This window comes from Chenopodium quinoa, unplaced genomic scaffold (genome assembly GCF_001683475.1).
Source record: "Chenopodium quinoa cultivar QQ74 unplaced genomic scaffold, ASM168347v1, whole genome shotgun sequence".
NCBI lineage: Eukaryota > Viridiplantae > Streptophyta > Magnoliopsida > Caryophyllales > Amaranthaceae > Chenopodium > Chenopodium quinoa.
In genome coordinates this window covers 2,748,505-2,978,145 of record NW_018745533.1, presented here as the reverse complement: position 1 = coordinate 2,978,145, position 229,641 = coordinate 2,748,505, and the positions used below count along the sequence as shown (strand labels likewise).

The 229,641-nt window shown below is 34.8% G+C and overlaps 16 protein-coding genes and 1 long non-coding RNA gene across 23 annotated transcripts; 8 read left to right on the top strand and 9 right to left on the bottom strand.

Moving 5' to 3' along the window:
- The first annotated feature begins 24,948 nt into the window (after positions 1 to 24,948).
- LOC110715709 (eukaryotic translation initiation factor 3 subunit K-like) lies at positions 24,949 to 30,478 on the top strand. Its single transcript, XM_021894303.1, has 8 exons — positions 24,949 to 25,273; positions 25,881 to 25,937; positions 26,083 to 26,133; positions 26,253 to 26,315; positions 27,332 to 27,382; positions 27,459 to 27,525; positions 29,722 to 29,804; positions 30,023 to 30,478. Exons 1-8 carry the CDS (start codon positions 25,133 to 25,135, stop codon positions 30,224 to 30,226), a joined length of 717 nt encoding a protein of 238 aa, XP_021749995.1. The 5' UTR covers positions 24,949 to 25,132; the 3' UTR covers positions 30,227 to 30,478.
- A 1,364-nt stretch (positions 30,479 to 31,842) lies between these two features.
- LOC110715708 (phosphoinositide phosphatase SAC3-like) lies at positions 31,843 to 54,219 on the bottom strand. The gene is made up of 16 exons (XM_021894302.1): positions 53,523 to 54,219; positions 50,208 to 50,412; positions 49,683 to 49,848; positions 46,439 to 46,661; positions 46,120 to 46,196; positions 45,655 to 45,842; positions 43,861 to 43,958; positions 43,270 to 43,403; positions 43,045 to 43,173; positions 41,841 to 42,198; positions 40,443 to 40,564; positions 40,069 to 40,182; positions 39,517 to 39,708; positions 36,695 to 36,871; positions 33,591 to 33,699; positions 31,843 to 32,566 (listed from the first exon to the last, which is right to left on the bottom strand). The coding sequence occupies exons 1-16, from the start codon at positions 53,616 to 53,618 to the stop codon at positions 32,447 to 32,449; spliced, it is 2,508 nt and encodes an 835-aa protein (XP_021749994.1). The 5' UTR covers positions 53,619 to 54,219; the 3' UTR covers positions 31,843 to 32,446.
- A 10,124-nt stretch (positions 54,220 to 64,343) lies between these two features.
- Positions 64,344 to 69,133, top strand: LOC110715730 (CRS2-associated factor 1, chloroplastic-like). The gene is made up of 5 exons (XM_021894337.1): positions 64,344 to 65,361; positions 66,512 to 66,639; positions 67,228 to 67,453; positions 67,596 to 67,723; positions 67,820 to 69,133. The coding sequence occupies exons 1-5, from the start codon at positions 64,533 to 64,535 to the stop codon at positions 68,849 to 68,851; spliced, it is 2,343 nt and encodes a 780-aa protein (XP_021750029.1). The 5' UTR covers positions 64,344 to 64,532; the 3' UTR covers positions 68,852 to 69,133.
- Positions 69,134 to 69,507: 374 nt separating this feature from the next.
- LOC110715908 lies at positions 69,508 to 70,628 on the bottom strand. The gene is made up of 2 exons (XM_021894528.1): positions 69,966 to 70,628; positions 69,508 to 69,900 (listed from the first exon to the last, which is right to left on the bottom strand). Exons 1-2 carry the CDS (start codon positions 70,626 to 70,628, stop codon positions 69,508 to 69,510), a joined length of 1,056 nt encoding a protein of 351 aa, XP_021750220.1.
- Positions 70,629 to 71,614: 986 nt separating this feature from the next.
- LOC110715853 (coiled-coil domain-containing protein 12-like) lies at positions 71,615 to 75,390 on the bottom strand. Of its 2 annotated transcripts, XM_021894472.1 has the most exons (5): positions 75,246 to 75,390; positions 74,950 to 75,132; positions 73,056 to 73,185; positions 72,833 to 72,947; positions 71,615 to 72,062 (listed from the first exon to the last, which is right to left on the bottom strand). In XM_021894472.1, exons 2-5 carry the CDS (start codon positions 75,108 to 75,110, stop codon positions 72,007 to 72,009), a joined length of 462 nt encoding a protein of 153 aa, XP_021750164.1. In that variant the 5' UTR covers positions 75,111 to 75,132; positions 75,246 to 75,390; the 3' UTR covers positions 71,615 to 72,006. The 2 variants fall into 2 exon arrangements, with proteins under 2 accessions (XP_021750164.1, XP_021750165.1); XM_021894473.1 differs by having other exon boundaries at positions 74,950 to 75,386.
- Positions 75,391 to 81,011: 5,621 nt separating this feature from the next.
- Positions 81,012 to 84,780, top strand: LOC110715938 (probable E3 ubiquitin-protein ligase ARI3). Its single transcript, XM_021894556.1, has 3 exons — positions 81,012 to 82,297; positions 83,317 to 83,428; positions 84,492 to 84,780. The coding sequence occupies exons 1-2, from the start codon at positions 81,063 to 81,065 to the stop codon at positions 83,396 to 83,398; spliced, it is 1,317 nt and encodes a 438-aa protein (XP_021750248.1). The 5' UTR covers positions 81,012 to 81,062; the 3' UTR covers positions 83,399 to 83,428; positions 84,492 to 84,780.
- A 10,806-nt stretch (positions 84,781 to 95,586) lies between these two features.
- LOC110715979 (1-phosphatidylinositol-3-phosphate 5-kinase FAB1B-like) lies at positions 95,587 to 109,563 on the top strand. Of its 2 annotated transcripts, XM_021894600.1 has the most exons (14): positions 95,587 to 95,793; positions 96,155 to 96,191; positions 96,271 to 97,090; positions 99,556 to 100,236; positions 101,672 to 101,825; positions 102,084 to 102,428; positions 102,829 to 103,300; positions 103,373 to 103,692; positions 103,788 to 104,119; positions 104,807 to 104,930; positions 105,007 to 105,177; positions 105,559 to 107,004; positions 107,449 to 107,715; positions 109,075 to 109,563. In XM_021894600.1, the coding sequence occupies exons 3-14, from the start codon at positions 96,474 to 96,476 to the stop codon at positions 109,375 to 109,377; spliced, it is 5,232 nt and encodes a 1,743-aa protein (XP_021750292.1). In that variant the 5' UTR covers positions 95,587 to 95,793; positions 96,155 to 96,191; positions 96,271 to 96,473; the 3' UTR covers positions 109,378 to 109,563. The 2 variants fall into 2 exon arrangements, with proteins under 2 accessions (XP_021750292.1, XP_021750291.1); XM_021894599.1 differs by having other exon boundaries at positions 102,829 to 103,692.
- A 762-nt stretch (positions 109,564 to 110,325) lies between these two features.
- On the top strand, positions 110,326 to 112,232 carry LOC110715811. Its single transcript, XR_002510347.1, has 3 exons — positions 110,326 to 110,412; positions 110,570 to 110,700; positions 111,855 to 112,232. It is a non-coding gene; the product is annotated as an uncharacterized LOC110715811 (long non-coding RNA).
- Positions 112,233 to 113,065: 833 nt separating this feature from the next.
- On the bottom strand, positions 113,066 to 127,746 carry LOC110715723 (conserved oligomeric Golgi complex subunit 3-like). Its single transcript, XM_021894328.1, has 25 exons — positions 127,533 to 127,746; positions 127,227 to 127,310; positions 127,019 to 127,126; positions 126,464 to 126,508; positions 126,307 to 126,381; positions 126,089 to 126,184; positions 125,927 to 126,004; positions 123,959 to 124,044; positions 123,309 to 123,375; positions 123,138 to 123,200; positions 122,951 to 123,052; positions 122,284 to 122,388; positions 122,104 to 122,196; positions 119,421 to 119,509; positions 118,100 to 118,319; positions 117,844 to 117,930; positions 116,965 to 117,081; positions 116,820 to 116,852; positions 116,573 to 116,659; positions 116,423 to 116,485; positions 115,811 to 115,927; positions 114,747 to 114,839; positions 114,460 to 114,585; positions 113,955 to 114,055; positions 113,066 to 113,528 (listed from the first exon to the last, which is right to left on the bottom strand). The coding sequence occupies exons 1-25, from the start codon at positions 127,614 to 127,616 to the stop codon at positions 113,399 to 113,401; spliced, it is 2,349 nt and encodes a 782-aa protein (XP_021750020.1). The 5' UTR covers positions 127,617 to 127,746; the 3' UTR covers positions 113,066 to 113,398.
- Positions 127,747 to 134,191: 6,445 nt separating this feature from the next.
- Positions 134,192 to 138,927, bottom strand: LOC110715930 (DNA repair protein RAD51 homolog). Its single transcript, XM_021894548.1, has 9 exons — positions 138,251 to 138,927; positions 136,803 to 136,947; positions 136,575 to 136,685; positions 136,380 to 136,471; positions 135,816 to 135,910; positions 135,618 to 135,731; positions 134,983 to 135,112; positions 134,702 to 134,823; positions 134,192 to 134,617 (listed from the first exon to the last, which is right to left on the bottom strand). Exons 1-9 carry the CDS (start codon positions 138,344 to 138,346, stop codon positions 134,494 to 134,496), a joined length of 1,029 nt encoding a protein of 342 aa, XP_021750240.1. The 5' UTR covers positions 138,347 to 138,927; the 3' UTR covers positions 134,192 to 134,493.
- Positions 138,928 to 140,929: 2,002 nt separating this feature from the next.
- On the bottom strand, positions 140,930 to 144,898 carry LOC110715795 (pectinesterase-like). Its single transcript, XM_021894408.1, has 4 exons — positions 143,975 to 144,898; positions 142,929 to 143,425; positions 142,539 to 142,699; positions 140,930 to 141,862 (listed from the first exon to the last, which is right to left on the bottom strand). The coding sequence occupies exons 1-4, from the start codon at positions 144,446 to 144,448 to the stop codon at positions 141,165 to 141,167; spliced, it is 1,830 nt and encodes a 609-aa protein (XP_021750100.1). The 5' UTR covers positions 144,449 to 144,898; the 3' UTR covers positions 140,930 to 141,164.
- Positions 144,899 to 145,918: 1,020 nt separating this feature from the next.
- On the bottom strand, positions 145,919 to 149,907 carry LOC110715931 (probable pectinesterase/pectinesterase inhibitor 12). The gene is made up of 2 exons (XM_021894549.1): positions 148,699 to 149,907; positions 145,919 to 146,616 (listed from the first exon to the last, which is right to left on the bottom strand). Exons 1-2 carry the CDS (start codon positions 149,636 to 149,638, stop codon positions 145,919 to 145,921), a joined length of 1,638 nt encoding a protein of 545 aa, XP_021750241.1. The 5' UTR covers positions 149,639 to 149,907.
- Positions 149,908 to 168,245: 18,338 nt separating this feature from the next.
- LOC110715969 (alpha-aminoadipic semialdehyde synthase-like) lies at positions 168,246 to 180,351 on the top strand. 2 transcript variants are annotated; one of them, XM_021894588.1, is made up of 26 exons: positions 168,246 to 168,426; positions 168,519 to 168,571; positions 169,723 to 169,978; positions 170,073 to 170,159; positions 170,250 to 170,379; positions 170,912 to 171,085; positions 171,426 to 171,508; positions 171,875 to 171,979; positions 172,093 to 172,168; positions 172,495 to 172,666; positions 172,980 to 173,076; positions 173,223 to 173,389; positions 173,531 to 173,588; positions 173,786 to 173,926; positions 174,482 to 174,832; positions 175,378 to 175,458; positions 175,873 to 175,938; positions 176,613 to 176,730; positions 177,158 to 177,287; positions 177,920 to 177,999; positions 178,255 to 178,413; positions 178,538 to 178,775; positions 178,916 to 179,024; positions 179,202 to 179,363; positions 179,455 to 179,524; positions 180,010 to 180,351. In XM_021894588.1, the coding sequence occupies exons 3-26, from the start codon at positions 169,730 to 169,732 to the stop codon at positions 180,060 to 180,062; spliced, it is 3,156 nt and encodes a 1,051-aa protein (XP_021750280.1). In that variant the 5' UTR covers positions 168,246 to 168,426; positions 168,519 to 168,571; positions 169,723 to 169,729; the 3' UTR covers positions 180,063 to 180,351. The 2 variants fall into 2 exon arrangements, with proteins under 2 accessions (XP_021750280.1, XP_021750279.1); XM_021894587.1 differs by having other exon boundaries at positions 169,712 to 169,978.
- Positions 180,352 to 182,240: 1,889 nt separating this feature from the next.
- Positions 182,241 to 184,059, top strand: LOC110715848 (60S ribosomal protein L37-3). The gene is made up of 4 exons (XM_021894465.1): positions 182,241 to 182,387; positions 182,472 to 182,607; positions 183,557 to 183,658; positions 183,743 to 184,059. The coding sequence occupies exons 1-4, from the start codon at positions 182,385 to 182,387 to the stop codon at positions 183,787 to 183,789; spliced, it is 288 nt and encodes a 95-aa protein (XP_021750157.1). The 5' UTR covers positions 182,241 to 182,384; the 3' UTR covers positions 183,790 to 184,059.
- A 1,186-nt stretch (positions 184,060 to 185,245) lies between these two features.
- Positions 185,246 to 190,066, bottom strand: LOC110715746. Its single transcript, XM_021894354.1, has 6 exons — positions 189,030 to 190,066; positions 188,330 to 188,427; positions 187,510 to 187,534; positions 186,120 to 186,240; positions 185,900 to 186,034; positions 185,246 to 185,682 (listed from the first exon to the last, which is right to left on the bottom strand). Exons 1-6 carry the CDS (start codon positions 189,433 to 189,435, stop codon positions 185,469 to 185,471), a joined length of 999 nt encoding a protein of 332 aa, XP_021750046.1. The 5' UTR covers positions 189,436 to 190,066; the 3' UTR covers positions 185,246 to 185,468.
- An 8,765-nt stretch (positions 190,067 to 198,831) lies between these two features.
- Positions 198,832 to 203,837, top strand: LOC110715844 (protein FAR1-RELATED SEQUENCE 5-like). Of its 4 annotated transcripts, XR_002510350.1 has the most exons (5): positions 198,832 to 199,003; positions 199,921 to 200,435; positions 200,537 to 200,849; positions 201,446 to 202,008; positions 202,272 to 203,355. XR_002510350.1 is itself a non-coding variant. In XM_021894463.1 (4 exons), exons 1-4 carry the CDS (start codon positions 198,949 to 198,951, stop codon positions 201,454 to 201,456), a joined length of 894 nt encoding a protein of 297 aa, XP_021750155.1. In that variant the 5' UTR covers positions 198,832 to 198,948; the 3' UTR covers positions 201,457 to 202,199. The 4 variants fall into 4 exon arrangements, 3 of the variants coding, with proteins under 3 accessions (XP_021750155.1, XP_021750154.1, XP_021750153.1); XM_021894463.1 differs by lacking the exon at positions 202,272 to 203,355 and having other exon boundaries at positions 201,446 to 202,199; XM_021894462.1 differs by lacking the exons at positions 198,832 to 199,003; positions 199,921 to 200,435; positions 200,537 to 200,849 and adding an exon at positions 203,755 to 203,837 and having other exon boundaries at positions 201,454 to 202,008; positions 202,272 to 203,272.
- A 793-nt stretch (positions 203,838 to 204,630) lies between these two features.
- On the bottom strand, positions 204,631 to 207,000 carry LOC110715846. The gene is made up of 7 exons (XM_021894464.1): positions 206,947 to 207,000; positions 206,602 to 206,766; positions 206,113 to 206,293; positions 205,861 to 205,989; positions 205,448 to 205,591; positions 205,118 to 205,321; positions 204,631 to 204,891 (listed from the first exon to the last, which is right to left on the bottom strand). The coding sequence occupies exons 2-7, from the start codon at positions 206,700 to 206,702 to the stop codon at positions 204,763 to 204,765; spliced, it is 888 nt and encodes a 295-aa protein (XP_021750156.1). The 5' UTR covers positions 206,703 to 206,766; positions 206,947 to 207,000; the 3' UTR covers positions 204,631 to 204,762.
- Between the last annotated feature and the right edge of the window lie 22,641 nt (positions 207,001 to 229,641).

Sequence of the window (229,641 nt, the reverse complement as noted above, 5' to 3'; positions counted from 1 at the left end):
CAGGTTATGTGCAACGATTTGACATAAAGCAGAGAGGGAAAAATGTCTAATCGTTGCACATAACCTGTAACGGAGGTAGTATATACAAAGTAGATCACAAACTCACCAAGAAATTAAAACCAAACCAAGATCCACGAAAGTTGAAACTAAGTTCGTTTAAATTAAATTACACTGATAATATAACAATTCAAAACAAAATGTAGAATAGTACAACAATCCAAAACAAGATGAAGAAGATCATAAATTAGTACGGATATTTTACATCAATTTAAAAATTCTGAGTACTCTTCATACCATGATTGACGTTCACCACCAAGATATAGATCGGCGACGGCGAGAAGACTTCCAGGGACATACCCTAAGATTGTTAACAACGTGCATACTAGAACTGGAAACTGCAATGTTTGAAAAAAATAATTGAAATACACAAATCTAGTAAAATAGAAAGAGATCAATAGAGATACAAATGATCTTACGCTGCAACAACCATAGCGGTAGGAGATGCTGAGAGGAGGAAGTAAGATGGCTAACGCGATATTGTGTCGTGAAACCGTGGACGACATTGTTTCCGTTAGTTGATGATCTAGTTGAAAATGTATTGTTAGATACAAACTAACTAAAGTTACGTGGGTTGCATTACAAACCAGCTTTTTATTTTTTTATTTTTTTTATTTTATTTTAAGGAACGAACCAACTAATTAATAAATTGATAGATGATGCAATTGGTCTTGTATGGACCCGGTCTACAATAAATTATTGTAGACCCAAAATTTGACACTTTCAAATAATATAATCACATTCTGGATGATATAATCACTTTTTTAGATGATATAATTATCTTTTTGTGAGTCATATTTTGAATTATATAATCTCATATTAAACTATTTAATGAGATTATATAATTATCTTTAGGATGATAAAATTTAAAAATCATGTTTTAAAATGATGTAATTTACTATTTGATACTTTTTATAACGATAAATTCACTTTTTGAGTTATACATTTACATAACAGCTTCAAAATGATATAATTACCTTTGTAGTAATATAATCAGATCTTGTATGATATAATCACATTCGTATGGTATACAGGAACCAATATTCTATAATTTTTTTAATATACTCTTACCAATTTTTCATCCTCAATTGAAAAAAAAAAAAAAAAAAAAAAACCTACACTGTATGGCCAGCTGATACACACCAAATACTCACCAAGTAAGTAACCCATGACCAATCGAAAAACCCCTGACCAAGTAACCTCTAATCAATTGAGCAACTCCTAACCGACCGAGTAACCCTTGAATAAGCAGTTCTGGTACACCGTTTAGCAAGCCACATATGAAACTTAGGGCCTGTTCTCTTACATTGAAATTCAGTTCAGCTCAATTCAATTCAGTTTAGTTTAGTTCAGTTCATCTCAGTTCAACTCAGCTCAGTTCAATTCAGTTCAGCTCTTAATTTCCTTCTCTTATAAAATATTCATTTCAGTTCAGTTCAGCTCAGCTCAGCTCAGTTCAGTTCAGTTCAGTTCAGCTCAATTAAGTTCAATTCAGTTCAGCTGAGTTCAGTCAATGAGAATAGGGTAGCCCCTTAATTTTTTTTTTTTTGAACGGAATTTGTGTTATTTTTATATAAAATTAAAAATATAATAATTAGAGGGAAAATTTGCGAGGAAGATCCTTTTAAGTGGTCGACCTTGTGAGAAAGGTCGTTTTATAAAAAAGGTGGCACAAAAGGTCCTTATATCATGTTTGGGTTGTGAGGAGGGTCCTTTGACCATTTTTCGGCATTGACTTTTTTATTTTCGGCCAAAAAAAGTCACATCGGTGTTAGGGCCTTTGAACTGAACTGATCTGATTGGAACTGAACTGAACTGATTGGAGCTGGACTGAACTGAACTAAAATGAGCTGAAATTAATATTTTATGAGAGAGAGAAATTAGGAGCTAAACTGAATTGAATTGATTGGAGCTGAACTGGACTAAACTGAAATTAAGTAAATAATGTGAACAGACCCTTAATGGCTGGCCTAGGCTAATGCAGAGGATTTGGGCTGCGCTTTGCTGCTGGGCCTGCCTGCCTAAGGCAGTAAGGCCTAACTATTTAATGTATGTTTTTATGGAATAGTCCAGGTATATCTTAATACTAAAAAATTATTGTATCATACAAAATTTGTTAACTTTATTAATTAACAATTAAAGATTATAAGTCAATGTATGTTATATATCATTCAACATTATATGTGTAATACATATTTGCATATAAAAATGATCCCAAAAACGGGTCAGAATAATTGCTAGACAAGCAACATTAAGGTGATTAAGCTATCTAATCAACAACATTGTAAATTTTAAGTGTGTATCTATTATGCTCAGCACATCATCAGGCAGTCAGCAGTCTTTTTTTCTCAGTTTAATTTGACACATTTTGTCCATTTCAGGCTGTCATGCTGTAGAGAGTTCGTTGAAGAAGAACGCCTTGATATCCTCTTGAAATCGGAAGACTACCATCGAGTCGAATGATCAATAGATAAACTTCAATCACGGTTTTGATCAAGAAAGGGTTCCTGCAATGACAGAGATGAGAGAAAATCAGAGTATTTTTAGCAAAAAAATAATAATAATTAAATTTAGCAAAAAATAAAAAAATAAGGCGAGGAGAACAGGGTCTTACAAGTATTATAACAAGACTTCTACGAACTCTTCGTACCATGATTTACGGTCTTCTTCTATGTAAAGGTCGATAACAGCAATAAGACTTCCAGGGATGTACCCTAACATTGTCAACACCAGACATAGCCAAAATCCAGGCTGCAGTTTTTTTTTTTTTTTTTTTTTTTTTTTTTTTACAAAAATAAATATGAAATTTGACTAATTATAAATTCTTGATAATGATTACTTAACAAAGAAGAGAGAAGATAATTGAATTGAACTTACAATTAAGAAACCATGACGGTTGAAGACGCTGACAGGAGGAAGTAAGACAGCAATAACGAAATCGGATATCGATGGCATTATTGGTTTGTTTTCAGACAGAGTTGAAGCAACTGTTATGTATGATCAGATTGAAAATTCTGAATTCTTATATATAGCTTGTTAATTTTACAAATAAATTAGTGAGAAGGTATCGTGCTTTGCACGATTTAAGTCAACTAACTAATTAAAGACATATGTTTATAGTTAGGATCATAACATATTATATACAAGGCATGTAAAATGATCACCAAAGAGCATATATATAATGTACTTGTATGTTCAATGATAAACAAAAAATAAAACAGGTCAGAATGATCATTAGACATGAGGCAGGAATTATATAATAAAGATGTCTAACATTGTAAAATAATTGCTCCAACAGTCTTTCTACATCTATTTAATGGACGCGTTTCTGTATTTTCACATTCGATTATAATTTTATTTAAGTCTGTCCGGCCTACTCGGATCAGGGGACTGGCCTCCCTTGAAATGAATGGTGTCTTGATGCTTGAATTTTTGTTCCATTCAACTGGATGTAGTGTTAGTATGAATGTGTGATGCCGCGAAAAGGTTTTAAGTTGGATTTAGTGAGCATGGTGTGTTTGATGTTTTTTTTTTTGCTTGATGTGTTGCCAAAATACATGATTAATTTAGTAATGAAATATATGTAATACATTAAGCAATTGTCTTCAACATACACATGGCCTCCCAATTCAATAGGAGCTCAATAACAATATGATTTGTAAGACGACTACTTATATAATTGATTTTTTGGTCGTTTGAAATAGGAGCTCAATTAAAAATGGACGCTGTTATTTTTATAAAAAAACATAGAATTAGATTAATACTCCAATTATAACTTGGATTTTAATTTGATCACTAGCTAGCTTAATAATAAAAGAGAGAAAGAAGATGAATGATCTTACACTGTTGCAACCGTATCTGTTGTAGATGCTGACAAGAGGAAGTAAGATAGCAATAACAATATCACATATTGACGGCATTTTATCACCAATTTCAGCCCAACACGGAGAGATTGAGCGCGTGCTAAAGATGTTGGGCGATCAATCGTGTTGAAGCTAACTTGCTAGCTTAGATAGAACGTTCGTGCAAAACTGTGGGTGGTAGTATACTTTGAAAATGACGAGTGTCAGAGTAAAATGATGACAGCATTTATTTAATAAAGCTAACTAAAATTGTAAAATGATTGCTTCACAGTCTGTTTAATTATTTAGTAGATGCAGTATCTCCATTTCCACATGTAGTAAGTCCTTCATAGAGGTAGCAAAACAAAGACTCCAACTCGATCGATAGATCACCGGTGACTTAATCCATCATGGATAGTTTTGTTTTGAGGCCAAGCATAGAGATAGAGGGATGAAAATTTGAAGGTACAACGACGTGTACCTTGCTTAATAAGGTAAGAAAAGATAACACTTCAAAATTTTCGGAACAATTGGTGAAAAATTGCAATATTGTGACAGAATAATGCAAGCAAAGTAATCTATAAAGTAGCTTGTATTGTGTTAATTGTGAATCAAATGCGCTCAAGGCGAAAGTTATTTGGGAAAATCTATGAATCAAGTCCAGGCTATACAAGAATCTCACCCTCTCAAAGTGAAAGATAAACTCATAACATTAGGCTCGAGATTGTGAGCTCGAAGCTGTAAGCTCCATCCTTACCACTAGGCCGTCCAAAGGATACAGCAATGAGACAACAATCAACATCCATTGACAAAACCAATCAAAAATCCCAATACAAATAGACAACAAATATTCAAATTCGAAATCCATGAAATTAGACATAGTACTAACATATTAGCTAAACTTTCTGAAGCATAGTACTAATCCGAAGAATACTATGAGACAACAATCACATTGCATTGACAAAACCAATTAAATCCCATTACATATAGACAAAAAATTCAAAGTCCAAAATCCATGAAATTAAATTCAAATTAAAAATACAGTACAATTACATCAAATTCAACCAACCAATTCCAAAAAAATTAGTTCCAAAATATCAGAATATTGTACAGTACATTGATTTACAATCAAAATCAAGCAACTCGAATATAGTAACCGCCTTCGTTATACCATCGATCACGATCAACAACAACGATCGCGTAAATTGCGTAGATCATTCCAGGAATATACCCTAATATCGTCAACAACACACAAATCCAGAATTCACACTGCAAAATTTCCAAATTCACAACAATTAATCTGATGAATTATAAAACCCTTATTCAATTTTGACTTTGATTTTGATTCAATTTACTGATTGAAGAAGTAGAGAGAGAAAAGAGGGAAGAACTTACACTGCAGCAGCCATGGCGGAAGAAGACGCCGAGAGGAGGAAGTAAGATTGCGATCAAGATTTCGCAGAACATCGCGCATCTTCCCATTGTTACAGGTGAAGGAGGAGAGAGAAAGAGATGAGAAATTTGTGGAAGAGAGAGAAAGAGAAGAGTTGAATATATTTGTTCTTAATGAGGAAGATACAGATGAATTAATAACGTGTATACGTTGATTTATTAATGTAATTGTGACAGTTTGATTTGTTTATTGTTTTCATTTCTTGGGAGTCTTTTAAAATTAAGCCAACTAAGTAGATACTCCATAGTTCCCCGTCAAAAAAAAAAAAAAAAAAAAAAAAATAGATACTCCATAGTTAATAAGTCAATCTTTGCATAATTAGCTCAAAATAAGTCAACTTTTCAATTAACTCAAAATAAGTCGACTTTAAGAGATATTTTCTTTTAATAGGTCCAATGACCTAAAACCTACTAAACAAGTCATTCTTTAATTAAAATAACTTATTATTTTATTAAATGTAAATAATTACAATAATTTAAAAAAAAAAAAAATAATCTCAGCAACCCCATCTCCACCAGCTCTCCTCTACCACCGTCAGCGATTCCCCCCCTGCCGGCATGGTGCTTGTATCCCCTCCCTTTCCCCATCCATGTCAACACCCCACCTAAACCCAAACACCTATCCCTCCCAGCTTCCCTTTCCCCTTTCCTCTTTTCCCTTTCTCGCTTCCCCTACCGTGAGTTGACCCCCCTGCCCTTCTCCACCCCAAACCCTTAAACCAACCCCGAAACCAACCGTTGACATTTTGTGCGGCGAATTTCTGGTGAACTACAGAGCGAAAGAAGAGTAGGTGTCGGGGTTTGGGTTTGGGGAAACGGAAAAGGGGTAACCGGGTAAGTAAGGCTGGGAGGGATATGTGTGTTCGTGGGTAGGGGTTGGTCGCGTGGGCCAGGGGAGGGGGTGACCGCCGTTCGGCGGCCGGTGGCAAGGGAGATGGTGGGGAGTGAGGCTGGCAGTGGGTAAGTGGCTGAAATGTTTTTTAGTTTATTTTTTATTTGATATTATTGTTAATTGAACAAAAGGTTTTTTAACATAACTAATCAAAATTGAATGTTAATCAAATTTTTGTATATAAAAGGACCCATTACATAATGACATGTGGCATAATTAACCCAAACAACCGGTAATCTTAAAATTCAACAGGTCATGACTTATTTTGAGAAGATACCCTATAAAGGTCGACTTATTTTTAGTTAATCAAAAAGTTGACTTATTTTGAGTTAACCGGACAAAGGTTGACTTATTCTTGATAAATTTTCCTTTTTTTTTTTTGAGGGAAACTAGTAGTACCATTAATCAATCAAGAGTTGGACAAATTGTCCATAAGAACTTACGGAGCAACATCAGGGGGGACAATGATTTCCCAAATTTGCTCAAAACCGAAAGGTACTAACCTAGCTAGGTGACGGGCTACGGAGTTCCCATCCCTACGGACGTGTGACCAAGAAACATAATCAAAGTCCTTACTAACAAACATTACATCATCAAGCACGGAATCTAGGTCCGAAAAATAAATTACAGATTTTGAAAGATGATTTATGACTACTTAGCTATCCGATTCAACCACCAAATTTTTCACACCATATCTTCGAGTTAGCTTGAGACCAAAAAGGATTGCCTTGCATTCTGCAATTTCAGGAGGCCACCTTCCCCTCGTTCTCCGTGTCCCAGCAAACAGCACCCTGCCAGAAGCGTCACGAGCCACAGATCCAACCCCAACCCAACCTTCGTCCCTCAGACAAGCATCACAATTAATTTTGATGAAGTCTGAAGGAGGTGGGCTCCAAATTCTCGCGCTGCTTCTCTTTCGTACACTCACCCCTCCATAGATCTTAATTAAATACTTATTACAATCATCAATAAATCTTGTTGTTACGCCTGCTCCATATAAACCATAGCAAAGCAGCACCTTTCAAGCATTTTTTGGAATCCAATTTCTGCCAACGCACAAGAGTATCAGCAAAGGAACCAACTCCACACAATCTAGCTCTCTCCAGAGGTCCTTCACTGCATTGCTAAAAAAGAAAGCATGGCTTATGGATTCACAGTCAGTAGGACACCAGGGGCAGGAATTCAAATCAGTCATGTGTCTATAGTGTAACAGCTCACGAGTTGGGAGGGATTTTGTGCAAGCACGCCACAGAAAATTTTTGATCTTTGGGATAGTATCGAGGCTCCAAATAATCACCCAAGCATCATGAAAATTATCAAGATTACAAGACTTACCCAAAAGATAGGCAGTCTTGATAGAGTACACACCATCGTTCGAAAAGGCCCATGTCAGTTGGTCTTTTGGTGCTCTAATGCTGATTGGAATCTGCATTATACATGCCACATCTCGAGCATTAAAATTTGCATCAATCATGTCATAATTCCAGTCTCGGCCCTCCTTATCCATTAAGTCACAAACCTTTGACAGACCCTCAACTCTAGGAGAAGTAATCAAGCTCCCTTGCTCATCAGCCACCCATGGAGAGGTATAGATGTCAATTGATTTCCCATCCCCAACTCTCCAAATTAAACCCTCCTTTACAAGTGCCATAGCACTCCAAATACTCCTCCACGAAAAACTACCATTAAGCCCAAGAGAAGCTTCCAAAAAATCACAGTGAGGGTAATATTTGCCTTTCATGACTTTACTAAGGAGAGAGTTTGGAGCAGAAATGAGCCTCCACGCTTGTTTACCAAGAAGAGCATCGTTGAAGACTGCCATATCACGAAACCCGAGTCCACCAAGACACTTTGGTTGACAAAGACGATCCCAACTGAGCCAATGAACTTTGCGGCGATTATCAGTGTGCCCCCACCAGAATTTTGCCACCATCGATCTAATGTCATCAATCACACTTACGGGGATTTTGTAAACTCCCATAAGGTACCTGGGTATAGCCTGAATTACTGATTTCACAAGCACTTCCTTAGCAGCCCTCAACATAAGCTTCTCCTTCCACCCATTTAGCTTCTTCCAGATTATGTCTTTCAGCGCAGCAAAAACCATTCTTTTCGACTCCCCAAAATAGTCGGAGCACCCAAATACTTGTCATGCTCATTCACTAGTCTCATCCCCAAAATCTGTATCAGTTCATCCTGTTTTGTATCATTCACCCCTTTGCTAAAAGAGACCTCCGACTTATCATAGTTAATTTTATGTTCGGAAGCTGCTTCATATACGTTGAGTATATCAACTATCTGTGAGCATTCCACTCGGTTGGCTCTAGCAAAGAGCAGACTGTCATCTGCAAAGAAAAGGTGAGAAATTTTCGGCCCATTCCTACTAGCACCCGCCCATGGATAAGCCTGTGATCAGAAGCCTTCTTTATCAAGGCAGAAAAAGCATCCGCAATAATAATAAAGAGGTACGGAGAGAGCAAATCTCCTTGACGAAGGCCTCGGGAGAGAGTGTAATACCCCGTATTTTCATACGTATTTTCCTAATTAATTATTATTTTCTAAAAAGGGTATTTTAGTAATTCAACTTACTATTTAAATCTTGAAGCCAAAATGATATTTGAATTTTGGCGCCAAAAGTGTTTTAAAAACAAATTATTATTTTGGATAAGATTTATTATCCACTTATCCTATGTTAAAAACCGGATTATTTAGATATTTCGGATATTTTAATTAAGGCAAAAGCTATATTTTATTATTATTTTAATAAGTCCAAAAATCCCATTTATTTGACTAATAAATTTCGGATTTTCCTATGTGAAAATCTGATTTTATTAGTTAAATTATTTGGTGAATATTTGATAGTTTATCATTTAATTATTTTATACAATAAATATTATTTACACAATTATTTTAATTCCTTAAAACTAGAAAATAATTTTCTAAATACTAAATAGGAGGGCTGAAAATATGAGCTTAGGACAGCTCAAAAATTTCGTCCATCCCATGTAGATTTTGGGAAAAATATTTTGGTAATTTGTATTTTTAATTATATCCTTAAAATCTCCTATTTTCCTTAATTCTAATTCTCCATCTTTTTAATATCCAATTATTATATTTTCTTGTCATTCATTCTTCTTAATTATTCCCCAAGTAATTCCAATTTCCTTAATATTTTTCATGACATATATACCTTCCATATTCAATTATACACAATCTCTTCAATATTAAAACTTGCCTTAAATCTTTACTCACTTCTCCAAGTAATCCCTTAAACCTTATTTACCATAATTCTTCCTACATTTTCCTACTATAATTCTTGCATGAGCTACCCTATAAATACTCCTTTATACCTCTCACATTCTTCACACCAATTCTCTTCTTTTCTTCTCCTCAATTTTACACAAGTTATCTCATTTATCTTTGAAGCCAGTTTTCAAGCACTTCTGGTCAGTTTTGGGGTATTGACGTTTCACAGAAAATTGTTCCTCTCGAAAAATCCTTGATGTTAGGCTCAAAAATCACCCAATTCAAAGTTATAATGAAGGAGCTATAGCCTCTACAAGTTCTGCCTACTTTTTCCAACGAAAATCCAATTCTTCTTTCTCCTTGGTTTCTTATCTTTCTTCTCCTTTTCTCTTATTCAATTATTATTATTATTATGGGAGATTAATATAAAATTATTATGAGAAGTTTTAACTATATAAAATCAGATTTTAATGATGTTATGTACTTATGTGGAATTAATTTAAAAGGTTCATGTACATATAGTTGGGGGTTTTTAATTATTTGTTAACCTTATATTTATTAAGGTTATATTTATTTGTAGGGTGTGTTCGATAAAGGTTCTTGAGGTTCTTTTTGTGTGGTTTTTCTAGCAAGGATCAAGGTACGTTTAGGTGGCTAGATACCTTTGAAAGTGATTAGTTTGAATAACATGTTTTACATGATTTGATTGGTGATTGAATTAAATTGATTTGAATTATGATTTTGAAATAAATTATGTTAGTTTGAAGTTATTTATTTTAATAAAAGCATTTTGAATGAATGATTTTTAAATAATGTTTTGAATGGTTTGGATTACTTATCGTGTTTAAATAAAGGAATTGATTTTAAAAGGTTTGTTGAATTAAATAAAGGTTTTTCAAGGAAGAGTTGTTGATTTTGAAAAGTTATTAATATGAGATTTTATTCTCAAGTATTTATTGACGAGGTTTGATTTTGAAAGCTTGTGGAATTAATTAAAAAGGATTTTGAATTTCATTGGAACTATTGGATATTAAAAGAATTTATTGAACCATTGAATTATTATTATTATTAATGCTTTTAAGCATGTTAGTAATTCCACTATGCGGATTTGGTTTATTGATAAGGCCATGGACTTTGTATGACCGGGTCTTTCCTCAAGAATAGCCTTGTAACATAAGGAGACTAGATTAGGGGTGTGCACACTTGGGTGAGGAATTGGTTTTAAAAAGAGGAATTGGTTTTATTGAATTGATTATTGAAATATTGAATTATTGGAATTGGTTTTATAAATCGTTTCATCGAATTATTGAATTATTGAGAATTGGTTTTGAAACATGAGTTTTCGAATTATTGGATTAATTATTGGAATTGGTTTTAAAAGCATGTTTGCAAATAAATTGAGTTTACATTATCTTGCACTTATCGTACTTAGCATATTTTTCTAATCCGTATTTCTTATTTGTTTTGGTTCGCCCTGTTTACCGTAATGGTAAGCAGTGTTGACCATTTTCAGGTGGAGTCATGAATGAGCATATGGGAGTCCAGGGATTTGCTTCACCTAGTTTAGGAATGTTGGTATTGTCTTTATTTTTGAGTACTCATAACAATGTTACTATTTTTATAAGTATTAAGAAAAGACAGTTGAATTTCCGCTGCAAGTTTTGTTGTTGAGTTAAGTAGTTTGAGTAGCCTTGTGTAATCACGCGGCGGTAATACACCAAAGTCCTATCTCTATGGTATAATTATACGTATTATACTAGTATTTCCGTAGAGGGAGATTTGGGGGTGTTACAGAGAGTCACATTCCCACAAACAGTCTTGTTGATGATAAAAGAGTATGAAACTGTAGATACACAACTCATCACAATTCGTACCCAAGACTCTGCAAAACCCATCTTCAAGAGTAATTTTTCCAGGAAAAACCACTCAACTTTGTCATATGCCTTGCTCATGTCAAGTTTCATTGCTATAGTTCCCTTACGGCTCGTACTTCTCTTCTTTATAGTATGAAAAAGTTCCATAGCGATCAAAGCATTGTCTGTGATTAATCTCCCGGGAACAAAAGCACTTTGATTTTCCGAAATAACATTCGACAAAATTTCTTTCAAACGCATCACAATCACCTTTGAAGCAATTTTATATAAAACATTACATAAAGCAATCGGCCGAAATTCAGACATGGAAGTAGGAGAGTTCATCTTGGGAATAAGGGCAATATTAGTACTGTTCACCGATTTTGGAGATAAATTACCTTCGAGAATTTGGCTCACTCGATCAAAAACGGCGTCTCCAACAACATGCCAAAATTTTTGGTAAAAAATGGCATGTAATCCGTCAGGACCCGGGGCTTTGCAAGGGTGCATTGCACATATAGCCGCAAATACCTCCTCCTTAGTGTATGGTTTAAGAAGTAAATCATTGTCTGCCAAACTAATGGAGGTAGGGATAGCCGCAAGAACTCGCTCACAATCATCAGTAGAAGGACCCGAAGAAGTGAACAAATTGGAGTAGAAATGTTCAACAAGTTTTTCAATTTTTTCTTCATCAGTACACCACTCCCCACTCTCATCATAAAGGCCTTTAATTGCATTCCGTCTTTGCCTTTGAGATGCCTTATGATGAAAGTACTTTGAGTTTCGGTCACCATCTTTTATTTCCGAGGCCCTTGATCTAAGGTACCAATAGGCTTCTTGTTTTTCATGAAGATCATCCAACTTTTTGTCCAAGGTCTTGCAAAGTTTGATGTTAGCAGATGAAACACCCCAACTTTGGACTTCTTGTAATTGTTTCTCAGCAGCCTCAATTTTATTTTCAAGGTCCGAAAACTTCGAATCACTCCACCGTTTAAGAGCTGCTAAGGTTAGCTCCAAACGAGCCTCAATTTGCATCGAAGCACTGCCACCCCAAGCCTCTTTTATGGTCTTCTCACAAGCAGATTTGAGCAGCCATGCTGTCTCAAATCTCAAACATTTAATGATTACCACGATTTAATAATAAAAACTAGTTACTCAATTTTGATGAATGTTGCAAATTGGGTATTCAAATTTGGGTCTTAGCAACTTGGGTACTATGACCCACTTGAGATTGCTTCTTTCGACCAATGACCTAAACTAGAGGTTGTTATATACAAGGAATTAGAAACAGAGGAAAGTTAGGCATTTACAAATGTATAACAAAGGGTATTCATGTAACTATACATATGTACAAACGAATGCATATTCTGGTATCATAGGATGATCAAATGGTACCATTGAATATACAGTGATATTATATCATCATTTTGTGTTTAGTTAGATATATTTGAGGATTGGAATTAGTGGTGTATGCAATGACGAATCTAGCAGTTTTACAAGTGAGTTCAAATAACTTAAACAATTTATATAAAATTATTCATAAATTAATAAATTACGTGAAATTATATAAATTAATGAATTACAACAAAAATTGGAGGTAAAATTATGGCCTGAATTTTGGTTACTTCAAACTCTTGTGTGGGTCTATGTAGACGTATTTTCATGTAATTATACATATGTACAAACAAATGCATATTCTGGTATCATAGGATGATCAAATGGTATCACTGAATATACAGTGATACTATATCATCATTTTGTGTTTAGTTAGATATATTTGAGGATTGGAATTAGTGGTGTGAATGACGAATCTAGCAGTTTTACAAGAGAGTTCAAATAACTTAAACAATTTATATAAAATTATTCGTAAATTAATAAATTACGTGAGATTATATAAATTAATGAATTACAACAAAAATTGGAGGTAAAATTATGGCCTGAATTTTGGTTACTTCAAACTCTTGTGTGGGTCTATGTAGACGTATTTGTAAATGTGATACAAAATCTTGTGAATATAGCTATCTTTAAATTGTTGTAGCACTCTTTTAAGCTTGGGTGTTGCTGACATGGTGTGATGTTGATGAGATAATTACAGTTGAGATATGGCACTGCTGGCTGCATTAATACTAATACTAAATCTCCAAGCTTTTATGAAGATATACTGTGATGGAATTCGAGGTGGGTAAGGTGGATTTTGTTGTGCGTATCTGGTTTTGGGTTGGTCTGTGCGGTGTAGAGCTATTCATGGGCGGAACGGCCCGCTCAACTCGGCCCGCAAAAAGGGTAGGATTGGACAACCTTTTTGAAAAAAATTGGATATTAAATAAGTTTTTTCTTTCATATATCTATAACACATGTCATAATTTCAACCTTTTTTACAACTTTACCAAAATAAATAGATGTAAGCCTTGCGATGCACGGTTTTTTTGTATTTCATTTTGTATAATATTTTTGTAATTTCTTATATCTTTTATATTAGAAGTAGAATATTTTAAAAAATAATTAAAAAAATTAATTTTTTTTAATAGAATTAAAAAAAAATCTTTTGATCGATCTAAATGATTTTATTTAACTACCCGACGAATAAGATAATATTTTCATAGTTTATTTCAATTTAACAAATTCAAGTTTTGCATACTTGACTAATGAATAAGAATAATTAAAAAAAAACAAACTTATGTTGATTTTTTTGTTTCGTATGTTCAACAAAAATATTATTCCAAAGTTTTACATAAACTCGTTTTTCCTAATAAATATTTTAATAAGAACATTAAAAAAATACACATAAGCAAAATGTAAAAAAAAATTATTAGATACACATAAATATATGTAAGAATATTATTAAAACCTAATCAAAAATATCAATATAATTGTTGCGGAATAGATCTAAAAATTGTAAATGTATAAAATCAAATCTATGCATTGGATTTTTTTCATCATTAATTATTGAATCATTATTTTGTTGTCGATATCACAACGCGATATTGCTTATTATTTGGAACGACTGAAAAGTTTCTAATAGAGTAAACATTTCATAGTCTTCAATCAAGTTTGGACGAAAATGTTCAACACAATTGGCTTTAAATTGAGGCATGAACTTGTGTAATCATCCTGAAATTAAAAATAAGAAATTAAATTAATTAAATAAGTTGATTATGCAATCCAAATCACAATATTTGTTTTTAAAAATACCTCTTTGTCCAATATTACCATATCCAGACTTATTAAGCTATTTTGTTTGCGGAAATTTAGTACATCAAACAGGTGAAAAACTCGTACTTTGAATTTTTTAATCATTTTTGCTCAAATTTAAATCTCTGATCTGCATGTAAAACGAAATGCATCAAACAAAACATAAACATATGAAATTAAGCTAAAAAGTACCCTACCATTGATGACCTAAAACTGACACAAAATTACTAATACAAAATTTTCTAGATATGAATTTTGTATAGGAAAAATGGAAAAGAAAAATCCAACCTTTGCACTTTTTTCTCCTAAAAATCCAACCTTCAATTTATTCCTCAAAAATCCAACCTTTATACCCCACCTTCTCCAATAGATCCATTTGACCTTTAACTTGTTAAATAGGTTAAAAAGTTTTTTTCTTTTTTTTTCAATTCACTCAATTTTCTTTCTCACTCCTCCTCTTTCTCTCTCCACCAATTCCTCCACCACAACAACCAGCACGCCACCAATACACTACCAACACCATCAGAACACCAACAACACTAGTCAACCACCACGGCCATCCCCCAACCACTCTCACCACCATAGCCCACCCCCTAACCACTCTTACCAGAACCACTCTCTCACCACCACACCCATCCCCTAACCACTCTCACCACCACCATGACATGAAATCCCACCATAACCACCCCAAACTACTCGCACCACCCCCACAACCCGTAACCCAATCACCACCACCAAAATTCAAAACCCGAACCCAGCGAATTCGCAGCCACAACCAACCTCAACCAACTCGTAGCCACCATAAAACCGCCCCTTACACACCCTCTCACCACCACGCACAAACCCTAATCAGTTTTTAGGGATTTAATTTCGAGGAGGATCGCCGGCTGTAACTAGGGGAACAAGAGTCGGCGGCGACTTTAACAAGGGTTTGAGGTGACTGGTCGGAGGTTTGCTGGTTAGGGTTTGTTGTGGTGAGAGGGTGTGTGAGGGGCGGTTTTGTGGCGGCTGCGAATTGACCGTTCGTGGTGCCTGGTCGGAGGTTTCTGGTTAGACTTCAAGGGAGATGGACATCATCGGCGTTTAGGGAATGACTGGGCGCGAATGGGAAGCTATGTTGTGCGTCGGCAGCGTAGGGGAAGGGGAAAAAGGTGGTGACTGGTGGAGGTGGTGGTGTTTGGCGGGTTTCTGATTTTTTTTTTTATAATTTTTTCTTTTCATTAATTTTGTTTTTAATAATTAAAAAATTAATTGACCTATTAATAGCTAACACGCGGCATTTGACTTAAAAATACCGGTCATCAACAGGTCATGGATTTATCGGAGAAGGTGGGGTATAAAGGTTGGATTTTTGAGGAATAAATTGAAGGTTGGATTTTTAGGAGAAAAAAGTGCAAAGGTTGAATTTTTCTTTTCCATTTTTCGTTTTGTATAAATATGAAATTTTGTTGGTGTCGTATAATGTGTCAATTTATAACAGTAGGTATAACAAAATTTAATTTAATTATGATTAATGAACAATTTTAATTTCTTATCATAAACACTATCAAAATTTATCTTATAATGATACTTTATCATATAAATATAATTTTTTTTTCCAGAGGTATTATTTAGTAGGAAAAATACACTTTAATAATCCCAACTATGGACGATTTACCTACAATAATCCCAACTATCGTTTATTCTACAATAATCCCAACTATTAGGTCAGTTTTCCTCTAGCAGTCCCAAAAACCGGTTACCTGCTGAAAGGGTAAACTTTTTATTTTTTATTTTTTAAATGACACATGTCAGTACATGAGTGGCCTAATATTACAATAAAAATTAAAAAAAAAGAAGGAAAAAAAAACAAAAACCATCCCAGCCACCCCTAGGGCCCTAGCTCACCGGAAACCGCCCAAACCACCCAGCCACCGCGAAACCCTAACCCCACACCACCTAATCTCGACGGATGTTGGCCGCCCACCCCCACTAACCACCAAAACTAGCCAGCCGGCCCTATACAACCCCACTAACCACCGCAGCAACACCCACAAAACTCCTTTATCTCTCTTTCTCGTGCCTCTTTCTCTTTTCTCCTCCGCGTTGACGAACTACCACCAGCGCCACCAACCTGAATCGCCACCGCTGCCTGCTGCTACTGCTCCCCCTCCTTCTGAACTTCTTCCTTCTCCAACTCCAAAAACGGACAGTCACCCCTAAACCACCAATCGACCATTCACCTAACCCCCAGAACAACCAACCACCTACACAACTATTGCTCCATTCGCAAACCCGCAGCGCAGCGACGAGACCCTCCCAAAACCACAAACCACGATAGGCAAGCAATTTGACCTCCAATAATCACCCCTACTTTCCCTCCTTCGTCGGAAAATCGAAAAACTTTATTAGTTTCGCTAGTGGATCTAGGCAAAAAAAAGGATAAGGAGGGAGGTTAGGGTGGTTTCGCGAGCGAGGTGGTTGTTTTCGGTGGAGTGGAAGGGGATAATGGAGGTTCCGGCGAGGTGGGGTGGTGGAATCTGGTTGGGCTAGGGGGATGGTGGTGGCTGGAATGGAGGAGAGGGTTTTTTTTTCCAGTTTTTTTTTTTTAAAAAATTTTAATTTTTTTAACCACTTACGTGATGCCACGTGTCAAAGCAACCTGTTATATCAGGTTGATGACGGGCTGGGTCTGCTCTAGGAAAACTGGGTGCATAGTTGGGATTATTGTAGAATAAACGATAGTTGGGATTATTGTAGGTAAATCGCCCATAGTTGGGATTATTAAAGTGTATTTTTCCTATTTATTATTTGTGATATAGTGTCACAAGCTAGATAATTTTCCCTTAAACTTTTATTTGACCGGAAGTGATAAGTATTAAAGTGGAATTATCATACTTATTATATTTAATGGTAAACAAAAAAAAAATCATTTATAAGATAATTTTGATTCGGTTGCATTATTAAAGTGGAGTTGTCATTCCTATTCTACATTGGTAAAATTTGTGCGCTTTTCTTTTTAAGATAAAAAATTATTATAAGACAAATAAAGATAATGATAGATAAAAATTATTATAAGATAAATAAAGATAATAATAAATAAAATTTGTGGTTTTTAATATACGTGACATTAAGTTTTTCATCCACGTGCCATCAAAATTTTAAATACCATATCTTATTCGCTACTTTTACCTACATGGCGATACAATTTTTTTATTCAAAATTAAAATACAAATCTAATTTATCATGGGATGAAATAATACCTTTTATGCTCCTGAAAAATGTCTAATTTATTTATATATATTAGATTTTAGCACAGGAAAATAATAAAAAGATTAATTAGTGTTATTAAAAAAAATAAAATTTAAGACCCATTAGCTCGTGGGCAAGCCCGACCCGTTTAATAAGCGAGCATGGACAAAGTACCAAGCCCGTATAAAAGGGTCGACGCAAATTTTGAGCCCGCATAAATAGGTGCACCACGCCTATACTTTTAAACATTTAGTAAAAAAATCTAAACAATTGTAAATTTTGAACATGCAGTAAAAACATTTGAACATCGCAAATTTTGAACATTTAGTTACAAGAATCTGAACAATCGCAATGCATCACGCCTATACTTTTGAACATTTAGTAAAAAAAAAAAAAAATCTGAACACTCGCAATGCACCACGCCTATACTTTTGAACATTTAGTAAAAAAAATATGAACAATAACAAATTTTGAACATTTAGTAAAAAAAATCTGAACAGTCATAAATTTTCAAAACTTGTCCGTAATAATTCAATTAATCTAAATTGAACATTTACTGCATACAAAATGAACATTTCTCCATAAAATATGAACATAAAAATTACATGTTTATGTTCAGTTTTTGTAATGTATTCATAATATTATTACTAAATATTTTCATTTTTTGTAAAATGTTCAGTTTTTTTGAATCAATTTTGTAAACACATGTAATATCAGAAGTTAGATATTGAATCAAATACCAATCACCAAACTTAAAATTTAGCCTAATACCTCCAAAAACTATATAACCCCTTTTATTAGCCTAATACCTCAACTTTAAAATTACACAAGTCAACCTTCATATATCGTACCCGGTACCCTTTACCTTTATTGAGAAAACAAAACCAAAACCCTAAACAAAAGAATGATAACGGTAGTTATATTCATTGCTTTATTAGCTCTTTTCTTTTTTTCTTAGGAGGATCCTTTGCCCAAGAGGTTACAACCGGAGGCGTTATGTTCCTACACCTTCTCCATCACCCGCACCCTCATCGTAAGCCGCCTCACCACCGCTGCATGTTCCTCGGACGGAAGAGGTCATTGCCACTATTATTCCTCCATAACTCCATTTGTTTCTGTCTTGGTCCGATAACCCGAAAACCCGAACCTGAGATCCTGATACTCCTATCGGCAAGCTGAGAACCTATACAATGAACAGAAGTCAGCTAACCCCGGGGTGCTCCGGGGATAACCACTCCGATGATAAAGTTAGAAAGTGTTTATGAGATGGTAAGTAAGAGAGAGAAAGTAGAGAGAGAGAGAGAGAGAGAGAGAGAGAGAGAGAGAGAGAGAGAGAGTAATTAATGCTTACCATTTAATGAAGCTTAACCTACTATTTATAATAAATTTCGTGACAGGTGGCTATAAGGCATGCAAGGCTTTTCTCGCCAAGTGTCAATGAAAAGACTGCCACGTGGCAAGTATTGAAGGGCCCACATGGCCGATATGTCTGCTTTTTAGAGCATATCAGCCCTTGTCTGGCCGATATGTTTGCTTTTTAGAGGATATCAGCCCTCGTCATATATCATCCCATACAACTAGCCCCCCCAAGTGAGGACGTTAGTTTATCGATCGACGTTCTCACTTTAGGATAATAAATAAGTTGTATGTCATGCTATGTTTAGGCTTTCTTTTTATATCATAAAATTGTGTTATTAATCTATCTAGTTTAGTACTATGTTTCTTGCACTCTGTTATGTATATATATTATAATATCTGTTGTAATTTTCGTGGGTGTTTTATAAGCGATCGAAAAACTCCGTTTTCCCCCCAAGTGACCTTGTGTACCGATAGGACACAAGGTCTACTTAATAAAAGAACTGGGAGCGAAAAACTCCGTTTTCCCCCCAAGTGACCTCGTGTACCGATAGGACACAAGGTCTACTTAATAAAAGAACTGGGAGCGAAAAACTCCGTTTTCCCCCCAAGTGACCTCGTGTACCGATAGGACACAAGGTCTACTTAATAAAAGAACTGGGAGCGAAAAACCCCGTTTTTCCCCCAAGTGACCTCGTGTACCGATAGGACACAAGGTCTACTTAATAAAAGAACTGGGAGCGAAAAACTCCGTTTTCCCCCCAAGTGACCTCGTGTACCGATAGGACACAAGGTCTACTTAATAAAAGAACTGGGAGCGAAAAACTCCGTTTTCCCCCCAAGTGACCTTGTGTACCGATAGGACACAAGGTCTTCTTAATAGAAGAACCTCTAAAACGCAGTCGTTTAGGAGATGAATCATTTGCTAGGTTTTAAGCGGGAAACATGCTTTGGGGTAGGACACGTGTCGTTAATCTATCGGTTTGCATTTAAATTTTACAAACTGTCCTAGCCATTGGATTTCTGACTCAACCGTCACATCAGTTTCTTCCTTTTTACAAATTTTGTGTTTTACTTTTCATATTCCATTTTTTTTAAAAGCGAAAAGTCGGTTTAAAACTGAGATTTCAAGAAAAGGGTTTCTATCTTCATCTCCGTCGCTGCCATAGCAAGCCACTGCCTATTTGTCTGCTCGTTATTTAGAAGCACAATTGAAGTTCTGCACTCTTGGCGAATAGCTTTAAGATATTTACAGAATTTAATTATACTTTTTTGTTAAAAAAGGATTTGCATGCTTCGTAATTTGATTTTTTTTTTTATACCCCTCTTCTTTTTTAAAAAAATTTCAAGTTTAGGATTTTAGATGTCCAACAGTAGTATTGAGGAAGAACTCCATTCCCTAAGCACTGTTAGACGTCGTCTTATTAGACAATCGTTGGGGAAAGACCTCGGCCGTTCTGGAGGGACTGCTTCTTCCCTATCTGACAATATTGACGATCTGTTTCAGCCGTTATCCCCAGAAGAGCAAAATAAAGCTTTTTATCGTCACAAATTACTGGCCTACTGTGAGAAGGCTACTCGCCCTGTTAATCCCTGTATTTCGGAAGGTACAAAAATTCTTGATATCGAACCAGTTAACGTTCGTTATCATCTGAGGAGCTTTGACAACACACGGTTCGACCAATACGGCTCTAACGTTGGGAACATTGGTGTAAGTACCACATCAATGCCGAGAATGAAGCAAACAATTTATCAACTCGAGGTTGCGGCCAGAGAAGCTGCAGAATCAATTAAAAAACCTGGGCAAGGTCAGGTGGTAAGTCCTAGCTCTTCCGATTCCGACAGTGAAGAACGTCCCCCACCTCGGCCTGAAGACCAATCATCTCCCGTTCATCAATCTGCAATAAATTCGGTTCTTGGGGATGAGGCTGATGACAACTCCGACGATGAGAGTAGGGACAACGTTATTGACTTAACCGCGGAGGTAATTCAAGAGGAGAGGTTGGATGATGAGTACAACTCTGAGACCGATGACAATGATTTTCGGCAACCTCTTGTCTTGTCAAGGAGAAGTAAAGTAGGGAAAGCTATAATAAGTGAGAAATTCCAAAAAACTGCAATAGAGAAAGATTACTGTCGTCGTGCCAAGCAATTTTATAACCTTCCTAATGGTTATGACCTTTATCTTCCGGCCGCGGGATCTTCTGTACTAGACTGCCCTGCTGGTCATGTTGCCGTTTATGCTAAGCATTTTGATTTTGGTTTACGATTTCCCCTTCACCCATTCGTAGCAAAAATTTTAAAAGCTTGGAACGTCTGCTTAGTTCAGATAACCCCTCCTTCTAGCGCCAAATTGTTTCTGTCTTGGTCCGATAACCCGAACACCCGAACCTGAGATCCTGATACTCCTATCGGCAAGCTGAGAACCTACACAATGAACAGAAGTCAGCTAACCCCGGGGTGCTCCGGTGATAACCACTCCGATGATAAAGTTAGAAAGTGTTTATGAGATGGTAAGTAAGAGAGAGAAAGTAGAGAGAGAGAGAGAGAGAGAGAGAGTAATTAATACTTACCATTTAATGAAGCTTAACCTACTATTTATAATAAATTTCGTGACAGGTGGCTATAAGGCATGCAAGGCTTTTCTCGCCAAGTGTCAATGAAAAGACTGCCACGTGCCAAGTATTGAAGGGCCCACATGGCCGATATGTCTGCTTTTTAGAGCATATCAGCCCTTGTCTGGCCGATATGTTTGCTTTTTAGAGGATATCAGCCCTCGTCATATATCATCCCATACACCATTATTGTATGCTGGCATTGATCGCAAGAATGAAGTAGCATTCATTAGCATTCAGTAGTATTCGGTCACTATTATTTTTGTATAGGATTCATTATTTTTGTAATTTTGATATCATTAATTAAGTTTATTTACGGAATTTTTTGTTAAGTAGTCACACTAAATTTCATCAATTAAAGTCATACGACATCTACAATTGACAATTAATGATAATGAAAACAAATATAACAAAAGGAAAATTTGTTGAAAACCATCTTATAAAAACCAAATTTTGTTGAAAACCATCTTATAAAATACTTTTTGTCAAAACACACTTGTTTTAAAAAAAAATTTGTCAAGGCACACCTGTTCAAAAAAATTTTTCCGACTAGTTACTTATATTTCCGGCATTGACTAATATGTACACATCACGTGACCCACTTAAATCCACTTTTCTTTTATTTCCCCCCCTTTCCCTCCACTCATTCCCCTCTTCGTCACTCCTCTGCATCATAATTTGGTTTTCATAGTCTTTTATACAATTGCACGGAAATGTAAGTGACTTAGGGGGAATGAATGGAGGGAAGAGGGGGGGGGGGAATAATAGAAATTGGGATTAAGTGGGTCACATGAGGTGCACATGCTAATTAACGTCAGAAATGTCAATCAATAGTCGAAATTCGAAAAGTGGTGGGATTCAACAAAAAAAAATTTAAACAGTTGTGCTTTAACAAAATAAAATTTATAAGATGGTTTTCAACAAAATTTGGTTTTTATAAAATGGTTTTCAACAAATTTGTCTTAACAAAATCAAACAAAAATTAATCGGCGAAAGAGCTAAGAATCCAAATGTTTAAATATAACAATTCGGCACATTCTCAATTCGTTGTCTCATACAACTTTTGGGTGGATATGACTTCGCTTCGCAATTTTGTGAGAAAGTAAATTCTTGCGCTGATTTCATAACTCGAATCCAAGCCATAATCAATTGTAGTCCCGAACAACCGGAGACTAAATTAAACACAAATAATTAAAACCTTGTCAATCGAAAAAATCCTGTCTTTCAAGAAAATAAACCCTTTTGTTCGAGGAAGATATTTGTAACCTAAGAAACAAAAACATCGGGGCTTTCCACTGGTAAAATTTGAAAGGAGGCTAGGGTTTTTTTTCCCTTTATTTATGGAAATTTTAGTTAGGCTTATTAATTACTACTCGCTAGTATTATTTTTGCATATTTCCTCTGCATTTTTTTTCTTATGCCCTTTTACGCGATTTTTTTTTTGGGGTTATAAATCCTTTGCTTGTGTTGGGTGATACAAAGTTATTATTGATTAAGGCGGACTTTCATTAAGGTAATACAACAATTTGCAAACAATTGTCTATTATTACTAATTCAGAGTTCAAAAATTATTGTAGGGTCTATTTTTCTAAAGCCGCATAAATCATGAAAAAATTTATCATAAATTCTCTAAAAATACCGTGTATGACAATTTATTATAAGATTGGTTAAAGTTATCTTTAATGTATTTAAAGTTACCTTTTATACTACAAATTTAAAGTTATTGTTTTTCTAATAATAAATTTTATATTACAAAAAACTTATAATGTATTAGACTAATCATATTAATTTTCATAATATATAATCATGAATCAACAATTTATTATAAGATTGGTTAAAGTTATTTTAAAAGTATTTAAAGTTACCTTTTATACTACAAAAGTTATTATTTTTCTAATAATAAATTTTATCTTACAAAAAACTTATAATGTATTAGACTAATCATATTAATTTTCATAATATACAATCATGAATCAATAAGAAATTACACATTAAAAATAAAATTTTAAGAAATGACGAAATAAAAGCTATCCGTTAAGAAATTAAAGACTATGAAAATAGTTAGAGTTATCTTTAAACCAAATGTGTTTCAATAAAATCAACGCACATCACCTTACACAGATTTATTGAAAAATTATACGGAGGATAAGTTTAAATAATGTTATATATGACAAAATTAGATAAATGATGTCAAAAAAAAGACAAAATTAGATAAACTAAACATAACATTATTTGGTTTCAAAAAAAAAAAAAAAAGTGGTGGAAAGCTGAACGACGCCCTCGAATATCAAACTAACGCCTGCAAAATAAACTAAAATTACAAATTTACCCTTTTTTAATAAAAAAATTACCCCCTCTTCATACCACCCACCACTACCACCTCTTCACACTAACCACCACTACCACCTCCTCCTCCTCTTTCAACCACCAATTCCTTACCTCCGGTTTCACAATCTACACAGCCGTGGTAATGACGAGTAAGGACAAAGGGAAGTTGGTCGCTGGCGGAGAAAATGTTTTTTTTTTTTTTTTTTTTTTTTTTTTGAATTCGCGGCAAACGCCTAGATTTTTCGCACGTCGTAGGCTCAAACGCCTAGTTCATGTGAACAACCGTGTGGTTGTATGAAAAATCTAGGCGTTTGAGGTGAAACGCGTAGTTTTTTAGAGTACCTTAGGCTGAAACGCCTAGTTTTTTCGAATAGCCTAGGATGTTTCGAAAAAAACTAGGCGTTTCAGCCTAGGGTATTCGAAAATTCTAGGCATTTCTTGGGTTTCGAATTTTTTTTAAAAGAATTATTGCGACGTACCGATTTCGTACGGTTCGACGAGCCTTTGGCGAGCGTCTAAGGTTGTGTTTCTGGTATTTTGTCGTTGTCCATAAGATCTAACGAATTTGATTTTGCAAAATTTTAAAAAATTTATTTGATTTTGAAACTCACGGTGGTTGGGGTCTTTGTTCGATGAGCGTTAGTGGTCGTTGACCACTGGAGAAAACGGTAAAAAGTTTTGTGTACACTAAAATTGTGAAATTTGAGGTAAAATTAATTATTTTTATGATCGCTATTATAAGGATAAATACGTAATTTTATTTTATTTTACGAGTGTTTATTAGATATTTAAGGACAATATTTAACAAACCAAAAAAAAAACATTATTTTACACAAAATCAAAGATCAAATCTTGTTAAAAACAAATTTCTTGGAGGTTAGTTTGGTCATTTGGGAAATTTCTATCATAGAGAAGTATACCCTAAAACAGCATAATCGTCTTCCTCCTTTAGCTCTTCTTCCTCACCTCCCCAGATACCCAAAACCCACAACCGATCTTTCTCCCTCTTTCGCTGCTTATTTTCTTCGAGAAATTAGGGTTAGGGTTTTTCAATTTGAGTGACAGAAAATGGGGAAAGAGATTCAGAAGCAACCTCAACCTCAGCAACAACAACAGCCTGCGACATCGTACACTGTTGAACAGCTTGTTGCTCTCAATCCTTACAATCCTGACATTCTTCCTGATCTTGAAAATTACGTCAATGAGCAGGTTTTTTATTTTTATTGATTTTAATTTGTAATTTTTACAGTTTTAATGTTAATTAGTAGCGAATTTTAATTTATTGATACTGTAGTTTTTTATTTGTTTAAATTTGTTGATTTTGGAAATTTTAGGAGGGTATTGTTTAATTGTGTTTGTTAATCAGAGGGTTAATTATGTGGAGGTAATTTTGTTCAAATTATTTACAATTTAGGTTTCTGTTCTGTAGTAAATAGAATGATTAATGGAAACAAAGACTTAAATTTATGGTTGTTAACTAATTTTTGTGAATTTAGAATTGAAGTATGTATTTTTGTACCTTGGCACAATTTGTCTTATTGGATTGGTTTGAAGATGACTAATTTAGTGAATTTAGGATTGAAGTATGTATATTGTACCTTGGTTCAATTTGTCTTATTGGGATGGTTTGAAGGGTTCTCATCGAATTTGAGTAGATGCTGAAATGTTGCTTGTAATCTGTTTCACAACTCGATACTAAGTGAAAAGGTTACACCTTTAAAGAGAATTCGTCTAAAGATGCTAACTAAGCCATAAAATTACTTAAACATGTACATTGTTTATTGTTTGAATTCTGTTGTTTCCCTGCATATATCAGGTTATGACTGGATCATACAGTCTTGATGCGAATCTTTGTCTTCTTCGGCTCTACCAGGTATAGGTTTTCGAATTCAATTGCATCGTAATTTAGTCAGTGAAAGGAATGATGTCGATTTGATGACTAGATCATTGAGATGGATGCAAAGATTGCAATCATTTGTTTTCTTCTTTTAGTGCCTGATTTAATGTTCTCCATGTAGTTTGAACCAGAGAGGATGAGCATCCAGATTATTGCCCGCATTTTGATCAAGGTCTTACTTGCTACATTGCCTTCTTTCATTTGCAATGCTTTTCAAGATGAGGCTTTCTGTGATATTATATGGCTTGTTTTTTGTTGATGAATCATCCTTTGCTTGTTTGTTCTACACAGGCACTCATGGCAATGCCGGCTTCTGATTTTAGCCTTTGCCTCTTTTTGATTCCTGAACGTGTGGTATGAGTTTCTTATTCCTTCTCTTTCTAATGTGATTATAATGCATATATATTTTGTTACAACTATGCCCTACTAAATGAAAATGCTTTAATTTCGTGATTTAAATCCTTTCTTGTGGCTCTGTTTGTGTTGTTGATTTGTTGATAACAAATACGGAGTATATATTATGGTACACTAGAAATGAAGGATCATGGCCTTCTGAGTTATGAGTTTATGACATATAAATGATGACTGGAAGTGTGTGCTGCTTAGAATAATAGGAACTGAATAAGCAAATTAAAGTCATATCAATACTATTAGTTGCTTGATACATTAGGAATCAAGCAACTTTTAACTTGTTTTAATGTTGATATTGTAAATCAACAAACAACGCAGCTCTTATATGATATAATCTGAGTTATTGAGTAGATCTTTCCATATTGCTAAGTACAAACCTAGAGTGGCATAGAAGATTTTGGCGCTTAAAATGTTTAGGGCTGTTACCATCTTGATATGTTGGAGTCTCAATTGTCAGAATAAGGGGTGGGGTTTGTTTCATTGTGGATCAGAACTTTATTTATTTTGTAAAAATTGTAATACCAACACTAGTAAAGATATTATTTTTATGGGTTCGGATTTACTACACACATATAATAACGAAACCAAATAGCATAATCCAAAATACAAAATACAACTAATAATTTGGGTGTGCACATATTAAAAAAAAAAAATATTGAAGCAACAAAATCAATGCTGGGCACCATCAAACCTGTGACCTTTTAACTAATGTTTATATAACAGAAATCTGATCAAAACTTTCCCGATCCACTATGGGTTCAACTGGATACATACTGGATACATACTACTGTGTCATGCCGAGCTTTTCGGAGGTCCAAGCTATTCTACTGTAACTCCTGTCCAGACTGTAGACTAACATTTATTTTTTGTACCAAACAACTGCTGAAGAGTGATATTTATTCCTTTTGTTTTTTTTCCGTTGACTAAATTTTTTATGTTTCTTGTGGAATATTTATCAGCAAATGGAAGAGCAGTTCAAGACGTTGATTGTTCTCTCTCACTATCTAGAGGTATAGCTGATGCATTTACACTAGGAAACATGGATAGAATGCATGAAATAATATCTGATTGATTCTTTACTTGCAGACTGCTAGGTTTCGTCAATTTTGGGAAGAAGCATCCAAGAATCGCCACATTCTTGAAGCAGTTCCAGGTAAATAGTCTCTGCCTCTAAGTTTGTAGGTCTATATTTTTTGGGGGATGTAGAGGATTTATTGAAGAGATTTGCTTATGAAGTGATTTGTATGGCTTTTGTACATCTAGCTCATGTCTACGAGAAGTGTGTTACTCTGAGGCTCTGAGCTTCGTTGACCTTGGGTAGTAGTGGATTTTCTGGTGGGGGGTTGTTTTTTGACAGTTTCAAACATTTAGCTGATGTACAATTGGGAAGGCATGGATATAATTAGTGATGTGGAAGGTGCATTGTCTTAAATGGGTGATGGATGAGGGTGATTAACAGTTGTGGTGTTGCTGAATATATAATTTTTTTGTGGCTTTATTCATGACGAACTGCCTAGTAAATCAGGTCATTTTTCTTTCAAAGAAGCAAGGCCAAACCCAAACTTGCACAGAAAAGATAGTTGTCATACACTGACAAATAATTTTGGATTATTGAGAAGAAAGGGGTTGTAAGTTCCTCAGACTGCTTGATGTGAAGGGGAACTGACTTATTGGAAGGAAGTGAACAGGCTACACCTTAATTATCTGTATGACTGTATGTACAGATCTTTGGCTCTGGGTTTAGGATGTCATAGAGACTTAGCTTAAGAGTGGATTCCTTGGATTATCTCTTAGGTGCTTTTGAAAATTTTGTGTCACTCAGCCTACCTAGATGTGCCTGGTGTGAATGGTTACCTTTCATCTATATAAGGATGATGAGGAAGGCAGTTATGACATTGCTATTTCTAGCATCTTTTTGTGGATTAGAATTTTGTTTGTATGCCACTGTGATAATGGGTTTGGCCAAAACAGATATTAGATAAAAAAAAAAATCGGATATCTGAAATTTCAGATCAGATAACCAAATATCCGCTTGGAAAAACTCAATGATTTCTTATTATTTGCAAGTTACTTAATTTTCTAATTTTATAGAGTTTGCTTTATCACTTATATTTTTCAACTTCAATGAATATACCAATTAGAAAGAAAAACTTAACATTAATTAAAAAAAAAAAGTTAAAAGATAAGTATAATAATCCATTAATATTTGAAGGTGTACAAAAGGCATTAACATCGTATTTTAATAAACTTCAATGAATCTGGTATGATGTGCGAGGTTGTTAGGGGGGCTTACTACTTCCTATGCTAGGATTTTACTTTTGGTATTTTCTCGGATATTTGAAACTTTTCAAAAGCAATACAAATCTGATCTGAAATATCCGAAACATTTAAAACAGGATCAGATTTCCTAAATTTTGGATCAAATTTGCTGAATCAGGGTTACCTAATACTCCCATCTCGCGTATTCCGTATTAATACTTTCATACCAACACTCAATACTTTTGCATAGTGATATTCCCAAATAAGCATATTTACTGTATTGTGATAGCTCAATGCAGGGAAATAGGATTTAAGAGGGGAAGGGATTCCTTTGGTTTCCTGTTTGTTTCTTTTGCAAGGTTACTCCCTTTCATGAACTCCTGATATAAGTATTTCATACCAGTTTTCCCAATTTTCAAATAAAAACCCTTTAGATTTTTTTAGTGTCTATTATTGATATCATATAATTACTCCATAAAAACGTGGTACAAAAAAATCTCAAATGTATTACAATACTCCCAACTAGCGTATTGCGAATTTGTATTCATTCTGCATATTGGAGCGCACTACGTCTTAGGTTATTAGGTAAACTTGAGCCAAACAAAAGATTGGATTTCTTTGCCCGTTCATATTATCACATATATGTAATACATAGACGAAAAGGAAAGACTAGTAGCTTCATTCAGAAATTATGAGTTAGCATCTTTGTGATTGGGAGAGACTAGCCTCTCTAATACTAGTTGCTTCCATTTGTTGCTTTTCAATTCAAACTACCTTGTTCGGTTGTTCCCAGTTTCCTCATAAATTGCTTATGCACTCTTATTTTCTCCATTTCCAGCCTCCTTTTTAATCTTCTTTGAATATTAATCCATTATCTATCCAATACATTTTTCTTTATAATTATTTTATGCTCATAGAGTCCCAGCACTAAGGGCATCATATCAGTTGGTTGGGATTGAAAAGCAAAAAACTCTAAATTTTCTACCTTAGCCAGTGGGCTATATGAGCTTTTGGGTACTTTTTTGTACGCTACTATTATTTTTGACCTTCCCTTTTCCTGAAAAGGTTGCTGACGATCATGTTATTGCAGGTTTTGAGGAAGCAGTTCAGTCCTATGCAGTTCATATTCTCTCACTAACTTGTCAACGGGTGCCAAGAGCTGTGCTTGCTGAGGTATGCATTCAATTTTCTTGCACCATCAATGTAAAATGAATTACTTATCATTATGTGTTTTGCCCCGGAATTTATATGAATGTAATTGTGCAACCATACATGAATACAGCCATCACATCAAGAGGCTAAGAACTTTAGTTAACGCACTGCTTTCAAGTTTTTGTAGGCGAGTTATAGTTGATGCCATTAATCTTGGTTTTCTACTTGTAATTATACAGGCTATTAACATTGAAGGTCTCGCCCTTGACAAATTCCTGGAGCAACAAGTTACAGAATGTGGGTGGCTTCTTGAAAAGAGTTCCGGAAAGGGTCAAATCATTATCCTCCCCCGCAACGAATTCAACCACCCAGAGTTGAAGAAAAATACAGCAGATAGCATACAGCTGGAGCACATCACTAGGATCTTCCCTATTCTTGGTTGACCTCTAAGCGTTGTACTCCTTTTGGTTAAGAGTGTTTGAGAATGGATGACCATTTTTGTTACCTGAGATGCTCTGAATACAGTTTTCTTTTTACCATCAAAAGTTTTTGAATGCTTAATGTACTGAGAAATGGCCTCAAATTTTGAGTTAATCCCTTCTCCCAAGTTTCACCATATGCTTTCTTTCAGCTTTTTGTGTAATTATGTTTTCTAAGATTAGAAATCTATTTACTAAAACAAAACATTGTTGACATTATCTCTCCTCAAAACTGCATATGTGTTGCTTTTTTATAAAAAAATTTCCCGCCTAAATCCTTTGCTGATGTCATATTTTGTGATAGTTATTTTTTTTTTTTTTTTTTTTTTTTTTGGGGTGGTTGTGTAATACTTTGTAAACAAGCTAAGTAATTTCTTTCAACAAATTTAATCTAGAGAATCAGAGTATAGTATATTGAATAGCAACTCTATTCCTTTGTTTTGATTTAAAGATCTATCATTTTCTCTCCTCAATTCATTAACACTGATATTCAATCATTCAAAAATTTCCTAAAATCTTTAAATTGTATTACCTTCAAGAAACTCCTTCCAGTAAATTTATACCAAAATTAATAAGATTCATTGTATGCACAAGTACTACACTAATTTTTTTGTTAAAGCGGGGATAATCTAGTTGAACCTATTTGAAACCTGAAACCCCGCTTTATAGGCTAGAGTCGAAATTAATGTCAATTGCTTTGTTATTTATATCTATGAATCCATGAAATAATTATGCTCTAATATGTTTAAAATCCAAATTTGTTTTTAAAAATTTGCGACTTTGTCAATCTCATATTCGTGGAGGCCTCAGTCTCAGATTTTGGCTCCATAGTTGTGTGCTTTTATTAGCCAACACAACTTTCTGTATTTTTTTTTTGGAAAATTGTCAGTCAGAACAAGATCTTTAAACTAAAACATCAGATTTATGGTCTTTTTTTTCGCATGGCATTCGATGTACAACAAATTGCAAAAGTGTAAATATTGTGCAAGTGGGTTTATAAGTGTTAAAATGTACTCGACCAACCTAACCTAATCAAAGTGACCTGATGCAAGGATAGAATAATTTAGCATAACTCGAGTTTCAAATAACACAATCCAACTAAACCCCATTGATGGCCTAAATTGGCCTTTTAATAGGTAGGTACGGCAGTGATAGACTAGTAGCAGCCATACAAGCAATACCCGTTACGATGTATACTAGTATCATCACTCCACCAAGGAAAATCCAACACGTGGGTAGGTAATTAAACCACTTGGACAAGTTTTATACTCCATTTTAGAGTAATGGCAAATCTTAACCTTCAAAATTAACAATGGCTGATTATTTAATAACAATACCAACACAAATCATCATTCATGTTAACCAAAGAAAGCAAAAATACAATGTTACCAATGACAATCTTCGATATGTATATCGAAGTATATGCAATGGTAAGTACAAAATACAAAAGAGTACATGGTTACACTTAAACTCTAATGTTAAAAGAAGATGCCTACGAAAGTATCTTTGAAGACAATTCATATTATTACAATAAAATACACATTTCTAAATTTTTACACATCAAGTTCTCATTAAAAAAATTAAGGAAAAGAAGAAAAGTAAAATGAAATTTTAATTAAAGAATAATTGGTGAAATTCAGGAAATAAGGAGTTGAAAATGACATTGAGAAAGCAGTCCAACAATTGTACAAAACCAACTATTCCTTAATGTCCTCTTTCTTCTATCATTTTCAGTATGAAATTCCTTCAATTCGATCTATTGTTAAAACAGATGAAAAGAATCAACTGCCTACATTTGCAAGAGGAGCTCACAAGAGCAAAGGATACATATTTACAAGAAAATAGTTCAAGGAGAAAACAAGAAAAAAAAAAAAAAAAAAAAGCAAAGAAAAGGAAGAAAAAAACTCCTAAAAGAATCTGTAAACTATTGGCTATTTACCATCAGCTTCTGATTTTCAAATGACAGGTGAGGCAATTGCTCAAGCACTCCACTAAGCATTGTCAACTCTCACGGTACCAGCTCACTCTCTAGCCTACAAGCTCTACATTAACTTCGCAACTCTTACGATAAACGAAGGGGCATGGAATTCATTCACAAGGAGAACAAAGGAAGAGCTCCGCACACAATCTCAAAATTTCAGACAGGAGGAAGACAGGAAACCACAGCAAGAAAGTTCAAAATTTTCAAAAGCAAAGCGACTCTCCTGATACAACCCAACGCACAAAGCTTTCGGAGAATTCTTCTAGCACAGAATCATTAACCTGGCCACATGATGATAGTTCTCCTTCTGTCTGTTCCCTTGTCTGTAACAAATTGTCCAGATAGACTAGTATAAGCATACAAGAATGTTGAGCAAAGTGCCTAAATACATAATCAAAACTTTGAATGGGGGAAGAGATTGAGAACTATTTCAGACAAAATTTGTGGTCCTTTTTTCCATGTAAAATATCTCCTCTTACATTGCAGACAAAGTTCACACAGGTATTGAACTATATTTTTTAATAAAACAAAATTCCAAAATCCTAGTTAAAAAAAAAAAAAAAAAAAAAAAAAAAAAAAAAAAAAAAAAGAAAAGAAAGACAGCACCTTGGTGTATCATTAATCTTTACACAAGACAATTTGATCGCAAATATAAGTATTCCATCTACCTTAGTGTACCCCAGAGCAACGCTGGAAATTTTATAGTTTTAACTAACAACCCTTTTCCTAACACCACCTAAAGGTCTTTTACCATGTTGGATTAATGTAAACATACTCCTACAATAACAGCACAGCTATATATAGTTGACTCCTCGTATGAAAATGCAACGATTATTTACTAAAGTGTAGACAATTTCATGAGCCATTTAGACATCCATATTAATCCAAGCCAAATAATACTGCACAATACGACTCAAAATGATGTAAAAATAGCTCACTAAACTATATCCTATATATAAAGACACCCAAACAAATCCCTTCCCTAGACTGTTCTGACTTCTCAAATGTACTGCATCTCAGGAACATCATTAAACATGTTTGTAACTAAAAATCTCATATACGTAGTAGTGTAGTACTTGTGATTAGAGAAATAAAGTCAAAGTCTTAAATATTTAAGGTAGTTAAGTGTTAATCACTCCATAAAGATACTTTAGCTGACAATGAAAGCATCTGACAATATGTTTTATTTTATCAATGCTCAAGTGATCAATCCCTGATTGACAAACCTAACATTATATGGATTGCCAAACATACAAAATAATTAGATTGTGCATAATAGCTAATTTGGAAGGACTTTGAGAAAAAACTATAGATTACTACTGCTAATTCACTGTGTGAGGGACTCACCCTCATGCCTGATCCATACTGACTGCTGGATGGAGTTGTTTCTCCTGTCACTCCATTCATGACATTATCCAATGATACACCAGTAAGTGGAGAATTCATAGACATCGACCTGTAAAAAATAACAATAAAAACATTAGTGGTAACACTTGTAAGAATCCTCTCTCATTTCCAGTCTCCTTGAGCTTATATATATATATATATATAGACCAGCTGAGGGTAGAACCTTAATGTGCTGATATTATAGAATATAAGTGGTTGGCAAATAGATTGACAACTGACAGCTCATCACATACTAACTTCCGAGGGGAACTAATGACCTAAGTCAGACACATTATCACTTTTATATTATTTACAACGATAGGCAAGAAAGGGGAACAATTGAAGGAGAGGGTTATCTTATGCTTCACCAAATGATACACTTCCTCCGTTCCAAATTAATTGAAACATTGTGAATGTTGACAATATTTATAAACTTTACTTTGCCTAACATGTGTGAATTATAGATCTGAAAAATATAGTAGATCCGTTTTTAATGCTTGCTTAATTAAAATAAATTTTTTATTATTTTTCACAATAGTATAATTAAAGTAGTTGATATATATATATATATATGGGAAGGCTCTCGTGAGAACCCCTCCTTTATGTGAGAATTCTTCTTATGCGAGAACACTTTTTATGTTCTAATTTTTTACTCGTATGTTCTAAATTTTAAATCTGTTATTTAAAACTTTTCCCCATGTACTCTGTTTTAAATTAGTACTCACATGTCCTAAACCATAAATTAGTAAAGTTCGATATTATAAATTTTGAATGACTTATTCCAGAATTTTAACTTATATGTTCTAAATTTTAAAACGTGCGTGTATTCTAAGATTTTTAGTTATATGTTCTAAATTTGAAAGCATATGTTCCAATTTTTACTCGCATGTTTTAAATTTTTACTCATATGTTCTACATTTTTACTTCCATTTTCTATATTTTATACCAGGTGTTCTAAATTTTAAATCAGATGTTCAAAATTTTACTCATATGTTCTAGTTTTCTAAAGCAGATTTTTTTTAATTTTTACTCACATATTCTAATTCTTAATCAGATGTTATATGTTCTAAATTTAAATTTGAGTTGCATATTCTAAATTTTACTCCGTGTTCTAAGTTATAGATCAGTTCTCATATAAGTATGAATTCTCACATATGGACCTATTCTCACTGGATCCTATATATACGTGAGTAAAAATTTAGAACATACGAGTAAAATTTAGAACATGCGACTCAAATTTAAATTTAGAACATATGACTAATAATTTTGAACATGTGTGTGAGCAATAATTTAGAACATGTGATTCAATAATTAGAACATGTAAGTAAAAATTTAAAAAATTTGCTTAATGAAATTTAGAACATATGATTAAAATTTAGAATATCTGATTTAAAATTTAGAACATGTGAATAAACAAATTTAGAACACTTGGTATAAAATATAGAAAATGGGAGTAAAAATATTGAATATATAAGTAAAAATATAGAACATGTGAGTAAAAATTGGAACATATGCTTTCGAATTTAGAACATATAACTAAAAATCTTAAAACACACGCACGTTTAAAAATTTAGAACAAGTAAGTTAAAATTTCGAAATAAGTCATTCAAAATTTATAACATCTAACTAAACTAATTTATGGTTTAGAACATGTGAGTACTAATTAGAACATCTAATGGGAAAAAGTGTAGAACATCAGATCTAAAATTTAGAACATACGAGTAAAAATTTAGAACATAAAAAGTGTTCTCCACATAAGAAAAATTCTCACGAGAGTCTGCCCCTACATATATATATATCAACTACTTTGGAACAGAGGAAGTATGTTCCAATGATTCTCAGGCATAAACCTTTTTATTTTCAACAGTAATTATCTAAGAAAATGTTTATCACAAGATAGTTTGTCTAAAAGCAAAGATAACAAAATAACAGTATACAATCCTAAATACTGGCAACCCTAACTGTAGGTACCCAAATACTGGCAGTTACAATTTACCTAAAAGCATACAACAGCTATTACCTCCATATGACCATTGCATGTCAAAAGCATTTAATAAGAGATAACATGACAAATTGTCTCCATTTGCTCAGGAAATATTTTCCTCTGCAGCTCTGCCTCGTTATTTAATTGTATTTTGTATATAATGTGAAGGGATATCCACCATACTCTCAACAACAAAGAACATTACTGCATTCTAGAAGAAGGAAGGTTAATCCTTCCTTCATGAACCTGTATCTATGTCAATGATATGGTTGTTTTACAATAAAAATATAGCCATGGTTAATCGTATTTGATTATATAGTGCAAAAAGGTTTAGAGAAAGTAATCTTTTGTTTCCTTATCAGCACAAGAACAGTAATTCCATATATTGGAAGATGAATTCTAGAATCTCCCCTCACGTGTTACCTCCTCCTAAATCCAACATTAATTTCATGTACCTCCTCCTACCTATATTAAGCTGTAATAATATACATACAACAAATGCACATTCAAATTTTGTCTTTAACCCATTCCAACTCTTTCATGAGTTATGAAGATCAATTATATTCAGTTAATAAAGGAACATATACATTTATAGATTTTATACCAAAAAAAAACAAAAAAACACTACTACTACTCAAACTATTTCTAGTGGAAGTACATATCCCAATTCCCAACTAAAAAAATCAGGCTAAACAACGTTCAAGAATGTGACTGCCAGGTACATAAGGAAATTGAGTGAAATGCAAAGACTGTGAGTTCATGTAAAAGTGCTAGTGAAATGAAATAAGGTTGCCTATTGATTACTATTTTGTTATTAGATTTATAATATTTTCAACTCATCTCTTTGTACTCATTGAGTTATAATTTCTTTAACTACACAGCTAAAACAGAACAAAACTTTTAGGTCATTACTCCTTTTTTCTATGCTCTCTATTTCTACATCTGCAGAATCCAAAGAACCAATAAGATCCATGGAATTTCTTTGCTACCGTAATCTAGTACTGATAAAACCATCAAGCTTCAGATTAACCGCCAATACTGGAATACATGCACTAAACTTATAAGAAACTCAACAATTTACCTCTCACAAGACTCTTCCCCACATGAATATCCAGAAGAAGAAAGCCAATCCAAGTCTACAAAATTTGAGCTATCTACTGTATCTACGCGTTCATGGACGTTGACATTATCATTCTCAGCATAATATTCTCTTTGCACATCTCCAAAAAGCTGCTTGCGAGGCATAGTTTGGGAATATCTGTCACAAAGACAGTTAAGGAAATAAACGCACTATGCATTAGAAATGAACTGACTAAAGAGCTGCAAGACATGAAGCTCTAACATTGAAGCATAAGCCACTGAATTAAAAATACAAACGAACAGAATAAATTAACAGTGTGACCCAACTCTGTAGAGAGATAATATCCACATGCAAGAATGGTAAAAAAGAACTAATTACATTGCTGACTTTAATTCCACTGATACTCCTGATTGGTTAAGTCAGTTTTAAACAATGTTCACCAATGTCTTAGCAGAAGAAGACACTTGTTGATAAGAAAGTACTTCTAGTCAAGACTATACTAGTATTTCTTCAAGAGTTGCATACTTGCATGTTGATGTAGCCGTCCCCACTTATGGGATTAAGATTTTGATTGATTGATTCATTGAGTTGCATGTTGATAAAACATTTTTTTTCACCCCGTAGAATTTTTTTATAAGCATTTTATTAGAGCTCGAAAAGAGGAATACATCAAGAGGACAAAGTGTTCCTCTAGGAGAAAGTGAAAAACACAGCTAAATATTTACAAATTATTCCATTTGTATCTTTTATACAAAACAAGCAAGAGATGAAGTAGCTCCATTTCTGTTCTAGCAATATGGTCCACAAGATGCCATCATGATATTTTGCTTAACTTCTCCTTGCCTCTTCTAAACCTCACAAAACAGTTTTAAAACCAATTCTTTATAGGACAAACCCTAATATCCCTTCGTTTTCAGCCAAAATACTCCACCCAAACAAACTAGGTAATCATTTCAGACCTCTCCTCTGCTTCAAACAATCAAACCATAAACTTATCAGCATCTCATTCTTATGTGCATTAGCCACTGTAACCTTAAACAAAGACAGCTAATACAGGCAAGTTTGATCAGAGTAATTCTGCCACCGAGGAAAAAGTAAATCATCTACCACCCATCTAACCTTATCCAAATCTTCGAAAGAACTGATTTCTTAGAATTACTTAAAGCAAGGGTTGAAGTTATATTGCAAGATCTGTAAGACACCCTAAGATTTCCAACTGATTTTATATTAAGCAGGCTACAACAAAAGAGCACATAAGAATGAATTTTCAGTCTGACAAGCTAACAGTGGAATCTCAAATCTTTTTATGCTCTCAAATAGGAATTAAGGGAATGCATATTCAGTAACAACTACACTAATCCAGAAGAACCATGTACCTATCTTGAGCCCTCCCAAATTTTGATACCACTTCCTAACTTTAGAAATCTAATCATTGGTCTTTCCTATATTACCCTAGCTAGTATAACTTCCACCATTTCTTTACTTGCAACAAAGCCTCACGCCACGCACTTTAAGGAAGATATTTAACAATCTAATCGAACATATTAATCAAAATTATTTATACACATAATACCTAACCCTTCAATACTCCTGGTGTAAAAAATATTTTAATAGTCGTACATTTACCTTCCTCTAACCACTTCCTAAAATTGGGTGCTTTAAACCTGTGTTGCAAGTAAAAGAATATAGAGGAAGTGTTAAACTACTAATTCCAAGTGAAGGTGACTTAGTTTCATGGAAGAGATAAGATACTACCCAATTATGGTACTTTGATTCAATTTCTTAATTAAAATCTCAGATTAAATGTGGATGTAGCACATTATTGATGGAAGAGCAGTATACTATAATGCTAATTTGAAGGGACGCATTAGAACGTAATACCATCAGATAAGTCACATGCTGAGCTGTCCTCAAATCTGCTCTAAGAAGAGATGGCTTCTAGGTAAAATTTAAGCTCCTTTGTAAATTCCTAATTTTCTCGTCTTCCTCCCCTTAAACACTTTTCTTTCATTGGCTGAGGCCCTTATATTTTTTGTTTTAATGATGCCAATGCAACAACATTAAACGCCCTCTCAAAGGGTCTTAATAAAACCTATCATCCTCCTTTACCTGCCCCAAAACAAATTCCTTTCTATCCCATAGTATTCCATTTTGTATAAAAATGTCTCGCAATCTTCTAATCGGAGGAACTGAACCCTAGCACTTGGAGTCTCAAAGTGGAGATATGAAAGGGAAAAAAAAAAATATAGCTCCATTTCTTGATTCATAACCTACTTAGTCATTTAAGAGAGAGATTATAGTCAAATATATATAAAAAAAAAAGTTACTAAGCTGTGGCCAATTTCAGTGAGTCTGAGTCCATTATTTAGCATCTACTAAGTACTAACCCATGCAACAGTTATTACATTAATCATGCATGTGTAAAATAGACAAAAGTAAATGGACAATGGAATAAGGAAAGTATCATAGATACTATAACATGAAAATAAATTTGAACCTTCCTTTATTGTACTCTCATCAACTGGAAGTCTGGAAGGCAAATCTGCTGTCCCAAGCTACCCAACAGGCCAACATTCCCAAAAAATCATGACACGGAATTATCTATGGAAACAATCACACATTTGTATATAAACTTGCAGCAAACATCATCAAATAAATTTCAGGTCTCATTCTTATAAAGTATACTAGTATAGTATAATGACAAGTGCATCAACAAATATCACCCTACACCTATTTCGAAGCAAACAGTAATATGAGATATGAAACATATAATATAGTATATAGAACGTTTAAATACCGCAAAACATCACAGTGAATCAAACCTGTAATATGACGTATCATTTTCCTTATGTGACATATCAGGAGATGATTCAACCATAATCCGGTTAGAACCTTCAGATGTATCAGGGAATACCAAGTTTGTAAAATTCTCCTGTAGTACATGTCTCGATGAAATGGGAGTGTCTCTTCCACGCAGCATGTTTCCATCTGACCAGCATCTTTTGAATAAAGACCTAACACCAGAAGGTTAAGCAATGATCATAATCGTTTATTTCCAGATTTTATTAGCAACATCAAATATTAATATTGCAAAGGAAGAAAACTATGAGGTCGGCAAATAGCATGTGGAATTCCACAAGCCACACCACCCAATTACATGAATAAACCTTGTAGAAAATATACTCTCTGCATCAAGTATGTTCAGCCTCAAAAATATAGTGTTCCAGCAAATCATGCGTAGAAATACTATGGCGTCTTTCCCCGAAATGGAACATATTTAGTTACCTCAAAACTACAAATCATCAAAAATTTAAGCAGGAATTCAAAATTAAACAGTGCCTAATCCAAATGTTCAACTCCCGAACTACAATTACCTTCCATTTTCATCAACATCCATTTGCCCATTTCTCCCCGCAGTGCAGTTGTAATCGGAGCCCAAATCCCACAGAGCTGGCTTCCCCTGCTGCGGTTGGAAATGTCCCAGGAATCTGCACAATATTGATTTAGCGACAATGTCGAAGAGCATAAGCAATATTTCTGTTAATTTGATGGCTGAACCCAACAAGGTAACATATTTATGCAGTACGAAGCTACCATGCTTGTCAAAAAGCCACATTAATAATTTTCTAATGTCCAATGGGAATACAATGATGGAAATAACCTGTTTGTGTAAGAATCTATTAAGACCGCTTTGCAGACAGCATAAGCAACAAAAAAAATTGTTTACAGGAAGTCAAAGTGAACTTACACATTAATAGCATTTTGCTTCTCTGCATCCATATATGCATTGCTATAATATCTTTGCAGAGTTCTGAAGAATTCCTGGGATTGGGTCGCTGCTTTCCACTGACCCCTTCTTTGAGAGAATATCTACAAGTGCAAAAGATTCATATTTCAAGTGGTCTGCTTTTCCCTGTTCTTTCTTATTATTTGTTGGTATGCGTGTGTGCATCGGAAGGGTGAAAATATTATAGTAAAAACATACTCAGGCAACCAAAGATTGAAAATGCCTTTGCATATCAAATGACTGTCCCTGCCTTGGTAGTGAGGAGCAGGGGGGTGTTGACCTGTGGACATATCCTCAGTGACTAAACAAGCATCAGCAACGTTTCTGTTCAGCTTCTTTCCCATGCCCAAGATGGCCTCACCCCCAACACCTCCCACGTAATACAACAGGGAAAGACTAATGGGGTCTTTTACAAATGATGGTTCTCCTGACTAAACACTAGCTAAAGATGATGCCTAATATTTAAGGTTTTCACCCTAGTTTTAGCAGAAATTACAGTCAATTTATCACATTGCTTGTCTTCCTTCTCTAATCCCACTACCTTACCAACTCAAAACCCATAATGATAATAGCCGTTCCTCTTACTTGGCCATTAAAGCAATGATACTTTCCAAAAGAATCTTAGAATTCAAAAGGAAATTCCATCCCCTTAGACAGCAGGTTGGATCATAAGGAAGGAATACTCACTAAAAATATGTAACAATCTACAACCAATAACAACAATATGCTAGAGAAATTAAACAAGAAAATCTGACTGACAAAATAAAAAAGATTTTTTGATTGATGAACTAAGAAGGGTTGCTTACAAAGGTGGTTTGAGGCCACCAACCTCCACTAGGTGACTTTAGGTCACCACTCTCACAATTTAATTCATCATACAAAAGCTGTCCATGTGTTACCCTTCTTCCCCTTTATAAATGTACACATTCTCAAAGCCAAAAGCTGTCAAAAAGATCCCACCTACCCCCTGCAATCATTTGTCTTCTTTTCTCTAATATTGCTGCTCCACTACCACCCCTCCTGATGGTTCCTCTCGCCCCTTCTTTCATATGTGATCAGTCCACGTGGCCATGCACCTTGGTTCATTGCAAAATAATATCTTTTTTATTCGTTTCTAACGAGTTGGTACACCAGCTAGAAATAATCTAAATCTTTTTAAAACTACCCAATCTCTGTGAATGCATGAACATACATAATCCGAATGATGGAACATTATACAGATGCTTCAAGTCATATGATTCAACTTTCTTAATTTCTATCTTTTTAGTAGAGGATTACAAGTCATACTACCAGCCAAAGTACTAAAGAAATTCATATAGAAAGAAACAACTTGTCAAAAATGCTCAGCAGTATACATACCTTGTTGTGAGCAGCAGAGCCTCCATACTGATGTGCAAGAGTGTCCCCCATTTTCTCATAGAACCCCATCAAACTATCAGCTAGCTGTGAGTTAAGGTCTACCTTCGGAACATCTATCATATCTAGAGAGTGAAGCTGGTGTCCAAGGGCAGCTAATCCATAGGCAAACTGTGCAACATTTGTGCGATCTAGGCAATCTATGCAATTGGTCCTTAAAACGCCATTTTGGAACATTGGCTTCCTGTCAGCAAAATCTCCATTGGTTTTATTTTCACCAGCATCTCCTTCAACATTATCCACATCCTCACAGCCAAAAAGAGGATCATTCTGTTCAGAAGAGTCTATTGTCTCGAAGTCCCTGCATTATTTTTTAAAAGTTAACTTTATTCCCAGGAGTCATATCACCACAAACTAGACTAGCCAGATTTTCAGTTGTCAATAACATACAGCTATCACTTAAACTGTTCTGGCAGCCACATTTGTTACAAAAAAACTTAAGATCAACCTGGAATATCAGCATAGATATGACAAAGAAGGAAATATAGACAGACAGATATCACAGTCTAGATTAGAGACCTCATAAGAATAAACCTATCAAAATTATTCCCTGATACCAGAAGGTAGACAGACAAAGTATAAAGTTCGCAGCATAAGAACTTAGACATCTATACTTCCAAAACACAAGCATTACCACATCTTGAGTGGGCACTAAACTCATGAAATATAAAAATGAAAAAGTTAACCCAGTGGGCATGAGAATTACGGAAATTGAAAGACACATTGCCCTCTTAAATCAATGTTGAGTCCTTCAACATAAATTTAACAAACAAACATTTGCCGCAAACGATAATAATATGTTATTGATGTAATTGGCTTTTGAAACTTTTCTGCCTTCCTTATTCATTATTCTCATGCCTGACACCATATACAGACCCGGTAGATAATAAAACGTGCATATCATATAACTTGGAAAGATTATCATGAATTATAAACCATGTGTATAGCAATATAACAGCTTCCCGACGAAAAAAGAGTTCCCATTATGTAAGCTACAAACATGCGTGCTCAATCAAAACATAAATTCCAATAGGATCACAAAAAAATAACTTTCTGACTTGATTCTCTTACTTTTGTAAGGATATAGACAGAACAAGAAATGAATTCCTACATAACACCATCAAGAATTTCTTATGAGATAACTTACCCAGAAGATGGACATTCTAGAGGATCACCAGACCCGGCAGCTGGTAGTAGTTGACAGTAAAAGAATCCTGTTAGTGTCAATGCATATGCAGCAACTTTTCCTAGGAGAAGCAACACATTTGTAGATTTGCTGGAAGAGGAAAACAGAATACTCAGGCCTAATGTTAATTATTGAAAAGCTTAAATTAGAGATTTTGGGAGTATAAGAATGACAGACATAAATTACCTTCGTGAATGTTTATTCAAATCCCAGTGCAGGAACTTCAAGCGTTTTTCTTCAGGCAAATCTTTATTAATAAATTCAATTGCATTTGCAAACTCTTGACGCAGAATAGACTCTCGTGGCCTCTTTTCAGCCGTCTGTTCAAGAAAGATGATAGCATACGCAATCAGAACTTATTCTGCTTCGAACACTAGAGATTCTTAAAATCCTACTCAATTTGTTACTCAAAATATCATTTTGCCTCAAATGCCCATGCTGGATACTAAACTTTTGATATGGATATGGTCAATTTACACTAATGACAAGTCTAAGTAACCAAGGAGAGGACACATCTGTTTACTTGTTGAATTCAGCTACAAAATATGGGATAACTGAATCCTGTTCTGCAGAAGTAATGCATAGGATCTGTAAATGTTGATTTTTTATCACAATAATGACTTCAAAGAGGAAAATGCATCAGATCACCAGAGACATCCCTAAGGTTCAGTTTACGGTCTTTCAGGCTTCTTTTACATGTTTTATGACTGGCTGCCTGACAATCAGATCAATCATAAAAAGAAAATCACTACAGCGTAAAAATTCTGGTAAACATACCTTGATCAGATTTAAAATGATTATTGGATTGCCATATCGCTTGGTAAGATTTTCAAAATGGAGCCTTGTAGCTTCATAATTCTGATCTTTCTTAGATACTGAAAAGAGAAACAGCATCAAAAATAAAAAAATTATCGCTATATCTTGCTTTACTGAAAAGGAAATGATATTAAATCTACTACAGAGAGCAACAAAATAAGGCCAGGTGTTTATTAGAAAATAATCAAGTAATGCTCTAATATTACATAAATTATTTACTTTCTCAATATAAGAAAGGATAAAGCGATGCAGAGATTGCCACCTCATTATAGATATGTCTAGTTCTTGGCTCCGGGTTTTTCACAAAAAAATCTTAATATATTGGTTTATTCACTATGTTTGATTAACAAGATAAATTTTCATCAAAATAACCTTATATCATAGCTGTACCATTCCATCATCTCCCCATGACTCAAATTCAGCTGAATATATTAAGAAATTTCAATCACAAAGAATTATTATTTTGGCAAAGGTAATAGCTTTGTCAATACTAAACTTTATTTGCAAACACTATTCCCAAAACAACAATATCAATTGACTGACTGACTAATCTAGAAAGAGTAACTATAACATTAAGGCAATAAATGCTATTGATGAGGGCTTTTCTTATCAAAACTTAAGTTACTGAACTGCAGATTTTTTATAAAATGAAACACCACCAGGCACCACCGAACTCATTCAAATTATAAAGGGAGACACAACCAGGCTCCCTCCTATATAAACAAGTAGGGACTTTTTTTTTTTTTAATTCATTTTTACGAATTTTGCAAAGCGGAGAGTCGGCTCTTGAGGTTTATTTCAATGTTTCCCAAAATTTAAGGATCAAGGCGGACTTAAAATAAATGAATATGTAATCATCCTTTCATTCAATACACATAAAAAGCACCATTAACGACTATCAATTAGAAGAAATTGAGACATCCAACAAGTTATTGGTGCAATTCTATGAATGGCAATCATGAAATAGGAAGTAGAATTAATACTACCCTGATTTACTCTCATGGATCTTCTCTTTTGACACCTTAAAATGCACTTATTTTAGTAATATTATTAATATGTTGTTAAATCTTATTTGTTATGATATTTTTAAATTATAAACTTATAAAAGGTGAGATCAAGGGTGCAACATTAGCATGTTCAACTTTTCCTTAATTTTAATCTATTATTATCCCAACATATATACATTAATAGTAAGTCTTATGAACCAAGCATGTCAATGAGCCACATGAAGATCTTTAAATAGACAATTGCCTTTAGTTATACAAGTATGCATACTGGTTATGTTCCTAATTATGTTACACCATGCTAAACAAAAGCATAGACTGAAAGAGAATAATTCCATGCATTCTTCACATTTCCTACTCCCAAACAAGTAAAAAGTTACATTAACGATCTCGGGATTGTAGTTGATTAATTAGGATTGCAATTGTGCTTATTTTGGCTAAGCTTGTACTAAGAAGATAACGAACATATTTACTTCTGACGCCAACCACAATCCACCACCACCACCACTAAGAGAAGATGGGCTGGGGGTGTTTGTGTACAGTATACTTCGTATTTATTTATTTATTTTACACCCCAATTTAAAATGTATGTATTCATCCTTATTTGAGAAGAATAGCATGTATGTAGCCTTACCAATCACCATACTAAAATCAAAGAGATTGTTTTTGGTGCCAATATTTAGTAACACTAATAACATTAATGCTAACAACAATAACAAGCTGAGGGCTGCGATAATTAAGAAAAACGTACATATAATATCAGGCTTAATATTTAAGCGAGAAGTTTCCTGTGACCAAAAAAGAGGAATAGAGCCACGATTCTGGACGACAGAACTAATTCGCACAGGTAATCCTTCAGCAACATCCTCGAATACAATCTGTTCCGTTTCAACATCATTTGCCACTCGCCCTTTTTCATTAACTCCTCGTTTAAGATACCTAGTCAAAAGCAATTGGACCATAGACGGGAATTGCCAACTTAGGTCAGAAGAAAAAATTTCAATCTACATGTCAAATAAGTGGTGTAACATAGTATCGACTATTAAGAATTATTTTAACATAATTCACTAACCATATAAATCGAAGTCATTTTTCTAATTTTTAAAATAATATACAGATAACAAGAATTGTTTATATAAACAAAGTTTAGGACAGGAAAAATGACTCAATAAGATTTCATAATTGACAGGAGATGTATTGAGAACTGTGAGCCAACCTTGTACCGGCATAATGACGTGAACGCCTAGCTATAAGGGTTAGCTTAAAGTCGCTCCCAGCTATAGAGAGTGTCCCCTGAAGTATACAAAAATAAGAAGAATATTACAATTATACCATTAAAAAAAAGGATAAGGTCGATAGAACACAGGTGGACAGCAGTAGACAATGTAAATGAAAATTCAGAAATTTTAAAAAAAAATATTAACTAATTAATTAAAAAGCTATTGGTCATCATGTGCATCTCATATTCTGACAATTAACTTTGTGTTCCAGACCACAGCATTAACAACAAACTAGGAGACAAGTTCAACACTCACTTGCTTAAAAAAACCATAAACCAATGCAACAGTCCATAGTGTGTTTTGGAGATGACTTCGAATTCCACGGGTCAAAAATTCATTCCAGACAAACATAGTTTCATAGAGGACATGCCCTGTCTGTCTATCACACAGGTTCCTCTGTAGAGTACGCATGACATGATATGAATAGCTGAAGAAGAAGTCCTTCGTAAGATCAACCATGCACAGAAGCTTCTTATACCTGCACAACCAGCACAATAAAGATTTAACAAAAATGAAAGCAATTCTGCACTAAGAATTATTGGAATTTGGCAACACATGAAATTGAGACAAGGAAAACCACCAATTAACTTTTTAAATCAATTTGTGCAGGTCTTAACTTTCACCAAATGAATTATGTTCCAAAGATAAAGCTATATAAACTCATACGCCACTTAAGAAAATGAATACACAATAGGTGCAATAAAGACAAAAGTACAGCAGCTCAACATAGAAACATCTATTGGGAGTGTGGTTGACCCTTTTCTATTTAAAAAGGAGAAAGAGCCGAAAAGGCATATAAAATGCCAACTAATAACAAGAGAAATCCAGCTATCTTAACTTTCCTAAGTTGAGCATACACCACCATCCAGATTACTAAGATTGCAGCAAGTTCAAGTACCCAGCCAGCTTAGTAAACCCTACTTAGGGGTCATTTGGTTCGTTAAATTGAAATAAATTGATCTCGGATATCATACTAGAGAGGTATGGGCCTCATACTTGTCTAAACTTGTTTGGTTTATTCTTTGCAATGGTTTTTACATGTCATTAAAGGAATGGATTGTGCATCTTAGGGGGAAGGTGGGTATGGGTCTAGGGGGATGTGGTGGAAGTAGAACCCCCTTGGTATGAGATTCCATACCTAAAAGGTTAAGTCCTTACCAAACAATAAAATGATGGAATGGAATTTAACTCCATTCCAAAAGCTCCAACCAAACGACCCTTAGTAAGATAAACTATAGTCCTTTGGTTTGGTTCAGATGGCCAACTCCAAGACATCAGACTCCAACACCCACATCCATCGACCCACCCACACACATAAACTTGTTAATACATCCGATTTCATGGATTGATCCTATTAGACGATATAGTAAGCCAAAAGCAAGATATAAATTGAACCTAAAAGGAAAAAAAAAAAAAAAAAAAAAAAAAAAACAACAACAACAACAACAACAAAAGAAAGAAGGAAACACCTGAAACTGGCTAGATACTACATGATGGTCATTGTTTCCAATCAAAATTCTACAGACAACATCCAATTTCCTGACAAGTAACAATGCATAATTAGGGAATCTATACCCGGGAAACACTACTTTCCAGATTAATAAAAGAACTAATATCTAAATGCAACTCATATATCAATTTTCTAATCGTGATAAACTGATATTATAAGATTTACCAATCTAACAAAAATACCCCTATAAGATATTTTTAAAATATAAGAAAATTGAGTTTACAACAACATATTAATTTTTAAATTTCCTAGAACAAGGATGTGTTCCCTAATCTTGAACTTCAAATTACTGCCTTTCCTTGCATTCCACATCATTCCACACCTCTAAAAAGGGTGAAAAATAAATAAATCTATCACAAGTCACTTAATTTCTATTGTCCCCTCCTTGAAATAATGAGAGGCATCTAACACCCTCACACTCCTTTCCTATCACAATAGTTGTTACAACAGCAGGTACAACAATAGCAACAGTAACGTAAGCTTCTATTGTTGCTTCCTTGCTACAATCAATTGGTCTCTAATGTCAGCAAGCTTAGCTCAGCATTAGCCTTACGTCATAAGCTTTTGACTCCACTGTCTGTTTCTTAGATTATGTTTCCACCCATTGTTCTCCTCTTTAACCATTGAGAATACTGTTAATGCCTAAAGATATGGCCACTACTTGCTCATTGTCTTATACTAACTCAGAGTGGGCAGGTGATATTTTAGAAGGGACTATGATCCATCATGAAGAACAACAGCAGTTTTAGCAGTAACTGAAGGTTAATCAGTTGCTCTCCATCTAGCTCAATATCAACAGTTTTCCAATCAACATTGCAATACAGAAGTATGTTGCCATCAACAAACAAACAAACAAACAGAAGGATGGAACCATATCCTCCCAAGTTCCAGCAAAGTGGGGATCTGTGCTTTTGACAGAGAAAAAAAGATACCACACTTCAATAAAACTACGCATTGGTTTACATAACTGATCACTCTCAATAATGACAGATGCATGCAGATCAGGGAAGGAAGCTGAGAGAAGAAATCTTCCCATTCCCTTGTCTCCAGGGGGCTCTCCTTTAAGTCACCCCTAAAAGTCTAAGGCTCCATTTTGGATAACCATGCAAGTTTATACAGCACACTAAATTTTTTTTTATGTATGTATTTGTTAAATATGCATCTGAATTTCTCCTACTCCTAAGACAGACAGGGGAGAGAAGTAAGCTAAGATTTACAACAAACTATACGCAGAGACAGTAGAAGAGAAAATAGTTAGAGAGAACATCGTGTCCCATCAAAGACAGTAGGTAGAGTAGAAATGAACTCAATCCTATTCACTTCATTCAAGCCACAATCTAACAAAATTTTTTCATAAAAAAATTAAAAAATATACTTCCTCTGTTTTTTTTTACTTGACCTGTTTCTTTTATCACGCTTGCCAATGCAAAATTTTAACAGTCAATAACTTTAATTCTCCATAATTAAAAAATATAAAAGTTATATATTATGATAGTACTTATTGAGATGAATTCAAAATGATCCAACATAAATATGTTTTTCCTTACATATTATTCACAAAACACGGTCAAAGGAGGGGTGGTGAATAGTGTAAAAGTCAAACCGGGTCAAGTAAAAAAGAACGGAGGAAATACATATATAAATAAAGGCAAGAGAGAGAATGACGAAGAAGATGTTTACACAGACCCAACTCAACTTATTCATGTTGGTAACTAGAAAGAGTTCATTTCCATAAAGTCAAGAGATAAAAGTTCCTGAGCGTAGTAGTGTACGCAATGCAAGAAGCTAATTTTTTAGCCATTATATTGATTAATGGAAGAAAACAGCAGTACTTAGAGAAGTCAGTCAAGTCACTGGTTCAAGTTATAATTTATTGTACCAAATTATTTAGGTCTACTGTGGTGCTAGAGAAGATAAGAGAGAACCGCATCAGTATAAATTCATGTATATATTCAAGGAAAAGTATCCAGAAGTCCGTGATTAGTATACCTGTATTCATTCCTTGAGTTCGTCATATGGCTTTGCTCTGCAGAATCTGGAAGAGCAATTATCTCACTCTTTGAGATAGCATATATCATGTGGCCACATATTGAGCCAATTTTCCTCCTTTGAGTGATTAGCAGCATATAATAAGGCCCCAGAAATTTAACAAATCCTAAAAAATGAGAAGAGAAGTTAAGGTCAACTTACTAACCATTTAACAATAGACTAACGCTTTGTTTGGATAGCAAAGAAGGAAGGAAAAGAAGGGGAGGGAAAATGGAGGAAGGGAAGGGAAAAGAAAGGGAGGGGGAGGTGAGCTCCATTTTCCCTCCAAATCTCTCCAATTTTGGAGAGATTATGGTTATTATAGAGAAAGGGAAAATGGATCCCTCCCTCTCCTTCCCCTCCCTTCCCCCAATCTTTTACCCAAACAAGAGATTTTGTCCCCCTCCATTTCTCTTCTCTTCTTTTCCTTCCATTTCTTCCTATCCAAACAAAGTGTAAGTTATAGGATCATATAAAATAACATACCAACAATTCCATAGCAAGTAGTGACAAATTTAAGTCCACCAATGGACTTATTTCCTTCATGTATCCGTTTCAAAATTTCGTTGCATTCACTTTCAGTATATGTAGTAGGATCTTCGTGAATGTTAAGTTCACATGGTTCTGACCTATCTATGGTTAACACACGCCAATATGTTCTACTCTTGTCCCTTCCTATCATATAAAATTTCTGAATGATAAAAAAAAACAGCCAATCAGAATAACAGCATAAACATTTCAGATAGAAGGCATTTATATCAAGCCACAAGCTATTTCTAGCCAACAAGTCAAAAGAAGATACAAAATTTCTCATGTTTGATCAACCCAGAAGATACTTCCAAAGCAATTAGGCAAAATATATACATGCCTTCATATTAAAAACTTAAAACATTTCCATGATGTTAAATGCTTGCTAGACTAGACATGCATGTGAAATAGATTGTTCCAATCAGGACAATATCTTCATGAGATAAATATTTATACAAGGTCCTAACAAACAATTTTAAAATGCCTCCTTAGTGTAAGGACTTTAAGGAGAAACTGTCAAACATCTTAAATTATTTTATGGTTCTTGAATACACAAGGACGACAAACTAATCATTAGTATTCTTACAACTAACATCCTGCGTTAATAAGTAAAAAGCTTTTTAACAAACTGTCCCAAACATCAGCAAATTCATTTTACAAGATAATCACGGAATTTTTAATCAAAAGTCAATTTCTTTGTGCTCTTTTTAACCAGCAATTTCCCTATCTTAAATTCTTGAGCACAGATATATTAAGGAAAATTACACACGCGCATATGCTTGAGCTTAGTTTTAAAAGACGCAAGGCGCACCAAGGCGCAAATGATCCTTGCAGCCTAGGCGCAAGGCTAAGGCGCGCGCCTTTCGTATCCAAGGCGCATGTATTTACATATTTATTTCAAATTATTTTTGTTACTTTAATTGTATTTAATACCAATTAAAAAGATTCGTAATAAATTAAATAATGATATATGTAAAGCTAAGGTAGTCTGAATTTGAAAAAATGTCCATCATTCTTCAATTTATAACTTAAATCTTAGTATTTTCCGTGAGACACAAAGGCGCTTTGAGGCGCGCGCCTTCCGTAGGTGACTGAGCCTCGCCTAGCTAAAGCCCATTTCCCTAAGCATGGGAGCGAGGCGCGCCTAGAGCATGATGGTTTTGCTTCAATCATCCTTTTGCCCACAGATGATATGCACTTGGTATCATATGACTATATGAGTACACGCATCATGCATACCATCTTCATTACTACAAATAGATTTAAAATCCACACATATATACAGTCCATACAGCCTCTACTAACATTAAGCCTCATTTCCACCTTTAAAACTTTAATAAAAGAAAGACCTTTCCAACTAATATAGTTTTGAGAACCCACCCAAAAAGCTGTCAAAAGGGAGGGCGAGCCCCAGTAAACCTCCCTCCTCATATAAACAACCTGGGACTTTCAAGTTCCATACCATGCCATTGGGCTGTATCAACAATAACTAATACAACTCTTTTTATTTTTATTTTTACTTTGGCAATAGAAATCAAAAACAACTAAGGGTGCAGTCTTCTTGGCCAAAATTATCTATATTGCTCATTAGACCTAGTTGGTCCTAATCAGCCCCGGTTATACCTTATGTTTAGATTGTTTACACCTGAATAGACCAGCCGTGAAACTTAATTTTTAAAGGTAAAAAGAATGCCCCAAACACCCCATAATACTTAAACAGCAACGGAGCAACCATTGTAGCATAGTACACCATTGATCTACAAAATTTTCAAAGCCTCAAACCAGTCACAAATAGTCTCCTCAAAATCCAAGAACCTTGAAACTTAGACCAAAGAAATGAAACCCAAAATCCTATACCTATTAGCCACTAATAATCACGACCAAAACTTTACGGCAAAAATTACCAATGATATCTAATTTATTCACTTTAGATACATCCTTGGCATAATTCATCAATACATTTACAAGTAAGAAATAGGTTTTCTCTAGTTCCTCTTCAGTCCAATAATCACAATAAAAATCAGACCTCCAATAAAACTACAGCCATCTTATGGAGCTTATGATAATCAAATTGCTATTTTCTTCTCTAATGCTATTCTCATAAACAATGAATGCAATGTCTAATTCTAATAAATTAACCTACGGATTTTGGATACTCCCTCTTCCCCTTTCTTTCACCAATAATTTTCCCCTCTTTAATCCTCTCTTCAATACAAATTTTTTTCCAATTCAATTCAAGCAACAGCGGTTTTTACCATCTGAAGGTGCTGCTCTCGTAGTTTATTGATTCTATATACCTTAAAAAAATGAATATGTGAATTACTTAAATGCTCTCCACAGTTATATAAACTGATCAGATTGCCATATCCTCAAGCAGAACATACCCAAGGTCATATTTATAATTTTATTTGAAGCATAACAAACTTCTCTACGATGAGCAATGTAATGTGCCATTGAACAGCGATTTGGGAAAAACATAAGTCTGTTATTCAATATGAATAAAGTCAATCATCATGGGAACACATAAGCACTAAGCGGTAACCGTGAAACTATACCTAATCACATTTCTAACATGGTGTACAGACTACAGATTCCATTGTCTAGTTTACACATAATCATATTTGGAACACATCAGCATTAACCGATAACCATTTTAACTATACCATGTCACATTTCCTACAAGGTGTACAGACTACAAATTCTCTAGTCTAGTTAACACATAATCATAATGTGAAGCTGGGAATTCATCAGCACTAAGCGGTAACCATTTAACTATACTTAATTACATTTCCTACAAGGTGCTCTAGTACAGCTTATACACTGAACTACCCTCCACTAAAACCACATTTCGCAGTGTTTTTAATTCTCCTTATTTGTGCTCAAATTTGCTTTAGGAAATCACAAAACCACCCAAATGAAACATAGCAAAATATTGACATAATTAAACTTAAAACTCAACTTGAATAAAAAAATTCACAAGTATCAAGAATCCTAATCAACTTACCACACTTAAATCTACAACTAACATTAAACTATAAAACATTTCATAGAGATCTCAAAACCAAAAAAATGTAAACCAGTCAACCAACATCCACAATTAAAATCCAAAAGTGGATGTCAGCAAGCTTAGTTAGTAAACTCCCGCGGGTAATACCCAAGACCTGAAATCAAATCCCGTCTATTACATACAATAAACATAAACACAAACAAGCAATACAAAATTCAAAACAACAAACAACAATCACAACAAGAACAATCAAAAGGGAACGATACCGATCGAGTCTCATAGAGCCTGAACTTGTGCATACACGTCTCAGGAGGAGAGAGACTAGGGTGAAAAGGTTGAGGTTCCTCTTCTTGAGAACCCATTTTCCTTATTTTTCGCGCTCTCTTGTAGATCCCCGAGCCTCCGGGCTCGGGAATTTCTCAGACTCGCATTCAAATTCCTCACTTCAAATAAACAAATTCACCATCACCCAATTCTTGAACCATTGGCTGCTTCAAATACAGCATTTCCTTCACAAATTTTTCCCAAGTTCGATTTTTTTTTCAATTACCCACATTCATTTACCAATACCCCACAAATTTTTGTCACACCCACAAAAAATTTCACCTTTTTTCACCCAAAATCATACAATTCTCCTCCTAATTCAGCTGAATTATTCGTACCCACCTAAAATTAAACCTCAATTTACAAGAAATTGACGGATCAAATTCAGATATATCCTGGTAATCTTGTTAATCTAATTAACAATAAAACTATGAAATTAAAAAATGAAAATTGGTAATCTAATTTTCGGGAAATTGGTTGAAATTTTTTGAGAGATTATGAGAGAGAAAGAAAGGAGAGGAAGTTGAGATCAAAAGAGGCAAAACCAAGACCACAACTTGGCAAATTAGCATATGCCAAAATCCCCACCGAATTTTCCTTTTTTTTTTTTTTTCTTGGGTTAAAATATTAACTTTGTTCTATTATTGTTATTTTTATATGGCAATATAAGATTCTGCCTCCATTTCATTAAAAACGTTCATATGGATTAATCGTGTTTTTACGGTCTTCGATACACATGTTTAAATCGAATAATCTTATTTGTTATGTGCGCTTAGTACTGTAAAAACGGTTTTACAGTTCGGTTTCGGTTTGGTTTGAAATCGGGTCGGTTTGAAATCGGGTCGGTTTGAAATCGGTTCAAAAGTCTTACGGGTCGGTTTCAGTTCGGTTTAAATAATTATCGGTTCGATTCGGTTTCGGTTTATTCGAACCACGGTTTAAATTCGGTTCGGGTTGTAAACGGTTCAGGTAGTAAACGGTTCAGTGCAGACGGGTTGCGGCTTGTTAACGGTTCGGTGTAAACGGTTTTTATCCCGGTTTAAATTCGGTTCGGGTTGTAAATGGTTCGGGTAGTAAACGGTTCGGTGCAGACGGGTTGCGGTTTGTTAACGATTCGGAGTAAACGGTTTTTATTCCGGTTCAAACAGTTTCAGGTTAGAAATGGTTCGGTTCTTTTTTGTTTCATATAACTGGTTCGGTTCGTTAACGGGTTCGGTTCTTAATTAGTCAACAAGACTGTTAATCAAGACTCGTTTATCATTATATATTTGCATAAAGTTATATATGAAGATATTACAAAGTAGTTTGATTTGTATAATGAAAGAAAACATTAATGAATAAGAAGGTAATATTGATTCTTCTTTCAATCGATTATACATATACATAACATATAACCATCTCATATTCTCATAGTTAAATATTTATTAGTATAAAGGGATGAGAATCATAAGATTATTATATTTTTGTATATCCTTTATTGGTTTACCCCCGAGGCTTAAGTCATTAATTAATAATTACTAATTACTTAATTAGACTAACAAGTTAATAAGAAAGAGTAACTTTTAACTTGAGTCTAATAGATCAAATACTGAAATGCTATTAGTATATTACCGAGTAGGATGGTCTAGTACACTGTTAATTAATCTGTTATGCAATTATGCTACATTGACAATTGCTCATATAGTCATATTAGTCAATCACTCATGTAGTCATATCTAATTAAGTAATTTGTATTTATGTACTAATCTACTAGTCAATTCTATCATTTATAAGTTTACACGATTACAAGTGTATTGCTTACAGACATAGCTAAACTGATATAGATATAATCATATAACAAATCCGTAGTACTTCTAACTCTCTAATATATGACGTCATTATATTATTATACGGTATTCGATTTTTTTATTAATCGCGACGCTAGACATTTACACGCTAACCGATTCACATTTTATAATTTAAATAACTTAATAAGTTAATGTGTGTGTTAAAAAAAATATAAAAGCTGCATTATGAAGGTATATATCGTTTTATCGGGATTCGAGAAATGTAATTAATTTATAAGCGGTTTGTAAACGGTTCGATTTATAAGTGGTTCGGTTCATAAACGGTTCGGTGCAAACGGGTTGCGGTTTGTAAACGGTTCGGTGTAAACGGTTTTTATGTCAGTTCAAACGGTTTCGGGTTAGAAACGGTTCGGTTCATTTTCGGTTCGGTTTCCTTTCAGTTCGGTTTAGATTTGGTTCGGTTCTTAAACGGTTTAACGTTTACTCGAATCGGTTCGGTTTCGGTTTTACTAACATGCGGTTCGGGTCGGTTTTCGGTTTTATAAAATCAGTTTTTAATCGGTTCGGTTCTCATTCGGATCGGTTGAAACAGTTCGGTTTCACCGGTTCGGTTCGGTTTTTGACAGTGCTATGTGCGCTAAATATAAAGACTAAAATATGTATCGAGATGAATTAGACTAAATTACATGAGTGGTAATTTTTAAGAAGTCAAATACCAACATCTCATATTTATGAAATGTGTTAAAATGATAGTCTAAGCCATTTAAATCAATAACATTATTTTATAGCAAGATCGGTTGACATACGATATCTTATTATCTTAATAAATTCGATATCAAAACTACTTGTATAAAATTAAAAGTGCATTTAATAAAGACATTAATATATTTTTTGAAGGGATGATATAAATCATCCGAAGTATAATCATACTAGTATAATTTTTTTTTTCCAAAAATTAAAATAAAAAGGAAAATTCAACATAAGGCAGGTTTCTTGTGAGCTGTGAACTCTTTCTGTTTGGTTGGGTGCAATTATTGGCAAAGCTAGGAGTTGAATTTTATTTTTAAATAATTATTAAAATTGTAAAAAAATCAGGTATGATGACGGTTGATGTATAAAATAAAATTTTTAAAAAAAAAACATATTTTGTTGCATTTATAATACCACGTGTAAATGAAGTTATGGAGTATTTGTGACGACAATGCTTTTTACTTCAAGCCACCATCAAAAGTACATCACATTGCTGCGCGATTAATGTGACACTTTTTTTTTTTTAATTATTTATTTTATACTATTAATGTGATTCTTGGTCAAATTATAACATTTTTGTTCACTTAACTAAACTTCGTGAGGGAATAGTAACAAAATCACTAATTTTTTATTTTAAATTAGATTAGATGTGGATTTCATATATGTTGATAAAATTTATTACAAAATTGTCAATTTGACAAAATAAGTTTTATGAAATTTTGACTTTTACCAATACCAAAAAAAAAAAAAATTAAAAATAAAATAAAATGATTTTTACTACCAAAATTTCTATAAGTTTAGGGTTCGTTTGGCATTGTTGCGGTTTTCAGTTTTTTGGTTTTTTGTATTTTAAAAGTGTATGATATATGTCATATAATGAATTAAAAATTAGTCAAACTTATTAAAATCATGCTAATTTTGAAAACTGACAACTGAAAAGTGAAAACACCTTTTTCTTGTTTCCTGTTTTTGGTTTTTTGTTTTAAAAAAAACTGAAAACTGAAAACAAAAAACAATGCCAAACAAGCCCTTATTTATTTATTTTTTCTTCTAAAATTTTATTTACCACCAAATAAAAATATAAAAATTGTCTTTTACCCAATGTGATAAAATTCTAACTAGATTAAATAAATTGTTCAATTTTCGTCCCAAAACATGCTCTTAAATGGTATTGGGGTTATCTTGTTCCTTTCATTCCGATTTTAGGTCAGAATTGACAAAAAAATTATCGCAAATGTCTCATTTTACCTACTAAAAAAACTTGGTTTGCATGACACATGCTAAACGAGGCATTTGTGATAATCAAAGAAATTTTTTAAAGCTCTCTAGCCCTTTGAAGAAGGGTCCTGGTGGTTGCCTTCATCGGATTCTTTCTTCAAAGGGTTAGATTGAGAAGCTTGTTTCTTGTTCTTCAATGTCAAAATACAAACCCTAAGGGCTTTTGGATCTTAGGTCTGTTTTTCGACCTTCATTCAAGGGTGAAGAAGTGGCGGCTGTTTTGGTCGGGTTGTGCTTAAAGGTTTAATTTTTCTCTTGCTGGGTTGTTTCTGGGTTTTTTGGGTTTGATTTCTAAATCAAACAAAGCTGCTGGACGGTGCTGCGAAGTTTTTTAGCTCCTTCTTCGATTTTCCGGGTTCTTTGCTCGAGATTGAAGAAGGGTCTAAGTTCGGTGTTCCGGTGGTTGTTCTTGTTGGCACGGCGGCTGGGCGGTGTTTCATGCTATTCTTTCCCAGCAGGCGGATTGTGTTTGAAAGTGTCGATTTTTTTTAATTTGCTAGGCTGATTCCGGTGGGTTGCTGGGCGGTGGTTTGAGTTGTTTCTTTTTCCCAGTAGCTGGAGTTCGCTGGAAGCTCATTCGTGAGGCTGATTCTGGGTGTTTGGGGCTAATTCGAACCCTCGATTTTCTGGGTTCTTGCTCATCAAATGTTGTTGATTTTCGGGCTAGTTCACCGGTGGCTGGGTCTGGTCTTTGTTGCTGGTGACGGGTCCAGTTCAGTGGTTGTCTTCAACCCTTGACTGGTGTTTGTCGGCGGGGCTATGCTCTATTCTTTTTCGGTTGCTGGGCATCGCTGAAATGGGTGTTCATTAGACTGATTCAAGGCTGTTGGGGCTGCGATTCAGCCCTTGATTTTCTGTGTTTTGGTTTGTTTGCGGGTGGCTGGGTTTCCTACCTGGCTGGCGTGTTATTGCTAGGGGCTGCTATGTTTCCTGGGTTCTCTTTTTCGGGTTGGAGGGTGAACTCGAGGGTTGGTGGCAGCCTTCTTGAATTGCATATTTGTAGTGGTTGAGGTATTTCCTATTGTTCTCCATCTGTAAAAAGGAAGGTTGATTTTGTTCTCTACTTCCTTTTTGTTATCTTTGTGTATTTTGGGAATGCTTCTTTGGCTGTAACTACTATCTAGGCATATTGTATTGCCTTTTCAGCTTAAGCTTCCTAGTGATTAGTATTGTTGGGTGATGGTCCATGGTAGCGATTCTTTGTCCTGGTTTGTATTGTATGCTTGCCATGTCGTTGTCCTAGAAAACTAGTTTCTGGGTTGTTATTTAGCTGTGATTTTATGATTATGCCTATTGATGGTGGATAGTTGCTGGAGGTTGGTTGTCATAGTTGAGTTTTGGTATTAGCTTGCTTGGTGTGGAGTGGGATGAGACCCTATTTTTATTGTTGTCCTAGCATGAGGTGCTAGCTGATGGCCTGTGTTGTATGTTGGGTGATTTTCCTATTGCTACCATGTTTTTTGCTTCTGCCTGGGCTCCTTTTCATGCCTCTTTCATTGTGGTAGTTGTTGCTCTTTTTTCTGTCTTGACATCCTATGCTTCATGCTTTGCTTGAGCCTCCTTGTGATTGTTTTGCTGGCTGATGGTTCATGGCTGCGATCCTTTGTCCTGGGCTATACTTCATGTATGCTATTGTTCTGTCCTAGCGGACTGTTTATGGGGTTGTTATCAAGCGGATTTTATGATGATGCAGGTGGAAATTGTTCCTTTGTTTTATTTGGTGGAGGTTGGTTGTATGGTTAAGTCTTGGTCATTTTAGCTTAACTGGTGTTTGGTGGGTGAGGCCCATTTTTAGTGTTATCTCCTAGCATGAGGTGCTAGTTGATGGCTTGGATTGTATGGTGGGTAGTATCCCTCTCTCTACCTTGGTTTTGCTTTGTCCGGGCTTCTTCCCTGCCTCTCTTACTTTGGTGGATGTTGTTTTATATCTATCTATGCATCTTTTGCTATTTTGTTGTACTTGAGCCTCCTTGTGTCTGTGTTGCTTGCTGATTGTTCATGGCTACGATCCTTTGTTCTGGTTTGTACTGCATGTATGCTATAGTTCTGTCCTGGCAGGGTGTCTACAGGGTTGGTATCAAGTTATGTTGATGCTATTGGATAGTATTTGCTTTGTTATTGCTTTGGTGTGGTGGAGGTTGGTCATCATGGGTGAATCTTGGTTTCTCTAGCTTGCTTGGTGTGTAGTGGGTTGAGGCTCTATTTTTTAGTGTTGTTCTCTAGCATGAGGTGCTAGTTGATAACCGGGATTGTATGGTGGTTGGTGTTCCTATTACTTCCTCGCTTGCTGCTTTTACCAGGTCTTCTTCTTATGCCTCCTCTGTTATGGTAATGTTGCTTTACCATTGCCGTGGCATCTTATGTTTCTTTATTCTGCTTGAGCCTCCTTATGGTTGTGCTGCTGGATGATGGTTCATGGCTGCGATCTTTTGCTCTGGTTTGTACTGCATGTATGCTATTGTTCTATCCTGGCAGGCTGATTATGGGGTTGTTATCAAGCTGTTCTTTATGGTGATGTTGGTGGTGGTGTGTTTTTCTGTTGTTGTCTTGGCATGGTGGAAGTTGGTTGTCATGGGTGAGTCTTGGATATTTAGCTTGCTTGGTGGGTAGTAGGTTGAGGCCTTATTTTCCGTGCTGTCTTCTAGCATGAGGTGCTAGTTAAGGGCCTGGATTGTATGGTGGGTGGTATTCCTATTGCTACCTTGTTTGCTGTTTCTCCCAGGACTCCTTCTCTTCCCTCTTCCATTGTGATAGCTGTTGATCTACCTTTGTCGTAGCATCGTATTCTCTGTCTTGCTTAAGCCTCCTTATGTTTGTGCTGCTGGATGATGGTTCATGGCTGCGATCTTTTATCCTGGTTTGTACTGCATGCATGCTGTTGTTCTGCTCTGGCAGGCTGACTGTGGTGTTGTTATCAAGCTGTTTTATGATGATGCTAGCGGATGGTGTATGTTTTCAAGCTAAGCTGATGCTTCTTTATATTTACCTTATTTGATATCTTTGGATGTATGGGTTTTTACCCACTTTTGGTTGTAGCTTTGGTTTTCTCTCCCTTTGGGAGTTAGAGATTCCGTAGTTGTTATCTTTGTTTTGCCTTCGGGCTTTGGTTTTGTTGCTTCTTTGGCCCAGAGGGCATGTACTGCACTTTCATTTCTTGTAGTTGCTACTTTTATGGGTAGTAACTCTTTACTTTTGGTAATAAAATTCTTTACTTACCAAAAAAAAAAAAAAGAATATTTTAAAAAACCATTAGATTTAACAATTCTCTTGACGGCAGCCGGCAGGTGGTGAAAACAAAATTTTGAAATTTTTTTTTGCGATAAAATAAATTTTTTTAGAAGTTTTGGTGGTAAAAAACAATTTTGTGTTTTTTGTGGTGGTTGAAGTCAAAATATCCTAATATTTAAAATTTAATTACAAGTTTTGTCACTTGATTTGCATAAAGCAATAGTGATGTTTATTTCCTTGTTGATGACGGCTGGGTTGATTGAACTAATAATCAAAGCGTCACGGTAGCCCCTAGTACAACCATTGTTTGCTTAGTTTTGGGCAAAATATTTGGGCAACACCTTAGTATATGTAATATTGAACCTGATTAATATATGTTGGAGGTAGTTATATACTCATATTTCTCTAGGGACTAGGGAGTGTGCTTTTAGGTTTTGCCACATAAGTTTCCGTGATTTAATTGATTGGTTGGTCAATACACAAGTGACACGTGTTTAAAGATCGATATTTTTAAGTTAGTTTGCTATTCGGGATTATTGAACATTTTTCTTAGACCGGCTAAGGGAATAACACGTGTCAAACTCTAATTGACCCTTGACGATGAATTGGCTACCACATGTCATCTTCTAACTAGTCCACATGTTAGGTCTTTTTATAAGCAGTATTTGTTTGTTTACTTTGTGTTAATTATAAAGAATGATAATAGAAGATAATTTTATTTTTGCCTTTGGTATTTAATTAATGGGATTGCAATTAATCCTACTTATTTTATGTGATCATTAAATAAAGAAAAAAGGTTAGCCTTTTAAGATAAGTGAAAACAAAAATACAAAAAAAGTGAAGTAAAGCCATCACATAGCAATGCGATGAGGAGGTGGCGGGTTGAAGGCATAGATGATACCTTCACACCCATCATCACCTAAAAATCTCATACCCATCCTTACCCCACCACTCATAGTAGGTACAATACTTTCATTCATCCTCGCCTCAACGAGCAAGCTAAAATCCATTGACTTTGCATCCATATTCCCTCTAAATCTACTAATTTCTACACTTTTCAACCAAAAAAAAATATATAATACCACATACTACTAACGTGCCTAACATCAATATATGTACATATGTGCCACTACCATACACTCGTAAATACGAGTGTAATTTCCTTAAATATGATGATTAATTTAGATTTTTTACATAAATTATTTTGGGTGGAAGAAAAGTGGGGTGTGCAAGAATGCAGTGGGCGCGAGTGGGTAGGGAGGTCTAGTCTAAAATCCATACTCGGCCCATCACTTGTGATTGGTACAATATTTATCCCCATCCCCGCCCTATCACTTGCCAAACCTCTCTCGATACCTATATATAGGGGTGTATAAAATTTGGCCCGGACCCGAAATCGACCTAAACTGGACCTGTTGGGACCGGACCTGTAGATTCAGGTCCGGTACCGGTCCTTGAAATTCAAGGATTCCAGGTTTCAGGTCCGGTCCGGGTAAAACCCGGAATTTTTAGGTCCGGACCCGAAACCGGTAAAGCTACTTTTTTATTTAATATGTCTAAACAGGTCCATAAACAAGTCAATAACAGGTCTAAATAGGTCCAAACATGTCTAAACAGGTCAACAATTTTATATTATTTTTAAAAAAACGAAAAAAAAATCAATAATCAGGTCTATTCAAGTCCAAACCTGGACCAGACCTGATTTTTCAGTTCTCAACCAGAACCGAACCTGTTGATTATTAGGTCCTGGTCCATTCAGGTCCGAGTTAGGTCCGGTCAGGTTTTGGACCGATGTACAACCCTACATGTCTAACTAACATCTTTAGTCACAGTGTCACACTCACAATAGAAGCATATAAGAGAGAAATTTGACACTGAAGAAAGAGAAATCTCAAGTTTATTTGGCAGTGGTGACAACACATGTATATGAGATAATAAAGCTAATATATAAAGTATAGATATCTAGATTGTAAAATGGAAATAATCATGAGGTTGACCGTATTGACTTTGAAAACAATCTAAATCAAATTCATTAGAAAATGTCTAAATGTTTTTAAATTCAGTTGTCACGTAAGTAAATCAATAGACCATTACTTCTTTAACTCTCTTCTTATTTAAAAAAAATGAAAAAAAAGAAAAAAGAGGAGGCCATGTCATGATTTTTTTGCTAATTTTTACTCCCCTCCACTAGTAACGAAAACCAACATACCCCCTTCTTCCCTCCACCACCAATACAACCATGGGTGATCTTAATGGTGTTGGAGGTGGTGGTAAAAAAAATAAATAAAGGATCTAATTAGGCAATTATGGGATTACTAGCTATTTAAGATTGTAAGAGTAAAAGAGCAAAACATAGAATCTTCAAGAGTGATTTCTATGAAAATTACTGGAATTCAAAATTCTACAATTAAGCTACTTTATATAAAATAACCAACTTATCGCTGACGTCATTCTTTTATTTTTTTTTTAAATTATTATATAAATCCATAATCTTTTATAAAGTGATGTTGTAATTTTGTTACTTTAAATAAACCGGCAAACCGTTAATTTACCTCATATAAAACCGCTACTTTACTTCATTAGCAGTTTTGTTTTAAAGTCCAAAAAAAAAAATCATCTTCGAAGAGCATATGACATGGACGACATGTAAGGATTTTAGATAAAAAAAATTCGGGGGAATTCTGATTTCTCTTACTCTGTAGCAATTTTCACGGAAATCGCTCAATTTTCAAGATGGTTATCAAAACAATAAAAAAAAAATATACAATCAAACATAATTATCAAATTAAACAAGTAAAATTAGCAACTCGATAGCCCGATCACACAGTAATTTTCGTTTTTAAAATAACAAAATTTCACGAGGGAGTTTAAAGGCATAAATGCTCAAACAAATACATATCAGTGGTAATTTTGTAAATAATAACAAATTAAAAGTACTACTAAAAGGTAAAATAGTACTACTTAGATAATCAAGCTTGTGTGAAGATTTTGCAAAATCAAGGCAGTAAAAATGGAGAATGTGCTCATGATATCAATCACTGTCTAAGGCTTCTAAATGATAATCAATGGAAAGTTCGAATAGTCCATATTTATAGAGAAGGAAACCGAGCGGCGGATTGGTTGGCCAACCGCGGCGTCTCTCAAGACTCACAACTCAACTTCATTAATATGGTTCCGGAAGAGCTTGGGAGAATTCTGCAAGAAGATGCTAGAGGGGTGTCAATACCCCGGTTAATCCCTCCCTAGTAGTTTTTCTTTTTATTTTAGTTTTCCTAGAGTAGTTTATTTCTGTTGTGTGTTTGTTTCTGCTTGTTCCTTTCTTTATCTATTTTTTTTTTTGGATTTTTCATCCTCTTATGAATAAAAAAAAAATATTTTCAGTAGCACTTTTCACGCTCTCAATAATACTGGACACCTGTTAGTAGAACTAGGGACAGGTGAAAAAGTTTTTTTTTTTTAATGTTAATTATGCATAACAGTTATTTACAACTTCCTCAAATTTCACTAAACTTTAAAGGCCTGTTCTGTACCGCTTAATTTTAGTTCAGTTCAGCTCAACTCCAATCAGTTCAATTTAACTTCTAAATTCCTACTCTCATAAACAATTCATTTCACTTTAATTCACCTCCTCTCAACTTAATTCAGTTCAGCTCAGTAAATCACTAACATGCCCTAAAATTGCTTGCATTATTTCTCATCCAGCTTCAGTTAGACAGTAGTCACCTGTTTGCAAGAGGAATGAGGACCAAAGATTATCCTTATTTCATTTTCCATTTTTTTTTTTAAAAAACATTCCTTTATCTTCTTCCCTCCACCATAAAAATCCAATCTTTCTCCCTCAATCTCTCTCCTCAATACGACGTCGTACAATCCGCCGGCAACCTCGCCGGAAAACTTCAATCCCAAATAATGGCGCTAAAAACCGTTATCCCATTTCCAATTTTCGCGCCAATTCCAACTACCACCTCAACAACCACCACTTCAACTACCGAAGTTCGATTTGCTCGTTGGAACAACGCTAACGCCGAGAAATTCGAGCGAAATCGCCGTACCCAGCAGCAAATCGAAGATGACATTCGTCGTTTCCGGCGGTTTGAATCTGCACTCAACATTTCAGCTAGTTACGACGCTGATTCCGGCGTCGCAACACCAAGAAACCCCAATTTCAAATCAATTGGGACCCCTTCGAAGCCTTCAATTTCGTCAATTCCTGGGAAAAAATCGAAATACTCAAAACCCCAGAAAAACCCTAATTCTGAAAATGGTAATTTTACTCACCCGGCGTTTCGGAGGGTTGTGAAACGGGTGAAACTGCCCGAAACGGGTGTTGGGGGTGAAACGGATATAAGGGTTGGGGAAAATGGGGTGACATATGTGGTGCCAGGTGCTCCGTTTGAGTATATGTATAGTTATACTGAGACGCCTAAGAATGTGAAGCCCATTGGGCTAAGGGAGCCCGCGGTTACGCCGTTTGGGCCGGGGACAATGGGCCGTCCATGGACTGGTCGGAAGCCGTTGCCTGGGAGTAAGAAGGAGTTGCCGGAGTTTGATTCGTTTCGAGTACCGGAACCGGGGAAGAAAGGGGTGAAGCCTGTACAGAAGCCAGGGCCTTATCTTCCGGGTTCGGGTCCGAAGTATGTGGTGTCTAGGGAGGAGGTGATTGGGGAGCCTTTGACGCCGGAAGAGGTTAAGGAGTTGGTGGAAGGTTGTAGGAAGACTAAAAGGCAGCTTAATATGGGTAAGGATTGAGTTTGTTATTACTAGTATTTGTTTTGATACCATGCTTGTGTTTGTTTTGAGGTTGTTGGAGAAACTATTAGCTTGATTTGTGTTTTTATTGCATAAATGTCTTATAATTATGAATGTATTGATAATCAAGAAGTGGAAAGGGCTGCTGGTTCGATTCATGCCAAGAGGTGTTGGGGTTATAGGTAGGCTGTACTCTTGGTTTATTGTGACAGAGTTATATTAGGCTAGTGCAAAAACAAACTGATAAAGGAAAGGGATAGGAAAAAAAGAAGGAACTTTTAGCCACGATGCCAAGTTGCCAATAGCTGGGTTGAATTGGATTGTTGGTTGTTACTTGTGAAGTGAATTAGTCGTCTGTGGTAAATTTCAAACTGATGATTGAGCAAATTAAATGTTTGTTACCTTGTTAAGATTGACTCTGAGGCTGAGTCTTAGCATAAGAATTGTAAATGCTGTGAAGCTTGTAAAGATTATAAATGTGATGATGTTTTTGTGTGAGCCGGGGGAGGGGGGGGGGTGTGTTGGGAAATGGAAATTTTAATCCTCATTTTATGATTGATGTTTATTTGGTCGTTTTGGTAAGCAAGTGGTGATTGAACGAACCAAGTAAGGAGACTTTAGATGTTATCATTAGGATCGGTCATTTCAAGTTTCCACTTGTAGGAAACCTCTATTATATTAAGCTTGGAATGAATCAGGGTTGTATAGCTTGTATTTTACAATTCCACTAGTGACTATCCTGATTCCCTCTGAATATGGGTGGTGGTGTTTGAAGGGATCAAAAAATGGGAAATTTAATCGGAAATGTAAATGTCTAGCATTGTGCTCCTGTGTGTCTGCTTTTATGCTATTAAAATTGTGACTTCAATGTAGTGTATTGGTGGGGTTTAATTGAATCAAATACTACTCTCTGATTAGGAGTCTAACTATAATTAATTGATTGAATGGAGTTTTCAAGAAGTGTGGAGTTCTTGCTCTGTCACAGAGCCTCTTTTGTTAAACTAGGTAATATCCTCCAGTAAGGATTTGGAGTGAATTAGTGGTTTAGAATTAGAATTATTATTCCATTTGACAATTGACATTGAAGTAAGTAATGTTTGGCTCTTCCTTTCTGAATTAAATTCAGCCTTTTTTTGTAGGTAGAGATGGTTTGACACACAACATGTTGGATAACATCCATGCTCATTGGAAACGGCGGAGGGTTTGTAAGATAAAATGCAAAGGGGTTTGTACTGTTGACATGGATAATGTGTGCCAACAACTAGAGGTTGGTGTGCTGATGATAACGCTAAGTTTATATTATTTATTTCTTTTTCCTCCTAAGTTTCTGGGATGTTTTTGTTTTCAAACTGCCTACTTTCCTAGTTGTTTTGGCCTGATGTTTTCCCTGTTCGGAGTTCTTAAAAGTCTTAATAAGCAAAATTTTATAAAAGCTTGTAACTACAAAGCACAGTGTTTAGACCTCTTAGCGAGAATTTACAAATTACGACAATGGTTGGCAAGTTTGTTAGATTTGGTAGCAGCAAACTGACCTGAGTGAAATAGACGCATTTGACTCATGTGAGCTTGCTTCATGAAATCTGCATACCGTGTTTAAAAATTGATTGTCTTTCTCTAAATCCAAAGGTTTTTGTTTGATTATTAACATATGTTTCCTGTCAATGTAAATAATTATGTGCTTCTGAGTGGGTGCTTGTATAGTACAAGTAGTCAATAGTCATCACTCAGAAACTTTTCTCCAATATACTGAAGATAAATCGTTGCAAAAAGTAATTACAAAATTATTCATTATACATTTATACTGCATGATTTTTACCTAAAGGACATTGTCAACTTAAGTTTTTATATGTTGCAGGAAAGGACTGGAGGCAAAATTATACACCGTCATGGAGGTGTTATATTCCTTTTCCGTGGTAGAAACTACAATTACAAAACTCGACCTCGCTTTCCTCTTATGTTGTGGAAACCTGTTACACCTGTGTACCCCAGATTAGTCGCACGTGTTCCAGAAGGGTTGACGTTGGAAGAGGCAACTGATATGCGGAAAAGGGGACGCGAATTAACACCAATATGCAAGCTTGGTATGCGCGTGCTTCTGCACTGTTTGTTTGGTTTTTTTCGAGAGCCGGGGGGGGGGGGGGGGTTGTGTGTGTGTGTGATGGATAAGGTTCATTATCTACATTACTGATGGAAATAATATTTGTTTGCTATCTTGCATAACAGGGAAAAATGGTGTATATGCCGGCTTAGCGAAAAACGTTAAGGAAGCATTTGAAGCATGTGAGTTGGTTAGAGTTAATTGTCAAGGATTGAACCCCAGCGACTGCCGTAAAATTGGTGCAAAACTCAAGGTCTACTTTTATCTCGTTTTATTCACTTTGAGTAGTATTGACATATGCTATTCTTCTATGTGTTAATGGAATCGTTCCCTTCTTGTGTGCCTTTAGGATATTGTCCCATGTGTATTGATTTCATTTGAAAACGAACACATAATTATGTGGAGAGGAAAAGACTGGAAGTCATCTCTCCTACTACCTGAAGATGGTGCAAAGGGTGAAGAAAGTTCTGAAGCTGACAGTGCTGCATCTTATGGCCACTCTTTGGATTCTGAGGATGAAGAAGGTTCCCAATGTTCCTCGAATACGCCAAATCAGGGATTAAATGCTGAAATGTCCAATCGAAGCAATGGTTTGGCTGATGATCTAGATGTGGGTGTTACAAAAGTGGATGATAAATTCTCTGTGAAAGATGATGCATCATTGGAGGTCAATGAAGTTGATCCATCACAGATAAGTGACCTAGGAAATAAAGTCATATCAAATTCCGATAATTCTTCTGGTGAAATCATTGCTTCTGGTGTTGGTTCATTAGACAAGGAAACTTGGATAGTTGACAATATTTCTCATGACAGGGAGCCTACTTCATTAAGTCCTTCTGGTTCTGAATTAGATGTAGATGGTACTGCTGACTTGGAAGTGTCGTCGGGGAACTCTTCTGATGATTCGGAAGTTAATGGGGGGACACAAGGAAAGTTAGAGACCTCATCAGCAAACCCTCATTCCGCGCTATCTTCTCCATGCACTGAAGGTGTTCAGTTTCTTTTAAGACAAGCTGTAGAAAGTGGAAGAGCTGTGATACTTGATACCAGTTCCTTAGATGCAGACGTGGTTTATGAAAGATCAGTCTCCTTTTCCGTTGAAGCTCCACCTGGACCTGTTTTTACATACTATCCTCGGAAAGTGGCCATTAAAGAAAGTGAAAACCAAAAATCTGGGGATTCAGAAGCTGAAGAATCAGTACCAGTAGCAGGTCCTGTAAATAAATCAAAGGAAAAGAAGTCAAAGGAAAAGAAGAGCTCTACTCACAAGGAAAAGAAGAGCTCTTCAACTCACAAGGAAAGAGATTTTGAACAGGAGTTTCTAGATCTAGTTCCCCAGGGAAGTCTAAAAATAGATGAGCTTGCTAAGTTGCTGACTTAATATGCTATGTGATTGCATAACTCTCGTATGACCATCAGTACGGGTTATTACGATTTTTTTTTGGATACAGGGTTTTTGTTACCTGGTGCATAAAATCTTACTGTCTGATGTAGTCTTTCAGCGTATACTGATATACTGGAATCATGGAATGGTATTATACTTTGTACGTGTGTGAAAACAAAACTTTGTACATATATGCAGCTTCAGATTGTATCAAACTACATCAAACTATATGTCGAGCTCATATTCATAAATTTCATTACCTGAAAATTATTTGATACATTGATTTTGTGATCGGACAATCAATACATACCCTTCCGATGCTATTTTTAAAAGATTTTATCTATATTTAAATCTTCCAACCACCAATACCCATCACCTTAAACAGAACCAAAATTTAATGAAATAATGTTTCCACTTCTATTAGTTTATTTAACATAAGATGAACATGAACTAATAAAAGATGATACTAGTTTCAAACATAAAAAGCTAGGTAAAAGATTTAGACTTGATGTAAATTAGCCAAAAGAACAAACAAAGAAAATAGATGTATGAGCCAGCTAGTTCAATTCATTCATTATTGTCTTGCTGCAAACAAAGTTTGTTGTATTCAAACCATCTCCCTCTAATCTAACTTCTGTGATATCTGTCAGTCTCTAGGAGTATAAATCGTTCCACTGCGATTTCATCAATAGAAACTCGAAATCATCGATGCATTGGTCACCCTGCTTATTCGCTGCACCAGTTGTGCTGATATTGGTCTGCATCATATTCTCTGTACCTGCACCAGTCGCGTGGATATTAATCTGCAGCATATTTTTCGTGCCTGCACCAGTCGTGCTGATATTGGTCTGCAGCATATTCTCTGTACTCTTAATATTAGTCAGGTTAGTAATTTTGCTGATATTGGCCTGCATCATATTCTCTGTACCTTCAATATAGCTATCCATGTCCTCTCTGTCCTTCATCATAGCCTCCGGTAATGGGATGAACTCCAATGGACCTCGAGCCTTCAGCTCTAAAACTTCCTTCCTCGCTTTGGTCCTATCCTTCAAAGGCGAAGCTTTTAACCACATTCCATACGGTGTTGCCTCCCCATTACTTGCACTAATACCTCCAGACAATCCTTATCAGTATGACCAATCAACCCACACTCGAAACAAAGCATAGGAAGTCTCTCATACTTAAACACAACCCAAGCATCCTGTCCTGCCTTATTCTTTATCTTCTGCCATCTCTTTATAGGCTTCCTAATATCCATCAAAACTCGTACTCTAAACGATGTCTCCCACCCTACCTCATCAATCTCATTCACCTCTACAACCTCCCCTACCCTACTCGCAACAGCCTTAGCATCCTCAACCGTGTTACTATCAAAGGGCAAGTCATAAATCCTTAACCAAAACAAACATTGTGTAAATTCCACTTGCCAAGGTTGCTTGCCACTTTCGACTTCTTTAAGCACCAACAATTGGTTATCAAAGCACCATGGCGCGCCATCTTGTACCTTCTTCATGTCTTTCCAATGAAAGAATTGAAACATGAAGATATCATAGTCTAGATTTCGGATTACAACCCCGTTCGAAAGATTCCATACACTCTTAAGTGTTCTTTTCATGGCTTCTTTGTTAAATTTCTTGTTTGTTATAAGTTGTCCTAGTAAACATAAAGATAAACGAACATCCATCTTTGCACCTTCTACTCTAAGGTCTACGTACTCTTTTTCTTCAGGGGATATATTAAGGTTTTTCCAACGTGAAGATAAATCATCAGCCATGATTAATAATAATCCAAGGTCTTGGAGTTTTAATACTATGAAAATTGGGTGAGCAAAACTATAAACCCTACTTTGGAAGACTTTGTGTTGAGTGAAAACTACTAAAGATAAATAAATTTGATTATTTGATTCCTAAATCTAATAACTTTACAAAAATATCATTTTTTAGTTTTATATGACCTCCACAAGATCAATTAGGTTTGGAGTTGTCAACTGCATCTTTTATGTGGACCGGGTTTACAATAAGTTTACCATGAACGCATTTATATGTTTGTTAGTATTTGGAATGGATTGTTTTTTATTAGCATAATATTAATTAGTGGAACTATTTTGTTTATATATTATTAAATTAAACTTTTAATAGAAAAAGGTAACCTGAAGAATTAAAACATTGACTTGAACAACAAAAAGGTAAATTAACTTCGTAATAATTATATTATCATACAAAAGTTGTACTGCTTACAAAAGTCTATCTATACCTTTGCACACTTGCTTTGGAGATCAAGAAAAGTATTTAAAGGGTGGATTTAAAGACAAACCAAACAAGCAAGAGAATTTTTATTTAATAGTAGTTTCAAAGAAGAGCAAACGACTAATTTGGGGAGTATTGAAACTTAAAAGACAAGCATATTACTATATTAGAGATTGTAGTCTCAAGGATGATAGGTGCAGAATGATTGAACCTTGTAACTAAGAATTTTAGTTGTTTCGCCAACAATTATATGAAACAATCTTCATTTTGAATATCAGATTCTTAAACTAACTTACTGGTATCGATGTTATATTGATTGCATTTGCCTCTCATCAATGAACGTTGTATGATTAAGAGACTGCTATTTTGTCTGCGTCTCAGTTATACATTATCAACGAGGGAGCAGGGGGGGCGGCTTGAGTTGCCTGATTGCCTTTGAGGTAGGGTTGAAGTAATGAAATACTAGTATAAGATATGGCCTATACCCAAATGATGTTCCTACGTAATCACGCCATTTGAAAACACACTTAGGTGTGACACTGTCACATGAATAAGATGATCTTTACAGCAAAATTTTTACTCTTAAATAAAGCCAAAGAGGCGCGTTTCCTACGACAAAAATTCTTATAGCATCAAATTAACAGATAATTATACTAAGCACAATCTCCTCAACAGTACAACTTGTCAACTTGATGCTTCAGAAGTGACTAAAGATGCCAACCTTTCTTTGATATACTACAGACCTAGAGTAGAAAGATTTATGGCTACAGCTCAGCAAGTCTCAGCTGCAATTTACCATTTATATAGAAAGAATTTCAGCTGGACTCAGTTTTTTTTTAACAGTAATAGCATCTCGGCTAGTCTCCTCACCAAAAGGTCAAAAGATCATATGTCGATTGGGCGACTTCATTCTTCAGCAGCTACATTTCCCTCCTCCAATTGCCTCTGCTTCTCATGTTCCACTGAAAAAAGAGCAAATGGTTAAGCAAATTCATGCTATGAAGGCTAGTTGTTTGAACTAATTAATTTCTCATTCCCGAGTAGCATATATTTATGTTGTATTTATGGAAAACAGATAAGCTACTAATAATTATCACATTCACTCTAATTAAAAGCTATATTCGGTAGGGAACTTGACACAAGTCCAGATACCCACAATCTGAAAGAAAAAAATTCAGCATGTTTGCAACATCAATTGAAAAGCTAAATGACAAATTGACAAGCATGTCCATGTGTAAAATTGCTAAATAATTAAGGGCAAAGTACACAAATTCGATATGAATTGGATTATGACAAGAGGATCTTAAGACACACCAGGCACTTGAATGGACTCACTGTAACTACATCCCCAAAAGTTAGATATGTATATGATTGATCCCCTTGCACAAGTCCCTACGACCCAGTAATGGAAGTAATCCTCACTACCCTACAAAAATAACTCCTAAATTATACATCTAAAAATACCTAATAATCTTTTCTTTCTTTTTTTCCCCCCTAGGTAGGAATGAAGGATTTTACAGACATAAAAGGGGTCATTAACCTCGTATCATAGTATAAATTTGGAAGTATAGAGATAGAAAACCCATTCGAGGTTAATCACAGTTGAGGCACTAAAACAAATTGCTCTATAATAATGCTCTATAGTATGAGCAACTGAGCAGAACTACTAGACATTTTTTTATCCATTAAAATATTTAGAACATGACATGTTAGAAGCAAATAAGAAACGTACACATCAGCTTATGCAATGCCTTTTGTGTCCGCTTTTCTAGTTTATCTAGCTTCTTCTGCACATCCCTCCTGAGGTCCCAATTGGGTTTTTTCGGTGCAATGTTCAGAAAAGGATCCTGCATGCGCTTGCAATATTAGCACGCTTCCATAAGAAAGTCAATGTACCATAAAAAACTATTCTTAATCATGAGAATGATAAATGGCAGATGTTCACAGAAGCTAACCTCTTTTTCTTCTGGCGGAGGAGCTGCAGCAACAGGATCCTCAAATTTTGGCAGTTCTGGTGCAGCAAGTTTACCCTCTTGTAGATGTTTGTCATGAGGAAGGTAATTTCGAAATTTCAAGCTAAGACCACTGCAAAAAGTAGGATTCTACACTTCAGTAACTTTAAAGTTCTGAGAGCATCAAGCAGGACACAACGAATAACAGGTAACCAATCATCTTAATCCAAGGAAATGGGTTCCTTAACCACTTTGTCAGATTTTTAGCTAATTGAGGTTCTAAAAGCACATCAAGTAGGATACAGAAAATCATGAAATCAAGAATAAGGAACGGGATTATTTGTCACATTATTAACAATTTGTCCTCAAAAAGCCTGCAACAAAAGCACAGTGATAGACCAAAAACCTATTGAGAGTAGTGATAACACTCAATTTACCCGAGCTACAAGCTGAAACTAATTCTACCAACCTTCAAGGTTAAAGCAGCCAATTCATTCAAACCATCACAAAGAACTCTCGTAAAAGGAACAAAAAAAAAAGTTAAATGAATATAATTTTAGAATTAACAACCAATCATTCAGGTTCCTGGCCTGTAGACTGTACAATACTAACAGATCGTGGCAAATGGCAATAGCAGGAAAGAATGTCAAGCTATGACTAACCTACAGGGCTACAGCAGATGACTACAATGGCAATAGCAGAAAAGAGTGTCTGGCTATGACTCACATACAAGGTTACTGCAGATGACTACTCCTATTGTCTAACTCAAAGGCCAACCAGTTCAAGTTTGTTGTTTTAAGGGCCAAGTACAAGAGGCAGAATCTTGATAAGCTATTTTTTGTTTAAGAAGAGGGATCGGCTACTCAAATTAAATGGTAACCTTTTACAGTTTGCAGAGACGAAAGGAAACATAGTACCAGTGCATAAGTACTTGAGACTTCTTAAACAAAATTTCCTTGCAACTCTACAATTTTGTGAAAGGAAAAATTGAAGATGAAAGGCATATTATGATAGGCATTAAGCGCGGGGAATAGAAAATGCGAAAAGGAAAATGAGCATAGCCTACCCGGGCTACCACCCTAACCATTCTCATACAGAGTTCATGTTCTATAGTAACTCACTTTATTGCCCCCACCATCCCCACATTAATCTTTATTACCACCACAACCATCATCAGATTCACCACGAATGTCACTTCTCTCAATATTGAAGCACCAATTTGCTCGAAAGCTTTGAATTCTACCATGACACAAAACTTCCAGTTCATTTTGCTAAAATTACCATAATTGTTTGCCCTAGATTCCACTTCAATCCTCTAACTATACTTTTCTTCTTCTCAACAAAATCATCTAACCCTTCCACAAACTTCTCCTTAATGCTCGAAATCAAATTCAATAATATACACCGGAATCATCTAACTAGATGTCACTTCAATCCTCTAACTATACTTTTCTTCTACTCAACAAAATCATCTAACCCTTTCACAAACTTCTCCCTAAAGCTTGAAATCAATTTCAATAATATACACCGGAATCATCTAACTAGATGCCACTTCAATCCTCTAACTATACTTTTGTTCTTCTCAACAAAATCATCTAACCCTTCCACAAACTTCTCCTTAAAGCTCGAAATCAATTTCAATAATATACACCGGAATCATCTAACTAGATGCCACTTCAATCCTCTAACTATACTTTTCTTCTTCTCACCAATATCAACTAACCCTTCCACAAACTTCTCCCTAAAGCTCGAAATCGAATTCAATATTATATATCAATCAAATAAGCTAAACAATTAGGGCACAAATTACACAATCACAAAAATATATCAATAGCTCAAAAAAAAGCATTATAATCAATGTAAAAGCAATATTTGATAGCAGAATAAGAATCAAAACCTGTCTTCATTGTTATCAGCATCTCCATCCTCAGAATTGTTTTTGGGTTGAGACGAATCTTCATCTGGGGTTTCGAAAAGCTCTTGAGCTGCTCTTAGAGCTCTCAATCTTTCTCTCCTCTCTGCTGCTGCTTGTTCAATTGAATCTTCTTCTGCCGCCATTGAAGCTTGCTTCAACAAATTACTACGATAATCACAAATTGAGAATCAGATAATTATAATTTTGATTGGGAAACTGCTGGAGAAAATTAATTGGAAGAACACAAATTCGGAAGCTGGTAAAGCAAAAATCCTAACCTTTAGAAGAATTTCTGTAATTAGGGTTTTGGTTTTTTTGAATTTGATTTGATTTTACAGGTTCCGCTGAAAAAGAACACTGATTCTGATTGTTATGTCGGTCTTAACTTCTTAAGTGGTGAGGCTAAACCGCTAAGCCAAACCAACACAGGTCATAGGACGTGGGTTAGCGACTAGTGAGCGTGTTTATAGTAAGATCGTACTATGAGCTCGTATTAATTATGGATGTCGATTAATATGATTTGTTAAAGTCGTATAAACAAACTAGCTAAGTGTTACTTTAGAAGAATACTACAAGAGGGGGGGTGAATTGTAGTTTAAGATAATTGAGCTAACTTTTTGCGGAATTGAAAACTATTAAGCTACAGGAACTTGTAGTTTAAGATAATTGAGCTAACTTTTTGCGGAATTGAAAACTATTAAGCTACAGGAACTAGAAGTGAACACAGAGAGATTTTACGTGGAAAACCTCTTGGCCCTAACAAGAGGAAAAACCACGACCACTTGGGATTTTAGGAAAGATTCTCCACTATAACAAGGCAAACAACCTATTACAAGCTAAAGAATCAATCTTCAAGTTCCTCTACGAACTTGAAGTTCCCAGCAACAAGTCCCACTACTTGCTACTCTTTCTCTTCTCTATTCTCTTCTCTCTCTTTCTCTTCTAACTTCTCTAAGAGTTCTCTCAAACTCCCAATTCCCAAATTACAACTCAATGACAAACTCTAGTGAAAGTAATTAAGAAAAACACTTAAGTGGAATGCGACTCTTGACTCTTTTTTGTAAACAAGAAAGATAGATAAAAGTATTTGAGCAAGGTAAAGTGTATTCAGAAAATAACTTCAATATTTATAGGAAAACATTGCTTGGAGAAAACGCCATAATCTCCACCACTTGCACCACCTCTGTTTCATATCAACTCCACTACTCAACACCACTTCCAAAACTCTTAATCGTGTCCAAAAAACCAGGGCACGTTTAATTCTTAAAGAAGCAGTATGTTCGTGAGTGGGGAAGACCAAATCAAACAATCAGTAGCGCAAGTTTAGGAAATTAGTTTTGCAAAGATATTTTTCCAGAAGATAACTCCTCAGCGTTTTAAAGATAAAATCAGAAAAGATTTTCTCAAACAACTTCTCCTATTTTTTAGCAAGTCAATAATTATCCTTTTTCAAATGCATTCCACTTAGCATTAATCCTAATTATTTTTCACTTACATAAATTCTAAAATAGAAAAATACTTCGGACTTTATGCTTCTCTAAGAAGTCTCTTCTCCGAGTCTTCTTTCCTTAGCTTCTGCTCCGAAGCTCCAGTTCCTTCTCAGGAACTCTTCAGCTGATCCCTTGAACTTTTAGATCTTCGTTTTCCTTAGCCTTAAGTGAATCCTGTGATTTATAGACAAACTACAAGACTCACAAAATTCATTAGTTTACTTGTTTGACTTGTGTTATCATCAAAACATCAAGGGCAGCACTAAGAACTCGGGAACAAATTACATGTGTGTCATTTATATTTGTGTTCTCTAAACGGTTTAGAATATGACTACACGAGTATTAATTACTCCAATAAAATTAGATTTACCTTATATTACAGTTAAAATAAAATAAGATTGAACCAAAACACAAATAACAATGTTTTTTGCTCTGCAGTTTCATGTGTTGACAATCGGTGAACACCAAACTAAATACTACTTATTTAGTAAACAAGTTGGTGATACAGGCTAAAGTGATATTAAAACTTTGAGTTAAGCACACAATTAGGTACTCAATTCTTTAAAATTTCACCTTTTAGGTACTCAATTATTTTTATTTTGCTTTTGGGTACTGAGTTAAGAATTCAAGTGAAAAAAATTAAATCAACCAAAGAATTGAGTACCTTGGGTTAAAGAATTTAGTACCCTTGGTTAAGTATATGTGGGCCGCACTCGATGATACATTTTTATAAGGCTACCATAATTGTTATTTTTGGTAGATTCAGGTTCATAGCAGGAAGCTTAATGTTTTCTATTGCATACTAACTTCAAGTGTAAACAGCAAATTCATATGCTTGCATTTTATGAAGTCATGCATAGTAATTGTCGGTCTTCTCTGCCTACGTTAGAATTGCCACTTCCCCAGCGTATGAATCATAGTAATATGATCAGAGCTCCTTTTCCTAAAGTAAGCAAATGTAAGTTTGGGTTTTTGCAAAAGCCTTTATTCTTGTTTTGTCGCTTATTCTTTATCTGGAACTGTTTTCTGGTGATTTAATTTTTTGGAATGATCATATTACTATGATTCATTTCCTTTGGGTCTTTGAAACTGTCCTTATTCAGGATGATATTGTGTTTACACTAAAAAAAATTTTGATGAATTTTCTTGTTGTTTTGATGAATTTTCTGCCAGGTTCATGCCTAATTTCTTGCTGTATTGGATGAAACCAACGGCTAGTTTCTTAGTCTAATTTAATACATTTTTTTATAAATATTAATTTTTAAATCGGGTGGGGTCCACATACTTAACCAAGGGTACTAAATTCTTTAACCCAAGGTACTCAATTCTTTGGCTGATTTAATTTTTTTGGCTTGAATTCTTAACTCAGTACCTGTAGACACCCATTTGTGTCTCCCCAAAACCAAACCCAGTGATGAGTACCTTTTGCGTCGAATCATAATCGAATGAAGTGAAAGTGTGGAAAGTCTAGCGTTGCAGATAGTTTTAATTTCTTTTCTTTTCTCTCTGTTTTTGAAAACTTATTTTAAGAAAACAGTCAATCCAGTTTGGTTGGTCCATGATATGGGTCCAATAGTAGTGTAGTTGGATGGGGCTTGCAAAGACCTTTCCAACGATATATTATAAGCCCAATTCCGATGAATATTGAGGAAGTTATGGCCAATTTACCAAACTGGGCCCGGTTTGAGCCTAATATGCGACCCAATGATCTAGAGGAGGGCCTATTATTAATTATCATTCCTAAAGCTATTAGGATTGATTATAGTCTTCTAGAATACTCTAGAAGGTTCTTTTAAATCCTAATGGAGTTAGGATTGATAATTATGTTTTAAAGAGTTTGAAATTGAATAAAACTACTCCTTTTAAGAATCCTTGTTTTGTACGAAGTGGAATATATTCAGATTTTATTTTCGTGCCCCATAATATTTATCCAAATTTTATATGGTTGGATAGATCTTGAAATTATCTTTCCAATGATATATTATAATATTAAATCCGAGTTATAACGAAAAAGATATGAATGAGACATGAAACTTTATCCAAAACTGACACCCTTCCACTATTTTGGCCATATATTTTTATCTACATAATATTTTAATCTGATTCTAATTGGGTTGGAAAGTAGACTTTAAGATATTTCCAACGACATGTTATATGCCTTATTTGGACTTCCGGATCAAAAGATATGATAAAAACAAAAACGCATTAAAAACAGGCTTGGCGCCTGACTCCAGGCATTGGCGCCTGGAACCAGGCTTGGCGCCTGGTGCTAGCCATTGGCGCCTGGTGCCAATGACCAATGCCTGGCGCCAACTTCGTTTTGCGTGCGCCAAAGTCTGTTTTGTTAATTTTATCTTTTTGGCTGATTTTCTCTATAAATAACGTATTAAAACTCCGTTTTCGATAACCAGATTTCATCAATTCTTATTTCAATTCACCAACTCTCATCAAGATTATTCTCTCTTTCTTTCTCCTTTTTCTAAACTAATCTTTCACATACAATAATTCCGCATTCGCAAGATCTAGAAACACCTAGCCATATTCGAAGTTGCCTTCGCCCTAGATGTGAAAGGTTTAATTTCTGAGGGTTTGGTCTCAAATCTCTCTTTCAATTATTTAATTTAATTGTTTGTTTATTATTTTCCTTGAAGTTACTAACGTGTGTATTTTGTTATTAGAAAGGGGTACGAAGCATCAAAGTAAGTATTTTAATTGATTAATTGATATTATGATGTAGAAATCATGTTTATATTGTTATTATGATATTCCTATTATCATGTTTAGGGAAAAGGTTATAATATCAAATATGCTTATTATGATTCATGCGATACTTCCTATATTCTTCCTAATATTTATGATTGTTAGTATCATGTTAGGGTTAAAGCTTTGATTTTTATTGCTTAGTGACATGCTAGGGTTTGTTATTAATCTTGTTAGTATCATGCCTAGAATCTTGCTATGTTCATTGTGCTTTAATATTAATATGAGCATGATTATGATTATGATTTATGATTATTATTATTATTATTATTATTATTATTATTATTTTCATGATGATTATTATAATTATTATTATTCATGTTTATTCATGATATTGATTATTTATTATTATGTTGCTTGGTACATTATTTTTATTGTTATTGCTTGATCACGCCTTTTATGCATGCTTAAAGGGAATTTGGTACTTGTAATCACGCTTAATAAGATATTAATAATCTTGTTTAGGGTTAATATGATTATAATTCAAGTGATCGCCAATAATAGTTTATTTGTGCATTAATATTCAACCAACATAGATTAAACAGGTTTAGGGTTAACCTATTGATTGTATGTTAGTCAGAAAGCGCACATGAATACGATCAGAATAAAGTAGAGGCCTATTATTAGGGCAGATTCAATCTCTTTTAGGTTGGATTTGTACCTTCATCCCCGAACCCTTATTTGGTTCATGACCTTATGGAGTTGATGATCTCTTGGATCGTTAAGGGGTGTAACCTTCACCTCGTGAACGGTTTACAAGTTCCTTAAAAACTTGTTGGCGACTCTTTTGCTCTATCTTCTTCCCTTTTGGACGCCACCGTACTTTAGTGTATGATCACAGTGGGGTTCAAGCTAGTGGGATTTTAAGGGGTTAAAATTATTCCCTACAGTACCCAAAAGCAAAGTAAAAAGAATTGAGTACCTAAAAGGGGAAATTTTAAAGAATTGAGTACCTAATTGTGTGCTTAACTCAAAACTTTCTCAACATATAGAAAATTAATTCTTCTAAATAGTTTTAAAGTTTTATATATGATTTTTAAGTTAAATATGAACCAATCCGAGAAGCGATTTTTAATGGAATTTGGATTGAACCGGACTACAAATCGAACACTTCTATTTTGTAACTCGAATATTGGATCAGTTCTCGTTGATCAGATTCTACCGATTATTTAAAGAATTGAGTGAATTACTTACTTTGTAACTACTTAAACACATCTACCCTAGACGACAATTGTTAATTTGTTACGCAAGCACATTAGGTATCACTCAAAATTTAACTCACTTTCAAGACCCAAGATCACCGTCTTTTAAACACATCCGAATACATAATGGATCACAATTTCACTAAAAAGGCGGGTGTACGTTAATTAATTGTAAGACGGGTTAAAGTTATCATATAAGTGTTTAAAGTTACCCTTTACGCTACATAAGCTATTATTTTTCTAATAATAGTAAGTAATCATGAATCCATAAGAAATTACATAATAAAATAAAATTCTCCAAAGACAAATTAAAAGTTACTCGTATTTTAAAGTTTACTCGTATTTTAAAGTTAATTTTAAGTTACTCTCAATATGACCATCTTATAATACGAGTAAACTTGTATTTTCTTGTAAAAATTAATGTATATACCCGCATTAATGCATTATACAAAAGTATAAGACTTATGGATAGACTCAAAGACAGTAGAAGAGCAGTAAAACTTCTAGATAGTTCATATTTTATTAGGGAAGCTTTACAATGTGGTTAAATCACATGTGGAGTAAATAATAAATTGAGGGTAAATATTCAAAACCTAATTCTCAGAATTTGAAACGAGTAGCCAGTTCAAGTTTGAGCGCTGAGATGGAAACCCAAACTCCATGTATCGTCCAGAAGAATCTTCCCCAATTTTTCAAAACCCTAAATTCTGAATCCACCTCAATTCCGCCCAATTTCGCACCAATTGATTTAGATAATCCATCGTTTCATCCCTCTTCTTCACTCAACAACAGAAGGGCAAATCATCATCATCAAAAAATTGTAAGTAATGATGTTTTAATTTTCGAAATTGATGATCGTAAGAATGGTAATTCTAAGGACAAAGCTAGTACCTCTGTTTCTGGAAATAATGTTATTGAGTTGAATGATGACGATTATGGCGATAATGGTGTTGTTGTTGATGATAATGGTGATGATGATGATTGTGTTTTTGTGAAAAGAGAGATTAATTTGACGCCTAAAGGAAATCATAAGAAAGACCCAATTTGTGTTGAGGAATTGAAGGACATTAAACCTAAATTGGGTAAAAATAATTCGATTGTTGTTGATGATTATGATTCAGTACAATGTGTTGATGATTATGATGATGATGATGATGAAATTAGGATTATCAATGTGAGGCCTTCTAGTAGGCCGTTGTTGTCGTCAGCTTCTTTGAGGAAGAAAAGAAAACCCTTTAGTGGTCCATCGATTACTGAAGTAGGTGAATCGTCTGGGTCGAAATTTGAGGTAGATGATGAAATGGTGGCTGAAATTGAACCTATTGAAATTATGTTTCTTTGTGAAATTTGTGCTGACTCTAAGCCCCAGAAGGAGGCTTTTAAGATAAAGGGTTGCTCTCATTCGTATTGCTCCGATTGTATGAAAACATATGTTGCTTCGAAGCTTCAAGACGGTGTTTCTATAATTAATTGCCCGGTTCCTAGTTGCTCTGGAGTATTAGAGCCAGAGTATTGTAGGGATATACTCCCATTTGAGGTTTTTGCTCGGTGGGGCAATCTTTTGTGTGAGTCTGTGATACTGGCCACGCAAAAGTTCTATTGCCCGTTTAAGGATTGCTCGGCATTGTTGGTTGATGACGGGTTTGAGAAGGTGACAATGTCTGAGTGCCCAAGTTGCTTTAGATTGTTTTGCGCGCAGTGTAAGGTTGGGTGGCATGCAGACATTGAATGTGCTGAGTATCAATCTCTGAATAAGGATGAGAGGGAGAAGGAGGATATCATGCTGAGGAAACTTGCTAAGATTAAGAACTGGCAAAGGTGTCCCAAGTGCAAGTACTATGTGGAGAAGTCAGAGGGTTGCCTCTATATGAAATGCAGGTAAGTTGCCATTCTAAACTCCCATTTATTGCCCCATTGTTTTGATCTACCCTTGCTGTTTCATGAGAGATGATAAATTTTCTTCTAGGCAGCAACTCGTTCGAAATTGGAGTATTACCAATTTCCATGGCATTGTAGAACCAATACTAAATTCTTTTGGAACAATTGATCCAAAAAAACTTAACCTCTACACCTATAGTGCATATGAATTGTTTGTTTGTGCTTTTGTTAGTCAAATGGGGTCCGAAGGAAAGATGTCCTTATTATTGTTTCCTCTTCATTAATTTGTGATAACAATCTTCAGAAAGAAATTCTTCGGATGTATCTTTATGAGCCATGCTACTCTTTTATTCTGGGTTGATATTGGATGTGCATAGAGTTGCTGAATTTTACCAATCTGCGGTTGTAAACATTGACTAGTTGATTCTTTTTGAAGACCCAAAACTATATTTCTTGCTGTCCAGCCCAATTGTTATTAAAATCAAGTTCATTGAGCTTTAGGCTATAGAAATCTATGTTAGTCTTATCACTCAATGATTGAATTTTTTAAACTCTTAGAGATGAAATCCTATTTCAAACTATCAGCCTTGTAGCTATAATTTGTTGGCTACATGGTGGCAAGACAACTGATGTTTGTATTGTATATACCTCCTCCCTATAGACATATCTTGAGTCGTGATAATTGATTAGTTGTTAGAAGTTTTGATGCTGAATAATAGTTGACACATATTGGATAAGAAAACTTGATTGAAGTATTTGGAGTTTTATCCTAAATTAAGGAGCTGCCATACCAAACTTAAACATGGATATTATATGATTTTCTTTCATTCAGGTTCTGGCTATATTGTTTTATTATTAGTAGAAAAGAACCGCTTTGTGAATCAACGTTGTCGGTCATTCTCATCTTAGCTCTTTTCTATCTGCAATTCCGCGTCATTGTTTTATATCATTCCTTGTCATGGCTCTTTGCTATCTGCATAATTACTCTTACTCCATTTTCCCCCTCCATTTGAACACAGGTGTGGAGTTGCCTTTTGTTACAGGTGTGGTAACATTAACACTGACCATACGTACCATAACTGTAAAAACTGTGGGCGGTAGTCTTCGGGATTGTTGATTGTAGAGGAACAGGTTTGTTGCTGATCCTTATTTTCATAAACACCCCCCCCCCCCCCCAATAACCCACCCAACCCCACCAGGCTGATTTTTGAGTTTAATTTAAAGTGTAATATTTGGCTGCCTTGTCCAACTTATGTGAAGTTGATGCTACATTAGACTCCTTTGTGAGCTCTACAATTTGTCATCTAGTTAATCTTTTTTTCTCATGTCCACTTGCTTGCAAAATACATCCCCTTCACCATTCTGCTAAGTGCTAACAACACTGGTAAGAGTTGTGCGTATTTGTCCAGCTTTCAGTTTTTATGTAAATGCTTATAATTGCAGCTTCACTGTTCACAATCAAATAAACACTGATAAGAATTGCAGTTTTTAAAATACACATAGCTCGTAGAAGGGAGAATGATAAAAGTATGAAATTACTTATATGGTTTCAGAAGTATGATAAATGTTAGTATAGAATTTGGGTAACAACTGGATTAGTTTTTTGTTTTCTCTATTATTTTTATTGTTATTGTTATTGTCATTTTTATTGTTATTGTTTGTTGTGGTGGCAGTCGTGGAAAGGAAGGAGAAAGGCAGCAAACATTGAGGATAGCATAGGAATTTTTGTTGTAGTGGTGACAGTCGTTGAATTTTTGTTGTAGTGGTGAGTAGGTGACAGTCGTTGAAATGAAGGGGAAAGACTGCAAAAATTGAGGATAGCATAGGGAGGTGGCAGTGAGGGCGTGAGCAAGAGAGAGGTGAAGGTGAAAAGTAGTGGGCGAAGGGAGGGGGTAAAGGGAGAAAGATGGAGGTTATGTGGAGTTCAGATAGTAGGGCTAATCTAAAAGTGAGAAGAAGCTGTGATTTTCCAGATTCAAGGAGTCTTATCATTATTCATTATTCAATCTGTTCTTGAGGGGATTCTAGAAACAGGTCATATGTGTGATTTTCAAAATTTAATACCGAAGATCATGCATATGTTTGCTCCATATCTTCAAGTTGTTAAAAAAATGCCGTGTTTGATCGATAATTCATTTTAAACTAATGATAATGTTTGTCATTCCTTAACCCTTGTTTCTTTTGGACATTGCAGATGTGGACTTGCTACCAGTTCTTTCAATGAGCTTCTTTCCAAAGGAATTTTGTAATTAAATTGTTTAGATTTAGGGTATTTAGAAACATGATGCGTAACTAACTAACTATCCAATGTTTCTTTGATTATCTGTAACTACTCTTTCAGTGAGTTTCTGGGCGAGATGTTCCAGTTTCCACTATCTCAAATCCCCATTCATGACCAAATTTACGAGTTGGTTCTGTATATTGCTACTTAGTCTGTCTTTATCAGGCATGTTTGTCAAATTTGATCATGTCAATTACTTGTATTATAGAAACAAAGGTAATACGGAGTAATTGAATGGTGCGGAAATTTAAAATAGTAACGAATGTATATTTTAGTAAAATATTAAGATGGTAAGACATCTTGTTGGGAGATTCCTCTACTTTAAGCTAAGCGTGCAACTTTAGATGGAATTAGAAGTAGTTGGAGTTAAAACTTTGGTAAATCAGGTGGGGTGTACTTAAAAAGAATAAAAATAAATAGAATATTGTATGATTATCGATATTACTAAGAATAAAAAATATTTACAAACCAATAGCAAAAGCAATCAATCAAACCAAGTAACATTTTTTAATTTTTTTTAAGAGGGAAAGGATGGGAAGAGAGATTGAGGGATACATAGTTTTTTATTTGGATAATAAACAATGAAGGAAGAAAATTGAAGGGAAAGAAATAGAGGATCAAATTGCAAGAAATTGATCTCTTCAACAACTAAGAGATTTAGAAGGAAAACTTTTCATTCTTCCTTTCTTTCCCCTTCCCTTACCACAATACCACCCTTCTTTTCCTCCCCCCTAATCTATCCAAAATTCCAAACACACCAATTTCTCAACTTGAGAAACATGGGGTGTTTCTCAAGATGACATTTTTGTAAATGAGAGAAATTGTATGAATTTTTTAATGATGTATTTTTTTTTTTCTTTTTTGTTCTTTTCTTTTTTTAATAACTAAAACCCTAACAATTATGGGGGGAAAGAAGGGTATGATTAAGGGAAAGGTTGGATCCTTCTCTACTAAAGACCTTCACCATGTTCGATTTTCCCATAGGAGTTTCTTACTTTCTCAATAACATTCTTTGGCTCTCCATTGAGTACTTATGTTTTTTTTAATTGAAAATAGAGAAAATTTAGACAAAATTACAACATTAATCCAACTTATTAATTAAAATTTATGAATTTGCCCCTTTGTGAAGCATATAATGTTTCTCGAGTTGAGAAACTTGTATTTTCTAAAAAAATATAGTCGATAGTCAATTGGAATAGTGAACAACCATTGAACTTAATACGAAGTATATCTTATCAAGACTATAGTGAACAACCATCTATATCTATCTATATCTATATCTATATCTATACTTAGTATTTAAAAAGTATAACCAAGAAACTAAGAAAGACACATGACCCCATCCATTTTATTACACTTTTCTAACCATAGTGCCACATGTCATCTTACACTATTAATTTTTTATTACACTATTTTTTTTAATTCTTTCATTAAACTTATACTTCATCTTTCATACACACTTCATCTCTCCCCTTTAATTCAACCTTTTCCTATTTTCTCTTTAATTTTAGCCCTTCCACTTTCTATTTAAGCCTCTTTTTCGATTAAAGTTCCAAAAATTTAATTTCTTTAATCATGTTTCCGATTACATATCATACCCTATAATGACTTACTGATATTTCCTCACTTATCTCTCAATACAATTTTTTCGATTACATATTAATAATTATACCCTATAATGACTTACTGATATTTCCTCACTTATCTCTCAATACAATTTTATATGAATAACCCGTGCATTGCACGGGCCAGAAGGCTAGTTGAACTTAATATATCTTATAAAAACAAGTTTTTTAAGTTGTAAATTGAACCCTTGTATTTTTTATTAAACCGTATTAAAACTTACATACTCTTTAATTTCAATATAAATGCCCTAGTTTGACTAACACATTTGCTAACAAAAACTTTAACCAATAATATTTTTAAGGATTTTGCTAATGAACGCCCCGGGGCGTTGAATAAGCATTTAAAATATTACTTAAAATGATATTAATTTGGGAAAACATGACAAAATCACGTGTCGATCGGTATATATTATTAATATTAATTTTAATTTTAATTTAATCTTTTTTTTAGAAAGCTTATCCAACGCCCCTGGGGCGTTCGTTAGCTTTTACCTATTTTTAATTTTAATTTAATCTTTTTTCTTTTAGAAAGCTTATCCAACGCTATAATACCCCGTATTTTCATACGTATTTTATAATTAATTAATTAAGAATCATTTAATAAAAAGGGTATTTTAGTAATTTCATTATTTGGGGCCAAAATAATATTTGAATTTTAGCGCAAATATAAGTATTTAATCATTTGAATAATTAATTATTTTTGGATTTCTAAATTAATAATATAGGTTTAATTATCTTTTTAAGGTCGGTCCATATTTTACTAACTAACTATTTCAAGAGAAATATTTAATATACATTAGTATTTAACTAATTTTGATATTATCTAAAATATTTATTTATTCAATTATTTTATTATTATTGATTGTTATCACTTTAGTTTTTTAATTATTATATTTTAAATTATCTTCTAATTATCTTCTTCATTATCTCATTTTGTTCGTATCTTTCTTCTCCCAACCATATGTATATCCATTTAAATTTTCTTATCTTTTAACCCAACTATTAATCTAGACTTAATTTGATTCAAGTACCTTAACAACCCCAAAAACTTATCACATTTTCTAGTAATCATATCACACCTTAAACTCTATCCTTTCTACACCCTAGCCTATAAATACCCCTTCATACCGCTCACATTCTTCACACCAATTCTCTTCTTTTCTTCTCCTCAATTTTACACAAATCATCTCGTTTATCTTTGAAGTCAATTTTCGGGCACTTCTGCTTAGTTTTTGGGGTATGAAAGTTTCACAGAAAGTTGTTCCTCTCAAAAATTCCTTGAGGTTAGGCTCAAGAATCACCCAATTCCGAGCTATATTAAAGGAGTTATAGCCTCTGCAAGTTCTGTCTATTATTTCCTACGCAAATCCCATTCTTCTCTTTTCCTTGGTTTCTTATCTTTTCTTCTTCTCTTCTCTTATTCAATTATTATTATTTTATTTATGGGGGATTTATAAAAATTATTATGAGTAGTTTTAATTATATAAAATCATATTTTTATGATGTTTATGAGAAATTAATTAAAAGGTTCATGTACATATAGTTGGGGGTTTTTAATTATTTGTTAACCTTATATTGATTAAGGTTATATTTATTTGTAGGGTGTGTCCGACCAAGATTCTTGAGGTTCTTTTGGTGTGTATAGCTAAGCAAGGATCAAGGTACGTTATGTTAGGTGGCTAGATACCTTTGAAAGTGATTGGTTTGAATAACATGTTTTATATGATTTGATTGGTGATTGAATTAAATTGATTTGAATTATGATTTTGAAATAAATCATGTTTGGAGGTATTGATAAAAGTATTTTGGTTTTTAAATCATGTTTTAAATGGTTTGAATTACTTATCGTGTTTAAATAAATGATTTGATTTTTAAAAGGTTTGTTGAATTAAATAAAAAAAAAAAATAGAAAAGAAAAATCCAACCTTTGCACTTTTTCCTCTTAAAAGTCCAACATTCATTTTATTCCTCAAAAATCCAACCTTTATACCCCTCATTCTCTAACAGATCCATTTAACTTGTGACCTGATAAACAGGTTAAAAAGTTTTTTTTTTAAAAAAAAATTATTCTTCCTTTCCCTTCTTTCTCTCTCCTCTCTCCTCAAACACTGAAACCACCAACCTCACCTCCGCCACCACCACTTCTTCCACCACCATTTACCCCACCCAACGATCCCAAACCCAGAACCGAAACCACCAACCCTTTCTAGGCTTGAAATTCACAATTATGGGTGGGAATTCCGAGGTTTCGAAGCGGCAGTGTGATTGATTGTGCTTCTCTTAAGGGGGGCTCTTCTAGCCATATTCATGCTTAGCTTTCTGCAAAAATTTGTGGTGCATTTAATTTAGTTTTTTTTTTCTTCTTCTTGAAAAATTAAGTTAGAATTCTTTAGTCAGGTTTTTGGGGTAAGATTAATGGGCGTGGAGCTGCTGGAGTAGGTGGGTTTGGGGTGGGGTTCTTCTAGTGAATTAAATTAGGTTAGGTGGTGGTGTTGATGAGGTGGTGGTTATGGAGGGGGTGGTGATAATTGTGCGATTTTGAGGGTTGAACAAGAGCTGTGACTGGTGGCCGCTGCAATTGGTTGTTGTGTGTGTGATGGAGTGGCGTAGGGGAGTTGCGAAGGTAGCGGTGTTGGCTAGAAGTTGGTGAAGGTGATGAGTGGGGTTTTGCAGGGGGGAAGAAGAGGCGTGTGGGCTAGTGTGGATTGTTGGGCGGGTACGACAACAACCTAATTGGTCGGGTTTTGGCCGGGAAAACAGGGTGGCTAGAAAGGGGAGGAGGGTCGAAAATGGAGGAGGTGAGGAATGGTGGCCGGATTTAATGGAGGGTGGTGAAGAATGGTGGCCGGATTTAATGGAGGTGGTGAGGAATGGTGGCCAAAAATCTGATATTTTTTGTTTTTTTAATTTTTTTTAATTATTTTTGTTTTTTAATAATTGAAAAAATAATTGACCTATTGATAGCTGACACGTGGCATTATAACTTATAAAACCGGTCATGAACAGGTAATGGACCTTTAAATGAATGGGGGGTATAAAGGTTGGATTTTTGAGGAATAAAATGAAGGTTGGACTTTTAGGAGGAAAAAGTGCAAAGGTTAGATTTTTCTTTTCCATTTTTCCTTAAATAAAAGGTTTTTCAAGGAAGAGTTATTGATTTTGGAAAGCTATTAATATGAGATTTTTCTCAAGTATTTATTTAAAATGTTTTGATTTTGAAAGTATGTGGACTTATCAAAAAGGAGTTTGAATTGTATTGGATTTGTTGGATCTTAAAAGGATTTATTGAACCATTGAATTATTATTATTATTAATGCTTTATAAGCATGTTGGTAATCCTACTATGCGGATTTGGTTTATTGATAAGGCCTTGGACTTTGTATGATTGGGTCTTTCCTCAAGAATAACGTTGTAATATAAGGAGACTAGCTTGGGGGGTGTGCACATTTGGGTGAGGAATTGGATTTAAAGAAATTGGTTCAAAAAGGAATTGGATTTTTAAAGGAATTGGTTTATCAATTATTTTGAATGTTGAATCATTGGAATTGGTTTTGAATCATGAGTTTTGGAATTAGTGGATTATTTATTGGAATCGATTTTAAAGCATGTTTGCGAATAAATTGAGTTTACATTATCTTGCACTTATCGTACTTAGCATATTTTGCTAATCTGTATTTCCTATTTGTTTTGGTTCGCCCTGTTTACCGTAATGGTAAGCAGTGTTGACTATTTTCAGGTGGAGTCATGAATGAGCATATGGGAGTCCCGGGATTTGCTTCACCTAGTTTAGGAATGTTGGTCTTGTCTTTATTTAGAGTACTCATAACAATTTTTATTAATAAAAGAAAGTTGAGTTTCCGCTGCAAGTTTTTGTTATTGAGTTAAGTATTTTGAGTAGCCTTGCGTAATCACGCGGCGGTAATACGCTCAAGTCTATCTCTACAGTATAATTATACGTATTATACTGGTATTTCCGTAGAGGGAGATTTGGGGGTGTTACAAACGCCCCAACGCCCCCGGGGCGTTCGTTTAGCTTTTACCTAACAAGTAAAATGTATATTAATCATATCATATAACTAATATATAAAGCTAAACTTTTAGCCATGCGACGAGACAACGACACTTGGCGTTCCAACTTTTCGCCAAGTGTCGTGCCACGTAGGATAGAGTTATACAGAATTCAATTTGTAGGATAAAAAAGGTAGTTTAGAATTTTATTTTCAATCAACTTTGGATAGAATTTTAGGATAAAATTGTTAATTTAGAGTTTTATTTTTGATAAGGTACCAATATTTCATATGTACAAATTGAATTATAATTTTATTCAAAAAAAAAAATAGATTATAACTCTCATAAATAATCATATAAATTTAATTTTTGTATCATAATATTTTTTTGGAGCGAAGGAATTAGTTCAAAATGTACCACATCCATGGTTTAAAATATATTATAATCAATTAAAAAAAAATATACTTCACAATCTAATATAATTTTATTACTATGTGTAGATCTGTCAATCAGGTCGGGTCACGAGTCATTTTAGACAAGGTCAAAAAAAAAATTCACCAATATTATTATTATTTGTCATTACATGTCTACAAGTTTAAATCGTCACAAAAACACGTCGATTCCTAACTAATTTTGTATCAATGATATGTTTTAAAATTTGACATATAGATTAAAATATATCTTTAAATTAATAAACAACCCGGGCATCGCACGGGCACAAAACTAGTTTTATATATAAAATCACAAACATTAGTCAAACTAATTTATGTAAATATACTGCAAAAGTAAGAAATGAGACATTTATTTTGAATCAATGAGAAAATATATAACTTTTTTCCCCCTAAATTAAGTGAAAATTGGGGAATAATTCCAAGTCTACATGTATTAGGCTCTGTTTTACTTCATGGTATATAAGAAATATGTTACTTATTTCAAATTGAGTAACTTTTGTATATGCACAATAATTTACTATACATCGAGGGTCACTTTTATAATTTTTTGGGTAACTTTTATCAATAAAGCGAAAATACTTCGTAAGCTTTATTTATGTCAGGGTAACTTTTATTCATATTAGGATAACTTTTGCTCATTTTAGGGCAACTTTATAACGGATGTACAATAATATTGTACATCTAATTTATTAAAAGTTTGTCTTTTAAATTAGTTTGACCTAGAGGTGATCAACTATAGCCCGACCCGTTCCACCCGAAAAACGAGTGGGTTTGGGCTAGTCAAAATCACAATTTTAGTTAAAAAGCCTGATCCAGCTTGAAAAGCCTGACACTTTTTAACGGATTTGGGCACGAGTTTTCACACTAAAGCTCGGCCCGCCCCAAATTTGATCACCTTTAGTTTGACCAATGTTTGATCAAAGTTAGCTTGGAGCAAAGATTGCTTAAAAAAAAGGCTTCATCGAAGATAGTTCGCATCAATTATTTATTTTTTCTTTTTGTAACACCCCACTAATTCTCCCTTTTTAAACCACTTACTTTAAATAAAAATAGAGGAGAACCATTGGCATGTTACCGCCACGTGTTAAAACGTTAAGGCTTTATCAAAGTATTGTAGCGGAAATCCAACTTAAATCTTAAAATAATATAATTTAGAAAACCAATAAGTCAAAGCTTATTAATTGGAACCATAAAGACCCTTATTTAAAAACCAATAATCAAAATCACAAAACATAATTAGAATAGTAAAACATAAATAAGTTTAACACAAAGAACGAATACTCTCAATCACACCAATCCCTTGACAATGCGTATGTCAAATCCCCGAACTTCACATCATCAAGCTAACCTGTGCGATACTGCTCCCCAATAATACAAGTGTAAGAATTGGATCATCACAGGGTCATTGAAAGGCGAAGGCCATGACCAAAAGAAAACACACAAAAGCACGCAATCAGCAAAGCTGAGTACATACAAGCTACAACGCACAAAACCTAGCATGCTCAACTAATTAAAGTAAATAAACATACAACACAAATTCATTAATCAAGACTCCACACTTAAACAATTCAATCAACTCAACATACTTGCTAATCAATTCCAAACACTTGACTCTTTATATTTAATTTAATTAATTTAATTTGGAATAAGCAATAGACGAGATTGTCCAATCCACCAAATCATTTTGGTCCCAAATGACCATTTAAAATAAAAGTTTAGCGCGATGCAAGAATGGGCGCGACTCCATTCTCACAAAGTTAGTCTAGGATCCCATCTAACTTTCATTATAAAATAAAATGTAAATACCAAAAGAGAAGAGGACATGTTGATCAAACAAGCCTCGAAAAGCCACGGGCTACCACCGTGTACCCCAACCCATAATTGTCAATACTTTAGAAGTGCACGCTTTCTAGAGTTTTATTGCTCATCCATGTTTCACTTTACGTGATTACAATTTAATTAATAGCCGACTCAATCAAGTAGAACATACGTAAAAATCATACATCAATTTATTTTTAATCTTATTTAGGACAATGGTGATCACATCACAAATTGACCTTTAATTTCATTAAACTTCCAAATTATCCAAATTGTTGAACATAGTCAACCCACCTAGCCATTCGGCTTAATCCACCTTTACTCAACATACTAACAATTCATGATTGAGTAATAAAATAAATAACAACCTTGTGGAATAATTAATAAATTCATTCCAATTAAACCATTCAATTCCAATCCTTTAATAATCCAAATGTGGTTAACAAACCAATCCAATAAAATTATGCTTGTATCAACATTCCATACAAACAATTAATCCAATATAATTCAACATACTTCATCCAAAATTTCATACAAGCATAATTAATTCACCAAAACATGCCTCATAAATATAAATACATGAATTAATTAAATGTATAACCAAACAATTTCCATCCAAGTGTTCCCTAATCATGAAACTAAGTTCTTTCCTTTTGGTACCTAAACATGATACTACTTATAACGAAGTAGACATGTACGTACCTCGTGTAAACAATTCGGTTGGCCACTTAAAAACTAGAAATCACCTTAAAAAAACTCCTCTCCTAAGCCAAATAATAACATCTCAATCAATACCCAATCAATACCCAATCAATCAAATTTACAGCAACACTAACTTACTTTAAAACCTTCAAAATCCAAATCAAACAACACTTTAAAACCCTCCCTTTAGTTAAAATTAAAGGCTTACATATAGTTCTTTAAATTTTCTTCATAAAAACCTCAAAATACACTCTTATAAATTAAATGAAATTACAACAAGTTTAAAGTTTAATAAAAATCTGAAAATTATTTAAAAACCTCTAATAATCTCCCTTTTAATGGGTGATTAAACCCTCTTTATAAAACATCAAAAGTAGTACTTAGGAACTATTTCCAGCACTTAAAACTTCAATAAAAAAAAAATATATTTATGCTTATATAACTTTAAACATAATTAATTTTATTAATCAAACTCAAGGATAATATTTTAAGTATAAAAAAACTTCGTTAAAATAAAAAACTGCCCGAAAATCATATTTAGAGGCTGAATTTGGCACGAGAGGTGGTGATCACTACCAAAGGTAATGAGGCTTTCTTAAAATCGGATGAGTTCAGAACCTGATCGGGATTAAAACGGGATTAATATTAATGAACGGAAATCTTAAAATTAAAACACGAATTTAAGTGTTCAAAACAATCTGGAATTAAGTTAAACTAATTAGTACTTATAATCACCAAAATTTCAAAACATCATTACTATAAAAGCCCTAAATCAATTGTTCATAAAAACCCTAAAATCACGATTTTCAATAATTAAAAACCCTAGGTTATAAAATTTACAAAATCTGAAAATTATGACACTTATAAAATCTGAAATTATAAAGTTTAATCATCAAAATACAATTTTTTACTAATTAAATTAATTTCAAACAATAAAATCAAAACCCATAATCAATAATTATAATTACACAAATTAATAAAACTAAGGAGAAAGAAAATAAGACTAACCTTTTTGTGTGGGAAATTTTTTGGGGATTCATGGGGTATTTATAGGAGAGAATTGTAGGGTAAATAAGAAAATTTGGCCTCATCAAAATAATGGGTCGATTACAAATGGGTTAGGCTTGTGTTATTGGACATAAATTGTAGAATAAAGGTGCAAAAATTAATTTGTTCAAATAAATTTTGACCCACATTAATAATTTGAAACTTTTGAAATTAAATTATGAAAAATAACAAATAAATATTATAAATAAAATAAATTTTCATTTATAAAATATTTAAAAAATACGGGGGATTACACTTTTCGGTTTTTTGGCAACCTAAAAATTCAGTTTTAATTAAATTTTTTTCTCAATCTGATTTTGACATGAAAAACCTGTTATTCTCGGCCCAAAATTGTGGTTTGGACATGGGTTTGAGGTTGGACCCAACCCGAAGCCTTTGGGGCAAAGCTCGACCCAACACGTGATCACCCCTGTTTCACATTAGACAAACGGTTAAATGGAAAAAATAAGTTCAGATTAGATTTATCGCTTTGTTGCTTATTTTTATAATTCTAAACTAGAGTGTGGCTCAAGCATTACACCGGGTTGCTACTGTAATTAAACTTTTTATTATACGTATTTAATATATATATATATTAAAAGAATAGACCTTATGATTTTTAATTATGTACATTTATTTCATGTTTATAATTTTGTTAATAATTGACTTAGATGGTTAAATACCATATATTTTATTTTTTGATCAGTGTAGATGTTATAGAGTATAAAAATAACTAGTTTAGAATTTTTTTTTCCTTTATTCTTTTTTTTTTTTTTTTTTTTTTTTTTTTTTATGTTAACTTCGATTACTCTATATAATAGTTTAAAAACATAATAAAAACATGATTTATCATGAAATATATTGATAGATAGCTATATTAATACTCCGTACAAGGTTTTATTTCAAAGCCGTTTTTATATTTTTTTTACGAAAATATTACTTGTATAATTTTTTTTAAAGAAAGAATACGAAACTATTTTTATAATTTAATTATTAATGCTTAATTATATAAAAAATTATCCTTTCAAAAAAAATATAAAAATAAAAAATTTCGCTTAATAAAAATACTAGTATAAATAATTAAAATTAAGGTAAATTAGTGCATAAGTAAATGTAAAGTTGGATTGAGTCAATTATGAGACAACGGGATAATATCCGTAACGTTTATAAGGTTTTGCCATGTGGCAATGAAATAAAAAATAACGGCCCGTCAAAACAAAGAAGACATCGCCATTGATGACTCGACACTTACCTTTCCAATGGACTCTAATGATTCTTGTGAATCCAGTTAATACAAATTTAACTTTTTCCATCAACCTAATCAATATTTATACTATAAAATACAATAAAACATTTTCTGGCCACCATTTGTTTCCTAGTATTTCAGATTTATTATTTATATTTTTCCAACCTAAAATAAAATATAGAAAAATAATAAAATTTGCGGTGGTCTTTGATACAGAACTCACTTTGGATTTTTTTTTTTCCTGATCTTTTCATACAATTGATTACTCAAGCAAGAGAAAAAAGTGAGAACTTTTGCAGAATTGTTAAATTGATAAGGTAAATTTTTTAATTTTGTTAAATTTCTGGGCTATGAAAGTTGAATGCATTTTTATACTCCTTAATATATAATTTAAATTTATACTTGGGCAATTCGATTTCAAGCTTTTTGAGGCGATTAAAAGTAAGAGTACTTTCATTTTTTTGATGTTATGGAGTTTGTGGACTGAATTAATTTGAAATCTTTGTTATTTTGAATTGGGGTTTATGGTTTTTTTTTTTTTTTTTTTTTAATTTTTATTTAATGATTCCAGTAACCAGTATACCCCATTTCATAGTTGAATTTGTTAATTGTGAATATGATTTTATTTTTAATTTATTTTGTAATTTTTAATTGGGTTTTGATTCTGGTGATTTGCAGTTTTTCTTGAGTTGCTTGCTGTTTCGGCTGCATAAAGGTAAGAGTTAAATTCCCAATTTTATAGTTTATTTTAAGGTTATATGATTCAATTATGCATGATCATACTTTTTTTACAGGTGATTGTTACTGTTGGATATTGTGTTGCTGAGCTTATAGTAATAACTTGGGTTGGGTGAAAGTGGGAAAAGGGAGAAGGTTTGTTTGAGCTTTTGTGGGTGTGGTTGAATTGATTGAATACAAGCTATTGCTACTATTGGGGGTTTGGGTGGAATGAAAATATGATTATGAGACTGGTCAGGGGACATTTTCGACGTCGTCGATGGGTTCCCCTGACAAAAAGCTATTGGGTATTGTGAACTTTTGGGGTCCCCGGAAATGCGAACCGGCCAATGTGTCGAGGGTTTTTTGGATGCCGGATCAGAGCTGCCGGGTGTGTTATGAGTGTGATTCCCAGTTTACGGTGTTTAATAGAAGGCATCATTGCCGGCTCTGTGGTCGAGTTTTCTGTGCTAAGTGTACGGCTCACTCAATTCCAATCCTTTCGGACGAGTCCAAGAGTGATCGAGAGGATAGCGATAGAATCAGGGTTTGTAACTATTGCTTCAGGCAATGGGAGCAAGGATTGGTGACCGATAACCATGAAACTGGTGGTGCTTCTAGTCCAGGGCTTAGTCCATCTCCTTCAGCTATTAGCTTGGGGAGTCTTAATACCAGCTTTACTGGTGATAGCATCGCAAGTACAGTGAATTCAATGGCCTACTCAACTGGGCCATACGAGCATGTGACCTATGGTTCTTCTACGAATCTTGAGCAATCTTCCCAATCTGGACAACATAATCAAAACAATGGAGCATCTGATCCAATCAGTATAAATACGTATGTGGATGTTGGAGATCTATCTTCAAATGATAATCAATATGGCTTATGTGTTAATAGGTACTTTTTGCTTCTAAGACCTTTACTGCCTTTTTTTATTCTTTCTTTTTTTTTTTTTTAATTGAATTATCCTATCATAGATTTGTCCTTAATGTGCTTTGATATTCTAGCCCTTCATATTTTTTTATTGTATACTTAAGATTTGTACTTGGAGTGTAAGATGATACTGGCACAATGAGTTGATTCAAAGCAGCCTCTCGTGAATTTAGAACAAGTTAACTTTGATTTCTTTTCCACAGAGTTGATATATTTATCATTTTTTCATCAGATTTTCTTATAGTAGTTTAGATGCTGGATTGGGATAAAAGGGGAACGTTTGTTAATAAAACAGCAGCATTAGTTTCATAGCACAATAAGTGCTCAGGTCTATAGCCAACCTTTTCTGATGGAACTTCAAGATAGAACTTCAATGGCACACTTAAAGTATCAATTTAGTATTGACTAAAAGGTTATACCTACTAGTACTACTCCCTATGTTCCTTAAAAATTTGCTCCACTTTTCTTTTTGGGTTGTACCTTTTAGTTCACTCCATTCCATAAACGGCTATCAGGGCCACTACTTTACTCTCCCAAAATTTTTTTTGGTCCCACCAATTTTCTCTCTCATAACTTCAATCAACCAAAACTTAATAAAGTGAACATATGCCTTTGGGGCAAATATAAAGGAACAAAGGGAGTATGATTTAATGAGCATATCACTCACTTTTCCCAATGCATCAATTAGATCCTACTTCTCTCCCCCCTCTCACTTGGGCAAATCCCTGTTTTCAGAGGGTAGTCATTGATGAAGTTGTAATTGATTGCCCTATGATCTCACTTATTTGGCCTTACCCATGTAATGAACTGATATTTACTGCCTACTAACTCATGCAAATAACAGTAGAATTATAGAGAAAGATTGATTCTTTGAATAATGTAGATAGTCTGATTTTTGTAAGTTGCAAGAAATAATAAAGACGGAAGCTTTAAGATTGATTGATATTGGTGGAAGGGCTACAAATGATAATTTAATAGCTTAAGGCTATCAATCTTCGTTAGTGAGTTTAGCTCACAACTCTCTAAAATGGCTTTAGGCCATAACTCTCCAAAAGATTCATACCAAATTTCTGCCTATCTATTTCCTTCCCTTCTCTCTCTATTTATACTAAGGACTATTAACCTAGTGAGCTAATATTACTAGAATACCTATACTACCCCTCTTTAGGTTGATCTATTACAACCCATTTCTGTTTTTCATTGATGTATTGAGTTGCCAATATTGATCAGACATCAAATGGTCTAAAACCAAGAAATATGTAAACCAGGAGGCCTTCCTTGAATAATATTTTGCTATATTGCTTGCTCCAAAGCCTACCATGTATTAGCAGTTGTTTCTGGCTGGTGTTCTCCTTGTAAGGTAAGGAAGCAAGCAAGGTTTATTTTTTTGAATTTTAAATACTTATTCTCTTAATTCTGTTCTTTGCTTTGGTGAACTTGCAGTGTTGTGTGCATTTTGTAAGTTACATGGATTGACTCCCTCCACCCCACCCCCAAATGACTATTTGCAATATTTTTTAAGGGGGGGTTTAGGAGGAATGTGAGTGAGTAGTCTGCTGTTTTATTCTGTAGTAAATGGTTTCCTTGAGCTTATAACTTCTCTACGTTGACTTTGCCAATGAATTTGACCTGATAAAACAATTAAGTATCTTTCATGAGTGAAAATGGTGAAGACGATTCAAGAGGTGTCAAATATTAGAATTTCTACCTAACATGTGGCAACTGTGGTATTTTTCATGAAGATAAAACAATTTAGTTTCCTTATCCGTGGAAAACGATGATGATAACCACACAATTAAGATCTCTGCTGATTTGCTGAAATAAAATGTTGTGTAATATATAGTTTAGAAATAGGAACCCATAGCATGATAGCTGGATGGATATTCTCTCTCATTTAGGAATCTGGACTTAGCATTGAAATCTCAACAGCTTTTAAATTTCATATCCTAGCTCTTGTGTTTGAAATGAAAATATTCAAAACATCGAGTCTTGACTCTTAGATATTATGCACCAGGGGTTGGGGCGGGGGGGGGGGGGGAAGCGTGTTTTTATACTTTAAACAGGCATTTACAACACAATGTAGTGAGCAGCTGGGCTAGTTTGTTCATCATTGACTCAATGTTGATGACCTTGATGTATAATAATGAATCAGTTTTAAAATTACTATGAGTGCTGTAAAATTGTTAATATTTCATTTTATAACTACCTGCCCAACTCAAGTGATTGTATCTCTCTGAGATTGGACATTTTAAATTGGCTATAGTGCCATGTTAGTTGTGTGTATTTGTTGTAATCTTGCCCTTGGTTTTCTTATTAGTTTATTTTGTTGTAATGTCCGATCTCATTCTTTGGTATCAGATCACACTTTTGTTGATATTTGCTGCACGTTCTCTGATGATTAGCTATTTGGTCTCGTCTCTTTTTTTTAGGAGTGATGATGAGGAGAATGCAAATGGGGGGTATTTTGGTGCTGTTAATTTTGATGAACTTGACAATATTTATCAATCATGCAAAGGAGGTTTTGATGGAGAAAGCGATGATAGAAAAGCAGTTAGTCCTTTGTCTTCTGTGGTCTTTGGCTCAGAGTTTCTGGAAGGAATTAAGGCTTCTGCGAATGAACCAGGCATTCCTAATAATAATGATGAATCTGAAGCTTCACTTTATGGGATTGAGAATGCAGATGTAGAAAATTTGGATTTTGAAAACAATGGGCTACTTTGGATCCCTCCAGAGCCTGAAGATGAAGATGATGACAGAGAAGCCGATCTTTTTGATGATGAGGATGATAGAGATGCTGGAGAATGGGCATATCAGAGCTCTTCAAGCAGCGTGGTCGGTGAGCTTCAGAGGGAAAAAGCAAATGAAGAACATCGGAAAGCTATGAGAAATGTTGTTGGTGGGCATTTCAGAGCACTCATCACACAGCTTTTGCAAGTCGAAAATCTTCCTGTTCGGGATGACGACGACAAAGAAAGCTGGCTGGACATAATCACTTCTCTGTCATGGGAGGCTGCTTCACTTCTTAAGCCAGACATGACCAAAGGTAGTGGGATGGATCCTGGTGGGTATGTAAAAGTGAAATGCCTAGCATGTGGGAAACGAAGTAACAGGTTAGTTTGTATTGACGTTTTGGGTATTTTGTATCCAGTGACCTTGCATGTTCTTGTCCTTTTTTAACCTTTGTTGCCCAGAATTGTCTTTCTTCAAGTTTAGAGTAAAACTTTTGACCTTCCAAACCTCATCAGTTCTGGATTTTATTTCAAGTAATGTTATAGTATCATACTAGTTTAGTTCCCGTGCGATGCCCAGTTTTAAACAAACACATTGTGAGATTTGTTCATAATATGGAGAAAGAAAGTTTTCTATTCTGTAATTTTTTTGTTTACATTGTAAGTAATTTCTGCTATAGCATATTACTTATAGCATATTCCAAAAAAAAAAAAAAAATCACAATGAACACTTTTGAACATTGAAATGTTAACATACGTGTAAAAAAAACAAGACTCGGTAGGGACAAAGGATAAAGCATATGAAAGGTTTATTAGATAAAAAAACAAAGGTAAAAGTAAAGATTAAAAAAAATAATAAAAAAATAATGACATCATCATAGCAAATTGGCGGGAAAAAAAAATCAATGTCAGAGTGAAATGTGTACAATTTTGAGAAGGGATGATGTCAGTAACGTTTTGTTTTAGTATTAGTTAATGGATTCTTTGACATTAATAAAAACACTCTTCTCCTGCTGCAATCGTTAATTTTACTTGCTAAAAGCTAGGGATGTCAATGAGCCGATCTGAGTATTATCCTATCAAGCTAGGCTTGAAAAGAAGCACATGAGCCACCTCAACCAGCTTTAATTTTGCTTGTTCGAGCTTGGATCGACTCAAATGAGAAATGAGAAAACCACTAAAAAGTTTCACGTGGCCTGTGTAAACATCCCAAAACTCACCCTATTTTCCTGGGAATGTAAGCAACGGTCATCTAAGCTTTCCGGGCCATGGATAGGTGGAAAACCATGAGGATCGCTCTTTGGTATACATATGTTAGTGACATGACAACTTGCGATTGACTTTATTCATTCTAGCAAATCCTTTTATATTTCTTTTGTTTTTGAAAATTCGAGCTTAAACTAGCTTATAAATGAACACGAACAAGCATATAAACGATTATGAACTAGTTGTTCACAAACCTAGATGAGTAGAGTCCTAAGTTGTTCAAGGTAGGCTCATTTACTAAACAAGCTTGACAATTTTTATTTTATTTTATTTTATTTATTTATTTATTTTCAATTAACAAACTAGCATTGACCGAGTTTGTTCACGAGCACATCGGCTCATTGACATCCCTACTAAAAGCTTAGGTTGCTTTTTATGTAAATGCACCTTTTACTAGTCCTTTTAACCATATAGAAATGTTAGAGAAGACAAATCTATAAAGTTATGTTATTCCTTTTACATAAGCTACCATGTAGGTTCATCTCATCTACATGTCCCCTAATATTTTTTTTTCTTTTTTTTTTGTTGTGTGGATCTTATTACCATTTAGTTTGGTGGTCAAAGGAGTTGTTTGTAAGAAGAATGTTGCTCATCGGCGAATGACTGCAAAGTTTGATAGACCTCGCCTTTTAATCCTTGGAGGGGCTTTGGAGTATCAGCGGGTTTCCACCCACTTATCTAGTTTTGACACATTGTTGCAACAGGTGCTGATTGTGCTATTTATTTACTTTTATATCTGTTTTATTCATCTTGTTTTTTGAGGAAGTATTCCCTTCACAAGTTTGTTGGACGGTTCCTTATGACGATTCATGTTAGCCGACCCCAAATCATTTTGGGACTAAGGCTTTGTTGTTATTGCATTCCCTTCACAAGTTTCAATATTTACCTGTTATTTAATAATTAACCAAAATTGATAGTTTTATAAATCCTTGATTAATGATTTTTTTTTTAAACATATTTAGGAAATGGATCATCTGAAGATGGCTGTTGCTAAAATCAGTTCTCTTAATCCCAATATCTTATTGGTGGAAAAGTCTGTATCACGATTCGCCCAAGAGTATCTTCTTGAGCAAAATATATCTCTTGTACTAAATATCAAGAGGCCGCTCTTAGAGCGTATCGCTCGCTGCTCTGGCACACAAATTGTTCCCTCTGTTGACCATCTGAAGTCACAAACATTGGGTTATTGTGAATCCTTCCATGTGGACAAGTACTTTGAGGAGCATGGAAGTGCTGATCAGGGTGGGAAGAAACTGACAAAGACCTTGATGTTTTTTGAGGGGTGTCCAAAACCCTTGGGATGTACTGTAAGTTCGATAGTCATTTGTGTAAACAGATGTTAGCTGAATTGTCTTGCCATTTATTTGTCTTTAGGTAAAATTGTTTTGTAATGTGTATCCACTATCCCCCCTGTTTCAGTCATATAATAAATGATCTAAGTAAAAACAAAAGGATATTGGATTAATTGGAACAGTATTTTGCAATTTCTAGATTATACTGAACATTATTTTATATCTAGCACCATTTTGAATAATTCCTAAAAAGAATATTCTTTTGCTCTGATCTTGTGATGTTTAATGTTTTCTTCAGTATATAAGTTGTTCTGTCAGCGGTGTCAGCTTATCTTATGTTATAATCCACAAGAATGGTGTTAGGCTTACCTTTGTAATTTTATCTTACTAACGGGAGTTACCCGCTTTATTTCAGATATTGCTCAAAGGAGCTTCTGGAGACGAGTTGAAAAAAGTGAAGCATGTTGTCCAGTATGGAATATTTGCTGCATATCATTTAGCTTTAGAAACATCATATCTTGCTGATGAAGGTGCTTCTCTGCCGGAACTTCCTTTGAAGTCTCCGATAACTGTTGCATTACCTGACAAACCGTTAAACATTAATAGATCCATCTCTACTGTATATGATCTTGTTATCCCACCCACTGAAAGGCCCCAGAGTGAAAACAGTCGCCTGGTTTCACATGCTCCTTCGTTAATCACTACAAGCACTGTTCCTATATCAGAAAGAAATCAGTCAAGCTCTTTAAACGAGTACATGGAATCTTCCTTAAATTGTGTGCAGTCAATTGTTGACAGCTCTCCGGACTCTTCATTATATGATGTCCCTAATTCCATTTGTAATGATCTGCCCCAAGATGGTGTCTCAGAGCATGTCAGCAAATCAGGTGTGAAATTTTTTCCAGAAAGCCATTCCATATCTGTAAAACCAGATGATTGCCTTCCTGATGATTATGCAGCTGATAGTTCCTTTAGCACCTCATTACCATCTGGACACAGTGTTTGCAAGAGAAATGATGATTATAGTGCAGCGACTGAACCTAATCCCAGCACAAATCTGTTAGATTTAAACTATAGTGACCAAAATGAGAAAGTGAAGCTGCTGAAGGAAGAATTTTCACCCTCACCTTCTGATGGTCATAGTATATTGGTGTCTTTAACGACACGCTGTGTCTGGAAAGGAGTTGTGTGTGAGAGGGCACATCTTTTCCGTATCAAGTACTACCGGAGCTTTGATAAGCCTCTAGGACGGTTTTTGCTGGATGATTTGTTTGATCAGGTATATTTCTTTAAATTATACATGATTTCTTTTGTCTGAAAATGTAAACCTCTGTCCAACTTTGACTGAAAGTGCTCTTTTGTGGATGATTGAAGAATTACCGTTGCCGTGTTTGTGAGATGCCATCAGAAGCACATATTCATTGTTACACTCATCAGCAAGGAAGCCTTACTATTTCGGTGAGAAAGCTTACTGAGTTTCCATTACCCGGGGAAAGGGACGGCAAAATCTGGATGTGGCATAGGTGCCTTCGTTGTCCTCGAGTTAACGGATTTCCTCCTGCTACTAGAAGAATTGTTATGTCTGATGCAGCTTGGGGGCTGTCATTTGGAAAATTCCTAGAACTCAGCTTTTCAAACCATGCAGCTGCTAGCAGAGTTGCTAGTTGTGGCCACTCTCTTCACAAGGATTGTCTTAGATTTTATGGGTATGCATCTAAACTGACCCTGCATAAGTCCATTTGCTCTTTTCTCTTTAAAGTGATTACAATATATAAGGCAATAGATGCCCCTGTGAGCTCTTAAGATATTAATTCAATATGCTTAATTGGTCTAGATTGTGCTGCAATTTTCTTTTCTTTTGTTTATCAGTTAAATTGATCAATATATTGAGAGCATTTATGACTACACTTTAGTGTGGTTTACAAAAGGACTCTTGCTTTAGTTTGAGGGCTTGAAGATGGTGTTTAACTATCACAAATTTTGCAATTTTTATGACTACATACCTTACTAAGTAAATGTATAAGTATAGCAACAGTGGCTACTTTAAGATGACTGAGGAAAGTTGTTTAAGATGTTGACTACTATTTGTGAGGAAAGTTGCATCTTTTTATCCCCATGTTTTCTGTGGAACTTGTTTTTAGAAGTGTGCTAATTACAATGGTTTTTATAGCTGTCTTTTGTGATGACATTTTTTGGGGAGACATTTCTGCTGTTTATTGTACATGCTTTTTTTTTTTGATATCGGTATTGCTTCTTTGGTAGTCCCTTGGTATAATTAGGGCCCTCTTGAATTTATATAGAAATTCTAGGGCGAGGATAGAAGTTTAGGGATTTGTTAGCAGATTGGGCACCATATATATTCAAGTTTTTCATATTGCTGTGTTCTGATGCAGGTGTGGACGGATGGTTGCTTGCTTTCGCTATGCACCAATTGTTGTTAATTCTGTCTTCCTTCCACCATCAAATCTGGAGTTCACTTGTGCTAATCTGGAATGGATCCAAAAAGAAGCAGATGAGGTGGGAAATCCTTTATAGCTTGTGTAGTCTTGTACTATTGTGTTTCCCGCGGTGATTGTTTTGAGTTGTTTTACAGGTAAATGACCAGGCAGAGCTTTTATATACTGAAGTCTGCAATTGCATTAATGAGATCTCAGAGAAATTTTCAAGGTCTGGATTATTGGAAAGTAACATAAAAGCTTGTGGATTGAGAAAACACATCATGGAACTAGATAAGATACTGAGGAAGGAGAAAGAAGAATTTGAGGTTCTCCCATTACACTGTTTACCTTTTTTTTAAAAAAAGAAATATATTTATCACTCCTTTTTCTTTGGTAGTAGTTCCACAAAAGTTAATTAGAAAGTATCTGATAGGTAGTAGGGCAATAAGAAGCCATAACATCATAGGTATGCTTAGGGTGTGTCTATGTATAAGAAGTTAACTGTAGAGAAACAAAGTTATCTTTCTGCAATTATAATGCTCAGACTTTCTGTTCCTACTTTACACCTGTTTTTGTATGTCTCTACATGTTTCTTCTTTTTAATGTGCATCCGATTATTTGACCTCGAAATTAGCATGTTTATGGAAATGCCTACCGCGTAAAGGGAAGTCATTCAGTGATTAATGACCAATTTGGAATTTTCACAGGAGTCCTTGCAAAAGGCATTGCAATCGAAAAGACAAGATGGAATTGACATCCTAGAAATCAACAGATTGAGGCTGCATTTATTAATCCAATCTTATGTATGGGACCAGCGCTTAATCTTTGCATCTAGTTTAGATGCAAAGATAACTCATTATGGATCTGATAGTCCTATACTGAAATCCATGGAGGAAACCTGCAATTATGTTGAAAAGACTAGTACAAATGCCGGTGGTGAAGTAGCTAGAGAAGTGGGCAATTGTGGTTCTGTGATTTTAGATGGAAAAATTGGAACAGATCTTAGCCAAGGTGTTAACATCAAAGAATTTAATAAAATGATGTGCAAGGAAGATCTCCATGGGATCAAAATGGGTGAAGCAGATCCAGCTAACTCTGTAAATGCAGTTCAGAGAATTTCAGCTGGACAATTCCCTATTGGGGTGAATTTATCTGATACTCTTGATGCGGCATGGATTGGTGAAATTCTCTCAGGAAGTGCCAACCCCAAGGAGAATGATGCAATAGATACGTCGAGCTCAGTCAGATCAGTTGCAGCAAGTCCCAATTCAGAGAAGCACAATGATGCCCGAGATGAGACGGAGATTCATCATGCTACTGGCATTGCTTTGCCTCCCATGAGTTCTGACTTTTTGGAAAGCTCCACTGATTGGTTAAAGATGCCCTTTATGAACATATATCAATATACTGCATGGAATGCTCAAAAGCTTGATGCATTAGGGGACTATAACCCAGTTTTTGTTTCCTCATTTCGTGAATTGAAACGTCTAGGTGGTGCCAGACTTCTGCTTCCTGTGGGTGTTGATCATACTGTTATACCTGTTTATGATGATGAACCAACTAGTATCATAGCATATGCGCTTGTATCACCAGATTATAAAACTCAGATTTCTGATGACCCTGACATGAAAAAGGATGGGATTGACTCTGCAATTTCTTTGACCAGCCTAGCGAGTTCCCTTTCCCTCCATCCATTTGAAGCGGTTTCTGGGTCAATGAAAAGTTTTGGATCTTCTGAAGAAAGCCTTTTGTCAATGTCTGGATCAAGAAACTCTCTCATCTTGGATCCATTATTCTATACCAAGGCTTTGCATGCTAGAGTTTCATTTTCAGATAATGGCCCTCTTGGCAAAGTAAAATACACTGTCACTTGCTATTATGCAAAACGATTTGAGGCATTGAGAAAGATTTGTTGCCCTTCTGAGATGGATTTCATCAGGTCTCTTAGCCGTTGTAAGAAATGGGGCGCTCAAGGTGGAAAGAGCAATGTCTTTTTCGCAAAGAGTTTAGATGATCGATTTATAATCAAACAAGTTACGAAGACAGAGTTGGAATCGTTTATCAAGTTTGCACCAGCTTATTTTAAATATTTGTCTGAGTCAATCGAAAGTTGCAGCCCTACCTGTCTGGCAAAGATCCTTGGCATTTATCAGGTATTATATATACATCATACTAAGCTGTGTTTTTTAGTTACAGAGTAATTTTGATTTTCTCATGTGATTTGGAGTTTGTGTTAATGCTGTTACATTCGCCAAATTCATTCCCCACTTCATTAATTGTCCTTGTCTTAATTGCATGCTCCCCTCATATGACCAATTCATTGATTTTTTGTTAAATTTGACGGTTGATCCAAGCAGTATTTTTTCTTCTTTCTGCTCTACTTGGTTCCTTTCTTATCTTAATGCCCCTGCCTCCTAAGATACACAAAAGACCACAAGATTGGATGAGAAATTCAATGTTTTTTTTTTGTTTTTTTGTTTTGTTTTGTTTTGTTTGTTTGTTTTTTTTTTTTTTTTTTTTTTTTTTTTTTTTTTTTTTCTTGTGGAATTATTGACTGCAAATTTAATTTTCTCCGTTCTTTGGTGTGTATCTTAAAGGTTACATCCAAGCATATTAAAGGAGGGAAGGAGTTCAAGATGGACGTTTTAGTAATGGAGAATCTTTTATTCCGGCGTAATGTTGTACGACTTTATGATTTAAAAGGTTCTTGTAGATCACGATACAATCCAGATTCAACTGGTGGAAACAAAGTTTTACTTGATCAGAACTTGATCGAGACAATGCCTACTTCTCCAATTTTTGTAGGGAACAAGGCAAAAAGGCTGCTTGAACGAGCTGTTTGGAATGACACATCATTTTTAGCGGTAAGCCTGTACTATTAGGCACTTTTGGTGTGCTGAGATTGTTTGAAAATTATGTGAATTTTACCTCTCCTCCTATAGATTTAATGAATTGCATGCATTTCAGGGGAGAGACCTTTTGTTATAGATTGTCAAAAAGAGTTTCATCCCTTGATTCTGAATTTTATCTATACTGATGGGACCAGAAATAGCATGCTTGACCCATCCTAAGTTAGCTAGGGTAGCTTTGTAGGCTAGTTGATCAATGATGATTTGGAAATGAGAAGAGTGATATAGCATTATCAAGAAGAGGGGAAAAGGAAGAGAGAACAATTGATTTTGGGATTTTATTGGCTTTAGGTTTATCGATAAATTCTAACAATCAAGTGAGGGAAAAATAAAAAGAGGTAAAGATCTTATTACTAATATTAATTGGGAAGGAGAGATGGATAAAGATGAAGAGAGTCGAAACATGGGGAAGGGTGGTTTTGTAAAGATGAAGAGTGAGGGGGAGGAAGAAGACAAGGGAATATTATTTAATGACTTTAGATTGTTGTCATTGGTCATGTCAATATGGGGATGAAGTTTGACATCTAGCAGTCAAGGTTAGCTGCTGGGACAGGATTAATTCCTTTGTATTGATAGATTCTATACTAGACGGTTCAGGAAGGGAGTTGAGACTGTAACGACCAAGCAAAAGGGCTGGATTACATACCAACGCAAGGGCAAAAGAGGGCTGACACATGCACAACAAATACAGCAAATGCAGCAGCCACAAGCACAGCAGGGAAAGCCACCAAATCTACCTGCCAATCAGTGAGCAGTGTAGCATCACCTCTGAGAATGTGACAGCTGCAAAATACCATTTTGTCTCTTCTGTCTTTTGGCTAGTCATGTAAATATAAGAAAGGGGAAGGGGAGTGTGTTGTTAGGCAGTCATTTGGTAAATTCTAGGTTAAGGAGAGTTGTACCCTCAAGGTACTCCCTAGAGAGTGGTGGCCTGAAGTCACTATTTGTTCAAACTTTCATCCTTATTTGCTCTAATCAATCAATCAACTGCCTTCTTCCTTCATAAAAATTGCGTCTTTATTACTAAACGTGTTTTATTACATAATTCTGTGAAGTAATCTGTTACAGAGACCCACCAAGTCGTAGTTTTCAAATTCAAAAATTAATGTCGTTTTGAAAGTACTTAATTAGAAGCTGTTGGTGAGAACTTACAATTACTTGTTTTTGGGAAAATTTTAGTTTCATAGTGTTCTGAATTTAAATCATGTATCTGAAACTGGACCTTGTATTCAGTGCTTGTGTTGGATCTAGCTTTTGGGAAGTTTTATTGCTGTTGCCTGTCTTCTGACTATTTTTATGTCTATTTTTCTGCAGTCGATTGATGTGATGGATTATTCATTATTGGTTGGTATTGACGAAGAAAAACAGGAACTGGTAGTTGGTATTATTGATTTCATGAGGCAATATACATGGGACAAGCACCTTGAGACTTGGGTGAAGGCCTCAGGAATCCTTGGTGGTCCGAAGAATGCACAACCAACAGTCATCTCTCCTGATCAGTATAAAAAGCGGTTTAGGAAAGCTATGACAACCTACTTTCTTATGGTACCTGATCAATGGTCTCCTCCAACGATCCTCCCGAGTGAACCTATGTTTGATGTTAATGAGGAGAACTAGAATTTGTAGTTTCACCTTGATTTGTTGTAGAGTCTCAGAGTCTTTGAATTTGTCACATCATAAGTGTATAGCTCCTGTTAAACATTTTTGTTGTAACTTCTTGTTTTGTCTTTACTTTATTCTTGTTACATTTATTAATTAACTTAGTTAATAAGAAAGGCCCTTTGAGTCATTTGATTTATTCTATATACCAGTTCTGTTTTGTACTTCATTGATGTGCTTGTAGCGTATACCAATTTTAAGATCCTAAAAACTCTTGCCTTTTATTCCACAACTTCCACGTTAAATTAATTGCGTTGGGTTTTTAACTTTTTATAAGGTAGGGATTTCTATTATGCTTATGGTTTTTCTAAAGAATTTTGTATGTGTTTATATTATGTAAGAAATATTGGATCCTGTTAAGATATTGTAACAAAATCTTATACTGTAATATGTATGTGTAGTTTTGAGAGTACTAATAAATATCAGTCGCATATATGTGTTGCTCAAAATTTTTTTTTTAAAGATGCGAACAAAGTTTTGAGAGTACTCGACTTTCATTATTGCATTTGTATTGTGTTATATCTACCGTTATTATTTGTATTGTTGTTTAGTTAATTAGCTAAGATTTATACATCATCTTCCCTCAGAAAAAAAATAAAATAATATATATATATATATATATATATATATATATATATATATATATATATATATATATATATATATATATATAGAGTGTGGATCACGTGAAAACAAGATTAAAACTGAAAACTGAAAACATGCAATCTCTACCCTAGATTATGATCTATTACTCACCCCTCATCTAACGGTTCAGATTTTTCCCCCAAATTAAAGCAAAATGATAGCAATTTCTCTCTCCTCCTTCATTTGCACGTAACTTTTTCCTCCTCTATTTTCTCTCTCCTACTTTCTCTCTGCTACTTTCTCTCTCCTACTTTTCCAATTCTTTTACCAATTTCATGCTACTAATTCAAATCTAGCTTCAATTACTTTGATTTTCAGCAATTTCTTAGCTCTACAATCTATTATCAAGTAAGTTATTTGTGTTAATTTCGTTATTTTGCTTGATTTGAGTACTTAATTTCGTAATTTTTGTTTCACTTTTTCAACCAAATTTAACTCGTTTTTGCTAGATTTTGATTCATTTCATTGATTTTGAGTTTTGTTTTTTTTTGGATTGAAATTGCAGTAAATCGTTGATTAAGCAGACGAGAACTCGAATCAAAGTTGTCCGACGAATGAAATGCGACGGAGAAGTTTTTGAGGAAAGACATTGCTGATCTGCTTGCTAATGACCTCGAGAAGAACGCTTATGGAAGAGTGAGTGTGTTTTTCCGTTATTTTTTTAGCTTAACGATTTGAATTTTGATAATTGATGAATTTTTTTAATGTTTATTTGAATTTTTCCATTGTACATATGATGAAAAATGTTGGTGCATCAGAATATTGTATTGTCTTTGTTTATATTTTAATTTTGTCGATTAATTTTGACCGAAAAGCATGTTTGCTTGAATTTTGCGAGAGTTGAATTATTCATTTCTATTGAATTTGTAATTTGACTGTCAACATTTGAGGTGTTACTTAGGTCTAAAATTAATCTTCTAATGAGTAAATTAGGTTTGAGTAAATTAGAAAATCATAGGAGTACATCTTTTTATTTTCTTAGTCATAGGAGTATATGTTTAGAACTAATGGCAGAAGCTCCATTAGAAGCCTTGCCAATTTGCTAGAAGCGAGTTGAATACCCCTTAAGCTTCTTCATCCATTACAGGAGTATTGAACATGTTTTAAAGATTATGAACACCAGGGTTGCAAACTGGAAATTTCTCCTCGTTGTTTTGATACCTGTCTGATTTATTGAACTGTTCAACATGATATAGCGTTTAAGTTTGGTATGAAATTTCTGCAATTCTGTTATCTTAGGATTATTTGCTTAGGAATTAGGACTTGTTTAATATGTTTCTTCCGGATGTCAATTGATGGCCTTGTATTGGCACTTGGGGAATGGTTTATGATAGTGTATTGATGTTGTACTAGTACTTCTGCTCTGGCTCTTAGAATTCTTTTTTTTTATCTATTGTTCAGTCATTTGCTGTACTGATTCCATCTTTTTCAATAATAGTGTGTCCGTTCAAGTGATATATGGCTTACGTTGTTGTTATATCTGTATTGACTAAGCCTTGAATAATGTCCAGCAGCTTATAGAATGTGTTTGATGCTTTGATATGTATGAATCACGTGTTGCATTTCTGCATTTTTCTGGTTTACACTTAATTGACATTTGATGCCTGAATTATATTACAATGTATAAATTTTCTGTGAGCTGTTAACTTTGTTCCATTCCAGCTATTAAAATTCTGTTGCTTTTTGTGTTTTATTGCCTTCTAAATTTTGGATTTTCTTACATTGGTAATGGTGATAGTTACATTGTGTTTTTGGCTTGTTGCTAATCAATCACCCTTTCATTATTTCAGTGCAAGTTCTGTGGCAGGGAGGGTACTATTACAATGTTACCAAAATCTGGCTGCTATCTAACAGGTGATGACTGACTGTGAAGCAGGAAAGTTTGTCCGTTTGATGAGCTTTGACTGTCGGGTTTGGAGCCAGTGGACTACTCCTTTGGTGGTGACAAGGAGGAGCAGCAGAAATTATCTTATGATAAGGAGCAGCAGGAGAAGTTATCTGATGACAAGGAGGCCGGAGAAGGAGAAGTTATCTGATGATAGTTACCTTACTTTTGTAAATAGTGACATCTATATAAATATGGTCAATGTTGTCAAAATTTATATAATTACCTTATTTTTATATATAGTGACCTTCGTTATTTTTATATATAGTGGCCTCTGTATAAATGTGGTCAAAATTGATATAGTTACCTTATTTTTGTATATAGTGACCTTTATGTAAATATGCTCAAAATTGATATAGTTACCCTATTTTTGTATATAGTGACCTCTAAGTAAATATTCTAAAAATTGATATAGTTATCTTATTTTTGTATATAGTGACCTTTATGTAAATATGATCAAAATTTATATAGCTATCCTATTTTTGTATATAGTTACGTTATTTTTATATATAGTGACTTTATGTAAATATCGTCAATTTAGATAAAGTTACCTTATTTTAGCATGTAGTGACCTTTAAAACGTTGCGTTTGTCAAAAAAAAAAAAAAAAAAAAAAAAAAAAAAAAAAAAAACCTTTAAAACAGTTGAATTGATTATATGTAAGGTTGGAATGATCTTAGGGCTTTAGAACCGTCTGATCTTTTGTGCTAGTAATGAATGGCTAAGATTGCTTGTTTTTAGTTTTCACCATAAGCTCTGTTTTTAGCGGAACCTCCCCGTATATATATATATATATATATATATATATATATATATATATATATATATATATATATATATATATATATATATATATATATATATATATATATATATATATATAATAAGTAGCTTATCAGCCACTTTCACATACTAGTATATTTTGTTCTGATTATGAGTTTGTTACAAAAGTACATGTTATTCTAAAGTGATTACCTACAAAATTTGCTAACTAACCAACAATGTGGACTCACAACATTCTAGTATTATTCGCTCTTATGCTAAGTGATTAGCAAGTCTAGATGATTAGATGTAGTAAACAATAGAAAGCAAAATTGAGCTTAAGTTCAGCTGATTGTTTGGCTTTTCAAAATTGGTTATTCAAAATTAATTACAATGAACACTTCTTTAAAAAAAAATTACTCGTACAATGAAACTTAAGATCCAATAAAAAGAATTTGGGGCTTGCGAAAATTGTGTTGTTGGTATAACTAATGAATAATACAAAGGAAAAACATATCATGAGAAGTTAAAAACATCTACAAACCTATAGTTGAATTCTAAATACGTATACTATCTCTGAGCAAATGAATCATCACTCTTGTGAATATAGTTTCTTGTATAGATTTAATATGAACAATTCCTAACACTTGAAGTAAATGGCTTTGCTTCATACGTGCTTCTGCCAAATCTAGAGTAGGCTATCAAGTTGCGCCAGTAAATCCTCTATAGATATCACATTGATGCTCTCTATCTCTTCTGCTGAGTATTCTGATTTTACAAGTGATTGCACTTGGGTATGAGCTTCCAAAATATTTGTCCTACATAAGAGTCATTTGTAGAAAATAATCAATTCGTTGTCTAGAACAGAAAAATACAGTCAGTAGGAGACACAAATCTTTCACTCCTGAAGAAGCAGGGAACACTCACAAGACAGAACGATTATCAAGAGTAGATTGGAAAACCCAATGCAAGAGGCTCCCACCCAATTTGGGAATAGGAAGTCGCACGTAATTGGCTCACATCTTTACATAAAGGATTTTTCATATGAAGAATGCAAAACTGACAAAAAGTATAAAATAACAGCAAACTGCATGTTTACAGGATTCACAGGTTTTTCCTTTTATTTTTTTTTTATTTTTTTTTGGAATATTTTCTTTTTTTGTTGAAACACAGATTTCTTTATTAGCAGGTTCCTTGCAGGTAGAATGGAAAAGGTAAGAAAAAAAACACATAAAAAATCTTACTTTATTGGCTTGAATAATATTGTCCTTGTTGATGGATTCAGGAGATACAACTTCATCTTCCCTATCACACTTGGTAGCTCTTGCTGTATTGTAGAGGTAACCTGCATATGATTAGGTAATCAAATTATTACCCAAGTGGCAACCAGTAATACCTATGATTAGGTAATTAAGTCATTACCCTCTTGAATACAGATATAGCTAGGAATTCGAGTTTTTGGGTAGCGGTATAGGTAGAAGTTTGAGTGAAGAAGGATACAGCATATATGTGGCTCTCTCTGTGACATATATGGGGCTCTCTCTCTGTGACTATTAATCAAGATAAGTAGTTTTATTATTACAGGCCCAAAACCAATTTAAAAGCTCTAGCATCTGCACTACACAAGAAAGCAGCAACAGAAGAACAGAAACCCATGTGGAGAGAGAGAGAGAGAGAGAGAGAGAGAGAGAGAGAGAGAGAGAGAGAGAGAGAGAGAGAGAGAGAGAGAGAGAGAGAGCACCAAACTACCTTCTGAAGTAATTCAGACACCTTCTCTGGAGTTGCAAAAGCTTGCTCCTTAAGAGGTTTTGCCCTGACAGTCTCGAGTTTTTGATTTTGACTGCCTGAAGATATTGTGGCTTTCACAGCTGTGACCTACAAAGAGAAGGCAAAGTTCTAAAAGTTGATATAAAATTATAAACTTACTCTTCTTCCAGTCCCTGCTGGTCTGTAGCATATTTGAAACGAGGGCGGCGAGAAGTTTCCACTGGCAAATAAGAGAAGCATATATAAAGCTCATGAATTCCAAGACAAACCTTGGCCACAAATGAAAGCAATGGATCCACTATAAGCTTTGTCACCGACATTATAAATTCTTCACAAGTGGCTTTAAGAATTTTCTCCAAATCCTGTGAGAAGATTGTCCCAATTATGATGTGTTAGAGTAATTACATATCCATATACTAGTGTACTACTCCCTCCGTCCCTAAAAGAATGAGTGAATGACACTTATGGGCAAAATTCACAGGTATTAAGAAAGTGAAAAAGATAGTAGTAAAAGTACATTGGAAAATGTAATTCACATAGGGTTTGCAAAAAAGTAAAGAGAGAAAGTAATAAAATTACATAGAAAAGCAAAATTTACATGGAAAAGCTAACTTTGCACAAATATAGTTGCAATTTGAAGAGTATTTTAATGCAAATGGGATGATCATTTTGGGGCTAGATTTAGGCCATAAGGGTCATTCTTTTAGGGACGGAGGGAGTATAAGGTTTAACATTAACTAGAAAATGATAAAATAAAAAAATAAAAAAATAAAAAAAAAAAAAAAAATTTAAAAAAAAGGCACAAAAATTAAGCTCAACCAAAACCCCCTCCCCCAACCAGGACAAACTAATCAAGTGGTTAAACAATGGTCATGCCTAGCAAGAAAAAGAAACTAGTAGCAATATCCTTGCTAAGTTGTAGTCCAAATATTGTTAATAAAATTAATCCATGGCAAACTTTGAAATAATCGAATCAGTAACTATCCCGAAAAATAGTATTCTCTCTTCATTACACACAGAGACCTCTGTTGCTGCAGTTGCTACTTCTAAGACTAATTGTAATATTTAACTACTCCTTTGAATGTAACAATATCTACTCTAAATTTCTTAAACCTTTGCCTAAATTTTTCCATTGCAAATACCAAAACAAGCTCCCGACTACAGTTGAATAGTTAGGTGTAAGATTACATTCCTGTTATCATTCTGGGAGTGGACGGTTAGTATTATCATTTCACAATATGTATGCCAAATTTCATAGCCAGCTCCACATATAAGCAATAAGACAACGTGTAGATGGATAATCAATCAAGGCCAAGGAATTGATATCACATACCTTCTTAGCATCTACTTGACTTTCCAGAACCCGAGGAGAAAAAGTTCTAGCCAAAGATGATGATCTTGACCAATCAAACAGAGAGGCTTGCCCTCCGAGAAGTCGTCGAAGATGGTCCTGACATCAAAATGGACAGCATTATTCTATTTGCAGCCTTCTGTTTGACAAATAATAGACTCACAAACCTCTTTCATTCTCAATATTGTAATAACTATCACAGCATCATATAAAAAGATAATTTGAATATAGAAGATGACTGGCATATGTCATTTGAAATTGGTACACATAGGAGTTCAAGAATCAAAAGTAACAAGATTGTTCCCAAGTTTAAACTTCAAAAAGTTACAACTCATTGCTTTCAAAATTCAAATTAACCAGTGATCAAAGCAATAGTCTGCCAACAAAAAGACGGTCAATATAATGATTTTGAGCTAGCTTAGTTGGCAATGACTTGGGAGTGGTAACCAAGATTTGATAAAAATCAGCTCTAAATTTGACCTTCCTTAGAACACCCCACCCCCCCCCCCCCCCCAAAAAAAAAAAAAAGAAAAAAGAAATCCCTCCAGAAAAAATATAGTTTTTTTTAAAATCTGAAAGTATCAGCCAACTAACCAGCAAATGAGAAAAATCAAGCTCCTTATGTGTGACTGAAAATTCAATATCAAAAGGCGCAATCTGCAGCAATACAATTCGAAGTTAGTCACTATTTACTGCACATACCAAGACTAGTTACCAACCAAATACAGAAGACAATAGTTCAACCTGCTCTCTTAAAATTAGAAGATGCTTTATCAAAAAAAGTTGCCCATCCATTGGTGACGACCTCTGTGATATGAGTTTACTTGCTTTCTGTAGTATACATATTTTAAAATAAGTAAAGACCACACGCTCATCAGGAAATTCAATATACTACATCAAACTTTACCTACAAACATAGATGTCAATCTCTCAGGCTCACAAAATATCAGTAAGACTTTCTAGAGTATGTCATCTGGATAAAGGCACTTACTTGAATGGACAAGGAGCAGACTTCCACTGTTTCCTGAAAAAAGATAAATTTTGTGAGTTGGCTAGCAAATTTACAAGGCTACATGCCTACATCTATAAATCTTAAATAAAAGAAAGGTATACTTTGTTGCCTGGTCACTAAATACCTGAGCTAGACCAGTGAAAACGCCTGGTTCTAAACATCGATAAAGCTTTGACAGCAGTGAGAGAGTTTTTTCCAAGGGCGGGTACCAGGATTTGAAGACATCTTGATTCTCTTCACTCTGCAATTAAATTGGGGTATTGATAAAAATTATAAATCCTGGCTCTTGGAAGGTATCACAAACATTGTGTGCCGCATATGTGCACTCATATGATTATATCTCTTTTCATGCATGTGTCTAGATAAATGCTATATGTCTGTCAAGTGTACCATATTCACATAAAATACATTATATTTTTCCAATCAGGTATCACCATATAGAGTTTCCACTTTCCAGTATGAAGCTTGTGTACTCCCTCTGCCTTATTTTTAATCTATGCATTTTGTATCTTTGCACAATTCACATACTCAACTTCAGCCATAGATGGTGATTGAAATGGAAAGAAAAACATAGCTATATTTGATCTTGTTTGATTCAATACAACACACATTTTTCAAAAATATCAACTTTCAAACTTTTAATTGATAAATAAAGATATCAATGAACATAGTTTTACATTGGAAAGCGTGAAAGTCAACAGCGCTGAATAAACATGGAGGTAGTATGGTGTAAACTTGAAAATAGAACCCCCAATAAGCTTAAACAAACAATGTGAATTCCCATTTATAGTTAAACACCTCAGCAATTAAGATAGAGAAGGCCATTTGACCATCATATTGCAAACATTGAGCAGCTTGTTCATTCAAAATAATACAATTGAAAACAATTACAAATTTGAGTTGAGGAGAAACATATTAAACAAATTTTTGTTCAAGATATATGAAACGAATGCACTTATCTCCATCATACAAATACTAATCAACTAATATTCAACTAACTTACAGTTTGAGCTTCCTCTTTAACCTCAGAAGCTTGTTCCAGTTTTGCAGGGTAATCCAAGTCTTCATTGAGAGGGTAATAATTTGCTATCTAGATGCAGAGAAAGAAGATGAAAAAGAAAACTTCCGTAAGAAACGAAGGTTACACATACACATAAAGCAAATAACTCAGGAACAAATAGCAACACTGAAATACTATGGGCCTATGGCAAATTTCAATAGAGAGCCGTTCAGGTAACAAAATTGAGTATAATACTCACTTCATCGCGGATATGAGTCCGAGCACGAAATGTTAGTCGCTCATGTACATCGGCCAAAATTCTTTCGAAAGTTGGCCGCAGACCAGCTAATGATTCACTCCGTCTACTGAGCTGCTCTCCAAGGACCTCGACTTTCAGTACATCAACAAGTTCACAGAGAAAATCGATATTTGTTTCATGAATAAACTTTGGGCGTAGAGTATCATACAAGTAAGTGCACCTGCAATTCCAGTTGAGGAGCAATGTCAATATGGGAAAAGGAAAATGGAGTATTAAAAAAACAAATTTCCTAGAAGTAGTGATACTAAGCTAAGAAATGAAAAGCCTCTTCATATAAGGATATAGTGTCTTAATATTCTATCCGGCTAATCTTCATAGTTGATCACTAATTAGGATCTCCAGGTGGTAGCTACAGAAAGCAATCTCTCTACTGGTTCCAATCAAGTTTGAGAAGAGACTACATTACATCTGAATTCTAGACTGCTCTATATCCAACCAATGGTGTTAAATACTGCAAGGTCATTGTACTAATAAAATTTCACAAGTCAGAATATCTGATAGCTGAAGCTGGTTGTGTAGTACCATATTAGCTGATTGTATATAAGTGTGGTAAAAAATTGTTAGCTAATAGCTATTTAAGTATGTAGATTGCCAATAAGAGCATTGACATATTTAAGTATTAGAGAATAAATACTTGTTAAAAAAGGTAGATATATAAAGTTAGATTTTTATGAAAATATAGTGTGCGAATATGATAATAATTAAAAGGTACTTATAGAAAGTTTACAAATTGTTAATCCCACAAACATTATTTAATTACCAAGAGAGTTTTTTAGTCATTCCTACTCACTCTGTTTTTTCAAATTGCATCACTTACCTAAATATTCAGTTTTTTTTTTTAAGTGCATCACTTCCTTTTTTGGACACGTAGTTTATTTACTTATTATTATATCTCTCTCCTCACAAGGTCCCACAATTACCATTTTTTAAAATATTATTCTCTCCTCTCACATCTCTTATTCTTTAACAAACTATTACCCACCTATTCCCAAACCCTAAACACTATATTTTATAATGCATTAAATTCACCTTTCAAAAACTAAATGCCGGTCAAATTGATACACTATTACCAAATTACCAATTTACCACTATTTGTGCATAAAAAAGCATGAGATTCAATCAACTATATGTAATAAACATAATAAAATAGTGAGTACATCACAATTCACTAGTACATGAAGGTGCACACTCAAACCTCTTTTGGCAAATTAAATATATGTAACCAAAATCCAAATGAGCAAAAGAAGCAATAGTAACTCACAAAGGATCTATCAAAGGAGCCAAACTTGCAACATCCTCTGAAGAAGCTGGGAAAAAATGACTAAATAATTGGTGTTCAAGCTGATAAACCTGCAATAACAATTTGATATGTCTTTGTAAATAGTATATGAGAAGCATTTTTTACCATTTTGAAATTAGCAAAAGACGATAAATTGGGCACATCTACTTGCAGCTTTTTCAATGTGCAAGTAAAACTATAAGGATCCCACCATCCAAGTCTACAAGTGAAAGTTAAAAGTATGAATGTGCCTCTTTTGTCAATGAAGACTCACTTTTACTTGGTGTGAGATTAGTAATGACATCATAGTTGTAAGCTTGGAAATATCAAATATAACTACAAAATTCCTCAATCACTAAAAAAACCCTCAAAATTACAACAATCATTTTATCTCCAGTATAATTCATTCCTTTAATTCTCCCTAACTCTTTTCTCTCTATCGTAAATTGTATAGCTGAGCTTAGACAACATTGCATCACCACCATGCCACAACAACCATGACTCACCTATGCCACCCTCCTCCATAACTGTTGGCAACTACAGCCACTGGTCACCCGCTGCTGCAGCTACCTTTGGATGAATCTAATGGTAGTTAGGGACGGGTTTGATTTTGTATTGTTAGTAATTACTACGTAGTACAATACTTGTATACGAACAAAAAAAAAAGGTTAAATTTACATACTTTGTGAGAGAAAAACTGTGGTCAAATTTTGCTGACCCAAGCTACTGGAGGCTGGAGTGAATTAAGTAGTCAATTCTAATTAGTGTAACTAAAATAGGCAGGTCTTGCTTTAATTATTTTGCATGAAGTAAATCCGGGCTACCTTCATTTAGTGCAGGGTTTAATGGGACTGAAGGGAAAAGATCAATTACTAGCATCAGGGCCCTTTATCAGTTGCAGTTAGACACCCTCAGATTAGAAGGTAAATAAATCCATTAACATTCCCAGAAGAAGCAAAATAATTATTATCTGTCGATTCCAGTGGTATTGCAATATGTACAGCTAACTTCCTATAGTCCTACATTCCTACGATCCAATGTATAGTAAAATGATGGTAAAAAAAGCATAATCCCCAGACAACATAATCCTGAAATTGACGTCACCCAAGTTCATACAGATTTCCCCTTTTATGACTTATAGGGACACTTGCAACATATTTTCATCCCAAACTACCAAATATGGCACCTTTGTATTTAGCATTCCACAGCTGAAATGCTGGTGTAGTAAAAATGATGGTATGAGAAAACATAATCCTCAAATTGATGTCACCCATGTTCATAGGAATATCCCAATTATGATTTATCGGGACACTCAAAATAATTTCATCCCAAACTACCAATCAAGACATCTTTGTATTTAGATCCACATCTGAAATAAATGCTCTCACTTCACAGCAAAAATTAAACGCACCATCCTCATTTACAAAAAAAGGAAGTCTCTCAAAGCAGCGCACCATCCTCATTTATAAAACAGGGAAGTCTCTCAAAGCAGCGCACCCAAAAAAAAAAAAAAAAAAAAAAACTAAACTGAATTCAGATGCTAAAAAGCGAATCTGATACCTGGCCTTCTTCCCAGCCAAATTCTAGCAATATTAAAATATCCACATAGATTTCTGAACCTTATCAAAACCTTTTGTGTGACAAGCATCTTCACCCCCCATTCCTACGATCTACAAAATGCATATACTTAAGTGTAAAGAGCATTCCATGAAATATTATAGGGTTGCCCTTACAATTTTGACAATCTTGTTAATAATATTGGCCACAAAAACATTCTCTCAGTGAAGGTAGATGATTATAAACATTTATTAGAGCCCAGTCATAGTCAGAGATGCCTGAGTCATGCACTTTTCTTTCTATCTTACTTTCACATTTGAGGTCAAACATCCTTCAGAAAAGAAAAAAGGATAGAGGATGAGACAAGAGAAAGCTAAGTAAAACCTTCATTGTAATCTTTATGTTGTTTTTCTCTTTTTTCTACAGCAAATTAGGGTTATACTTTCTCCATTTCATAATGTTCTGGACATAGTCTGGTTTTATCCATTTCGTATTTTTCTTACATATCTACTTTATTACATTTTCAGCAATCCCCTCTTAATCATATCCCTCTCACCTAAGACTATTAAAACCTTTCCCCTAACCCTCTCTTTACTCCAGCCACGTTTTTTTTTTTTTTACATTCACCTAACTTTGTACACACCCTCTCTTTCTTACTTTATCCACAATTTTTTCACACCCACCCATCTTTTAACACACTCTCTCCGTTGCCTTAATTCTTGTGGCAACCATTAAAAAAAACGGACATTATGGAACAGAGGTAGTAATTTGCTTAAAACAGTTGTTAGATTTAGAATCCAATACGAGTATTTAAAGGGCTTATCTTTTACATATAATTTCTTTTTAACTTTCATGCTAGTAAGGTGGGTTAAGAAATCTTTCCCTTCAAATAGGCTGTACACATTCAGAATTTACAAATTTAAAGATAAGAAAAGGTCTTGAGTATTAACTTTTTAAATCAAAAAAGTTCCCCTAAGTTGTTGATAAAGCTCCAAATTAAGGAAGAAGGAATAGTAGAGACAATGCATTAAGATTTAAAATTTAAAACAAAGTAACAATGTGAACCAAAGTTCTCCATATTATAACTAGTCTCAAATAGTACAATCACCTGTGCCAAGTATGCACACCCAGACCGAGTCAATGATGGCAATGCCTCTTTCTTAGAAAAGTCAGATATTCGCTGCTGCACAATGCCTTTTAGCTGACAGAATTTGCAAAGTAAGTATTGCAGGTGAGTGTAAAAAAAATAATAATAAAAAAATAAACACCGGAGACAACTCAAACTAACCAATGAAAGCCGCTGCTCGCTGTACACCTTGTGGCATTCGATAAGGAGCTGGGAGTACTCTTTCCGTGATGATCTGCTTTCGATTTCTTCAAGCACAAGCTTGAGCTGCACAGTTTCCAATTATGATTTGAAAAGGTAAGCAATGACCAAACAGCTCTATTTTAGACCATAAAGCAGCAGCAGAACAATAATGACAAATCCTTTAGCCCTATTCATGTATTACTTTAATTCTATTTTTTACAAATATATAAAATGATCTGTAGATGTGTACTATATTGTTGAACTAGTCTCAATGTAAATTTTCAAAAAACAATTTTTTGATTATTTTTTATAATTAATGCATAATAGCATATATTTATGGACAAACTTATGCATTGACACATAGGCCAGTCAAGTATTCAAGAATGGAGGGATTACAATTTATTACAGATAATCATGGTAATTTAACTCAATTCTCTAATCAATGGGGCTTTTTGTTTAGGGACGGAAGAAATTATATGTTTGTTTCTTTCCAGATGATGAAAAAAGCAAAATTGAATAATTCAAGACCAGATTTTCCGTTTCTGATACACTTCAAAACTTCATAAAGTAACTTTCTAGTGAATTATCCCCATAGCCACACCCCAGAAATAATCTCACAAGTCACAGCAGTTATCAAGAAAACTACCTCACTTGCAGCAGCCTTGAAACGGACATATATAACAGATGCCTCTACGCCTTCAGAAAATGCTGGTTTACTGCCACCAATATTCCTTATTGCTTCATGAACCTAATCAAGACAACTTAAAAATCACAGAATTTTCTAACTTTAACAGTAAGAGCAAACACAACAATAATATATTGCTGATAATCACCTGAGATGATGCATTTTTGAGGACTGACTGGACATGAGACCTTATCGCATTCAAGGCTCGTGACTGTAATCAACATCAAAGAGAAGAAAATTATATTTGAAACCTGACCTTAATCTTGATAGAAGAATTGCATTCTTAGTATCGTACACAAAAAGTATGAGTCATTACTACCTGGAGCTGTCGGAATTTGACCAAGTACACACTAGACTCTGCATATTGGGGATTGCTCTCAACGTACCTAAAATTCAGAATTCAAGCATAAAAATTTATAAACTACAACATCCAAAAGGCAGCAGCAAAGACCAGCAAGAAAAATACAGCACTCTTAGAAACATAGTCAACACTCAGAAAGCAACTAAGAGATATTAGAAACCCAATTTTCTCAAAAAGGGTGGCAGTAGATACATATACATCTATATATTATAATGGAGTATTTCGGAGGGTTTCCTAAACCCACTTTTTATTTTCTAAACATGCAAATTATAATTTTATTTTATAATTCTCTAAAAGCATTTATGACAGCAATATATTCTATGAACTAAACAACTATTTTTAATAGAATACTTTCCTTCATCTACTACATCCCATTAATTAAATACATCAAATTGTATTACTTATAATTGTATTTTTATACCTTTTTTTTTTAATATAAAAGAATATTGTATAATGCAAAGTACAGAAAACTTCCTAAGGTGGATTTTTCCACAAGGAAAAAAGAAAAGGGTGTTATCAATGACCATTTTATACTGACTAAATTCTAAATTAATTAACCATGCATTAATTTTAAATCCAGGAATGTCTCAGGCCACTAGTCAACATACGATATGCATTCATCCAGCCGCTTCAGCAAAGGAAGAAAGTCTCGATTTCCAACATTCATGCTAGGGGAATAGAAGCTTGTTGAAATCTGAAAACAAAATTTGAAAATTTTAATTAGAAATGTAAATCTCAGAAAAGAGTGATGCAGTCTCTATCTTTTTGAGCTTCTGATGCCAGATTAAATGAACAGCATCTAGAACTGAAAATAGCACACAAAAGCATATAAATACCAAATAAGAAAGATATAAATATACAACAAGCAATGGAATGTTTCAATTACTGCAAAATCATATCTATATGAAACAACTCTCAATGTTATTCAAATTTATGACAATATTCTACATAGTACCCTTCTAATTTTTGTGCAAGTGCATACAGTAATAAGCCTAAATAAAGTACTCCCTCCATTTTTTTTTTATAGGCAAGAGATGAGATTGCGCGGAGTTTTAGGTGGTTTAATAAAATAAGATGTTAGTGGGGTAGATAAGGTTATTATTTTATTGAAAAGTAAAGTGGTCTGAGAGGGAGTGGGGACCATTGGAAGAGTGAGAAAAGATAAATAAAAAGTGGGGACATTAGTGGGTAAATATATATTATTAAATTATAAGAGAATTCCAAAAATATAACTCTAGCTTATAAAAAAAACGGACGAAAATAGTAACTCTAGCTTATGAAAAAAAAAACGGAGTGAGAAATCGATGTTCACATGGTACTCTTAAGATTTGTGCGGGATAACCTCAACACAGTTAGTAGTTTGGAAAATTTATTGGCATGACACTATGAACTGCCCCAAAGAGAAAGAGTACTATGTGTATTGAGACAGAGGAGAAGTGAAAGAAGATTGAAGGGTGGTTACAAATATTAGGAATCGAGGAGAGAAGTATATGGAGGAAATCAGGAAATTACAGACAGTTATATCTTGATTTACAAGTACTTATTTAGCTTTTGTGAGAGCCAAGCTAATCAAATTTTTTAAAAACTATCTTCAGATTTTAATGTTATCCAAATAATAAACCAAACTAGCTTTTTCATCGCTTAATGTATCTTAATGTCTCCCTGATTGCATAGCCCAGATGACCCATTTTATATTATTAGTAAGGCCCTTAAGAGTAGAATGGTGGGTTGTAGATCTGGTGGTTAGAAGGGAAGAGAGAAAAATTAAAGTTGGGGTTTTCATCTATGATGGTGATGGTGGTTTTCAAATTAGAAGGTGACGCTTTTTAGTGGATATGTGATTTAGGTGAGTTAGGGTCATAAAGACGGAAGATTGTGCAAAGGGATGTTATTTTTTTTAAGGATGGAAAATTTTGACGGGTTAAAAGTGAAAATTGGTGTAGAGGGCGGTGGTATTGGTGAGGGCGGCAGGATGCGAACGAGTTCGGGGTGGCGAATCGGTGAAAATGGAGGTGAGTTGGTGATTTTCGTTTGAGGGTGCATAAGTTAAGGGTACGTAGGCGCATCAGTGTGTGGGTGGTGATTTTCAGTAAGGGTTGCGGTTGTACGGAAGGGAAGGTGATGGCTTTGATGAACCTAGTGGTGGCTGTTTTATAAAGAAAGGTTGAAGAGGTTGGGAATTTGGGGTCTATTAACCCTAGGACAAATGAGGTAATTAAGGGTAAGTATGTGAGTTTGCAGTTATAAACCTTCCATTATAGTGTGGGTCAATTAATATGACATTTCTTTTATATGAATGTTAGTCAAGTAAATAGAAACAGAGTTAGTATATAAACAGCAGCGAAACACTTCGCCAAAAGAATACAGGCTAGCCACATCAACGAGCAATATACATGTTACATAATAGATTACCATTGCTTGCATAGGTCTCAAAATGAGATAAACAATAGAAATGCCACTAGCACTTTGAAATTGTTTCTCTTTTAATATAACTAACAATAAGTCTTGGACATGAAACACCATAATTTTATGGGCTGGGACTTTTTTGTTGATGAAAAAGTATAGTGTATGCTTACATTCTCCAATTCATCAAAGTAACTAAGCTTACTCCGAAGAGCATCCGCAAATTCAATCAATCTCTGCTTTTCAATTAGCTGCAAAAAAAGAAGATAAAAACCCAAGTTAAAGAGATGGAAGTAGCCTTCCCATTTAAAGGAATTAAGAGATTGAGAAAATACCAATCTATCACATGCATCGTGAAGGGTTTTAGTCTTAGTTGCCACTGCTTGATGTTGATATTGTAGCTCATTAAACAATTCAAGGGTATCATCCACCTGCATCAAATATAGCCAAAGTTGCATATCATGCAAGGGGCAGATATTAGCTGATAACCAAATCTGTATCACAAAGCCACCCAATGGACTTGAAGGTCAAAATGATAAAAATGCATATCAACCTGGCGAAGTATATCATCACAAGTTTGAATACGCTGTATCAGAGTATCTACATAATGTCTGTACTTTTCCTCTGTCTAAAAAAAAGAAATAATCAGAGAAATATCCAAGTATCATGAGCACATATAACCAGTGTATCAACATTACACAATGACTGACCTCTGACTTCATGGCAGCTTCAAGGTCTGTGAACCATTTATAAAACTGCAGCACAAAAGGACAGACATAGAAACAAGCTTTCAGCTAATGGCTGTGTCTAAATTTTGAGACTAACAGCTTCAAAATCCTAAATACTTTGTATGACATACATAAAAACTAAGAAAGAAATGAACACTGCAAAAAAGATTGATGTATGAACATCCACTTTTAGACATGCCAAAAAGGTAATTTCACATTATTTCATCACAATTATAATAATATCACCATAAATTAACCTCAAATTGTAACAGCGTGTATGAAATATTGACAATTCTAACAGACAATAACATAACATTTATGCAATATATATATATACACACACACACACTAACTGTGTATCAACCATTACTTAATCCACTAGTGTTGATATGTCAAATTAATTCTTTCCTACCATTTGAATCATATTGCAATGATAGATATATAAAAATCCATGTTTGAGTAGTACGTCCAAAAGGCGACTGTAATAAAGATACTGATTTAAAAGTTTCGAAGCCATGATCAAAACAAACTGATCACCTGATTTGTGTTAACCAAAACAGCCTCAATAGCAGCAGAGTTATCAGCAACACTGTCCGGCGTACTAACAGATAAACCATGTCCCTGCCCCGGTACTCGGTCTTGCGCCTATAAGACACACAATTACTCAATTCCGACACTCGAAACTAAACCACCACCACCACCAAAATCACCACGAAATCAAAATACAGAAATAAACGAAAGGTACCAAATTGGGAGGAAAAGGACGCTCGGCAACAGCATGAGACAATGCAACGATTGCGGATTGTTGCTGCTCTGTCAATGGAGCATTCTGAATTGATCACAAAAATTAAACTCAGAACATCAACAAAATTCCAGGGAAAAAAAATCGGATCGGAAATTAAACCTAATTCATTCAATAAACCAAATCAGAATTGCAAGATTGATGAAAATTGATCAAATAACAAGCAATGATAAACCCTAATTTAAATCAAAGCAAAGCAATGCAATGCAATAATTGAAAGTAAAATTAAGAGGAGAGAGAAAGAAAGACCTGTTCCCAAGTGGAAGCGAAGTTGTAGCCCTTGGAAACTGCGCCAGATTTGGGGAGAGGAGAGGAGTTCTTGGGAGCCACCATTGTTGGTGGAGTCGTCTTCTTCGAGAGCAGTAATTTGATTTGATCACTGTGGTAGTTGTTTTAGAGGAGAGAGACTTGGGACTTTACTTTGGATCTGGTATGGCGTAAAGGGGGCTAATTGGACATTTACTTTGGCCTTAGGGAGATAAGTATAGAGGCGTTAATTCGGGTGTTCGGGTCGGGGTTGATGAGATTGGGTCGACTCTACGTTAAAATTGTAATCCGTGGTTTATACACACGGGTGTACAGTGTTCATCGTACACCCGGATAAATAAGAAAAAAGGCGGAAAGAACATCCTGTGTTTCATAAAGAACATACATGTATTTGACAAAGAACATGTTTGTATTTGACAAAAACATGCATTACCAAAGAACATAAAGATATAATAAAAAGAACGAGATAAAAACTTGATAAATTTTTTTGAAAAATTACATATTATTAACGGAAAAAATTTAGAGGTGATAAAAAATCGAGTAGGGTCGGGCCATATCATAATTTCTTGTGCCCAAACCCGTAGAAAAGTAGCGGGTTTTCGGGCTTTTTTCGAACCCGGTTCGAGTTTTAACTAAAAATGTATTTTTAGGTTTGCCCAAACCCACCCTATTTCGGGCCGGATCGGGTCGGGATGCGAGTCATGCCAATGTTGATCACCTCTTAAAAAATCCTTACCAAAGATATCATTTCCCCAAAAAATAGTTTTCTAAATCTCCAAAAAAAATTCAACTTCCCATAATAATTTAGTTTTTTTTTTACTCTAACATTATTTTCAATTAAAAATAATTTAAGATTTCAATATCAAATTTCAAAATACCATATGTTAAAAGAACATAATTTATATTGTAAAGTACATATAGTTAATACCTAAATAACACACTAATCAAACTCAAAGAATATACGATAATAAAAGTAATTTAAATATGACATGATAATAAAAAATAGAATTTGGGAGTCACTACGACCTTAAAGAACATACACGCCAAATTCAAAGAACATACTTTGTATTGTTAAACCCAAAAAAAATATATGTTTATCAACATATGTTAAATAACATAAGTTATAATATAAAGAACATATAATTTTACTCAAAGAACACACTGATCACACTCAAAAAACATATTAAAGGTATGTTCTTTGTCAAACATAGGTATGTTCTTTATCAAACACTATATGTTCTTTCCGCCTTTTTTTGTTTACCCGGGTGCACCATGAGCATGGTGCACCCGGGTGTATTATCTAATTTTCATAAAATTGAGTTATGCTACGGAGTAAGTTATTGTGGTTATAAGAGTCGAAATCTGAATTAGATGTTTTTCGAATCGATTTCGGTTTGTTTGGGTTGGTTGAGTCAGGTACCAGACCTATATATTTTTTGGTTAATTGGTGTTACCAAATCGTTATTAAAATACTTGCTAATGAAATGATAGGGTGAGGTCTAAAGATGATTGAGTGGAAGAATATGATTTACCCGATGATTGTTATTGATACGGAATATCTAAAGATGGTTGTGGGTTGTGTCATGTATTTTGGGATTAACTAAACCCGATTTATAGGTGTGCTCACTCACTTGCATGAGTTGTATCACATTATGTCATTCCAAAATGTTAAAAAAGGGGATTTGTTAAACATCGCCCACAAATTACTACATAAAGCCCACAAAATTCACTTGGTTTGACAATATTGCCCTTGACCTAAAAAAAACACTCACATTCTCATCACTCACACTCTCATCGCTCATCTTCTTTCAACCTCTCTAAAAAAAAAAATTCAAACAACGGCAATGTCGAGGCGGCAAGGCAAGGAATTGGCGGCGGCGGCGGAGGGAAGGAGGTCCCAAGGAGGCAAGGTACAATTTGTAAAAAAAAAAAAAAAAAAAAGGAAAAACCGTCGTGACAGAGGTGGGGCGCCCTGGCTGGACGCCCAGCCAGCGGTGGTGGCGCCAGCTGCAGACGCCGCCACCAGTAGGCTGGCGCCTGGGCTGGACGCCATAGCCACGGTTGTGGCGTTTATTCAAGGCGCCGCAGCTGTGGCTGTGGCGTCCAGCCCAGGCGCCAGCCCACTGGTGGCGGCGTCTGCAGCTGGCGCCACCACCGCTGGCTGGGCGTCCAGCCAAGGCGCCTCCCCCCTTTTTGTTTTAAAATATTGTTTTTTTTTTTTTTTTTTGTGTAATATCTTTTTGAATTGTTTTTTTATTTTGTTGTTTATTTTTATAAATTTTTTCAATTTTGTTGTATTTTTTCTATGTTTATATTTTGTTTACAATTATTTGTTTGTTTTTTTTGTACATTTTTATTTTTATTCTCTATTTTGATTTGTTTTTAAATTTTTTTTGTGACTTTGTTATTGTTTTTGGTTAGTTAATTTATTTTAAATTTTATTATTGATATTGTTTTTGGTTAGTTAATTTATTTTAATTGGGAATGAATTATTTATGTTTATATATATTCTTCTGTGTTGGTTTTATTTCCTTTCTAAGTGTATTTTTTATTCTATTATTTTTATTTAAGTGTTTTGTTAATTTCTTTATTATGTTAATTTGTTAGTATGTTTTTAGTTTATTTGATTTGGGTAGTGGTAGCTATTTTTCGTATAAATTTTTGTATGTTTATATATTTTAAAATTTTGTGTAGAATTCACTGGGTCGTCATGGTGCGGGGAAGAATGTAGAGCTTCTTAGTAGAAGCTATTCAGTGGAGAGGTCAGGGCATAGACATGTCAGATCCCGTGGTATTTCGGCCTCAGCTCGTAGAGAACGGATCCACCGTCGGGATGAGGATGACGATGATGATGCTGAGGAGGGTGACCAGGAGGAGGAGCAGGAGGAGGGCGCAGATGAGGATGAGGATGTGGACGATGGCAGTGGACCGTATGATGATTACGGTCCATTCAGTCAGAGGGTTGATGACATGTACGAGACACATATGGTGGAGGTGCGTAAGGGTAGGGGTGGTAGGTTTGTTAGTAGATCTGGCACATCATCTGCGTCCACTGTATCTGGGGCAAGCAGGAAACGGTCGAGGGCCGGTAATGATTCTTGGGTTGTTAGGAGTGAGGTGCCCGGTGGGCCTGTTGACGGGAGTGTGATTCCTAGCTTTATAGGACACATAGCTGCCCGTATTTGGGAGGACCAGGAGAGGCCTTCAGTTACGGGGTTGTTGAAATGTCATACCCGGGAAAAGACTTGTAGCTTTTTGCGTACATGGGCTGAGGCTTGGCCGGCGGAGAGCGAGATGTTCGAGCGACAGGAGGGCACTGGGGTGAATCACGTTCCTGCCACCATGCACGATAAGATTGACAGTACGCTGATCACGACTTTCATTGAGCGATGGCAGCCGGATACAAACTCTTTCCACCTTCCGTTCGGTGAGATGACGATCATGTTACATGACGTCGAGGCTATTCTGGGGATTCGTGTTGAGGGTAAACGACTTTGTGCTGTGGCTGATGCGGATCAGGCAGATTTGCTGGCGGAGTTGTTGGCGGTGGACAGGGCTGCACTGTACACCGAGGCGCTAGGTGTTTGGGAACACGGAGGTGTGAAGATCGCATCCGTGTTGCATCGGTGTTTGTACCCTAGTGCACGTAGGACGCACGACGCACAGCTGAGTGCTTATGTTTTTCTACTCCTCGGATGTACCTTGTTTCCGGATAAGAGCGGCGGAAACAAGCTCAGGCCACGCGACATAGTAGAGGCGTGTGACCCCGACAGTGTAGGCCAGTTTTCCTGGGGATCGGCTACGTTGGCGTATTTGTATCGCCAACTAGGATTTGCGAGTCGGGCTGACGCGGCAGGTATCACTGGGTGTCTGACTCTATTGCAGACCTGGATATACGAGTACTTTCCTGCATTGCGACCACATCGTGACCCGGTTCCTATTGATGAGGGGATGTCGCGTGCTTGTGCGTGGAGTCCGCGCTCGGAGAAGAAGTCCGTTGACCGCCTCCGATCGATACGGTTATTGCTGGACAGGCTGTCCCCCTTAGAGGTAACATTTATAAATTGTTTCTACATTTTATTATTTGCACATATTATATTCATGTTATTAAATTTTAAAACTATGTGCAGGTGAACTGGATGCCTTTCGGCCCGAACCCTAGTGTTAGGGTACCCAGGACCCTGTACACGGGACTCATTTAGTATCGTGAGATCGTCGAGGCGTACATGCCCCAGCGTTGTCTTTGCCAGCTTGGATTTGTCCAAGTTTTCCCTCCTCCCCCGGCATGCCCGATGAAGGCGGTCCGACCTGCATCGTCGAGGGACTACGTCGTGCAATGGCCGGATATCATGACCAGGACGTGGGACCAGTTTCCGATGGTGGCCCGCTTATGGACTGCGGAGTTGCAGCGGCCGCCCTCTGGGGTTCCTCCCATGTGTGACCATTACTAAATGGAATGGTTCAACCGGTATTCGCACCCGAGGTTGATCGCAAATCTCGACCACAGCGATGATGATTATGTGCCATCGCCTACTGCCATGGAAGTGGTATGTCTCATATTATATTTATCGTTGTCTTTTAATTAAGTTTTATATGTTGTTATTGTATTTCATCTTTTGTTTTTTGTTGTATGCAGTGGATGGGAAAGATAATGCAGGACGTACAGAAACTCTCTCTTGAGAAGGACAGCATGAGTGCAACAGGGAGAGTTGTTGTTGATAGTCTGGAACAGACCCTTGCGCAGTGGGATTCGTCGTCGAGGAGGGATTATTGATGGTTTTGTCATTTTATTTATAGAGCACTTTAAATATTATCGTTTTAATTTATTAAATTGGACATTATGTTGTAAGTTTGTAACATTTTAGATTGTTCTTTTAGCTTCCAATTGCAACCTGTTTTGCCCAATCAATCGCCTGTTGAGCTTCTTCGAATGGACCATCATGTCCAAATATCCCACTGTAATCATTTCCGTCTCCACCATAATCCTGCATCAATTATATATTACAATAAATACAATTAACGGATAATACATTTAATTTCTATATTTACACAGAATTAACACAAAAAAGCATAATTATGTATAATCAAACTTAATTTTTATAAAAACCCAATTCGAATTTTCAAACTAAATTTAAAAATATACCATTTCGAATTTTCAAACTTAATTTTAAAAAAACCTATTTCGAATTTTCAAAATTAATTTAAAAAAAACCCATTTCGAATTTTTAAAAAAAAATCATTTTCGATTTTTTTTTTAAAAAATAAATAAATAAAAAACAACAACAAAATCAAAAAAGAAAAAAAAATTAATTTATAAGGGTGGCGTCTGCCAGGGCTGCCACAGCCACTGGACTGGCGCCTGGCAGGGCCGCCTCAGCCAGTAGAGTGGCGCCTGGCCAGGACGTCAGTCTGGTGGTCTGGGCGTCTGGGCTGGACGCCACTCTGGTGGTTCTGGCGTCTTGCTTGGACGTCCAGGCTACGGTTTGGGCGTCCATCCTAGGCGCCAGAGCCACTCCGACGGTAAACCGTGAATTTTAACGGTGACTTACCTCGTTTTCCGTCGACGACGACGTACCTCCGGCGTCCCCCGCATCTCCGGCCTGCCCTCCGGTCTCCCCCGGCGAGCCAGTACGGCTCCACATTTTTTAAACCGAGATTATTTCAATTTTAGAAAATGGGCATAATGGTCACACCAAGTCATATTTGTGGGCTTTATATGGTAATTTGCGGGCGATGTTTAGCGATTCACTAAAAAAGGTGACACAAACACATCCCTACTAAACCACTCACTGCCTGGAATGTCATGTCATGCCAAAATTTTGGAAAAGAAGATACTCCCTTTGTTTTGAAATACTTGTTCCATTTCTCTTGAGCACGTATGCCGATACTAATCTTTGATCAATTATATTTTAAATCATCAATAAGTAAAAATTCTAACAATTAAAATAATCTATTCATTTAGACGATTCCAACAAACACCCACAAGACTTTTTTTTTTCTTATGTATAAATCACAAACATTAGGGCCTGTTCTCAGCTAAACTGAACTTAAATGAATATTTTATAAGAGAAAGAAATTAGGAGCTAAACTGAACTGAACTGAAAATAAACGTATGAGAACATACCCTTAGTCAAAGTAGGACAAATGAACAGTGATAAAAATAGAAATGAAGCAAGTATTAAAAACAAAGGGAGTACAAACAAATCTTTACGAAATCAATCGCTAAAGGTCATGTTGCTCTATTGAATTTTTTGCAAAGATGTCATGTCAGGTGCATCCTACTCTCACATGTCACTATGTTTGTGTTATGTCGTGCTTGCATGCCTTAATTTTTAATCATACTACTATTTTGTTGTGCTTTTGGAAAATGAATGTTGCCCTTGCATGGCTTAACACCTTAACCCCAAGATGGCCTTAAGCCAACTATGTATTAGCGGATAAAGAATGTCAAAATACTTTCTTAAGCCATTTTAAGTGCGTATTCGAATGGAACTTAAGGGCGAGCAAGGGGGATATAATAAGTGTAATTAATATCCAAATGAGTGAATGAGTGTTAGGATGCTAAATTGGGTATGAATTTAGTGTTGTACGAGCAAAAGAAGCCATTTTCTAGTGCGTGCCAAATTGTCAATACTCATCTCTAAATTGCAACTTGAAGTCAAATAAGAAGATAAGCTTGTTAATAACAAAAAACTTGAAGCCAATATAATGGAAATTAGTGTAATAGGACAATTGTATACAAGAACCTGAAAAACGCATCTAAGCAAAGGATCTACATTTGTAGATTTGCTATTATACTAATCTACATTACAGAATTTACACCCTCTCCCAACCTTTCAGGCAACAATGATAAATTGTAATCAGCAAGACCTCATCCGTACAGCAATGGTGAAGAAAAACAGCTGTTGTGTACATCCACTGACAGTAGCAAGAGGATTAGGTATCAGTCTTTAACATCAGTAACACCTTCGGAAGAGATCTGAAATCTTGCTTCAGCTTCAGCAAGGCATGGGGAGCTTATTACTTTACATATGCGCTCCTCCCCTCTTCCCTTTCGGAGAGCTAATCTGAATAGTTTAACGGAAAAAGTTCAGCACATCAACATATCTGTATTTTATTTGACAGAAAATTATAGGTCGAGATTAACTGACCTGGTTGTGGAAGCGTGAGCCATTATATTGCCACCAATAGGTTTGATTTGAGGACCAGCAAAGACTGCAGAACCATCCACTTGGGCAACCACTTGATTTGTAATGACCACAGCGACACCAAACTGCAATGCCAATCATGCAGTTAAGGATAGTTTCCCACAAGCATAATGACTTATAGCAAGGTTTGTATCCTCGTCTTATATGCTACCAATTCAGAGCATATGAACACTAAGTTCAGTTTGCTTGAAGTATCAAATGTCAAAATGAAGCTGAATAATTACCTCATCTGCCAGCTTCTGAAGGCTCCTAAGGAACTTAGCAAGGTGCATTTGTCTGGCTGATAACTCACCCCTTCCTGAGAAATCTGTCCGATAAAGTGCAGTAGCACTGTCTACGATCATAAGAGCAAATCTGCAGATGAGAAATCCATATTAATTTTGACACCATAATCCACAACTTATAATCAAGCAAAAAGTAGTGAGCGCAAATGACAGCATCAGTGCTTCAAATTTGTATAAATTTTAACCAGAGCTATAACTGCAAGATAACCGAGGCTGCAGGACATTCAAGTCAGCCACTAACAATTCTAAACATATAAGGGCAATATAAAGACAAGTTTCTAGTTCCATTTCAAAATATCTACACATTGCACTCTATTTCAAGTTGTTCTGGAGTGTTGAAAAATGGCTGCTAATATGCAATAGTACAGCAAACAAAGAAAGAATACGAGTTCCTAAGGAATATAAAGGTTGGCTATATTAATTAGACAAGTCACAAGTGAAATTGACAAAATCCATTGAGTTTCAGATCGTCATTTAATTGAACAAAACATGGTGATTTATCAAGTTGTAATGTTGGCAACAAGCTAAATGCAAGATACTCTTCTCAATTAAAAAACATAAGAAACTCAAAATACCTTGTTTCCACCATCATCGATGCTGCTTCAAGCAAAAGCCTTGACTGATGATCAGTGTTATATGCTCTTGCATAGGCCACATTTTCTAACACATCAGCACCATTCAACCCAAACCTGGAATAAAAGCACAGTTTTACAAATTGTATGCTTACGTATATAATAGAAAGAGACAACATATAGATGGCAGCTGACACAAACCTCTCCGCAATCTGTAAAAGTCTCTGCGGCCTAAATGTCCCCTCTGCATCAATGTACATTGCTTTTCCTTCACCACCTCCTTGGTCTAATGGGAGCTGAGACACCAACAAGAAAATTGGAAACATTAAGCATTATAGTTTTATAGATGGGTCTAGAACAGAATTGCAGCATAACACAATCAAAATATATATTTAGTCCCCCCTGAGAAGAAGAAACATGTAAAAATTCTGAAAGCTATCTAAACACAGATATACAGTTTTGCTTGAAGAAAATTTACCCTCAAGTTGGCAGTTTCATACAATTCTCAAGAGTAATATCCAAATTTGTCAGACAATGGATCTAAAAAATATATGTGGAGTATAAGTCAAACAAGTACTCGCTGTACAAGTCAGTGCTCACAGAGGATATGTTAGAGCACCGATTTAATAATTGTAGCGGCTAAAATTAAGATAGCCTGAGATGAATTTATTTATTTTTTAAAACATGAAGGGAAGACAATAATTTTAGTAGTTTTTGATAAATAAAAAAAAAAGGACAGTTTATCGAGTGAACAAGAATTTTTACTTGGCAAGTGACACAGAGCGTGTGACAAAGTTGAGTCTTTCCAGAACGAAACTCGCCATATAATTCTGTGATTGATCCCGTCTCAAGTCCTCCTTCCAAATGATATAACTACATGAAGTCAGTTTACCGCTGAAGTTACTGAATATATTATATATAGCAATGACATGCACAGGTAAAGATGGTGTAACAACAAACCTTCTAAGATTTTGTCAAGCTCTGTAGAGCCAGATGTAATTTGAATAATCTCGAGTCTCTGTGCATGGAGTTGAGTAGCACTGGTAAAGCCTAAAGGAACCAGTTTTGAAGCTGCCAATCAAAAGAGCAATAGAGGCAGCAAATATTAATGTTGATTTCATAAAAAAGAATCAAGGTATAGCAGAAAACAGAATCAAGATATACAAATAATATCAATATCATTCTCACCTGCTTCAATTATTTTGTCAACTTTGGCTTCACTAATTCCTTTAATATGAAGAAGCTCCTTGCGCGGAGAATAGGCAACAGATTCAACTGTACATAAGCCAGCATCTTTAAGCTTCTTAACATCCATAGCCGCAATACCAGCTGCCTAATATAAGAAACAAATTAATACGTACTGTTGCATACAAAGAACTTCTTGACTTAATGAATAAAGGTAATTGTACTCGCATCAATTCTTAAAGAACATTTTTTTTTTTTTTTAATTGGAATGCATATTAAAGGAGAAGCAACAAAATAAAAAAAATAATAATAAAAATGCATTTGTATAAATTGTAGTCAGTAGTCTTAGTACTAAACCAAGTTCTAATTCCTGTATACAGCAATAGAAAAGCATTCTTGACACTTGAGCCTCCGCGGAAAATTAGCAAAAGACAGGTTGATGAGCTAATAATGAACCACAAAGCACCAATTATATTTAGCTCCTCCCTACATAGCTTGACTAACAATCACAGAATCAAATACTAAAACTGCTGGCAACAATATTGAAATATCTTTGTCTTTCTCTCAAGAATGGGAAGACCTAGTCTACTGCCGCACCAAACAAGTATAGGGGCAACCTCAATCACCGATCCAAGAATAAAAAGTACACAAATCATAGAAGAGGAAAATCCAACATTAGTTATCCAAACTCTTGCTGACTGGTAGAGCAATACAACAAGAAAAGCTTTTCTGTATACACAAGTCATAGAAGGCTTTTCTGTATTATGAATTTCAAGAAAAGCTCTTGTTGACTGGTAGAGCAATACAACAAAATCAATATTAAATCGTAACAATTTAACCCTCTTCAATAACACATCAAGAACTTCTAACAAGAATTACCCATTAATAGAAGCAGCCGGTTAGGAGTAAAGAGGGTAACATTTACCCCATAAACCCAACATATGGAAAGCTAGATTAAGCTTCTTGATCACACAAATTCCTGGAAGATTAGCAAGAAACCATAAATTCTGGGTGTAATCAATTTCATCAAAATTGAAAGGGAAACAGCATACCCATTTCATTATATCAAGAAAATTTTCGGATCCATCTAAAGAAATAAGCAATTATTGACAATTTACAGTAAATAATCAAGAAACCCTAAAATTGATTTGGTATTGAAAACACCCAGATGAAATAAGAAGACCCATTTCGTTATATCAATAAATTTCTTGAACCATCAGAAGAAACCACAATCATCAACTAATAACCGTAATTTCACAAGAAACCCTCAAAATAAAGGATTATAAAGAAAACCCAGATAAACAATTTCAAGAAATTAAAGAAAAAAAAGACCCATTTCACAATATCATTGTTAAATAGCAAGAAACCTAAAGTTTGATGAATATAAAGAAAACCCAGATAAAATTATCAAGAAATGAGAGAAAAAGAGGAGAAATTTGGGGGAATTGTACCTGTAATTGTTCAACAGGAGAAGGGCCATGTTGAATTTCTTCCATTTCTTCTGATTCTTGAGCCACTGCCCTTGGGTTTCGCTGCTGCTGCTCCATTTTTGCGATGTGAATTATTCCCAGAAAACACAGACGATTGAACCTTGAATTTGGAAGATAGAAAGACTTGAGGGCTTGAGATTGGTGGGGAAAGGGGCTTTGATCTAGTGGAAAACAACAGCAAGATATTCGAAATGTTCAACCTAGGCGCCAAAATGTAGTGAATATTTTGGTAGCTTCCTTCCTTTTATGCACTTGGGTGATTTGTGTGTTTTGATTCGTGCTTGGGAAGTTTTGTAGAGGTGTAGCCCAGCCGTAAGAGGCTGAGAAGCACATCGTGGTGGTGTGGCCTACTCGGGCATTTGGCGGTCGTAATTTTTTTTTTTTTTTTGGCCTTGTTTTGTAAAAAGTTTTTTTAATAGCTTTTAGCTTATTAAGTACTATTAAATAATTGACTATGAGTATTTAAAAAAACTAATTTGGATGTCTGGTAAATAGCTTATAAAAAGAGCTTTTTGGGTCCCTAAAGGCTAAAGCTCTTTTAGAAAAAGCTCAATATAATAGTTTTTTGCAATTAGCTTGTTGAATAGTTAGGTTTTTAGGTGTTATATACACTAGGGGTGAGCATGGGACGGGTACCCGTACCATTAGTACTAACGGTTCGGGTACCCGATAACCAATATCACCAAAAGTGATATCCATAAACCGAACCGATAAGTTCGGGTACCCGGATTTTCGGAACAGTTATTGGGTACCTAATAAAGTATCCAATAGTGATAATTAAACTTAATAAATTATTTATTATGATAAATTTTAACACTAATTAACAACAATACAACATGATCTTGACTAAATTATTAATTATATTACTAATCATTAATATTATATAGTGATTATGAAGTAAAGTAAGAGTTTAGATTTTGGAATAAATAGATTTAAGTAGGATAAAAAAACAAAAAATTGCTTATCGGTTCGGAACGGGTAACCGTTAATTTTAAAATGATACCCAATAACCATACCCGATAACAAATTATCGGAACGGGTACCCGAACCGTTATGGTTATCGGATCGGGTACCCTAATTTTCGGAACGGTAACGGATTCGGTTTTTCGGGTAGTTTTGCTCAGCCCTAAAATACACTGAAACAACTAATAATAAATAGCTATTTACCAAACACTTTTACATAAGTACCTATTTACAATTAACTAGTCAAATAAGCTAATATTACCGGCTAGTCTAACAAGTTAATACAATTAGCTATATCAATAAGCTAAAAGATACTTACCAAACAGGGGCATCAATTTTGATAACACATGATCTACAATGATAACACGACCGTATTTTCTTGTGTCATAGAGATCTGATATTAACTACTGAGAATGAATGAGGGCCTGTTCATATTTACTGAACTGAGCTGAACTGAACTGATTGGAGCTGAACTGAACTGAACTGAAAAATTAAAATGCATAAAAATATATGAAAATGTTTATGAAAATTAATGATAATATGTATAGTGGATAATGAAAAATATAAAAGTGTTTTAAAAATAACTTTGTATTTTAAATTATTATATTTTAAATTATTAAATTTTTGTGTATTATATTTTAAATATAGATATAAAAATATAAAGTATTCTTCAATATTTTACTGTAGTCAATCGTTGCTTGTTGTACTCTACACAATTTTGTTCGTTTACATGAAATAAGGATTCCATTCACGCACCAAGTTGAAGTCATGCGACCAACAGAAGATCATACTATGTACGATGATAAGAGAAAAGCAGCTATAGATATTGTACGAAACCAAATAACTGATAACAGAGGAATGCCGAGATAATAGAGTAACTTAATGAAGAAGAAGAAAACGAAGAAATAACCGATTATGAAAGCTAGTAACTGTTGTGTAGTACTCTCATTTTGTCAATGAGTTCAACTATAAAAAAACATGTGACCATTTTGAACGATGAATATAATTTAAAATAATAATAATAATAATAATAATAATAATAATAATTATTATTATTATTATTATTATTATTATTATTATTGTTATTATTATTATTATTGTTATTATTATTATTGTCGTTGTTGTAATATGCTAAAACATCTAAAACAAAAAAATTAACAACTGAACTGAACTGAACTTGAACTAAACTGAACTTGAACTGAACTGAACTTGAACTGAACTGATTGGAGCCGAACTGAACTGAACTGAACTGAAAATAAGTAAATATGAACAGGCCCTGAATCAATCAATTACATTATACTAAAGGGGAAACTTAGAGAACACTTAGCAAAATATTGTAAAATGTTTCCCTCCAAAACCATTTACTAAAAAAAAACTTATTGTAATTAAATTATGACTTTTAGTTTATATAAAATCTAAAATAAATGTTCTTAAATATCAAATTGCCCATTATAACTATTACCCCGTATATGTTTAATTAATTTCTTTCACAATATTTCAAACTTTTTACTACTAAGTCTATTTATAATATTTATATATCCATCATTTTTGGTAAAATTTATTATTTTATTGTCATTAGAATTATTTAACAAATGTGCATTGCACGGGGTTTAATATAATCTAGTTCTCAATATGTTTGAGAATACCTTAATTATTCTTTGCTTAAAATCTCAAAAAACAGTTGAAGGGGGAACTAGGCATAGCGTATGTCATATTGTTAATTATACATAGTAGAATAAATCAAGTAAAATCCTCATCTAAGATAATGTACATCAAATAAACAAGTATATGAAACACTCATTAAGAATGCCAAAATTTTCTAAAAGTTCTAGCTATTAGTAATTTTGAATAAATAAAATCAAATATGAACATCCAATTTCCTTGTTGAATCAAATACATGGCCATTGAGCCTTCAATTGTACAACCCAAAATGAACTTGCACCGAAGGGTAGTCTCGAATCCAACTACCCTGCAAGAAGGGTGTAACAGTGTAACTTTGTGCCTCTTGTCTACTAATAGACTTCTTATAACCACCCCATTTAACACGTTTCGAGGTATCTGCTCCCGGACCATGGTTGTTAAACTCTGCATAGTACAATGTCTTAAATGCAAAATCCCCTTGCCATGGTGACCATCCCTCTGGCGTGATCACCTCACCAATCGTACTTTCCATGACAATTGTCCTAGAGTATTGCTTCCAAGGTCTACCTAGGTATGTCTTGAACTTATGTTTTAAAGGGAATAGATCCTTATCGGGGTAGATACGACAATTATGGAGAACAATACCCGTGTTTTCGTGTTTGTCAGCCCTCCCTTGGGCCGTGACTATGTTTTGTTGGTTGTCCATTGGCTTCCTAACAATAATCATACAGTTTTGGAAGATGGCAGCCGCGTCACCAAATATAAAGTCTATTGTACCAGTGATGTAACAACTGCGGTAGAATTGTCTATGTGCTTGAACATAAAGGGTGTCTTCGTATGCTTCCATACGACAATTGAGAAAAATTGAGCGATCTGCTTGCACTCTAAGGGCTACTGCTTGGTGTTTTTCCGGGCCTGCGGTGTTCTTGAATCCTAATTCAATGCCAACAAATCCTTCTCCTTGCACAGCTGAAGCATAAATGTTTGTTTAGAATTTCATCATGGAGGATACTAATGGTCTAACCAAGTGTAACATTTTCACAAAAACTAAAGAGTATTGAATCAACTATTGGTAATGGATGAAAATGGAAATTTACGAAGAAAAAAAATACTTTCAAGAAACTAACAGTATGATGATGAGGACAATCTCTTTCTTGCAAATTACATACAAATAATCCTTTCTCATTACCACCATTAATTTATCACTACCTACCAAACGAGCTTTGTCTAATTGCATGCGTTTGGTTTTTTTTTTTTGGTCCGAATCAACCACAAATGCAATACACATTAAAAATGTGATTGTAGGACTTGAACCTGTGACACCCAATATAGTGTACACGGGCCCACGATCATAACGTGAGATTAGAGGATTTGAACTTGTGACACCTAATACAGTGTACGCAGGCCCTCGATCATAACATGGGATTAGAGGATTTGAACCTGTGACACCTAATACAGTATACACAGGCCCACGATCATAACTACTAATTCGAGCAATACCACATTGGTATCATATGTGCCCATATATTCATGATTGTGGTGCATACATACACCATAAACTGGCGCACAATTTTTATTGTTAAAGAAACATAAATTGATCATAGTTATTTGTGTAAAGCTATAAATAGAGAAAGTATATATATACCAACAGTGGCAGTTTCAAAGGTACGAACTCCATCTACAAAATTTTTGTTTCCAGTGACCATACTTTTTTGTGACCCCTCTCCAAACATTGTTATATTTGCCATCTTTTTGGTAATTGTCACGTATTCTTCGTAAATTCCTTCTTTAATGTAGATATAAATTCTGCTTACATACATCCCACAAAGTTAAAGTTAGCATAATTAAATCATTAACCAAATGATATATAACATATATGAAAAAATTTATATACACTTGGGTGCACGGTGCATGGTATTTTCTGCTCATTTGATATTCTTTGTCCATTTTCAAATCTTAACCTCTATGTGCATCCGAGCGTGTATAAAAAAGTATTGATACAACTAGGATAAAACCTTGCATTGTAATTAATTACCTTTCTTTGCGATTTTCAGGCAAGGATTTTAAACAATCATTGATGGTAGTAAAATTTCCACTCCCATCTTTCGCCACGGTGAGGTTGGCAACCAAGTTACTCACCGATTTAACCGAAAGCTTACGTTCCTCATGACCAATCCAATCGGGGAATCCCTCATCATTGACGAATGAAGGTGAACCATTGCGATTAGGTGCACCGTGTGCTAGAAGGTGACGAGTAGGAGGCTTCAAAGCTTCTTCGGCCGCACTAAATTTGTCAAGAATATTTGAGATTTGGGATACAAGTGCAAGAGAGTTACTAACAAACTCCTTAGAAGCATTCACTGCTCCCTTGATCTTGTTCTTGATATCCCCATTATCGAATGCATCGATACATGTTTCTTGGTAAGAATACACCGCGCTTAACCATGTCTTAAGCTCATTAATCTCGGTATGGTAGTTCTTAACCTCATGTTCCGCGTGATGGAGTGACTCGGATAATTCATCTACCGAATCCTGTTTTTGTTATGGGATTATTGTCATTAGGGTTGTAAATAATTACGTAATTATTGGTGCATGAAGTATGTAAATGAAGTATATTACATGACTATTTGTTAATTTTAAAGTATATAGTTCGATGTAAACCTAATGCATTGGGAATTTAGGAGTACATTATTGGTATTTTTTACGATGTGTCATGCTTTAAAAATTTTAAATCTTTAACTTAGAAAGTAATTTTTAATCGCACTAGGTACCCTTAATGAACATGCATACATTAAAAAGTTTTTCATGCACATTATATAAATGGTGTTGAATTGAATAATTTTTTTTGAGCATTATATTCACAAGGAATTTAATTTGTCATTAACTTATTTAAGGAAAATTCTTCTAAATCAATATTTTTGTATCTAATTTATATTATATTTGCTACTTTTGATTTATATTGTAGATGTTATGTGACTCTTCTATTAATGAATTAATTTTACTAAAAGAATTATTCATAAGTATTCTATTTCGGTAAGGGTAGATTTTAAAAATATGTGTGAATCAATCATATTCTTTTACCTGGAAGAGCTTCTTGCAAACTTGATATGCAGCCTTATCCTCTTGTTTATCAAACTTAAATTTTTCGGTCTTATTAATAGCCTTGACAATCTCTTTCGCGGCTGCAGAGATGGCGGCTTTGATGATCACCCTAGGGGCAATAGAAGGGTTAGAGGCATTAGTACGTACCACATTGGCTAGGGTACCTTCACATTTCTTCTTATAGTCCGTAGGGTCACATAACATTTGTATTATCTTACTCGAGGTTTTCATCTGCTCTTCTCCTCCTCCAGGAGGGGAAGGAGAGGAACCATCGTCTTTATTAGTTGCATCATTTTTCTTGTCACTAAAATAAAAGAATGCAAAAACTCCACCGGCTATACAAAGGAGGAACAATATACTACAAATTACCGCGAAGCATATCTTCTTCTTGTATTTTTGTGCACGTTCTTCTCTCCTACGTTTAGATAGTTGGCTAAACTCCTCAAAGGCCATGTTTGTGTCGAACAAGAGATCGAATCAAAAAGATGGATGAGAGGGTAGGAGGGGCTAAAGAGAGAGGCCTTCTGCCGTTGTTTTAGCTAGCATGGCATGCCTCTAGCTAAGGCAGGAATGAATGATTTTTTTTTTTCTTGTTTTTTTTTTTTTTTTTTTTTTTTGGCTCTCTCTTTTACCTCCTCCCAACCTGTTAACAATATTTTTGATCTTTAAAATTATGCTTATTTTAGTGTTTTGTTTCCTTCATTTTATCTAATTTGGTTCTTTATTTTGTTTTTCTTTAAGAAAGAGAAACTTAGAGAGGTCTGGATTAGAGAAGTTTTAGGGGTGTTGTACAAAATTGAAATGAAAATTAGTTAGTTATTATAGGAATACAATATTGTTTGAAAGTTAGTTAAGGTTTCCTTTCAATCCGATTTTTTCGTATATTTTGTGTACAACCTTCTTCACTTTATTTTTCCCAAATGAATGATTGAATTGTACTATAAATACCGAAGAGATAAAGTTTTGGTGATAATAGCATTTAGGGAGACAAAATTAAGTCATCATAAATTGTAATCTGCATTAGTAAAACCAATTAATTCATTCAAATTGTGAATGATAATTGTATATGGAAGTAATATACGATTATACGTGAATGTATGTAGTTATGCTCAAAAAATGGTATAGATTGGAATAATGCATGGATTAGATTGGACCGACCCTATATGGGGGACCAAATCAAAGAGAACAAGTGCGATATTGGGTCAAAATTGTCTTGAACCGAATTGATTGTTATTAGATTTAATAATGCATATAAACCCATATTAATTTCTCATTCAATTGGTTAATGAGAACATTTTAACCTCATTTTAGGGGATTTATTATTATTATTATTTAATTCCAAAAAAAATAAAAAATTATAGTATTCTGTTTAAAAAAGTAAACTCAAATTAGTCGAATGCAATTCATGTTTCGATCTGATTTTATTGGCCTGATTTGTTTTTAATGCTAGCATAATCAATATATTTTGACACTTTTGTTTATTTAGTCTCAAATTCTTGATCATCTATCCGCTTCAATTCGAGTGAACAACCTATATGTGCATGAATGGCTAAAGAATTTTAATGTTTCATATGCAACAATGAACAACAATCATAGCTTTTTCTTTTCTTTTTTTTTTCTTCTAATAGATTAAACTAGGCTAAGCTTTTTAATTGTTTGATTCAATTTTAATTTACTACTAAATTTCTTTGTACATACATCGTATTGTCTTTTAATAAATGAATCAGTCTTAAGAGTGAGGAATAACTCAAGTGGTTACAGTTTCCCTTCCGGTCTAGATGATCTAGAGATCAATTTGTAAAAAATAACAAAGAGTATCAATTTTCAACACATTGACACATTTAGAAGTAATAATAATAATAATAATAATAATAATAATAATAATAATAATAATAATAATAATAATAATAATAATAGTCATTATTAAATCCCTTCATCATAGGGAAATGAAGTAGAATCTAACCATTGTTCCCCAACAATAAACTCATGAACCGTAAAATTACTTGCATCATAATAATCCATTACATGATACCCTCCCCAATTTACTCTACCATTTGTTATTGAACCTGGCCCTCTATTATCAAACTCTCCATAATACAAACTATTTTGCATCTCATCAACATCATTTGATGACCATTTTATCCACCCCTTTGGATCAATAAACTCATCAATGTACGATTCGATGTACACCGTCCTAGCGTATGGCCTCCATGGCCTCCCTAGGTAACTCTGAACGCGACTCTTGTTACCATTTAGCTCCTCGGTGGCTAGCACCGTGCAGTTTTGGAGCACGATGCCTGTGTTTTCGTTAGGCATGACTCGTGACTGAGCTGTGATGACCGTGTACTGGCCAGGGAGTGGCATACGTGACACTATGGTACATCCTTGGAGGACTACCGCAGCATTGCCAAATATGTAGTCAATTGTACCATATATGTTACACTCGCGGTAGAATTGTCTGAATGAGTGGACGTAGAGTGTGTCCTGGTATCCTAAGATGTTGCATCTGTAGACTGCTGTTAAGTCTGCGTTTATTCTAAGGGCGGCTGCTTGGGCCTTTTCGGGGCCTGCTGTGTTCGCAAAGGTTATGTCTCGTGCTAAGAATCCTTCTCCAGAAACCGCTGCATTATTATACCATAATGAACTTTGGCTACTTAGAATAGGATCTTTTACCAAAACGGCTATAATTTTGCTAGTTCAAAGGAAAATAACAAATAAGTAATTTTCCTTTCAAGTCAATAATTTAGCTAGTTTTGGAATTAAAATTCAAAATTAGCCGTTTTGGTAAATATTTTCGTAAAAATAGCCATTTTGGTAAAAGATCCGTTAGAATAGTGATAAATGAATGTGATGACAACATTAATAATAAACTAATAAAGCAAATAGTGTGGATTTCAGTTAGTATTTATAGATGAGATTTGATTTTAGATGTTGAGAAATTTGCAAATTGCAGCAATTAAAGTTCGTATTTTGCAAATTGCAGTCATTTAAATTTTTTTTTGCAAATTGCAGCCTAAAAGTTCGTATAAATTGTAAATTGCAACCCGATTCAATTTTTTCATCGGTTTACATGTTGAAAAATCTTCGGTTAAGGTTTTAGGGGTCATTTTAGCCCTTAAGGACCCGAATTGAGCTCGGAATCAGCAAAAAAATAACGTAAGTGTCTCATATTTACAGTTTCTTACGTTATTTTTTTGCTAATTCCGATGTCAATTCGGGCCCCTAAAGGCTAAAATGACCCCTAAAACTTTAGCCGAATATTTTTCAACTTGTAAACCGATGAAAAAATTAATCGGACTACATTTTACAATTTATACGAACTTTTGGGCTGCAATTTGCAAAAAAATAATTTAAATGGGCGCAATTTGCAAAATACGAACTTTAAATGGCTGCAATTTGCAAAATTTTCCATATTTTTTTAGATCATATACTAATTTATACTCCGTATATATAAATGTGGCACGCATTTATACGAGATTACATTGGGAACATGTTGGGTGTTATTTCATAGAGTGTATTACACTTGTTTGTGTACACTAGACATGAAACTTGTTTGTGTATGCATGTATTGCAGGTGTGTGAACCTAAGTTAACACATACTTTCACCAAATTCGTTACTTTAGTAAATTTGAATATACTAAGACACCTGTGTTGTAAGGATGTTACTCTAGAATGAAGAAACCACCCCTTTTTTCACTCGTGGAGGTCTTAATTTAGATTACCACCCATCCTTAGTTAAGTGAATTAAACAAGGGGTTTGTGTGGATCCAACCATACTCAAGATATTCTTATACTCTCCAAGTTTCATATTGTTGGTCTTATTTTGACTTTTCATAGTTTCTAATGTATATCTTTGAAAAACAATATCTTTAATCACGTGTCACTAAATTACACAAAATATAGTGTTATGAAAATATACAACAAGACACATATATTTAGCTAGATCTCAGGTGGACATTTTTTTTCCATATATATATATATATATATATATATATATATATATATATATATATATATATTGATATCGATGAATAATCATGATCAAAGTTTCTTGCTTTACAAATGAAATATTTCAAACATAACAATCTATTTATAACAAATAATAAACTAATTGCCGCTGACATCACCACGGTACATGTGTCACCTTCTTATAAAAAAATTTCCTCCTAAACTATTTGTGACATCACTCTCTCTCTCTCTCTCTTTTTCAAAATAAAGCTGATATTTGAAAATTATTGATTAATTATACATTTTTCTAAAAGATTTCATGACAAAAATAGCTAATCACACAATTTATTAGTGATAGTAGAGTTTGGATTATTTTAACCTCTTTATTAATTCTTCAAATTTTCTATATTGAATCAAAAACAAATGCTAACATTTTAAAAAATTTATTATAACTACGAAGTTAATTAATTAGAATATTTTTAAGTTTGATTAATCTAATTAAAGGGATTGATCATGATTTATTATGTTTTGCTAAAAATATTTATTTTGCACACATACAAGTATGTTTTTAATTATTTAAACCATACATCGCACGGGATTAACCTAGTCTAAGAACAAAAAAATCCAAGGATTCTTTTAAGTGTATGTACTTTCCAAGTATATAATTGGTCTAAGTTTTCAATTAAATAAAGGATTATTTGATCATCAAAACATATATAAAATTCAAGAAAAAAGTTAAAGTAAAAGAAAATTACCAACAGTTGCTGATCTGAAAGTAGTCCAACCATCAGCAACACTTCTATTACCAGTAATAATAGTAACATCACTTCCATCACCAAGCAAAACAATATTAGGTTTATAACTTGGAATCTCCACATTCTCTTCATAAACCCCTTTTCTTACATATATAAAAGTCCTAAACTCACTATTATTTGGTGCAAAATCAACCCCTTCTTGTACACTTGTAAAATTCCCACTTCCATCAGCTGCAACAATAATAGTCTCACTTAGATCATCATCATCATCATCATATCCTACACCACCACCATCATCGTCACCACCATTGTCACCCTCGTCGTAGTCATTAGGTGACCACGACAAGGGTGACAATGGTTGATTAGGGTCATCTTTGAGCATGGACAATGAGTTGCTAACATGGTTGTAAGTGTTAGCAATGAAGCTCACTAGAAGTGGCTTCCAAGGGCCGGAAGCCGAGTTAAGGCCTTCTAGGCAAGTTTCCTTGTTAGAGAGTGCAGCACTAAGGAAAACCCTAGCATCGGTTAGGTTAGATGTTTTTACCTTAGACACCGATTTTTGTAATGAAAGAAGTGATATATGGTGAAGTTCCTTACAATCTAGGAGTGATCCTCTTTGTTTTTCAATGAGATTGTAGTTAGTTGTTGCATCAAAAAGTGAGGAGAGTTTAGTAGCTTCACTTAGTGCATTTTGAAGTGATTGTAAGAGGATGTTTAGGAGGGTTAATGGGAGGTTTAAGGAAATGGTTAGTTTTAGGGTGTTTAAGCAATCATTTGGGTAAGGTGTTGTTTTACATAGAGATTTTAATTCTAATTTAGGAGGTAATTTCATCTCATTGTTGTTGTTATTGTTTAAGGAGTTTACAAATTGTATGAAGATTATTAAGATAAGAGATAAAATCAAGAAAAAATGAGGAGATTTTGAGAGGGTGAGAGCCATGCTAGAGGAGGGATCAAATGAGGAGAGAATCAAAAGAGAGTTGAAATGAAACTAAGAGAATAATATAAATAGTACTCCGTAATTTAATTTATAAAAAAATATAAAAAAAAATTGCTATATACAAAATTGCATATTAGAAGCTAAAAAAAATTTAGATTATCTAAGCTATAAATATATTGATATGTGCCTGCTTTTGCCATACTCCGTAAAATTTTAAATTTATATTGTATCTAGATACTCCGTAAATAAAAAAATGTACTTAATGCTTATATGTGACCCTTTGGCTTGCATACAACATTTAATTTTTTAAAGGTATGGTAAATTTTATCATTGGTGTTTTTGGGAAGACAAAATTTTGCATGAATTTTAGTGGATTATTTTTAAGGTTATGTGTAATTTTCAAGTAATATTGATTGTTAAAAATGGGTATCTTTGAAACCATGAATAAATGGTATTCACAAAATACGACTTTGCATTAATTTAAGCCATTATGTATTAAAGTAAGGACAGTAAAGATAAAAAGGAATCATTGACATTGCTAAAATTGATTCTCTACTTGTTGAGTTGTTGTAGATGAAACCCATGCTAGATGAGGAAGTTGCATTGGTATTCACAACTAAGAAACCCGTGACGTACAATTACCTATTTTTTTTTATAAAAAAAAATATTTGAGGGAATTTCTTTAGCTGTCTTCCTCTGTTCTTTTTTATTTGACATGTTTCTTTTATCACGTTTGTCAATGCAAAACTTTAACAATCAATAACTTAAATTCTCCAAAAGTAAAAAATATAAAAGTTAAATATTATGATGGTACTTATTGAGACGAATCCAAAAAGATCATACATGAATATATTTTTCCTTACATATTATTCACAAAATACGGTCAAAGGAGGGGTGGTGAATAGTGTAAAAGTCAAAGCGGATCAAGTAATAAAGAACGGAGGACGTATGTTATATCCAAGTTAAGATTAAAGGTCTGTTCTCATTGATTGAACTCAACTGAACTGAACTGAACTGAAATGAACTGAGCTAAACTGAGATGACCTGAACTGAGCTGAACTGAACTGAGCTAAAATGAACTGAACCGAACTGAAATGAATATTTTATAAGAGAAGAAAATTAGGAGTTGAGCTGAACTGAACTGAGCTGAGCTGAACTGAACTGAACTGAATTTCAACGTAAGAGAACAGGCCCTAAGCCACTTGAATAAGGGTCTGTTCTCATACGTTGAAATTCAGTTCAGTTCAGTTCAACTCAGCTCCTAATTTCCTTCTCTCATAAAATATTCAGTTCAGTTCAGCTCAGCTCAGTTCAGTTCAGCTGAGTTCAGTCAATGAGAACAGGCCCTAAGATCTCACAGATTATTATGTATATCCGGATGTACTATATATTTATGTGTATTTTGTGCTCATTTTGATGATTGTTTTTCATTTATTCATCAAATAAAGAGCAAAAACTAACATTGAGTTAGTTGGGGGTACGGTATACCCGGGTGTATCTAATAAATTCTAAATAAGATCTAAACAACATGTTCTAACTCCTAATAAGTAATTACTACTAGATAACCGATCAAAATGAGTCATTTACCACCTTTATCTAATATTTATTGTAATATGTGATTATGTAAAATATTGTTGGACTGTAAATTTTCATAATATCATTAAGTTTAACTACTTATATTTCTAAGTTGGATATTGACATATACGAAAGTTAAAATGGTGCATTTATTTAATTTGAAAATGAAAGGATTGAATAGATGAGATATGTAGACTTATTTTAAAAACCTTTTTATTAATAGATATATATATATGGAGTTCTCGTAAAACTAAATTTTCAATAATACACCCTATATATACCACATCCAAAGTGGTAATGTACGATAATGATATTTTTTTATAATTGGATCCATCTGAAGATAGACAGGCATTAGCTTTACCATGTACAATGACATGAAACTATTCTTTTTCACAGCAGTCTAGTAACTATCCAAACAACTGAATTCCATGTACAACACTATTATATAAAGTGTATACTAGTAAAACCTATGAACAATAAATTATCATAAGCAATGAAGAATGTAAGACAGACATTATATATCCTGACACAATTACGTGGAGGGAAAAGAGGAAGAGATCCAAGAAAAGACTCAACTTGCATGCCATAATAATGGTTCATGAAGAAAATACGACAAATTGAAGAAATTTTATACCATTATAAATGAATTGAATTGATTGAAAAAATTTGGCAACAATACATGTGAATTCTTTCAGCCTTGTGCAAGAGTTCACCTATATCAAGCCCTATTATTTGTCGGTGGACATTTTTTGCATCTCCTAATAGATTATATAAATCAATCCGATTCTAGACTTATTTTATACTCCATACTATACTAACTACTACGTATATTATATTTCATAGGCTTAATTTATACTTTATACAACTAATACAAGTATTAAGTATTGTAATTTACTATACTATACCATAAAATTTTAAAAAGTCATTTATATATGCTCTGTAGTTGATTCAAGATAATAATTTTTTTTGTGAGAAACTTTATGCAATATTTTATAAAAGAAGAATATATATATAATTATTTATCAACAGTGTACAAATGTTTTGTACATAAAAGTAGTAAATAGTGTTTTTCTCGGACTCTGCGATTCTGGTCAGCATCCTTGATAACCAACAACACCCTGACATCAACATTCTATGGACCATTCGAGATATCAAAAGGGAGGCAAATGGTTTAGATTTTTGTGTGGTTTGGAAGGTGAGTAGAGACAGGGCCGGCTAAGAGGCTGTGCAACCAGCCCCTCAGCACAGGGCCTCCAAGGTGTAAGGGCCCCAAAATATGAGCCCAACTGATTTTTATTCATTTTTGAAAAAGGCTGATTCCACGACTAATCCTCTCTCACCTCCATTAAATAGCAATTATCAAGACCCATCCTCTAATTTCTTTCCCCATTAATATTGTAATTCCCAAAAGGCATCAATTTTAAACCTTCCATATTCAATTCATCTAATTTATTATTAATTGGGTTGTTTAAAAAAAAAAAATCCGTCAAACACTCCTCTTTTCCTTATTCGTATAAATTAACAATGGCATATTGATAATATTTGTTTGGGGTAAAAATACCCTAAACACGTGGCCCAATGGCCTAGTGACACGTGGCATCCAGCCGTTGGTCAGCAGGGCTCCAATCCTCTGCTGACACGTGTCCTCTAAACCCTAAAAGGGAAACCATCCCTTCCCCACTATAAATAGTGGAAGGACCCTCATTAATGGGAGGCTGGAACATTTGTTGTTCACATTGAATACTCCTCAAAAAGAAAAACACTTACCCCGAGCAATATTAATTGCAGAATTCTCCCATTACGCGAGAAGTAACTTCTACATTACGTGCATTCTACCTCCCGTATCTTTACTAACTTGATCGTCGGAGGCGGAGCTCCTACCCCCAGGAGTCTTCGTGATTTTGCAGGCACAGGCGTCGAAGGGCATTCTTGGAATTGTAACTCTCCCGCAGGACACATCAAAAAACCCCGAAACATTTGGCGCCGTCTGTGGGGAGAGTACTTCTAAGATGACTTCTGATACTGTGTCACCGAATCAGGGCAAACGGCCTGTGGTCGAGCCTGAGGTCCAGACGGACCATGAAAGTGGAGACGAAATTGAAACATATGTGGCCCCGGATGGGTCTTTCAGAACGAAGCACCCTCGTGCTAAAGATAGAAGAGAACGGGAAATCAGCCAAGCTGCTCCCATCAACCCAGCCGGGCAACCGGCTGGAATTGCCCAAACGGTGGAGGGCTCAGCCCCCGTTACAAGAAACGAACTCATGTCTTTCATGAATAGTTTCAAGGGTGAGATCAAGAGCCTCATCCGGTCAGCTACTCCAAAGAAGGGTCAGCCGGCCAAGAAGCCTTCTGGAAAGAAGGCGGTCAAAGAACGAGTTCCTACCCCTCATCCCAAGCCAAAGGAGGGGGAGGGCTTAAGGTTTGATCCAAGCAGACTCCGTTTTCCTCAAGGGGAGCTGCGAAAGGCCATCCGGCACGTACAGCCGGATGGCTCCAAGAAAACATTCTCAGACGCCCGCACATTTCTCCAAGAGAAGCGAGGTCAGGCGTCTGCGTCGGCCTCAACGTCGACCTTCCCGGACAGTTTCCATGACGTCTCACACAGGCGTACGGGAACGAACCTTGGGAGCCAGACGGGCGAAGCTTCTGCCCGGTCTGGACCCAAAGTGATCCAGCCTGGCCTATTCGGCACACCGAATGGGTTGGGTGGATCCCCTTTTATGTCACCGGGTCTTTTCGGTGGGCAAGCGCAGCAGCCGTTCCAACCCACGGACTGGCAGCTGCGCCTGCTAAATTTGGGGGAACAACCAACGGCGTTCTCACCAGAGATAACCCAGGCGGCACAGCCGCCTAAGATCAAGAATGTTTTGGTGGGGGCCTATGACGGCACCACCAACCCAGAAGACCATCTAATGGCCTACTCTAACCTCATGTACCTCCATGGGTTAGATGATGCCGTCTGGTGTCGATGCTTCCCGGCTACCCTCAAGGGCATAGCCCAGCGGTGGTTTGGTAACCTACCAGCCGGTTGCATCAACAGCTTTCGAACTTTGGCGTACTTGTTTACGTCAAATTTCTCAATGAATATTCCTGCCAAAAAGACTAGCCTCGACCTAGGGGCAATACAGCAGGGCGACCGGGAGGGCCTCCGGTCATACGTCAGACGGTTCAATCTGATGAGAATTCAGATTCCAGGACTATCAGACGAAGTGGCCTATACAGACTTCTTTCGAGGTCTGAAGGATGGGTCGAACTTTAAGTTTGACCTCGTCCGGAAGAGGGTTGCTACCCTCCAAGAGGCGTTAATTGAAGCTGAAGCCTATATACAGGCGACGGAGCTTTGTGCTGTCAAGCAGCCGTCAGATTATAAAAAGTCTGACAAAAAAGAGAGCCGGCAACAGCATCAGCCAGCAAGAAAGGAAGAAAAGAGAAAAGGGGTCTGGGCAGCTGACCGATCAGGACAGCCGGCCCAGAAGATCAGGCGGAAGTCAGAATCGTATGCTCCCAAATACGAGTTCGCAAAAGATTGCTCCACCATCCTCCTGGAAATCAAAGACCGGATGTCTCTCGACAAACCGGCTGAAATGAAAAGCCCCGTGAATAAACGGGACAAGAGCAAGTATTGCCAATACCACGAGGATGTCGGCCACGACACCGATGGCTGCTATAGCCTCAGGCGGCTATTGGACCGTCTGGCAGATGAGGGGGCCCTAAAATCCTACCTACCCAAGGCTAAGGGTAATACCCAGGCCAAGAAAGGGCAGGCGGCAAAAACCGGCCCAGCAAACTCCGAGACGGATGAAGAGACCATCTTCACAATAGCAGGCGGTTTTGCTGGAGGGGGTCCTACCATCCGGGGCACCAAAGACAACATCAGGAAGCTGGTCAACTCAGTGGATGAGGGCCAGGCGTCGAAAGACATCTTTCCTGAGGTCCTTATTTCTGAAAAGGACCGGGGCAAGGTCAGGCGGCCTCATGATGACCCCATCGTCATCGAATGCAAGGTTGCCAACCAGAAGGTTGGTCGAATCCTAATAGACACCGGGAGCTCGTCTGACCTAATCAGTTATCAGTGCTTGACCAAGCTCAAGTACACATCCGGTAACATGCACCAGGCTTCTCACCCACTATTCGGTTTTGGGGGTGGAGTAGTGCATCCGGTCGGAAGCATAGATCTTCCGATCCGGCTGGGTGAAAAGGGGCAAGGACGCCACATGATAGTCAAGTTTTTAGTTGTGGAGGAGCTGTCCGCCTACAACATGATATTTGGCCGTCCTACCCTCAACGCATCTAAGGCTGTCATCATCCCGTCCCTCATGTTGGTCAAATTTCAAAAGGACGATGGTACAGTCGGTGCCCTAAGCGGGGACCAGAAGACGGCAAGAGAGTGCTATCTCTCTGACGTCAAGACAACTATGGGTGCAGCCGGCCAGGGCGAGCCCATAGATATTGATAACTGCGACCCAGCAGTCCCGGCTCCAAGGGCAGCCGGTATGAAAAGAAAGGCGGACCAACTGGCACCCGTCAAAAAGGAGAAATAGCAATCACTAGCCGGGGAAAGGTCAGATGACCAACGACCTCAGCCGGCTGGTGACTGCCTTGATGTCATCCTAGATGACAACCATCCTGAAAGAACAGTCAAGGTCGGGACGGTAGCCTTCGAACGGTTGGGAGAAGGCTTGCTCCAGCTGCTAAAGGAATTCAAAGACATCTTTGCCTTTGAAGTGGAAGAGATGCCAGGCGTCAGCCCGGATCTTGCTGTCCACAAGCTAGCCGTAGATCCCAAAAAGCAGCCGGTTAGGCAGAAAAAGAGGGATCATGGTGGAGAAAGATCTCAAGCGGCAGCGGCTGAGGTCAAAAAGCTGTTGGATGCTGGGTTCATTAGGCAATGCTACTACCCGGATTGGGTGGCAAATGTCGTTCTAGTAAAGAAGCCGAACGGTACTTGGCGGATGTGTGTGGATTACACAGATCTGAACAAAGCATGCCCAAAAGATAGCTACCCGCTTCCAAAGATTGACAGCCTAGTCGACTCAACAGCCGACCATGCGTTAATGAGCTTTATGGATGCTTATTCCGGCTTCCATCAAATACCTCTCTGGAAGAAAGATCAGGAGAAGACGGCTTTTGTCACTGATCAGGGGTTATTCTGCTATACGGTGATGCCGTTTGGGTTGAAGAATGCACCGGCTACATTCCAGCGCATGATAAACATCGTTTTTATCAACCAGATTGGCAGGAATGTAGAGGCGTATATCGATGACATGATAGTCAAATCCAAGCTACAGACGGATCACCTAGCAGACTTGCGAGAAACCTTCACCACACTCAGGCGGCACCGGGTCATGCTTAACCCAAAGAAATGCGTATTTGGTGTTGAGTCTGGGAAGTTTCTCGGATTCTTGATTGACCAAAGAGGCATCAAAGCTAATCCGGAAAAAATACAGGCGGTAATTGACATGAAGTCTCCCCGCACTGTAAAAGAGGTCCAGAAGTTGACCGGTTGTCTGGCGGCATTGGGGAGGTTCCTCAGCCGGTCAGGTGACAAGTGCCTCTATTTCTTCCAGGCAATCAGGAAGAGGTCAAGGTTTGAATGGGGTGAAGAAGCAGAGGCGGCATTCCAGAGGCTTAAGCAGCACTTGCATTCTTTGCCAAGGCTAGTGAGCCCCCTACCCCGGGAGGTTCTGTACATGTACCTAGCCGTCTCTGATCACGCCCTTAGTGCCGTTCTCCTCGCTGAGAGAGACGGCATTCAGCTGCCGGTGTACTTCATCAGCCATGTCTTTAAAAATGCTGAGCTCCGGTACCCCATGATCGAAAAATTTGGGTTGGCCTTATTCGTAGCAGTCAAGCGGTTGAAGCCTTATTTTTTGGCACATCCGGTTGTGGTATACACAGATCAGCCGCTCAAGCGTACGATGACTGCTATAGAGTCATCCGGTAGAATGATCAAGTGGGCTGTTGAAATACAAGGCCTTGAGATAACTTTTGAACCCAGGCGGGCAGTGAAAGGTCAGGCGTTTGCCGACTTTATTGTCGAGATGACTAGGCCGGTGCACCCGGAAAACCCTGATCAGGTCTGGAAGTTATTTGTAGACGGCAGCTCTACGGTGAACGGTTGTGGTGCAGGTGTTATCTGTCATTCCCCGGAAGGGGATAAGTTTGAATATGCACTACGGTTTAAGTTCCAAGCCTCCAACAATGAGGCAGAGTATGAAGCCCTGCTAGCCGGATTGCGCATGTGTAAGGCAGCCGGTGCAAGAAAGGTCGACGCCTGCTCAGATTCACAGCTGATCGTTAACCAATACCTTGGTGACTACGAAGCCACCCATCTGGCTATGATCAAATATTTGTAGGCGGTCAAAGAGGAGGCTGGGTCCTTCGATGAATTTCATCTGCGACAGGTGCCCCGGTCTGAAAACAATCAGGCGGATGCCCTCTCAAAGTTGGCATCATCAGCCTCCGGTGATGCTCCTAGGACGGTCTTTTGGGAAGTCATTGAAAAACGAAGTATTCAGAATGATCCCATTGGAGTCTTGGACAGAACTGCTACCTGGATGGATCCCATCCAGTCCTTTTTGACGGATGGTACCTTGCCGGATGACCCTTCAGAAGCATCAACGCTCAAGAAGCGTGCTTCAAGTTTTGTTATGCATCAAGGGGAACTCCTCCGGAAGGGATACCTGCAGCCGTTTTTGAAATGTGTAACCCCGGATAGGGGGAGAGAAGTTTTGGAAGATCTGCACGCGGGGTTTTGTGCCTCGCATATTGGCGGCAGGTCCCTGGCCAGAAGAACCAGACGGCAAGGGTACTTCTGGCCCACTCTTGAAGCGGATGCCATGGATCTAGTAAAGAGATGCGACAAGTGCCAAAAATTCGCTAAGTTGATACATCAACCAGCAACAGAACTCACGGCAATCCATAGTCCGGTTCCGTTTGCTAAATGGGGCATGGACATTTTGGGACCTTATACGCCTGCATCAGGCGGCCGCCGCTACATTCTTGTAGCAGTAGACTACTTCACCAAATGGGTTGAGGCAGAGGCGGTAAAAGGGATTAAAACGAAAGACGTGATTTCTTTCATCTGGAGAAACGTCATCACCCGGTTCGGGGTTCCAATGTCCATGATTTTCGACAACGGACCGCAGTTCAAAACGCCTGTCCTGAAGACCTGGTTGGGAGACCAAGGAATTTCCCATTGTTTTGCATCCGTTGGCCGTCCTCAGGCAAACGATCAAGTTGAGGCTTTTAACAAGTTGATCTCAGACGGGATAAAGAAGAAAGTAGAAAGAGCCGGTGGACTATGGGCAGAGGAATTACCTCATGTCCTTTGGGCTATCCGGACAACCGAAAAGGGGGCAACCGGTGAGACCCCATTTCTCATGACATACGGCACTGAAGCAGTTCTTCCCATTGAACATTATGAGCCAACTCTACGCATTATGTTATATGATGAGGAGGCTAACTGGGAAGCCATGCGGTTGGCATTAGACGCTCTTCCAGAGCGAAGGGGGAATGCTGCCTTGCGTCATGAGATCTACCGTCTGCGTATGACTAGAGCCTACAACAAGCGGGTTCGTAAAAGACCTTTGAAAGAAGGAGATTTTGTGCTTCGCAAAATGGAGGCAACCGGTAGGGCCAATGAACAAGGCAAATTAACCCCAAATTGGGAGGGACCCTACCGGATCTTTGAAGAAGTACGAGACGGCACTTACCGCCTGGAAACTCCAGACGGAAGAAAGTTCCCTAGAACTTGGAATGTAGATAACTTCAAAAAATACTACTTCTAAGTATTGTACATCTTTTGAAAATTTTCAAATGATTAATGAGAATTACATTCAATTTTGTATACAACCGCCATGTCTTGTGCCTACCACAAGCGGCACCAGTAACTAATTTTTTCATCCGGTGACACCCATACGGGTGAATTCATCGAAGAGAACATCTCCCATTTGGGTGGTAAATTGTTCTAAGCGATCACACAGGCGGACAAATCCGCCTGACGATCCTTCGCACCAAAAAAGGGCAGGCTAGCAACCCCAAACTTGCAGCCGGCTCACTTTTTGGAAGGACAGCCGGTACTCAATACCGCCGCCTGACTCTCTAAGAGCAGGCCTAAAAACATTTGGTCTAGGCCATAATTCATCAGGGGTATGCTTGCAAAAGCCCAACCGTTGAATGGACATCCTAATCTGGCGTGATTCTTTTGCGAAGTCCCGACCGGTAATTCAGTATAAACCGACTGGCTCCCGAATCTAATGTTGGCACTTAGTGTATATTCGAGCTATATCATATGGATAGTCGCCTGGCTTGCAAAGACCCAGACCGCTATCCAGGGGCAATTACCCAGACGCCATCCGGTTTGGTTTTGGGTCGAAATTTCTTCGCCTAGTTTGCGAAGACCCAGACGGCAGTGTTACCGGTGGGGTCTTCTTGGCAACCCTAGTAAATTTCTTCGCCTAGTTTGCGAAGACCCAGACGGCAGTGTTATCGGTGGGGTCTTCTTGGCAACCCTAGTAAATTTCTTCGCTTAGTTTGCGAAGACCCAGACGGCAGTGTTACCGGTGGGGTCTTCTTGGCAACACTAGTAAATTTCTTCGCCTAGTTTGCGAAGACCCAGACGGCAGTGTTCCCGGTGGGGTCTTCTTGGCAACCCTAGTAAATTTCTTCGCCTAGTTTGCGAAGACCCAGACGGCAGTGTTACCGGTGGGGTCTTCTTGGCAACCCTTGCAAATTTCTTCGCCTAGTTTGCGAAGACCCAGACGGCAGTGTTACCGGTGGGGTCCTCTTGGCAACCTTTGCAAATTTCTTTGCTGTTTGCGAAGACCCAAGCGGTAGTGTTACCGGCGGGGTTCTTTTGGTTATCCTCGCAGAAATATGTATAAAAAAATAACAAGAATTCTAGTATTGAAGTGCAGAAACATAAAAAGCATTCAAAAGCCGGCTCAGCCGGTGAAAATGTTAATATTCAAAATAAAAATTATTACAGCTTAGCCCATCTCATCCGGTGCTATTACAAGATAATGCAAGGCGCGCAGGCCGGGAAGTAGTTGCTACTCCAGGCGAACAGTGAACCGGTCCTCTTCCGGTTGGTTCTGGGTTGGATCAGGGTGAGCGGCTGCGTCGGCTCTAGGAACAACTTCTTCCTCTTCAGCAGCCTCCTCCCTAACCCAAGCGTCATAGGGTCCGGGCCCCGGCTCATTCGCCTCCTCGGCCAGAATGGCAAGATCAGAATATTTGAAGGCGAGTTCCCAGACGGTGAAGTCCGTCTCCGGGTGGACGAGGGAAAACGCCCGTTGCATCCGGTTTGCACAGTCATGCTCATTCTCTTCAATGAGCCTCTCCTGCTCCGACTCCAAGGTGGCCTTGAAGTTCTCATTGGCAGCAGCCGCCTCTTTGCGCAGGCGCTCATTCTCTTTGGCAAGGCGGCCATTTTCAGTCTCCGCCTTGCTCAGCCGTTGGAGGGGCTCTTTCTGTCCCTCCAACTTTTTATTGGCATCATCCAGGGACGCCTGCAGTTGGTCAACTTGGTTTTTCAGCTGATCAATCTGCTGTTGGAGGGCCTTGGTCTTCTCCGCCTGTTCCATGCGTATAGATTTAGATTCTAAGCTATGCATGTACAAAGAGTAGTCAGCAACATTATGGGCGTCATCAACAGCCCGTTTGCTTCTCCTTACCTCTTCAGACTTGCGGGTATAAGCTCGTTTGAGCCCCTCTACGCGCAGCATAGCCTGCAAAAATACAGCCGGTTAATACTGCATATTTAAAAATGCACGTCAAGAAAATTACCGCATGGTTGTTGGAGCATACGTCGGCCAGGTCGACCAGCACCCGGTCGGCATTAAAGGAGTTGATCCCAGGGATCGCCTCCTTCTCGTCCCTGGGGACGGCTTTCAGCATGGCCCGGGCATATTGTGCCCCGTCCGGCCAGCGGGGAGAATTATCTGCACCAGAAACAGACGGTGAGAAACTCGCATATGCTCTGCCTATAGATTGTCGGCTGATTGGAGAATCCCCCGGCTGCGATCGAGACTGTGAATAAGACTTGACCCGCATGGGCAGGTCAAGCAGTGTAAGGTCGAAGTTACCTTGGCGGCCCGAACGGCCTTCAGAGGGACCGGTTGCGGTCCTCAATGGGATGGCAGAAAGCACATCCGCAGATCCAGGCCCGCCTGGGACCTTTATTGATTTGCCGCCGGTAGTTTTCCGGTCGGCTGTCTTCTGCACCTTGGATGCAGACTCTTGTTGGGTCGGCGGAGGCCTGACGTGTTTTTGAAGGGACCGGGGCATCTGCTTCCCGTCCTGTAAACGAGAAAAATATAAGTTATGGGATAAAAGGATTGAAATAAACGAGAAGGATCAGACGGTTATACCTTCCTCGCCGCCTGGGCAGCAAGTTTTTTCTCGAGATTGGCTTTCCGGATGTCGGCAGCCGACCTAGCCGGTGTCTTCTCGGTGGGCAGCATTTTCTTGGCTTCTTCTGCAGAGGAAGGCACACAGTTAGAATAATAAATAAGCAAGGAAATAAAAGCATCCGGTTCGAAAGAAACCGGCTGAGTTCCGAATACATACGTTTTTTTAAACATGCTGCTTAGACCACAAGCGGACAAGAAGCATTCGTCCCTAAAAAATTCATGTTTGGGCACCCAGTTTCTAGGTACCCTTACTATCTCTCCGGATGAGAGGGTGTCAGGAACTAACTCAAAAAACCCGGAGTCAAGGATGGTCTCTCTATCATCCTCCGGGACAGGGGGCAGGCAGCACTTGGTCCCCAAGAGTTCTGGTTTCCGGTTGTAGATCCGGAATTCTCTGTTCTCTGCCGCAGTTGGGGCCTTAACCAAGTAGAACCGGTGCTTCCAGTCCAACCATTTGGATGGCTTGTCCAAGGTCATAAGGTATTTGGGCTGGGTGGTCAAGGTATACCAGGCTCTCCAGCCGCCTGGGCTCCTACTCAAGTAATGCATGTGGGCAAACGCCTCCCAGCCGGGGTTGAGGCCCTGCATCTCGCAGGCGGCGATATACCCTAAAATATTTACCCATGAGTTGGGGGTTAATTGCCAGAGACCTAGGCCATACCCCCTAAGTATGGCTTTTATTGTGTCGTGGAGAGGGAAGCGGACTCCGGCCACGAAGGCCGCCTCGTAGCACCCGAACCAAGCGTTCGCGTTCGGTTGTCCATCCTCCCACCATATTGTTCCCAGAGCAGCCGGGATTTTTATTGTATAGTCACCCCCAGCGGCCGCCGTTTGATAAAATCTGGCAACGCAGCCCGCATGAGCTCGCGGTCCTTAGAGGAGACGGCGATCATGAGAGGATCGTTCCTATTATCCCAAGAAGGCCTCTCCGCCTCCTCGCTATCCTCAGATTCGGTTAAGTAGCTGCTACTGCTACTTTGAACGTGACCGGCATCAGAGCCGGCTGGGGAGTTGGAGACCTCCTTATCAGAGCCTACCTGCTCTCTGGTCTCCTGGAGGGGAGCAGTCTCTTCGTTTAAAATGCTATCACCCGGGGTGCTAGGAGCGCCCCCGGGTGAGCCTCTCTGCTCTACCTCTCCTTGCTCTACTTCACCGCCTGAAGCTGGGACCTCAGGCGGCTGCTCATCTGAGCTCCCACTTCTGTAGTTGGGATCTCTGGCAGTAGACCGGATTCTGGCCATTGTGTCCTGCACAGACACAGAGTCGGTCGATATGGGTGTTGAAAAAGGGTTGTCCCAAAGAACAGAGGCGGCAGACCCAGTTCTAGACTCAGCCGTACTAATAAACCGGCTGAGTTCACAGCTAGGTTCCGGGTATGGGTATAAGGGGTCCATCTACTTATGGGACCAATGAACAAAAATGCGAGTAAAAGACTCAAACGGAAATACATGAAAAAGCTAGAAAGAATAGAGACGGTACCTAGAAGAAAATCTGGAAATTCTTTGGGATGCTTGCGAAGACGCAGGCGGTTCAAAATCCGGCTGGGTTTCTCTGATTACCCTCTCGAAAACCTTTGGCTAGCTTGCAACGATCCAGACGGTCTGTAGACCGGTTGCTCTCAACGAATCTCAACTCCGAATGCTCTCAACTCTCAAATTGCCGGCTGCTCTCAAATTTTCAGAAATTTGGCAAAGTTTGTAAATGAGAGCTCGGGGGACATCTTCTCCTATTTATAGAATTTGTCCCAGAAGGTGAAAAGTCGTGACTCTTCGCCTTCTGCTTTTCCATCCTTCAAAAAGAATCTGAAGAGTTGAAAAAAAAAAAAAAAAAAAAACCTTTCACCGGCGCCACGTGGCACCCTGCCACGTCAGCACCAGTGAGGGGCAAATGTTTGGGGTAAAAATACCCTAAACACGTGGCCCAATGGCCTAGTGACACGTGGCATCCAGCCGTTGGTCAGCAGGGCTCCAATCCTCTGCTGACACGTGTCCTCTAAACCCTAAAAGGGAAACCATCCCTTCCCCACTATAAATAGTGGAAGGACCCTCATTAATGGGAGGCTGGAACATTTGTTGTTCACATTGAATACTCCTCAAAAAGAAAAACACTTACCCCGAGCAATATTAATTGCAGAATTCTCCCATTACGCGAGAAGTAACTTCTACATTACGTGCATTCTACCTCCCGTATCTTTACTAACTTGATCGTCGGAGGCGGAGCTCCTACCCCCAGGAGTCTTCGTGATTTTGCAGGCACAGGCGTCGAAGGGCATTCTTGGAATTGTAACTCTCCCGCAGGACACATCAAAAAACCCCGAAACAAGGCCCACTCATATCTGGTGCGAATTAATTCCACTTTGAAGGAGGGGCGGATGAGATTCGAACCCGTGACCTTTGTGTCACGTTGACTCTGATACCATGTTAAAGGATTATCTCAACAAAAAGCTTAAGCTGATAATTGAGGCCCAGAAATACTCTATCAAATACAATACAGAGTAACAAGTTTATAATGTTTAACTTTATTTATCTCTAAATTACTATGGAGATCACTTTTAATTATCAGTTACTACATCAGGATGGAGTTAGAATACTACAACTATCCTTTTATTAATAAGCTTCCACATATATATGGCATACACGTGTTATTTCATTAGGATTTCTAGCTAGTACGTTAAAGGTATGACTAAAGATAATATGACTATATGAGTATGTTATAATTTGAACTTACGAACTTTAGAAGTTGGCTTAATTTATTAGAAGTAGGCTCATTTGTTTTCGTTTGTATATCAGACTAACAGTAATGTATCAACGTGTAAACGAATTGAAAGCAAGCAAATAGAGGAGAAAGTGAGACTTTCTAGGAAACACAAATTTTTCTCGTGTTGTTTGGTTAGCTTGAAATACTGAAATAGGAGTAGGATAACAACAACTATCATTCTTCATGCTTGATCACATACATTAAGGGTAATGGTTGCAAGTTGCAACGGTACATTGGTACCACAAGACACAGACTTGTACTTTCTCTGTTCTTTTTTACTTGACCTGTTTCTTTTATCACGTTTGTCAATGCAAAACATTAACGGTTAATAACTTTAATTCTCCATAATTAAAAATATAAAAGTTATATATTATGATAGTACTTATTGAGACGAATTCAAAATGATCCAACATAAATATATTTTTTCATACATATTATTCACAAAACACGGTCAAAGGAAGGTGGTGAAAAGTGTAAAAGTCAAAGTGGATCAAGTAAAAAAGAGCGGAGGAAGTATCAATCTATATTCTATATGCCTTTTGGGGTCTTGATTGATAGTATAGACGATATAAGCCCAACCAGGAGGTTAGGTCTCAAAGAGTTTGGGCTATTAATGTAAAGTAATTTGGGTCAATGGTTGCTTGGTTGGCCCATCTCTAAATTCTTGAGCCTAGTTTTCAGGGTTAGTATCTTCCAAAAAATATTCATGCTTTTTTTTTTCTTCTTAAATCTTGATGAAGATGGTAAGGACTAAGGACTGTAAGTTTACAACTATAAAATAAGGCTCTGAAAAATATTAAAATATTGTGAAATTTGTTTGTCTGGTGTTATAATATCTATGTTTCATTAATTATTAGGAAAAATTGTGGAAAATAATACAACCTTTAGGTGGTTATTTTTTAATAATACAACCTTTCGATTAAGTCTTAATAATATAACCTTTGGGGGTGTTGATTTTAAACAAGACAAAAAACTTATAACCTGTTAAACAAGTCACTTAACACGGGTCGTTATGTAATTTGTCTAAACATTAAAATATTTTTTTAAAAAAAAAAAAATTGATTTACAAAAAAATTATAATAAAACCCCCCTGCCTGTCCAGCCCCCTCCCCCGCTAGCCGCCGGTGACAAGCCCACCTCCCCCACCCCTAGCCTAGCTACCTGCTCACCCATCCTTAATCTCCAACCATCGGCACCATCCCCGATCCTACTCTCTTCTTCACACATCATGCTCGCGCCCCGACATCACCATCAATCCCAAATCTCAACAAATCAATGGCGGCGTGTTGAAAATTGGTGGCAAATTGCTTAATGGGGATGGCGAATTGGCAATAATTGGGGGTAATTGGTGGCGTTGGTTGTGATTTGGTGCGTAATTGGGGACTTGATGATGCGAGTGTGAGGAGAGGGGTGGAGTAGTAGTGGCTGCTAGGTTCGTGAGGTCGGTGTGGTGTGTGGGAGTTTTTGGTGATCTTGGTTGGTTGCGGTGGTCAGGAAAGGTGGAATAGGGGCTTTGGTGGTCAAGAAAGGTGGAGTGGTTGGCTGTGGTGGTTTGGAAAGTAGGAATGGTGGCTGCGGTGGTCGGGAACTGTGTAATGGTGGTTTACGTGGGAGTTTTGGCTTTGTTGTGGGGGTTGGTAGGGGATGGTCGAGAAGGGCCGGGGAAGGGTCGATTCTGGTTGTGGGGATTGGCAGCGGGGTTGGCAGTGGTACAGTGGTGGTGGGGATGGAAAGAGAGGGTGGAGCAACGGGGGTTTATTAGTGTTTAGGGAAGGGGAAAGAAAATAAAAATAAAAAAAATTATTTAAGCCAATCATATAATGACATGTGGCAGTGATAACTTGTTTATCCGGTTGCATCCGGTAAGTCTTATTTAAAATCAACACCCCCAAAGGTTATATTATTAAGACTTAATCGAAAGGTTGTATTATTAAAAAAAAACCGCCTAAAGGTTGTATTATTTTCCGCAATTTTTCCTAATTATTATTCATGGTACTTATTACTTATTCCTTAATAAATTCAGATTAGATTAGATCAGAAACATTCAGATCATACCAGATTAGAACTTTTAATTATTATTTACTTATTGACAAATATCGTGAATTGCGTATTACAAAAAATTATGAAAATTACATATTTGAAAAGTTCATAATGAATCGAATGTAACAAGATATACTTTAATAATGTTTTTCTTTATAGATTAGTATTAAAACTAGGTTAGAATTCGTGTGATGCACGGTTTATATAAAATCTAGTTTTATAATTTGTACATTGTTTAAAAAAAATGGATATATATGAATAAGAATTATGCATCTTGTACAAAAATATTTGTACTTTTAAAATTATTTTTATCACGAGAGTGACATGTGAACAATGATGATGTCAGCAACGTTTTGTTTTAATAATAGTTAATAGATGATACCAAAGTTTAGTCAAATTATTAAATCAGATCAAACTAGATCAAATTATAAAAATTAAAAGGGAAATTCTACCTTATAACCCGAAGATTTCGAAATTCTACATTGTGTCCATGATCTTTGAAAAGTCTATACTATAACCCCAAGTCCACTTAGTTACTCTATTGTGCCCTTGCCGTTAAATATCCGTTAGTATGTTCCGTTATCTTAAAAAAAAAATCAAAAAATCAAAACCACCAACCCCAGCCGCCCACAGCTAGCCACTGCAACCGACGACCAGCCTTACCCTCAACCTCGAGCGGCGACTGCCGCCCAGAACCCCCCCTTCCCCCGATGTCGGAGCTACCCAGACCACCCTCCCCTCGCGTGCCCCTCCCCCTCCCCTCGAAAAAACTTTAAATAGCCTCCCCAATTGCCGGAAAGCATCGAGCTGCACCTCTCCTCACCGCAACCGCCGCCGACGTAGCCTTCCGCTCTTATTCCTTTTCTCTCTCTTAGCCATAGCCTTCTGCTGCCAGAAATCGAAGGTTAACAGAAGGCTAGGGCTAGGGTTTGGAATTTGGGGGTTGGGATTTGGGAGAATTCGCTGGATTTCGTGGTGTTCGAAGGGGTAAGAGGAGGTGGTCGAGGCAGCACCGACATCGAGGGAGGGGGACGGGCTGGTGGTGGCAGCAGGCTGGGCATGGTGGTAGCGGGCTGGGTGGTTTTGTTTTTTTTTTTTTTTTTTATTATTTTATTATATTTTTTTTTATTTCTGTAAGCCAATCATTCGTTGCTTAGGGAAATTTAGTGTCAAGGGTACACACCAAAGTCACTAAGTGGACCTTGGGGTTATAATGTAGACTTTTTAAAAACCGTGGACTCAACGTAGAATTTCGAAATCTTCAGAGTTATAAGGTAGAATTTCCCAAATTAAAATCTGACCTTCTTAAAAAAGACCAGATTATAAAAATTCAAATCAGATCAGGTTTTCTTGTTTCAGACGAAGAGAACAAATCCATATAGCATAGTTGAGTTGTTGGTGCTAGTTTCTGTGACGTGGCTAGTTAATCCAAAATCGAGTTGACAATTGACAAACCAATCCATAACCAAAATTCTTGTACAAAGCAATTAAGATCAAGCAAATCACACGTGGATACTACGTCAACGTATAATACTAGCTTTTAGCAAATCACTTTCCCTTCTTTATCTCCTCTTATATAGCAATTCACGTGTTCTTCAACTTCCCTATTTGTGTTCAAATACTCCCTTTATCTCGTAATAAATAATCGAGTTTAACCCCATTTGAAATTAATTGTCACATTCACAGATTACTCGTACCAATAATACGGAGTAAGTGATTGGTTTTACCTATCTTATTATTTTAATCAAAGATGATGATGATATAGTCATATTTGATAGTGTCTTATACGTCTCTTTATATACTCGTGTAATTTGCTTACACTTGTTGACAACTCGTTACATACTTACACCATCTTCTTTAACGTTTCAAATTTTTTGATCATAAATTTTTTTATCATCCCTTTAAATCATTATAATTTCTGGGTTTTTTTTAGAGGGATTGTTTTTCCAGAATTGTATTTTAAAAATCCCAAGAAATTAGCTTTGGAAATTTCAGCAGGTTGATTGCAATTTATATATTTGTTTTAACAGAGAATTTTACTGAAACCCATCTATTTTTTTTCTAAAAGATTGATCTTTTTTATATTGCAGGAAATTAATTTACGCCAAAATTAAGATCAACATCAATTTCAGGGTATTTGCATGTAAGTTTCCTCGTTTTTCCTTTAATTTGATTCTCCCATTTTTTTTTTTGGACAAGATTCAAAAAGGCAGAGAATATTCGATTCTAGCTTTGCTTTTGCTGTAAAAGGGTGAATCATAGTTTGGGTTTTTAATTTTGTTTTTATATTTATTTATACGGAGTACTAAGTTTATATTTTGGGTACATTTGACTGAGTGTGTACTTTTCTTGTGTTATGACATCTGAAGTAATAAGTCAACCATTTAATTATTGTGTATTTGTGTTACAAATTTGTAAGATTGTGGGTTAATCTATTATAGTTGATTATGACACAATCATATTACATTATTACTCCCTCCGTGTCTTAATACACATCGGTTAATTTACTGGGGCGGCTGTGACAGTTGATGTGATACAAAACAAATTTTTTTCATACATATTGTTGTGGCTTTGTGGGTAATTCAAAGTTCAATTACGAATAAAAGTAAGGGACGGAAGGAGTATCTTATAAAATTTTCTCGTAAATTATATCTTGTGAAGTACTCTTACATATGTTCAGTGATCAAGTTTCCATTGGAGAGAAGTTTGCATATATCTGACCCTCTTCACGTGGACTACTAGGCGATGTTTAAGAAAGAGTTGGCTAATGTTAATGGCTAAAATGTATTATGCAAGTGATCATACACCTGTCTTAGGCGAAAGCCTTGTGCACCCTGGAGTTGTCTAGTTAAGCCAAAGTATCAGATCAGTTGGAAAGTTAATGAGTTATCAGTTATGCATTGATTCTTGAAAGTTTACTGAGTTGGCCAATTAAGACAGCTTCCGAGATCAGTTTTTGGTTAACAAAGTATGTTCATTCCCCTGGTCTGGCTCCATGATACTGCTATCTGTTTCTAAAAGGCTACTTATACAGGCTTTTAAAAAATAGACTGATGTTTTGTAAATTTTTTCGTAAATTTTTTGAACCTGCTTGTAGCTGTGAGGACAATGTGGCTGCTTAGCTACCGAAATCACTTCCACAGCAAGCATAATTTGTTTAGAGATTTTAGCTTTTGTGTTGGGTTTTGATGTTATTGTCATCCTGTCCTTATATGCCTTTTCCTCTAAATCTCTATGCTTTGTACAATTTTCTATTTGCTTAGACTTCTGTTCTTACATTAAGGTAACTTATAGTGACACCATGCTTGGAAACGGAGTTGTTGGAATTCTTTCGGAGACTTGTAACAAGTGGGAAAGACGAGCTCCTTTAACACCAGCTCATTGTGCTCGACTTCTACACACTGGAAAAGGTAAATCTGGTGTAGCTCGGATAATTGTCCAGCCATCTACCAAGAGAATCTACCATGACACCCTTTATGAAGAGGTTGGTTGTGAAGTATCTGAGGACTTATCAGAATGTGGTCTTATTGTGGGAGTCAAACAACCAAAGGTAGTTTGAATAATGCTTTTCTTGCCAATGTATATACTTAATTAATGTTTTCTTCATAAAAATAATTTTAAAATGAATAATCAATTGGTGGCAGTTGGAGATGATCCTTCCTGAGAGAGCCTATTCTTTCTTCTCACATACCCACAAAGCACAGAAAGAAAGCATGCCTATGCTTGACAAGGTTTGTATAGCGCTATAGCTATGTTTTGTTGTGCTTCCTGCTATGTGAATTGTGATAACTGTGCCGCAACTTATATAATGTCACTTGTAGATTCTGGCGGAGAGTGCAACTTTGTATGATTATGAGCTCATTGTTGGAGATCATGGGAAAAGGTTACTGGCATTTGGAAAATATGCCGGCAGAGCTGGAATGGTTGACTTTTTGCACGGCTTAGGACAACGTATGTTCCATCTCCACTTTATTTCTTTAGCTGCCTTCTTGTAGAAATATTTTTTGAAGAATTGATCACTCTTTCTCCGGGCTAGATAGCTTAGTAAAATGACCTGCAAAAAATAATCATTGCATAAGAAGTAATAAGAACACTGCATCAATTATCCTGACATCAGCAGCATGTCTGTACATCAATAGAGCACTAACAGAGAAATCATTAAACTTGGCATCTCTTCTGCCTTCCTAGCTCAGTATCGTAAGTTTCAAAACATCATAGTGCTGTCAGCAGTACTACACAGCCTTACTTGTGCAGTAACAAAGAGGCTGTCAATTTTATTTTCTTAAGATAATCTTCTCTGTTAGAATGCTGTTACTCTTCCTTTATCATTACTTATCTTCTAATCTTATGTTTTGATCAAGAAAAATAAATCTCTGCCTAATTATCTTTGGGAATATACAGATATTGAAACATCAATTTGATTATCTCACTTTCAAATTTTATTGTTTTGTGGCTAAATGATCTTGATTCTACGAATTTACAGGTTATCTAAGTTTTGGATACTCAACACCCTTCCTTTCCCTGGGTTCATCTTACATGTACACTTCTTTGGCTGCTGCTAAGGCTGCAATCATATCCGTGGGTGAAGAGATCTCCTCTCTCGGTCTTCCATCTGGCATCTGTCCTCTTGTTTTTGTCTTTACTGGAAATGGAAATGGTATTACTCTGCCTTGGTAATCCTTGTCTAATTATGAATGTATTTTCGTTCCTGCATGATAATAAGAATGTATTAGATTTGATTTTTCCCAACATTTAGTTAACTATGTAACGACTTAGTGATATATCTTTTTTTTTTTTTTTTATTGTTCATAAGTGATCTATATTCCGTCTCTTGATCAGTTTCTCTCTTATATCCTTTCCTACACTTCCTTTTTCTATGATACTGTTGGAAGTTTGGATCACTGTGTGGATTAGGTTTAGGTTGAGACGTAATATTTCTTATTAACGTGATTGCTGATACCAGTAGACTAATTTATACATTTTGATATTTACTATAGTTTCACAAGGCGCACAAGAGATACTCAAGCTTCTTCCTCATACCTTTGTGGATCCTAGCAGACTCCCGGAGTTGTTTGAAAAGGTAATCAGTCTATTCATAAGAGTAGTAATTCTACTTAGAGTACTGAACTACTGGTAAGTATATATAAAAAATTCTGTGTGGTATTGGCTGTCTGGACATACTATGTTAATTAACAATAATGGCGCATGTGCATGCTCTGTGGAGAGTGTTTAGGCAGAGTGCCTGGTCCCTCGTCTTCTCTTAGCTGATCGTCGTTTCAATTTTTAGCTTGAAATGAAATAATAAGCTTTTCGCTAGGTATATAATCTGTGTTTGATGTTAAATCTCTTTCACTTGTCTGCTTTATGCTCAAGATTATTTGTTCTAGGTTTACTATTTCTTTTCTACCTATTTACCACCCTTGACATATTTCATACTGGATGCCAGAATCAACAATCTCAGGGATCAAAGAGACTCTTCAAAGTATATGGTTGTGTTGTAACGAGTAAAGATATGGTTGAACCCAAAGACCCAAGTAAAATTTTCGATAAAGTAATAATGCTCTTCCCTTTCTCCAAAATGTTTTCAAAGTTTTGAAACAATTTCATAATTATGGCTATTTATATAGAATTATTCTAATACTGCATGCATTTTTTGCTTTTCAGGCTGACTACTACTCTCATCCAGAGCATTACTCTCCAATTTTTCATGAAAGAGTTGCTCCATATGCATCCGTTATTGGTGTGTGGCTCATTGTCACTTTAACCTGTCATTGTTATGAACCTCGGCTCCAATTTCCCCTCGTTATAGAAATAATTTTTTTTGTTATCATTAATTTTCAGTTGGACCCAGATACTACCAGTGCATGTCTAGTTATTCCATTTAGTATACACATTACTGCTAGTAACTTTGGAAAGGGAGTTGAGCATAATTATTAATACTTGGATTAAAAACTACTGAGTGATCCAATTATGCTGAAAAATGAAAATTTTCTGCTATTTGTAGTTTGTATTGTCTCTGTGTGTACTTTGTTGTCATATTTATTACTTTATTTTTTTGGGGAGCAGTCAATTGCATGTACTGGGAACAAAGATTTCCCAGGTTGTTGACCACCAAGCAGCTTCAAGATTTAAAGAGCAAAAGATGCCCACTTGTTGGTATTGCCGATATCACATGTGACATAGGAGGATCCATCGAGTTTGTTAACCAAGCCACCACCATTGACTCACCTTTCTTTAGGTAATATGATCAAAGCTTCTTTTTCAATTTAGGGAATGCAAACATGTAACTTGGTTGCCTAATATCTTAGTTCACCCTAGTTCTCCTCATTTGTACAGCTGACAAGATGATTAGTTTCTAGGAGATTATTTGTATCAAACTGTAAAAAAATCTGGCTAAATCAGGAGTTTAAATAAACCTGGAGGCCATATAGAGTTGAAATCCTTGGTATAGTGTAAGTGTGTAACTAGTAAGTAGGCTGCAGATTAGACTTGCAGATGTAGATTTCGGTTAAGTAAATTTGGGCTCATGTAATAAAATTTGCTGACTACAGATTCGATCCACTGACGGAATCATACCATTATGACATGGAGGGTAGTGGTGTACTATGCTCAGCTGTCGACATTCTCCCTACCGAGTTTGCCAAAGAGGTATGCTATACATTGTAAAGATAGATTTTTTGTTAGCATTATAATAGCTTGTTTAGAGAAGTTGGATCATTCTGGATTGGCTGTTTAAGTCATAAGTATCAAGGAGTAACATATTTTCCTCTATCAATTTGTGCTTATGTGTAAAGGCTTCCCAACATTTTGGCACTATCCTGTCACAATTTATTGGTCACTTGGCTTCCACAAAAGATTTTGATGTTCTACCTCCCCATTTGAAACAAGCTTGTATAGTACACAGGGGAGCACTTACATCCTTATATGAGTATATTCCTCGTATGCGAGAATCTGCTTCAGAGTAAGCTTCTGAATCTTTTGTGTCTTCTGTCAATAGACTATCTGTTACCCTATTCCACATGGTTTCTCCTTTTCCAAATTTGGGTTGCATCATAATATGATATGAACATCTTTTTTTCTTCTTTGTTTCCATATGTTGCAGTGAATTGTCCCAGAATCTGCCAGATTTCCATCCTAAAAAGAAAACACACACGCGATTGGTAACTTTCTGTAACTAGTTTCCATTTCACGCTTCATACAGTTATCCTTTACTTTATGCTGTATAGTTCACTGAAACCAGTGTAAATTATCCCATTCAAATTATCTTTTGTACCATAGGGTTGATCATTTGGTTTCATGGAACCTTTCATTTCAGCAATAATTTCCACTATATAGGAATAATTGGTAATTTGGGCAGGTGTCTTTGAGTGGTCATCTGTTTGATGACTTTTTGATAAATGAGGCTTTGGATAGAATTGAAGCAGCAGGAGGCTCCTTCCGCTTGGTGAAATGTCATGTCGGCCAGAGTACTGATTCTACTTCATACTCGGAGCTTGAAGTATGTAACTCTGAACCACTCCCATCCCCATTTTTTATTTCGATTTTTAATAAAAACTATTCTTCTATTAAGTTCTAATTATATTTTCCAAAAAAATGGATAATAAAAGACTCACTGGTAATATATGTCAGTGATAATCTAGTGGGAGCACTCTAATCTCATTAGTTTGATAGTTGCAACGAACTAGCGTGGTGTTGATAAATAAAATGGACGAAAGGTTGTTTTGGATAGATAAAGCTTAAAGCTTGCGTACATCGTTAATGGCTTTAGGCCATCACTCTCCAAGAACTCTCTAACTTAATACTTTCTTCCTGCCTCTTCTTTCTCACATTTCCCTATTTATACTAAGGCTAACAACTACTAACCTAATAATACCAGACTTCCCATAGTGCCCATATTACATTTGATAATTACTAACATACTAAACTACCCATAATACCCTCCCCTAAGTTAGTTCATTACAATAGTCTTTCATGAGTTACATCTTGATTCATGCTTCTAGTTGATTGATTATTGCTTCAATTTTGTTTGTGTTTTTTGTTATGTTTGTGATAGGTTGGAGCTGATGATAGCAAAGTTTTGGACCAAATTATCGATTCGTTAACATCTCTTGCTAATATAAGGGGAAAAAAGGGGACTGTAGAGAATCAACCAAACAAATTTTCCCTGACTGTTGGGAAGATCCAGGAGAATGGTTTATTAGATCATGGAAATCAGACAAAAAGAAAAGCAGGAGTACTAGTTCTTGGCGCTGGCCGTGTATGCCAACCAGCTGCTGAGTTTTTAGTATCTATCAAAGACCTTTCTTCTTGCCCTTTGTTTGAGAAGTGCATGGATTTGAATATTGATGTGGAAAATGATATCCAAGTCACTGTTGCATCTCTATATCTAAAGGACGCTGAAGAGGTGTGTTGGAAAATATTATTATCCAAAGTCTCTTTATGTTATTGGCATTTAGTCATTCAGATATACATGAAATCAGTCAATCAGAAAATCTTCCCTTGGAGCTTTCTTAATTTCATAGATCCCTATATTGCACTGTGGCTATTTTTATTTTTCAGCGCTTCTTTGAAGATAGTCAAAAAAATCCTAGGATGCTTTTGAAACAAAATTCTCCATCTTTCCCCAAATAATAATTGTAATTATCTTGTCTGTTTGATTTTCCCATAAGCTCCTCTCAAGATCTTTGCAATGCATTTTGCTTTGGTGAATGGTATTCAATTTGAATAGATCTCCATAAACACGTAAAATATCATACAATCAAAACGCCATGTCATGCTTGTATTAATGGTGACAGGGAACCTAGTGGGTCTACCGTATGAGTTAAATTAGCTATTTCAACTTAGAATATGTGTTGCATATTTGGTTCATTCATAGAATTATACCAAGCAGGCTAGAACAAAACTCAGATTTGGGTGCTACATTGAACTTGTAATGTATGTTGTCTGTAGGTCATCCAAGGTATTCCAGATGCTATTGCTGTGCAGCTAGATGTGTCAGACAAAGAAAGCCTGCACAAGTATATTTCACAGGTAATTTTGAAACATGTTAAAGTTTCTGCGCTTTGCTTTAAGGAAATAATCACAACTCTCTGATATGATTATGAATGAAAATTTCCAGAGGTTTGTCTTGTTTCAGTTACATTAGGATAGGCATCTTAACCGCTCTATGTCTCTGTATATATTCACAACCTTCTCTTTAAATCCAAATTCTGACTGCGGATGACTGGTGGAAAAGCCACAACTATGTTTATTTATAGACTAATAAGCTAATATATCAGACCATCTGCTTTAAAGATTTTACCTAGCTATTATATAGATTGAGGTGGCCTCTCATAGAATTCTGTTTTAACAGTGAGATTTCAGCTCCATTATTATATAATTTAAAGGCTTATAAGCTTGTATTGTGATTTTAATAGATTAAGCTTATTTCTGTGTGAATCTCAGGTTGAAGTTGTTATTAGTCTACTTCCTCCGAGCTGCCATGTTGCAATAGCGAAAGCTTGTATTGAGGTACCTTCTCTTTGGTTTATAATTTATTTCATGTTTTGTCCCAACCCCTTAAGCTATTTGATTACTAACTACCCTGCACATGTATGTGGAACTTTGTCTATTTGTCAAAAAAAAAAAAAAAAAACATGAGCAGTAAAGTAATACAAGCAGTTACAACTAAATGTTGAGGAAAAGTAAACATATTCAATTACTAGGTCATGTAAACGTATTGTCTATGGGGAAATAAAGAGAATAAGGTCTTGCAGTGGTATGCCTTCTTGTGTGTGATTGTGTATGTGCGTCCAGAATCGGATTATTGGGGGGGGGGGGGTGATGATACAATTTTCTGGACTAGATAATGCAGACCCTTTTCTAAGCTTCAAAAATAGCTGATATACAACATTACTTGCAAGCAGAATTGTTAATATGATAGTTTCACATAATAAGCTGTTCGCTAAAGACGGTAGCAAAACTAGCAACTTCTGGCGAGTTACCTGTTTCAATGTCTCAGTCTGCAGTAATAAATCATTAAATACTTAAACACTGTGTTTATCACTTTATTGGTCTGTTTATATGTTACAAAAAGTGTGCTACATTCAGCAACCATGGAACATTGATGGCAGCAATACGGTGCACAGCTAATCATGTACAATTGCGTATACTATCATTTGAATTCTTTTATTTTCACAATGCAGCTTAAGAAGCATCTGGTTACTGCTAGCTATGTTGATGATTCTCTGTTGAAGCTTGATCAAGATGCGAAGGATGCTGGTATAACAGTTATTGGTGAGATGGGCCTTGATCCTGGGATAGGTAAATCACTAAATCTATATTGAACTTTCTTTTTTTTTTTTTTTTTTTTTTTTTTTTTCGGTGTGGTCTAGCTTTAAGTAGAACTAATTCCACACACACACACACACAACCTCCGGGTGCCCCCATAGATCTTGACATTTTTGTATAAAAATGGAAGGTTCATAATAGCTCCATACATCAGATTCCATATTTAGTGAATGTCTTCATTTCCCTGAGTACTGCACTAATAATAATACATCTTAAGATCGGAAACCTGAGCTCATATGGATTTATGGACTTTACTTTGTGTACTCATGATGGATGATAAATTCTGAATGTGATGGACTGTAGAGAAGACTTAACCAGCCTCTGAATACATTCTCAACTTTGGTTTTGCAAATTCTTGAGAAATTTATCCAATTTAAAGTAATCATTATAAGTGTTGCAGATCACATGCTGGCAATGAAAATGATAAACGAAGCACATTCCAAAGGTGGAAAAGTGTGTTCATTTACTTCTTATTGTGGAGGTCTTCCGTCTCCAGCAGCAGCCAACAATCCGTTAGCCTATAAATTCAGGTGTGTGTCCTCTTTTTTCTCACATATACCAAGAAAGTTATTTTTTTTTTTTTTTTTTTTTGGGGGGGGGGGGGGAGGGGGTATGCTTTATGTATTCAATGCATGTAAACATAGAGATTGGTATACATAAAAGAACTGATGACATGAATCATCAGTTCCTCCTTAAATGTGTTATTAACTTTTAACATGATTCCAGTTGATCTGTGTAATAATTACAAAATTCTTTACCTCGCCTAAGACAGGGTGCACAAAGCTGACAATGCCGCAGGAAAAATTGGTAATTCTTGCGGCTTGTAATCAAATTCTAGTTATTTCTGCTTAATTGTACAGTTTGAATAAAAATCTGATACTTATTACAACTTTTAAGATAAATAGTAGCAGAAAGGCCAGTAGGCAGTAACTAACATATAGTCGATATAGATGATAGTTGAAAGCTACTTCAACCTTAAATCACGACCTCACCGAAGTTTACTTTCAACTTTAGCAGTCAATTTACTAACCACTACTTGAAAGCTATTGCGGAAATACCTTTCAAAGAACGAACCTGTTTTAGACTCAACAAATGTTTATTTTGCATAAGCACTATGTTGTCACCCACATATAATACTTAGTTTCTCCTTTTGTGCATCCAGTTGGAACCCTGCTGGTGCTTTGAGAGCTGGGCGTAATCCTGCCACATATAAATCTCATGAAGAAATGAAACAAGTTAATGGTAAGCTCTCGTAAGGTCTTACAATATATTTGAAAGTTTAATTCAATAGTTATCCCTGGGTTATTCTACCGCCTCCACCCACTCTTCAGTAAAAACGAGTTTTTTCAATCCTGTGTAACTGTGTTTGATGAAAGCTGTCCTTATAATTGTGGTTAAACTTGAATATTTTTTAAGTTTTCTATGAATGTACTTGGCAAATGTTTTGTACTACAGATTTATTTCACAATCCATATTTATATATTTTTTGGCCTGCAGGGGATGATCTTTATGATTCAGCTGTGAGGTTTCGGCTGCCTGACTTTCCAGCTTTCGCATTAGAAGTCCTTCCAAATCGTAATTCTCTGATTTATGGAGACATCTATAAAATTGGAGATGAAGTATCAACGATCTTCCGAGGAACTCTTCGTTATGAAGGCATGACAATCATTTGAGTTCTGACTTTGCAATTTTGGCCATTTAAGCTTAATATCGTTAGAAACTTCACATTGTGGTAGTGAAACATAGTTTGTTACTGAATTTTTAACTAATTCTGCTTTAGGTTTCGGTGAGATTATGGGGACATTAGCAAGGATTGGTTTCTTTGACACTGAAGCTCAAACAATCCTTAAAAGTTCCGAGAGACCTACTTTTGAAACATTTACACTGAAGCTCCTTGGTATTGAGAAGGAGACTTTATCAGGCTCTGATATCGGAGAGACTAATATTGCGGAAAGGATCATATCACTTGGACATTGCAAAGAACAAGCAGTTGCCTTTAAGACTGCTAGGACAATCATGTGAGTTTAGGAGTATTTCTGTGCTGATATCAAGTTTGTAAGAGTATAAGGCTCTAAGATGTCCTTTGATAACTCATAGCCCCTTTCCTGTCCTCTTGTGCTAATAACTGGTTGCCTGATTCTTTTAATTTCTTGATTAGATTCCTGGGATTTTGCGAGCAAACATTAATACCTTCTACATGCAAGAGTGCATTTGATGTCGCCTGTCTTCGCATGGAAGAAAGACTATCTTATTCTAGCATAGAGCAGGTACTAATTCCTCAATCACAGAACATATGCTGCTTGTCTTGCATTAGAGAAATCCCTTTGCTATGCTGGAAAATCTACGAATTCATGCATAAAAAAAACTGTGCTCATCTGGCTGTGTATTTAATTTATGCAATTTTCTTGTTTCGTAACTTATAATCATGACTGTGGGTCGATCAGGATATGGTCCTTCTGTATCATGAAATTGAGGTAAAATTTCCAGAATCCCAAAAGATAGAGAAACACCAGGCAACTCTCTTGGAATTTGGAAAGACCGAAAAAGGAAGAACTACAACTGCCATGGCACTGACTGTAGGAGTTCCTGTAGCAATTGGAGCCCTGGTAACATCTTTCACCATCATATATTCTGTTGTATTGCTCAAACTAATGCTTTAAGGCTGACCTTCTTCCCCTTTTGGGTGGGAAATTACAGCTCTTGCTTTCAAACAAGGTAAAGTCGAGAGGAGTTTTGAGGCCCATTGAACAAGAAGTTTATGCTCCAGGTAAATCTAAACTACTCCGTATTTCATTAGAATCACGTGTGCACATATCTCTGAGAAGAAACAGATTCTACTAAAACTTTGTTTGAAGAACGGACCATTATCCAATTCCTTGAGCTTTCGTTTATAATTTCATCCTGTCGCTCTTTTTTGCCTCACGTATAGTCGTATAATATAGGTCGTCATTAATCTACTGTGACATTTTCTTGCAAGTGAATCATTTCCACCTTATCTGATATGCAAGGTCGATTAGAATACAGTGAAATTGGCAGAACATCAATATTAGAGCGTTACTTGAGGTTACGTACTAGAAATTCATATTATCATGCATAAAAACTGTCATTATCTTCATGCATAGGATGTAGACATGTAGTTACAATTCCTTTTTAACCATCACATTACATATTTCTAAAACACCAACTGTTTATAACATTTTCTACCTTCGCTTTTACTTCAACCTTATGCACATATATTTTTGGTGTTTGCAGCGCTGGATTTGATACAAGCATGTGGAATCAACTTGTTGGAGAAGATAGAATGAATCTCAGTATATATCTACCTGTTTCAATCAACTAATTTAATCCTCGTATATATTCAGTCCAAAAAACCCAATTAGTTCATTGAAATTTAGGCTCTAAACCACAATGTTCATCAGATTTTCTGTACAGTTTATGTTGCTACTGTAATTAGCCGTGGCCTGACGGGTCTGGAGCTATAAGATGTATATATATGTTTGTGTACAATATCATAAATTAACACCTTCAAATTATAAGGATCATTTAAATCATAACAATTTGAGATACTGAAATCAATGTTCTTTCTTCACAGCATTTTGTGCTGTTGGATTTTATTTTATTTTAAAAATTTCATTGAGTAACTATTCAATATATAATCATATATGCAAAGGAAAAATAGTAGACAAGATCTATTGCACCACGTTAGTTGACAATATCCGTTGGTTTTGTTATCAGCTAAATTAAATCTAATGTGTGTAAGAAAATTAAAATAAGGGTAACGCTATATGCAGCCCTAAAGGGTATATAAGCATTTAATATACTTCAATTTCTAGTACTCCATATTAAATTGAGAATTTATCGACAACTTACGAGTAAATCGGTGTAATAAATGTTTATTAAAAGTTTCTTCTTTCTACTTTTAGCTTCTTATATGCAATCCTAAAGATTGCATATAACTTTTTTCTTTAAAATAATACTCTGTACATCAAAACAAATACACCAACATCATCACAATGTCATTTTAGGCTTTGTTTTCCTATAGGCATGCAAATTTCTTTAGAAGTACACTAAAATTACAGAGTAAATTGTTTGGTCAATAAAAAAAGTGCAAAATGGGGGAAAGTAAATTAAAAATTCCTAAAAACTTCAATTTTTCAAATAATGTAAGAATTAATCTAATCAGTAATCACTATCTAGGTAATTCAAATTTCCTACTAATTGTAATTTCCTTCATACCAACAACAAGTTCTTAGTGCATCAAGTTGGTGTCTAGAGGAGCTTCAATGCATTCCCTATTTCATGAGAAAAAAGAAGACTATAAATAAATACTAGATGAAGCTCGTGCGATGCACAGTTTGTTTGATTTTTTTAAAATAATATTTTTACATATATATTTATGTGCTAAAAATTGTTAAATGTTTAGATAAAATTACTGATATTAAAAGATAATATTTTATATTTAATTAATTTAAACTGGATTATCTGATTCACCAATTTTTCTTACATGTCAGTTAAATTATTTAATTCTAAAAGAAATTAATAATCTCATATTTAATTGGCTACCACTAAAATTTATTATCCTACGTGGCGCGCTGAAAAAATTAAATCCTACGTGGCTCTCTAAAAACTCGTGAAAAAACTCCCCTTTATATATATACTAGTTTTGTGCTCGTGCTTGTTTATTAAATTTTAAGATATATTTTAATCTATATGTCAAATTTTAAAATATATCATTGATATAAAATTAGTTAGCAATTAACGTATTTTTGTAACGATTTAAACTTGTAGACATGTAATGACTAATAATAATAATATTGGTGAAAAACATTTCTTGACCCTGTCTGAAATGACTCGTGACCCGACCTGATTATATTAGATTGTGAAGTATATTATTTTAATTGATTAGAATATATTATAACCCATGGATGTGGTACATTTTGAACTAATTCCTTCGCTCTAAAAAAAATATTATGATACAAAAAATGAATTTATATGATAATTTATGAGAGTTATAATCTAATTATTTTTTGAATAGAATTATAATTCAATTTGTACATATGAAATATTCGTACTTTATCAAAAATAAAGATCTAAATTAACAATTTTATCCTAAAATTATATCTAAAGTTGATTGAAAATAAAATTCTAAACTAACTATTTTATCCTACAAATTGAATTTTATATAACTCTATCCTACGTGGCACGACACTTGGCAAAAAGTTGGAACGCCAAGTGTCGCTGTCTCGTCCTAAAAGTTTAGCTTTATATTTTTTTTTTCATAATATTTTTATTAAACTTTTATTTCTTTGATTAAATATTTAAATATAATTGCAGTGAGATTATCGTGCATGACACGGAATTTAATATTGTAGTGTAAATCTGTAATATACTCCGTAGGTATAGATATATAGACCAATTGATTTATTGGGTTGAACACCTCAACAATACAAGTAAGTGAGTAACACAATAGGTTGAACATTGAGTTATTGGGCTTAACTTCTCAACAAAAAACCCAAAAACAATAAAACCCTAAAAAAGCATAATATAACTCAAAACCTAACGCCGCTTCTCTCCCCTCATTTCCTTTCTCGCAAACTAAACCTTAGCATTCTTCATCGTCTGCTACAATGGTGATTTTCTCTCTCTTCCTGAATCTTCAACAATGGTTTTACAGCAATTTAATGGGTTTGTTTTCTTGGTGATGAATCCAACAGGGTAAAGGAACAGGGAGTTTTGGTAAGAGAAGGAACAAGACCCACACACTTTGTGTGCGATGTGGTCGCCGCAGTTTCCATCTTCAGAAGAGTCGTTGCTCTGCTTGTGCTTACCCCGCCGCTCGCACCAGGAAATGTATGTTCTTTTTTTATTTTCATTCTCTTGATTTTTAATTTCTTTATTTTCTGGGTTTTTTTCAAGAAGATTTTAACTGATTTAATGTTTGATTGTTGTTTTTGTGTTGCTATTTTGTTACTGTATTATGTTACTTGTTGATTTTGGATTAATTTTTTTTATATATTTACACTTCATATTAATTTGATTATAATTGGGTCATTGTATTGATATTGAGTTGAATTTCATGATTTCGATCATATTAAGTGTAATTCTCATGCCATATTTGTTCATTTTAGGGTTTGATTTAAGAATTAGCTAAATTATTTGATTGATTACATAAATATCTGTTTTTGTTCTGCTCATGTTTTTGAATTATTTGTCCAATTTTGTTTCATTATTTTGATTGATTATCAGTCATTTGTTAATTTTGGTTATACAGTTTATAATTATGTTTTCAATTGGTAAACCTTTGACCATTATTTAATTTGGTCTAATCTTTCTCTCTTTTCTGCCATTAAAGAACCCTCAAATGTAGTAAGGTTTCCAACAATTCCTACCCTTTTTGTTTTATAGAGTTATTATAATTATATGAATTTAGAGAATGTACTCATAATTCGATTACAAGTATGCTTAATATCAAGCTGTAGAAAACTTAATTATGATTACAGTTCTCGAACAATAAAGGCTTGTCCCGCACATTAACCGTGTTTAATGATTTTGTGTATGGTTGGATTTGATTCAGACCGACTTCACCTTGTAATCGAATCGACATTCACTGTTTTGGCAATTGGCGTGCTTTAGTCTTCAACCTCTTGATTATTCATATGTAGAGTACTAGCTTGCTTATATGTGTGTTGCGTTTATTGAGTAGGGTATGCTGTTCTGATTAGTTGCTTTGCTGCCGGGATTTTTTACACCGTAAGTTCAGATTGCGGTTTTATTGATTGTGTTTGTGTGTGGATTTTAGATAACTGGAGTCAGAAGGCAATCAGGAGGAAGACAACCGGAACTGGACGTATGAGGTACCTCCGCAATGTACCACGCCGTTTCAAGACCGGCTTCAGAGAGGGTATAAAGATTAATACTTTTAACGAATAGCTTGTTTGTTTTCATTTTAGGGTGTTTGTGTAATGGTTGTTTTTACTTTGGTTAGGTACTCAAGCAGCACCAAGGAAGTTAGGCGCAGCCGCATCAGCTTAAAGAGAGTGAAAGTTTCAGAGGGGTTAATTTGGGAACTTCAGGCATTTAACTCCATTTTTGCATCTTTAAGTGTTTGATTAGCCTTAATTTTTTTTAAAGAAGTTGGAGACATTGTATCGTGATCGAATGATACTACTGGATTTTGTTTATCTTTACAATGTGTTAGCTTTAAATGATGAGATTATTGTTAGTTTCAGATTTTGATATTTGGTGAAACTTACTGTACTCTATTACTCCATATTTTTGTCATTGGTAAAGTTGATTCAACTCCTTGTTCAATTCTTTCATTAATGTACAACATAAAAAACTAAATAAAGTAAATTTATGTCATAACATTCTGAAAAAATACACAGCAAAGGAGATGTATGAGTGTGAATGTGATGCACACTGCTTGAACATAATCATAAACGGAAGTAAGATCACTGCAGATCTTCAAGCTTGAATGGAAGTAAGAGATAGACCATCCATCATGTGCTGCAAAACCTGTTTATCTAATACATGCGGCAAACTCGATCCCAAATACTTTTGGGATTAAGGCTTTGTTGTTCTTGGCAAACTCGGACATGTATATTTGATTCCAAAACCCACCACAATAATCTTCAATTTTAACAGAGAAACAAAAGACTAATGCTGATAATAACAGCAGGAAATCAATGACTGATAGACTGATAGTCCCACTATAATCAGACTTCACAGTAACTGATCGATTATGTGCCTAAAAACAGAAGTTAAACGACAACTCATCTGTAGGAAAATCAATTTCGTAGTAAACTAAGGCAGTGTCATTTCTCTCTACTCTCGAGCTATCAGGTTTCTGACAATAAGTTTGATATCTGTGGTAGTTTTGCAAGGTGCAAGAGATATTCAGTCCTCTTCCTCATGCCTTTGTAGATCTTAGCATACTTCCAGAACTGTTTGAAGCAGTAGTTTAATTCTCGTTCTTTTTAGACAGTTGGTCAAGCTGCTGTGACAAAACGAACCACTTCATGGACATATGTTACTTATGACCGAAGAGGATTAATATCAACTATTGTTGATGACAGTAAACTAACAGCGGACAGTTTAAAGCATACTTCTTAACAATTTGTTCATACTTTGAAAGGCTTTCCCAACAGGATTTGCCAATCTAATACTAACAAGAACATGCATGTAGTCATGCAGAGACAAGAAGAAACACTGGCAAGAAGATGGTGAGATCTCTCTTTCTACATTTACGACTGATTGTCCTTTTCATTATAGCACTTCCTCTGTTAGTCATCCAATACATTATTTGAAACTGATGCACCAATGTTTCAAGGCTTGCAAGTTGCAAGTTGCAAGTTGAAGCGATGTACATAATGCAATCTTACGGAAGCAACGATAACAGAACATCTATCAGTCCATATTATCAGATATACATTAATCCCAAACATCTTTATAATCTGTAACATTCATATCGTCCAGAGATGCAAATAAATGAAGGGAAAAGTAAATGAGAGGAAATTATCATATCCTTATCATGACTGCATGATTCTTGCATGCAAAATATGGTTGTATAAGTATACTGCTACCATGTTCTTGGCATACAATAGCTAAGGAAATAACAATGTTTGCTAAATTTCCAATCGGGTGCTTTAGAATATCGCTACCACAATTGATTTCTTTGCTACCTACCATCTCATTGATACTCTAGTGCTATGCTATAGATGCGACGAATAGACCCAAGATAGTAACTGCTGTTCCACTTCTTCCCAGTCATGAACTTTAGTCACAAGGGGATGTTGGTTATTTGATCCAGTCTTGCACCAAGGATAAGTGTTCTGATAATCAAAAAGTAGTACTCTTATTCCAACTTCAGCACACTCTAAAGCATATCTCGGATTGTCATCAATCAACACCTTTGCTCCCATAGACCTGAATACAACATAAATCACAAAAGCCAATCCCATCACTGCTACATCCTAAGTTTAGGATGTCTCCCGATCAAGGAGTCATTGAACCGACAAAAATATTAACAAGCTCATGGTTACACGCATAAACATTAAATCATATTTTAATGCTGTATTTATTATAAGTGATACTAAAAGCTATGCTTAAGACGTAGCTTCAAAGCAAAAGCAAATCAACACACCTGCAGATCTCTGACTTGGGTTTTGATTTACCATCCAGAGCAAAGTGATTACCAAAGTGAATCTCATCAAAGAGTCCTGAATAGTGCTTCTCAAGCCACTCAATAGTGTGATCTTTGATGACATTTTGACGAGACCTAAGAGCAAGGAAGACTCAACAAGTCACACCGCATGACAACATGAATGAATATTATATCAGTAGTGGGTTTAGCAAATACATACGTGACAACAGACAAGGTGCAAAAACTTGATAGCTTGTTAAGGGTCTTTTGAGCTCCTGGGAGAGGGTAGATCCCATTCTTAAAATAAGGTGTCTTAAAAAACTCGTGAACACGGATATCAGCTGTCAAAAAAGAAGAAAAGAAAAAAAAAAAAAAAAACAGCCCAATATTATTAAGAGCCAATAAGGACTGTAATATTAATCCAATTAGATATACAACAATGCCCAAAGAAATATGTTTTCAAGTAAAAGATGATCATCCGTTGTAAATGGAACTATAAGGACAGTCCCTGGCTCCCAGTTCATTAACAAAGTATATACACACGATTATGAAATTAATACATCATCTATTTCCGTCAAAAAACCAACTCATAGCTTTCCACATAACAAGTCATAATCACTTCTCTCTGACTAATAGGTTTACAGAAAGTGGCAATTCATTAGAAAATTCTGATCTTGCAGGAATAACACGAACAAGAACCTACTGAGTGTTACAGCAAAACATGGGAATTAAGAAATCAGTTGGCATCATATTGTAGACCCAAAGGGAAGAAAACTCTCTAATTACAAGTAACAAGTCCCCTAGAAATTTCACATAACCAAACAGCTTCTATACAGAATGAAAGTAAATTTATTTCCTGCACAAACTGAAAGAAATCCGAATAGTATAAGCTTGTTTTGTAACGAATAACAGAAAGTAAGAAGAAAGAGCATTGAAGGATCATTGCAATTTGTTTGGGCAACCAAATGTAAGATGAGAAGCAATAATGCCAACAAGTGAACAGTCCAGAAATGAATCCTGATACATTTCTATCATAGTCAGCACGCTTTTAACTACATGTTTCCTAGTTTCTCTCCCACTGATCAAACTGCTCCTTATCTTCTTGACTCTTCTTAACTTCTACAAGTCTACTCCACCCTCTCTAATTCCATTCTCAAAGCAACTATATTATAGCATGAAACAGAAGCTTATAATCCAGCTTCTTCACCAGTCTACATGAAACATCAGGACACTACATCAGTCTTCTTTCCCACGTGACATAATATAGGACCTGTTTAAATTGAGCACTAAATTCATATTTTCAAACATTCAATCCCTTATTTTCTATCAGGACTTCAGGAGGATCATAACTGGGTCTTTAATGTCACTCAAGTCTCAAAATCCCATTTCACTCAATGCCAAGGTACAGACAGGAAATCTACAAGATTCAGAGCAACAGAAAAGCTGATGACAGCAAACAAAAGCCCTGACACATCTATAAAATCAGAACTGGAAAAGATGTAGTTAGCTGCTACAGCATTGAAAAGGAAAAAATAATCATCCAATAAACGAACAATTATGAATAATTTATTTGAAATGAAGTAAAAAAAAACATAATATACTCAGTGTACCTTCATCACGGGAGCAATTCCAAATCTGTAAGAAAAATAAATAAAGGAAATATCAGGCCTTGAGTATCCACTGCTTTTAATATAAAAGACATTCATCAACAAATTATGATTGAAAATTTGAAAGAGGCAACCAAAATCATTTTTATATGCTGATATGCATGCTAAATTGCTAAGTTGGTAGGCATATGAGTAATAAAAATAGCTGGAACGCCTCAAAGCAAACTCAAGGTTGCAAAGGTATTGGATTTATTGAAGTACGTTAATGTAAAAACAAAATGGTCTCAATAAACAAAATTCCATGACTTTCAACAACAGTTTCAACATTCACTTTAATCCAATATACGAGCAATCGTTACACATGGCATTCAGCATTGATATTATAGAATGACTTAAATTTTGTATAGACATGAATTGGCTATAATGGTGAACAGTTCAGATCATCAGACAAAGATCAAGTAAACAATTGTTGAATTTAAAAGGACTGGTATATGAAACCATGTGCACAACAACAAGGTAGAATAACCAATTATCGACTGCTATTCAGCATTTCAGTAGCAGATAAATGGAAAAACTGAAAACAATTCAGGCTTTTCTTTCAACTAAACTTTTTGAATTTCAACTGAGGAATCTCACACCTATTATAAGACCACTGAAAAACACAGAAACCATTGCAATTTCTACCTAAGTATCAGTGTAAATAGGAATGAATTCAGTGATAAAATTAAAAAAAAAGTCAGAACATCTACACAAAAGCAATACATTTTACAAAACATATAACAACCAAATGAACTAATAAAACATTTGAGGCCTCAGAATGTACCTTAAAGAACTCATACACGTAATATTCAGAAACTGAATGAACTGAAGAATAACGGTCAGCAATGAATCTGTTTAGGGCCGAGACAAAGTTACCAAGGACTGCACCTCAGACAGGAAGGCATAATCAGTAGCTATAATAGCTATTTCAGGATTTCACCACAAATGCAAAAGCATGAACTGAGTATCAGACAGAACTAACAACCTCAAATCACTATATGGTACCAATCACATTATTCCAGTTAGATCAAAGTATAGACAAAAAGTAACCAAGCATTTTAATAGCCACATATAAATTAAAATAACAATCCAATCAAAGCACTAGGACACTTTCCTTGCTTGCAACAACCACTCAACCAAAATTAAATCTATAAACTTAGCAACATAAAGCCCTTTATTATCAATCAGATTCACTCTATAAAGGCTAATATTGAACAGCAATATAAATTTACGAAGAAAAACACTTTAAATTCATTCCCATTCCCACAATTTATCTCTAGTACATGTGTGATGAGATAAACAAAAACACATTCATGAATAATACACTATAAATTCATTCCCCATGTTTGTGCTTAGATAAACAAAAACACATTCAAATATGAATAATACACAAACCAAAAGATCAATCAAAACCAAGCAATAATCACAAATAACAACAACAAACGCAACGAATTCGAATTCGGGTTCCAAGAACTAGCAATTACCCTCATCAACATCAACAGCAACAACAATCTTCTCAGGCAATGAACCACCAGCATCAGAAAAAACAGTAGAACTGCCCCTTTGACAAGCTGCACCGCCATTATTAACAGCTAAAACCTCACTACCCCTTTTCTCATCTTGCAACTGCAACTCCATATCAGAAAAAGGTTGCTGAGAAAGAGTGAAAGCCCTAGTTTTGTATAACCCAATAACATCTTCACTCTTCAATTTAGGAACTTTTTCTCTAAAATCAGCACAACCCTTCAAATTAAACCCAATGTTGGCAACATTGATTCTTGAGTTTTGAGAATGGTTTGAAGTTGAGATTTTTCTGTCAGTTTTAATCAACCCAGATAATCCTTTGCCTATTAAAGCAGCCATTGATTGCAATTTTTGCCTTTTTATCATTACTAATCAATCACATCATTTTCCCTCAACCTCTCCGACCTAAATCAATAACAAAAATTTAAGATTTCTCCCCCAAAAAATTTGTACCCAGCTGCTAATTTCAAGATTAAATGCAGAATCTATGATAAATTTTCAAAAAGATTGCTACAATCTATGATAGAATTTGATCTGGCTTTTTAATTATTAAAGTAAATTTAAAAAAAAAAAAAAAAAAAAAAACCCAGATTTTGTTTTTTATTTTAGGAAAATAACAAATTGGGTAAAGATTAAGAGATGAAAACAAAAAAGAAAAAAATTGTTAAATAAATGGGAAAAGTGGGGAAAGTGTATAAAAAATGAGAACCCTCCGCTCTTGCTTTGATCATTCTCTCTCTTCATCACTTTAAATACAAGCATAGCATTCACCGGCCATTATCAATCAAGCCACCAATCAACATGCTCCGTTTCTTTTTTTTTTTTTTTTTTTTTTTTTTTTTTTTTTTTTTTCTGTTATTCTCTCATAGCATAACGCATTTTGCTGTAAATTAAATTGTGTTACAATAAAATTACTTTTAGAGCTCCTTCTAAAAAATAAATAAATTACTTTTAGAGTTAAGTAAATTAGTTGGCAATTATGATTTATTTTTATTAAATTTAAAATATCGGTTAAACTTTTTTTTTTTTTTTTTTTCAGTTTCAAAATAATTTTATATGATCGCATAGAAATACATTTTGTTGTTTCTCAAACAAAAAAAAAAAAAAAGGTGTTAGTAGTTGTCAACTATAAAACGCAAATGGTGTCAGTCGTTCTCTAGTGAAAATTGCTAACACGGTAACATCATAAGTAATTTTGTATTGAAAATTTGAACACCTTTTTTTTTAAGAGTAGTTAACAACATTTCAGACTACACTTGGATGTATACTTTTTATTTTATTTTTAACCCAAGATTTAAATGCTATCAATATTAGCAAAATTTTAAAAACTATTTTTTTTTTAATGTAATAAAGCGAACATTTTCACCAACATTATTATTAGTCATTACATGCATACTAGATATCAAATCTTCATAAAAAATATTATTATTAGTCATTACATGCATACTAGATAGCAAATCTTCAGAAAAAACATTATTATTAGTCATTACATGCATACTAGATAGCAAATCTTCATAAAAGCACATCAACTTCTAACTAATTTTGTATCAATGATATATTTTATATTTTGACGTATAGATTATAAATTTATCCTAAAATTCAATAAACAATTCGGACATTGCACGGGCACTAAATGAAGCTAAACTTTTAGTCAGGTCACGAAATAGTGACACTTGACATTCTAACTTTTCGTCAAGTGTTGCGTCACCTTGGATAGATTTAAATAGATTCATAAGTTAGTTAAAAATTCTTTTTTCAATCACATTAGGATAGAATTTTAGAATAAGATGGTTAGTTTAGAGTTTTATTTTCGATAAAATACCAAATAATAAACTTATAATCAGGCCACAAGACAACATCGTATAGCATTTTAACTTTTCGCCAAGTGTCGTACCACGTTGGATAAATATAGATAGACTTTGTAGAAAAAAAAAGTTAATTAAGAACTCTATTTTTAATCAATTAAATTGAATTATAATATAATTTTATCTTAAATTCCATAAACAACCCGGGTATCGCACGGGGCACAAAACTAGTTCTATCTAAATAGAATTTAAACTAACTTTTTTATTTATCTTATAATGTCTATTTAAATATATTCAATATGACACGACACTTGACGAAAAGTCGGAACGCCAAGTGTCGCTGTCTCGTGACCTGGCTTAAAGTTTAGCTTTATATATTACTTATATGATTTTGTAAATATATTTGTAGTTTTGGAATACTTTTTATGCCTCCAAAAAGAAATCTAGCCACTATGAGGATGATTTGAATAACAGCCACAGGTAAAAGACTAAGAATAGAATTCCTTGTGATTTGAGTACACAAGTCACATAATAGTAAAGTAAGAATCTCAACAAAGTTAATTTTATTTTGAAGACGGAATTCCATATTATATGGGGTTTCAAATTTTCATTTGGTTTGGAATCTTGCCTTCAAAAAAAAAAAAAAAAAATGGTTTGGAATCTTGTAAATCTTGACCACTGTTGATGTCAAATTGTATTGCCTTAGTGACTCGACTCCATACGAAACACTTGTTACTTTGAAACAATTCAACAAAAATTGTTACATGTTATAAAATATAAGAGATAGAGAAAATAATAACATAAACTATTAAAATATAAGAGGTATTCATATATTATCTCTTAAACTTTTCTTTTAACACAAACTATTAAAAATCACAATCTAAATATAGCTCGATTTCAATGTTATGTCTTGTCATTCAATTTATTTCATATATTTAACATGAGAAAGCGTCAACACATTATTTCTTTCATATCAAATGAAACTTCAGGTTTTATAACGGGAATTTATTAAACCCCGGATTACCTAATTATTAATTATCACATCCAATCACTTTTCCTTTAGTATTTAAATTATGGTCAGTTTTATAATATTGGTGATCACCTTATTAGAGATATTTTATGTATGGTCATGGATATGATGTGATATAAGTACACCAATGTGTTTCTTTCTACAATTGACAAGACAATTAACTTGTAATCTTGATACATGCTAACCTTGTTGGACAACATTTTATACTCTTTTGGACTACTTTATATAATCATATCACATTTTAATGTGTTAGAAATGATCTCTCCAGGAGATACATAAAATATGTCACTTTCTCAAATTTGTCATTGTCAATTAGTGCTTCTTTCCTCTTCTAAGGATTCTTATCGTTGTAACCTTTTGCATTATATAGTTGTAACTTAATATGTACATTTATAGCTATTATATAGGTAATGACATTTATTCATATCCATCTTCAGGATGGTATCATGCTAAATATTTGATTATCATGTAGACACCTATATTAAATAAATCATGATATTTGCTAATGTATGTACCAAACTGACCATCAACATATTTAATTACTCATGTGCAAGGATTACATAAAAACCATAGAACAAACACTATCTCCCCCTAATCATTGCATATGGGGGTATAAAAATAGTCCAACAATCTTTAAATCTCTTGCTCCTTTTAAGCCATAAATTCTTTTAGCAGTGCATGTATCAAATATAATAAAATTATTCTTATAAATTCGTACTCGTAACTCTTGCCCAATTATATTAATCTCTATATTGAAAATTCTTAAAACTATGGGCAGATAATAAATACTTTTTTTTTAAGCAAGTTGCTCATAATGTCATGTGTAATTACTTGAACTCATAACACATTTTTTTTTTCAAATAGATATTCTTATGAACTTTTCCATGAATAATATAATTACAAGAATATCCTGCAAACATGCTTAGTTTTCTTTCAAGCATGCTGTAGACACCCATTTGTGTCTCCCCAGAACCAAACCCGGTGATGAGTGCCTTTCACGTTGAATCATAATCGAATGAAACGAAAGTGTGGAAAGGTCTAGTGTTGCGGAAAGTTTTATTTCTTTTCTTTTCTCTTCTCTCTGTTTTTGAAAACTTTATTTTAAGAAAACAGCCAATCCAGTTCGGTTGGTCCATGATATGGGTCCAATAATGGTGTACTTGGATGGGGCTTGCAAAGACCTTTCCAACGATATATATAAGCTCGATTCCGATGAATATTGAGAAATTTATGGCCAATTTACTAAACTGGGCCTGGTTTGAGTTTTAAGTACGACCTAATGATCTAGGGGAGGGCCTGATATAATTTATCATTATTAATATAATTAGGAATGGTTTTGGTCTTCTAGAACATTCTAGAAGGTCTTATCATTCTTAATTCAATTAGGATTCTTCAGAGTTTTAATTAGATCAAATAGCATTTTCGACTGAAATTATATTATTTTATCTTCCAGTACGGGAAATTTATCAGATTTTCGAAAACGCGTTAAAATCCGGTTTGGCGTCCAACCCCAGGCCTTGGCGCCTGGAATCAGGATTGGCGCCAGACGCCATCCATTGGCGCCTGACGCTAGCCACTGGTCCTGGCGCCAATGAGCCAGGGCTGGCGCCAAGGTGGTTTTGTGGTCTTCAGACTCTGTTTTGATAAATTATCTTTTTTGGATGATTTTCTCTATAAATATCGTATCAAAAACTCCGTTTTCGATCATCATCTACATCTATCATTCACCAATTCTCTTTATTCTTAAGTCTTCACCAACTCTCATCAAGATTTTCTTGATTATTCTCTATCTCTCTCTCTTTTCTAAACTAGCCTTTTCTCAAATACAAAATTCCGCATTCACAAGATCTAGAAACACTTAGCCATATTCGAAGTTGCCTTCACCCTAGACGTGAAAGGTTTAATTTCTGAGGGTTTGGTCCAAAATCTCTCTTTCAATTATTTAATTGCTTTGATTATTATTTCCCTTGAAGTTACTAACGTGTGTATTTTGTTATTAGAAAGAGGTACGAGGCATCCAAGTAAGTACTTTAAGGGATTTTATTGATTAATTGATATTATGATGTAGAAATCATGTTTACATTGTTATTATGATATTCCTAGTATCATGTCTAAGGTATTTTTAATATTAAATATGATTGTTATGATGCTTCCTATGTTCTTCCTAATATTTATGATTATTAGTATCATGTTAGGGTTAAAGATTTGATTTTTATTGCTTAGTGACATGCTAGGGTTTGTTATTAATCTTGTTAGTATCATGCCTAGGATCTTGCTATGCTTTAACATGATTATGATTATTATTATTATTAATGATGTTGATTATTTATTATGTTGCTTGATATGTATTATTTTATATTATTTATTGTTTGATCACACCTTTTATGTATGTTTAAAGGGAATTTGTATTTGCAATCACGCTTAATAAGATAATTAATAATCTTGTTAGGGTTAATATGATTATAATTCAAGTAATCGCCAATAATAGTTTATGTGTGCATTAAATTCAACCAACATAGATTAAATAGGTTTAGGGTTAATCCTATTGATTGCATGTTAATCAGAAAGCGCACATGAATACGAGCAGAATAAAGTAGCTAGAGGCCTATTATTAGGGCAGGTTCAATCTCTTTTAGGTTGGATTTGTACCATCATCCCCGAACCCTTATTTGGTTCACGACCTTATGGAGTTGACGATCTCTTGGATCGTTAAGGGTTGTAACCTTCACCTCGTGAATGGTTTACAAGTTCCTAAAAAACTTGTTGGCGACTCTTTTGCTCTATCTTCTTCCCTTTTGGACGCCACCGTACTTTAGTGTATGATCACAGTGGGGTTCAAGCTAGTGGGATTTTAAAGGCTTGAAACTATTCCCTACACATGCAAATTTTTATTTTTATTTTTATTTTTATTTTTATTTTTTTTACTTTTGGGAATGAGCTAGCTAGTGAGTTTAGGTAGCTATAATTCACCAATTTGATCTCACATATCATTCCAATAATCTAATTTTATGTAGACATATACTCCATCATACACCAATATGTTAAAATAACTCCATCATTCCAATAATCTAATTTTATGTAGACATATACTATCAAATTCTATTGATATTGATCACATATCACACATCAAACATCATGACCATATACTCTACAATACTATCAACTTATATATTAATATGACCACCATACTAAGTTCAATTCAATTGTAATTTTAAAATATGTACATGAACAAAATCTAGACAAAATCTAGAGCTTCTAATCCAAGAATGATAGAAAGATGTATAATACAACATGTTGTGATACCAGGATAGAGTTGAGGAATGATAATACTTTCACTAATCAAAGGAAACGTATTTATAATACAAGCGAATAATACAAAAGAGCTCATGTAATTAAAAACATATATCCATCATCATAATATTGACTGATATCTTATACACCATATGAAAGATTTTAGAGTTAATTTTACAATGTAGGATGCTTGAAAATAATATGCAAATGAAGAGGCAATATACTCATTCTATTAGTGTAAAGATGAATTTATACACGACCAATCATACTAAATAAAAATATTCATATAAAGTATTACTCTTAAACCATCATATATTAGCAGTATGTTGCACGAAGTAATTAAGGTGAGAGATTATATTGTTGTTTATGTACAATGAACGTCTAGAACATCAATAAAAGTTAAATTGAATCAAACATGATCATTATGTAGCATAAATATGAAAATCTATCACTCCATCGTCAAAGTTACATAATTTGCTCCAAAGCATTATACCAGTTTAATGTATTATAAACTTATATGTATAGTCCAAAGACTATGCATAATATATAAGAAAATTGTCATATAAATATACCACCCAACTAAAAATATATATCTAATTAAACAAATTAATTAACACATAACACATATGAGTAGCGCACGAGAGTAAAGGGTGAAATTCATAATAAAGTTGAGTTAAAACAAACACGGTTTAGTAATGCTAAATTGCGGTAAAATATGAAATTTCACTAACAAAAAGTAATTAGTAGATGTCTTGCGCTTTTGGGGTAAAAATAAACAAGACACCAACACCTTAACAATATATTAACCACTATCCAATAATACTTATATAAATAATCTATTATAGAAGAGTAACTAACAATATAATAGTGATAATAAGGTAGATATAGTACATCAAACATAATAATCATAAAATCAATTATTATTACCTATGCAAAGTAAGAGGTGCAAAACTACCAATTATACATTCAACATATGAGGGGATTATACGAAATAAAATTATTTAATCAAATTCAACTAGCGTTCTGGCCCGTGCAATGCACAGTTAATTTATAGGTATAAAATATAAATAATTATTTTTAAATATATTTATATTGGCAAATGAATAGTTTATAGTGGAGAAGAAGATGTAAAAATTGAATGCAATTGTAGTAGAAATTAAACTAGAGGAAAGTGAACCAAACAACATTCAATAATTTATACATGTATTGAATTAAAGTTTTTTTTTTCATATGAGAAAAGGAATTAAAAAAAGAAAGATTAAATGCAATGACATGTGGCATTGGAGAAAAAAAATAATAATGTACATGTGGCATTATAAGGATGATGCCTTTTGTTTTTAAATACTAATAAAATATAGAAGTATAGATAAGATGCTCCAGTGCTATACATATATAATCGATCCTTCACCATATAAAACTATTATGCAAAACATCATTAATCATAAATAGTTAATGTTGTATAATAAATAAATAAATATTTTTCATTATATAGTTCATAAAGGGCATATGAATTAAAAAGAAACAATTTACTACTCATAAATCATAGAATAAAGTGTAGGTAAAACTTTTGAGTATGAGAGTGAGGGATAGCTCAAGTGGTTAGAGTGTCCCTCCCGATTTCCAGAGATTCTAGGATCGATTCTCACCCCCGCCCTTGTGGCTCTCTAAACACCAAAAAAAAAAACTTTTGAGTATCAATTACAGAAAGAAATGTATTATTGCTGGGGGTTGTACTAGTATTGAGTATTATCAATCAAACAATATATATAATAACTTACGAGCAAAAGTTAGGTAGGAAAGTTACTAACTGATTTACTTAACTTAAGGGATAAATATTAAATATGATAATTATATTATATGTACAAGATATATTCTAACAATTACGATAATAGCTCAAAGAAATTCATATGAAATATGTACTCTAATTTACTTTATTAAACTTTGCACTCAAGAGTCGAAAAACCCTTATTCGTCAATCTGATCATGCCTTAATAATTTAGTAATCCTTCAACCCATTAATACTAGGCTTATCAAATCAACCAAAATAATCTCACACTTTCTACTATTGCTAATAAATTAATAATAGCGCCATGATATTATATATTTAAATTAATACAAAAACAAATATTAAATCAACACAGAATATTAGATGACTAACAAAAATTGGGAGGAAAAGCATACCTTTATTTTCTCGAATTGGCAAAATTGAATAAGGTGAAAATATAAAAGATAGAGAGAATGTGTGTTCTACTTGTATTTCATATAGTGGAGGTATAGATATATATAGATACAATACAATTGATAGGGTTTGCTGGAAGAATAATAAACCCTAAAATCTAGAAAGTTCTATAATGATACAAGAGTATAATGGGCATCTACAAATATATATGTCATAACATTACACTTTTTATTTATTTTTTACTACTTAATTCGTTTACTTTACTCATATAACTCTTTCTTTCAAAATGTACTCCCTCCGTCTCTTTATTAATGTCCACTTTCTCAATATTATGTGAGTAATAAATGATAAAAAAAAAATGGACATTAATAAAGAGACGGAGGGAGTACTTCATAAATTTTGAACAATAACAATCACCTTGTGCGACATTTTAAAATTAAGCCCTTTATAGCACAAGTTTTTCTTAACAACATAACTTTACTAAACAAATTAATAAAGCTTCACAAAACTCAAATACTTAATCATTAATCCACAATATATATATATATATATATATATATATATATATATATATATATATATATATATATATATATATATATATATATATATATATATATAGAGGAAGGCTCATGTAAGAACCCTCCTCTATATAAGAACCCATTATATATAAGAACTAATCTGGACCGTACAATTAGTTTGATCTGACCGCTGAAAATGAATGATTAGTAATGGCATTTTAGTAATTTTTGCTGTTCTTTTCCCTTTCTTTCTCCTCATTCACGGTTCTTTCCTTTTTTTTTGGGTTTTGAACATTAAGCTCTCTCTCTCCTCTCATACATTACAAATTTACAACTCTTTCTCTCTCCTCTCATACATTACAACTCTCTCTCTTCTCATACTTTTGGATGCAAATTCCTTCAAGAAATTAAGGTTTGTTATTCATTTTTTATAATTTTGATAATTCTTTTAGTTAATTTATTTATTGATATCTATTCTTTGCAAAATTTTTGTTGATTTTTTTTTTATTTTGGCGAATTTGTGTGAAATTTTATTTTTCATATTATTTGTGGATATGCAATTCATCAATTCGAAAATCAGCAAAAATCTGTTTTTTTTTTTCTTTTTGCGATTTCATCATTCATTTTTTTTATTATTGAGATTAATGTAAGTTTATGTCGATTTTATCTTTTTTTTTTTTTTTTTTTTTTTGCGAATTTTCTTGAAGTTTTTTCATTAATTTCATCAATTTCATTTTCTAGTTTTCTCTTTCTTCTTCGATTTTTCATTTCCAGATTTTTTCAATGTTATATGTTTTTTTGTTTTTTTTTTCCTACTTTCGAGCAATTATTTTTTGTTTTTTTCGATTTTATCTATTTTTTTTTTTTTTGCGAATTTTCTTCAGTTTTTTTTCATTAATTTTCTGTTTTTTTTGTGATTTTTCATTTCCAGATTGTTCTGTTTTTTCCTTTGCTTGAGTTTTTTTTTCCATATTTTTGTTTTTTAATGGATTTTAATTTCTAGTTGCTTTTTTGCTACAATATGTGTTTTTTTAAATAGGTTTTTGCATATTGATGGATTTAGATGGTGTTCAACCTAATTATCCTTCTTCTTGTGTTACTCATTCAGGTAATTTTATTGTTTTTAATGTTTTAATTTCAATTTACTTACATGTTCTAAAGTTTCTTTACTATGTTCTAAAGTTTATCGGTAATGTTCTAAAGTTTTCTCTATATGTTCCCATCCGAATGATAAGTGCAAATGCCATGTTCCGTTGCCTATTGAACTCCTTTTAGAATGCAGAATACATCGGAGTATGAAAGAGTGGTTGATGAAGGATTATAAAAAGTAGTACGTGTGGGTAAACAATATTGATCATTATTGAGGAAGTTAATTAATTTGATAAATAAAAAATATCTAATCCATTTTAAATAATTTGTAATGATTCAAAGTAAACTGTGGGTAAACAATATCGATCATTATTGGATAATGCCACAACAACCTCAAGGCTCGTCTTGGAGCTGGGCATTGGGGGCTTGGGAGTTGGGAATGCTACTTTATCCTAGCAATCTGACATAGGGATAGTTGATGCATGTCACTGCCACTGGAATCACCAAACCATGGCCCCACCAATTTGACATAGGGAGTAGGGAATCCTACTTTATCTTTATATTCTAAAACTTTCATTCTATGTTGTAAAGTTTACCTTCTAGTTTTAAATTTTACTTTTTATGTTCTAATGTTTACTTTCATTGTATGTTCTAAAGTTAACCTTTTAGTTTAATTTTTTTACTTTATTCTAAATTTTATTATGTATGTTATAAAGTAATTCACTATGTTCTAAAGCAATATGTTATAAGTATGTCCCTAATTTACTATGTTCTAAAGGTTATCCTTGATGTTCTAAAGTTTTCTCTGTATGTTCTAAAGTTTTCTATGTATCTTTCTCTTTATATTATAAAGTTTTTTATTATGTGCTAATGTTTTCTTCATATTCTATGACTTTCATTGTATGTTCTAATGTTTACTTTCATGTTCTAATGCAGTTGGTGATATTTATCGTACTCCAGAGGTTGTTGGATCATTTAGCCCTGGTGGTACCACTAAGGAATGGATTCCAAATGTTCCCAAGGAGTTAAAACCCAGTTTGGGTATGATATTTAAAGATCCTGAAGAGGGTCTTAGTTTTTATAAAGCATATGCAAATGCCGCTGGGTTTACTTCTAGGAAATCTACTACTAAAAGGAAGAAGAATAACAAAGATATAATTGCTTTTCAATATGGAGTTTGCAATAAGGAAGGTTTTAGGGCAATAAGAAAACCTATTGCTCAACAAACAGTTTATGAAGAAGGAAAAGTTCATATTACTAGGAAACGTTTAGTCACTCGTGTAGGATGCAATGCTCACATATGTATGAGATATGATGCTGGAAAGTATGTTGTAACTCATTTCAAAGAAGAACATAATCATCCTTTATATACTCCAAGTTGTGCAAAATTTCAGAAGGATAATAGAAAAATGCATATTATGCATAAAAAGTTGATTGTTGATAATTCAAAGGTGATTTATTTTTATGTACTAAATAATGTTTTTTTTTGTTTTGATTTACTATGTTCTAAAGTTAATTCTTAATCTTAGTAATATTTTTTTTTTTCTAACAGGTAAATGTTGGTCCTGTGAGGTCTTATACTATGATGAAAGAATTAGCTGGATCACATGATAATGTTGGTGCATCTAAACAAGATTTCAAAAATTTTTATAGAGATTTGAAGGCTTATATTGATGGATCAGATGCCCAAATGTTTGTGGATAATTTTCAAAATAAGAAAGTGCTCTGGAGTGCATTTTTTTTTCCTATGATGTTGATGAAGAAGATAGACTTTGTAGAGCTTTATGGGTTGATCCAATCTGTCGAAAAAATTATGCACTTTTTGGTGATATGGTTTCTTTTGATACCACATTCAAAACAAACAGGTGATGTTTTAAATATAAATTTCTTTCATAATGTAATTAATATTTTACTTTTACATATTAATTTTTTAAACATATGTTCTTATATTCTAAATATAATGCCTTGTGTTCCTAAACAAATATCCATCATGTTTTGATGTTCTAAACAAATATTCTTTATGTTCTAAACTATGTATGCCTTATGTTCTAAACATATATTGCTAATGTTCTACCTTATGCTTTAAAATATATCCATCATGCTTTTATGCTTTAAACATTATGCTTTTGTGTTTTACACTTTATTCTTTGTGTTCTAAACTAATATCCATCATGTTCTAAACATTATGTCTATATGTTATAAAGTTTACTTATAAGTTTTTAAAGCTTTACTGTATATTTTTAGTTTAGTGTTTATGTTTTAGAGTAATTCATTATGTTTTAAAACAACTATATTACTGCCAAGTTTAATAATTAAAGTAAATTACTATCCTCTAAAGTTTATCCTTAATGTTCTAAAGTATACCTCTATGTTCTAAAGTATACCTCTATGTTCTACAATTTACCTCTATGTTCTAAAGTTTACTTCTATTTTCTGCATAAATAATTTGTGTATGTTACAGATATAATATGATCTTTGGTCCATTTACTGGAGTTGATCATCATAAAAAATGTGTTACTTTTGCGGCTTCTTTTGTAGCTCATGAGGATATATCATCTTTTGAATGGGTTTTCAAAACTTTTCTTAAAGCAATGGGAAATAACGAGCCTGTGTGTTTGATTACCGATCAAGACCCTGCAATGAAAGTTGTTGTTCGTAATGTTTTTCAAACTACAGAACATAGGTTTTGTATGTGGCATATTATGAAAAAGGTGCCTGAAAAAGTAGGTCGGGCGATTGCCCAAGACACTGATTTCTTGAAAAAACTGTGTTCATGTGTTTGGCATTTAGAGATTGAGCCGGCAGAATTTGAAGAAAAGTGGAACAAAGTTATTTTAGAATTCCATTTGAACGATCATGAATGGTTGGCATACATGTACAACATACGTGATATGTGGATTCCAGCGTATTTCAGAGATTTATTTTTGGGTGGCATTATGAGAACCACATCTAGATCAGAAAGTGAAAATAATTTTTCACTATGTTCACAAATCCCCATCTCACTTTGATTGAGTTCTACATGAGGTAATAAGTAATTGTCTATATATGTTCTAAAGTTACTCTTTATGTTCTAAAGTTTTCCTTGTATGCTCTAAAGTTTTCTTTTTATGCTTTATAGTTTTACTATTTATTTTATAATTCTCTTTTATGTTTTCTTTTTCTCTTTATGTTTTAATAATATTTAGATCATAATAAACATGTCATGTATATTTATATGTTCTAATATAATTCACTCTATGTTCTACAATTATCTTCTATGTTTTAAAGTTAATTTCTATTTTCTATAGGTTTGAATGTGCATTGGATGCTCAAAGGCACACTCAAAATAAAATGGATAATGATTCGAAGAATAAGCGTCCGGAGTGTAAGACTCCAATTCCTTTAGAGAAAGATGCTTCTGAATTGTTTACAACAACAATTTTCTATGAATTTCAATATGAGCTTGAAATTGGATGTTTTAATTGTGGTGTTAAGGAGATGAAGAAGGACAATGAGCTTTACATTTTCAATTTGAGGGAAGGAACTAGAAGGAGGACTTTTGATGTTGTTTTTGATCCAACTACCTTTGATACCAAGTGTTTTTGTAAAAAATTTGAACGTGATGGTGTGCCTTGTAGGCATATGATTTGGGTGTGGAAGGCAAGGATGTTAGAAAAAATTCCCAAGGCCTACATTCTAAATAGATGGTGTACAATGGCTTATAAGAAGACCATTTTTGATTTAGAGGGTAATGTGTTGGAGGAATGTATTAATGCAGTAGATAAGAAAATGTTATTAAGTGATTTGTGGTCTGAAATTCATGCTTGTGTGAGTTTAGTGCAAAACAATGAAGATGATCTTAGTGATCTTGTCAAAAAACTTCGAGCCATGAGGGTAGATTTGGAACAGAAGAAAACAAATGGAAGCAACAATCTTTCGAGCAAAGTTAAAGACATTGAAATGCTTATTGGAGCTAGTCTACCTTCTAATGTTTTAATCAAACCTCCTAAAATTTCGAAGAACAAAGGCACGGGGGTTCATGTTCCAAATCAGGTCAATGTTCCAAATGATGTCCATGTTCCAAATCAGGTTCATGTTCCAAATCACGTAAATGTTCCAAATGATGTCCATGTTCCAAATGATGTCCATGTTCCAAATGAGGTTCATGTTCCAAATAGTGACAAAAGAATGAAGAGTGACAGAGAAAAGTCTATTGAACAAAGTCAAAAGAAGAAGAGATTATGTAGAGCATGTGGGGAGCTTGGTTATCATGATAGTCGTAATTGCCCTGGAAAAGTCAAGTGATATTGTAAGTAAACTTTATTTTTAATTTTCTTATATTTATTTTGTTCTAAAGTAATTATGTTTTAAGCAAGTTTAGAACATAAAGTTATTCATATATGTTCTAAAGTAATTCAATATGTTCTAAAGTGTTTTCTCTTTGTTCTAAAGTTACTTTTCTATGTTCTAAAGTGTTTTCTCTATGTTCTAATGTTTATTCTTTCTGTTTTAGTGTAATTTAATATGCTCTAATGTTTAGAATATAAAGTTATTCATTTTGTTCTAAAGTTTTCCTTTATATTTTAACTTTTCTCTTTATGTTCAAAATATTTTCTTTATATGTTCTAAAGTTTTCTTTATATGTTTTAAAGGTTTCTTTAAATGTTCTAAAGTTTTTACTCTATATAATATCATGTGTTCTAAACTAATAGAAATGGCATGTTAAAACATTTTTTAATGCTAAAATATGTGCTTATGTTCTAATATTGTTTTATTTTTTTTTCTTTACAGGTTGGTGAATATACTATTAATCCAGTTGCATGAGATGTTATATATTTAGAAACAATATCTCATTTACTAGCACGTAAAATATTATTCATGTAATTCTTAAAATATAAGAACTCAATTTATTTACTTTTAGAAACAATATATTTTTATTTCTTTTTTGTCCAATTATTATTCAGAGTATCTCTACTAGTGTTTTTCTTATCAATTTTTATGTTAATTAAAGTTGATTATAATGTTTTATAACATCTCCTGTCTTTTCATCTTCCCCCCTTTTCGTAATTATAAGTTGTTTTATTAAGTCAATTTGAACTACGAGTAATGATAGTACAAGCATTTTAGATACCTTTATTAAACAACATTTAGTTGAATCTTGCTTTAATCAACTTTTATTTATTCAAGTTTCTTAACATTGATTTACATATGCCTTCTTAGATATGCACTAAAGAGTGTATGCATTGTATTCAAAAGGAAAAATAAAGCAAAAGTAATGGATTAGAAGCAGCCAGTTTAGAACATAAGCAAATACTTTAGAACATAGATAAAAATAATTAGAAGATTAGCAAAATCAATAATTTGGACATGTAATAAGAAAAAAGTACAACATAATAAGATATAATTAGAATCAAGTTACCAATTGAATGCTTTGGAATCTTGTTACTTTGGCTGTTGTCATTTCTTGTTACTTTTTTTTAATTTTCTTATGTTCTAATGTTCTACACTTTAAGTTTTAAGTCAAAATTAATATATAATAATATATTCTAATATCCTAACTTTATAAGCATATAATTATTAAAACATAATCAAAAATACTTTAGAACATACCCATATAATTTAGAACATGAATATAATTTAGCATATAAGTTTATATGATATATTTTATATTAAAATTTTAGCATTTAATATGATTCAACAATATATTTCTTGTAACAGGTAAATACATAGAACATAAAAAATTACTGTTATATTCTTTGCAAATATCTCTCTACAAATATAAACTTAAGATCTTAACAATCATATATCCATTTTGTTCTCCTTTGACCACTTTTTTGATCTCCTAATCACTTTGTTCCGTTCTTCATTTACTTCTGCTGTTATTATCTTCCCACAATACTCCACTCTTAATTTTTTCATTTGGTCAAACTGCAAAAAAAAAAAAAAAAGAGTAACTTTTAGAACATAAACAGAAATACTTTAGAACATAAGCATATAATAGAACATGAATATAATTTAGCATATAAGTATAAATAAATATAATAAACCATAATATATCTAAACAATAACCAAACCAAACCACAACACTAAAACCATAACACCAAAACCATAAACGAAACTAATTTAAAACATGTATCTTATGTTTTAAACTTACATTGTCTAATTCTAGTCCCGAATTCCATTGTTTTACAGATTCTCCTTCATATGTTTCCATGTGCTTCAACAGGAACACTCCACAATCATGTTTGTTCTTATTGCTCTTCCATGACATACTCAAGTTTCTTGTTTTGAAGGAGGATACAAAGTCACTCTTTATATTTGAGTCAATTGAGTGAACGAAATCAGCAAATGCATTCAACTGAAAAATTGGATAAACTTTAGAACATATAAGGTAAACTTTAGAACATAAAGAAAAACTGTAGAACATATAAGGCAAAAGTTAGAACAAAAGTATAATTAAAAAAATGTAAACTTGATGTCTTACCATTAATCTATGGTAATTTCCATATTTATTGTGAAAAGGAATATTTGGTGGAAGAAATCTGTTGTCAATCAAATCAAATGTTCCTTCCACAAAGTTGACACACAGCAAATAGTAGTGATCTAGTAAAACGACCGGGAAGAAAACCTAATAGATAAACAGAATTAAAACATAGATAAGCAAAATTAGAACATAAGCATGCATTTTAGAACATAAGCATATAGATTAGAACACAAGCATATAATTTTTATAACATGTAGTTTAGAACATAAGTAAGTAGTTTAGAAGATAAATAAGTAGTTTAGAACATAAGTAGATACTTTAAAACATAGATAAAAATAATTAGAACATAAACAAAACCAATAATTAGAACATATAATAAGAAAAAAGTACAACATAATAAGATACCAAATTACCAATTGAATGCTTTTGAAGCTTGTTACTTCGGTCGTTGTCATTTCTTGTTGCATTCTATCAAACAAAGCCTTCATTCTATCATCTTGCCTTTCATTTGATTTGAAGTATTTTTCTGTACAACGTATGAGCTGAAAAAGAAAAAGAAATTAAAACATAAGTAATTAGAACATAGGTGCATAGTATAATCTATATGAGAAACAAAAAGAATCTACTCTTAGAACATAGTTATAATTTTAAGTTCGAAAACATACATAGCATTCAGTACTGAAAAAGAATCTACTCTTCTTGTCTACACCACGTCTTTTATTTTCAAAATTCAATAGGCAAACATAAGCATCCACAACATTGTTCAACATGTGCTTATCTTCTATGAGACTATGAATCTCATCTCTCGTAATCGTTGTCCCCATGTTATCAGCATACAAAAGCTCCCTAAAATCAGAACAATAAAATCAGAACATAAGCATGTAGTTTAGAACATAAGCATGTAGTTTAGAACATAAACACATAATTTAAAACATAAGAATATAGTTTAGAACATAAGTACCTATTTTAGAACATAAGCATATAGTTTTACACATGTACTTTATAACATAATCTCGTAGCTTAGAACACGCAGTTTAGAACATAAGAATGAAGTTTAGAACATAATTTATAGCTTAGATCATAAGCATATAGCTTAGAACATAAGCATATAGCTTAGAACATAAGCATATAATTTTAAAGTTTTAAAGTCTTACTTATTATCTCCTTGAGCAAACGCATACTCAGCTACCTTTCTATTGTCCACATTCTTGAAAAGTTTTTCATGTTCAACCATGAAAGGTGAACGCAAGTACATTGGAAGCTTATCCTTTCCTCTTTTTTTCCGTGTCTTTTCTTCTCCTTTTTCTTCTCCTTGTTTCCTACTTAATTCAATTAAAAAATATCACATAGATAACAAAAACCATAACTAAATCAAACGAAAATTTATTGATAACAAAAACCATAACCAAATCAAACCAAAATTTATTATTACCAAGTTCTAAATTAAAATTTAACTAAACCATAACCAACATTTGTTTTAAAGTTTACAAAATGATTACCCTTTCTTGTTCTCATTTTTTTCTTCTTTGTTCTTCTCTTCATTCTTGCTTCCTTCATTTTCTTTCTTCTCCTCTTGATTCTCCTCTTTTTCCTCCTTTTTCTTCTTCCCCTTTTCTTCTCTCTTCTCCTCTTGGATCTCCTCTTTTTCCTCCTTTTTCTTCTTCCCCTTTTCTTCTCTCTTCTCCTCTTGGATCTCCTTTTTTTCCTCCTCTTTCTTCTTCCCCTTTTCTTCTTTCTTCTCATCTTGCTTCTCTTCTTTTTCCTCTTCTTTCTTCTTCTCCTTTTCTTCTTTCTTCTCCTCTTTTTCCTCTTCTTTCTTCTCCTCTTTTTCCTCTTCTTGCTTCTCCTCTTCATCCAATGTAGGTGGATGATCTGGATTTAGAAAAGCACAATTTAGAACATTTGCTGTCACTTCTTTGTAAGTGAGTTCTGCTTCATTATCTTCTTGATTTTCTGGGACATCAAACCATAAGTAGAAACAATAAGGACACAACATAGAAATAGTTGGAAAAAATTTAGAACATTAGAAATAACTAGAATATAACCAGAAAAATTTAGAACACAAGAAGTAACTTTAGAACATAACTAATTTACAACATAATTATATTATTTAGAACATATGCACATAATTTAGAACATAATCATACAATTTAGAACATATGCACATAATTTAGAGCATAACTAATTTCAAACATAATCATATTATTTAGAAAATATGCACATAATTTAGAGCATAACTAATTTAGAACATAATCATATTATTTAGAACATATGCACATAATTTAGAACATAATCATATTATTAGAGCATATGCACATAATTTAGTACATAATCATATAATTTAGAGCATATGCACATAATTTAGAACATAAGAAAGTAGTTTAAAACATAAGCATCTGATTTAGAAAAAATTTAGAACATCAGAAATAACTTTAGAACATAACAGAAAAAATTTATAACATAAGAAGTAATTTTAAAACAAATCTAGTAATATTATTTCAAAAGAAAAAAGTTTGAAAATAATGTAAAACTACCAACTGCTGGTGAGGGGGTCAATAACTTGAAACTTGGAGGAGTTATATCAAAAGGTTGCTTCTTTTTTGGAGGAATTGGGGTTTTTGGTGACTCCTCATTCCTTTTCTCTTTCTTCTCAATTTTTTCCTCCTCGTTTCTCTCTTTTCTGTACTGCCCTTCTTCTTTTGATCCCAAATCTTCATAGCAATTACACCATAAAAATTAAGTATTATAGCAAATAGCAAAAAATAATTAGAAAATAAAAAGTAACTTTAGAACATAAGAAATATATACAATTAGGAGACAACCTAGAAATAGTTAGAATATAAAAAATTAAGAATTAACTTTAAAGCATAACCAGAAAAAATTTAGAGCATAAGAAGTAATATTAGAACATATCTAGTAAATATTAGTACATAAAAAATGAATTTGAAAATAATGTGAAATTACCAACTACTGGTGAGGGAATCAACAAGTTTTTGTCTTTATTCTCTTCATTTCTCTCTTCTTTGTTCTTATCTTTTTCCTCTTCCTTTGATCTCAAATCTGCTTAACAATTAGAACATAACTAATTTAGTACATAACTAATTTAGAACATAACTAATTTAGAACATAATCATATAATTTAGAACATAAGCATGTGATTTAAGCGCATGTTTTAGAACATAAAAAAGTACTTTAAAACATAAGCATCTAATATAGAACATAAGTATAATTTGGAAATTAAGCATGTACATGTGAAATTACCAACTGTCGGTGACTTTGGTGACTTTGTTTCCTCGAATTTCTTCCATGCCTTATCCATAACCATATCCAATTCTTCAATAAATGCCGGTTCATCGAAGACATGTTGATCTTGGCTGAGTATAGAAGGGCTTTTCTTTTCTTCTTGGTTCACGAATGTCTATAAAATAAGAAATTATAATTTAGAACATAATATGCATAATATTTATATAAATTTATTATACTTTAGAACATAAGCTGAAAATACTTTAGAACACAACCAGAAAATACTTTAGAACATAATTATAATACCTTTGTTGTGTACTTGCACCATATGTTGTCTATGAGATGTTGCATTTTTCCTGTTGTTTCTTCCTCAACAAAAAGATCTTTTGCTTGTTCTAACATGCCATACATCTCTTTAACATTCGAGGCAAGTGTTTTTGCCAAATCTCCAAATTTGCTCAAAAAGCCCTTCATTAGAACACAAAAATATTTTAGAACATAAAGGACATAACATGGATAATTTAACAGAAAAGGATTAAATGGAGCATAAAATATAATTTACAATATAAACTAAATCATACCATCATGTCATTTCGAGAAGTTGTAGAACTAGAACCTATTGATGATTTTTCCATTCTCTTCTCTTTTTCCTTTTGTTTTGGTTGTTTCTTTTTTCCTTTTGGTGCCTTCTAGTATATAAATTATAAAATTTAGAAAACAACAACATAAAGTGTAGTGTTTAAACATAAACATATACAAATATCATACCACAATTGATTCCATTCTTTCCAAGAGTTTTCCATATCCAAATCCATGATCTTTTTCAAACTTATATCTCACTTGAATCCTTTCCTTTGTCCACACCGAAATTAGTGGACATTTTCTTGGTTTTTCTAACCCTCCTCTTTGTAGACGATCAAAATAGAATACCTATTTAGTACATGTTAAGAATTAATTAGAATATTTTTCACACATTTTCAACATAACAAGAATAATATATATACATAATGGTAAGAATTTAAAACTTACCATTAGAAAAGGTAAAGGACCTGTAAAGTAAGAATTTCCCTTCTTCCATACACTTACAGAATCTTTCAAGTGCTCAATCACAAATGTGCACCAATCCAATTCAGCAATTTTCTTTACATCCATACAACTATACAAGAATTTAATGTATAGTTGTGGGTTGTTTGTTGATCGAATGCAACAATTGACAACACATACCACAAAGTTCCAAAGAAATTCATCAGAAACTGATTTTTCCTTCTTCAATTCTTGAATTCTGTCAATCAATCTCTTGTTGGTTGGACTTCCCTTTTAGAGGTAAAAAAAACATATAAATTAAAACCTATGGAGATAATAGATCTATTTTAAAGCAAAAAACACTTTAGAACATAAGCAAAGCACTTTAAAACATACAATTTATAACATAAAATTCATACTTTAGAACATAAAATTTAAAACATAACCACATTATATCATCATACTTTTTTGAGGCCAAACTTGCTTCTCCAAGCTTTTAGAAACTTGCTCCATTTCAGATTTGACTCATCATTTGGTTGCTCAATCCTTTTGCCTCCCAATGGCAACCCATAAGCCAAATGAACATCAATTGCCTCCAAAAAGATTTCTTGTTTTCTCTTTGGTAACATCAAACAACATCTCTCCGTGTCAAAATTCGTAACCAAGTTTTCTGTCAACCTAGAATTATAATGAAAAATGTAAGATTTAAAGCACAATACAACTATATTTAGAATATAATAGTCAATCTTTAGAACATAGAAGATTAAAACATTTAGTATAATATTTAAACTTTTGAACATAATTTAAAACATTATATAATAAAAAAAGTCTATTTTAGAACATAATAAACATACATTATAACATAACAAAAAATTAATTTAGAACATTAGTGTATAGCAATTCAAACATGAGAGTTCATAATTTTAGAATACAAGAAGTAACTTTAAAACATAAGTAATTTACAACATAATCATATTATTTAGAACATATGCACATAATGTAGAACATAATCATACAATTTAGAACATATGCACATAATTTAGAACATAGCTAATTTCGAACATAATCATATTATTTAGAACATATGCACAAAATTTAGAGCATAACTAATTTAGAACATAATCTTATAATTTAGAACATTAGTGTATAGCAATTCAAACATGACAAATCATAATTTTGAACATAACATTGATAATACTTATGATTTTAAAATATGATTTTAGAACATAACATTCTACTACTTACGTAGAATTAATATGGATTGGTAAATCCAATTCCAAAAAGCCTCCAAAACCAATGTTCCGAATAGCTTGCTTTTGTTTTTTCCGAAAGATTTATCAACACATCCTTCATGAATTGAGTAGGAGGTACTCTTTGATAAGGTTGCCTCTTAACTAGTTTATCTTGCTCATTAGCTTTTACTACTTGGACATCTTCACCATCTTCTTCTTTTTCAATCTTTCTTTTCTTCTTCTTCACATCCTCACCATGAATAGATAAACATAATTAGAACATAGATAAGCAAAATTAGAACATAAGCGTGCACTTTAGAACATAAAAATAAAGATTGTAAAGATGAAAGAGTATTATTACCTGAGTTTGATTTTTTTTATTGATTTTTTGTTCCTCCTCACTATCATCTTCCATCTCCTCTTTTTCATCTTTCTCTTTCATCTTTACATCACCCTTATTATCATCCTCACCATCATCTTTACTATCATTATTCTTGTCATCATCCTCTACATTATTACCCTCTTCTTCTTTTTGATCTTTTCCTTCTTCTTGATCTTTTTCTCTTCCTTCCTTTTTTTGCAATTTTCGAGGTGGTTGAAGCCTTGTTGGAAGTTTTCTATGTCTTATAGCAACACTTTTACTTTCAATATGCTTCTCAAATTCCGATCTATCAATTACTTCCGCTTCAACGTTTTCAACTTTCCTTTAAAAACAATTAAAAATAATTAGAATACAACTAACATTAAATAGAGTGCAAATATAAAGGGATAAGATGAACATAAACTATAATGGATACATATTAGAACATAATACAAATCTTCAGAACATAAGAGAAAATTTTAGAACATAATGGAAAACTTTAGAACATAATGGAAAACTTTAGAACATAATACAAATCTTTAGAACTTAAGGGAAAACTTTAGAACATATTGGAAAACTTTAGAACAAAATTTAAAACATAATAGGTAAAGTTTAGAACATTAGTTTAATTACCTTTTTCTTACATAAGTAATTTCTTCTTCTTGTATATTAGTAACTCCTCCTTCTGATTTTGCTTCATTTTGGCCTTGCATTTTGCTGAAATTTTAAGAAATAAAAAACATTAGTAACATTCCAACATTATTATTATATTTTTGAACATAGGAATAATTTAAAATATGCTGAAAAATAGTTTAGAACATGCTAAAAAAGAGTTTAGAACATGCTGGAGAGTGAAAAACCCAAAATAGAATGAGTAAACTAGAAATTTAAAAGACAAATGAAACAGAAACATGATAAGGTTTGATTGAGTTTATTTTCAGCCCATGTTCTAAATTATTTCAACCTATGTTATAATTTTTTCCTATGTTCCAAATTTTTCTACCTATGTTCTAAAGTTTATTTTCAGCCCTGCAATCACAAGTTCACTACCAACAACCCCTAACCAATTAGCTGCTGCTGCATAAATCAACCACCACACTACAACCCCTACAAACAGAGGCAATCGCACCAACATCACCAATTTTGAAAAAAAGTTTATGAATTGGGCATGACAGAATTTTATATTGTACACTATATCTGATTGTTCTGCAAAACCTTTCAGAACTAATTAATCTTCAGTCTGACATCTGACAAATGTTTAACATTATTAAATCAAATCCCATGTAAATGTAATTTCATCTTCTCAGGCTTCTCTGTTATTTTGTCCATTTTATAGCTAAAAACCAAATCCTACTAAATTAATAGATTATGTAATACTAAGTACTGTAAGGACTTAGAGGGTCAGAGCCCACATTTTTGGTGTAGTGGGAGAGGGTTTTATACTTTTACAGTTTTTATTTACTCTACGAAGTACTATATGCATTGTTCTTTTAGGTTAGCCAGGCTAGCCGCTATCGAAAAAATCAGCAAAAATCGAACACTAAATTCGAACTATAGATCCAGAAAAATAAGAAAAAATAGAACATAGAGAATAAGCCAGATTTGTTTTTAGACATGACTAATTGATGCAAGCAGAATAAGTAATGCCAAGTTGTTCAAGCTATGCTTGCTCATTAATCTTCATACCACCATATGACAACAATAGCCACCATCCATACCACCATATGCAACAAAATCTTCATACAAACATGGCTTCTCCTCTCAATGACAACAATAGCCACCAAATCAAGGCAACATGTACAGCAATCCCGGTCACTCATATTGTGTCCATTGGTAATCCAAAAGATGACTCAGACTCACTACTCATCAAACTCAAAGTCGATTTCAAGCCATTAAATAACATTGACGGAAGAGTGTTATCACACATATCCATCAACAACAAATACCAGATACATATCCATCAACAAGAAAAAAAACAGTGATTTTAAGAAATACTGGACATTCATATTCATAGCTATAATTTCGCTTACTAACGAAATCGAGCATTTAGCAGACATTTTAAAAAAAACGCAAATATCAACTCACGAAATATCAAAAACAAATCAAAAAAACCATAAAAATCGAAAACAGAAAAACCATTAAAATCGAAAAAATCATCGAAAAATCGAACTAAAAAAACATAAAAACGCAAATATCAAATCACGAAATCGCAAAATCAAATCAAATAGTCGGAAAACATAAAATCGCAAAAATCAAAACAATAAATCGCAAAATGTACTTGAACAACATGCTAAGTTCATGGAAATTTGAACAAAATCGAAAAAAAAAAACGCAAAATCAAATCAAAAAATCGGAAAACATAAAATCGCAAAAAGCAAACCAAAAAATCGCAAAATCTACTTGAACAACATGCTAAGTTCATGGAAATTTGAACAAAATCGAAAAAAAAACATACCTGAGTCGAAAATCCTTCAAATTGCAATTTCTATGGAGATTTTTGGGGGTTTGCAAAAGAGAATGAGATGAGCACGAAGAGAGAGAAAGTTAGAGGAGAGAGAAAATTTTGATCGGGTGGTAGGGCCGTAGGGGGTATGAGGAAAAATACGTGTTTTAATCTTAACCGTCTAAATTACCTTAATCCTACGGCTGAGATTGGTTCTTATATAACTAGGGTTCTTATATAAGGAGGGGTTCTTACCGGATCCCTCCCCTATATATATATATATATATATATATATATATTGGTCTTCTTGATAAATGCACGTGTGAGTTTTTGATATGTATCTTGTTGACACTGTTAGGGTACAATCTCGGGATCATATATGCCATTTAAGTGATCGCGGTGCAGCCACAACCAATCGCTTCGAAGGGCCAATACCATACACTTCCTCAGTAGACAACCACACTAGGTGTGTTTCACTCCATTTTGCAACATTGTAGAAGATGTTAATCATTTCGTTGTATCGTTTTTTATTGGAGATCTTAAGATATTATTGTGATATTATTGTGCATATCTTTGTGATATATTAGGAAATATATCTTATGTGAAGATATGATAGAATATTGTGGGGTTGTTACCCTAGCTTATATATACTTGTATTGTGCCATGAAGTTGAATGGGAAATACAGAGAAGATTTTCATGAATTGTCTCTAATTTAATATGTTATCAAGAGCCTAGTTAAGATCAATTTTTTTTTTCCGCTCAATTTACATAATTGTCGAAAATTTCTTCTGCCTCTTTGAAGCAATTTTATTTTTCCTTGCTTGAGTTGTGAGAGATGACTGGTGGTTTCGGTAGTGGCGGCTCAGGCAGTGATGGAGGAAAAAGCAAAATTGACATGACATATCACCTTGGTTCAAGTGATGGACCCGGGAATATTATTACTCCGATTCAACTTCGAGGTGAGAATTATGATGAATGGGCGAGGGCTATACGTACCTCGTTGAAGGCAAAACAGAAGTATGGTTTTATTGATGGTACTATCAAGAAACTTGCTGATGAGGATAAGCTGGACGATTGGGCTGCCATTCATTCAATGTTGGTTGCCTTGATTACGAACACTTTAGACCCCTCGGTGAGGGCTACAATCGGCGAGTATGATGATGCTCAATTATTGTGGAATACTCTAAAAAATCGCTTTTGTATGGTAAGGGGTACCCGAATTTGTCAATTGAAGTTGTCCTTGGGTGAGTGTAGGCAAGGCAAGTCTGATTCGGTTGCTGAGTATTTTGGGAAAATTGCAAAAATATGGGATGAATTGAACACCTACCTTGCTGTTCCTTCGTGTTCTTGTGGAGCATGTAAATGCAATATTGTAGGGCAAGTGGAGAAATTGAGACAAGAAGCCTTTGTTCATCACTTCTTGATTGGGTTAGATGATGCATATGGCTCTCTACGAGGCCAACTCTTGGCTCAAGACCCTATACCGTTGGTTGATAAAGCGTATCAACAACTCATTCAAGCTGAACGCTTGCGGGGCGGTGAGACGACTATGACTGTGGCTCGGGAAAATGCTATGGCATTCAAGGTGCACCAAGACTCTTCATCAAAACCCCAACGTTCGAGTGATACTTCGGACAGATTATGTGCCCATTGTAATCGCGTAGGGCACGAGGAATCGGACTGCTACCAACTCCATGGTTATCCACCACGGTGGGGAGATCGGCCTCGTAGAGGAAGAGGAAGGGGTCGTAGAGACTCTGGTACACGCAAGGGCAGCGGTGCAGCCCGCAATGGGGGGCGAGGAATTACAGCACCTGCTGCCTCTGTTCGAGCAAATAAAACAGGGGGCAGGGGTCCTCTCAGCAATCTTCGGCCACTGCAATAGATGGGCTGTCTTTCGGGTGTTTTTTCGGCTCAAATTCAGCAGCTTATTGAGCACTTGGCGGCTATGAAACCGAAACTTCAGGGTAAGGATAAAATAGATTGGATTATTAATACCGGCACATCCAACCATGTGACTTGTGACCTATCCCTATTGACGAATGTTTCTAATGTTCAACATTGTCCGGTGGGACTACCAGACGGGAAGAACGCCAATGCTTCTAAAATTGGCACTGTGATTTTGGAAGGGGGTTTGAGAATTGAGAATGTTCTTTTTGTACCTCAATTAAATTGCAATTTAATATCTGCGACACAATTGTGTGATGAATCTAATTGCACTCTGCAATTTACTAACAAAATTTGTGTTATACAAGACCTAACGACGAGGAAGGTGATTGGAGCGGGTGAACGAGTGGATGGACTATATTATTTCCGAGGTGTTCCGGGAGTGAAGGCTTTGAAGATAGACAGTGATCGTTCGACATAGTTATGGCATCAACGATTAGGACACCCTTCGGGAAAAGTTCTACAATCTCTTCCATTTGTGAGTAGTTCTAATAGGAGTTTTAACAATAAAGTATGTGATGTATGCCCTCGGGCAAAACAACATAGAAGTAGTTTTCCCAATAGCATTAATAGAGCTAGTCGTATTTTTGAACTTATTCATGTTGATTTATGGGGACCTTACAAAGTTGCTTCGACTTGTGGTTCTCATTATTTCTTGACTATAGTCGATGATTTTTCTAGAGGAGTTTGGACGTATTTATTACGTAATAAAACTGAGGTTGAATTGATGTTTCTTAATTTTATTGCTTTGGTCAAACGTCAATTTGAGCATGAGATTAAATGTGTCCGTAGTGATAATGGTACGAAATTTAATTCATTGCGTGACTACTTCTTTGCTAATAGGATTATATTTGAGACTTCTTGTGTTGGGACACCTCAACAAAATGGGCGTGTTGAGCGTAAGCATCAACATATCCTTAATGTGGCACGAGCTTTGTGATTTCAAGCCAATTTACCTCTTCGATTTTGGGGGGAATGTGTGCAAGCCGCTTGTTATTTGATAAACCGTACTCCTTCTAGATTGCTTGGGTTTAAAACTCCATATGAGTTTTTTTTTGGAAAACAACCTTCGTATGATTATATAAAGGTGTTTGGGTGTTTGTGTTACGCTCACAATCAACGTAGCAAGGGTGATAAGTTTTCCAAGTAGAAGCCGAAAATGTGTGTTCTTGGGTTATCCCTTTGGGAAAAAGGGATGGAAGTTGTATGACTTAGAGACGAAAGAAAGATTTATTTCCCGTGACGTGAAATTTTTTGAGAACGAATTTCCTTTTCAAGAACCTACTGCCGAAACATTTTCAGCTCCTGCCAATGCTCATTTTTCAGAAAATTTAGTGAGTGATGATGAGTGGGTGAGTGAAGAAGCTCCGGTGCATGATGAGTTTGACTGCTAATTTTGATAGGGAAGGTAGTGTACCTTCGGTGGCAAAACAGACCACGGGTAGCCCGTGGCACTCCCTGGCCAGCCGCGGCCAACCTGTGGCAGAACCTGCCAGCAGCACCGATGCACAGGCCGAGCAGCAGATCACCTTCCACAGCCCCGAGCACAACACTGAGACTCAGCAGCAACAGCTCATTGGATCCGTGGAGGATCTTGAGCAGGGAGAACAACCTTGTGCTATGGGTAAAGGAATGCGTCCTAAGATTCCTTCGGTCAAGCTAAAAGACTACGTGACTCACACCATTCGAAATAATAATAGTACACTTCCATCTCACCGTTCATCTGCGACACCTTCCTTAGTTACTGTCTATCCCTTAACACATTTTTATGACTCTCACCAATTTTCTGTGCCACATAGAACATACATTGCATCAATTACAGGTAGCAATGAGCCGAAAAGTTTTAAAGAGCAATGAAGCATGAGGGTTGGAGAAAGGCAATGGCCGATGAGATTCAAGCGCTTGAAGAACAGGGTACTTGGGTATTAGAAGATTTACCACCGGGTAAAAAGGCGCTCGGGAGTAAATGGGTCTATAAAGAGAAGTACGATGAACATGGAAATTTGCAAAGATTGAAAGCTCGTCAAGTGATATTTGGCCAGCATCAGGTTGAAGGTATAGATTACAACGAGACTTTTGCTCTGGTGGCGAAGATGGTGAAGAATTGGGAAGTTCATCAGATGGACGTTCATAATGCCTTTTTACACGGTGACTTGGAAGAAGAGGTATACATGAAAATTTCCCCTGGCTTTAACAAAGATAATTTTGGGAAAGTGTGCAGGATGAAGAAAACATTATATGGCTTGAAGCAAGCTCCGCGTTGTTGGTTTGCTTAATTGACGACGACCTTGAGAAAATATGGCTTTAAACAGTCATATTATGATTATTCCCTTTTTACTCTGACGAGAGGGAAAATGCAACTCAATGTGCTAGTATATGTTAATGATTTAATTGTTGCAGGGAATGATAAATCTTCCTTGTTGACTTTTAAAGAATATTTGGGGAACTGCTTCAAGATGAAAGACTTAGGTGTTTTGAAATATTTTTTGGGGCTAGAAATAGCTCGAAACAAGCAGGGAATTTTTCTGAGTCAGAGAAAGTATGCCTTGGACATTATTACATAGACAGGGTTGTTAGATGCAAAACCTGTAGATTTTCCCATGGAGAAAAACCACAGGCTAGCTCTGGCAGATGGGGATTTATTTGATGATGTAGAGAGGTATAGACGTCTTATTGGACGTTTGATCTATTTAGCTGTCACCAGGCCGGACTTGGCCTATTCTGTGCATATTTTATCCCAATTTATGCAGAGCCCGAGAGTAGAGCACTGGGATGCTGCTTTGCGAGTTGTGCGATATCTGAAGAAGAGTTCAGGTCAAGGTATCTTACTGCGTTCTGATAGTGCTCTGCAGTTGGAAGGATGGTGTGATTCGGATTGGGCGAGTTGTCCATTATCTCGACGTTCGTTGACAAGATGGTTTGTGTTTCTTGGTCTATCTCCCATGTCATGGAAGACCAAGAAACAACCCACAGTAGCTATGAGCTCCACCGAGGCAGAGTACAGGTCTATGTCCGCGTGCACTCGTGAGTTGAAGTGGCTAAAGCGGATTCTGAGAGATTTAGGTGTGCGACATGAGAGTGGTATGCACCTCTATTGTGACAGTTAGTCGGCATTATACATTGCGAAGAATCCGGTGTTTCATGAGAGGACAAAACATATTGAAGCGGATTGTCATTTTGTAAAGGATGTTATTACAGACGGTCTTATAAAACCGTCGTATGTGCCTACGACACTTCAGTTGGCTGACATTTTCACGAAGGCTTTGGGAAAAGTCAAGTTTGAATTTTTACTCCGCAAGTTGGGCATCTGTGATCCGTATGCTCCAACTTGAGGGGGGGTATTGGAGATCTTAAGATATTATTGTGATATTATTGTGCATATCTTTGTGATATATTAGGAAACATATCTTATGTGAAGATATGATAAAATATTGTGGGGTTGTTACCCTAGCTTATATATACTTGTATTGTGCCATGAAGTTGAATGGGAAATACAGAGAAGATTTTCATGAATTGTCTCTAATTTAACATTTTTGTTCATCTTTAAATTGTAAAGTTTATTTTCGTTGAATCTTTGATCAATTTGTACCAAAAATTGCATTTGAGCGTGAGAGTTTTTGACAAGTTGAGAGTTGTTGGTCCTGTTAAAGGTGAAATATGTTTGAATTTTGATTTGAGTTACTCTAGAGGTGATCGTTGACCCGGCTGTTCTATCAAGTCACGTCATTTTATCCTGCTCAACAAGCCTGCTCTAATATTTTCTTTCTTCTTAGGCATAATGTCAATAATGATGTATGGAAATGAATATGTGTGTTATTTTTGTATTTAAATAGGAATTTAGAATTATTCATGGTTATCAAAATTAAACAACATGACTAACTAAAATGGGGATATATATTTGTACAAGCAATTGCAGTATTTTCACAAAAAGTATGCAACAGTTATATGACATTGACACGGTATTGAGTCTCAACCTTTCAAGAAGACTTACCTAATGCCTATTAATTTGTGAAGTGACTTTTTACTAGGAGGCTTTAGGCCACCACTCTCTCTAAGTGACTTGAGGTCACCATACTCTATTCCTCAATGACTACAATATCCCATCTACCTAGAAAGTTCCTCCCTCCCCTTTTTTATATGTAAATAAACAGCTAAAAGAGAATAAAGATAAAAATAGAGAATGCAGCAATAAAGAATGCAGTTGTCATTCCATGCCAAGGTTGTTGCTCACTGACTTTGGTATGCGTGGCTTCACTACACCACCCTTTAACGGTTCCCATAGTCTCTTCTTAAATTACCTCTTCTAGTATAGGTGATCCAATCCCCCTTCTACCTTCCCACAACATTCGTTACATCTCTCCCCCCCCCCTACGAGGGCCACCTTGTCCTCAAGGTGAAAAGCAAGGAACCGCTCTTGAATCATTGCCGCTTCCTCTTTGGTTGCCTCCGAGAGTGGTAATCCCTGCCATTTAATGAGCACTTTGAGCGCCTCAGGTCTGCTTCCTAATCCTCTAATTTCCAGCACTTTCTCATGTTCTGCTTCTAGCTTTAGCTCTTCTGAAATCTGGGTGGGGATTATTATCTGATAAGCGCTCTCTTAAGTTGAGACACGTGGAAAGCATGCATGGTGAATGCGACAATTTTCAGGGAGATCCAATTTTTAGGTCGCCTTTCCAATGCACTGAACCACCTTGAATGGCCCATAAAAACATGGAGCCAACTTTTCATTTGATCTCTAAGCAAGGGACTTTTGTCGGTATGGTCGAAGCTTCAAGTAGACCTAATCCCTGGCTGAAACTCTTCTTCTCTCCTTTTCATGTCAACATTGTATTTCATCCTTTGCGAGGCTTTAGCCAGGTTCATATGTAAATCCTCAAGCACCCAATCTCTCTCCTTTAACAGCTCTTCTAAGCTTTCAATAGGAGTCTGTCCTCTGCCCACCTTAATTAACTTCGGGGGTCTCTTTCGTACATTACCCGAAATGGAGTAAGCCCGGTAGGGGCATGGTGTGAGGTCTTGTCAGCAAATTCTGCCCAGTGCAACCACTTACTCCATGATTTAGGTTTCCCATTAACAAAGCACCGAAGGCATGTCTCAAGGGCTTTGTTTACGTTCTCCGTTTGACAATCTGTTTAGGGATAGTATGCGGTGCTCCTCTTGAGATCCATGCCATGAAGCTTGCAAAATTCTCTCCAAAAAAAATGCTCATGAAGACATGGTCCTAGTCCGACACAATGGATGTGGGAAACCCATGCAATCGTACAATCTCCTGGATAAATACCTCGGCCACAATCAGTGCATTGTAAGGATGTTTTAGCCCTAAGAAGTGTGCATATTATTTTAACATTATGTCAACTACAACCAATATAGAATCGACTCCCTTAGAGCGAGAAATCCCCCTCAATGAAGTCCATAGATATATATTCCCATATGGCTTCGGGAATGGGTAAGGGCTGGAGTAATCCAGCTGGCTGCAATAGGGAGTGTTTTTCTTGTTGACAAGTAGTTCACTGCCTCACATGTTAATGTCCTTCCTCATTCCAAACCAATACCATTCTGAAGCTATCCTTAGATAAGTCTTTGTGTAGCCTTGGTGTCCCCTAACCACACTATCATGATACTCCTTGAGTAATTTCAGGATGAATTTGAATGATTTGGAAAGCATTACTCTTCCCTTGAACAAGAGCTTGACCTCGTGTATTAAGAAACGCACAAGCCCTTCCTTAGCCCTTCCACAATTTTACTCAAATTTTTGTCAACATGGATGTCACTCTCCAATTCAGCCCAATCTACACCTTGCACCGACAGTAAGGTGCCTAGCTCCCCTGCCAACTATTCCCGTCGAGAGAGGGCATCAGCCACCTTATTACTTTCCCCGGGCTTGAATTGAATTTCAAAATCAAACCAGCAAAACTTAAAATATATCACTAGCCACCATATTATTATTTGTTAATCATTTCAACCCCTAATTGTTTTCCTTGTGTCAATGCAGGGCGGCCAGACATTTTGTTATGCTCTAAATTACGGCAGCTTGATTTTCTATTGTGTTGTAATCGATTTTTTTTCTTAATCAGAAAACTAAAACTATTTTCTTCAGATTAACCTATATGGTCACTAGAAACTAAAATATTATAAATTTTTGCAGATTTACATTGTGATCAGTTAAAAGCTTTTGAATATGAAAGATATGTTAGAGATCGCAGTTGTTGGGTACATTTGCCCTACGTGTGGTAGAAGGTGTTTATCTTAGTTTATAGTTTGTAATTACATTATGGGTTTCTATTAAATATTCACTAATTGTATTGTATAATTAGGTATTCAGCTCTTGATGCTTTGTTTGTGAAATATGCAAGATTGAGCTAGATTCAGAGGCCGATAACCTCAAATAACTTCAAAACAAATTTAAGATTTGTGAAAATATCAAATATGAAAATATAGGGTTAAACTAAACTTTCTTTGGTTCAATATCAAACTGAATATTTTTTGTTTTCAAATAATTTATTGGATTTTATGTCATAGGATCATTGGCTCATAATCTACAATCTAAATGTTCTCATTATTTTCAAATATTTAAATGATGGCGAAATAATAAGTTATTAATTTTATTTGTCAATAATGTTAGAAACGCCACTTAAATAAATTATATACATTATATACCTAATTTCATGTAATTTGTTATTATTTTTTTAAAACAATATAATTTGTTTGCAACATGCCATATACATTTGGTCATCACATCAGGACACTCACACTCTGGTCACATTAATTGTCACTTACACTCTAATTGTTTGGAATTTTAATTTCAAATCCCTTCCTACTGAATAAAATATGCAATATATATATATATATATATATATATATATATATATATATATATATATATATATATATATATATATATATATATATAGTAGTCTTGCATATTTTATTCAGTTTGTAATTAGAAAGTGTACATTTGACATACAAGATTAGCTTCGGCCGCTTGTGCAACAACTTGAGATTATTACCTCCAAAACTAAAAAATCCTTGGAAAACAAAGACAGGAAGGTCACGCTTTAATAAGGTTCATAGACGTCTATCTAGGTTTTCATCAAATACCTTTGTAGAAATAAGATTAGATAACCATAACGATTCGAGTAATCGATCCGATAATTTGTTATCATGTACGGTTATTGGGTATCATTTTAAAATTAATGGTTACTCATTCCTATCCGATACACAATTTTTTATTTTTTTCTACTTTATTCTATTTAATTAAAATCTTAACTTTTACTTCATGACAGACTAAAGTTGTATCACCTAATCAAAAGTAATTCCTAAAACCACTAACTAAAATAGATAGGGAAGTAGGGTCAAATCCACGGGGAAACGAGTCTTTTTTATTCCTAGTTAATTAATATAGTCTAGATTATAAAGTAACCAAATTTGTTGTTTTGAAAGAAATTAATTAAAGGAAAATTAGAAGAATAAAAGTAGGGATAAATCAATAATAAAAGTCTGGGGCATAGGTTCACCAATAAATAATACTTCAGGTAAAACATAACAATCAATCATCAATGCATCAATTATCAGATCATAAAGGGCTTTCGCTAAGTATTACAATCACATAATTAATATATCGGCATTAAATCACATCTCTCGAATCTTGACTTAACCATTTATAAATTAACCTGCCTATTGAAACTAAGCCTAAACATTCATTCTCATATCTCGAATCTCGAATCAATATTGCTTAACTCATACAAATTAAATCTGGCCAAATCTAATTGCATAACATTAAATCAATCAATATGAAACTAATCAAGCATTGACAATTAACAATAATAAATTACCCCTTCATATTATTTATGGATCCCCACAAACCTTAGCAAGAAAACTACTCACACATAATTAAATCTAAACTAAACAAAGCAATTACAAAAGACATGATTAAAATCAAAGCAAAGAAAAAAAGTAATAAAGGAGAGAAGAGATAGTACCAAAAGAAAGAAATATAAAATTGCATAAACCAAGATTTTAGAGAGAGAAAAATAAGAGGGAAATAATTCTAAGAGTTTAATTAAGAGGAGAGAGAGAGAAAAAAAAAGTTAGAGAGAGAAAGAGAAAAGAAAACTAAATAAAAACTAATCTAAAACAAAATTAAAAGTCAGCCCACTAACATGCTTGGCCCAAAATAATTACACCAACAAAGCCGTAGCGGTAGCTTGATACATCCACGCCCGATCAAGCCCACCTGGATGGGATTGTAACTGGGCCTCGACATTCTCCACTCCCCTTTGCTCTTGGACTCGGGCTTTTAGGGTTCATTAGCCCAAATTCAATCACTTGTTTGGTCCGTGATATAAAAAATTGTAAAATCTTGGACCTTCTCTCGTATCGAGCCCTTAATCATCGGATTAAATTTCTCTAACTCGAATTTGGGCATAAAATATACAGTCATAAAATATGCTCCGACTCTAATATTTTCGTAGTGGTTAAATAAGCTCAGGAATTATCATAAATCTGCAAATTCCTACAAAATAATACCAACTCTACAAAAATACTAGGAAACGAATATTAGTAATAAAAATAGCTCCACAAAGTTCAAATAAGCACAAATATGACCGTGGGACGGGGAATAAAACATATATAAAATAGACTCATCACTTTATTTCATAATCACTTCATAATTTAAATAATTAGTAATATTATTAGTAATTTGGTCATGATCACGTTGTATTATTATTAATTAGTGTCGAATGATATCATAATAGCTATATTATAAAGTCAAAATTTTCATTATTGGATATCATATTGGGTACCGAATAACCGATCCGAATAAATTCGAGTACCCGAAGTTGTCCAAAGCTCGTCCAAAATCGGGTGGGGTTGGGCTGGGCCAACGGGCCAGGCTCAACTTGACCTCTAATATAAAGATATTTTTTTCCTTCTTTTCACCAACACCATACCTTTGTACGATCCTTTCCACCTTCTGTGTTTGTTCTACATCCTCCATATCTACACCATTAGGCACTTTCTTTGCTCCCATTGGTATACCAAGAATTGAAGACACTTGATTAGGACCCAATGACAATACTCCACCATCCCTAAACACTATTGTGCCATCTCCTTGCACTCGGGTCATCAACCAGTAACAGAAAAGGCGAGGAATATTCTTCATATTCAGACTCAACAAACTACCGAACCCATCCTTCTGACCAAATTCTTTCTGTCCTCATCAAAAATTTTAATATCACAAAATGATTCGACTCTACAAACAATATTCGGCGGCTGAAAAAAACAACATATACACATGTCAACTACAATATTCATGGACACACTGCAAGACATTCAAGGTTTCTGATAAGTGGTTCTTTGTAAGGGACATTATAAGAATTCAACCATTCTCTAAGCCCTTCAGCCTCAGGGAAATTATCATTATAATCTCAACAAGTATTATTCAAAAATATAACTAGCTATACACTTATTTTTCAATCAACATTTCCACACCATGTACACACAAATTCAAATAGAGGGCAGAGCATGTATAACAGCCTAATCTCAACAATTATTATTCAAAAATATAACTACACACTTATTTTTCAATCAACATGTCCGCACCATGTACACACAAATTCAGATTAGGGCAAAACATGTATATTGGAAAAAAAAAAACTGATCAAGTAAATAGACACAAATTAGAAGCCCACACCATGCAGGAGTAAAGTCGAAATACCTTCCCAACTTTGTCATAATGATGCTTCAACACTTCCCCTCTAGCAAGGACATTATGCCCTTCTGTTTTAGGGATCTTCTTTCTCGATTTGCCTTTAAGGGCTGCAACCAACTTCCTTTTCTTACTCTTGTAACCCTTTATCAGAGTTTCAATGGATTCTGAGCTTGATGACTGAGAATCTTCATCCTCGTATTCCAATTCCCTAGAACCAGAACCTTCGGTAACAGGCTCCAACTGAGTTTGTTTCTGTTTACCTCTTTTGAGGTTGGACTTCGTCTTAACAGGCTTAACATCAACACCTTTTGAATTACCAGCCTTCACATGCAACAACCTCTTTTGAATTACCATCCCCTGTCAATGTTCCAGACTTTAAACATGACTACCATGTACCATAAGAAAACAAATAACCATATTAGCTTTTACATATTAAACAAAATATCCACAATTTTAATAGTTCGAATCCATAGGAGCACTCACCCCCATCGCCTTCTTCCAAGAAAAACCACGAACTATAGCCATATTCTTATTCCTCATTGTTCTCTTTGCTTTAAATCAAACCCTATTTCAAAGCCAAAGTAAAGACATTTTATTAATAGAACTAAGGAATGTGCTAAGGAAGGGAATGTGCTAAGGGAATTAACAGAACAAAATAAAGACATTCTAAGACATACCACATGATTTCCAAAGTTCATATCAAAGGTAAGTTTGTACGTGAACACTTGTAGAGAGACCCAACTTCATGAAACCTAACTATATCCCTAATCTACGAAAATTCTATACTAAAATTTTTTTCTTTGAAGAGTTGCACATTTTCTATAGCCCAAATTCAGCAGCATCAAACGTAACTATATCCCTAATCTGCCCAATATAGCCCTCTCTATACCAGCTAAACTCACATAATCCAGCTAATACATAAGGCCCGCTAGCAGCACTTTGACTAATACCACATGTATAAACCCAGTCAAATAAAAAAACAATATAAGCATAGGTGTTCAGAAAGTAAACCACAACATCAATTTAAAATAGAACTAAAATACCCTCATAGATAACCATAAATTCAATTTAAAAGAACAAATTTTTTTAAGCTACAAATAACCATAATTGAAACCCCTTACAAACTGAGTACTCAACAGCTTTAAAAAATAAAAGTTGAAAACTAAATCAACCAAGAAAGGGATATAAACTTGCATTATAAAACCCTAACAAACTTGCATTTTCAAACTTACCTACAACACCGATTCACCGTCCTTTTGCTTCAAATTTTCAAAACGATAATTAACGATAAGCCAACAGCTTTGCAAGACAGAGAATGATAATTAGCAACAATGAAGAGAATAGATAAAGACATAGCTACAGTGAAAATGAGCTTAGAAATGGACAATACTGGAGCAACTGATAATTATGTGAGCTAAAAGTATAGAAATACGGTATAAAAACTAAAGGTGTACAATACAATCAAGAAATACAAAAGAAATACAATAACGGGCCTGCGAAAAGCATGACGGGGGATGATGTGGAATTCCACCCAAATCAACAAAAACCATGCGAAATTACTAAACTACCCCGTGTTATACAATCCCTCTGTTTCTTTTTACTCGCAACAAATACTATAAATGATCGTTACACATTACTTGCAACAAACTTATTTATTTCCTTTTTTGGTAAGTTTTTAATGGTAAAAAGACAATATTACCCTTACTTTTTTTTAACTTCTTTTAATTTTTCCTAAACTATACTTACTTAACTCCTAATCTAATTTACTCAATCTAATCTGATCTAACCATTCCCACCAAAAATTACCCACCCCATCTGATTTCATTACAAATCATCCAACCCCTCGACTACCCCAATTGAATGATCTTCATTCAATTAGCCTCGACAATGGTGCCCAGGCTCTACTTCTTCTAGAGATTTCTCCAGATGAACTTCATAAACCCTAGATCTACTCCATTTTCCTCCTTTCTCTCTCCTCTTCGTTCTTTGTTCTCTCACTTCCGTCTTCTTTGTGAAACCCTAACTTTAATTTCCTTTCAATTTCTGGAAAAACGAGTCCCAATAAAACAGAGAAAGAGTCCCTTGATCGTCCTAAGAAAGATGGTGAGTCCACTTTCACTCGTTACAGGCCTCAACGAGGAACTGGAATCATGAAACCGGTTCGTTGTTTCTCTGCGTCGTTTTTCTAGGTACCCCGGTGGCAAAATTGGGGCTAAATTGGTGGAGTATATATCCAGCAACGACGAGAAGAAGTCTGTTGAAACAGATTCAGTGAAGACGGTTGATGTTTAGGTGTCGGTGGTTGCAGATCTGGCTGCTACTGGTGGAGAAGTGGTTGATACTGATGATGGCTTGAAGGGGAGCCTTAAACTTGCTGAGTCGAAGAAGAAGGTGTAAGGAATATTTCAAGCGTTAAACCCCTAGCTTGAACCCCAATGTGATCATACACTAAATTACGGTGGCGTCCAAAAGGGAAGAAGATAGAGCAAAAGAGTCGCCAACAAGTTTTAGGAACTTGTAAACCGTTCACGAGATGAAGGTTACACCCCTTAACGATCCAAGAGATCGTCAACTCCATAAGGTCTAGAACCAAATAAGGGTTCGGGGATGAAGATACAAATCCAACCTAAAAGAGATTGAACCTGCCCTAATAATAGGCCTCTACTTTATTCAAATTGTATTCATGTGCGCTTTCTGACTAACATGAAATCAATAGGTTTAACCCTAAACCTGTTTATCTATGTTGGTTGAATATAATGCACAAATAAAACTATTATTGACGATCACTTGAATTATAATCATATTAACCCTAACAAGATTATTTATTATCTTATTAAGCGTGATTACAAGTACAAATTCCCTTTAAACATGCAATAAAAGGTGTGATCAAGCAATAAAAATAAATATCAAGCAACATGAATAATAATAATAATAATAATAATAATAATAATAATCATAATCATATTCATAATCATCATAAATTATAGCAATTATAATCATAATAATGTTCATGTTAATATTAAAGCATAATAATAATAGCAAGATTTTAGGCATGATACTAACAAGATTAATAACCAACCCTAGCATGTCACTAAACAATAAAAATAAAATATTTAACCCTAACATGATACTAACAATCATAAATATTAGGAAGAAAATAAAAGGCATCATAATAATCATATTTAATATTAAAGTTACCCTAGACATGATACTAGGAATATCATAATAACAATCTAAACATGATTTATACATCATAATATCAATTAAACCATTAAAGCACTTACTTTGATGCTTCGTACTTCTTTCTAATAACAAAATACACATGTTAGTAACTTCAAGGAAAATAATAATCAAACAATTAAATTAAATAATTGAAATTGAGATTTGGGACCAAACCCTCATAAATTAAACCTTTCACGTCTAGGGCGAAGGCAACTTCGAATATGGCTAGGTGTTTCTAGATCTTGTGAATGCGGAATTTTGTATGTGAAAACAAAGTTTAGAGAAAGAAAGAAAGCAAGATGAATGATTGATTAAAGAGAATGAGAGGATTAATTGAATGAAAACTGATTGTAGGCGAATGCTAATTAAAACTGATTGTTGATGATAACTCGTGAGAATTTGTGAATGAAAACGGAGTTTTTAATACGTTATTTATAGAGAAAATCAGCCAAAAAGATAAAATAACAAAACAGAGCACTTGGCTCACGTAAAACGAGATTGGCGCACGCAAAACAGAGCTGGCGCCAGCACCAGCTAATTGGCGCCAAGCGCCAATGGCTAGCACCAGGCGCCAATGGGTGGCGCCAGGCCTGGTTCCAGGCGCCAATGCCTGGAGTTAGGCCCCAGGCCTGTTTTTTGATGCGTTTATGAAAATCAGATAAGTTTGCCGTACTGGAGGATAAAATCGTATATTTTCCTCGAAAATGCTTTTTGATTTTAATTAAAACTCTGAAAAGTCAACAAAAGTCAATTTATCAATGCTAATTGAATTAGGACTGAAAAGAACCTTCTAGAAGAATCTAGAAGACTAAAACCATTCCTATTGCATTTGGAATGATAAATCATATTAGGCCCTCCCCTAGATCATTGGGCCGCATATAAGGCTCAAATCGGGCCCAGTTTAGTAAATTGGCCATAATTTCCTCAATATTCATCGGAATTGGGCTTATAATTTATCGTTGGAAAGCTCTTGTCAAGCCCCATCCAACTACACTATTATTGGACCTATATCA

Bases quoted from the DNA above. Each gene is read 5' to 3' on its own strand.
- LOC110715846 (XM_021894464.1), bottom strand. From the start codon at position 206,702: ATGTACTTGCGTTCACCTTTCATGGTTGAACATGAAAAACTTTTCAAG. The intron at 205,990-206,112 runs GTATGTTTTCGA...TTTCTTTTTCAG, and splicing joins TTTTCAGTACTGAATGCTAT to CTCATACGTTGTACAGAAAA. The intron at 205,322-205,447 runs GTAAGACATCAA...CCAATTTTTCAG, and splicing joins GAAATTACCATAGATTAATG to TTGAATGCATTTGCTGATTT.
- LOC110715708 (XM_021894302.1), bottom strand. From the start codon at position 53,618: ATGGGTTCTCAAGAAGAGGAACCTCAACCTTTTCACCCTAGTCTCTCT. The intron at 49,849-50,207 runs GTATGTTATTTT...CTCATTTTTTAG, and splicing joins TACTTGCTATGGAATTGTTG to GATTTGTTAAATTTCTGGGG. The intron at 40,183-40,442 runs GTAAGTTCACTT...AATATTGTGCAG, and splicing joins AAGCAAAATGCTATTAATGT to ATTCCTGGGACATTTCCAAC.
- LOC110715969 (XM_021894588.1), top strand. From the start codon at position 169,730: ATGCTTGGAAACGGAGTTGTTGGAATTCTTTCGGAGACTTGTAACAAG. The intron at 173,589-173,785 runs GTAACTTTCTGT...TAATTTGGGCAG, and splicing joins AGAAAACACACACGCGATTG to GTGTCTTTGAGTGGTCATCT. The intron at 178,414-178,537 runs GCATGACAATCA...ATTCTGCTTTAG, and splicing joins AGGAACTCTTCGTTATGAAG to GTTTCGGTGAGATTATGGGG.
- LOC110715848 (XM_021894465.1), top strand. The intron at 182,608-183,556 runs GTATGTTCTTTT...TGTGGATTTTAG, and splicing joins CGCCGCTCGCACCAGGAAAT to ATAACTGGAGTCAGAAGGCA. The intron at 183,659-183,742 runs GTATAAAGATTA...TACTTTGGTTAG, and splicing joins CAAGACCGGCTTCAGAGAGG to GTACTCAAGCAGCACCAAGG.
- LOC110715908 (XM_021894528.1), bottom strand. From the start codon at position 70,628: ATGGCTGATGATTTATCTTCACGTTGGAAAAACCTTAATATATCCCCT. The intron at 69,901-69,965 runs GTATTAGTGCAA...TCGCCTTTGAAG, and splicing joins CTGATAAGGATTGTCTGGAG to GATAGGACCAAAGCGAGGAA.
- LOC110715795 (XM_021894408.1), bottom strand. From the start codon at position 144,448: ATGGCCTTTGAGGAGTTTAGCCAACTATCTAAACGTAGGAGAGAAGAA. The intron at 143,426-143,974 runs GTAAAAGAATAT...TAACAAAAACAG, and splicing joins TTTGCAAGAAGCTCTTCCAG to GATTCGGTAGATGAATTATC. The intron at 142,700-142,928 runs GTAATTAATTAC...GTATGTAAGCAG, and splicing joins CCTGAAAATCGCAAAGAAAG to AATTTATATCTACATTAAAG.
- LOC110715853 (XM_021894472.1), bottom strand. From the start codon at position 75,110: ATGGCGGCAGAAGAAGATTCAATTGAACAAGCAGCAGCAGAGAGGAGA. The intron at 73,186-74,949 runs GTTTTGATTCTT...TACTTTTTGCAG, and splicing joins GCTGATAACAATGAAGACAG to TGGTCTTAGCTTGAAATTTC. The intron at 72,948-73,055 runs GTTAGCTTCTGT...AAGCGCATGCAG, and splicing joins CTCCGCCAGAAGAAAAAGAG to GATCCTTTTCTGAACATTGC.
- LOC110715844 (XM_021894462.1), top strand. From the start codon at position 201,965: ATGTTCACAAATCCCCATCTCACTTTGATTGAGTTCTACATGAG. The intron at 202,009-202,271 runs GTAATAAGTAAT...TATTTTCTATAG, and splicing joins TTGATTGAGTTCTACATGAG to GTTTGAATGTGCATTGGATG.
- LOC110715709 (XM_021894303.1), top strand. From the start codon at position 25,133: ATGGGGAAAGAGATTCAGAAGCAACCTCAACCTCAGCAACAACAACAG. The intron at 25,938-26,082 runs GTATAGGTTTTC...TTCTCCATGTAG, and splicing joins GTCTTCTTCGGCTCTACCAG to TTTGAACCAGAGAGGATGAG. The intron at 26,134-26,252 runs GTCTTACTTGCT...TGTTCTACACAG, and splicing joins TTGCCCGCATTTTGATCAAG to GCACTCATGGCAATGCCGGC.
- LOC110715931 (XM_021894549.1), bottom strand. From the start codon at position 149,638: ATGGCTCTCACCCTCTCAAAATCTCCTCATTTTTTCTTGATTTTATCT. The intron at 146,617-148,698 runs GTAATTTTCTTT...ATAATAATGCAG, and splicing joins TTTCAGATCAGCAACTGTTG to CGGTTTCTGGAGAAGGATTC.
- LOC110715930 (XM_021894548.1), bottom strand. From the start codon at position 138,346: ATGGAGCAGCAGCAGCGAAACCCAAGGGCAGTGGCTCAAGAATCAGAA. The intron at 135,732-135,815 runs GTTTGTGTCAGC...CTTTTATTCCAG, and splicing joins CTTTTACAGATTGCGGAGAG to GTTTGGGTTGAATGGTGCTG. The intron at 134,618-134,701 runs GTCAGTTAATCT...TAAACTATTCAG, and splicing joins GCTCACGCTTCCACAACCAG to ATTAGCTCTCCGAAAGGGAA.
- LOC110715746 (XM_021894354.1), bottom strand. From the start codon at position 189,435: ATGATAAAAAGGCAAAAATTGCAATCAATGGCTGCTTTAATAGGCAAA. The intron at 188,428-189,029 runs GTAATTGCTAGT...TCTGAGGTGCAG, and splicing joins TGCTGTTGATGTTGATGAGG to TCCTTGGTAACTTTGTCTCG. The intron at 186,241-187,509 runs GTACACTGAGTA...CTTTTTTGACAG, and splicing joins GAATTGCTCCCGTGATGAAG to CTGATATCCGTGTTCACGAG.
- LOC110715723 (XM_021894328.1), bottom strand. From the start codon at position 127,616: ATGGTGGCTCCCAAGAACTCCTCTCCTCTCCCCAAATCTGGCGCAGTT. The intron at 126,382-126,463 runs GTCAGTCATTGT...TCTTTTTTTTAG, and splicing joins AAGCTGCCATGAAGTCAGAG to ACAGAGGAAAAGTACAGACA. The intron at 119,510-122,103 runs GTGATTGTACTA...TTGTTATTGCAG, and splicing joins GGTGTGCATACTTGGCACAG to GTTTATCAGCTTGAACACCA.
- LOC110715979 (XM_021894599.1), top strand. From the start codon at position 96,474: ATGGGTTCCCCTGACAAAAAGCTATTGGGTATTGTGAACTTTTGGGGT. The intron at 102,429-102,828 runs GTAAGTTCGATA...GCTTTATTTCAG, and splicing joins CAAAACCCTTGGGATGTACT to ATATTGCTCAAAGGAGCTTC. The intron at 105,178-105,558 runs GTTCTCCCATTA...GAATTTTCACAG, and splicing joins AGGAGAAAGAAGAATTTGAG to GAGTCCTTGCAAAAGGCATT.
- LOC110715938 (XM_021894556.1), top strand. From the start codon at position 81,063: ATGGAAACCCAAACTCCATGTATCGTCCAGAAGAATCTTCCCCAATTT. The intron at 82,298-83,316 runs GTAAGTTGCCAT...ATTTGAACACAG, and splicing joins TGCCTCTATATGAAATGCAG to GTGTGGAGTTGCCTTTTGTT.
- LOC110715730 (XM_021894337.1), top strand. From the start codon at position 64,533: ATGGCGCTAAAAACCGTTATCCCATTTCCAATTTTCGCGCCAATTCCA. The intron at 67,454-67,595 runs GTATGCGCGTGC...CTTGCATAACAG, and splicing joins AACACCAATATGCAAGCTTG to GGAAAAATGGTGTATATGCC. The intron at 67,724-67,819 runs GTCTACTTTTAT...GTGTGCCTTTAG, and splicing joins AAATTGGTGCAAAACTCAAG to GATATTGTCCCATGTGTATT.